Source organism: Geotrypetes seraphini, chromosome 8 (assembly GCF_902459505.1).
Source record: "Geotrypetes seraphini chromosome 8, aGeoSer1.1, whole genome shotgun sequence".
NCBI lineage: Eukaryota > Metazoa > Chordata > Amphibia > Gymnophiona > Dermophiidae > Geotrypetes > Geotrypetes seraphini.
The window spans coordinates 174,263,190-174,533,893 of NC_047091.1; the positions used below are offsets into that span (position 1 = coordinate 174,263,190).

Below are 270,704 nucleotides of genomic sequence, written 5' to 3' on the forward strand. Positions count from 1 at the left end.
ATTTTTGATTTGATAGGGGTAGAAAGTGTGGTAGGTGGAGTTTGGGAAGGAACTGGTCATGTTAAATAGGTTTTATGTATTTTTTGAAAAGTAGGGTTTTAGTTTCTTTTTTGAAGGTTTTGTAGTCTGTGGTCAAAGACAGTAGATTGGTGATTTGTCTGTCTAGTTTTGCTGCTTTGGTGGCCATTAGGTTGTCATATAGTTTTCTTCGTTTGACGTTTTTGGTTGGCGGGTATGTGAATAGTGAGTGGGTTCTCCTGTGTCTGGTTGAGGTGGATTGAGTTAGTCGGCTGTATTTTGTATTGTTTGTAGTTGCTTTATAATTGTCGCTGTTGCAGTAGTCTATTAGTCCAAGGATAAGAGATTGTACCAAAAGTTGGAATTGTTTCCTGTCGAAGAATTTTTGGATTTGTCTTAGGTTTCTCATAGTCCCGAATGATGCTTTTATTACTTTGTTGATTTGTGGTTGCATGGTACAACCTCTGTCAATCAGTACTGCAAGAAGTTTTAGTGTGGGTTGAATGGGGTATGAGATCGAGTTTATTACTAGGTTTGCTAAGGTTGGAGTTTTGCTGTTTTCTAGGAGGATGAAGTTTGTTTTGTCAGGGTTAAGTTTTAATTTGTTGCTACTGTTTCGAGTGTTTTGTGTATTATGCCTGTCATGGTGGGCTCTGGATGGTCGAAGGGGAGGAGAATGGTGATGTCATCTGCATAGCTGTATGAGGTTATGCCATGTTTGTCTAGGCAGGAGCTGAGGGAAGCTATGTATAGGTTGAATAGTGTGGGAGATAGAAGTGATCCCTGGGGAACTCCGCAGGGGTTGGACCATGGTTCTGATTTTTCTTTATTTGTTTTAACTCTGTAGGTTCTGGATTGTAGGAAGCCTTTAAACCATGAGAGTACCTTGCCTGACATTCCTATGGAGTCTAGTGTTTGTAGGAGGATGTCATGGTCTACCAGGTCTACCAGGCTGCAGAAAGGTCTAGTTGTATGAGCAGGATTTTCTTGCCTGTACAGAGATGTACCCTTAATGGCAAGATCCTAGCAAAAACGGTAGCAGAACGAGACATGGGGGTAATCGTCAGTGAGGACATGAAGTCTGCCAATCAAGTGGAGCAGGCTTCGTCCAAGGCAAGACAAATCATGGGCTGCATACGAAGGGGTTTCGTCAGTCGTAAGGCGGAAGTCATTATGCCATTGTATAGATCCATGGTGAGGCCCCACCTGGAATACTGTGTGCAATTCTGGAGGCCGCATTATCGCAAGGATGTGCTGAGACTGGAGTCGGTGCAAAGAATGGCCACCCGGATGGTCTCGGGATTCAAGGATCTACCATACGAAAAACGGCTTGACAAATTACAGCTATACTCGCTCGAGGAGCGCAGAGAGAGGGGGGACATGATCGAGACGTTCAAGTATCTTACGGGCCGCATCGAGGCGGAGGAAGATATCTTCTTTAAAGATTGAACTAGGCCAGTTACTGGGCAGACTTGTACGGTCTGTGTCTGTGTATGGCCGTTTGGAGGTGGATGGGCAGGGGAGGGCTTCAATGGCTGGGAGGGTGTAGATGGGCTGGAGTAAGTCTTAACAGAGATTTCGGCAGTTGGAACCCAAGCACAGTACCGGGTAAAGCTTTGGATTCTCGCCCAGAAATAGCTAAGAAGAAAAAAAAAATAATAATAATTTAAATTGAATCAGGTTGGGCAGACTGGATGGACCATTCGGGTCTTTATCTGCCGTCATCTACTATGTTACTATGTTAAGGGTCCCACGACAACAAGAGGGCATCCGTGGAAAATCAGGGGCGGGAAACTACGAGGTGACACCAGGAAATTCTTTTTCACTGAAAGAATGGTTGATCGCTGGAATAGTCTTCCACTACAGGTGATTGAGGCCAGCAGCGTGCCTGATTTTAAGGCCAAATGGGATCGGCACATGGGATCTATTCACAGGGCAAAGGTAGGGGAGGGACATTAAGGTGGGCAGACTAGATGGGCCGTGGGCCCTTGTCTGCCGTCTATTTCTATGTTTCTATGTTTCTAGCTGTTTCCATGAGTGTTCCTAGTAGGGTCTCAGTGCTGTAGTTGGTTCTGAAGCCAGACTGTGTGGGGTGGAGTAAGATGTGGTTTTCTAGGTATGAGGTTAAGGCTTTAGCTACGAGGCCTTCCATCAGCTTGACGTAAAGTGGGATTGAGGCTATGGGTCTGTAGTTGGATGGTTGGTCTGTTGTTCCTTTGGGTTCTTTTAGTATCGGAGTTATGATGATTTCATACATGGTGCATCTAAGCAGTTTACAAATATATTAGCACAACTCGATGAGATTGTACAAGAGGAAAAGAAAGAAAAGGATAGTTAAGGCATTATTGCTGGCACGATAAAGAATATGGGCTGGACATTTATGACTATTAACAGGTTTTATTTGTACAACAAGATTAGGAATTTTGTGTTAAATTCTGGTCACTGTATCTCAAAAAAGACATAGCAGAATTAGAACAGGTTCAAAGAAGATAAAGGGGATGAAACTCCTCTCGTATGAGGAAAGACTAAAACGGTTAGACCTCTTCAGCTTGGAAAAGAGACGGCTGAGGGGAGATTGGATTGAAGTCTACAAAATCCTGAGCGGAGGAGAACGGGTGCAAGTGGATTGATTTTTCACTCCTTCAAAAATGACAAAGACTAGGGGACACTCGATGACGTTACAGGGAAATACTTTTAAAACCAATAGGAGGAAATATTTTTTCACTCAAAGAATAGATAAGCTCTGACATAGCAAATGACATGGGGACAAATTTCGCCATCCCTGTGAGTTCTGTCGCTGTTCCTGTCCCTGCCCCATTCCTGCAAGCTCTGCCTTAACTGCACAAGCCTTGAACACTTATGATTTTAAAGAGTTTGAGGCTTGTGCAGATGAGGATGGAGCTTAGACATTGGTGGAATGAGGCATTATGACATCACAATCTGAGCTCTAGAATGTTGCTACTTATGATTTTAAAGAGTTTGAGGCTTGTGGAGATGAGGACGGAGCTTCCCCCTCCCATCCCCACAAGGAATTACCTCCATCCCTGCCCGTCCCCATAAAAAGCAGCAATTACTTCTGACAAGATCATCAATTCCACAGTTTCTTTTGTGTTTGCGCTGCTGTTTTCCTTGTGGAATCTCTTTGGTGGAACCCTTTTTTTGTTTTCTGTTCAGGTAATTAACTTATAAACCCCCTCTTTTACTAAGGCTGACGTATCCATTATATTATATGGACGAACCCTGCTTCCAAAGCCTTCCATCCCTGTGGGAGTCCCGTTGGCTAGAGGGGGGTCCCCGTGAGAGTCCCATGGGCCAGAGGGGGGTCCCCGTGGGAGTCCTGTGGGTTAGGGGGGATTCCCACGATCCCCGTTCCCGTGCAGACCTCTAATCCATACCTGTTTAAAATTTGCCCCAGTGGTGCAGCTGAGTGTGTCAGGTAAAGCAACAATTAATTCTGATAATGTGTTATATCTATTTAGGACTACCGGTGTTAAGATCTTTTTTTTAAATCTGATTATTACACACCGTCTCGGGGATATTTTTAAAGTGTAATAACACAATATAAACCATTTCATTTCTCGATGCAAGCGATGACTCCGTACAAGTGCATTATTGTTTCCAGACTAATGCTCTTTTATCAGGGGTGCTGCAAAGAATCACAATGGCAAATTAACAAAATAATTAGAGAGCTTAAAATATTCACAGCCAAGGAAAATAGATTCATTAAAGCAATGTTTACCGCCAGCAGCCAATGCAGCTGATTGTCATACCGCGCTGAAGTCCAGATAAGCTTTGAAGAAATACATACTTTGTAACGCCACTTTCCAAGCAGGGGTAAATTCCTGCAATCACCCTGTCTGTGTCTGGCTATCCACCAGGCTTTTGGGGGGATAAGAAGTGCCCTTGTTTATGTGAGTGTGGGTGTCGAGGTTCACTAGTGCCTTGCACTAGTAAGAAGAGCAGTATGGTGCGTTAGGTGGCTGTTACCCTCCTATGCAGACCCAATGAGTATATTTTGTGGTTTGGTAATGGTTTGTGAGCATTGACTATCTGCTTATTAACACCCTGGACTCCTGATGCAGGCTCACTCGCCGAAACACGGCCCATGTCGAGTCCTATGCCGGGTTTTGAAAAGCCGTTTGGACGCCCAGACATGTCCTCTCAAAAGAGGACATGTCCGGGTTATATTCAAATAGTTTTTATTATAAAATTAGTAAAGCACACCAGTACAAACAGCGTAGGTTTTTGTTATGAAACAGAACAACTATCAACCGTCCTCCCCCCTCCCCCCCCCCATACCCCTACCCACCCCAGGAGTCCAGTACTACAACAAAAATGGAGAGCAAGAGTCAAACTTAGAGGTTCAATAATCTGCTGCGGGCATGCGGAGTAAGATCCTGCCAGAAACATTCCCAGGTCAGACTGAATCTACGACCAAGGCCACGATCCAAGGCTCCCACCATTCTGCGTTCCAGTGTCGCATGGGTTATCATCAGGGATCGCCACTGTGCATAAGATGGGGGATCACGGGACAGCCAGTTCGTAAGTATTGCTTTTTTCCCCATCAAAATCGCTCTAGTGAGGAAAGCCGACATGCCTTTGGGTTTAGGCGTGGCTATATTGTAAAATCCGAATAGTGCTCTTGGTTGTGGAAGCCATCGCCTCCCCCATAGCGTCGTAATGTAGTGTCCCAAATATCTCCAAAACTGTAAAATTTTAGGGCAAGTCCAGAGCATATGGCCTAAAGAAGCGTGATCCTGATCACATTTCGGGCAGGAGTGAGATGCAGTAATCCCCATCCGAGCTGCTCGTTCCGGCGGGATGTAGAGTCGCAAGACTATCTTCAATTGCATTTCCCAATGCGTAATGTTAGGAGAGACCTTCTGGATATTTTTCAAAACCCGCTGCAACTGCTGGTCTGTTAAAGTGCATTGCAAGTCCTCTGCCCATGTTGTCGCCAAGATGGCCAAATTAGTGCCCGATTGACAGTCCCGGACTCCCACAATGTGAAAACGAAGCGGAACCTTCTGTTGTGCAGAAAGACTGAAAAGTTCCGAGAGGGCCTCCCAGGTAGCTTCAGTTAGGTGTTCCCCAGGTAGAGACTGAGCATAATGTCGGATTTGATAATAAGCAAAAAAGTCAGTTGGCTGTAAATCAAATGTCTGACATAATTCCGCAAATGTGGCTATTCTCCCCTCCTCCAGAAACAGATGGAAAAGATATTGTAATCCCAGCGTACTCCACCTCTGGAAGGATGTATTTTGCAGTCCAGGCATAAAGGCTCCATTGCCCTGGATGGGTAAATAGCAGGAAACCTCAGAAGACAACTTTGATGTTTTACATACCCACTTCCATGTGCGTCGCGCCGGCGCAAATATCGGATAGGGAGACACCAAATGACGTATCTGTGGGTCCGCTACATGCAAGAAATAGCTTACATGGTACGGAGCCAACAAAGATAATTCCAAAGGAGTCGCAGAGAAATCTGATGTCCCCCTAAACCAATCATTGAGATGTCGCATCTGGCATGCCAATGCATACCAACGGACATTTAATAAACCAAAGCCCCCTCGTTCCCTGGGTAAGCACATCCTAGGAAATTGCATACGGGGTCGTTTACCCCCCCACAAGAAACATTGTAAACCTTTAGTTAAACGTGTATTATGAGTATAGGAGAGGAGGATTGGTAACACCTGAAAGCGATATAGCCACTTGGGAAAGAGCACCATATTAAAAAGAGCCACCCGTCCCGCTACTGAGAGTGGGAAAGAGGACCAATTTTGTAGATGTTGTAAGGTGTCCTGCATGAGGGAATTAATATTACTGTCATAAAGAGTTTTGAGGTCTCTGGGAATCCAAATTCCCAAATAGTGAATCGACGTTGTCGCCCATGCAAAAGGAAACTCTCCCACCCATGTCTGCTGGAGATCCGCCGGACTAGTTAGAGCTATAGATTTCTGATAATTCAAAGTAAAGCCCGAGTAGAATCTGAATTCCCTTAGCGCCTGCAGCAGATGAGCAATGGAATGAGTGGGATTAGTCAGTGTAAATAATAAATCATCTGCAAAAGCTAGCACTTTGATAGTGCATTTCCCAAAGTCCACTCCCACTATGTCTGGGTCCAGAGTCACTGTCCGGAGAAAGGGCTCCAAATATAGCAAAAAGAGGAGGGGAGACAGAGGGCACCCCTGTCGGGTACCCCTTTCAATGAAAATAGGGGCTGTAATGAGCTCATTAACAAGCAATCTCGCCCTCGGTGTCGAGTACAATGTGCGTATCGCTCTGGCGTACCAACCTGTCATCCCCATATAGTCCAACACCTCAAATAAATAATCCCAATTGACTTGATCGAAAGCTTGGGCTGCGTCTAAACTAAGCAGCAACATCTGTGTATTATGGGATTGTGTATGGGCCAGTGATAATAGGGCCTTTCGAACATTATGTACCGCCTGTCTGCCTTTCACAAAACCTACCTGTGCCGGTGCAATAATGTTCGGGAGAAGAGTAGCTAGTCTAATCGGCTAATATTTTAGAAAGAATTTTAATGTCCACATTTAAAAGAGAAATGGGACGATAGGACTCGGGAGCGACGCTCTCTTTTCCTGGTTTCAATATCAGAGTGATTAAGGCCTCATTTGCTTCAGTGGGAAAGTGTTCATCCTGTATTGTCTGAGAATAGTATTCCCGCAAAAAGGGACCTAGTTGAACTGATAAAATCTTATAGAATTCTGCCGTGAAGCCGTCCGGCCCTGGAGCAGAAAAATTCCTTTGGCGTTGGATTGCATTTTGCAATTCTTTCGGGGTAATGGGTGTATTAAGATATTCTATGTCTGGGTCAGAGAGTGGCAACAAACCAGAATCTGCTATATAATCCCTAATAAGGGAAACTGTTCCCGAGTCCTGGCGTCCATAAATCTTCTGAAAGTGAGAATGGAAAGTGTGGGCAATATGAGCAGTAGAATGTTGCAGACGTCCCTTATCATCCCTCAATCCCAACACGTATCGATGTCCCCTGGCCTGTGCAGTCAGACGTGTCAACAATTTCCCAGCCCGATTACCGTAACGATGGTAACGATATTTTTGATATAGAAGCATTTTGACTGTTCGCTCATGTATATATGAATTAAGGGTCGCTTCCACCGATATTAAGCGGTCCCTATTAGTTCGTGTCGGGTATTGTGTATAATGGCGTTTAGCGGATGTTAGTTCCTTTTCTAAGTTTAGGATACCTCTAGACAAACGACGGTTGCGCGCTACAACATAAGCTATACAATCTCCTCGGAGCACTACCTTAGCGGTGCTCCAAAACAGCGTCGGATTGTCACAATGCTTACCATTAAATTCAAGAAAGTCTTCCCACTTAGATGTTAAATAATTTTTGAAATGGTCATCTGAAAATAAATAACTAGGAAAACGCCAGCGTACTGGGCCCCGCAAACTAAAACCCACATTCACATCGATCCAAATCAACGCATGATCCGAGATCACGGTCGGGCCTATCATTGCCGCATCTACATTCAGAAAGGCCCTACTCGTAGTAAGGACATAGTCTATTCTAGATTGGGTGTTGTGTGCCCTGGATCGATGGGTGTAATCCCTTTCTGTGGTGTGTAAAAGTCTCCAGGGGTCTACTAGATCTAAAGTGGCACAGAGATAAGGAATACCCCTAGTGTGGGACACGCAGGTGTTCGGTCCTGGCGTAGATCGGTCCCAATTCGGGTCTAAGGCTTGATTGAAATCTCCGGCTACGTAGACTGGTTCCCCAACACGCTCTAATAACAATGCTGTAATACCCTCAAAGAAAGAATGATCATATTTGTTAGGTGCATACACATTCAAGAGAAAAAAGGAATATGTTCCTACCGTCAAGTGTATCAGTACATATCTGCCCTGTTGATCAGTTACAATCACTCTGGCAGTATAGGGTAAATTCTTACGAATTAATATTGCTACCCCCGCCCGTTTTTGAGGGGAAGAGGCTGCAAAGACTGCCGCCACCCAGGACCTCTTCAATTTCTGATGTTCTACGTCCGTCAGGCGGGTTTCCTGCAAACATGCAATATCTACATTATGTCTTTTGAGCTGAGTTAGAATTTTGGTTCTTTTAATAGGGGATGTAATGCCCGATACGTTCCATGACATTAGGCGCAGAGAATTAGCTATGACCTATGAAGATGGACAATATTTGCGAAAAAATAACAGTGTATTGAAACCAACCACCCCAGGCTCCCAGCCACACCCAGGGTAGCCATGTGTTACTTAGGACCTGTCGAAGTATCTGCAATACCACATGCCCGCCCACTGCAGAATTCCAACTCTCCTGCCTCCAAAATTGTCTTACATACCTCCAACATAGGAAAGGGCTCCCCCCCAAACCCACCCCACCCACTCCCCCCTGTCGACCCCCCTCTCGCATCAGTAGGCAGTCACAACTAAAGGTCCACCCCAAGGCGGTCCTATAGGTGTGAGAGATCACAAACTAATGCCACTCCAGGCCCCGAATCACCGCAGATCAAAAAACATGAGGCCCATAAGAAACCCAGTAACAATTAAACGTATAGTGGACAGCAAAATTAAGTACTCAATCCCAGTAACTGTGACCACTTGAATGCAATTCTGAACAACCCCAGTCCATATCAACAAGTAGGAACAGAAGAAAGAGAGAGTCCCGAGCTCCCTGCATTCGGGAATCTAAGCATCCCAGAAACCTCCAGACCATAGTGCAACCAGCAGACTGCAGTAAGTGCTTCCATGAAGTGAGTAGACAGTCATGTAAGGTCCGCCTGAGAGAGCACTTGAGTATTCATAAAAGTGGCTGCCTCCACAGCTGAATCAAAGACTTGCCATTGACCCTGATGTTGTATACGCAAGGTAGCTGGGTATAAGAGAAAACGGATTTTCTTTTCTGCCAGGGATGAACAAAGCGGGTAAAATAGCTTCCTGCGCTCAGTCAGGGCCGCGGAGTAGTCTTGAAAAATGCGCACCTCCGAATCTTCAAACTTAAGGTCCTCACGAAGTTGTTTATATTTGCGCAGTATTTCAACTTTGTGATTGTAGTTCAAGACTTTTGCTATGACCATGCGAGGCCGCGCCTCCCGCGCCTGCTCCCTGCCTAGGCGATGTACCCGCTCCAACCGTATCGGGCCCAGGCTCTCCCGCAAAGCAAAAGTATTGGTCAGCCATACCTCCAGGACCTGTAGCAGGTTAGGTCCAGTTACTGTCTCCGGGATGCCTAAAAAACGCAAATTGGACCTGCGGGAGCGATTTTCCAAATCCTCCAGTCTTTCTGCTTGCTTTTTTGTAAGTGCCTGCAGCTCCTGTAAGGTAGTCTCATGGGTGCTCTGTGTATCTTCCAAATCAGAGACCCGGGTCTCTAAAACAGTTGTTCTGCGGGTAGTCTCTGTTAGTAAGTTCTCTAAGTTGGACAGTTGGTCAGAAAGCCGGTCCATACCGGGTTGCATCGCCACCGTTACCGCCGTTGTTAAAGCCGCCAGCGCCTCCGGCGCAATTTGGTGGATGGCCGAAGATGGGGCCGGCGCCATTTTGTCCGCGCTAAGCTGCGGGCGATCGCGGTCCTTCTTGGTGGTGCGAGTGGCCATCGGCGACGCAGGGGAGGACAAGAACCTGTCCATGCGCTCCCCACACCACGCGCGATCACTCGCCGTCCTCCGCCGCGTCCCCGGGGATCAGTAACGGGGCTGTTCGGGATTCGGGGTCCGGGAGCTCAGGCAGCCGTCGTCTGCCCACGCTCAGTGCATCACGTGATCTCCAACATGTCCGGGTTAATCCAGACGTGTGGGATTGGTAGTTGCCAGATAAATGTAGTTTCTGGTTGCTTGAGATTGCAATTAAAAATAGGTCTAACACTGGGGTGTCAAAGTCCCTCCTCGAGGGCCGCAATCCAGTTGGGTTTTCAGGATTTCCCCAATAAATAGGTATGAAATCAATTAGCATACAATGAAAGCAGTGCATGTGAATAGATTTCATCTGTATTAATTGAGTAAATCCTGAAAACCCGACTGGATTGCGGCCCTCAAGGAGGGACTTTGAGATCCCTGGAACAGGAACTACCCCATACCATACCTTTCTGAGTCACTCTTTCTTCTTCTTTCTAGCACTCGCCCCCCCCCCCCCCCCCCACACACACACACACACATACTCCCTTATAGGGCCAGTATCTGTTCCTCCCTTTTCACCCTCCTTTCTGGTCTGGGTCTCTTTCTTCGCCCACCGAAGTCTGCACGGGAATGGGGAGCGTGGGAATCCCGCGGGTCCCGTGGGGGTCCCGTGGGAATCCCCCCTAACCCACGGGACTCCCACGTGGACCCTCCTCTGGCCCATGGGACTCCCACGGGGTCCCCCCTCTAGCCAACGGGACTCCCACGGGGATGGAAGGCTTTGGAAGCAGGGTTCGTCCATAAAATATAAAGGACACGTCAGCCTTAGTAAAAGAGGGGATTTATAAGTTAATTACCTGAATAGAAAACAAGAAAAGGGTTCCACCAAAGAGATTCCACAAGGAAAACAGCAGCGCAAACACAAAAGAAACTGTGGAATTGATGATCCTGTCAGAAGTAATTGCTGCTTTTTATGGGGACGGGCGGGGATGGAGGTAATTCCTTGCGGGGATGGGTGGGGATGGAGAGGATCCTGGTGGGGATGGGTGGAGACAGAGAGGATCCTGACAGGGACGGGTGGGGATGGAGAGGATCCTGACAGGGACGGGTGGGGACGGAAAGGATACTGAAAGGGACGGGTGGGGACGGAGAGGATCCTGGCGGGGATGGGTGGGATTTTTGTCCCCTTGCAACTGTCTACCACCGATCCCCTCCCCACATGTGTCCAGCATCCATCCACCCTGTCCTTCACCTTGTAGGTCCAGAATCCATGTCCACCTTACCTTCCTCCTCTCCCTGGGTTTGGCCCCCTCACTCTGTAAAGCTGGTATTTCTTTACTTGGAGCGCTCCCGAAACAGCAATGGCAGCGCTGTAAACAGGCTGCTTGCAGCTAGCCCCGACTTTTCCTCTGCCACATTGGAAGTGACACAGTAGAGGAAAGTCCCTGATAGCCACACGCAGCCTGTTTGCAGCATTGCCGCTTGCTGCATCGGGGGCAGGAGGGAGGGAGGGCGGTTGTCGGGTCAGGATCGGCTGCCGCTGGTGCTTCGAGGGCTGGAGAGAGGGCAATTTTTTTTTTTCCCAGTTGGTTGAGTGTGCTGGCTAGCTGAGTACTGGCTAACTGGGATTCTACCGTACTGTGTATGGATCTGGTTCTACAATTGATTTAATATTTCCAGAATAAGCGCATAATAGAAACCGTTCACATCAGAGTTGCTGACTGATTTGTATTCCGAGAGTTGACTGGAAGAGGTGAAGAGTTTCATGTATCCGGAAGCACATTACCAAAATCTACATATCTGTTGCCTGTACTTGGCACGCCTGCAAAGCCCTGCGCTGGAAGCTTCGCTGAAAAGCGGGTTTCCTCTGCAATGTCTTTATCACATCGGCGCAAACAGTATAAGGACTTCATTAACCAAAACAAAAAAAAGGTCATTCTGAGAGAAGAAAAAACATTTCATCAGTCTTGGGAGGATGGGATTTGGTTCTTAGGAAAATCTTGCTCTTGGCATTTCCAATCATGCATTTCATCTGCCGTGCACACACTGTTTTCCAATTATTAATAAAAGCTCTGGGTCTTCAGAGAGCAATAACCCTATAGAGCAGGCCCTGGTGCTAGTACCGGGCTACTTAAATGGAGCCTATCTGAAACCAATATTGGGCAGTGCAGGCGAACATTATTCCAGCAATTTGACAATCCTGAGTTGTATAAGCTAAAAGTGCAGTGGGTGGCCTGATATTTATTAATAAACAAAACCTTGAGAGCTCAGCCTAGCAATAAATACCTGACAACTCAAGCACCCTTCAATCTACTGAAGGTCAGAATCAATCAAAACCCTTATCATAGGAGGATAACGTCTTGTCTCTAATATAGTCAGGTGCACTTTAAAAGGGGTATGTTATGGGTCATCTATTTGAAATACCACCTTTCAGTGGTACAACCGAGACGGTTTACATAGGACATACAGGTAATTTCTCTGTCCCTAATGGATTCACAATCCAAAGGGTCCTTTAAATACGCTGTGGTACAAAGTGGCCTTAGCGCTCCTTTGGGCGGGGTTTTCTCACATGTTAAGGCCATTTTAACCCCAGGAGTAAAATGGCCAATTTCCTGGGGAGATTTCTTGCCATTAATGGCCATGTGCTAATGTTGATATAGCATTAGTAACATAGTAAATGACGGCAGATAAAGACCTGTGTGATCCATTCAGTCTGCCCAAAGTCACATTCATTCTCAAGGCAACAAACCAATAATTACTCATTTTACTTGCTAAATTTTAGTATAAGATGAACCCTCCCGCCCAGTGGCGTACCAAGGGTGGGGCAGGGGGGTTGCGGTCCGCCCCGGGTGCACGCCCCAAAGGGGTGCACAGCCGGCCATCCTCCCTATTCTGCTGCTGCTGCTTTCCTTAACCAGCCGCAGCGGCAGTAAACTTTAAATCAGGGGTGTCCGCGGTGCAGCTTGTGCTCCCTCCAAGGCGGGTGTTTCGTTTCTGGCCGGCTCCGCTGCAGCAGTATTTCCACTCAAAGCCACAACCGTTGGCTCGTCGCGTAATCCGCGGCTGCGACGGAAGCGTTCCCTCTGACATCACTCCTCCCCTCACCAGGTGTGCGCCCCTCTTCCCCTTCCCCGTACGTCTAGTTGTTCACCTCCACGAGCAGCAGCTGTAACGTGTTCCTTGTTACTGCATCATCTCTCCTGCTAACGTCACTTCCGGGTGCCGCTCAGAGACCGTGGCGTCAGCGGGCGAGATGACGGGGTCGCGAGGAGCACGTTGAAGTTCTTGTTGCTCGCGGCGGTGAATAACTAGAGGTGTGGAGGAAGGGAAGGGGGGCATGCATACACCGGAGAGGAGCGGGGAAGGAGCAGGGCAGGATTAACCAATAGGCCAAGTAGGCACATGCCTAGGGCCCGAAATGGTCAGGGGGGCCCGGTGAAGGATAGCATCAACATTGTTTTTTCCAAACGGCGATGGGCCCCTCCAGCATCAATCGGCAATGCGGGCCCCACAATCGGCAACATGGGCCCCCCGATCAGCAACGCGGCCCCCACCCCATTGACAGAAAGTAAGACAAGCAAGCAACGCAGGTAAGAAAGGCAACGGGAACTATAATTGTGCAAGCGGTGCTGCTTGCCCAAAACTTCCCTCTGACGCAGCTTCCTGTTTACGCCTGGGCGCATGATGGGGTGGGGCGGGGCAGGGGGCCCAGTGTACTTGTGTGCCTAGGGGCTCTTGACGAATTAATCCTGCCCTGGGAAGGAGTGGGGGAGGGGCCACCTCACACTCTTGCTATGCCACTGGCCACACCCATTGTGGTATTGGGGGGCCTAAAGTGCCTCCATAGGCGTGATTCTGGCGCTGATTTTATAGGTGCCTTGAAACTGTGTTAAAAACATAATTTGAACGGCGTTTTTAACCGGGTTTGAGTACCTACCGGCACCTTAAAACTTGGCATCAGTTAGAGAATCCGGGTCGCGGTGCCTAACTTTGGGTTCCATTTACTGCACCTGGCTCTAAGTGCGTCTCTGCTAACCTAAATGGTAATGCAAGACCTGTAATCAAAAATACTGGGGTTTCACCTGCGTGGTGGGGCACGAGTTATGGGCTTGCCACATGTTAAAATTCTTTTCTTTTTAATTCTTTATTAATTTTCAAGCTTTGACAGTGTATTACAATGAATATAACTTTAACAGATTGCATAAAATATACCATATTACACACATTATTAAAGAAAACATCCATTTTCCCCCCTCCTCCCAATTATTAATATATTAAATCATATTATTTATTACAATATTATATTTAAACTAGTCATTAAGCCCGTTACATTAACGGGTGCTAGAATATATGTCTGTCTGTCTTTCTGTCTCTCTCCCTCCCGCTGTGTCTCTCTCTCTCTCTCTCTCTCCCTGGCCCCCTTTCTCTGTCTGTCTTTCTGTCCCTCTCCCTGCCCCTGTGTCTTTGTTCCTTTTTTTCTGTCTCCCTCCCTCCCTCCCGCTGTCTGTCATTATTTCTCTCCTTTTCCCTGTGCAGCAGCATGTTCACCCCATTTTCCTGTGCAGCAGCAACAGCATTTCCCGCCTTCCCCCCCCCACTTTCCTTTGCAGAAGCAGCAGCGGTATTTCCCTTCCCCTCCAGGTCCCTGTGAAGTAGTATCAGCATTTTCCCCCACCCACCCCCATGCCCTTCTCTTACTGCGAGCTGTCCTGCTCCGTTTGGCCTCTCCCTTCTCTTAACGCGAGCTGTCCTGCTCCATTCGGCCCCTCCCTTCTCTTGGGACCCGAGTCCTTTGCCGCCCCCCCTTCCCTTCCCGCGGGCCCGACTACAAACCTGGTGATTTAAGCAGCGTGTGCAGCAGTCTTCACACGCTGCTTCGGGTCCTTCTACTGCCCTGATGTACTCTGGCACGTCCCTGATGACATCATCCCGTGGGAAGGGAAGGGGGGGGCGGCAAAGGACTCGGGTCCCAGGCAGCGGAAAGTTGCTGGGCTCCTCGGTGGGGGCGCTGAGCGGTCGCGATCCCTCTCCTCCCAGACCCCCCCCCCCCTACTGGAGGAATGGAGATCGGCGGCTGGTTGCGGTCCCAGCTTGTGGAGGCGATTGGCGGCTGGTGACGTATAAGCACGCATGCGCACTCCTGCGACCACAGACCTACTGATCACGGAAGCACGCAAATAGGAGTGCGCATGCGCGGCTAGCTTTTTATTATATAGGATATTTTTAAACTCTTCCAAATACTTTCCCCTCCCCCCACCCTGGATGTGTAAGGAAATCTAAGAAATAAAAGATATATCTCTGTTATTTTATGTTAACAAATGCAGTCAATGGGCTCCATACTTTATTAAATGAATTGCTATGACCCAAGCATTCCGCATTCATTCTTTCTATGTATTACACACACTTGCCCACCAGAATGTGTAGTTAAGTCTCATAACATTTCCAGTTCCGTGTGATCATTTGGATGGCTGTTCCTGTCATGATCAATATTGAAATTCTTTTCAAATAATACTCTAAGACAGGGGTAGGGAACTCCGGTCCTCGAGAGTCGTATTCCAGTCAGATTTTCCCCAATGAATATGCATGAGATCTATTGCATGCACTGCTTTCAATGCATATTCATTGGGGAAATCCTGAAAACCCGACTGGAATACGGCTCTCGAGGACCGGAGTTCCCTACCCCTGCTCTAAAATGTCACCTTCTCATCCCACCTCTTTCATCTCTCATGCCACAGTCATATCAGCTGTCTTGCCAAAGACCTCAGAACCACCACCACTCCTCCGTCCTTTAAGGTACTATTTTCCGGGAAGCATGCTGTGTACATCTTCACTGGTCAAGGCTTCACAGCTTTATCAATTTTTTATTTTATTTTTAATGTGAGTCTTCAATGTTCAGCTTCATCAATTACTGTACTCCTTTTAACTTTTAAATGTTAACTTTTAAATATTACGTTTAACTTTTCACTTATCTTGATAAGTCACTCGTCTTCATAATTTGGTGATTTTAGCGGTTGGACCCGACATGTTTCGCCTTAGCTTCGTCAGGGATCCACTCATTACCGCTGTCATCCGACTTGCTCATTCATTCATTTAATTGATAAAGTTGTGAAGCCTTGACACAACATGCTCCCCGGAAAATAGTACCTTAAAGGACGGAGAAGTGATGGTGGTTCTGAGGTCTTTGGCAAGACAGCTGATATGATTGGCATATGAGAGATAAAAGAGGGTATTATTTGAAAAGTTGCTGTGTAAACTCTAAGTGAAGATTTAAGCCATTGATTTGTATTATTGAACATATTAAAATTCAGCATTATAGCACATTATAGCTCATTCTGCCCAAAACTTCATGCATTTTAGCAAAGGGCCCCTTCTACTACGTTTGCGCATGAGAAAGAGTGAATTTCTTAATCATGCTGCTCTGACTGAATGCATCATGTCTCAGAAAGCCTGTTGGTTCCAGATTTGATTTGGTCTTATATAATACAATTTTGGGTGCACCTAAATTAAAAATAGTCATAAGCAATCAGATGGCTGGACACGTTGAAAAGAACCCAGGGGGATGACACTGGATGAGGGTTACCAGATGTCTAGGAAAACCCAAACCTGTCCTCCTTTTAGACTTTCCAAAACCCGGTGTTTGTCCAGTTTTTGGAAAGCCCCTACAAGCTCCGGCCGCATCTGGAGGGCCTCTGAGCGTGCGCAGATGACGTCGCACGCATCCGCATGAGCTCTAGGCCCTCCAGACGCGGCTGGAGCTTGTCACAAAGAGAGGAGTCTTTCTGGGGGGCGGAGCTGGAGGGCAGAATGGGGTGGGGCAGAATAGGGCGTGGCCAGAGGCGGAACAGGGCAGGATCATGTGTCCAGGGTTTTCTTTTATTTGAATATGGCAACCCTAACACTGGAGGACCTTACGGGGCTAGTACCAAACCAATTTCTGTTTAGATCTGTAATTCATCGAGTCGCTAGGACTTGAACACAAGTCAATGGCGCCTAACATTGCATGAAATATATTTCATTTTCATTTGTTGTAATCTGTTTAATTGTTTATTTTCAAAAGGTTACTGAAGGCTCATCTTTTTCGGATAGCTTTTGGAGTGGTGTCATGACTGTTTTTTGATTGGGGGGGGGAGTTGGCCCGTTTTGGTGGTGCAACAGGGTTTATGGCCAGAGGAGTCTGGGAGTTCAGTGGTTCAGCAGTGTTTCCGTCTGGTTTTTCTTTACTATTCTGTTGATTAATGGAGTTCCTTTCAGATGGTGAGGTCCCTTCCTTTGGCTCCTAATTTATTGTACTCCATTTTAATGACTTTGTCTTGAGCAGTTTATCAAATGAAATTAAAAAAAAAAAAAACCTTGAAACTTGGGTAAAAAAAACACAACGTCCTTCGTAAATTCCATTAACTGTAAAGGTTAAGTTCTTAAATTCGATTTCATCACGGACCAAACTATAAGATGACTAAATGAATTTATAAGCCTCGCCTGGCAGGATTTTCTCTTTCAAACGTGGGACCTTTAGGGCAGAAGGAACTTTTCAAAAACGCTCAACAAAACTCTTATACATAGCAATGTTATCATTATACCTTCATGAATTAAACCATTATGAACAATTACAATGCCTATTATTGACCCTTTAGAACTGCTCTACAAACATGTATTTGCGTGTTTAGGTAACATTCTCTCCCGATTGTAGATTTAATGAATACATATCAAAGACTGGATATACACCTGAATAGCGAAGCTCATATAGCTTAATATTTTAAATTGCTTTTTTGGGCTTAAGCATGGTCTATTGTTCTAATAATGGAATTACCTCCCAGCAGGAGAAGCTAGTGCTTGTCTTCTGGCACCATCAGTGTCAAAGGCCTTGAAAACAGTAGCAAGTGTTGGCATTCCTCGTGCCTCTTCAGCTAGACTCTTTTCAATATTTTTTTATCAGGAACAAATGAAAAATATATAGCCAAGCCCGGACTGCCTGACCATAATGGGCACTCGGAAAAGTTGAAAGGGGACAGATTCAAAACGAATGCTAGGAAGTTCTTCTTTACCCATCGCGTGGTGGACACCTGGAATGCGCTTCCAGAGGGCGTAATAGGGCAGAGTACGGTACTTGGGTTCGAGAAAGGATTGGACAATTTCCAGCTGGAAAAAGGGATAGAAGGGTATAGATAGAGGATTACTGCACAGGTCCTGGACCTGTTGGGCCGCCGCGTGAGCGGACTGCTGGGCACGATGGACCTCAGGTCTGACCCAGCGGAGGCATTGCTTATGTTCTTATGGGAGAGGAGGAGATAATGATGCTGTGGATGGACCATTTGGCCTTATCTGCCATCATGTTACTATGTTTCTATAACCATAAAGCTCTATGACCTCACAATGGAAGTATAAAGAGCCTTAGCCTATAGAAAGAGGAGATGCAAATATTAAGAGCCTTAGCCAATAGGGAGAGGAGGAGATAGTGGATGCTGTGAATGGACCATTTGGCCTTTATCTGCCATCATGTTTCTAGGTTTCTATAACCATAAAGCTCTATGACATCACAATGCAGGCAAAGAGCCTTAGCCTATAGGAAGAGGAGATGCAAATGTTAAGAGCCTTAGCCAATACGCTTCCAGAGGACGTAATAGGGCAGAGTATGGTACTGGGGTTCAAGAAAGGATTGGACAATTTCCTGCTGGAAAAAGGGATAGAAGGGTATAGATAGAGGATTACTGCACAGGTCCTGGACCTGTTGGGCCGCCGCGTGAGCGGACTGCTGGGCACGATGGACCTCAGGTCTGACCCAGCAGAGGCATTGCTTATGTTCTAATGTGTTCTCCTACTATTTAGCAAATTCAGTGGTTAAACTCAGATTTAGAGGGTAAGTGGTTAACAGGTGGTAAAAGAAATTAAGATAAAGATAAAAGCCGGGTTTTACCACACCTTAGTTTAGCATGGGATTAAGCAAGCTGCAGTAGCCAGTACCATTAGTGACTCCTGTGGTACATGATAGCACAGCTTGTGATCAACATGGCTGCGCGGGAGCGTTGAAGCAGTAGTACCTGTGGTCTGATGCTCCCAGGCTGCATCTTAAAGGGGACGGGCGTTAAAATAATCTCCCCTTATTCTTCATAGCCATCCCCCCTCCATCCAATAAAGGGTTAAGTGACTTGCCCAACATTCCAAGGAGCAGTAATGGGAGTCAAAGTGGGCATGGTTCTAACCACTAGGCCATACTTCTACTCCTGTTGCCAGCATATTAGGAGGAATCAGTGGAGCAGTAAGGAAGGGGGTGGGCGGTGGGGCAATCTGCCCCGGGCACCATCTTGGCACTGGGCACTATCTTGCGCCAGCATTGGCTCTTCCTTTGATGTCACTTTCCGGACCCGCGCTTAGCAAGTGACATCAAAGGAAGAGCTGATGCTGGCGTGACAGAGGGGTTGCTGCTCGCGCCAGGAATGTTACAGAGGTATGGGGGAAGGGAAGAGGCACGTGCACAGCAGGAGGGGGCAGGGAAAGAGAAGAAGGTGTACGGGGAAGGGGCGCCCTGGGCACCTCTCACCCTCGCTGCGCTACTGGGTGAAATAAATGTGTTAGTTCTTCCAAATCAGGCAGCCATCTTTTTATTGTTAAAAGTGTTAAGTAGTCTAAAGCCTATACCTACAAAAAGATGACAACAAGATGGAACTGATCCAGAAGACAGTTACTAAAACAGTCAGAAGTCTTTATCATAAAGCATAATGAAGAAAGGTAGGAGAGAGGAGATATGCTACAGACATTTAAATACCTCAGTGGCATGAAAAAGAGGGTCCAGGAGTCGAGTCTCTTTCAATTGAAAACTCTGGAATGAGGGGGCAAGGGGAATGTTGCTACTATTTGGCCTTCTACCAGGTACTTGTGACTTGGATTGGCCACTGTTGAGAATAGGATACTGGGCTAGATGGACCATTGGTCTGACCCAGTGTGCCTATTCTTATGTGAGCCAAGTATAGGACAGTCAAGTTATTGTGACATCACTGTTGAGGTTTGCTCTGAGGCACTGGTGGAATGAGACATTATGACATCACAATCTCAGTTCTGGAATGTTGCTACTCTTTGGGTTTTTGTCAGGTAGTTGAGACCTGGATTGGCCACCATGAAGGCAGGATACTGGGCTAGATGGACCATTGGTCTGACCCAGTGTGCCTATTCTTATATTCTTATGTGAGCCAAGTATAAGACAGTCAAGTTATTGTGACATCACTGATGAGGTTTGCTCTGAGGCATTGGTGGAATGAGACATTATGAAATCACAATCTAAGTTCTGGAATGTTGCTACTCTTTGGGTTTCTATTAGGTACTTGGGACCTGGATTGCCCACTGTTGGAAACAGGATACTTGGTTTGACCCAGTATGGCTATTAATGTATGGAAATATTTCTTTATGGTAAGGTGGTGAATGTGTGGTTCATCCTCCTGGTGAAGTTCATGGAGACATGGACTGTATCTGAATTCAAGAGAGCGTGGGACCACCTCAGAGGGTCAAGAAGGGTTAATAGATGGTACAGATGGGCAGACTGGCTAGGCCATATGGTCTTTATCTACCGTCATGTTCCATGGGTCTGTGTTATGGTCAAAACTTAAAGCTAAGAAACCACTGCTAAAGATGGTTGATGGAAATACTTTTAAAGCTTTCACCTTTTGAGGAACCCCTTTTACAAAGAGAAATCAGTAACAGCTTTCACGCTTAGCAGTTTCATGTGATACACTTAATGCTTCCGTCCCTAACTATCCTGAACAATTGAGACCAAAGATTAAGTAATAGCTGTGAAATCCTTGAGCACCAACAAGCAATTGCCCACAAAACAATTTTAACGCTACCTGACCTTTTTATCTAATCCTGGAATACAATATTCCTACCACATTCATCTACACGATGGCCATCAGCCATGCTAATACAATGGTTTGTCAGAGTAACGAACATGGATATTTTACTTTTAATGCTCAATTAATCTTGACCTATCAGTTATGATTTAGAGGAGCACTGAAATGTCGCTGACTTCCCTCCAGCTCTTTACACTCATTGATTTTTACAAGAGGCCCAGTAGCAGAGACATTTTCATGAAGGGCAAACGTGCACAGTTAGGATTCCACTGGCTTTCTTTTTCTCTTTTGCCTTAAATACAACTTACTGGAGGTAGAGGAAAAGTGGACAGCAATTGCTGAGAATCACTATGCCAAGAAATTCATTGTATGACAAAGCAAACATTTAAGGAAAAAAAAAAAGCACCTGGGTCCTCCACGGAATACTGCTCACTTGAATCATTTCACATCGCAGCCAGGGTCTCTGTTCTCTCACTTCTATTCCCTTCCTGAAACTTTAATGCTAGTCTCATCTCATAAGAATATGAGAGCTGCCATAATGGGATAGACTGATGGTTCAACAAGACCAGGATCCTGTTTCCCAACAGAGGCCAATCCAGGTCACAAGTACCAAAGAATAGCTAAGACTGTGATGTCATAGTGCCTCATTCCACCAATGCCTAAGAGTGATGTCATAATGGCTTGATTGTCCTATACTTGGCTCACGTAAGAACATAAGAGCTGCCATCCTGGGAGAGACTGAAGGTCCATCAAGCCCAGTGTCCTGTTTCAAACAGTGGTCAACTCAGGTCACAAGTACTTGGCAAGATCCCTAGGAATAAGCAGTGGATTTCTACAGGTCTGTCTTAATAATGGCATACGGCTTATCTCCCTTGACTCAACTTGGGAAGGCATCTATGTCCTTTGCTCCTCTTTTTTTCATTCTCTCTCTCTTTTCATCTGGTCTCCTCTTTTCTATTGTTGATGGTGTTTCTTTCAATTATTATTCCCTTTTGTTGATTGTGTTACTGTCTTAGTATGCTATACAAGAAAAGGGGTGTATCAAAGCTGTTACCCCAAGAAAACAGGAGATGTCAACTTCCCAATGCTTGGAAAGTAGAGAACAAACAGCAAAGGAGACTCTGGTGTTCAATGCCTTTAATTATATATTAAGACTCGACATGGTCGTGTTTCGGCCCAAAAAGCCTGACTCGGGTGTCTGAAGTCAAAATGATGTTAAAAGCGATGTCCTTCAGAGGAAATAGTGTATAAGGATTGAGGCTAAGCTTTATGCTAGGGCTGTCATGTCGGCTTCGAGAGCCATTTCTTTATGCCTTATAAGTTTGATTTCTGATTGATTTAGAACAGCGGTAGGGAACTCCGGTCCTCGAGAGCCGTATTCCAGTCGGGTTTTCAGGATTTCCCCAATGAATACGCATGAGATCTATTTGCATGCACTGCTTTCAATGCATATTCATTGGGGAAATCCTGAAAACCCGACTGGATCACAGCTCTCGAGGACTGGAGTTCCCTACCCCTGATTTAGAAGAACATCGCATTTAACATCATTTTGACTTTAGACTCCTGAGGCAGGCCCTTTTGGGCCGAAACTCAATTGTCGAATCTTAAGGCATTGAACACCAATTTATGCCAGGGTTTTATGCTTAAACTCCTACTATACTATATGCCATATTTACCATATTATGTTTGCCATACTATATCTGTAATACACAAAACAAGCCAAAAGAACCCACGGTCAATATACAACAGAAGGAAAAGTGGGAAAGGGACCGTACACATCAACCTTGTGATATAACAAAATTTATTTGACTTTGGTTATTCTATATGTTTTATATTGCAATATTTGGCTGTATCAAATAAATTTCCCTTTCCCACTTTCCTTCTGTTGCCAGACTATATCTGCCATGCTACAATCTCTCATGCCATGTCTGCCACAGTGTTTGCTGTCCATTTCTTATATGCTATGTTTCGTACCCACGTTTGCCTTACCAATTTTGCCAAGTCATGTCATACTGTGTTACCCGTGCTTTGTAATGCCAGGTTTGCCGTGCTATGCTCGCCACAGTATGTCTCAGCATACCGTATTTTGTCATATTCTTTTACCGTGTTTTGCCATCCCTGTCAGACAACACTTGCCATGCTATCTTCTACCAAACTATATCTAAGTGTGGCGCAGGGGTTGGAACTACAGCCTCAGCATCTGGGGTGGTGAGTTCAGGCCCCGGTTGCCCCTTGTGACCCTGGGCAGCTCACTTGGTCCCCGTTTGCCCCAAGTTTATTAGATAGATTGTGAGCTTGTAGGGACAGGGAAAAATGCTTGAGTACCTGAATAAATCCATGTAAACCGTTCTGAGCTCCTCTGGGGGAACAGCATAGAAAATTCAATACATAAATAGTGTGAAAAGTTTCAGCCTCTGATAACCAGAGCTGGTATTGTGACATCATAATGCCTCATTCCACCAATAGGAGCCAACCTCATCAGTGATGTCACAATGGCTTGATTGTCCTTTACTTGGCTCACTTTTACTACATTTTGATTTCTAGAGTGGCCCAGTGGTTAAAGCTACAGCTTCAGCACCCTGAGGTCGTGGGTTCAAACCCACGCTGCTTCTTGTGACCCTGTGCAAGTCACTTAATCCCCCCCATTGCACCAGGTACATTAGATAGATTGTGAGCCTACCGGGATAGATAGGGAAAATGCTTGAGTACCTGAATAAATTCATGTAAACCGTTCTGAGCTCCTCTGGGGGAACAGCATAGAAAATTCAATACATAAATAGTGTGAAAAGTTTCAGCCTCTGATAACCAGAGCTGGTATTGTGACATCATAATGCCTCATTCCACCAATAGGAGCCAACCTCATCAGTGATGTCACAATGGCTTGATTGTCCTTTACTTGGCTCACTTTTACTACATTTTGATTTCTAGAGTGGCCCAGTGGTTAAAGCTACAGCTTCAGCACCCTGAGGTCGTGGGTTCAAACCCACGCTGCTTCTTGTGACCCTGTGCAAGTCACTTAATCCCCCCCATTGCACCAGGTACATTAGATAGATTGTGAGCCTACAGGGACAGACAGGGAAAAACACTTGAGTTCCTGAATAAATTAATATAAACCGTTCTGAGCTCCCCTGGGAGAGCGGCAGGGCAGGATTAACCAATAGGCCAAGTAGGCACGTGCCTAGGGCCCAAAATGGTCAGGGGGGCCCGACGAAGGAGGGCATCGACATTGTTTTTTCCAAATGGCGATGGGCCCCTCCAGCATCGATCGGCAACATGGGCCCCACCCCAATCGGCAACGCGCCCCCCCCCCCCCCATCGACAGAAAGTAAGGCAAGCAAGCAACGCGGGTAAGAAAGGCAACGGGAACTGTAATTGTGCAAGCGGTGCTGCTTGCCCAAAGCTTCCCTCTGACGCAGCTTCCTGTTTCCGCCTGGGCGCATGGTGGGGTGGGCCGGGGCAGGGGGCCCAGTGTACTTGTATGCCTAGGGGCCCTCGACGAATTAATCCTGCCCTGGAGAGCGGTATAGAAAATTAAATAAATAAATAAAAGTTAGGCACTGATATCAGAGCCTTAGGGCACTTGATTCACAAAGAGGAACCTAATTCAAGCACGCCAATGATCTGCTCCTAATCACAGCCACTTCTAGTGTAGGTGTCTACTTTTTATAGAATCGAGATTTTCAAGTTAAGCACCTAACTTTCAATTAAATCCAATTAAAGCCAATTGTGAGGTGTTGAGTTCCAATATCAGCACTGATTAAGCCTATTATTTAATTAAACCCCCCCTCCCTTTTTCTTTTTTTTTTTTTTTTTTACAAAACCGTAGTGTGGTTTTTTTGTGCCGGCCGTGGCAGTAACAGCTCCGATGCTCGTAGGAATTCTACGCGTGTTGGAGCTGTTACCGCTGCAGCTGGCGCTAAAAACCACGCGTTGGTTTTGTAAAGGGAGAGGGGGTTAAAGTAGGCACCGATTTCAGTGCCAACTTTAGGCGGGCTTTATAGAATCGGAGCTTTGCTGACTACAAAATGGGTGGTGGTAAGTGCAAGAAACAATGTGGAGAAATGATGTTCCCGAGATGGACTTTATTAATATTAAAATAATATTAAAACTTGGCACGCCACATAAAAAAAACTCTAGGACACCTTTCACTCGGCTTTTTGAGCCTCTGTCCTGCACTCAGCTTTTACGGATCCGTTTATTTCCGACTGGCATTTTTATCCCCGTATCTTTACTATAGGACTTCATAGGGACCACTGAAGAAGACAGTCTGTCGAAACACAGACCGTGTTGGGTCCAGGGTCCAAAGCTTTTCAGCAGACTGCATCCTAGATGTTTTTATGTGGCAGGCCAAGTTTTAATATTATTTTAATATTAATAAAGTCCATCTCAGGAACATCATTTCTCCACATTGATTTTTGTTTCTTCTTGGATTTGTCTGTGGAGATCATTGGGTCAATTCTCTAGTTTTCTTTCGGTGGTAAGTGCAGACATGTTAATTTTTTTAACAGTTACATGCTACTAGCAGTATATTAAAAAAATAAAACAAACCCCAAAACGGCCTTAACCCTTTCAGGACCATAAGGATCGTAGGCCAATTTTTGTGGTTTTGACGACATTTTTATGGTAAAAAGGGCTTGCAGATGCCAAAAAAATTGATTTTTTTTGTGCAATATCATTTTTTTTTTTTTTAAATCAAACTTCTGGCTTATGGACAGTGTGGCAAGTGAATCTTCTCGTCAATCTGGCAACGACGCTAATGAATGAATGTCGGAACCAGTTTGTTTACATAAAGGCAGTATCATATGGAATCCGTACATATCAAATTTAGAACTGTAGACTATCCCAATCAAAATTTATAGGATTTTAAAGTTATGGGACAAATATGTCCCTTGGTCCTGAAAGGGTTAAAGCACAGGAAAAAAACTTGCACAAGAGTGCACCAAGGCCAAGTTTTTCACTGAACCTTAGTATAAGGGCCCCTAAGGCTTTCCAGGATTCATTTAAAAGCAAGAAAGTTCTGTATCTGGAGCGGATAGAAACATAGAAATAGACGGCAGATAAGAGCCACGGCCCATCTAGTCTGCCCACCCCAAAGACCCTCCCCTACCTTTCTCTGTGAATAGATCCCACGTATCTGTCCCATTTGGCCTTAAAATCAGGCACGCTGCTGGAGCCTCAATCACCTGAAGTGGAAGACTGGAAGACGGCTGGAGAAATTCTTATCCTTGCAGCATAAGTCACTTCAAAGGTTAAACTCAACACAAAGAATGCATAAACTCATTTAATAAAATTTTATTATGAAAAATAATAATAATAATAATTTAGTTCAAGTATTTTAGAAAAGGTCAAAAGGTTAAAAAGCAGTTGTCCTACGTGGTTAAAAACAAAGACATAATAAAGGATGAAGACAATCTCACTGAACGGCTCCAAGAATCGTTGAGGTGCGATGTGGCAAGGAGGAAACACACTCATATCACCAGCCAAACCAACATCGTTTTATCTGACCATCTAATATACAGATGCTTCCTGAGCAGTACAAGCCAAAGTGCCCTGACAGCAGCAACAGTAAAAAAAAGCCCATACTGTTTCCTTTTTGAGATGTGTGTAGATAATTGAGCAAGATTGCGTTCCACCCAAGACCCTGTTAAGTCTTTTGGCCATGAACTCCAGTTTGCTCTTAAAATGATTAACTTTGTCACAGATGCTTTCTGGATGACTCGTGCTCGACACCTAAGAATAATATACAGCTAATTTAAGAGCAGTCAATAAAACACATCTACAAGTATTTGTATCGTAACAAACCTTATTTGGAAACGGCAGCAGAGTGAAAGGGGTACGCTTTAAGTAATCTTTGATGCTCCCGTGAAACCATTCAGTCTGGTCACTTTATTAGAATAGTATTTTGTTTTGTTTTGATACATAGACACGCAGAAGAGCTTGTCGAAATATTTACTGTTATCTTTAGATGCACTTCAAGAGGGGAAAGGGTAAAACGCGTACCTCATGGACCTGACGGACCTCGCGGATCTAAACCCGTACGGCCTTAAAAATCTGAGGTCCGTGTCGGTCCGTGTCTCTTGTAGTTTCTGTCGCTGACAGACCTTGATGAGATTTTAGCGCTGACGGATCCGTCTCAGCATAGGGAGGGAAAAGTGTTAGGATCCGTCAGCACTAAAATCTCTTCGAGGTCTGTCAGAGCCAGAGACTCGTGCTGGAGCGGCAGAGCAGAAGCCAAGAGAGCGGGGACATAGGTTTTGGACGTGCGTTATGGAAAAGAAGTCTCCAAATTCCAGCACGAGTCTCTGGCTCTGACAGACCTTGAAGAGATGTTAGCGCTGACGGATCCTAACACTTTTCCCTCCCTATGCTGAGACGGATCCGTCAGCGCTAAAATCTCATCCAGGTCTGTCAGCGACAGAAACTACAAGCGCCACGGACACGGACCAACACGGACCTCAGATTTTTAAGGCCGTACGGGTTTAGATCCGCGAGGTCCGTGAGGTCTGCGTTTTACCCCTTCCCCTTCAAGAGAACATAAGAATAGCCTTACTGGGTCAGACCAATGGTCCATCAAGCCCCGTAGCCCGTTTTCACTAGTACCTGGCCAAAACCCAAGGTGTATCTATTCTACTCATGTCATTAACTGTAGATTTTAGCAGCAGGCTGGAGAAGCTGCTTGCACTGGTGAAGATTTAAAGAGGTACAGGGGGAGGGGAGGGTGGTACAGGGAAGGAGAAGGGAGGGCACCTCATTATACCATTGACAAGGACCTATTGCAATGTTAGACACCCATATCCTGGCTTTGGACACAAAGGGGCTGATTTTATAAGTGGCACTTAAATGGTAGGCACCTGGAAAATGGCATCTGCCACATGCCAATCACATTCAGGCACCACTTACAGAATCAGGGCTACCAATGTCTAACAGATTTAGGTGCCAGTAATGTAGGCCAGGATTTTAAAGGCCTCCATATCTGGCTCCTAGGTTTGTCGTAGACTTGCACCTAGCGGCCGACTCTGTACCTAGGTTTCTGATACCACTAAGCACAGGTAGGGACCCAGTTGTTAGCCACTAGTCCCAGGAGGTGCTTAGTGGCACCTAGATTTTTGTTTTAGAATTGACTTTTAAGGGCAAAATTAATTACCAAGCCACCTACAAAGACAATTAAAACAATTAAGTTAGGCACCTGCCAGCGCCTAACTTTCAGCAACTTTTTGGAGAATCTGGCCCAAAATGCCCATTTTCAGATGTTCAGAGAAACAATAGAGCTCCTAAAACAGGGGTGCCCAAAAGGTCGATCGACCAGTAGATCACAAAGGCAATGTGAGTCGATCACGGAGCCCATCCCAGGTTTCCGCGATCGACTTGCATTGCCTTTGCGTTCTCCTTGTTCCCCAATGCCGTAACAGGCCTGGCTGGCCCGGAACTTCCTCTCCGACATTAGAATTGATGTCAGGGGGAAGGCTGGTGGGCCTGGAGAACTTGGCGGCAACGGTGGCCAGATGGTGGTGGCTTGGGGAAAATAAGGACAGAGAAAAAATGGAGAGACAGAAGACAGGGCCACAGAAAGACTGGGAGGCAGGACAGGGAGACAGGAAAACAGACAGAAAGGGGGGCAGGGAGACAGAAAGACAGACAGAAAGGGGGCACAAAGACAGGAGGGCAGGGAGACAGAAAGACAGAGAAAGAGACGGGGCATGGAAAAAGACAGAAAGGGAGCAGGGAGAAAGACAAAGACAGAAAGGGGGCATGCAAAGACAGACAGAAAATTAGGGGGCATGGAGAGAGAAAGACAGGCAGAAAGGGGGGAAGGAGAAAGACAGAAAGGGCATGGAGAAAGAGAAAGTGAGCAGGGAGACAGAAAGGGGGGCAAGGAGACATAGAGACAGACAGAAAGGGGGCAGAGAGACAAAGAGACAGAAATAAAGGGAGCAGGGAGAAAGGGGAGGGGGCAGGGAGAGAGGAAGAAGTTGGGGGAGGGAATGGAGAGAGGAAGAAAAAGTTGGATTCATGGAAGGACAGAATGGAATGAGGTCTGGAGGAAAGGAAGCATGCAGAAGGCAGAAAGAAGGGAAGAAATACTGGATGCAGTCTGAAGAAGAAAGTGCAACCAGATACTCATGAAATCACCAGACCACAAAGGTAGGAAAATGATTTTATTTTAAATTTAGTGATCAAAATGTGTCCATTTTGAGAATTTATATCTGCTGTCTATATTTTGCACTATGGCCCCCTTTTATTAAACCGCAGTAGCGTTTTTTAGCACAGGGAGCCTATGAATGTCGAGAGCAGCACAGCTCCCTACGCTAAAAACGCTATCGCGGTTTAGTAAAAAGGGAGGGGATATATTTGTCTATTTTTGTATAGTTATTACTAAGGTGACATTGCATATTTTAAAGTCATCTGCCTTGGCCTCTTTGAACCCCCCCCCCCCAAAAAAAATGTATAACAATTAACATAAGAACATAAGAACTGCCATCTCCGGATCAGACCCATGGTCCATCGAGTCCGGCGATCCGCACACGCGGAGGCCCAGTCAGGTATACACCTGATGTAGTTTTAGTCACCCATATCCCTCTATGCCTCTCGTAAGGAGATGTGCATCTAATTTGCCTTTGAATCCTAGCACAGTGGATTCCTTAATAACCTCCTTTGGGAGAGCATTCCAGGCATCTACCACTCGCTGTGTAAAGCAGAACTTCCTGGCATTTGTCCTGGACTTGTCCCCCCTTAGCTTCAAACCATGTCCTCTTGTCCGTGTCGTGTTTGACAATGTAAATAATTTATTTTCCTGCTCTATTTTATCGATGCCTTTCAGCATTTTGAACGTCTCGATCATGTCCCATCGCAGCCTCCTCTTCTCAAGGGAGAACAGTCCCAGTTTCTTGAGTCGTTCCTCATATTCCAAGTTCTCCATACCTCTTATTAGCTTCGTTGCTCGTCTCTGCACCCTCTCCAGCAGTTTTATATCCTTCTTTAGGTGGGGAGACCAATGTTGGACACAGTATTCCAAGTGTGGTCTGACCATTGCTCTATAAAGCGGCATTATGACTTTCTCCGATCTACTCGTGATTCCTTTCTTTATCATGCCTAACATTCTGTTTGCTTTCTTTGCCGCTGCCGCGCATTGTGCCGACGGCTTCAGGGTCCTATCTATCAGTACACCCAGGTCCTTTTCTTGTTCGCTCTTACCCAGAGTTGCGCCTGACATTCTATACTCGTGTTCCTTATTCTTGCTACCTAAATGCATTACTTTGCATTTCTCCACGTTGAACTTCATCTACCATTGCTCTGCCCATTTCTCTAACTGATACAAGTCGCTCTGGAGTTCCTCGCTATCCTCCTGCGATCTGATTGCCCGGCATAGCTTTGTGTCGTCTGCAAACTTAATGATCTCACTGGATACTCCTTCTTCCAGGTCATTTATGTAAATATTAAATAGGATCGGCCCAAGAACCGAGCCCTGGGGCACACCACTAGTCACTTTCTCCCAGTCTGAGAACTTCCCATTTATGCCCACTCTCTGTTTTCTGTTTTCCAGCCATTTGCCTATCCACCTGTGTATATCTCCCTCTATTCCATGGCTTTGTAGTTTCCTGCATACAGTGTGCTTTGTGTTTTTAAAAATTTTGTTGGTAGATCATTTTGACTTGGTCATATTAAAAGAAGCTTGCAAGCCAAAAAAGTGTGGGCAGCCCTGTCCTAAAATAACCACCATACATGAGGACTAGAAAGTGTTTTTTATTAAGGGCTCCAGGGGTGACCCAGGAAGTTAAAACAGTGACCCTAAAATCAGTGCTAGATAAAAAGGCAGAAGCAATTGGGAGGGGGGGGACCCTAAAATCACTGACCATATAAACAGCTGGTTTTGATAACACAGGCCAACAAAAAAAAATTATTGATACCTTGTTTTTTTGTTTTTTTTTTAACCTGTTCCTGGGATCTCATAAAAAGCTGCAAAAGAGTTTGAGACTCATACAGAACACTGCGGTCCGTCTAATTTTCAGGTTAAAAAAGTATGGCCACATTACTCCATCTTATAGACAGTTGCATCGGTTGCCTTTTGAGGCAAGAATATTATTTAAATTTGGTTGTACTTGTTTCAAAGTGTTGTTTGGCATGGCACCTGCTTTCTTGTCTCTATGCTTTGAACATTATAAACCTAACATAATTACTCAAGGGCAATATTTATTTGTTATTCCAACCATCAAACCTTGTCGATACAAGAGATTTTTTTGATAAAATGCTTTGTTTTCAGGCAGGTAAAAATGGACCAATGGCTAAGGGGTCCTTTTATCAAGCCGCACTAGCGGGGTGAGCGTGTCGGACATTTCATCATGCGCTAACCCCTGCGGCCGGCTAAAAAACTAACGCCTGCTCAATGCTAGCGCGGCAGGCGGTTTAACATGCGTTAAACCTCTACTGCAGCTTGATAAAAGGACCCCCAAGTATATCTCCCAGGCCTACTCTTATATGTCCTTTAGGAAATTACTAAAAATGGATCTATTCGATAAATTTGTAAACTGATGTTCCAGAATAATTACAGGCAAATAGTATATTGATTATATAGCCAGAAGGTTCTTGAGGACTTTCATTTTATTTTAGCAAATTGTATCTTATTCTTATTTTACTGCATAATTTTAGAATTTTTACTGTATAATTTTAATATCTTTATTGTATAAAGTTATTAATGTATGTGAACCGCCTAGAACTTTGCGGTAGGGCAGTATATAAATTATTATTATTATTTAGGGTGCCGATTCAGAAAATCGCATTGGATAGACCGCATCAACTCTAGTTTCTTAGATATGGTTGAATTTATGGTTCTATTCCAATCAGTCACTCCAGCAGGATGAAAGAAGAGTACAAGGCCATCTCTTTAGTCTTGGAAAAGATAATTACTGTATTTTTCGCTCCATAAGACACACTTTTTTTCCACCCAAAAGTGGGTGGAAATGTCGATGCATCTTATGCAGCGAAGATACTTTTCTTTTATTTTTAAACACCCCACCCCCACCCCATCATACCTTTTTAAAGGCCCGTGCCAAATACGGCTCTCCCTAGCATCTGTGAGCGCCTGGCTGTATTCTTGGTTTCCTCCACAGCATCCTCTAGATTCTCCCCCTTTAAAGCTAATTAGGCTTGCGACAAGTGGGGGGGCCTTATCTCCAAGCTGCTTCCCGCACCCAGCAAGACAGGTCATCTTCCGCGCTGTGACCACTGCTGGGCTAATTACAGCAGCCTGCAGAGTGAACCTAGCAGGCTGCCATTGGCCTCCAAAGCACGTTGCCTCTGCCATGGTCCTGCCCCTGATGTCAGTGTGACCGCAGTAGAGAAAATGTGCTTTGGAGGCCAACGGCAGCCTTCTAGGTTCCCTGCAGGCTGCCGTAATTAGCTCAGCGGTGGTCGTAGCGCGGAAAACAACCTCTCGAAAGAAAAGGAGAGCTGTGTCTCCCCCAATGTCCTGTCCCAGGTAGTGAGCAGAAAGAGCAACTGTTGGGCAGGTGATGAGAGCCTGCCAATTCCAAAGCATGCATTCGGACCCGGGCAGAAGCTGCAGCCCTGCACTGTGAAGGCTTCTGCCACCCATTCCAACTCAACCCAGCACCGTCTGGAAGCCGGAGACAACCTCACAGGATGAAGCAAAGGTAAGGCCCCGCCCATCATGAAGGTCGTGGTAGGACGCTGGATCTGGACATTAGGGGGGGGGGTATGTGAGAGAGATAGAAAAGGACCTTAAGGAGGGGCGGGAAATAGACTTGAAGACAGGGCAGATGCTGGACTAGAGGGGGTAGGGAGGGGAGGACTCAAAATGTTAGAAGGAAGATAGAGAGAAATCTGAAACAAAAGGGAGCCAGAAGAGAGGGGGCAGATGTTGGATTTGGGGGTGTATAGAGGGAAGAGACTGCAGAGAGGTAGAAAGATTCTGGACCAGGGAGGAAGGAGAGAGAAGCAGAGAAAGACCTGGAAGAAAGGAGAACAAATGTTGGATGGGGGGGGAGGGGGGTTAAACAGAAGAAAGACAGAGAGAGATAGAGACCTGGACCCAAAGGGGATGGGGCTGGATTGTGAAAGAAATGTTGGATGCAGTCAGAAACTAATTAAATCACCAGACAAAAAAAGGTAAGAAAATAATTTTATTTTCAATTTAGTGATTGGAATGTGTCAGTTTTGAGAATTTATATCTGCTATGTGTATATGTATAATGAAAGGAAAAATTGCATTACAATTAGTAGGGGAGGGGGGACAGGGTGCAGAGCCTGGTAAGGATTGTGGGATTGGGTGCAGAGCCTGGCAGGGAGTGAGGGGGGCTGGGTGCACAGCCTGGTACGTTAATACACAATTTGGTTTAGAATTTTTTTTTTTCTTGTTTTCCTACTCTAAATCTATGGTGCGTCTTATGGAGCGAAAAATACGGTATCAAGAACATCAATGGGCGATTTGTGTAGACTTGAAGATGATTAATTTTCTTCTTGGTCAAGAAAGTATCCTTGATTTTTATGCCTTAGAGCCAAACATGAATATTGGGCAAAAAAAGATTGGCCTCCGAGGGAATATATGGTGGTTGGAGGACAAAATGTAATCAACGAACCTTTGGTAGCATAAGATAGAATCATACTGCTACCACTACATATAAAACTAGGCCTGATGAAACAATTTGTAAAGGCTTTGAATAAAGATGGTTCATGCATTGAATACATAGTGCATATGTTACCTGGACTTACCATGGAAAAACAGAAGGCAGGAATTTTCGATGGTCCACAGATCAACTTATAAATGGTCCACATTTCATAACATCTAAGAATGAAATCAAATCATGTGCCTGGTCTTCATTTGTTCTTGTGAAAAACTTTCTTGCCAACAAAAAGGCAGGCAACTATACACAATGAGAAGAGGATATGCTCTATTTCAGGGGTGTCAAAGTTCCTCCTTGAGGGCCGCAATCCAGTCAGGTTTTCAGGATTTCCCCAATGACTATGCATGAGATCTATTTGCATGCACTGCTTTCAATAGATCTCATGCATATTCATTGGGGAAATCCTGAAAACCCGACTGGATTGCGGCCCTCGAGGAGGGATTTTGACACCCCTGCTCTATTTCAACAGGCTTGGCTGTTAAAGTCCTTTATCTCCAGTCACTTAGATTGCTTTCCAGAGAACCTCAGTGACTTAAGCGAAGAGCAAGGTTAAAGATTTCACCAAGACACAAAAACAATGAAAGCTAGATACTAAGGAAGATGGGATGCACACATGATGGCATACTATTGTTGGAATCTCCTGAAGGATTATCCTGGTATGCAGAGGAAGGAGCCCAAGGCCCCTCTCTTAAGCATCTGAGACAATCAGGATCTTAGGCCTTCCCTGTGCATCCCATGATGCACCAGGAAGGGGAAGGCCTACCATTTTGTAGTTGCGGGCCTGCAAGGAGAGACTGGGCATCCCTCCTGCTGTCTTCTTACATAGAGGTGTGTGGGGGGGGGGGAGATCTGGTAGCAGGAGTAGGCATCCCTCCTGCCAATTTGTTGCAAAGTTTGGGGAGTGGGGTTGTTCCGGAGGACATCAGGGAGGAGCAGCTTGACTTTTTTTTTAAAATAGAGTAGATACTGTGAAGCTGACAGCAATTTAGAGCTGAAGGAGTCTGTTTGACCTGATGCATTTGAAACATTGCTGTCAGCAAATGGCTCTCCCATGCTGAAATAAGATGTTTCGCTATTTTTGAATATTTCAGTTTAAAGCATAAGAATAATAAAACTTACCTTTATAAACTAAATGTATAGGACTAAGATGAACTCACAATGCATTATTGACGAATGAGGAAGTGATATATGACCAGGTTTGTCTGAATGAGTTTTTACTGACACTGGTCACGTCTGAGAAGTCCTTAAAAAGAGCATTTAAGTTGGAATAGTAGGATATACTTGTGTGTGGCTATAGTGAAAAGTGATCCTACCCCAAGAATTTTTCTGACCTTTAACTGTAATTGTTAGGTCACTATAGATCTTTATGTTATTAATTTGATATAAAGAGCTGCACATTTAAACCTGGCTTATAATTTTACCACTTTGTCTTTATTTTTTCTTTGTGTTATCAATTTTTAGATATGAGCATTTTGTTTATATGATAGTTTGATGTGTTGATGTATATTTTATGCTTGCTATAACATATGTAATTTTTGTGTCACTGAACACTTTGCACTTATGCACCGAGGTTTAATTTCAATATACATGTCCTGCATTGTGTATGTGAAAGTATTAAAACACATTAAACAATATATTTAAAACCTACCAAACCTTGATTTATTGTTGAAACTAAAATCAACCATTTTGAATGCATGCAGATTTCCAAATCATTAACATAAGCCATTGTCTTACAAAACTGTGACTCCAAGACCAGAAATGGAAAAAGCTCTAATCAAATTTATTTTCAGTGTCTTAGGTTGTCAGTTGTTGCACAAAGGCTACCATGGCAAAAATGTTTTTCATTTATTCTTGGTTCATCTGAATTTCTACAAGTAGACAAAAAAAAACCCATTAAAATCTTTATTGTCATAAGAAACCCAGCAGTAGTGCTTGCACAGGAAGAATTTCCAGATGTTTATGACCATATTTTAGCAAAACTCATACAGGGATGGTACAAAGAATAAAACACCATGTTTGGTTTTTGAGTACAGTCAGCACAAGCAAAAGCCGCCTCTTGTAACTCAGCATACAGTAGCTATCTCAAATCTCTCTCGAGATAGATTCACCCAGTGAGACCTTTTACTCTTCAAAGACATGGAGTAGGTGGAGTGAGCAGAGAGCTATTGGTAAATTTTTATTACTATTGTATAAAACCAAAGTATGCACATATGTATATATAAAAATACATACAGAAAAAGGTGGGATTGGACAATGGAACTCCAATGGAGAGCCAGGAGAGTAAATGAACAATCAATTTATGATGCAAGGACTCCGACACAGAGTTAAAATTTTAGAGTTTTAAACCCAGTTCAAACCCAATACAGCACTAATGCGCCTGCCTCAGGGGTAAAACACATTCTGGATAAAAGCTCTTCTATAAAACTAACCTCTATAAAAACAGGAAGCTAAAATGTAAGCGATCAGAAGAAAGGCCTAACACCAACCTTGCTTACATTTGCTCCTGCCTTGTGAGATTCATAAGTTTGATTGTTTTCCTGTGTTTATAGAGGTCAATTTTATAGAAGAGTTGCTATCCAGAGTATGTGATCCCTGAGGCAAGCGTGTTTGATGCTGAAATTGGGTGTCGTATCGGGTCTGAACTGTTTCTCCATTGGAGTTCCATTGTCTAATCCCACTTTCTTCTGTGTGTTGGTTTCTTCATGGGCTATTCTTCTGTTGGACTTTGATATACTGTATTTACTCATATATAGGCCGTGGCCTACATATGGGTTTTGCAAGCCGGCACAGTGGGTGTGGCTTGCAAAACTGGGGGCAGCCTATACAATTTTAAAAAATCATCTCCTTCCCCCTTACCTCTCCTGCTGGACGGCCTGGAATCGCTGCCTCCTCGAATCGTGGCCAGCGGTGCAGGGCAGGAGAGAACTTTTTGATTTCCAGCCCGGCCCCGCGCTGCTTCCTGTGTGCCTTTGCCATCAGTTCTCGTGAGACTCGCGAGTCCCACGAGAACTGATGGCAAAGGAACGCAGGAAGCAGTACGGGGTCGGGCTGGAGATTGAAAAGCTCTCTCCTGCCCTGCACTTCTGGCTGCGATTGGAGGAACAGCAAGGGAGGTAAGGGGGGGGGGGGGATGATTTTTAAAAACAGGATAGGCTGCCCCAGTTACTGGTAGATAAACCCCGGCTAATACAATGGGGCGGCTTATCAACCAGTTTTAAAACTTGTATAGGCATTTTTTGCGGCCTATAAGTGAGGAAATACAGTGTGTGTATATATATATATATATATATATATATATATATATATATATATATATATATGACTGGGAAAGAAAGTGAAGACATTCACAAGCCTAGAGCTTATATGGTTGGCGATATACAATTTTCTACAACCACATGAAAAGTTCTGTATACAGGATTCATAAAAACTGTGTCTAAACTATTCCTAAAATATCCATTTCTGAATCTAACAACCTTTTTTCCATAACAAATAGCTATTATATTCACTTTACTTAAAAAATTTGGAGAGCCACTATGCACCTTTAAATGGGTAGCTATGTCTACACTTAAAAAATAGCACAGGAATATGAGTGTCTGACCTAAGTCTTAAAAACTCCTATCTGAAAGTAATGAATGCAAAATTATTTTCAACATGAAAAAAGCTCAACGTCAATAATCACGTGTCTCTGTGTTAGGTGTGAAAAATTAAACTGGTTGCATAGATTGCAAATTGCAGCTTCTTGAAAGTCGATTATAAACGCGATATCTGCACTCAGGAGCCGCTCTAGGCTTCTAATTCCATTTGTACAGCCCACTGTCTGCTTTGAAACATATCTAATAAGTCTACTAACAATTCCTGCCTTAACATTACTCAGCATGTTTATCTCATAAACTCCTCTACAACTGAAGTATTAAATGGAGAATAAAACGTCAGTTTGCTCTTTGCAAATAAGACCCTATATTTTAAGTCCACTTGTTTGATGACTTTCAGCACTTAAGTGGTCAAAGGGCATTAAAAATTCCTATTTTTATATTTCTGTACTACAAAGCTACACGCTCAAGCTGTGTTTTCCTTCACGTTGATATTTTCAAGGACTCTACCATTTACTGCCAAATATGTTACTTGGGAAAGCTATGAAAACATTTTTGTGAACACTCTGGTCTCAGGAAGCCAAGCAGGTACCTTATTGGGAAAATGGAGAAGTATCAGACATCTGTTTCTAGAAAAGATCATTTATTAAGGGACACCTGATAAAGCTCTCTTGGGCATTTTGTCTCACAAGCTGTGGCTCTACTCTACAGATGGGGGCTCAGGGACAACTTTATGACCAACCTATGCTGATCTAATTTGGAGTCAGCAGGGGAAAAGGGTCCTTGAGACACTGTTCACGATATGTTACACAAACTGTCATCCCACTGCTTTTGGCTCTCAGGTTGTTTTCTTTGCTTCAATTTCTTTTAGTTACAGAAACATCCCTCACTTCCATTCCCCCTCCCCCCCCCCAAAAAAAAAAAAAAGAAACAGGCAAAACTGCAATAAAACATAGGCATTTAAATGTAAAAGCATTGTCTAAGATGGCTAAAGATACGAGAGCAGTGTATTTATGGCCCTGAGACACAAACATTCATAATTTTGGTGTTCAGAATTACAGAGGAAGTGATAATGTACATCCCAGCGGGACACACATGTAAAATGTGGCTGACTGTAGCAAACCATCATATATTATAAGAATGAAATAAAACAGATTGGTCCAAAAACTTGTCATACATTAAATAGACCAGTTAGTATTTCGGCTACAATTAATTTTCCTTTAATGGGAATATTCTGCATTAGTTCTTAACATTATTTAAAGGTATTTACAGCGAAAGCATACTCCTTGAGGTCAGGTACAGTACTGTTGATCAATCAGAATAAATGTGTGATGTGTGAATGTGTGTATATACATACTGTATACATAGTATATGCTTTGGAGGTATATATATATATATATATATATACACATATATATATACAAACACACACACAGACAGATGCACAGGTGTATGCGAAAAATCAATGCTGCATGCGCTTTTGGTCTGATCTGTCATTCGTCATCAGCAGCACTAGTTCCTCTTACATGACCTTCTTTACGGAGCTGTAGGAGAAGAAAAACAAAAACACTAGGAATCATTACAGGTTTGATATTTTCCAGACACTTTTGTCAGATGCATTAACTAGGGAAACATTTAGTACGTGTTTTAGTTATGCAGATTTGAGAGCGCTTGGAAGAGCACAACCATGACCCTGGCTGAACACAGAACAGCAGAAGCATGGCTACTCATCGCACCTCAGGTTCGGTTTTGTCTGTTTGGTGAAGAACTGTAGTTTTCAATTCTTCAGACATGAACTTATTTAAGGATAATGTGAAAAGCAGGTAGAAATGCAGAGTTAACCATTTTTCAAGTTCATAAAATATATGTCCATGTTCTGTGTTCAGCTTCAAGAGATGATTCATTCCACATGGAGTTATTTGTAAAGAATTTATGAAAATATATATTTAATTTGTATGTCTACTTCCATTCTTGACCGTGGGACTGGGTGGTGTATTGCCCAAGACTCTTCAGGTTAAAGTCCGTTCTGTGCTGGCATGAATCCTCATGATATTGCTTTATGCCCAAAATATTTGAAGTATGTGAAAGCTAAATTTTTATAAGACATGCTTCTGGCTATTGGATAGATGACTGTACAGTACAAGGACTGCTCAGCTTTGTTACTTCCATATACAGGCAAAAGTTATTTATTCCCTTATAGATAATATAGGGGGGGGAATCCCTTTGAGCTTAAACACTTACTGCTCTGACCTGTGTGCTTTCCTCTTGACCCCGCCCACTCCCCCACCAGGAAGTGACATTAGTACTCTTTGGGATAACGACCAGCCTGTAATGCATCTAAGCAGCGAAAACAAGGTGCAAAATGTGCTTCTTGGTGCACTCCTTTGGAAGTAAGGAGGAGGACGGGAAATTCTTAAGCAGAGGATTGTAAGGTTTCTAGAATCAAAAGACTGCGGGACCTGAGGCTGCACAGTTTTGCTAGACAGGCTTGTCAGACACATCAGGCTGATTTCTTTGACTGAGTGACCAAACAGTTGGATATGGGAGGTGTGCTAAATGAGGTGTACTTGGATTTTAGCAAAGCCTTTCACATGATTCCACATAGGTGGATGATAAACTGAGTGCACACACCCTAAAGTGACTGACTGGGTTAAAAACTGTTCAAATGGAAGGAGACACAGAGAGTAGTGGTAAATGAATATCATCAGTGCTGTACCGCAGGGATCTGTCCTCGGGTCAGCTCTTTTTAAACATTATTGGTTTCAAATTACAGGCCTATTTCACTATTGAATGTGGATAATAAATTAATGGCTAAAGTATTAGCATTAAGATTGACAAAAGCTCTTCCTTACATTATTGATGTACATCAAACAGGATTTATTGCTAAAAGACATTCATCAAATAATACTAGATTAGCATTCCACTCATTAAATTTAGCAAAAAATATAAATGATCCAGCTTTTCTAATATCTTTAGATGCAGAAAAAGCCTTTGATAGAGTGGAATGGAATTTTATATACCAAGCTTTACAATGGTTTGGTATAGGATCCGGTTTTATTAAAATGATTCAGACATTGTATAGCTCTCCTGGAGCAAGATTATATATTAACAATAATTTATCAAATAGATTTAACTTGCATAGGGGAGTTAGACAAGGATGCCCTCTGTCTCCTTTACTTTTTGATATTGTCCTAGAACCTTTATTAATTGCAATAAACAAAACTAAGGAGATAAAGGGAATATCATTTAACAGTTTTGAATTTAAATTATCTGCATATGCAGATGATATATTATTATATTTAAGAGAACCGGAAACTACTATTCCATGTATACTTAAATTAATAGAAAAATATGGTACTTTTTCTGGATATAAAATTAATTGGAACAAATCTGAAATTCTCCCAATTAATGTTCATTGTACTAAAGGAATATTTGATCCATATTCATTTATTTGGAAAGAAGATGGAATTAAATACTTAGGAATTATGATCAAAAATACAATTGAAGATACAGTCAAAGAGAATGAAAAACTTTTATTAAAAAAAAATAACAGAAATGTGTGAGCAATGGAATCCGTTACATCTTTCTTGGTGGGGAAGAATTCAAACAATTAAAATGATGGTATTGCCTGTGGTTTGTTACCAAATGAGTATGATACCAATATTTTTTCAGGGGTCATTTTATAAAAAACTTAACAATATTCTTACAAAATTTGTTTGGTGTGGGAAAAGACCAAGAATCGCTTTAGTATCATTACAAAGACCAATTATGGAAGGGGGGGTAAATTTTCCAAATTTTTATAGGTATCATCAAGCCTATATTTTAAGACAGGGTATGTATTGGATCCTCCCAGATCTTTTAGAAAATGTACCAGATTGGCTGTATTTAGAATGGCGGCTCCTGTTCCCTTTATATCCAGAACAGTTAATAACTATAACAATGCCTAAAAGATACAAAGACCACAGAATTTTATTCGACACTTGGAAAACATTGAGATACATCAGTAATCTGTCACCAGAACCTATTGCTAAATCTCTAAATCAATCAATATGGGTAAACTCCAGGATCAGAATTGGCGGATTTAAAATCGTCTGGAAACAATGGATAAATGCAGGAATACGAACATTGAATGATATCATTTCAGAAGGTTCACTGCTTAGTTTTTCACAATTGCAAAATAAATTTGGATTAAATAAAACACAATATTTTAAATGGATGCAGTTGAAGCAGGCCATTCAGGTAGGGTTCCCTGAATGGAAAAATCTTAATAATCAATATAGTCTACAGGTTCTATGTTTCCAGACGGATTTTTTGGGACACCAAGCCGCAAAATGGTACAAATTGATATACGGATTTTTAAATAAAAAAAAGAAAACAGGTCTTAGGGATATTTGGAGTATTGAGATTGGTCAGACAATTTCTGAGTCTCAATGGCCACGATTTTGGTCCTGGAGATTAAGATCTACAAGGTCAGCATCTATGAATCAAACATGGTTGTTCTTATTACATAGAGTGTTCTGGACCCCAACGCGCCTGCAAAAGATAGATAGTACTAGATCTAATAGATGCTGGCATTGTAAATTGGAAGTAGGGACGTTAGATCATTTAATTTTTTTCTGTCCCTGTGTAAACGCATTTTGGAATTCAATTTGGCCCCAAATTAATAAGTTACTAGAAAATTATGTTGGACTCTCATATGACACCATATTATTTGGCACTGCAATGAGAACTAAGAGTCCAATTTCAGCAAATAATAACAAGCTATTATTAATATTGACAGGAGTCGCCATGCAACAAATTACTCAAAACTGGAAAGATTACACCAAATTAAATTATACGTTTTGGTGGAATTCTGTCTGTCATATTTATAAAATGGAAAAAATATTAGCGTTACAACAAGGGAATCTTCTTAATTTCAAGAAAATTTGGCAACCATTGACCAATTATTCTAATGATTAGATTTCTTAGCACATTGATAAAAATTTTATATGAATGGGATGGGATTTGATTAATAATTGGAAAAATGTTATATAAAAAAGGGATGGGAAATATATTTATATGTTAATGTATAATTTTTATCATAATATATTTTAAAACATATGAATTATTAATGATAATATACTATATATGTAAAAATTAATTATATTTAATATGATTCAGATGTTGTAAGAATGGAAAATCTATAAATAAAAATTTAAAAAAAAAAAAATAAACATTATTGCGAGTAATATTTGCGGAAGGATTGTCTTTTTGCAGATGATACCAAACTTTGTAATAGGGAGACACCTTGGAGGGTATGGATAGCATGAGGAGGGATCTAGTAAAGCTTGCAGAATGGTACAGAAATTGGTTACTAAGATATGTTAAAAAATTCAAGGTCATGCACTTGGAATGCAAAATTCCAAGGGAATGGTATTGCACAAGGAGAGGGATGAAGTACTTCTGTGTAAAAAAAAGCGTGGGATTTGGGGGTGATTGAATCCGATCTAAAGGTGGCAAAACAGGCATGAAAAGTGATGGGCAAAGCCAGAAGAATGCTCGGGAGCACAGGGAGAGGAATGGCCCGGGAGGGGAAGGGTGACAGAGTTCAAAGAAGCATGGGATGAACACAGAGGATCTAGAATCAAAAAATAATACTAAATATTGAAGAACTATGGCAAGTACTGGGCAGACTTGCACGGTCTGTGTCTGTATATGGCTGTTTGGTTGAGGATGGGCTGAGGAGGGCTTCAATGGCTGGGAGTGTAGATGGGCTGGAGTGAGCTTTGACGGAGACTTCAGCAGCAGCACAGTACCGGGTAGAGCTTTGGATTCTTGCCCAGAAATAGCTAAGAAAAAAATAAATTTTTAATTTTAAATTTTTTTAAAAAAAATTGAATCAGGTTGTGCAGACTGGATGGACCATTCAGGTCTTTATCTGCCATCATCTACTATGTTACTATGTTAACAGGTGATTGTGCCGTTGTATAAGTGTCTGGTGAGACCCCATTTAGAATACTGTGTGCAATTCTGGAGACCCACCTTCAATAAAATATAAATAAGATGGAGTAGGTCCAGAGGGAGGCTATGACAGAGACCACTGACCAATTCTGTATAGCATACAGGGAAAGGCCTACAGACATTCTTGGAAGAAAGGCAGGAGACAGGGAATATGATAGACATTTAAATATCTATGTTGCGTTAATGCGACTTTCCCAAAGAAGGAAAACTCCAGAATGAGACGGCATAGGATGAAGTTTAGAGGAGAAATCTAAGGAAATACTTTTTCACAGAAGAGAGTGGAGGGTGTGTGGAATATCTTCCCCATGGAGGTGGTGGAGACAAAGACTGACTGAATTCAAGAAAGCGTGGGATAGACTTGTGTGATCTCTTAGGGAGAGGAGACAGTGAATGCTGCAGATGGACGGACTGAAGGGGCCATTTAGCCTTTATCTGCTGTCATGTTTCATAGAAACATAGAAATTGACGGCAGAAAAGGGCCATAGCCCATCGAGTCTGCCCATACCAATGACCCACTCCCTGATTCTTACTCTCCTAGAGATCCCACATGAATATCCCATTTTCTCTTGAAATCTAACACGCTGCTGGCCTCAATCACCCGCTGAGGCAGCTCGTTCCAATGATCTACCACCCTTTCAGTGAAGAAGTACTTCCTAGCATCACCCTGAAATTTCCCTCCCCTGATTTTCAGCGAGTGTCCTCTGGTTACCGAGGGCCCTGTAAGACTGAAGATATCATCTTTCACCTCTATACGCCCAGTAATATACTTAAAGGTCTCAATCATGTCCCCTCTCTCTCTTCGCTCCTCCAGTGAGTACATCCGCAGTTTCCTCAACCTTTCTTCATACGTGAGTTCCCCGAGCCCCAAAACCATCCTGGTAGCCATTCGCTGAACCGACTCAATTCTCAACACATCTTTTCGGTAGTGTGGTCTCCAGAATTGAACACAATACTCGAGATGAGGTCTCACCATGGATCTGTACAGTGGCATTATGACTTCAGGCTTTCTGCTGACAAAACCCCTACGAATACATCCCATCATTTGTCTTGCCTTGGATGAAGCCTTCTCTACTTGATTGGCAGCCTTCATATCGTCGCTAATGATCACTCCTAAATCACGTTCAACCGTGGTCCTGGACAAGTGTGTAAGTTCTGTGCGGATTTTTTTTGCCTAGGTGCATTACTTTACATTTTTTAGCATTGAAGCCCAGCTGCCAAGTTGATGACCACTGTTCAAGCTGTCTTAGGTCCTGCGTCATAAAGTCATAGTTAAGACATCTGTATACAATGTCTGCCATGTCCTTGTGGTGTCCCGGTACACTTCCTTTCATCTTTAGGCTCCTTGCCTTCAAAGTAGTAAAACAGATTTTATGCTGCCTATCCTAGGAATAAGCAATGGATTTCCCCAAGCCATCTCAATAATGGCCTATGGTGTGGACTTCTTTTTTAGGAAATTATCCTAACCTTTTTTAAACCCCACTAAGCTAACTGATTTCACCACATTCTCCGGCAATGAATTCCATTGTTTTAATTACACATCGTGTGAAGAAATATTTTCTCCGTTTTGTTTTAAATCTACTATTTAGTAGCATCATCGCATGTCCCCTAGTATTTTTGGAACGAGTGAACAAGCGATTCACATCTACCCTTTCCACTCATTATTTTATAGACCTCTATCATATCACCCCTGAGCCGCCTCTTCTCCAAGCTGAAGAGCCCTAGCCATTTTGTCATTTCTTCATAGGGAAGTCGTCCCATCCCTTTTATCATTTTTGTCGCCCTTCTCTGTACCTTTTCTAATTGCGTTATATTTTTTTTTGAGATATTGTGACCAGAACTGCACATAGTATCCGAGGTACGGCCGTACCATTGAGGAATACAAGGGCATTATAACATTTTCATCTTTGTTTTCCATTCCTTTCCTTTGCTTTCTTAGCAGCCGCTGTACATCGAGCTGAGGGTTTCAACGTTTCTAGAGAGCACGAGTTGTATACCATTCTATGGTATGAACACAAGTGTGATTATTAATGAACAGTAATAAACTTTGATCTTGAGAGTATTACCGTATTTTTCGCTCTATAAGACGCACTTTTTTCACACCTAAAAAGGGATTAGAAATAAGGGTGCATCTTATGGAGTAAATACCCCCCCGTAGGCAGCCCTCCTGGTACCTTTTTTTGAAGCCCATTAGTGCTTTCCCTGCTCCTGCCTGTCTCCCCTCGCTGGACGGCTCTTCATCAGTTCAGGCAGAAGGCAGGTGCGTGCTGTTCGTGTTCCTGCCTGGTTTGGCGCCGCTCCCCGATTGGCTGCAGTCAGTTCTCGTGACTTGTGAGAACTGACGGCAGCCAATCGGGGAGTGGAGCCAGACCAGGCAGGAACATGAATTGAACCCTATGAAATGAAGGTGTAGCCTTTTCAGTCGCTCTGATATATAGTGGTACCTTGATTTGCAAGCATAATTCGTTCCAGAATGCTCGTAACTCAAAGTACTCGTATATCAAAGCGAGTTTCCCCATAGGAATTAATGGAAACTAGGATGATTCATTCTAAAACTTCTCCCTCTTTTCCCCTCTCTTCTCCAACCCAGCATATATACTCCCCTCTCTTTCCATCCCCACAGACCATCTTTCCCTTTTCTCATCCTCCCACCTGGTGGGACCGTTAACAGGCCCTGCTTTCAACTCAAGGCCTGCTCCTCCATACAGGCTCCCTCTCAGCCCCCAGCCGCTCCGAGAGTGCTACAATGCCAGCATCACATCACCTTACCCGTTATTGATCCAGGTTTCAGTCCCCCTTCATGGACCCATCCGGATTCCCACTACCGCTATTGGCCCCGTTCTGCTCTGATCACCTTTCACTGGGCGTTGGCAGCTCTGTACAGGACGATCACGGGCCCATATGGTTCCGGTTTCCGGCTACCGACAGTCTCTTCCCTCATGGCCCCGTTCTGCTCTGATCGCCTATCACCAGGCGTTGTCAGCTAGGCACAGGAGAGGCGATAGTAGCAGGGAGTCAGGGTGGAAAGAAAGCGAGGTGGGATGGCGGGGGACATGGATGAAGAAGGTGGGGGACAGGGTAAAGAAACAAGGCTGGATGCTGGGGGGGGGGTTCCGCGTTCCAGAGCCGGAACACAGCATTCCCTTTTGCTCCACCCCTTTTGCTTCCACTTCCTACATAAGTTCCTCCCTGCCTCTACGAAGTAGCCAAGATGCCTTTCCTGCCCACCCTCTACCAGGGCTAGAGGGCGGACCTTTGCACAACTCTCCCCACCCAGGGACACCCAGGCAGCGGTGGTGCCGGTGTGGGTTGGTGCATGTTGTTTGCCAGCTGGAGGTAAGGGTTGGGGGGGAACGCGCTCGTTGATCAAGTCAATGCTCGTTTTGCTTGAGTGTTTTGCTCATCAAAATACTCGCAAACCGCATTACTAGCAAACCGAGGTGTACTTGACTTTTAAAGTCATATTCAGGAAATGATAAAAAAGATTTTTTCAGATTGCGCCTTTTCAATAGACTTTGACCGTATTTGTCTCCTTTCATATTTAGGGTCATTTTGCAGTCAATGGTCTTATCATGTCTGGACTATTGTAATCTTGTGCTCTTGGGTTTACCAATAACCCTGTTGAGTGCATTACAGGTTGCCCAAAATTCGGTAATTAGAACTCTCTTCCGATTGGAAAGGCCTGAGTATGTCACAGAATACTATGTGAAGATATACTGGTTGAAGTTAGAAGATCGTATATATTTCAGGCTGCTTGTGATGGTATACTTGTGTTTGAATGGTTGGGCTCCTGCAAGTTTGGTGGGTACGATTCAGGCTGTCCCTTTATCAAAATTGCGCTCTGTCTATCATGGCGATTCTTCACGTGTGACTATGTTTTCCTGTAGGGGACCCCAAGAATGGAATTTTATACCCTTGTATATCAGAAAGCAATGTAATCTTGATGGGTTTAAGAAGTTATTGAAGAGACATTTATTTTGCAATATGAAATATGGGCATTAAGGCATCTGTTTTGGTGTAAGCACTGGTCGCTTATTTTGCGAGTGTTTTCATAAGTATTATATGTATTTTTATTATGTATGTTTACATTGTGAGCCGCTTTGGGAAAAGTGGGTAATAAATTGAGAAAAAAACAAAAAACAAACTTCCTTTGGCCATCCCTATTCAGTTAATGGGTAGCCCACGTGCCCAGGCTGAATTTGTTTCTGTTTTGGGAGTGACTCTAAATAGCATGCTTTTTTGATCAGCACATCTCTATTGTAAGCAAGATTTGTTTTTTCAAGCTGAAAACTGCTTTATTCTGTTCGCTGGCTACTCTCTGACCCTGTTTTGCACATTTTGATTCACTCTTTAGTAATTTAGCATCTTGACCACTGTAATGCCCTATTACAATCATCTCCAACTTGTGCAGAATGCTGCAGTTCGCCTCCTCACAGGTGCTGGATACTTTGATCATGTTGCTACCCTATCGTCCCAAGAGACTTATTCCATGTTTCATCCTATCAAACTATCCGTAATGAGCTTTTTCCTGGCATAGGTCTTTCCCTGCAGAATTCCATCCCAGCTGATGTCTGCCATGAGCAATCCCTGGCTGTGTTTAAGACCAAGTTTAAGATCTCATTATTCCTCAGAGTCTACAAGTCTTAACTTGTCCTTTGCTTCCTTGTCTGGAATACGATTCAGGAGCCTGGTAGCATTAACTTGGTAATGCTTCCTTGGCTTTCTCTCTCCCCTCTTCTTTCTCTGATCTTTGTTGTAAACCGCCTTAATAGGTTTCTTTGAGGCAGTATATCAAGTCTTTTATAAACTTGAAAACTTGTTAAAAATCCTGCACTAGCTGGCTTTAATGTGGGTAAGGGCAGTCTGTGGACATGACAGGAGTTTAGTGACTGTCACTAGCACAGCTGCACTTATTTCCTCAACATGTGTCATTAAAGGCAGCCACATTACCAGAAGTCCAACAACACAACTGATCCAACCTTCCACATAAAATGCAGGTACTGCAGCAACCATTCCTCACTGACAGTACTCTTGATACTACCCCTCTGAAGACCACCTGCCCACAGGCCTCTCCCCACTCACTCAAACCTTTGATGAACACCCCCACCCTCCCAAAAAAAAAAGAAAATCTGGAGACTAATTCTTAGTCATATAGAGAAGTGAAGGAAGTGCATGCAGAACATGCATATTCACCGTGGGTATCCTGAAATCCAATTAGCCAGGTGGTCTCCAAGGATTGGGTTGAAAACCATTGATCTAGGGAGCAAAGCATTCCCTCTTCCACTCCTGCCCTATCTGTTCAGGTACCAAAACAGAGCCAAGGACCTCTAGTGGTAGTTTTATGGTACTATCACTAGGAGGTCACTGGCACTAGGCCCAGACAGGCCACCGTATATAAATCTCTCATGCATATTCATTGTGAGTATCCTGAAAACCTGACTGGCTGAGTGTGTAAAGAACTAGGTTGAGAACCCCTGCTCTAGATGGCCAGAAGAGGGAGGGTCAGGCTTCATCTTAAGTTTTGAGTTTGTAGGGAGGGGTTTATGAGAGGGGTGGTGGGACCTTACTTGGGGGTAAAGGGACAGGGGACACCACTGCAGCAGTTCTTTACTATTTTCAGTGGCCTGAAACATCACATGCAGAGCTATCTTCTCATGTGGTGTCTACCCTGTATAGTAAAAGCAGAGCAAATGATGGGCATGTTCCCCTACATTTAACATACAATCTTTGCTCTTACTGGCACTATAAATGAAGCATTGGACTAAAAAATCTGAGCGTCACCACAAATATATTTTCATGCATTTTACCTATGTATTTAAACGGACTTTGAGAAGTTTGTGTTCCATAATGACAGTAATGAACTGTGAAGGAACGTTTACATAAATCACAATATTCGGTGTTCCCGCCATTTTAAAGCCCGTCCTTTAAAATTGCTGGCAAATCGTGGCCAAATATTCCCAATAAATTTAATAGCAAAACCTATGGCTTCTACTAATTTCCAAAAAGCCCAGCAGAGTGTACTGCAACACTTACTAGAAGCAAATATGATTATTAAAATTCTATTTTAAATGTCGACATTCGTTCTCAAAACTCAGTCAGTCTATTACATGTGCTTCCCAACCTTATTACGACAGCACTCCTAACCAGGCACATATCAGTCAAAAATGTATGCATATGCACCTTATAAATTGTCACTGTGGCTATACAGAAGACCAGGCTGGTTATGTATGCTTTCTGGAAGGAACTGGAAACCACCATGCTACTGATTTAAAATAAAGCATTATAACTGTTCTGCAAATTAGAAAAAAAAAATCAAAATTGCCAACCTATCGACTACGAAAGTCCAAATGGAGTTATAAAAATCCATAGCAGTGCGGATGTAGAGACAAAAGCGGATCCCAAGAGTCAAAGTCAACTTTGACAACTCCGCTTTATGTCTCTCTAAAAAAATGGAGCACTTCTAAACCACTTGTGGCCAATAGGAATTTTTTTTCTTTTTTGCTCCCCTCCTTATTCTTTTTAATTAGGATGATTCTGCACTTTGCCCTTGCTATTTCATGCAGTTCCTTTCCCGTTTCTCTTTTGGAATGGGTAAACAAACTTTGAATTTTGCATTCGAAAGGCCTATCAGGTATTCAAAAAACTCAACATACATAACTGTCTCCCATTCATCAGTTTTAGAATTACCACCACTCAATAGTCTCAAGGCAGATGGAAATGACTTAACAAGAGATCAGGGGGTTTTCATGGTGTGCTGCAATACGCAAGCAGTTAATAGTTAAAGTGGTTTAAACTCTTTTCCTTAGAGCAATATCAAAAGATCCTTCTAATTTATCAAGCTTTAAGACAATTCATCCCTGACGAAGCTATTGCAAAACATGTCGGGTCCAGCCGCATGAACTGCTTAAGATAATCGTTCAGATAAGTTGCAAAAAAGTAAAAAGTGTTTAAAAGATATTTATAAAAATATTTAAACAAAAACATGACCTAGACGTATGAGGATTTAATACCAAGATTTCCCCGCTCATAAGAACACGTATAGGGTGGTGGAATGGTACATCTGAGGTCTTGGGAGTCTATTAAATGGATTGAATTGAAATGAATTGCAATGAATAAGTGATGTAATATGCAAGCATGCATGACTTTCCCCAAACACTCCACACTGATTTTCCTCTGAGGCACAATAGATGAAAATTCATACCATGATCAGACGTTACACAAACAGCATGGGAATACAATGTCAACTACTGTTTCAGTAGAATGCCCTCCAGCTTTAAGAATGAAAGCAGACTGCAGAAGTTTGTCTTTTTTTATATAAACACAGATCAAGGAATGATATACCCATCACCTGGATTAAGAGTTTCCTCTTTTGCCCGGCTAGTCACTTACACAGTTCGATATTGCCCCTGAACCTACAGAGGGTTCTCTTAGTCGTCAGCTGCTGATGTGCCTCGAACAGTACCCTTCTTACGTATCTAAACGTAAAATAAAACCGTAAGCTACTATTTAAAAATGCTGAAAACGGGGTTAGTATGAAAAAAGCAGCTTGTTGGCCTGCAAAAGCAATTTCTACCTGTGTACAACCACATCCACATACAGCCTTAGGGGGTTTATTTTAAAACTCTCTCCACTCTATGTATCCACGGATGAAATTTTCATTTCCTCCATAATGTTAAAGGATCTTAGATAAGGACACATATGTGGGAAACTCCTAGATTAATGGTGGGTTTTAATATTATGGAGTTTTGCTCTTTAACCAAACATAAATTTATATACGCCTCCAGAATCTCAATTAGTAGTTATACTATCGAGGAATAGAGTCTTTTTAAGAGAAGAGAAAGGGCGTTTCACTATCCAGAGTGAAAAGGCACCGTTTCTGTACTCCATATACTACAATCAATGCAAAGGCATGGCTTATAATGGTTTAGAAGGAAATTTTCCATCAGTAACATGGAAAACCCAATTGAATACATGCCAATGGGTCATCAAAAACCTGGATGCACATTAAAAGGAGCAATATTTTTTTTTTTTTTTGTAGTGGTAAAAAGGCTGCTTCTCAGTTTCCCTCATCATTTTTATTTGCAGGTAACTAAAGCCAGCTGTATTGTTAAAAAAAAAGATGAATAAAAATTGAGTAGATTAGTTCATGATAAATAAAAACTACATTCTACTAAATCCATTTCTGGAAAACAAATGCCAGAAATCGAAAACAGTATCTTTCAACATAAAGATGGTCTGCAAATTTTTTGTTTTAAAAAAAAAAAAAAGTTTCAAATTTCCCCCTCCTTTTACGCTCCCGACGCTCATAGGAACTCTATCAGCACGGGGCATTCAGCGTTGCTCCCTGTACTAATAACCGGGGAACATATACAAAAGGAACCATATTATTTTTATTAAACCATTAAAGAACATAAAATACTCAGTCATCTTTATGTTGAGAAGATCATGTTTGCATCAAATAGATTGCTAGCAATTCAAAGCAAATCTGAGTATTATGGAATGGATTTAGCCCTCAACAAAATGAGATATCTGTACTACATTTTATAATATGGAAATTATAGCATCTTAAATATTAAACAAATGAGATCTCTTAAGCTTCAATTCTGTGGTTAGTAACAGAATGAATCTGAACAAAAGAAGCTTTTGTATTCAAATGATGAATGAGGGGGGTTCAACCACAGAACCAGAAACATAACCCGGTTTGAACCTTGCATTCCTATTTCTAATATTTAATAAATGCTCATTAGCCAGTCCATAATACTGAAACTACACTCCAAAGTCTTGACATTATAAGCAATGCACTTGGTTAGCTGCAGACAGCTGCTTCTTTAGCCTCTTTGCATGTCATGCATTCACTCAATGTGTTCAATGAATGGTAACAACCAGACTTGATTGCTTTAATGCGAGCAGCAAATAAATCCACTGTTTTAAATACACAGCTACTTGCCTAGGTGTTACCTACAGTCTAAATGTTCTTTCTAGAGTGTAAGTTGTTTGTTTGGGGGGGGGGGGGTTCATGCTTGCATCACCAGTGAGAAATTTTTGTAATTTTAAAAACTTTTAGCACTGGCAAATTTCGATGTCAATTTTACTGAAACACATTGGCAAACATTGCAAAGATAACCATCTTGCATAGCCATAAATATGAAACAAAAGTCCTCGCTAGTATCAATCGAACACTACTGAAATACATTACTTAGGGACCAATTCATTAAGTTGCATTAAGCAGCAAAAATGCTGAAGCATTCCATGCTAATTTTACCATCTGCAAGCACTACACGTGCAGTATTATTTTTTTTTAGGGGGGGGGGGGGGGCAGGGACAGAGATGGGGCATGGATTCCAACCAGTTAGTGGGTTCACAACAAAGAGCCCTTAGGGCAGGGGTGGGCAACTCTGGACCTCGAGGGCCGGAATCCAGTGGTGTTTTCAGGATTTCCCCAATGAATATGCATGAGATCTATTTGCATGCACTGCTTTCAATGCATATTCATTGGGGAAAACCCCACTGGATTCCGGCCCTCGAGGACCAGAGTTGCCCACCCCTGCCTTAGGGTATCCTAAATAGGAGAGAAGTATTCCCATGGTAATTTTTTTGCATTGGTAGCTATTAGTACAGGTGCTAAAAATCAGCCTAGTACGCAGGAAAAAGTCTCACACGATGTACCAAGCCCATTTTCTAGCACAGCTTCGTAAAGGGTCCCTTAGCGGAATAAAGCAGAATCTTTGACCAAAACACTATTTCAAATTACTAGGAACCCAAAAAAAGAATATCCGTTTCAAGCCTGGAATAAAAGTCCATAGTCTGTTATTCAGAAAGACATGGGGGAAGCCACTGCTTGCCCTGGATCGGTAGCATGGAATGTTGATACTCTTAGGGATTCTAGAATCTTGCTACTCTTTGGGGATTCTGCATGGAATGTTGATATACTCTCTGGGATTCTAGAATCTTTTGATACTCTTTGGGATTCCAGAATCTTGATACTCTTTTGGATTCCAGAATCTTGCTATTCTTTAGGATTCTGAATGGAATGTTGCTACTCCTTGGGTTTTGGCCAGGTACTAGTTAGTGACCTGGATTGGCCACAATGAGAACGGACTACTGGGCTAGATGGACCATTGGTCTGACCCAGTATGGCTGTTCTTATGCTTTTATGTGAGCCAAATCTAGGACAGTCAAGCCATTGTAACATCACTGATGAGGTTGGCTCTGAGGCACTATGGAATGAGGCATTATGACATCACAATCTCAGCTCCGGAATGTTGCTCTCATTGGGGTTCCGGAATCTTGCTATTCTTTGAGATTCTGCCTGGAATCTTGATAGTCTTTGGGATTCTGGAATGTTGCTACTCTTTGGGTTTTGGCCAGGTACTAGGGATCTGGATTGGCCACTGTGAGAACGGGCTACCGGGCTTTATGGACCATTGGTCTGACCCAGTAAGGCTATTCTTATGTAAGCCTAGGAAAAAGGCTCAAGTGTTTGCCCTCATGTTGCAAAGTCTGGCCATAATATAGATTAAATCATAAACAGGGCAACATTCCAAAGCTCTTATCCAAATAGTAACACCTTCTCTCTGGATAAGTGCTGCCAAACAGGATACCTCTAAATATTATTACAGACCGCCTCGGCACTATCCAGACAGTGCTGGGACACAGCATGGACAGTTCCAGAACATTACATTACATTAGGGACTTCTATTCCGCCTATACCTTGCAGTTCAAGGCGGATTACAAAAGAGCTAACTGGACATTTCAAGTGAAGTTACAACAGTTTTGTTGTTTTCTTTTTTTTGCTTACAAGGGAGGAGAGGTAGCTGGATTAATTCCGGAAGAACTTGCAAATTGGATATTAAATTGACTGTATGTTACTGTGTGATATAACAAATAGATTACAGTTAAGAGTACAAATAAGATTACGTAACATTTCAGGGATCTGAATACTTGGTTGGTGTTTTGGGGAGGAAGAGATTATTTAAGTGGAGGTTTTGGGGGAGAAATTATCTAGGAGGAGGGGGAAGGGTTGGGAACTTATCAAATAGTGGTGATGTTCAGCCTTTGTCTGAATGTCAGCACTATACCTAGATATCTAGATATTTGACCAACATGGCAGGCATTTAAAAAAAAAAAAAAGCCCCACACTGTGGTGGCTGAACATTGAGCTGAAAGTGAATGCCTTGGGAAAGCATTATTTGCAAAGTAAGAGGACAACTGGAGGAAACTGGTGAGAAGAATCCACATGTAACCTATCATGCTCTCTCTTTTCGCCGATGCCCCCTCCCCCCCCCCCGATTTTCTCTAAAATTTGGTCATAAGACAACTCAATGCTTACTGCATCTAATTCTTTTTGTGTTTCATCCTCCATTCTTCTGATGTCCTCCATGGTTAGATCAACCCATTGGTCAATCCAACAGAAGAGCTGGCGATGGAAGTTTGTGAATATTCGTTTTTCTTGCTTTAAAAAAAGAACAAAAAATAAATAAACCAAGCTACAATTATGATTTTACTGTATATTTAAATGGCGAATGGCTTTATTTTAGAGGTACATGCTAAATTAAAAGCAATTTATGCAGGATATACAGTATACTTTGAACTTTAGTGAAAGTTGAGTTTCTCAAGTAAATCAAGAGGTTAAAAAAGAGTTATCATTAAGGTCCTGTTATTACAGAAAAGCTGCAGAACAGGACAGCAAAACAACAGTTTCAAGTGTAAAGTACTGTATATACTTGAATGTAAGTCAATCCGAATATAAGTCGAGACCCCCCCCCCCTCCAAAAGGAGGAAAAAAAAAAAAAAAAAAAAAAAATATAAAAAAAATGGTTGACTCGAATATAAGACGGGGGCTTAATATTCAAGTGCCATGTCCTTCAAGGCTCTGCACTCAGTCGCTCTCCCTGCCAGGTTCTGCACCCAGCCCCCTTCCCTACCAGACTCTGAACACAGCCCCCTTGCCAGGCTCTGCACTGTGTCCCCCCTCCTGGCTCTGTCCCCTCTGTTGGTAGGTCGGGACAGGAGGGATCCCTCTCATCTCCCGTCCAATTCTAACAATTTTTTTACCCCCCTTTGTACCTTTTTTCACATCCCTGGTGGTCCAGCGCTATATGGGTAGGAGAGAGCATTCGGTGCTCCTCGCCCGCGCTGAGCCCCTCCCCCTCCCTGGATGGCTGCCTCAGATCTTGTGGCCAGGGGTGCACTCGGCATGCAAGAGCGAGCTTTTTGATGCCGCTCCCTGAATGGCTGCCACTGGTCGTGCGATCTGAGGCTGCCATTCAGGGAGGGAGGCGCTCAGCGCAGAAAGCTGCTCCTGCCCATACACTGCTGGGGGGAGGGGGCGTAAAAAAATTGTTAGAATCGGCCAGGACGGGAGGCATCCCTCCTGTCCCAGCCTACCAGGTCATACAGAAGGCCGGCAAAGGACTGCAGCAAGTCGGGGAGGGGGGGGGTCGGGTGGTCATTGGGTGATGACCCGAATATAGGATGAGACCTCCTATATTCGAGTATATAAGGTATCTCTGTAGCACCAGACATGTGAAAAGCTACACATTATATCTTGAATTTCAAATCAAAATTTATTTAACTCATGCTACTTTGTGATTCTGCTGTAGGTCATAAGCTCACAAGTGTAAATATTTGAGTACTGTGGTTTGGGGAGATTCTTAACCTGATATTACACATTAAAGCATGACCTCAAAATCATTTTGCTATTCATCTTACTATTATTATAGGATTTATATGCCACTTATAGCGTAAGTGGTTTACATTCAGGTATTCAAGCATTTCTCCCTATCTGTCCTGGTGGGCTCACAGTGTATCTAATGTACCTGGGACAATGGGGAATTAAGTGACTGGCCCAGGGTCACAAAGAGCAGTGCGGGATTTGAACCCACAACCTTAACGTGCTGAGGCTGTAGCTCTAACCACTGCACCAGGATTCTGCTAAAGTTTCTCAGAAGGCAGCAAATAGATTCCATTCTAATAAGTAAATAAAAAGCTCTTGTGCCTAGCAAATATTTTTCTGGCTATAGTTCATTCTAAGGAAAATAAAATGATTTATTGGCTATAAAATATTTCTAGAAAGCTTCTGAGGTTTCCTGGATTTTGAAATGTCATGCACTTAAATGAGTGACTCTTGAATTAGTCTTTTTTAGTTCAATCTCTTTATTGTCTTTTGAAAAGTTACAAATACAAAATAAAAGTATAACAGAACTGAGAAGGAGAAGCAAAGAAAACACAATGGGGAGCCTCAGACTGTGCTTTCTTCCCTCCCAGCGGCTCTCCTTACAAGCGCAGCGATTCAGAAAGGAAGCCTTGGAGCTATTGCTGAGTCGGGCCGCCTCTGATGATGCAATTTCCGCTTTCCTCAGAGACGGTGCGACCCAACAAAGGACCCGAGGCTGCCTTACTGAATCGCAGCGCTGGCAAATAAGGAGAGTTGCTGGTAGGGGAGAAAGATGCTGGGCATGGTGAAAAAAAAAAGGGACAGCTGTAACTAGACCTGGAGAGGGAGGAGAGATGCTGCTGGGAGGGGAGGAGGGAAAGGTCTGGGAAGCTGCTGGGCATGGTGAAAAAGGGATAGTTGCTACTGGACCTAGAGAGGGAGAAGGAGAGATGCTGCTGGGAGGGGAGGAGGGAAAGGAGTCTGGGAAGCTGCTGGGCAAGAGGAAAAAGGGACAGCTGCTACTGGACCTAGAGAGGGAGAAGGAGAGATGCTGCTGGGAGGGGAGGAGGGAAAGAAGTCTGGGAAGCTGCTGGGCATGGTGAAAAAGGGATAGCTGCTACTGGACCTAGAGAGGGAGAAGGAGAGATGCTGCTGGGAGGGGAGGAGGGAAAGAAGTCTGGGAAGCTGCTGGGCATGGTGAAAAAGGGATAGCTGCTATTGGACCTAGAGAGGGAGAAGGAGAGATGCTGCTGGGAGGGGAGGAGGGAAAGGAGTCTGGGAAGCTGCTGGGAATGGTGAAAAAGGGATAGCAGCTATTGGACCTAGAGAGGGAGAAGGAGAGATGCTGCTGGGAGGGGAGGAGGGAAAGGAGTCTGGGAAGCTGCTGGGCATGGTGAAAAAGGGATAGCTGCTATTGGACCTAGAGAGGGAGAAGGAGAGATGCTGCTGAGAGGGGAGGAGGGAAAGGAAAGGGAAGAGAGTTACTGCTGGACAGGGGGAGGAGGGAAGGGAGAAGAAAAAAGGAAGGAAACAGCTTGCAGGGAGTTTAGAGGAGGGGAAGGGGAGAGACAGGAATGAGATGGGAAGGGGGGTCAGCAGAGAAATTAAGAGGGACAAAGATGCTAGATCTGGTGTAGGAGAGATAAAAATGAAGAGAGCAGTGAAGCTGGAATGAATCGTGTAAAAAGGAGAGAGGGGCATAGGCTGGATGGAAAGGGGAGGGGGCATAGAAAGAAGACAAATATCATATGGAAGGGGGAGAGGTCAGACAGTAGATGGAAGGGGCAGATGCTGGATTGAAGAGACAGAGAGGGCAGACGCTGGAAGGAAGAGAGTGAAAAGAAGATGAAAGCAAAAACCAGAGACCTGCGGCTTTGAACGGAACGAGTTGGCCAGACACGCTGCTGCTCCAGTGGCGTACCAAGGGAGGGGCGGTCCGCACAGCTGGCCACCCTCCACTGTTCTCCCTAGAGTGCGGCTCGTCTAGAGCAGTGGTGCCCAACCTGCTTCCCTTACCTTCTCACCGCTGCCATCAAGGAACAGGCCGGCACCGTGCTCTTTGATCTCCCTGCTTCTCTCGCCGCCTGACATCAATTCTGACGTTGAGAGGACGTTCTGGCTAGCCAATCGCTGCCTGGCTGCCCGGAACGTCCTTTCCGACGTTAGAATTGACGTCAGGCGGTGAGAGTTGGTCGGCCCCGTGGATGCACAGTCAGAATAATAAAGTGCAACCAGAGACTGATGAAATTACCAAAGGTAGGAAAATGATTTTATTTTCAATTTAGTGATTGAAATGTGCCAGTTTTGAGAAAGAAAAGATATTAAACTTTAAATGTGAGTGCTGCAGAAAAAATAGAGTACTTGGAGGGCCGCAGAAAAAATAGTTAATGTCTTATTAAAGAAATGACAATTTTGCATAAGGTAAAACTCTTTATAGTTTATATATCTTTCCTTTTAACTGTTAAAGGAAAGTTTTATAAACTATAGAGTTTAACCTCATGCAAAATTGTCATTTCTTTAATAAGACATTAACTATTTTTTTCTGCGGCCCTTCAAGTACCTACAAATCCAAAATGTGGCCCCGCAAAGAGTTTGAGTTTGAGACCACTGCCCTAGAGCAAGGGTGTCAGAGTCCCTCCTCGAGGGCCGCAATTCAGTCGGGTTTTCAGGATTTCCCCAATGAATATGCATGAGATCTATTTGATGGAAGGCCTCGTAGCCAAAACCTTAACCTCATACCTAGACAAACACAACTTACTCCATCCCACACAGTCTGGCTTCAGAGCCAACCATAGCACGGAGACCCTACTAGGAACACTAATGGACATTGCCAGACAATACCTCGGTACAGGCAAGAAAATCCTGCTCATACAACTAGACCTTTCTGCAGCCTTCGACCTGGTTGATCACGACATTATCATACATACTCTAGACTCCATTGGAATCTCAGACAAGGTACTTTCATGGTTCAAAGGCTTCCTACAATCCAGAACCTACAGGGTTAAAACAAAGCAAGAAAAATCAGAATCCTGGTTCAACCCCTGCGGAGTTCCCCAGGGATCACCCCTATCACCCACACTATTTAATATATATATAGCCTCCCTCAGCATGGCATAACCTCATACAGCTATGCAGATGACATCACCATTCTCTTCCCCTTCGACCACCCAGAACCCACCTTGACAAGCACAATACACAAAACACTCGAAACAGTAGCAACAAATTAAAACTTAACCCAGACAAAACAAACTTCATCCTCCTAGAAAACAATAAAACTCCTACCTTAAATCTAGTAATAAACTCGATCTCATACCGTATTCAACCCACATTAAAACTTCTGGGAGTACTAATTGACAGAGGCTGTACCATGCAACCACAAATCAACAAAGTAATAAAAGCATCATTCGTGACCATGAGAAATCTAAGACAAATCCGAAAATTCTTTGACAGGAAACAATTCATATACTCTAATATGCTTCTAACTACCCAACTAATACTAAAATGCCTCTATTTACCCAACACTTAAAATCTCAACAACTCTTTGGTAATTCTTATTACCCAACACTTATCACCTTAAGATCTCGATAACTCTTTGGCAATTCTTATGTAACTCTTATGACATCTCTTATGCTATTCCTGTAAACTTTTATGTAATCTCTGAAAACTTTTATGTAATTCCCCTTGAACCGCAAAGTATTGCCAGAATAGAAATCACTAATGTAATGTAATGTACTTTCATTGAATGCTAATAGATCTCATGCAAATTCATTGGGGAAATCCTGAAAACCTGACTGGATTGTGGCCCTCGAGGAGGGACTTTGACACCCCTGCCCTAGAGGAAAGGAGGGACAGGGGAGATATGATTCAAACGTTCATATACTTAAAGGTTATTAACATAGAACAAAATCTTTTCCAGAGAAAGGAAAATGGTAAAACCAGAGGACATAATTTGAGGTTGAGGGGTGGTAGATTCAAGAGCAATGTTTGGAAATTCTACTTTACGGAGAGGGTGGTGGATGCCTGGAATGCGCTCACGTGGTGGTGGAGAGGAAAACGGTGACGGAGTTCAAAGAAGCGTGGGATGAACACAGAGGATCTAGAATCAGAAAATAATAGTAAATATTGAAGAACTAAGGCCAGTACTGGGAAGACTTGCACGGTCTGTGTGTCTCCATATGGCCGTTTGGGGGAGGATGGGCTGGAGAGGGCGTCAATGACTGTGAGGGTGTAGATGGGCTGGAGTAGGTTTTGACGGAGATTTCGGCAGTTGGAACCCAAGCACAGTACCGGGTAGATCTTTGGATTCTTGCCAAGAAATAGCTAAGAAGAAAATATTTTAAATTGAATCAGGCTGGGCAGACTGGATGGACCATTCGGGCCTTTATCTGCCGTCATCTACTGTTACTATGTTTAAAAGAGTCTGGCATCCCTTCCTGAATGAGATCACCTGATTGCTGCATGTCCTACCATTAGTCAGGTAACAAATCTGTACGTTTCCTTTCTGTTTGGTTAGCTGTCAAGGCATGCCCTGCAACAACAGAGCCCAGTGAAAGTTCAATAGAAAAGACCAGACATCAACAGGTACCATCACCAACCATTATGACCTCCAAGAGACAATAATAGTTGCAAACCTTTGGGCAATGTAGCCTCTTAGCAGTCATATTTTTCCCTTTCTGGGAAATATTTTCATTGTTGCCCTAAGGTTTGTGAAATGTGTAAAGTAAATCACTCAGTTCACAGATATATTGTACAATATACTACTTATTTGTACAGCAATGCCAGACATATGCAGGACTGTATACCACCATGTCAGACAGAGGCTCTCCTTGAAAAAGCTTACAATGATTAGGGATTTACATTTATTGTGGGAATGATTAAAACATGAGTACTGACAAGGTGGGTAAGAGTTTAAAAAACCAGCCTGAAAAAGGTGGCCTTTTAATGCTAATAGATCTCATGCAAATTCATTGGGGAAATCCTGAAAAACTGACTGGATTGTGGCCCTCGAGGAGGGGCTTTCCCCCTCGAACAAACCTTAAAAATACTAGGAGTCACGTTGGACAAACATTTATCCCTAGAAAATCACACCAATCTCACAGTCAGGAAAAGCTTCTCGGTACTCTGGAAACTTCGCACCATAAAAAAATACTTCGACGACACCTCTTTCCGCCTACTAGTACAATCCTCCATTCTCAGCATACTGGACTACTGCAATATCATTTACTTGAGCTCCACGAAGAAAACCACCAGGAGACTAAAAATGATCCAGAACACCGCCATCCTGAACAAATGGGCCTGAACAAATGGGAACACATCACCCCGTTTTACCACCAACTACATTGGCTGCCATTCGAAACCAGAGTCCTATTCAAGTTCGCCTGCTTCTGCTACAAAACAGTATTTGGTTCATTGCCAAGATACATCAATCCTCATTTCAATCTGAATTGCACCAACAAGAAATCCCGCAGAATTCAGCTGTTCGCCTTCCCCTCTCTAAAACTATGTCATCTCAAAAGATTCCTAGACAAAACCTTCGCCTTCCAGGCGGCTAAGTTGAACCCATGGCTAGCCCAAATGGTAATCGAGGCTCCCACTTATCTCGGCTTCAGAAAATTACTCAAAACTCACCTATTCCGCGAACAGGACCCTTAATCCCCCCCCTACTCCAGCAATAAATCCTCACCCCCCCCCTCTTACTGCTCTTCTCCTTCCTTCTTGATCTCCCTTTCTCTACCTTACCTTCTATCCTCTCCCTCATTGCTGCTTGCATTTCTGATAAAATGTGGTAAATCTGCATGTCATCGCGGATCTTAATTAACTGATGTAAACCGCCTAGAACTCGCTGGGTATGGTGGTATATAAGAATAAAATTATTATTATTATTATTTAAAAAAATTATTATTTTAGCATAGATTTGTTTTTTTACAGCATTATTTAAACAAAATCGTGTTCAAACACTGTTATAGTAGATTTGAGGTTCCTTAGATCAGCACAAGGTGCTTTCTGAGTGGCTGGGTGTCAAAATCTGATTAAGAAAAAAATTTTAAAAATACACCTCGGTTCTAAAAACACAACAATATATATCACAGCCCCATTTATTTTATGGCGTGACAAATCAAACATCCTCATCAAATAAAATAAAAATGCACCATCCCACCTTAGTTTGCTGTTCAAATGTCCTACAGAATAACTAAAACTTTGGAGAGGGGGAGGGGTGATTCTAAATAATTCAGATCTGCACAAAAATTTCCACTGTACGGAATTTGGTGGGGACCAGAAGGCAACAATTGGAGCATCCACCCATGTGGGCTGGAAGAGGAAACCCCTGCCAACTGTGGCAGCTTCTTATCTGCAATGCAAGTACAGGTATCCTGCCTCTTCCCCAGTAGTTCACTAGCTGCACCCTTGCAATTCCACTACCACCAACATTACACCTACCGTCTTTTTGTCATGATTAAAGGCCATTTATCTATTAGTCATACAACAAATAGTAATGGGAGGGGGGGTGGGATACAAATATAGGTTTCTTATTATGAATGAAGAGATTTGAGGAAGGGTAGGGAGAGGGTTACATATGTATGTTTAGATTATAATGATAAGATATCCAAGTGCTCTGATTAATTGTGCTTATTATGATACGTTGTACACTTGATGAAAGTTTTAAAAATGAATAAAGAATTTAAAAAAAAACCACTTACTGTTATGGTCCCGTATATACTCGAATATAAGTTGATCCAAATATAAGTCAAGGCCCCAAAAAGGAGGAAAAATGATTGAATTGAATATAAGTCAGGCGGCTTAATATTCAAGTGCCCTGTCCGGTCAGGCTCTGTATCCGGTTCCCTTCCTGCCAGGCACTGCACCCAGCACCCTTCTCTCCCTCCCCTGTCAGGCATTGCACACAGCCCTCTTCCTTCCCTCCCTCTCCTGTCAGACTCTGTACCCAGCCCCCTTCCTTCCTTCCCTCCTCTCTCAGACTCTGCACCCAGCACCCTTCCTTCCCTCTCTCCCTCCCCCTGTCAGAATTTGCGGAAGCCAGTAAAGAATCCGCTCAGCATCGAGCAGCAGCGCCAAATTGTGCGCCTGCTCGTGCTGGTCAGCGGCCGAAGAAACTCACAACAGCCAGTTAGCAGTGGGGCAGGAACTTGCAAAGTTTGTTACTGCCCGATGCACCTCCACCGGGGATCGGCAGTAGAGGTAAGAGACTAGGGCAGGGAGGGGGGCATGGTGCAGAGCCTGTGGACGGCGGCCTGCAATAATTTTGGAAGGGAGTGTATTGTTGGCTCGAATATAAACCGGGGGACCCCCATTTTTCGGCCAATTTTTTGGCCCAAAAATCCAGGTTTATATTCAAGTATATACAGTACTTTTCTAGCTACACAGAAAATGATTAGGGCCTGTTTAACAGAATAATACATGTATTTGTTGTCCCCACCCCCCAGCATGGACACCCATTTGCTACCTTTTTTTCCCAGCCTTCACTCCCACCCCTCATCACATTCATTTCCCATCCCCCATCCCTCCCCCCGAATCTTCATTCATGGTCTTGCATTCACATTTCACCTCTCTGACGTAACAGGGGAAAAGCTGATTAAGCATGGAAATTAGGCAAGTACATGCTTCAAATGGAGTGACTTAATGGCTAATGCTAGAAAACAGCCAAGTTCCAGGATAGAGATTTTAGGCCTGTCCTGGATTTCCGACAACATAATCCTTATGCATTATGGGGCCAGAAGCACCAATTTCAAAGGATAGAATCAAGGCGTGAAGACAGTATCGAGACCAATTTGAAAGGAATCTGCTTAGGCCGCTACAGAGTTAGTTGAATACATTACCTGTGCTGAAAACTTCCATTCACTTGATAGACCTAATACCAGTGGACTTCTCCACTCCAACCCAAATAGTCAAACGAGAAGCACTATTTCTAAGACTGATCCACCAAAGACAGAGAAGCATATGCACAAGCACCCCTCTCTTTATACACACATACTTTTCCGGTGAAGTTACGTCTGCTGCTCATGTGCTTTCCCGTCAATCAGCTCTGCCATTCATCATTTTCTAACTACTCACTTTCTTCCCTGCTAGGAATGATTAAGAAGGGGATCACAAACAGATCGGAGAAGGTTATCATGCCGCTGTACCGGGCCATGGTACGCTCTCACCTGGAATACTGCGTCCAGCACTGGTCACCGTACATGAAGATGGACACGGTACTACTCGAAAGGGTCCAGAGAAGAGCGACTAAAAAGGTTAAGGGGTTGGAGGTGTTGCCGTACAGTGAGAGATTAGAGAAACTGGGCCTCTTCTCCCTTGAAAAGAGGAGACTGAGAGGGGACATGATCGAAACATTCAAGATAATGAAGGGAATAGACTTAGTAGATAAAGACAGGTTGTTCACCCTCTCCAAGGTAGGGAGAACGAGAGGGCACTCTCTAAAATTAAAAGGGGATAGATTCCGTACAAACGTAAGGAAGTTCTTCTTCACCCAGAGAGTGGTAGAGAACTGGAATGCTCTTCCGGAGGCTGTTATAAGGGAAAACACCCTCCAGGAATTCAAGACAAGGTTGGACAAGTTCCTGCTGAACTAGAACGAACACAGGTAGGGCTGGTCTTGGTTAAGGCACTGGTCTTTGACCTGGGGGCCGCCGCGTGAGCGGACTGCTCGGTGCGATGGACCACTAGTCTGACCCAGCAGCGGCAATTCTTATGTTCTTATGATTCCACTGTCTCTCTAAAGCTCTATGTAATTTCCCTTTCAAATTACCCTTCTTGAGACTAAAGCAGCCTTCCCATTGGCTGTATCCTACCACAACTCGTGCACTGGATTGGAGGAGGGGGGGAAGAGGACTGGCAAGCTGTAGAGGGCTAAACTATGAAAAATATCCATATATTATGGCCATCCTTCTGGCTTTGAGCATCAATTAACAAATCTGTAGAATCCTGAACAAAATCCAGGCAGCTGGCAATCCTAGCCTCCAGAAGACATCCGACAGGGCCTCTCTAAACTTTTGGACCCTAGGCATATGCTTAGTTTACAATGTCTGATCCCAGCCATGAGAATTAATTTTTACACACATTCATTATTTACTTAAGCAAACCTACTAATCCGAGAGTAAACAATCTCAAATTCAGGACACAGAATTTAAGGAAACATTCAAATGTTTGCTCTTAATACTCTAAATATTTGCATATTTTAAATAAGTAAAAACTAATGTTGCAGGCAGGCTTACCTTCTGGATAAAATTTTCTACTTTGTTCTGTAGCCCCCACCATCTAAATTTGATGGTCACCAACTTATAAGCACACATTCGAGGGCAGTCCTCGTTGTTTGCTAGTTCTTTCTATGTGTAAAGACAGGTTAAAAATATTAATTTAATTGTAAAACAAACAGTTTAATTCTCTCAGTTTGGCCAGGGTCTGAACAGCATGGCCAATATTGTAGAGGTTGTTATGGCTCCAGTCACAATGCTAATAAGAACCAGAGCCAAAGTGTAAGTACTGCACATTTAAAGTTAATTGCTGCATGATCTGAATTCCAACTTGCAATATTGCTGTTTTTCTGTATATACAGGGGGAAAAGGAAAGCTTTCTCTCACAGGTGTGCAAATCAAGTCTGTCTTTCAGGACAGCTGTAAAAATTACTCCTGTAATTGCATAAATTAAATTCCAAGTTTATTTTAATGGTTTTGGTCTTCCTGAAAACTAGGCCGTGTCCACCAAGAATAGTCTGATTACATCTCTGTAATAAGACTACTTAAGCAGCTCAATGCCCCATGTTGAAGAATATGGAATCAAAGTTTAGATGTCTTTAATTCTGAGCAAAAAGAAACTGCTTAAAAATACACTTCCCCCTCCATATTCGCGGTTTCCATATCTACGGATTCGATTATTCGCGGTTTTAAACCAAAAAATGCTTTTTCATTTTTCGGGCTATTTTAAACCCTGTAAGCCCCTCCCCCCCCTTAAGCATTAACTGGTGGTCTAGCAGGTTTTTGGGGCAGGAAATAGCTGCCTTGAGCTTCCGTCGTATTCACAGTTTTTTTAATATTCGCAGGCCAGCTCTGCCCCTAACCACCGTGAATAAGGAGGTGGAAGTGTAGAGGCAAAATAAAAAAAAGCCAAAAACACATGCTCCCTTATTCTTTCCTACAAATTGCTCACAGGTAGGTAACTATTAAATTAATTGAAGGCGATAAAGATGCCCCTATATGCTTTATGATGGAGGAAGTTATCTATTCATTGAGATATTTCTGTAGTTTTATAATGTAAATATATGGGACATCGAGCTGGCATAAGTGTAGCAAGGATATGCATAACTTACAGCAGGTGAGTTAAACACACAGTCCACGGGCAGGGAATTTCTGTGTGGCCTAAGTCTTAATATCTAATGCACATTCTAAATTTAACATCTGGTTATTATCTAATGTAAATATGGCTTCTCCCGCCGTATCCACAGGGGTTAGGGGCAGAGCCAGCACGCGAATATTAAAAAACCACAAATAATATTCGGGCCGGTTCTGCCCCTAATCCCCGCTTCCCTCGGCTATTTTAAGCCCTGTAAGCCCCCCCCCCCCCCTTAAGCCTTACCTGGTGGTCTAGCGGGTTTAAAGGCAGGAGCGATCTTCCCACGCTCCTGCCCCGTGCAGATCGCTCACAGGAAATGGCTGCCTTGAGCTCCCATAATCTCTCGAGACTACGACGGGAGCTCAAGGCAGCCATTTCCTATGAGCAATCTGCACGGGGCAGGAGTGTGGGAAGATTGCTCCTGCCCCGAAAATCCACTAGACCACTAGGTAAGGCTTAAATAAGCCCGAAAAAATTTTAAAAAATTTTTGTTTTAAAATCGCAAATAACCGAATCCGCGGATGCTGAAAACACGGATTCGGAGGGGGAAGTGTAATGGGAAGCATAGGGAAGATAAATATCTTAAAGAGGTCTATCAATGAATGCGCAACTACTGTAGTGGCTCATCATTAGTCACGCGTTTGACATACCTGACTTACAATATTCTCTCTGTTACATAGGTAGGTGGGGGCCCCGCCTGTCTTGCCCATGTGTATGCCCCTCCCCTGTAAATATAAGCTATGCAACATTAGCACTATGCCATGCTGGCATATCCATGTTTCAGTGCACAGCTATTATATTACATTACATTAGTACTTATGGATCACTAATATGCCCCAGGAGGAGTTCAACGCAATTTACAATTTAGAAGAACCTGGCCATATCCTGGAATTACTTTATTTCATTAGAGTTCATGACCCAGATAACTTGGTTTGTGTAGGGGTACAGTTATGGCATATGGTTTGGAGAGAAGATTGGATATTTCTGATATTGCAGTCTTGATATTATGGATTCTGGTACAAGTGTCTCTTTTCCAGTTTCTAGAGAGCTTGGTCATCTATCAAGATAGAAGAGGCAGTGTGTTTATTGTTTGGTTTCTGGTGATCATAGCCTGTTTGTGGTGGTGGTGGTAAGGTATTTTCCAAATAGATAGGATTTTAGATCTTTACAAATGTTTTAGTAGGAGAGAGTGTTCCTTAATTGTGCTGGTAAAGGATTCCAACATTTTGCTGCCAGGTATGGCAAGGTTGTAGAGTGAATCGTTTTCTATTTGATTCTTCTAGGATTTGGGAATCTCATATTGGGTGTGACCCTGGATAAACATCTTACATTGGAACAACATACTGAATTATTGTTTAAGAAATGCATCTCAGTGCTTTGGAAGCTTTGCACCATTAAGGAGTACAGTGGTACCTTGGATTACGAGCATAATCCGTTCCAGGAGCATGCTCATAATCCAAAATGCTCGTTTATCAAAGCGAGTTTCCCCATAGGAAATAATGGAAACTCGCTTTGATACTTCCCCTCCCCACCCACGAGAACCGGCATTGCTTCCCCCGAAGGCCCCCCCTGCGATCTGGCACCCTTCCCCCCCGCCACGATCTGGCACCCCCTCGGGACGTGATTGGGCACCCCCCCGCCGCTTCATACCGTCATCTGGGCACCGGCACCGGCATGTCCTGTGCCCAAAGATCGGCCTCCTCTTCTGCTGGGACCTTGAGCATCTGCGCATGCTCAAGGCCTGCGAGTCACCGGCATGTCCTGTGCTTGGTGCCGGTGCCCGAAGATCGGCCTCCTCTTCTGCTGGGCCTTGAGCATCTGCGCATGCTCAAGGCCTGCGAGTGAACATGAACTCGCAGGCCTTGAGCATGCGCAGATGCTCAAGGCCCAGCAGAAGAGGAGGCCAATCTTCGGGCACCGGCACCAAGCACAGGACATGCCGATGCCCAGATGACGGTAAGAAGCGGCGGGGGAGGGGGTGCCCGATCGCGGCTGGGGGGAGTGTCCAATCGCGTCGCGGGGGGGGGGGGGGGGAGAGGGGCACTCGTAAATCGAGCCACGCTCGGTTTCCGAGGCGCTGATTTTGCAAATGTTTTGCTCGTCTTGCAAAACACTCGCAAACCGGTGCACTCGTAAACCGAGGTACCACTGTATTTTGATGAAACTTCTTTTTGCTTATTGGTACAGTCCTCTATCTTAAGTATTCTCGATTACTGTAACATTATATATTTTGGTGCTTACAAGAAAATTCTTAAAAAATTGAGAGTGATTCAGAATATTGCTGTTCGCCTCATTTTTGGTTAAAAAAAAATGGGAGCCTATTACTCCTTTTTATTTGAAACTCCATTGGTTACCGATAGAGTCTAGAATTTTGTTTAAATTTTCTTGTATTTGTTATAAATCAGTTTCTGGTTTATCACCAGGTTATCTTGTGCCTCATTTTTCCCTGAATCATGTTAAGAAGACTACATGCAAAGTACACTTGTTTACATATCCTTCCATAAAATTATGTCGTTATAAGAAGTTCCTTGAGAGAACCCTTGCATTTCAGGCCGCCAAACTGAATTTATGGCTTGGAAAAATTATGTTAGAGGTCTCCTATTTTGATTTTAGAAAATTGTTAAAAGACACAACTTTTTTCGATAGGTTGGTATCTTAATGCTTTCTGCTTTATTTCTTAATAAGTTTCTTAAATTTCAACCTGATGTATTTTATTCTTCTTATTTGCATCAGCTTGGCCTGTTAGGTTGGTATTTTAAATGCATTATTTTTAACTGTCAATAAGTTTCTCTTATTTTAATCCAATGCATTTTATCTGCATTGAATTGTAAATGCATTCTGCTTTTATCTGTCATAAGCTTCTATCATTCCAATCTGTTGGATTTTATCTGCATTGTATGTACTAGCTCAGCTTGTTGTGAACCGCCTAGAACTTTTTCGGTACAGCGGTATATAAGAATAAAATTATTATTATTATTATATGGTTGCTGATCAGGTTATATTCGTCTTTGGGTGGTATTTTGATTAAATTCAACATGTCATCTGGTGTTTCACCATGGAAGATTAAAAAGATCAGTGTACATAGTTTAAAAATGCTCCTTGCTTCAAAGAGAGCCAGTGTAGTTCGAGATACAGGGGTGTCACTTTCTCTTATTTGGTTACTGAGAAAATAAGTAGCTGCTACATTTTGAATGGTTTGTAGTTTTTTCAGAAAATTTTCTTTGCATCCTATATAAAGAACATTTCAAAAATCTAGTTGGGATAATGCCAGTGACTGAACCAAGACCTGAAAGTTTCCTCTGGCAAAGCAATGTCAAGATTCATCTCGGTTTTTTCAGTATTGTGAATATTTTCTTGCTTAATATTCATGATTGTGCCTCCAAGGATAGGTTCTTAGAAACATAGAAACGTGACGGCAGGTCAAGGCCAAATGGCCCATCTAGTTTGCCCATCTACAGTCACCAATATCTCTTTTTCTCTCTCTGAGAGATCCCACGTGCCTATCCCAGGTCCTCTTGTCGAATATAATCACTCAAATTTTAAGTTCTGATTCCGATTCCAGTTCCAGTGCAGTGTTATGCAACGTTATTTTAGTGTAGTCATTTGTGATTCTGGGTGGGCTTATCAGTAGAAATTTGGTTTTTTTTTCTTTATTTAATTTCATGTTGTCAGCCCAGTCGGCAACTAAACGAGTGACTTCCTCTACTGATTTGTTGATCTTGTTTTCTTTCTTGCAGAAAGGAATATGTAGAAGTGAAATCTTTCTTGTCTAAGAAGTTTCCTAGTGTTGACATTAGTACATTGAAAAGTAATGGGGAGAGTGGTGAGCCTTGGGGACTCATCTTGAGGCTGACCATTCTTCCTATCTTTCTCCTTTCATTTTAACGCAGTTATGATCTGTTTGTTAGGAATCCTTCAAGCCAAGTGTGCACTTTTCCACTTATCCCTAGAAAGTTTAGGATCAGTAATAGGAGTTGATGGTTAACACGCGGTACGCATACCCTTAGGAGTATGCGGGCCGCCTGTTGGGGGTACTTGGCCTGGCCACTGCCAGGGATCCCTCCCTACTCCCGCTGAAGCCGCCATTGCCAGGGATCCCTCCTTGCCTCTCTGTATGCGTGCCTGCTGCATCACCCCCGAAGCCAACCCTGCCACCGAACCGAGCGGCTTCATCCCCGTGCAAGAACGGGCCATGGTGAGTGCAGCGACTCACATGCTGCATGCGACTGACCCACAAGCCTTCACCCCCCAAGATCAATTTTGACATCGGAGAGAAGGTTCCAGGCCAGCCAATCCTTCCTGATTGCTTCCGGGAGGCCATTCCAGGTTTTTACACCCAGATAAGTTAGCATAGAGTGGAAGATTTGCTTGTAGTGGAGGTATTTTGTGGATGGCAAGTTTAGTTGAAATTCTGTTAAGGATTCTTCTTGATGTTGACCAAGCAGTAGCGATTAGTTGGATGAGGGGAGCAGCTGAGTTTCCGCACAAAATCTGGTGTAGGATGCATGAAGTTTTGATACTGTTCTAACTAGCGATTCCTTTTATGTAGGTTATGCATACCCATTAAACTCCCCCCCCTTTTTTTTTTTTACGAACCTGCGTTAGGCTTTTTTATTGCCGGCTGTGGCAGTATTAGTTCTGACGCTCATAGGAATTCCTATGAGCGTGGGAGCTAATACCGCTGCAGCTGGCGATAAAAAAGCCTAATGTGGCTTCCTAAAGGGGGGGTAAGTTACCAATGTCTAGAATATTTTAACACAAGCAATGTCAGCTTAATTGTTTTATTTGTATTCATTTTTATGTTATATCAGAGTTTCAGGAGTTCAAAGAAGCGTGGGATGAACACAGAGGATCTAGAATCAGAAAATAGTAGTAAATATTGAAGAACTAAGGCCAAGACTGGGCAGACTTGCATGGTCTGTGTCTGTATATGGCCTTTTGGTTGAGGATGGGCTGGAGTGAGCTTTGACGGAGACTTCAGCAGTTGGAGCCCAAGCATAGTACCGGGTAGAGCTTTGGATTCTTGCCCAGAAATAGCGAAGAAGAAAAAAAAAATTTAAAAAATTTAAATTGAATCAGGTTGGGCAGACTGCATGGACCATTCAGGTCTTTATCTGTCATCTATTATGTTACTATGTTTAAAGTCTATGTTTTAATGGTTAACTGCCAAGAAATGCATTAGATCATTTTTTGAGGACTTAGCTTCTCCAGAACCCGTCTGATCTGTCCCACTTTTGGACTATGTCTTTCTTTCTTCGTTGGGATTTTGCTTGCATCTTTAATAGTAACCCAAAAGTGAGTAACATTTAGACACAGTCAGTATTTCCCCTGTTCCCAGAAGGTTTACAATCTAGGTTTGCACCAGAGACAACAGAGGGTTAAGTGGCTTGCCCAAGATCACAAGGAGCTGCAGCAGGATTTGAATTAATCTTCCCTAGTTGTCAGCCTGGTGCTCTAACAGTTAGGCTACTCCCTCTACTCTTTTCCTTAGTCTACCCCCCCTCTCCCCATACTCAAGGACTGGGTTGAAAACCACAAATCTACAGTACAGTTGTCTGTATCTACTGTAGCCTTACTGTACACAATTAAGTGTGATGCATATTCTGCACCACGTCACTCTTCCAACATACGATCAACATGGTGCAGGAAATCTTCTGCTGTTTTCACAAGACTTGTGCTTTATGGGCAAATTCAGTGTTCAGATTTTTTGAAAGCGCTTTAGCTTATTTATACCTGCCAAACAAACAAAGAGAAGATCAAGTTTCAAGTTTATTCAAATAATTTGATTAAACGCTTTTCAAATTACAAAGCGTTTTACAGAAATAAAATGAAAATTTAAAAAAAAAAATCACTAATACATAAACTTTATAATTAGACCAACAGGGGTAAATTGAACAAGGGAAACATTAGGAAAGGGGGGAAGAAATACAATTTTTTTAAAGAAAAGTACATAAAAGGGAAGTACATTAGGAGGGGGGGAAAGAACGATGATAGTAGAGAGAGATCAAATGAGAGAAATACTGAAGCTATAGTTTTATGAATGGGTAAGATCATAGGATGGTACCTCATAATGGATTTGGTGGATTCAGTTAAAGGCTTCTTTAAAGAGAAGACACTTTAAACTGCTCTTGAATTTCTGCAAATCTTGTTCGAGTCTTATGTATAAAGGGAGAGAATTCCAGATCGTTGGTGCTGTTACCGAAAAAATAGAGGCACGACGTGTTCCGATAATTTTCAAGGAAGGAACATTAAGGGTAGACTGAGAGGATGATCTAAGAACTCTTGATGAACTGTAAGGGATCAGGAGCCTATCTATAAAAGCCGGTGTATTGGTCTTAATTGTCTTAAAGACTAAAAGAGCTATTTTATAAGTTATCCTATGTATTATAGGCAACCAGTGAGCTTCTTGTAGCAAAGGTGTAACATGGTCGAATTTCTTTGAACCAGTAATTATCTTTATAGCTGTATTTTGAATCAATTGGAGTCGACGTATGTCTTTTAAAAAAGCCCCTTTTAATAAAGAATTACAATAGTCTAGCTTTGATATTACTAGAGAATGAACTAGTGTGTTAAGGGAAAATTTGTCAAGGAGGGGAGCGAGTGATCGAATCATTCTCAACCTGTAGAAACAATTTTTGACCAATGCACTGATGTGTGCACGGAACGTGAGTTTGTTATCTATTAAAACTCCCAAAATTTTTGTGGTATTGGTTTGTATAAGATCTTGCCTTACTGTAGTAACAGAACAAAGAAAAGGCAAGAGAAATGTTCTCTCAACCAAACAGTATTTATTCTTTAAAATGCGTATCATCCCAACAAGGATCCAGGTTTCGGCATACGGATATGCCTTCTTCAGGGGACACTGTTTCCTAGATGATGAAGTTTCAACGCCAAAAAATGCAAGGTCATGCATCTTGGCAACAAAAATCCATGTAAGACTTACAGTCTTAATGGTGAGATCCTAGAGAGAACTGTAGCGGAATGTGACTTAGTTGTAATCATCAGTGAAGATATGAAGACTGCAACACAAGTGGAGAAAGCGTCATCTAAGGCCAGACAAATCATGGGTTGCATACGCAGGAGTTTCGTTAGCCGTAAGCCCGAAATCATAATGCCATTATATAGGTCCATGGTGAGACCCCATCTGGAATATTGTGTGCAGTTCTGGAGACCACATTACCGCAAAGATGTGCTGAGACTTGAGTCGGTCCAGCGAATGGCCACACGGATGGTAACAGGGCTCAGGGAGCTCCCGTATGAGGAACGGCTGAATAAATTGCAGCTCTACTCCCTAGAGGAACGCAGGGAGAGAGGGGACATGATCGAAACATTCAAATACCTCACGCGCCGTATTGAGGTAGGGGAGGATATCTTCTTCTTCAAGGAACCCACGTCAACACGAGGGCATCCGTGGAAAATCAGGGAAGGGACATTGCATGGCGACACCAGGAAATACTTCTTCACCGAGAGGGTGGTGGATCGATGGAATGGTCTTCTGATACAGGTAATTGAGGCCAGCAGTGCGCCTGATTTTAAAGCTAAATGGGATCGAAAGGTGGGATCTCTTCACAAAGGGAGGTAGGGGAGGGTCATTGGTGTGGGCAGACTTGATGGGCCTTGGCCCTTATCTGCCGTCACTTTCTATGTTTCTATGAAGTTAATTTTATTACATCATTCGCCATCTTGAATGGCCATTTGTCCCCAATCTTTGACCGGTGGACTAAATTGCCTTTCAAGATGGTGAACGTTATAATAAAATTAACTTCATCATCTAGGAAACAGTGTCCCCTGAAGAAGGCATATCCGTATGCCGAAACCTGGATCCTTGTTGGGATGATATGCATTTTAAAGAATAAATACTGTTTGGTTGAGAGAACATTTCTCTTGCCTTTTCTTTGTTCTGTTACTACAGTAAGGCAAGATCTTCTCTTTGTTTGTTTGGCAGGTATAAATAAGCCAAAGCGCTTTCAAAAAAATCTGAACACTCTTGAATTCGCCCATAAAGCACAAGTCTCAAGTCTCGTGAAAACAGCAGAAGATTTCTGACGTGGTGCAGAAAAGCTGCAGCAGCTGAGTTTCAACCGAGATTCTACCTCCCCATCTTGCCAAAGCAGCTGCTGTGAAATCAGATGAGATGAATTTTATCAAAATTAAGCAAGAGTAAATGCCTGAATCTTTACTGATGAAGGCCACTAAATGGGAAAAATCAAGAACATGCTTCATAAAAGTACTGTACTACAGTACAATCAAAGACAAAATAATTCATCAGGCTCTTTGAGAAATTAGACTGATGTCACACTCAGCTAAATTAACTCCATTACCTTCTTAGAAAATATTAACACACATACAAGTTCTGAAATGAGCTTCTTCACTAGAACAGCTCAACCTCCAAAGTCTCAAAACTGTCAAACTCAAAAGATTTTTTTTTTCTTTTAGTCACAACAAAAACAATAATTTGCAATACCTTCCAGTTAGGCCCCAAAGGTCCTCTGTTGGTCTTGACTGACTTAAATAATGCTGGGTCTTCCTCTGCTTTATAGTCCTATAAAGTAATGAGAAAGCAACACAGAGAATTAGGATTAAATACAGTGCATATTATTCTTGGTTATTTGCCTCACTAAAAGATTTGGAACAAGATTCAATAGAAAAAATGCAATACTCATAGTTATCTGCTTCCCCTACAGCTCCCTTCATATTCACTCATATTTCAACATAAACACACCTTATCTAATACAGTCAAACCTCAGTTTACGAGTAACCTGTTTTGCGAGTGTTTTGCAAGACGAGCAAAATACTCAACAAACTTTTGACTCGCAAACAGAGCATTGACTCGATTTGCGAGCCCCCACCCTACCCGACCCGACTGCGGGAACCAACAGTATCGCTCCCCCCGAGGCCACCGGCGCTGCTCCCTCCCTTCACGATTTTCTCCTCCCCATCTACTGACCGGCCCTGTCCTTACCCGTGTGCCACCGGAGTTAGAAAGGGCCTGCCGCCAGTCTGCTGCTGAGACTTGAGCATCTGCGCATGCTCAAGGCCTTCTGGATCTCATCCTCACCGAGATTCTCATGAGACTCGAGATCTCATGAGAATCTCGGAGAGGGCGAGATCCAGAAGGCCTGAGCATGCGCAGATGTTCAAGGCTCAGCAGAAGACCGGCGGCAGGCATTTTCTATCACCGGCGGTGCAGGGGTAAGGACAGGGCTAGTCAGGGAGGGGGGAAGAGGCGATAGCAGCACCGGTGGCCTCAGGTGGAGCATGGGAGTCGGGGTGCGTCCGGCAGGAGTGAGCCAGCACCTGAGAGTCCCAGCAGAGCGGGGTAGTGGCATCCGGGGGGGGAAGGGGTGAGGGGGCAGTGTCCGGGAGCGGCAGAGCCAACAGTTTCCAGTCGGGCTCTGTGGCGGCAGCGGCGGTTTGCTTAGCCAGCACCACCCGCATTGAGAGGCAGCGAACAGCAGCAGAGGAGGAGAATTGGAGGAGCTGCGTGGATGGGTCTGTGGCAGAGGCAGCGGTGGAGGCGTCCCTAATGGTAATTAAGTTTTTGGGGATGTGGAACGAATTGTTCAAGTTTACACTAACTCTTATGGGAAAAGTTGCTTTGATATTTTCAAGTGTTTTTGTTTAAGAGCATGCTTCTGGAACGAATTATGCTCGTAAACCAAGGTACCACTGTATTTATGTATTGGGATTTATTAACTGCCTTTATATAGAGGAGATTCACCCAAGGTGGTGTAACAGAAGTTTTTGTAAGGTGGGAATTTATTTATTTATTTAAAACATTTATAATCCGCCTTTATCCTAGGCAGCTCACAATTTCACATGCATAATTCCACTTTACACATTACTACTACTATGAATTATTTCTATAGCTATACCAGATTCACGCAGCGTTCCACAGAGTCACAAAAAATAAGAAAACAGTCCCTGCTCGAAAGAGCTTATAATGTTTACAGGCAAGACAGACAGACAAACAGGATGTCAGTTAAGGGGAAGGGTTAATCAGTGAGCTGGGTTGAAGGGTAGAGGAGTAGGGTTAAGGATTGAAAGTTTTTAAACAAGAAAAGGGGCTACATGGACAAACTCGGGTAATTTATTCCAGGCATAGGGGCAGCTAGATGAAAGGAACAAAGTCTGGAATTGGCAGTGAAGGAGAAGGGTAACGCTAAGAGCAACTTGTCTGAGGAACGGAGTTCTCTGGGAGGTGTATAAGGAGAGGAGAGATATTGAGGGGCAGCAGAATGAACACACTTATAGGTCAGCAATAAGATCTTGAACTGTATGCGATGGCAGATCGGGAGCCAGTGAAGTGACTTAAGGAGAGGGGTGACATGAGCGTAGCGAGGTTGGTAGAAGATGAGTCGCGCAGCAGAGTTTTGCACAGATTGCAAGGGGGAGAAGCGACACTTTGGGATAGCAGTTAGGAGTAGATTGCAGTAATTTTTATTTTTTTTTTAATTCAAAAACAAACACAAAGTGCAATAGAATATATAATCAATTGGTTCAATAATGAGCACTTATATCTAACAAATAATAATATAAGTACATATCACCCCCCTTCCTTCCCTCCCTCCCACCCTTCCTGGATGTGTGTAAAATTCATTCATTTTTACAGAATTTGCTAATGGATCCCAAGTCTCTTTAAGTTTTCAAGTTTTAATAAAATTTTGATTAATCGCTTTATCTGGATTCAAAGCGATGTACATCATGATAAAATTACATTATTAAAATTATTACTACAATAGATAAAACAAACTCAACTTTAGACAGATGCAACGAACTAGAAACATAAGGAATTAAGGGGAGAATTTACATTGTATTAAAAGTCTAGAGAGACATATAGGGAATGGACATGAGGAAGGGTAGTACCCCAATTGTTCAGAGTTCATTTGTTCATATTTATAAAATTGGCACAGGGTTTCCCACCAAAAGATATGATTTAGTCTGTCCCAGTTTTTCCAATTTTTTATAATTAGCTGCATAGCAACTCCTGTCATAATCAAAAGTAAACTATTCTTACTTGCATTAATTGAACTTTCAGGTTTTAACAAAGTACCGAACAATACTACGTCGTATGACAATGGAATTGAAGTTTCCAATATCATATTAATTTTACCCCATATAGAGTTATCAAGGGACAATAGATTGCAGTAATCTAAGTGTAAGGTTATGAGAGCTTGGACAAGAGTCCGTGTAGTGTGCTCAGAGAGGAAGGGGTGAATTTTGGTGATATTGAAGAGACAGAAGCGACAGGTCTTAGCAGCTTGTTGGATATGCGTAGACAATGAGAGGTCAGAATCAAAGACCACTCCAATGTTGCAAGCAGAGGAGACCATTACAGGGAAACCACATACAACAATGGGAAATACAAAACAAGGGTGCATTTGTATATCTAAACATCTATAGCAACAATAATACTCCCATCTTTTGTAATGAGTAATATGGTAATATGTGAAGGATCCACTAAAGTGTCTATTTCTGTAATCCATCCTCTGACAACTATTAAGGGTCACAGGTATCCTATAAGCAAGGACTTCTCAACCCAGTCCACAAGGTACACCAAGGAGGTCAGTTTTCAGAATACCCACAATGAATATGTATGAGAGAAATTTGAATGAACTGCTTCCTAAGAAAGCAAACCTCATGCATATTCATTATAGATATCTAGAAATCCCTACTGGTTTGCTATGCCTCAAGGACTGGTTTAAGAAGCACTGCTATAAGTTACAGACCACATAATTGTGTGCTCCTCACTTAATGACTTGGTGAAAAACAAATAAGATGCTACACTTCACTACTTTATCAAAGCTGGCCTAGTCAAGTTTTCAGGATTTCTACAATGATTATGTTTGAGATCTATTTGCATAAAATGGAGGAAGTGCATGAAAATAGATCTCAAGTGTATTCAAGGACTGAGGTTGCCCACCCCTGGGATAGAGCAATGGGTTGAGAACCAAAAAACTTGCAAACTCTTTGCATGCACCTAGATTCTGCTAATCTTTTAAGCCACCTTGAGTATCATTTGGAGAGGCAGACTATGCAAATTCAAAAATTATTTGTAGAACTATCATGAAAATTATGATAATTTGTTTAAATGATGCATACTAAAGATTCATATTCAGTCTACTACAAAACTAGTTTGACATCCTCCTGGCCCTAGGTATTCAGAATATATTCCGAGAACTTTTGTCCCGAGGGATATGTATTACTGAGGTAACTGCTTTCTCATAAAAAATGAGACAAGTACTACACCATTCCTCAAAATTTCAATGCTTCCTGGATCCTAATAAGAGTCAATATCATATGGACCGAATATCCTCTCTTCTGCAAACATGCTCTTTCAAGAACCAGGCCCTAAGACAAAATCTGGAGTCAGATTGAACATGTGAACCCAGACTCTGAATTGACAGATCCGGTGAAACAGGAAGTCAGAAAGAAGTCCCCACCTGAAGACGAACCAGATCCCCGTACCAGGGTCTGTAAGGCCAATCCAGAGCTAAGAGAACTACCGGACTGTTGTGCCAACTGATCCTGAGAAAGACCCTGCAAATTAGCAAACACGGAGGAAAAATATACAGAAGACCCTGAGCGACCAGTGCTGTGCCAGAGCATCCAGGCCCTCTGCTCAGGAATCCTTATGACTGAAGAATAACAGGGCTTTGGCATTTCCCAAGGTGGCCATCAGATCCACAATCAGTACTCCCCACCTGCGTGTGCTACAAAAGTGAAAGGCTGCATCCTCCAAGCACAATTTCCCAGGATACAGTACATACCTGCTGAAAAATTCGGCCTGCACATTTTCTACATCTACCACATGCACTGTGGAGCAATCGAGGCGATGAGTTTCCGCCTACACCAACTGCAAAGCCGCTTCCTGAGCCAAACGATGAGTGCCTCCAAGTTTATTTACATTTTAATATACCGACCATCATAACTAAAAATCTTAAAATGAGTTTGGGAAAAGGGGTAAAGAAAAAAAACAGATTGAACTTTAAATAGACAAATAGAATTACGTATGCGAATTTGTGGGAGAAGGGGGAAGAAAAGTCTGTAATTATATCTTAAAAATAAAAATAAATAAAGGGAAGAGGGGGCAGGAAAAAAACACCCGTAAAGGGGGGGGAGGTCGCTTCTTGGAAGCGGTTAGCGCTGCACTTAGATTCAAAAATTAAAAACCTTAGAAACCACTGCTCAACAAACGACCCTAATGATCATCAAATAGCTAATACCCAGCAGATACCAGCAGATATGATCTGGAGCTCCTTTCAAGACCTAAAATTGAGTGATTACACCAAACTATACAATAAATACTCTAAAACTTATTGCGTTCTGGACTCATGCCCCCCAGATATTATGAAAGCGGCACCATTACAATTCAAACTATCGCTGCTACAATACCTGGCCCACAACCTAAAAAATAGGAAGTTCCTCTCTAATAACGGTCACATAATAATCACCCCAATTCTAAAAAACCGCAAAGAACCCTCAGCCCTAATAACCAACTACAGACCGGTAGCATCCATTCCATTTATTGTAAAAATCATGGAGGGACTAGTACATACCCAACTGATGGACTATCTTAATCAGTTCTCTCTTCTACACGAAACCCAATCTGGTTTCAGACCTTTATTCAGTACGGAGACAGTAATTGCAGCTATTTTAGACAACCTGCGCCTACTGTTTAGCAGGGGCCTCAATGCATTGGTTATGCAATTCGATATGAGTTCAGCCTTTGACCTGGTAGACCACAGGAAAATGCTACAATGCCATTGGTATCAAAGACGAGGTGCTGAACTGGTTTCGTGGCTTCCTTACATCCCGCACCTATTAGGTACACTTCAATTATGAGCATTCCGATACCTGGAGCAATCCATCCGGTGTGCCACAAGGATCACCATTGTCTCCACTGCTATTTAACGTCTACATGTCCTCACTGAGCTTGCAATTAACTCAGCTGGGGATAAAACTATTCAGTTATGCAGATGACTTCACGATTATAATCCCATTTGCTGACTCTATCTCGGAAACTATTCCCAAGGCTTCAGAAGCCATAAACATGATAGAGCGATGGATGACAAACTTCAAGCTCAAACTTAATTCAGAAAAAACAAAATTCTTCATTGCTTCACCACATCCGTTTTACACCAAAACACCTCTATGCATCAATGAATTTAATCACCCCATCCAGCCCACCATAAAGATACTAGGCGTAACTCTAGACCAATGCCTAACCATGAAAGACCAGGTGGACTCCTTAATCAGAAAGGGTTTCTTCACTCTCTGGAAACTCAGATCCATTAAGGCTTATTTCGATACGTCGGTATTCAGAACCCTGGTCCAATCCCTCGTACTAAGTCAACTTGACTACTGTAACATCGCCTACTTAGCCAGTTCCCCAAAAAATATGCGACATTACAACTAATGCAAAATGTAGCGGTCAGACTAATCTTCGGACTAAAGAAATTCGATCATGTATCACCCTACTACCGGCAGTTACATTGGCTACCGATGGAAGCACGCATAAAGTTTAAATTTGCCTGCTTCTGCTTTAAAGCGCTAAACGGACTTGCCCCTAAATACATAATTGACCTTTTCTCCTTCTCTGCCAACAGACACAAGAGAAGCTCTCATTCCTACTTCGTTTCCCCCCCAGTTAGAGGTTGTAAACTGAAAAAACACCATGAACACCTTCTTTCACATCAAGCAGCATTGTGGGGTAAAGACCTAGATCAACTGCTTTCGCCCACTAGTTATGAGGAATTCAGAAAACGTCTAAAAACTCAACTGTTCCTAAAGTATCTAGACAACTGACCCACTCATCTTCTTTCTCCTCCATAGTGATTCCTCTGTCCTATTAATCTCTTTCTCCTCAACAACGCATTTCCAGTCCTATTAACTCTCCTCTTCTCCCCTCTTAAATTCAATCAATTTGTACCTCGCTTAATCTCATAGATCATGATAGTGATCAATTTGTACCTCGCTCCTTGTGACCCTGGGCAAGTCACTTAATCCCCCCATTGCCCCAGGTACATTAGGTAGATTGTGAGCCCACCGGGACAGACAGGGAAAAATGCTTGAGTACCTGAATAAATTCATGTAAACCGTTCTGAACTCCCCTGGGAGAACGGTATAGAAAAATTGAATAAATAAATAAATAAACCGCATAGAACTTAACAGTATTGCGGTATATAAACTGTTATTATTATTATTAGTTTTATATACTGCTGTGCTGTTGGAAAGAAGAAATGTTAAATGTTATGTTATGCGTCTTGGAATAAGAAAGTTTTTAGTTTAGTCTTGACTTTATCAAGTAAATTTTCTTGACTGAGTTGAGATGGCATGGCATTCCATAGGGTTGGAGCTGTAACAGAGAAATTAGTGTTTCTGGTGTAATAAAATTCCTTAATTGGGAGAACAGTCAATAAGTTCTGGTCAGCTGATCTGAGGGTCCATGGAGAAGAGTAAAGAATGATAAGCTTATCAAGGAAAGCTGGTGAACACGTAAGTTTGATTTTAAAAGCTAACAGTAGGATTTTATATGTGGTGCGATGTGAAATGGGTAGCCAGTGTGCTTCTCACAACAGAGAGGTGATATGGTCACATTTTCCTGCCTTATATATGAGTTTAATTGCCGTGTTTTGAAAGAGCTGCAGACGATGTGATTCCTTTTCAGTGATCCCGTTATATAGAGAGTTGCAATAGTCTAGATGAGAAATGACCAATGAGTGAATCAGGGTTATGATAGCTGCAGTTTCGAGGATGGAAGTTAGGGAGCGGATGAGGCAAAGTTTATAGAAGCAACTTTTTATAACGGAGCTATGCAGGCAAACTGAGAAAATCCCTTCTCTTCAGAATCACAGGTCTTTGGAACGACCTTACTACCCCGCTGCAGAACCTGGGCTCCTTCCAATTATTCCGCAAGCAACTGAAAACCTGGCTTTTCACTAAAATGTAATTCTATCCCCCCTTTCTCTTCTCTTCTATATATAAGTTCATGTAAACCTTTTTTTCCTTCTCTTCCTATATTTTAAGTTCTTGTAAACCGTGCCGAGCTCCACATCCGTGGAGATGATGTGGTATATAAACTTAAGGTTTAGTTTAGTTTAGTATCTGATCATGATAAGTTAAATTTTTGTCTAAGTTAACTCCAAGTAATTTTATTTTAGATTCCATTTTTACTGGGCAGGATTTGATAGAAATTTGTCCGTTTATGGTTTCATTGTTTCTGATCGGGAAGAGTATATCACTTTGTTTGTACAGAGCCAGTCGCTGATTTTGTCCAGTTTAAAGTTTATTTCCTGTGTGTCATGAATATTGGCGGTATCAATGGGATGAAGAAGTTGGATGTCGTCAGCATATGCGAAGATTGTGAATCCAATAGACTGAGCCTTCGCACTCTCTGAGAGAACTCGAATTGCTCTGCTGAACAGCAAATTGAGAAAGGATGCTAATGCCAGCTGAATCACCCAGGTCTCCAACCGACTGATCGATTACCAGGCTTCCTCTGGAGACAACTGACCTTGCGTCAAGCACCCTAAGCAATTTGCCCCCCAATCAGACAGACTGGCATCTGTCATCTCCTGTCCAGTTGGGCAGATCCAAGCTCATGCCTTCCATTGAATTTTGTGAGCACAGCTACTAATGTAGACTCCGTCAGGCCAGCCCTTGAAGCAGAAGAACCTGGTCCAAGAAGTACTTCTGTGGGGACATCCTGTCCAGAAGAGCATACTGCAAGGGATGCACATGAGCTCTGGCTCACTGAATCACATCCAAAGTCGCTGCCATGGACTTGATAACCTGAAAATAGTCTCGTGTTCAAGGACAAGAGACCAAACCAACAATCTCATCTGATCCTGAAGCTTTTGAATTCTGTCCCGACAGGAAAACACAGCCTCCATCAGTGTCAAACAGAACTCCCAGATATACCAAATGCTGAGTGGGGATTAGATGACTATTGGCCAGGTTGACAAGCCAGTCCAAGGACCACAGCATCTAAATTACTCAATTCATGGCTGCACAACTTTCCCAAGGAAACTGAGCCCAGATCAGTCAATCGTCCATGTAGGAGTGGACTAGGATTCCTTCCTGATGCAAGGTCACCGTGATCACTATCATGATCTTTGAGAAGGTACAGGAAGCAGTGGCAAGGCCAAAAGGGAGAAAACAGAATTGATAATGCTGGCCCAAAACTGCAAAGTGAAGGTACTTCTGATAACTGGGGCAGATCGGAACATGTAGATATGCCTCCATGAGATTGAGGGATGTAAGAAACTCGCCTAGCTGAACCACAACTATTACTCACTCCCTTGAGATACAAAATGAGATGAAAAGATCCTTCCTTCTTTGGGCACTACAAAATATATTTATTTATTTATTTGTTCATTTTTATAGCCCGTCCTCCCCAGGAGCCCAGAACGGGTTACAAGAAAATAAAATTGGGTACTGGAACTTCCCTAACTGTCCCGAAGGCTCCCAATCTAGCTAAAGTACCTGAGAAAATAATTATTAAAAAGTAAAGATATTACAGAGGAAGGGGTTAGAAGAGGGTAGGGAGGACTATGGAGGGCAGGAAGGAGTGGAGAGGAGAGAAGTATGTAGAATATTTCATAGAAATTCCTAACTTTATAGATAGGAGCACCATTACATTACATTACATTACATTACGGATTTCTATTCCGCCTATACCTTGCAGTTCAAGGCGGATTACAAAAGATTTGACTGGACATTTCCAGAGATGATCACATTACAGAGGATTTTACTGGACATTTTCCAGTGAGGATACAAATTATTTTTTTTTTTTTTTTTTTTTTTTCTTGGGGATCTTATGGGTTGGATAGAAAACTGAACAGTGCCTAGCAGTGTGATATTAGCAAATGGAAATGGAACACAGTTAGAGTAGGCAAGATTACAATCTTTTTATGGTCTGTTTATATGAAGGGTGATTAGGTGTGATATTTGGGGGAGGATTGTCTGGTGGTAGATGAGTTCAGTCGAGGTAGGTGAATTTTCTGGAGGTAGGTGAACTTGGCTGGAGGTAGGTGAAGTGGTTTAAGGTTTTTGGATGAATTAAAGTAATATGTAAAAAGGAACCGTTAAACAATAGAATTCAGTTAATAAAATAAAAACAAAAGGGGTAAAAACAATGGAATAAAGTTTAAAATACTGTAATTCATAAACTGGAAAAAAAAATTGAAAAACAAAATCAAATAAGTCTGGCAGAAGTCCAAATTCCTGAAGCAGCTCTGTTGCCTCAGCATATTTTAAATACAGTCAAACCTCGGTTTACGAGTAACCCGGTTTGCGAGTGTTTTGCAAGACGAGCAAAACACTCAGCAAACTTTTGACTCGTAAACCGAGCATTGACTCGATTTGCGAGCCCCCACCCGACCCGACCCGATCGCGGGAACCAACAGTATTGCTCCCCCCGAGGCCACCGGAGAGGGTGAGATCAGAAGGCCTGAGCATGCGCAGATGCTCAAGGCTCAGCAGCAGACCGGCGGCAGGCACTTTTATCATCGGCGGTGCAGGGGTAAGGACAGAACCAGTCGGGGAGGGGGGGGGAAAGAGGCGATAACAGCGCCGGTGGCCTCGGGTGGAGCATGGGAGTCGGGGTGCGTCCGGCAGGAGTGAGCCAGCACTTGAGAGTCCAAGCAGAGGGGGTAGTGGCATCCGGGGGGGGGAGGGGGGTGCAGCGTCCGGGAGCGGCAGAGCCAACAGTGTCCAGTCGGGCTCTGTGGCGGCGTTTGCTTAGCGAGCAGTGAGAGGCAGCGAACAGCAGCAGAGGAGGAGAATTGGAGGAGCCGCGTGGATGGCAGAGGCAGCGGTGGAGGCGTCCCTAATGGTAATTAAGTTTTTGGGGATGTGGAACGAATTGTTCAAGTTTACACTAACTCTTATGGGAAAAGTTGCTTTGATATACAAGTGTTTTGGTTTAAGAGCATGCTTCTGGAACGAATTATGCTCGTAAACCAAGGTACCACTGTAATTCCACCGGATGGATTGCTCCAGACAGGACAGATATCAGCTCGGGCTTTCCAGCTCCTGCAGCCCTGACTCATCACTTCCAGGCAGAAAATGCACAGAGACAGAATAATCCAGTGCTGGGCCGCACTGCTCTCTGTGGGTGGCGGCTGTTCATGGGCAGCTCCCAAAGAATATAGCACTCTACCTCCATCGGACAACCAGGAGGAGTCCACAGCACGGTCCCAGATCCGGAGACATCATCAGCCCCTTCCCAATGAGAGAGCAGACGCCGCCCCATCCTAGGCAACCACCAGCAGCGATCAACCATGCCTCCACTGGTCCCACCTCCAGCAACGATCTCCCCGCAGCGATCTCCAGTCACCACACGCAGGTAGGAAGGGCCTCTACAGAAAATGAACCGTTCCAGGACTTTAGATTAGTAGACAGTTATGCTGTGATTCTATAACTGTCAAAACTCCTCCTATCCAAGATGTTTCCTGACTCGCCCGAGTGAAAATTAAAAGAAAGAAGTACAGAACCCTATAAAACTATGAATGAGGTAGATGAAAGGAACAAAATAAAGTAGAAACCAACAAAATAAAACTAAATAGAACTTAAAACTTAAAAATATAAGAGACAGAGACACTGAAGCCCAGGTCTTACTCAGGTAACATTCTAGAGGATACAAAATATATGAAATAATGAACAGTGCCCAGCTCGTCGCAAGGAACTGGAACAGCAGCTTTGAAATTAACCAGCCTCTACAGGGTCTGGTAGACTACTCAAAGCTTCAAGGAAGCCCGTCAAAGACCCCAGAAAGGCATCCTGCAGATGATAGGCAAACTCCAACACATAGCCCTCTTGGATGACTTCCAAAACCCACTGATCCTTAGTGATCCAGGTCCAATGCCAATAAAAATCTCACTCACTGGCAAGTGGACTCAAACACCTTCATTAGGGATCCCCAAGAGGACCCTATGGAGGTAAGACAACCTTCTCTCCAGTCCCCATGAAAGGACTGGGTCCTCTAGAAATACTGGCCAGACCTACCAGGCGAGTAATGGTGAAGCTCCTGGAACCACCCTCTCACCAACAAACCTCTCATAGGAGACTTGGGCTTGCCTTCTGGGAACCTTGGTCTCTCCCAGACCTTTTAATCAACTTACCCAGGTCTTCACCAAGCCCTAAACTACAGGTACAAAATGCTGTACTCCATATTAGAGGAGTTAGCAGACGGCAAATGAATCAGAGTTCTTGTGTAAAATACAATGAAATGTTCAACTCAGCGTGCTACAGCAAACATCTTTAGGAATTATTCAGAAAGGAATGAAAATAAATAGGAGAACATTACAATGCTTCTATCAATTCATGATGTGACCACACCCTGAGTATTGTATGCAGTTCTGGTTGCTGCTTTTCGACAAAGATATAAACAGAACTAAACATAAAGTGCAGAGAAGGGCAGCAAAAATGATGAAAGCGACAGAATGGTTCCTGTATGATAAACCCTTCAGCAGGTCAAGGCTCTTCATAACTTGGAGAGACAGACGGATTATATGAAATTTACAAAATTATAAGTGGTGCAGAACAAGTTAATAAGAAACTTATTTACTCTGATCAAATACAAGAGTGCATTTCATGAAAGTAACTAGTAGCAGACTTGAATTACATTTAAAAAGGAATGAGCATAAACTACAGAATTTGTTCCCAGAGAATGTGGTTGGCTGGTAGCATAACAGGTTGGACCCCCCTCACACTCACACACACACAAAACCATGGAGGATAATTCCATGAAAAAAAAGCAGCCAACTGACTTGTATGTCTGCATGTCATACCTCTTGGAATGGAGATAGAAAAGATGTCCTGTGAGAACTTCTTCCAAGCAACCTAGACTAGGTACTGTCCAACAGGAAGCTGAGCTCCATGGACCATAGGTCTGTCTGAGCTTTACATTAATATTCTTATGCATATTAGAGTGGACTTTGAGCCCTGCTTGAGGGGTTGCTGCTAGCTGCGAGAGGGGTTTAAAGAGGAAGTGTAGAAAAACTCCTAGGAAGTTACAACTGAACTGATTGAGACAAAGGCATGCAGAGTGGAAACCTCTCAGCTGGAAAACCAAAAGAACAGGAAGAAATTGCTTGGTTTAAAAAAATTAAAAAGTCTCGTAGCTGCAAATAGAAACTCTTACTCCAATAATACTACTACTATGATTAATTATTTCTATAGTGCTACCAGACGCACGAAGCACTGCGCAGAGTCACAAAGAATAAGAATAAGCTTCAAAGAGCTTACAATCTAAACAGCCAAGACAGACAAACAGGATGTCATGGATACAGTTAAGGGGAACGGTTAATCTGTTGGCTGGGTTGAAGGGCAGAGGGGAGTACAGGACAATCAAGCCATTGTGACATCACTGATGAGATTAGATCTTATTGGTGGAATGAGGAATTATGACATCACAAGCTCGGCTTTGCTTCCCAAAGAATGAAACTCTTCACACTACTCCTACTATGAATTATTTCTATTGCACTACCAGACGCACGCAGCGCTGTACAGAGTCACAAAGAGTAAGAAAACAGTCCCTGCTCGAAAGAGCTTACAATCTAAACAGACAAGACAGACAAACAGGATGTTATGGATACAGTTAAGGGGAAGGGTTAATCAGCGGGCTGGGTTGGAGGGTAGAGGAGTAGGGTTAAGGATTGAAAGCTCTATCAAAAAGGTGGGTTTTCAGACTGCTTTTAAACAAGGGAAGGGGCTTGACAGACAAACTCGGGTAATGGCAGCTAGATGAAAGGAACAAAGTCTGGAATTGGCAATGAGGAGAAGGGTAATGCTAAGAGTGACTTATCTGAGAAACGGAGTTCTCTGGGAGGTGTATAAGGAGAGAAGCGAGGAGAGATATTGAGGGGCAGCAGAATGAACATACTTGTAGGTCAGCAATAAGATGTTGAACTGTATACGATGGCAGATAGGGAGCCAGTGAAGTGACTTAAGGAGAGGGGTGACATGAGCGTAGCGAGGTTGGTAGAAGATGAGTCGTGCAGCAGAGTTTTGCACAGATTGCAAGGGGGAGACGAGATACTGAGGGATACCAGTTAGTAGATTGCAGTAATCTAAGTGTGAGGTTACGAGAGCTTGGACAAGGATCCGGGTAGTGTGCTCAGAGAGAAAGGGGCAAATTTTGGTGATATTGAAGAGATAGAAGCGATTGGTCTTAGCAGCTTGTCGGATATGCGTAGAAAATGTGAGAGGTCAGAATCAAAGACCACTCCAAGGTTGCGAGCAGAGGAGACTGGAACAATGACAGTATTATACCGTTTGTAGTGAGAAATGGTCTCTATACTAGTTCCTTGAATTACTTCTAGCGGAATTCAACTACTATTAACGTATTTTCACGCATATAACGCGCGCATTATACATGATTTTACAAACCGAGCAATGCGCGTTATATGTGTGAGCGCGTTGTACAATTTTTTTTTTACATAGTTCCCCTTCCCCCCCCTGACGTCTGATTCATCCCCCAGCCCTGAAAGCCTGATGCCCCACCCTGAAGGACTGTTCGCACCCCCCCCCCCCCCGACGATTCATCCCCCAGCCCCAACCCCGCACGGAGAAGCAGCCTACCATTGGTTCCCGATGCCAGTGAGCCCTGCTGCTTCCTCTGCCAGCGGTCAGAGAAAGGGCGGGACCATGGCAGAGGAAACAGCGCAGGGCTCAGAGAAGGGGCGGGACCACCGGCAAAGGTAGCAGCAGGGCTCACTGGCATCGGGAACCAACGGTAGGCTGCTTCTTCGTGCGTGGGGGGCTGGGGGATGAATCGGACGTCGGGGGGGGTGCGAGCGGTCCTTCAGGGTGGGGGTGCGAGCGGTCCTTCAGGGTGGGGGGGGGCCAGTGGTCCTTCGGGGTGGGGCATCAGGCTTTCAGGGTGGGGACAGGTAGACCTTTAAGGGGGGACAGGACTTCAAGGGGGACAGGCAGACCTTTAAGGGGGGATAGGCAGAGTCGGGGCAGAGGGCAGGGCGGCGAGAGGAGAGTCGGGACGTCAAGGCAGGAGCAGGGCCGCGATTCGGGGCAGAGCTGCGAGAGGAGAGTCGGTACGGCAGAAGGAGGTTAATTCAAGGAGCAGCATGCGCAGTATATGCGTGTGCGCGCTATATATTAATTTGTTTACATAAATTTCGGTTTCCCGCGCTATACCCGTGTGCGCATTTTACACGGGTGCGCGGTATATGCGTGAAAATACGGTACTATTCACTTCTTTAGCGCTGAAAGACGTATGCAGCGCTGTGCATTTTGACATTTAAAGATGGTCCCTGCTCGGACAGAAAGACGTGACAAATAGGGTTGGGGATGCGGAACCCAAGGTGAGAGGAGTTAGGAGATAAAAGCAGTCTCGAAGTGGTGGGTTTTTAACTTGGGCTTGAACACTGCCAGAGACAGAGCCTGCCGTAGGGATTTGGGCAGTTTGTTCCAGGAATACGGCGCAGCAAGATAGAAGGGACGGAGTCTGGAGTTGGCAGAGGAGAAGAAGGGCACAGATAGGAGGAACTTACCTGTTGAGCGAAGCTCACGGGGTGGGGGGACCATAGGGGGAAATAAGTAAAGAGAGGCAATGAGGGGCAGATGAGTAAATGTATTTGTAGGTCAGTCAGATGAGTTTGAATTGTATGGGAAGACAATGAAATGGCTTTAGGAGAGGGGTAACATGAGTATAGTGGCTCTCACGGAACACAAGTCGTGCAGCCAAATTCTGGACCGATTGAACGGGAGAAAAATGGCTGGGCGGAAGGCCAAAAAGTAGCGAGTTGCAGTAACCTAAGTGCAATATGATGAGCGTGTGGATAATGGTTTTGGTAGTGTGCTCGGAGAGGAAGGGTTGAATTTTGGTAATGTTATAGAGCAGGGGTGTCAAAGTCCCTCCTCGAGGGCCGCAATCCAATCAGGTTTTCAGGATTCCCCCAATGAATATGCATGAGATCTATTAGCATACAATGAAAGCAGTGCATGCAAATAGATCTCATGCATATTCATTGGGGAAATCCTGAAACCCGACTGGATTCTAGCCCTCGAGGATGGACTTTGACACCCCGTGACACATTTTAGCGATATAGTGGCACATTTTAGTGATATATTGCATCTGGGTGGAGAAGGAGTGTCAATGATGACCCCAAGATTGTGAGCAGACAAGACAGGAGGATGAGTGTGATGTCCACCGAGAACTGGGGAAGTGGGAATTCTGTGCAAAAAAAAATTTAAAAATTATGCGCACAAATGTAGCAAATTCTGCAAGTTTATTTGTCAAAATTTAAACCTTTTTTTTTGTTAATTATTACCCATATTCCATTTAAACATTCAAAATAAAATGGTTTTTTCCTACTTTTCTTATCTGGACGTTTTATTTATGTTCTTAACTGAGAGTTGCTGCACTGGAGAGAATAGTAGTCAAAGGAGTCTACAAGGGACAAAAGAGAAGACTTGCCTTAGAAACTTGTCATCTAATGGGGCTTGCAGTAAGAAGAACAGCTGCTATGACTCCTGCCAACCATAGAAGCAGAGCTGTTAGTCTAAGAAAAGACTTCTAACTCTCCTGATGTGCTATATAGGGACAGACCAGAGGTTCACCGAGCCCGGCATTCTATTTGCAACAGTTAACATCCTAGATCACAATTATCTAACAGGATCCCATACAGCAGATCCACTCCTTGTGGGTCACTCCCACGAATCAGTGGTGGCTTCCAAAGTCTACCTGGCTAATAAAGGTTTATAAGGTTTTCCCCAGGAGTTTATCCAAACCCTTTCTAAAACACCAGGTATGCTAACTGCCTAAAGAAAAAAAATTCCACAGAATAATTTTGCATGGAGTAGAGAAACAATTAGCACACTTTCTCAGATTTGTTTTAAATATGCTACCTATTAGTTTCAAGGAGCTCCTCTAGAGGTGAAGAGTGTCGTAGAGGTAGAGGTGCTGCCTCTACACCCAGAAGCTGTGAAATTAAATCTCAGTGCTGCTCCTTGTGACCCTGAGCAAGTCACTTAATCCTCCAGTGCCCACTGATTTGAATGTCAGCTTTGAAATGCCAAAGCCACAAAATGGCCCTATTCCCTTTCATCAAGCCCAGTATCTTGTTTCCAACAGTAGCCAATCCAGGTCCCAAGTACCTGGCAGAAACCCAAAGAGGGGCAACATTCCAGAGCTGAGATTGTGATGTCATATTGCCTCATTCCACCAATGCTTAAGAGTCAGCCTCATCAGTGATGTCACAGTGGCTTGATTGCCCTATACTCGGCTCACATAAGAACATAAAAATTGCCGTACTAGGACAGACTGGAGGTGTGGCTCACTGGTAGAGCTGCTGCCTCTGCACCCAGAGGTTGTGGGATTAAATCCCAGAGCTGCTCCTTGTGCCCCTGGGCAAGTCACTTAATCCTCCAGTGCCCCAGGTACAAAATAAGTACCTGTATATATGCAACTACAAAAAGGTGGTATATAAGTCCTTATTCCTATCCCTAATGTTAGTTCTAATTGAAGATGTTCCATCTCTCTCATATATCCTGTTTAGTTTTCCTTCGGAGGAGTCTTCCATCCCTTTTATCATTTTGGTTGCTCTTTTCCAATTCCATTGTCTGGTGTTGGAGTTGGTTCTACAAAAAAAAAAAATCACCCACATGCACTCACACAAGAAAAGAAGGTTGAACCAACTACCATCTCTCCTACAGAAAAAGCATACTTTCCTTACAGTGTTCAGATGGTTGGGATCTGGGCATGGATTCCCCCACTGGTGAACCTTGGCCTTCGCTCAGTTAATTCAAAGCAGGCCTTAAGGTATTCATCCTCATTAAATACTTTCCTCATCTGCCTTCTCTCCTATTCTCCTGCCCTCACTATGTACAGAAATACTTAACTGTAATTTCTAGTGATAGCCATAACCTTTACTGTTACCTCCAGGTTACATCTGACTCTTTAAGAACTTATTCCAGAAGCACTTACCAATCTGACAAGCTAAGCCATTGGAAAAGTTCAAAAACTTTTATTAGCCAAAGAACTTTCCAACACAAGCTGTCTTTTTCCTAAATGCAGATGAGAAACATTATAAGCAGCGTCTTCCACCCCATTCTACCTGTCCATTTAGAGGGTTGACAATCACTACCACCACTATTTGCCCGAACATCAGTACAAGCACATGAGCAGTTCTAGAACAGTCCTGTGGGATGGGGGAGAAGCCCCTTTGCTTCACATCCCCCATTTTGAACACGCAATTTACTGCATACATACAATCTGCCTTTAACAATCCCAGGAAGAAAGCAACAGACAATTAGGAAAACGGCCCATCAACTTCTCTCATCATGGTTGATTTGACTCGGTGGCCTAATGTCCTCTTTCCTCATGATGCCGGCTTGAATATCTTATTTATTTCCTTTGGGGGGGGAGGAAGGATTGCTTGTCTCTATTTGGAGATATGTTTGAAAATTCAATTAGCAACAACAGCAAAAAAACTTCCTTTGCCAGATTTCAATAAAATTTTATTTTTACTGGATTCATTTACTTCCAAGCAGAATTTCCTGAATTTAATCTGTGCACCACTTCTGTATGTGCTTGCAAAAGATTAAATCTCGAGGGGGGGGGGGCAGGGGAGGGAGATATGCTTTTGTATATATATTCCAAAACAAACTATTTCAACCAGGTGGTGCTGGAGACAGTCAACATAACAAAAGACCAGGTCTGAATTCTTTGTTCCTTTAAAAAAAAAATAATCAGCGGATGTTAATTGCAATATTTGTATAAAGATTTCTGTATATTGTGAATGAGAGTGAGCCCACACACACGGTTTCAGAGATCCAGAAAGACAGCTGTTCTTTCTGCTCTCTGCAGAGTTCACCGGCAGCACAAATAACCTTGACAATGAACAAATTCCATGGGATCATTACAACCTTCTCCGCCACAATGCTCTTAATCACTGCTACACTTGCAAGAGAGCGAGAATACACACACACACACGAAAAGCAATCTGCCTTGCATTCTCTAAATCTGACTGATTCGCTTTCCTAGGTCATGGACAGTGTAACAAACCAGTGATATGCACTTGTGTTGTTACTACTACTTATCACTTATATTAGCGCTGAAAGGCGTACATAGCGCTGTATATTTCGACATTTATAAACAATCCCTGCTCAGAAGAGCTTACAATCTAACTTGGACAGACAGACATGACATACTCCATTGGTTGCCGAAAGAATCGAGAATTCTGTTCAAATTTTCTTGTATTTGTTGCAAATCAGTTTCGGGCTTGTTACCAGGTTTTCTTGCGTCTCATTTTTCTTTGAGTCACGCCAAAAAGACCACACGTAGAGTGCACTTGTTTTCATATCCCTCCATAAAATCCTGTCGTTATAAGAAGTTCCTTGAGAGAACCCTCTCATTTCAAGCCACTAACTTGAACTTCACGGTATTGCAGTATATAAGCTGTTATTATTATTATTATTAAATTGAATGTTAAAAGGTATCATGTATGCAGGTAAATTAGGGAAATCCCTCTTCTTCAAAGCTTTGGAATAACCTCCCTGCCCCGCTGCTCATTCCAATTATTCCGAGAGCATCTGTAAACCTGGCTTTTCTCCAAAACGTAAAGCTATCTATTTAAAATGTAAAGCTATCTATCCTCTTCATAACCTCGAATTTATGTCCTTCCCTCATTTATTGAATTACCTGTAAACCGTGTCGAGCTCTATCTTTATGGAGATGATGCGGTATACAAACTTAAAGTTTAGTTTAGTATGGCTTGGAAAAATGATGTTAGAGGTCTCTTCCTATCTTGATTTTAGAAAATTTGGTATCTTAATGCATTCTGCTTCATTTTTTCAATCAAGTTCCTTATATTCAACTTGAGGTATTTGATCTGTTCTACGTATTACTTCTTTCCCTGCCATGCCGGTATTTTCTGCATTATATTGTAAAGGCTTTCTGTCTTGATCTGTTTTTAAGTCCATTATTCTAATTTGTATTTTATCTGTATCCCATGTATTAGCTCACCTTGTTGTGAACTGCCTAGAACTTTTCGGTATAGCGGTATATAAGAATAAAATTATTATTATTATATAGGGTTGGGGATGCAGATCCCAAGGTGAGAGGAGTTAGGAGTTGAAAGCACTCTCAAAGAGGTGGGCTTTTAAACGGGCATTGAACACTACCAGCGACGGAGCCCGCCATAGGGATTCAGGCAGCTTGTTCCAAGCATACAGTGTTGAGTAACTGCTCTGAATTGAGGTTTTCCCACATGTTGGGGAGAATCAGAGAATTCTGGTATTTTTGAGATGTCATTTCAACCATTACGAAGAAAACAAAAAAAACCCCCAATATTGGCATCACAATGATGCATAAAGAACACGAATTTAACATGAACAGCTGGAGAACAGATACAAGGGAAGATGTTTAAGAGGAAGGCATGCCCACCATAAAAGGTATAAACACATGGGAAAATATATAGAAGATATTTTGAAGAATCTCACCTACCTACAGATTTTTCCCCTCTCTCCATGAAACAGAGGCGATGGTACTGCGCTGGGGGCCACGCACAAGAGCTCTTCTAGACACTGCAATCATAGACCCTGAAGCTGGCTATTAAGCTTCACCTTTAAGCAATGACTATGACTTCCTCTCTCTTCAAGGGCTATGAACACCATCAGTGTAGCATCTCCAGCCCACCTGAAAGACTCGACAGAAGGACTAAACCAGAAAGCTCCTGCGTGGTACTGCACACAACTTACAGCATTATTGGGCTGGGCCAATCACTCAGGACAGACAGCAATAAGCAAACAATCACATTTTGGCTTAACCAAAACTACAACCAGTAGTGTTAAAGAAATAGGTGTTCTACAGAGCTAATTGCCCAATCAGCTGGCAAAGCTGGGTTTGCGGTGATTTAAACTCACGGTGCCTGTAACAGCCAATATATCTACCCCAGTGATTCTCAAACTGTGTGCCACGGCACAGTGGAGTGCCCCGAAGAGATTCCAGAATTTTTAAAATTCCTTTCGTAAGTATACACTAGAATAAATGACATGTACATCGCGTACGCAAGAGTCTGTCAATATTATAAGTGTCTGTGTGCATAAGGATACATACAATCACCCAGACAAGCATCATTCTTTGGTGTGATTGGTCCTTGAAAACTAACAAGAAGTAATTTTATTTTTTATGCACAGTAGTTATCCTAACTTGAGCAACAAAGCAAACAAGGCTTTGTTACCGTTTGGATCTTTTTATCTTTGTGAACGTGGATGTTTAGCTCTGACAGAAATTAAAGAGAATAAAAAGAGAACGACTGCAGTTGGTGGGTGATGAAATGAGTGTTTGCTTGTCAACTATCGAGCCGTGTTTTGAGTTATTTGCACTCAAAAACAAGCACATCCATCGCATTGATTAGCAAATCTATTCTGTCTACTTTAGTTTCACTAATGTTGCAATTACCCATACGTAGCTTCAAAAACTTTAAATAACTCTCAAATTTTGCAATTTTATAATTTCAATTATAATGTGCTGTGAAAAACATTTGCTCTCTTTAGTGTGCCAGAGCTAAAAAAAAACGTTTGAGAGACACTGATCTACACTGTAAGGATGAGTTAAATGATCACAAATAATTCTTTTTCCCGTGTCTTTATGTTACTGCACCACTAACCCTTAGGAGTGTCCTAATGGTGAGTGTTGTAGCCTAAGAACCTGGGCAAGTCACTTAACCTTCATTGCTCCAGGTACAAAATAAGTAAAACACTTTGAACGTAAGTGCAGAAAGGAGGGAATCCTATCCCCTTGCCATCCACAGTTTGTCTCTGTCTGTATCTCTCATCTGGCATCAGCTGGGGCGTGAGAAGAATTCCCATACGTCTTAATGGACCAGCAGCAAAATGCTGCAAGCGAGGGACAGCAAGTATATCTACTATGCAGTAATCTCTACTGGTAAGTGACACTGCTGACATACTGGCGTTTCCCTTAAATGCTTTCAGATCTGCTTACAGGAAACCTCCCATATTACAAAATCAATTGTCCACGTAGAGATGGATTTAAAATATGCCATGTCATTGTATCTCAATATTTGAAGTTGCATCTTTACTGCTATGGAATGAAGCTATTAAAAGGGTGCTGGTCAACCAATCTGGTGCCCTGGGATATCAGCTCATACCTTCATTAGTGGAACTATAAGGTGTTCTCCTCCATTTCAGTGTGATACCTAGTCCTGATTCATAACTGCTAACAAATCCGGACAAAAGCTAGGAATTTCATAAAAAGAAGATATTGTCTGTAATGCATCACTGGAGTGCAGAAGTATTGAGGAGTTCAGCTGACATCAGTAAATCAAGACCAACCAAAATTATTGAATTACCTGCTAAATATTTATACTTACCCTTAACACTGTGTGCTTTTTTATAAGAGACGAGGGCATCAAACTACAGGAGACCTTATGTCTTTTCATTTTAAACAAGCCTATTTTAATAGTTAAGAGGCCTTTTACTAAGCTTTGTTAGGTGCCAAGTTGGCATTGCCAATACATATACCTGTTGCAAAAATGGCCTCCAACAAATTACAGCACCGCCAGAATTAAACAGTAAAAAGCAAGATTAGGCTCTTACCTCAGTAATCTTCTTTTTTGTATATGTGTCTAGGGGTCCTGAACGCTAAAGTCTTATCTGAACTAGCATGTTGCTTGCAGAAAACTATCAATCATGTTTTCCAACTCCACCCTCCTTCCTCCTCAGTTTGTACTAAAGCAATCAAGTAGCACTGTAATAAAAGACATAACAGGAAGAAGGAAAATGGGGAAAATACCCAACACTATAATTTGTTCTGCTCTGTAACAAACATAGGAAATATCATTATAACATCCAAACTTATGCAACTAGCACTCATTACAGTATGTATAGAGCTCATAGCTACTCACATGACCTGCTGACAAGCAGAGACTTAAACCAGTCTGTATTATCATGATGATTTACCTATGCGTCATCTTTCTTTTTTTTCCCTCTCAGCTCCTGAGAGAGAAAATTCTTCAAAACCAGATTGCCAACCTTCTGCTTTAGGATCAATGTCCATACATAAGGTGGGACTTTAGTACCACTAGACCCTTCTATATGAAGGAATATTACTAAGGTAAGAACCTAATCTTTCTTTCTAGTGCAATGTGTCTAGTGGTCCTGAACGCTAGGTATGTACCAAAACAGTTCCCAGAGTTTAAGGTGGGCCCTCTATGCCTGCTTTTTAAGACGGAGGCCCCAAAAGCCACGTCCTTCCCAGTTGCTACATCCACCCTATAGAACCTGGTGAAGGTACGAAGTGTAGATCATGTAGCCACTCTACAAATCTCCTCAGGTGTGACAGCCCTAGTCTACACCAACGAAGCAGCAATTCCTCTAGTAGAGTGTGCTTTCAATGAGATCGGTGGTTGTTTACCACAGTCCACATACATGGAGGAAATGGCCATCTGGAAATAGGCTTTAGATGCCGGCCTCCCTTTCTTAGCATGACTTGTGAGAACAAAAATGTAATCTGAAAGGTGAAACTCACTGGTAACTTCAAGGTACCGAAGAATTCGCTTGACATCCAGCAAATGCAATGCTTTATCCTTTTTCTTAGATCCTATAAGGCGAAAAGCGGGCAAACAGACTTCCTGATTGATGTGGAAGGCCAAGACTATCTTTGGTAAGAAAGATGGGATCGTGCATAAGGAAAGCTCTGCTTCCGTGAACCTAAGAAACGGCTCCCTGCAGGAAAGAGCTTGTAACTCAGAAAAACCGTCTCGCTGACGTAATCACAGTCAAGCCCTCCCATAAGGGTTCATATGGAGCAGTACTGAGCCCTTGCACCAGTACAGTTAAGGTTCCAGGAGGGGAAAGGGGAATTCACCGAAGGGCACAAATGTAACAGCCTGTTAATGAACTGGGCAACATCTGCGTGAGAGGCCAAGGAGCCTCATTCCCCTTGAACTTGGAAACAGGAAAAACCTGCTACCTGCACTTTCAAAGAACCTACCGCGAACCCCTTCTGAAGTTCCTCCTGCAAAAAGTCCAAAACCGAAAACAGAGCTCGCTAGGGCTCTACAGCCTTCGCCGCACACCAGCACAGAAAGGAATTCTAGGCGTTAGCATAGGCTGCAACCGTGGATGGCTTCTTCGTTGTGAGCAACGTGGTAATGACCCCAACTGAATAACTCTTACTTGTCAGGGCCACCTGCTCAAGAGCCATGCAGTAAGCCCAAAGTGCTCCAAATTCTCAATAGGGACCAGTCTTTGAATGAGAAGATCCATTTGGACTGCAAGTCTGAGGCTTTCATCCCTCTGGAGATGAATTAGGTCTGCTTACCATGGTCTGCAAGGCCAATCAGGCATTACTAGAACTACCAAGCCGGGATGGATCGCAGTTGTGCAAATGACTCAGCCAAGCATGGGCCGGGGGGGAAACAAGAGCTCATTCTCCAGACATGGTTGGACTAACTTGTCCAACAAGGGATAGTAATAAGTTATACAGTTTACCACAGACAAAACAAATACCACTATCCAATTCCTTTATGCCAGGATGCAAGGCAAATGCAGCTAGACATAGCTAGGCTTTACAAGTCCTCCTGAATGAATCAAGCAATTCAATTAACTAAACTCTTGGGGGGATGGATTCCAAGTTTATTCAATACTTTATATACTAGCTAACAATGGAACTATCTAAGCAGTTTACAATAATGTCTTCATACTGTATAATAGAAAGGGCTTAGAGGAGTAGAAATGGAATCCAAGAAAGGGAATAAAGAGGGAGGTATAATAACCGATAGGAAAGAGAAAGAAGAGGGAGGGGTGGGGGGAATTGTCTGATCTTCCAGTAGGCTAGCTCCCCAAACTTCTCCTGTCTGTCAGAAAGAGAGAGGAATTTTATTTGGTAAAGGTGGGTCACTGAATAAAAATGTTTTTAGTTCCGTTTTAAATTTATCTATGGATGTTTCAAAACGAAGAAGTGAAGGGAGAACAATCCAGAGTGATGGACCGGTCACTGAAAAAAATACTGCAGCGGGTAGTATTGTATGTAATTTGTCATGGCGAAGGAATTACCAAGAGATTCTGTTGTGCTGAGCGTAGTGTTCGTAAGAGAGTGTAGGGAATAAGTCAGTGTCTCTCAAACTTTTTTAGCTCCGGTACAATAAAAGGAGCAAATTTTTTTCATGGCGCACCAAATGGAGCAAATGTCTTTCGCAGCACATTATTATTGAAATTATAAAATTACAAAACCAAAAAAAAAATTAAATTTGATAATAAAGATAATTGTGGGGAAGAAGTTACTCCCTCTTTAAAAGGGAGAGGAGATACTTCTAACCCTAAGGAATAAGATGGTTGAGGAGGTGGTGATGGTTCCCCTGAGGATAGGGAGACAGCTTGAGTATCTAATGTTACCTGCTCTTCAACATGTGACAAACCAGGAAGCATAAGATGACGATCCATCGGGCCCGTCATTGTAGCAGATTGATTTGCTTTAACCTTCCTCTTGCCCATATTAAGGGATTAGATACCTCTGCTCCCTGGTCCTCTGGACTCCGAAGGGGCTCAAAAGGGGCAAGCCCCTTTAGCCACGCCCCTTCGGCTCGCGACCCAAGGCTCGCGACCGCGGGCCGCGTACCGCGGCTGAACCGGCAATTAAGGCTCCTCCGAAGGACCCCCCCAGCTGGCTGGAGCGGACAGCAGCGGGACTGCCTGTCCCGATGTTGAAGGAGTGCTGGCTGCACTGACGACAGGCTCCCTCCCGGCTGAACCGGCAGTTAAGGCTCCTCCGAAGGACCCCCTCAGCTGGCTGGAGCGGACAGCAGCGGGACTGCCTGTCCCGATGTTGAAGGAGTGCTGGCTGCACTGACGACAGGCTCCCTCCCGGCTGAACCGGCAATTAAGGCTCCTCCGAAGGACCCCCTCAGCTGGCTGGAGCGGACAGCAGCGGGACTGCCTGTCCCGATGTTGAAGGAGTGCTGGCTGCACTGACGACAGGCTCCCTCCCGGCTGAACCGGCAATTAAGGCTCCTCCGAAGGACCCCCTCAGCTGGCTGGAGCGGACAGCAGCGGGACTGCCTGTCCCGATGTTGAAGGAGTGCTGGCTGCACTGACGACAGGCTCCCTCCCGGCTGAACCGGCAGTTAAGGCTCCTCCGAAGGACCCCCTCAGCTGGCTGGAGCGGACAGCAGCGGGACTGCCTGTCCCGATGTTGAAGGAGTGCTGGCTGCACTGACGACAGGCTCCCTCCCGGCTGAACCGGCAATTAAGGCTCCTCCGAAGGACCCCCTCAGCTGGCTGGAGCGGACAGCAGCGGGACTGCCTGTCCCGATGTTGAAGGAGTGCTGGCTGCACTGACGACAGGCTCCCTCCCGGCTGAACCGGCAGTTAAGGCTCCTCCGAAGGACCCCCTCAGCTGGCTGGAGCGGACAGCAGCGGGACTGCCTGTCCCGATGTTGAAGGAGTGCTGGCTGCACTGACGACAGGCTCCCTCCCGGCTGAACCGGCAATTAAGGCTCCTCCGAAGGACCCCCTCAGCTGGCTGGAGCGGACAGCAGCGGGACTGAACTGGAGGTTTCAGGACAATCCTTGGGGCAAGCTAAAGAACTAATTCCAGTACAGATGAGTACTGGGCTAGGCTCAGTTGTTATCCCTAAGGATAAAGTGATCACTCTAAATGATATTTGGCTTAGCATTAATAGAATAGAGACATCATTGCAAAAAACTGTTTTGGATTTGTGTCAATTTTCAACTGATATAACAATGAAAGTTAAAGAGCAAGAAGGTAAAATTGGTGAAACAGCTGTTAAGTTTGAAAAATTGGATCAAGTAGTAAGTACTTTACAAGCTAGTGCTGTTTCTAATATTAAGGATAGTATGGTGATGCATTCTAAATTAGAAAAAATGGAAAATTCTATCAAGGTTAAAAATCTTCGTATTTTAAATTTTCCAATCACACATTATCTGTCTCCGATGGAACTCTTGAGAATGTATTTGAAAGAGATATTACAATATAATAATGTGGAAGCTTTTGAAGTTGATAATTTGTACTACATCTCGAGAGATTCCAAGGTTATGGCAAATGAAGGTGAAATGGATAAAATGGTGTCACCTGATAGTTTGAATGTTTCGCAGTTTCTAGAATCATCTAAAGATATAATAGATAAACGTGCAACTCTTCTTGTGACTTTTAAGACAGAGTTGGAAAAACATGCTATTTTAAAATTGTATTTTGCGAAAAAACAGGAAATGTTTTGTGGCCAACGGGTGATAATTTTTCCTGACGTCGCTAGACAAACTCAGTTTAAAAGGAAGCAGTTCCTTCAGCTAAAGCCTAAGGTTTTGGCAGTTGGAGCTACTTTCTTTTTGAAATTTCCATGCAAATGCCTCATATCGTATGGAAGTGATAAATATGTGTTTTATGATCCAGTCCAGTTAGAAGACTTTGTTAAACAGAAACCTTTGTTGAAAGTTTAGTTACTATTACTGATTTTATTTTTGGAGGACGATGTATATAAATATAAATGCCATTTTGCCTGTCTTTAGATGGTAGATTGATGGATTTGATTCTTTTTTCTTTCCTTTCCTTTTTTTTAAAAAAAGGTACTGGCGACCATGATAATGTGGACTAAGACACGGTTGATAATTGCCTAAGTTTTTTATGTTCTCTATATTGAGTTTGTTGTGGTCATTCATGAATATTTGTTATTAATGTATTGTAACAAATAACCAAATAAAGAATTTAAAAAAAAAAAAAAAAATTAAATTTGACAGTTTATTTGGTTCATAGACAACAACGCGGAAGACAAAGGCGCGCGCCGACAACTGAGCGCAAGCCGAAGAAAATTACTGTTTTTAGGGGCTTCGACAGGGGGGGGTTTGTTGGGGAGCCCCCCCAGTTTACTTAATAGAGATCGCGCCGGCGTTGTGGGGGGTTTGGGGGGTTGTAACCCCCCACATTTTACTGTAAACTTAACTTTTTCCCTAAAAACAGGGAAAAAGTGAAGTTTTCAGTAAAATGTAGGGGGTTACAACCCCCCCACAACACCCCCACAACGCAGCGCGATCTCTACCGTCGGAGCCCAAAAAACAGTAATTTTCTTCAGCGTGCGCCTCTGCGCTGCGCTCAATTGTCTGCTCGCGCCTTTGTCCCGGCGCGCTTTTGACCCGATACCGTTTATTTATTGAAAGTTTTTTAAGCTAGTAAGGGTAATTGTAACAATGTTGAAACTAAAGTAGATAGAATAGAATTGCTAATCAATGCGAGGGATGTGCTTGCTTTGAGTGTAAATTAACTCAAAACATGGATCGCTAGTTGACAAGCAAACACATTTCATGGTTCATAGACAACGGCGCGAAAGACAAAAGCGCGCGCCGACAATTGAGCGCAGCGCGCGCCGACGCACCGCTCTAAATTACAGTTTTTAGGTGCTCCGACGGGGGGTTTTGTTGGGGAGCCCCCCCAGTTTACTTAATAGACCGCGCTGGCGTTATGGGGGGTTTGGGGGGGGTTGTAACCCTCCACATTTTACTGTAAACTGAACTTTTTCCCTAAAAACAGGGAAAAAGTGAAGTTTTCAGTAAAATGTGGGGGGTTACAACCCCCCACAACGTGGCACGATGTCTATTAAGTAAAGTGGGGGGGGGTTCCCCCCCACGCCCCCCCGTCGGAGCACTAAAAACAGTAATTTAGAGCAGCGCGACAGCGCGCGCTGCGCTCAATTGTCTGGGCGCGCCTTTGTCCTGGCGCGCTTTTGACCTGACACCCATTTCATCATCCACCATCTGTAGTCCTCCTCTTTATTTAATTTAATTTCTGTCAGAGCTGAAAATCCAAGTTACATAGGAACATAAGAATTGCCGTACTGGGACAGACCGAAAGTCCATCAAGCCCAGGATCCTGTTTCCAACAGTGGCCAACCCAGATCCCGAGTACCTAGCTAGATTTCAAGTAATAAAACAGATTGTATGCTGCTTATCCCAGAAAGAAGCATTTCCCCAAGCCATCTCAATTACTTGTTTTCACTTGGTTTTTAATGGCACTTTCAATTTAGTTTCAAGTTTATTAGGGTTTGCTATACCGCTTACCAATCCTAAGTGGTTTACAAAAAACATTTATCTAAAAAGGATTAAAATAGGGTAAGATAGACAACACAAATGACGATACGTAATACAAAAGGGAAATACTTTTGGGATAAAAGAGAAGGGATGGGAATGAACAAATTGGAAAGGGAATAAGATAGTTTCAGAGCCTGATTCATACTCCAAATGCATCTTTATAAAGAAAGGTTTTTAGGCTTGCTTTAAATTTAGCCAGGTTAGTTGCTTGCCTCATACTCGTATAAGAAGAGAGAGAGTTTCACAATGTGAGTGCAATCACAGCGAAAATTGTTTTACGGGTCGTGTCGTAAAAGATCTGGCGGATGGATGGAGTAGCCAGTAGGTAAAACTTTCGCTAGTGCTCAGAACCTTTTTGTAAGGTAGAAGAACCAACAACTCGGGGACAAGCCCCTGCACTGTGGACTCCTTAATCTTTCATTGCACTGCTGCAAGTTTTTAGTGGTTCACAAAGATAAGCCTTGATTGCTTTGTTGCTCAAGTTAGGAGGAATACTGCATTAAAAAAAACCTAAAATTACTTGCCGTTTGTTTTCAAAGGCCAATCATGTCACACAGAACGATGCATGTCTGTGCGGTTGTATCCTTACACACACAGACGCTCATAACATTGAGACTCTTGCGTATGGGACGTACATGTCATCTATTGTAGTACTTATGAAGACAATTTTTTTTTAAAAAGTAAAATTCTGGAATCACCACTAAGCTAAAAGCACACAGTTTGAGAGACACTGGAATAAATAATCTAATGGCTAGCATAGGATAGAAAATGAAATACAGACAGGCAGATGTGGGATTATCTGATTTTAAAGATGAGGAGTATCTTATATACTAGTCTGTGAATTATAGGGATTTCATAAGGTAGAGCCAATATATGAGATCCACCTACCTATATCAACTAAATTAATTTTACCTGGATCACCGTCAACACTGAAGGCATAGTGAAAAAAAACATGGGTCTCCAAATGGCATGTGTTTGTAATTCCACTGAAAAATTTGCCACCATACTAGATATTTTAACTTCATGAGGTTGGCATTGTGTAATAAAGATAATGAACAGAAATATAGTCTTGTCATATCAGTTTACTTTCAACAGTTAAACTGCAATGCCAAGATACCACCACAAGATGGTGCTCAAAGATTTTCCTCATCAGTTACCTTCAGCATGTGCTATATGTGTTCTTACAGAATTAGATTTTTGTTTTTCAAATGAGGCCACTAAGGCAACTTGCTGCAACTAGAGCAGCCACAGTCCAACTGCAAGTATAAAGGGAGAGGGTTAGTGTGGAGCCAGCTCAAGCAAGCAGGGAGGAGAAAGTGGATTTCCACTCAAGAGTAGCCAGAAAGATGACAGTTCATTTTGTGGTGAAAAGCTGATTTGTACAAGCTAAAAGGGGTGTGTGGGGAGCTGGCTCAAGCAAGTCAAAAAAGCTAGTACCATGCTGACTACCACAAGGGAGAGGGAGAGAGAAAAAAGAAAAATAAGGCAAGGGAGAGAAGTGCTGGATCTCCTATAAAGGGCATCTGAAACATTGGCTTCCAACACAGACTGCTGGAAAAGAGGGCAGAAAACACAGATAACGGGAACACTGATGTAGACCAGTGGTTCTCACAGTGATGTTGTCATCAACAGCTGAGAGGTATCTCGCCCATAATTTAACACAGCGCTAACTTAACATATGATGCTTATTAGAGTTAGAAAGATTTGCCATTGTACCGATTGTATTACTATGTTGTTATTAAGATGGTTATCATATTTGGCATGTATTTCTGTGCATCTTATGTTTATGATTTTTGTTCTCATAAATTTCAATACAAAATTTCTTGAACTTAAAAAAAACCCCAAAACAGACAGCGCACTTGTGCTTTTCTTAACTAAAGCAAGCTAGTGAGAGCCGAGAACTAGGAAGTATGGTACATGAAATTTCCTTAAGTGGCCCCTACTTCTGTCACTAGCCCCAACTGAAAATGTTGCAGAGTATTTCTCTCCTCCACCCTGGTAATCACTTCTATAGTGCTGAAAGGCATTTGCAGCATTGTGCATTTTGACATTAAATAGTCGACTTTACGATCATTATCCTATTCACTACCTCTCTCTTAGAAGCTACCCCTAAAGCAACAGAAGTCCTAAATTTGATGGAGCAATGGTTCATAGTCTAAAGTGCGTGAGGACAAAGGCGCGCAGACAACTGAGCACAGGACTTCATCGTGCTGAAGAAAAAAAAACGTATTTTAAAGGGCTCCAACGGGGGTTGTTGGTGGGGAACCCCCCCACTTTACTTAATAGAGATCGCGCTGGCATTGTGGGGGGTTGTAACCCCCCTCATTATACTGGAAACTTAACTTTTTCCCTGTTTTTTAGGAAAAAAGTTAAGTTTTCAGTATAATGTGGGGGGTTACACCCCCCACACCCCCCAACATGGCAGTGTGAGGCAGCGTGATCCCTATTAAATAGAGTGGGGGGGTTTTCCCCCACCCCGTCAGAGCCCTTTCTTCGGCGCAATTAAGCCCTGCGCTCAGTTGTCCGCGTTCGATTGTCGCCGTGCCTTTGTCCTCGCGCGCTTTTGACCCGATACCTAGTCGACTTTACGATCATCATCCCATTTCCCTACCTCTCTCTCAGAAGCTACCCCTAAAGCAACAGAAGTACTAAATTTGATGGAGCAATGGATGATTGAATTCAGACTAAAGCTTAATTCTAAAAAAACAAAATTTTTTGTAGCTTCGCCACAACCGCTTGACACTAAAACATCAATGTGCATCAATAATCTTAGCTATCTTATTCAATCTACTATGAAAGTATTGGGAGTAACATTGGACCAGAGCCTGACCATGAAAGACCAGGTGGACTCCTTGGTTAAAAAGAGTTTTCTCATCCTCTAGAACAGGGGTGTCAAAGTCCCTCCTCGAGGGCCGTAATCCAGTCGGGTTTTCTGGATTTCCCCAATGAATATGCATTGAAAGCAGTGCATGCAAATAGATCTCATGCAGATTCATTGGGGAAATCCTGAAAACCCGACTGGATTCTGGCCCTCGAGGACCGACTTTGACACCTGTGCTCTAGAAGCTTCAGTCCATTGGAGCATACTTTGATGTTTCATCATTTAGAATTCTGGTACAATCCCTTATATTGAGCCAACTTGATTACTGTAACATCGCCTATTTGGCAGTTTCCTAGAAGAATATGCGGCGATTGCAACTGGTACAAAATGTGGCGGTCAGGCTACTTTGGGGGTTGAAGAAATTAGATCATGTAACACCTTCCTACCGACTTCTACACTGGCTGCCGATGGAGGCGCATGTGAAGTTCAACTTTGGATGTTTTTGCTTTAAGGTACTATACCAGGGGTAGGGAACTCCGGTCCTCGAGAGCCGTATTCCAGTCGGGCTTTCAGGATATCTCCAATGAATATGCATTGAAAGCAGTGCATGCAAATAGATCTCATGCATATTTGGGGAAATCCTGAAAACCCGACTGGAATACGGCTCTCAAGGACCGGAGTTCCCTACCCCTGTACTATATGGTTTAGCCTCTAAATATATAACTGACCTTTTTTCTTTCACAACCAACAAACACAAGAGAAGCTGACATCTGAATTTTGTTTCCCCACCGATAGAGGATGCACATTTAAAAGTCATCATCAACATCTTTTCTCACATCAAGCAGCATTATGGGGTAAGATGTGGAACAACTGCTTATGCCTACTACTTATGGGGAATTTAGGAAACACCTAAAAACATATCTCTTCTTGAAGTATTTAGGTAACTGATCTATATAATCTTAGTCCACAACAACTAATCTCCAGAACTGTTAATCACTAACCCTGAACTTTGTTTATTCCACTCAATCTGTAGCATCTTTAATCATTGTAAACCGCACAGAACTTCACGGTCCTGCGGTATATAAACTGTCATTATTATTATTAACTTGGACGGACTGACAGACATGACAGAGGGTTGGGGATGCAGAACCCAAAACTTGCCACTTCTTCCTCTATATTGCCGAAATCCGACCCTTCTTCACTGAGCACACTACCAAAACACTTATCCACGCCCTCATCAACTCACGCTTAGACTACTGCAACTTGCTACTCTCAGGCCTTTCCGCTTAACCATCTCGCTCCCCTCCAATCCGTCCATAATTCAGCTGCACGACTCATATTCCAGGAGAGCCGCTTTACTTACATTACCCCTCTCCTAAAGTCACTTCATTGGCTTACCACCCGTTTCCAAATACAATTCAAACTCCTCTTACTGACCTATAAATGCACTCACTCGGCTTCCTCTCACTTATCTCCCCTTATGATCTCCCTACCTCCATGAGCTCCATTCAGCTAGTAAGTCCCTCCTATCTGTGCCCTTCTCTTCCTCTGCCAACTCCAGACTTTGTCCCTTCTACCTCGCTGTGTCGTATGCTTGGAACAGCCTGCCCGAATCCCTAAGGCAGACTCAGTCTCTGGCAGTGTTCAAGGTCCAGTTAAAAACCCACCTCTTTGAGAGTGCTTTCGACTCCTAATTCCTCTCACCTTGGGTTCTGTATCCTTAACCCTATATGTCATGTCTGTCTGTCTAAGCTAGATTGCAAGCTCTTCTGAGCAGGGACCGTCTATAAATGTCAAAATGTACAGCGCTGTGTACACCTTTCTGCGCTATATAAGTGATTAAGTAGTAGTAATAGTAGTTGAAAGCAGTCTCAAAAGAGGTGAACTTCTAACTTGAACATTGCCATAAATGGAGCTCACTGTAGGGATTCAGGCAATTTGTTCCAGGCAAACTGTGCAGCAAGACATAAAGGATGCAGTCTGGAGTTGGCAGAGGAAGAGGAGGACACAGATAGGAGGTTGAGCAGAGCTCATGGGGGGGGGGGGGGAGAGAAGTGGAGAGAGATAATGAGGAGCAGCTGAGAGAGGGTATTTGTAAGTCAGTAAGAGGAGCTTGAATTGTATTCAGAAATTGATGCATTTCATTCATTATTGTCATGTGCATTGTCAACAGAAGAAAGGTTAAGAACCTCTGATGCAGACCGACATGGGATGACTGCACTGATGAAGAAAACTCTTTTGTTGTAACTAAGACTACCGGCCTTTGTCGTCATTTGAACTTTAGGCAAATATACTTTCTACAGGCATTAGGGATAAAGTGCTCTGAGTAGAAATACTTGATATGCTTAAAACACAGGTGTCAAAGTCGGTCCTCGAGGGCCAGAATCCAGTCGGGTTTTCAGGATTTCCCCAATGAATCTGCATGAGATCTATTTGCATGCACTGCTTTCAATGCATATTCATTGGGGAAATCCAGAAAACCCGACTGGATTCCGGCCCTCGAGGAGGGACTTTGACACCCCTGGCTTAAAACCTTAACACCATGAATTCCTAATGCACATGACATGACAGGAGAGGCTGGGCCAGGTCTATGAGCATTTAATACAGCCTGGCCCTTTTTCAATCATTCACAGCTTAAAGACCATTGGAGGAGGTGGGAGGAAGTTTACAGAAGCATTAAAAGCACTCAGTATAGAGCATGCACCTTTGTATCATGACTCATAAAAAGTTTTAAAATATTAAATTAAAAGTAACTGTTTTAGATTCTGGTAAATCAAGCCTTACTTAGAAACATTAACACTAAATTTGTATAACCTAAACCATTTCTTTGGCAGCAAGGTTTCATTGTGGAGCTGCTTGGAACGGGGTACATAGATCATGGGAGACAGCATGCTATTTCTAGTTTTGATAAATACTAAGCTTGTCAGCTAGATCCATATTTACCTGACTGGGCTGATCCATTCCTGGGTTTACCCCACTGCATGCACTTGCAGACTTGCTTTCCTTAGGGAATGCAATGCTTATGTTTATTATATACCGCCCTTCATTTTAACAGAGGTGTACATCACAAGGAAATCAGAAAGGATCTACAATGGTCATAGGATAGAGATTTTTTTAAAATGTGGAAATCATGCAAGCAAAGGGGGTAAATCCAGAGCCAGATCAACTCACTCAGGAGTCAGGCTGTTCTGCTGCTTTAGCAAACAGATCAGTTAGCATGCCATTTCAGTTTCTTCTATGATTTTTTAAAAATATTTCTCAATAATAAACTTGGCTTTTAAAAAAGTACTCAAAGTACTTGATTCAACACTGAATGGTTTTACTCTTGGATATATACTCTTAAGGCATAACTTAATCATACCAGTAACGGAGGAGCTGTACTCGGTGAAAAACTCTAGTATGCCTCTGCCAAAGCAGCAGGAGGTCCTTTTTTTGAAAGCACACTCATGCCCCATCAACCACAGAAGCTATAAAGATTTTTTTTTTAAAAATATGTTTGAAACAGCACTGAAGAGGAAAAAGAACCCCAAGAGTGCCATAGCTGCAGTCTTCTGAGGGTGGGTTTCAGAATAGTACAGCCTAACTAAAAGGAAAGAAAATTAACAGGCATTACTGAAATTTCACCTTCTTTAGCATCTGGGCTGTATTATTCTGAAGTTGGATGTACCTAAGCAGAACCTGAACAGGGGAAGACACAGTGACACAGCAACCTGAGGCTATGGGGTCAAATTCCATGCTGCTCCTTGTGACCCTGGGCAAGCCACAATCTCCCATTGCCCCAGGTACATTAGATAGTGTGTGAGCCCACTGGGACAGTCAGGGGAAAATGCTTAAGTACCTGACTGTATAAGTGGTTGGTTGGTAGGTAATTAATTAAAAAACATCTGTGCCAAAGCCCACCTGGGTGCCAGGTAACACATCCAGTCCAAGAAAGAACCGCCAGTTGAACCTTTAGAGTCCAGTGACAGCCTCCAGTCAAACCTCTGCTGCAGAAACCCAAGAACCCCAGGAACCTACAACTTCCTAGAGGAAAGCAAAAGCTGGGAATACCGGCTCTCAAGAACTTGCGAACCCTAACAGAGGTCTCAAAAGTGGAAGACTTGCAAACCTTAAGTAAGGTGGCAACCATGAAACTTTCTATTTGCTAGCAAGAAAAAAAAAATGCAAGCCAAAAGGGATCTAGATTCTCTATCCCCATAGGACTCTGCCTGAGCAATCTACAACCCCTGGGAATAGAAATCAGATCACCCACCAACAAACCAGGCCCATGTACCTCAGCCTGTGAGGCCAAGCCTGCACCATCCAGAACACTAGAAGAGGATGGCACACAATCTTTTCCAAGGCTTGGCCTATCAGAGATCACGAAGGGAAGACATACAAGGGCTTCTTCCTGAACCAGGCAGAACCAGGGCATCTAGCCTCAGCAAGGCATTTCCCACCAACTGCTGGAAAAGCACTCTGCTTTGGTATTGCTGCTTGGAGTCAAAAGGTTGAAGGTCAGCTTTCTCCACCAGTCCAGAATGAGCCAAAAAGTCACCTCCCCTACTTCCACTTTCCTGGAGACAGGAAACCCCCAACTGAGAAGTCCCCACAAATACTGTCTTTGCCGATAGTGTGAACCACTGACAAAGTTAGCAAATTCACCTCAGTCCAGTGACAGGTCTGAAGCCTCCAGGGCTACTGTTTGCCTCTTGGCGACTATAGCCATACCATTATCTGCCACCACCTGGACTGCCTTGCCAGAATCAGAGAAGGGAGCTCCACCAGAACCAACAGACTGCTAGTGCCTCCACACGGTTGATGAACCAAGAGACTTCCCATCAAAAACCAACAGCCCTATGCCACCTAGCCCAGCCAGAGAGCTCACCAAATGAGATTTGCACCCATGGGACCACCACAAACTCTGCTTTGTGAGGAGGGGGAGCAGGCTCAGAACTAAAAATAATCCTGGAGTAAAAGAAGGACTGAAAGGCATTCCATAATTTTAAAAGTGGAGTTTACCCCAACAGAACCTATGTGAGCACCTGGTCCCCCTAGGGCAGGGGTAGGCAATTCCAATCCTCGAGAGCCGGAGCCAGGTCAGGTTTTCAGGATATCCACAATAAATATGCATGAGATAGATTTGCATCTCAAGGAGGCAGTGCATACAAATCCATCTCATACATATTCATTGTGGATACCCTGAAAACTTGACCTGGCTCCGGCTCTCGAGGACCGGAATTGCCTACCCCTGCCCTAGGGTAATTTGGCATTCAGTGAGGGAGGGGGGAGAGGATGGGCTTGCCAGTAGAACCTAGTCTCAATCCCCAATGAGGGATGTGCAGAAGGAGAAATATTGCCTGCAGTTCCCACCAAAAGCCAAAAGGGACTGCAGGTCTCTGAGGAGGGAGTCTCCAAAGACATGAAAGCACTCTTACCAAAGTCTGACATGACTGGCAGCTGTACCCTAGAGGTCATGCAGCACCTGCTGGCTGACCTGCCTGACTACATAGCTAAACTACTGCGATCTGCTTGTCCACACAGAGCAACCATAGCCTGAGAATCCCCACTGACCCCTTGCTTGCTCCTCTACGTGGGCTGTCTCTCTAAAGGCTGTAAAAACCACTTTTATTTTTTTGGGTAATTATCACCTTAACTCCCTATAACAGGGTAAAGCAGCTGAACCAAGTAAACCCAGTCCAAATCTGCTTGTCTGGACCTGCAGGGGAACACTAAGCAGGTGCAAGGGGAACAAGAGGGGAGGACAGGGACCCACACTACCTATGGCAGGTCCTCATGAGGCCAAGCCGTAAGCCTTACCCAGTGCTCACAATCATGAGAACTATAGGCAGCGGAGCAGTGTTCTGCGCTCGGCCAGGTTTAGTCTGTGAATCTGGGAGTCAGGCATTAGGGCTCAGTCAAATTGCCAGGCAAAGGCCTATACTGCTGGGAGCTAGGCAACGGACCACGAGCAACAGCCTGGACAACCTTCCCTTCTGCTGGAGGTAGAAAAAACCCTGGAGCTTTTCTCTGAGTTCACTAGCAATGATCAATATCTCCATCGCCCTCTACCAGCAGAAAGGGATAACACCTACCACTTGTTCAGTATGGTGGAATGAAGGATTCCTTAGCATTTCATCGGTGGTGCATATTACTTAAACATGTAAAACGTAATGTAAGCATTCAGAAAGGCTACCTGACACAACACTACTAATGGCAAGGGTATGAGCAAGAAAGTTCAAGTCATTGCTGCCAGTTAATGTAAGCAAATCATAAGAAAAGTCACTCCGTTGTTGAAGTCAAAACGAATTCAACACAATTTCAATTCATTTGCATGTCTAATAGAACTCTGCTCAGAGACATGAAGGCTGAATGCTCCGCCTCACCACCCAATGTGAATACGCACCGGTACTCATGATAGTTCATTATTTTTTCACTGGCTACTCAAGCTCTAGAGACTATCTCTTTTTAAATTGCTTGAAAGTAATAGAAAATACTGGAACTTAGCTTAAACTGTTTTCTGGTTCCGACGTGCCATGTTTTGGTACTGCTTCAGGGAACCGACAAAAGGCCGGCACGATTTCGGAAGATGTTCCGGACCAAGACACTGCAGACAGCGTCGATGCGGGTCCGTCAGCGAAATCGCGCGCTGGCACTTGATGCACTTTTTAAAACCGGTAATCGGCCGGGACATAGGCCGAAAAAGCTCCGCCGCTAGATCGAAGGAGCGGGGCCTGAGCCACGCGGCCGACCCGGTCGAATCTCCGGAAGAAATTTTTTTTTTTTTTTTAAATAATAAACGACAGAATGAAAACACACGATTAAGAGAAAAATAACTCAAAACCGCGGCACTAGAAGGCAAGAACACGGGTTCACTCAGCGCAGAGAGTTGAAGCAAACTTCTCAGCTCCGCGGAAAGAAAAGAACTGAGGAGACACGCCCGGCTCATCGGGCGGGAAGGCACTCGCGCATGCGTGGTGCAGGCATCTCGAAACTTCTGAAGTTTCTTCAAGCAAGTATGCTTGTGAGACGTCCGCATCGGGGCTCTGTCGGATGACATCACCCACTAGTGAGAATACCTGCCTGCTTGTCCTGGGATAAACGATATTAAACTGGAGGTGAAGTCTCAGTGAATCGTTATTTCTTATTACTCTTCAAAATCCTATCCAGTTAACGTAAGCAAACACTGAACACATAAACCCTAAGCTCCTCATTGCATACATTTCACAGTTTTTGTGCACAGAGTTGAAACCTTTTTGGAAATAAATGCGTACAGAGCTCTGACCATCAGTAATTTCCTCAGGAAGGAATCCACAAGGCAAAGCCCTATGTTTTGATAGCCTGCCAGCTGGCTCTGCTTGCCTGACATGAGTTCAAGAGGGTTTTCTGCAGCAGGCCGTGGTTGTGACAGAATTTAAGGAATTAAGATGACCACTTTAGATGATCTTAAGGCCAGTTTGATTTTGGGCTTTGCACTTGCCAAGGTGATTACTAATAAGCAGACACCAACGAGGAATTTGGACCCAGCTAAACACAATAGCTTTAATGCACAAATAGATCTCGAGTACACGATAGAGCCTTATCCAAGATAATATCCATCACACAAGTCAAACTGCCTAATTCAGTGGTTCCGAAATGTGTCTTGGGAGCTCCCCGGCTAGTCAGGTTTACAGGATATCCACAACAAATATTCAAGGAAGAGATCTGCAAGCACCGCCTCCACTACATGCAAATCTGTCTCATGAATATTTATTGTGGGTTTCCTGAAAACCCACAATGGCCTGATTCATAAAATAGATGTGGCTCTATAAATTTAATACACTTAAAATCCTATCCAGTGAAATTTGGTGTCAGGATGCTCTGCTGCTTCAGAAAACAGATCAGGGATGCAAAAACGCCGAAGAAATGCAAGCAAATGAACAGTGTAGTTGACCTCAGATGAAACAAAAAGGGCGGAACTCAGGATCAGAGAAAGCAACCTTCATTCAGGAACCTGGTATGGCCTATGTTTCAGCGTTGTGCCTGAATCATGAATCAGTTGTCAGATGCTGGTCTCACTGTAGTTATAATGCTCTCTGTTTTCAACTCCCTAGGAATTATGAACTAGAGACTGACATGGTGACAAAATTCATCAATGCAAAGGCTTGAGGGTCATTTGCTGAGCCCATTCATACTCGGATTCTTCCCTCTCTCCTTAAAGAATGACATGGTGATGGTTTCCCATGGTAAACTGCGGGGACAGGGACAAATTCTGTCCCTGTGTCATTCTCTACAAGTACCTGGCAGAAAGAGTAGCAACATTCCAGAGCTGAGATTGTGATGTCATAATGCCTCATTCCACCAATGCCAGCCTCATCAGTGATGTCACAATGACGATCCTATACTTGGCTCACACAAGAATTTAAGAACTGCCGTACTGGGACAGACTGAAGGTCCATTAAGCCCAGTATCCTGTTTCCAAAAGTGGCCAAACCCAAGTCCCGTTCTTTAGCGTCTCTCTCAACCTCAGTCTTTCTACACCAGCATTCTTCAATGCAAGGCTTGAGGGTCAGTGGCTGGGCCCATTCATACTCTGATTCTTCCCTCTCTCCTTAAAGAATGGCATGGAGAATCCAAGATGGCTGCTGCTAAGACGTGCTGAGAAGTACGCACCTTCCTGCTCGGATCTTCTCTTTGTTTCTTCCTTTATGGAGGCTTTTTGCGATTCAATTCCTGCACCATGCCGAAGAGGAGGGGCAAGAGCGCTTCTGGTGCCTCGCAGCGTTCTGCTGTGCCAACTCTCGGCAACAATGAAGATCTTTTGCGGCGGATGCAGAGAGTTAAAAGTCCGTTGTCTGGAGCTGGCCCGCTGAGGGCACAGGGGTTAAGCGAGACCGACTCTGCACCTCCTGGGCCGGATACTACCTTGAGCCCAGACATACGAGCCCCACCCCCGCAGCCACGAATCACTAGCTCTCCAGGAAGCGAGGTAACACCGAAGCTGGGGGCGGTGCTTACTCCTGAGGTAGATTACAGCATGGTGGAGAGCATGGAGGCAGAACTCCCTGAACAGAGGAACTCAGCAGAAGATTCGGAGGCTTTGTCAGCAAGCGGCGGTGGAACAAACCAGACGGAGGCAAAGCCAAGGAACTTTTCTTCAGGGTGAGCATTTTTAAACTCAACAACAATTTCCTACATGGGAGAAGCCTACTCAGGTGACTCTGGAATCTCTATGGGACTTAGTGGCTAATTTTGCTAAAACTATTAGCCCCAATTTCCATTATATAGAGAACAAGTTGACTCAACACACGAAGGAGCTTAAAGATATAAAAGAAGATCAGACAGCTTCAAAAACTTTAGTTCAAGAGGCCCTAGTTAAGGATAATGTTAATCTTAGAAAGAAGTTGGAAGTGCTTGAGATTGCTTCAAGAAATAATAATTTGAGACTTATTAACTTTCCAAGATTGACAATGGTAACTCCTAGGGAAATGCTTAGGAGATACCTGGTAGAAATTTTACAAGTTTCTGAAGAGACATTACCTCCATTCTCTCAAATAAAAATGGGCCTCATCTACAGAAAAAAACTGATCAAGCAATGTTAAATGTATCAGAAATCTTGGAGACGTCTGATAAGGATATGGTAACACCGTCTACATTGATATTAACTGTACCTCTTTCGATTGATAAAGGATGGTTATTGAGGCTTTTCTTTAAAAATAAACAAAATGAATTCCTAGGACTAAGAGTTCAAATGTATCCTGATCTTTCAAGAGAGACTCAAAAACGATGTTGAGAATTTCTTCTTTTGAGACGAGGGGTCATTCTGTTAGGGGCAACTTTTTACCTGAGATATCCTTTTAAGTGTATTATATGCCACCGTTCAGTTAAATATGCTTTTAACCTTATCAGTTAATTGCTTTCTTGGCTACGTCCCGAATAGATGGCGGAACAACAATAAGTGCTCTAGAAGTTTAATAAGTATCTCCTACCTCAGCACTATGATTAGCATATTTCTTAACTGATTATAATTTACCTTCTTTTCTCGCTTATAAAAAATCTTGGATCTTAAGTTGAGGACTTGAGCTGTGTTAGATGAAATTATTAATCTCCTTTTAATTTTATTTACTTTTAAGGACCATCAAGGTATTAAGATTTATACCTTGAGAGAATTGTTCTGTCTAACCAACTTTCTGTACAAGTGTTTACTTGATCTGTAAATGTGAAAACTTATAAATTTAAAAAAAAAAAAAAAAAAAAAAGAATGACATGGAAATTGTTTCCCACAGTTATCCGCAGGGACTGGAATGATTATGATTTTTGACATTCTCTAGTGCAGGGGTTTTAAAGTCCCTCCTCGAGGGCCGCAATTCTGTCGGGATTTCAGGATTTCGCCAATGAATATGCATGAAATCTATTAGCATACAATGAAAGCAGTGCATGCAAATAGATCCCATGCATATTCATTGGGGAAATCCTGAAAACCCAACTGGATTGCGGCTCTTGAGGAGAGACTTTGACACCTCTGCTCTAGTATGAACTCAGTGTAGGAAGCTTCATACTTTTGAGATTAACATTTGACTCCCGATACAGGCAATACACAAAAACACAGGCCGTGTTGGTTCCCTGAATATAGATTGCTTCCTCTGATGCCAAGTTCCGCCTTTTTGCTTCATGTGAGGGCCACTATACACCGTTTTCTTGCTCTGCTGCTTCGGACATATCTTGAAAATTATGAGGGATAAAGCTATACAAAAACATAATGGTACAAAGACATTGCAGATGTTTAAAATGTACACAGATACAGTCAGCTAGGCTTGCACAAGAACATATCACTACATGCACTTCCAACTAATGCAGTAGCTGCAAAGCTTTTCATAAGCAGGATACAGTCAAGTGAGTTGATGACAACAAGAAAAGCAGCAGAAAACGGAAGCTTGCAAAATCTTTGCACACAACTAAACATGCTATTGGTTGTCAACCACATCACACCACGTGTACCTCTGCGTAGTGCACATCTGCTTTCTCTTTTCCTCCCATATCAACAGGACAGCACTGGCGGGAAACAGCAGCCAAGGCGAGTGCGGCTGTGACCGACAGAGAACATAGCTATCCGATGGCCTCAGTTTGATATCAAATTCAGCTGATGTTACAAGTTAGAACCTCTCTCTGAACTTATTGTGTGGGCACTGCAGCAGAACAAGACCCCCCCTCCAAAAAGAGCAGTGCTGGTATAACCCTAAATATGACAGTGCCTGGGGCAACACCCAGTTTCTTTGTCCTAATTATGATGAAGCAGCATCAACTGTGCTTGCTCCCTCTTGAATATGGATATGGTTCTAGTCTCCATCTCCTCTGCTGGGTGGTCATTCCAAGCATCTACCACACCACTTTGATATAGAAATATTTCCTCAGAATTCATCCTACTGCCTCTCATTTCAGAGCTTCCTTTCCTTTCTGCCTGATATGCATTTATACCACAAAGGTATTTAAAAGACTATTTCATCTCTCTTCTCCTGCCTTTCTTCTATAGGGAAAAAAAGAAGACAAAAGAGGCGACCTGTGATGCTCAATCTGTTTATTCACTGTTAAGACCTGACACGTATGCGTTTCGGCCCTAAGGCCTGCCTCAAGGGTCTTGTTTCCAATGGAGTACAATTTATCACTTATGTCTCTTATCTAAAAAGATGGTAATTAAGACACTGTTAGAAGCCTGATCGCTATACTGGCAACAATCTCACGCATTCACTCAAAGCTTTCACTTTGAGTGGATGCGTGAGATAGAAGCCTGATCGCTATACTGGCAACAAATAGTGTCTTAATTACCATCTTTTTAGGTAAATTGTACTCCATTGCGATAAATTGTACTCCATTGGAAACAAGATCCCTGAGGCAGGCCTTACGGCTGAAACACGTACGTGTCAGGTCTTAACAGTGAATAAACAGATTGAGTATCACAGGTCGCCTCTTTTGTTCTACCTTGAGGAGGTAGAATCTCCTGTATTCATGTAATATTTCTTCTAAAGGATACATATTGAGAGCTTCAAGCCAGTTCCAATTGGCTTTATGATAAAGACCACTGTCCACTAACTGATAAAGCTGTTCATTTGAAAGAACAGGAACTTTGATACTTCATGGGATATTCTTTTCCTTAAGTTTCAAGTTTAATAAAAATTTGATTTAATTGCAAAATTGTAATTCCATGCGATTTACAAATAATGATAAAATTGGGGTAAAAAAGAAAAACATATTAATCAAACCAGACAGTTAAAACAACTTTAGACCAACCAAACACATAAGGTAAAAAATAAAGGATTAAATACAATTTATAAACAAATAAAAAGGACGAGGTGATGAAACAAAAGGATGGGGAAAAGGATACCTGCTCAATTTTCACCTATCAGCATTACTAGTACTCTAACACACATTCTGAATATATAAAATTTGCATAACTCAGTTAAAAGCATCCTTAAAAAGCCAGATTTTCAGGAGACTTTTAAACTTACTAAGTAATTTTTCTTCCCTTATATTGATTGGGAGCGAATTCCAGATTTGAGGGGTCGTGACGGAAAAGATCGTGTCTCTCCTTGAATAAATGAGTCTCAGTGAAGGGACTAAGAGGAGAGATTTCTCTTCCGATCTTAAGGATTTTGTAGGAATATAAGGGATTAGAAGCCTTTCTAAGAATGCAGGAGCTTTATTCGTTAAAATTTTGTGTGTAAGTAATGCTATTTTATATGTAATTCTATGATTTACAGGTAACCAATGCTTTTCCTTTAGAAGGGGAGTCACATGATCAAATTTAATTAAAAACTATGGTAGAATTAAGGACACAGGCCTCACTTCAAGCAAAAACTCTTTCACCTCTAACTTCTATTCTTTTAAATCTTCCTCTTGATCAGTTTGCAAATAAAATAGGCACAGGATATGGAAAACAGCACGTAGAGATTTACGGAACAATCATTAAGTGCAACAAAACATTACAGTATACTCACCGATGGTTCTACTTGACTTCTGTCTGCAATATCAATATGGACAACTTCAACATTTTTCCATATGTTAGGGTCTAAACAATGAACCTGGAAAGAGGAAGAGTAAATTATCTTTTGGTTTTACTTACATTTCTTAGATATAACCTGCAAGCTCAATAGCTAATCAAAGCAATATACATTCAGTTGTAGTAGGTAGCTTGATACACAATATCATTGGACCCAATGCAATAAAAAATGATTTTTCATCTACTGAATGATGAAGTGAAAACATTTTCCTTAAAAATTCCACTGAAAATTATACAGATCCAGGTATCTTAAACTCAGTGGCATCCAGTTAAAAGAGCAGTATCTGGCACTGAGAATAAAAAAAGAGCATGGAAAAGTTATAGTGATGACTTAAAAAGCACAGTTACTTACCGTAACAGTTGTTATCCAGGGACAGCAGGCAGATATTTTCAACAGTGGGTGACGTCACCGACAGAGCCCCGCAGCGGAAAGCCTCGAAAGCAGACTTGCTTGAAGATCTTTGTAAGAGCTTCCGAGTGCTGCACTGTGCATGCACGAGTGTCTTCCCGCCCGAGTTAGAGCGCGCGTCTCCTGTGAGGTACCTCAGTTCAGATACCTAGCTAAGAAGCCAACCAGGGGAGGAGGGTGGGTTGTGAGAATATCTGCCTGCTGTCCCTGGATAACATCTGTTACGGTAAGTAACTGTGCTTTATCCCAGGTCAAGCAGGCAGCATATTCTCAACAGTGGGTGACCTCCAAGCTAAGCATAATGGGATGGAGGGAGAGCTGGAAAGTTACGAAGAGAGATTTTGCAAAACAGATTGGCCAAAATGGCCATCCCTTCTGGAGAAAGTATCCAGACAGTAATGAGAGGTGAATGTATGAACTGAGGACCAAGTGGCAGCCTTGCAGATTTCCTCAATAGGAGTTGATCTGAGGAAAGCTACAGACGCCGCCATTGCTCTAACTCTATGGCCCGTGACTCGACCCTGCAGAGGGAGACCAGCCTGAGCATAGCAGAAAGAGATGGAAGCAGCCATCCAGTTGGAGATGGTGCGCTTCGTAACTGAATGCCCCAACTTATTTGGATCGAAGGAAATGAAAAGTTGTGTGGCTGTTCTGTGAGGTTGAGTGTGTTGCAAGTAGAAAGCCAAGGCATGCTTGCAGTCCAAAATATGGAGAGCCACTTCTCCAGAGTGAGAATGAGGTTTTGGAAAAAATACTGGCAGAACAATAGATTGATTGATGTGAAAGTCTGAAACAACTTTAGGTAAGAATTTTGGATGAGTATGGAGGACCACTTTGTCATGGTGGAAAACTGTGAAAGGGGGATCCGCAACCAAAGCTTGTAACTCACTGACCCTTCAAGCAGACATGAGGGCAATCAGGAAAAACACTTTCCAAGTAAGGTACTTGAGATGAGCCTTATCAATTGAGCCAAGACAACATTGAGATCCCAGACCACTGGGGGTGGTTTGAGCGGTGGATGAACATTAAAAAGACCTTTCATAAAGCGGGAAACCAGAAGATGTGCAGACAGAGGTTTCCCATCAAGAGGCTGATGAAAAGCAGCAATCGCACTGAGATGGACTCAGACAGATATAGACTGTAGTCCAGATTGTGATAAGTGAAGTAAATAATCCAAGTAGATATTGGCTCCATATGGCGAGTGGAACACCAAGCAGAAAATCTAGTCCATTTCTGGCCGTAACACTGCCTAGTGGACGGCTTTCTGGAAGCAACCAAAATATCTTGTACAGACTGAGAGAACTGTAGAGAGACTGTTAGGTTGAAAGGTATCAAGCTGTTAAGTGTAGAGACTGCAGGTTGGGATGTAGCAAGGACCCTTGACTCTGAGTAAGCAGAGAGGGAAAAACTGGTAGAAGCAGAGGCTCCCTAGTGCTGAGTTCAAGTAGAAGGGAGTACCACGGTTTTCTGGGCCACCGAGGAGCTATCAGAATCATGGTGGCATGTTCTGTCTTGAGTTTGACACGAGTCTTGAGAATCAGAGGGAATGGAGGGAAGGCATAGAGAAACTGACCAGTCCAATCCAGGAGAAAAGCATCTGCCTCGAGACGCTGGGGAGAGTATATTCAAGAGCAGAACTGAGGCAGCTTGTTGTTGAGGGGAGACACAAAAAGGTCTATCTGAGGGGTCCCCCATTGAGCAAACACCTGATGTAGAGGCGAGGAATTGAGTGTCCATTCGTGAGGTTTCAGAAGACGACTCAATTTGTCCACCAGACAGCTGTGCTGACCTTGAATATATATAGCTGAGAAAGATGTTCTGATGGATTGCCCAATCCCACAGCTACAGAGCTTCTTGACAAAGGGAGTGAGATCCCGTACCTCCCTGTTTGTTGACATAGTACATGGCGACTTGGTTGTCCGTCCGGACAAGGACTACGTTGTCGTGAAGAAGGTGTTGAAAAGCTTTGAGAGCATTGAAAATCACTCTGAGTTCCAACAGATTGATGTGACAAAGACGATCTGCAGGGGTCCAATGACCTTGGGTACGGAGACCGTCTAAATGGGCTCCCCATGCGTAGGTTGACGAGTCTGTTGTGAGAACCCTCTGATGAGGGAGTGTGGAACAGCAAACCTCTGGAAAGATTGGAAGAGAGCATCCACCAGTGGAGAGATTGCTTCAACATAGGAGTTACTGTAATTTGTTGAGAAAGTAGATCGGTCACTTATTGCCACTGAGATGCCAGGGTCCACTGAAGTATGCGAAGGTGAAGTCTGGCAAAAGGTGTCACGTGAACCGTAGAAGTTATGTGACCGAGCAGAACCATCATTTATCTTGCTGAAATTGATGTGAGATGAGACACTTGATGGCAAAGGTGAATGAGGGTATCCCGACGTGGTGGAGGTAGAAACGCTCTGAGTTGGACAGTGTCCAGAGTGGCCCCAATGAACTGAAGAGACTGAGATGGGGTCAACTGGGATTTTGGAAAGTTGACTTTCAACCCCAGACATTGGAAGAACATAATAGTCTGTTAGGTCGCTGCAATAACCCCTTGTTGAGAAGGGGCCTTGATGAGCCAGTCGTCCAGGTATAGAAAAACTTGAAGACCCTGGGCATGTAGGGCTGCAGGGATGAGGCCGAAAGGAAGAACTCTGTATTGTAGATGAAGATTCCCTACCCGGAATCGAAGATATTTGCGAGAGGCTGGATGAATCGGGATACGAGTGTAAGCCTCTTTGAGATCCAGAGAGCATAGCCAATCTCCCTGATCCATCAGGGAATATAAGATTGGTAAAGAAAGCATCCAAAACTTCTCTTTGACTAGAAATTTGTTGAGGGCTGAGGTCCAGAATGGGTCGCAAATCCCCCGTCTTCTTTGGAACTAGAAAATAACGAGAATAAAAGCCCATGTCCCGTTGGTTCAGAGGAACCTCCTCGACAGCTCGAAGGCGAAGAAGAGCCTGAGCTTTCTGAAGAAGAAGGGTAAGTTGCGACAAATTGGAAGGACACTCTCTTGGAGGGCGATCTGGAGGCACCTGAAGAAAGTGAAGTGAGTATCCCTCCTGAAGGATGGTGAGAACCCAAAGATCTGAGGTGATCATCTCCCACTGGTGATAAAATTGGTGAAGATGACCTCCTATGGGCAGAAGAGAATTTTGATGCAAGGAGGTTGGCATGCTCAGACTGGAAATGTCAAAAAAACTGAGCAGGTTTAGTTGCAGCAGGAGTCTGAGCCTTCTGCTGTCGTTGTTGCTGAGGAGGCCTTCTAGGTGGAGGCCTGGAGAAAGCTGGTGTCGTTTTTTGGGGATAACGACATGGTGGTTGCTTGTATGGCCGAGCAGGAGGAGTCTTAGGCTTCGGCCGAATCAAGGAAGCAAAAGAGCACTCATGTTCAGAGAGGCGCTTTGTAGCAGCTTCAATAGAGTCATCAAAGAGTTCATTTCCCTGGCAAGGCAAGTTCGCTAGACAGTCCTGCAGATTGGGATCCATATCAACAATGCGGAGCCAGGCAAGACGGCGCATGGCTACTGCAAAGGCAGAAACTCTAGAAGAGAGCTCAAAAGCATCGTATGTGGCTTGCAGTATGAAGAGTCGAAGTTGAGACAGAGTTCTGATGATCTGTTTGAATTCTGGAAGACTGTGTTCCTCAAGAGCCAGGTAGAATTTAGGCATCAATTTGAGGAAATAATTAAAATAAGCCGTAAAAATGTAGCTGTAATTGAGAATTCTGTTATCCATCATGGAATTCTGGTATAATCTGCGGCCAAACTTGTCCATGGTACGGCCCTCCCTGCCTGGAGGGACCGCAGCGTAAAGCTTAGATGGATGAGCTTTCTTTAAAGAAGATTCCACCACCAAAGACTGATGGGACAATTGAGATTTTTCAAAGCCTTTGCAAGGTACTGTGCGATACCTAGATTCCAGCTTGGATGGAATGGCTGTGATGGAATAAGGAGTTTCCATATTCCTTAGGAAAATTTGCTTCAATACTGGAGTCATAGGAAGCCTCAAAGTCTCCTTGGGTGGATGAGGCAACTCCATGTCAGCCAAGTATTCAGGTGTATGCTTGGAATCGGAGTGGAGATCCAGTTGAAGAACTTTTCCCATGTCGAAGATGAACCTGGCAAAAGAGGCAGACTTCAAGGTCGAGGCACCTTCAGGAGAAGGGGTGCGAGACCGAGGGACTACTGAGTAGGACGGAGAAGCCTCTCTGGAATACTGAGACAGAGGCTCAGAGTCCAGGCGTACAGTGATGGAGGAAGCTGCACTACCTGCTTGAGGAAGAGTCAGTGAGTGTTTGCGCTTCAAAACCCTCGATGGTGAGGTCCCCGGGGTTCAAGGAACAGATTGGGTCGAGGCAGGAGGAGAAGGCTCTCTCGGAGGCGTCTCGATGGAGGAGTTCTCGACCTTGATGGACTTCAAGGAGAAGCAGCTGGTGTAATAGCTTTGCGAGACTTATGTTTAGATTTGGAAGAAGTCTCAGTAGCCTTGGATAAATGAGGCATAGAAGTCTCAGTATCCAGAGAAGGCAAGGGTTTTTGTTGTAAAGATGTTTCTTGAGGAAGTGAGATGCCTCGAATGCCTCGAGTGATGCTTTGGTCAAGGTGGAGGAGACTGTGTCCAAGGAGTAGGTGAAGAATCACTGGATGAGAACCGGCGAGACTTCCGAGGCTTGCCCCGAGGTGCTGCTATAGGAGTCTCAGACTGCTGCTCAAGCTGGCTCGTAGGAAGCAGGGTCGAGGACGGAAGGAGTTGAGCCATGACTGAGGAAATCTGAGTGGTCAGAATGGCTTTTAACATGTTCTCGAACATAGGCACCGAGACATAGGGATCAGGTCTCGAAGGTGCAGCAGTGCGCTCCAAGGAGGGTGACCTCGAGGATGAGTATTCCCAATGCTTGGAGGCACACTTAGCTGGAGGTCTCGAAGAGGATGGCAGGACCGTGGACACGGCCTGGGATGCCTGAGACTCTGGAGGCTTCTTAGGAATGGTACCTGAAGGAGAGACAGGAGACTTACCCGTCGAGGATGACTTCAGAGGAGCTGCCGTCAAGGCCTTCGAGACCGCAGATGTTGAGGTCGAGGCCTTGGTGGAGGCAGAAGCTGGCGTCAAGGTCGAGGACTTAGATGTCGAGGTCGTCCCCGAAGCCGAGGTCGAGACCTTCTCAGGCGGTTGATCCATAGTGCCAAAAAGTTGGAGAAGCTTGGCACGGCGTCGACGAAGGGCTCAAGGTTGAAGGGTAGCACAGTGCACGCAAGCATTGGGGCAATGTTCAGGACCCAAACAAACAATACACCGACTAAGGGGATTGGTGACTGAAATGGTCTTGTTGCACTGGCTACACTTTTTGAACCCGGTAAGAGGCTGGGACATAGAAAAAACAAAATCTGACGTATCGAACGAGGTGAGCGGCCAGGCCTAGGCCAAAAGGATGCTGACCAGAAAGAAAAAACGAAAAACTGAATAAAAGTTTATTTATTTATTTTTTTTATAAAAGAAATGAATGGAAATATGAGCACAGCGACTTAATAATAAAAATAATAAAAAACTGCGGTGAGAGAAGGCAACGAAGGCTGCAGAGCTGAAAAGAAGAGGACTTCTCGGCTCTGCGGAAAACGCTGAACTGAGGTACCTCACAGGAGACGCGCATCCTAACTTGGGCGGAAAGGCACTCACGCATGCGCAGTGCAGCACTTGGAAGCTCTTACAAAGATCTTCAAGCAAGTCTGCTATCGAGGCTGTCCACTGCAGGACTCCGTCGGTGACATCACCCACTGTTGAGAATATGTTGCCTGCTTGTCCTGGGATAATTTGAGCATTTATCAATTTATCTGTTATTTTATATTTTACAGTGAACCATTTCCCTGATGAAAATAGAAAACATTGACCATGTCGGAAGTGGGTCCGGTAGCTGAAAGATCTACCCATGCTTGGAATCAAAGTAATATGATAAAATAAAGCAAAAGAAATTTATATTATATACAGCTTATATATATATTTGTTTTGCTTTATATTACTTTGATTCCAAGCATGGGGGGGTGTATATATATATATATATATGCTGTATATAATATAAATTTGTTTTGCTTTATTTTATCATATATATATATATATAGCCTGTATACACTTCTCCCTCTGTATTCACTGTGATAGGGGATTAACAGACCCGCAAATACAGAAAAACTGCAAATAACTTTTTCATATGTTATTCGCTGTTTTCTATTAAAAACCATCGTGAATATGGTGAAACCGCAAATAACATGGTGGGAGACCTGGCCTGTTCCTGAAGGAGAGGCAAAGCATGGTGAAGAAAGTGCCGGGAATCGGCAATTTTCTCTGTAAACACTTGAAATCAGCGATTTCTCTATGCAAGCTGATGTAATTAGGGGAGGGGGGGGAGCCAGCAAGCTAAAAACAGCGAATAATCGAAACTGCGATTGCTGAAACCGCAAATACAAAGGGAGACATGTATATATGTAAGGTGATAATCCCAAGATGACTGAATAGTTGTTTGTATGGGAATTGGGAGTTTGCTTGTTCTATGAAAGTTATATAGGGGCTTGGAAAAAACCTTGAAATGAATGCCACACACTTATCAACCAGCTTGAGTACACTGTGTGTCACTTACCACTCAAATAGGTTACCCAAAAAAGTGGATCAGTTTCGCCATCTTGTGATATTGAGCATTTATTCTGCTAGAACTCAATAAGTTTATCATCCTAAAAGTGCAGTCTTACATCCCCATGGTTATGCTCCTCATTCTGTTCTTTCCTTCACATCCTTTATTCCTAATTATAGGCTTCAAGCATCATCTCTCAATAGGAGGGATAGATATACAGGTCCTGGAGATTTATCAACTCATAAAGTTTTCCATGGAGCATGCATATTCATTAAGAGATTTGATTTTCAGATTTGTTTATCTTTCCAAATCCAAGCTCAGGATGAGTTCTAATCAAGGTTTGCAGGTACTTCTCTGCCTTAAGAGAGCTTACAATTAAAAATGTTGTATTTTAGGCAATGGAAGGTGAACCAACTTGCCTGAGCAGTTTATATACCACAGGAATGTGAATTTCTATGCTGTTTACTATGATTAAAAGATACTACAGATTGAGTGGAATTAACAAAGTTCAGAGTTAGTGATTAACAGTTCTAAAGATCATTTGTTGAGGACTAAGATTGTATAGGTCAGTACTTCAGGAACAGATGTGTTTTTAGGCCTTCAAAGGGGGGACAGGCAAGCAGGCCTTCGGGAGGATGCAGGCCTTCAAAGGGGGTGACAGGCCTTCAGGGGGGACAGGCAGGCAGGCCTTTGGGGGGATGCACCAATGCAGGTCTTCAAAGGGAGGGGACAGGCCTTCTGTGGAGACAGGCAGGCCTTCGGGGGGGGATGCAGGCCTTCAAAGGGGGAGGGGGACAGGCAGGCAGGCCTTCGGAGGGGATGCAGGCCTTCAGGGGGGACAAGCAGGCAGGCCTTCGGAGGGGATGCAGGCCTTCAAAGGGGGGGAGAGGCAGGCAGGCCTTCGGGGGGGAGGCAGGCAGGCCTTAGGGGGGATGCACCAATGCAGGCCTTCAAGGGGAGGACAGACCAGGGAAGGGGGGCCCTGGTGTAGAAGTACATGGAGGGAGGGAAGGGGGGGTTCAAAGAGATGTGCATATGCCCGACTTTGGGGAGGAAGAAATAATGGGTCTGAAAACAGAGGAGAGGAAGAGAGATGATGGATAATGGGATTTAGGGAGTGAAGGAACAGAAAGGGAGAGAAGTTGGATACAAGGGATGGTGTGGAGGGGGGGGGATAGAGATACTGGATAGGAGGGTAGTTGGGAAACGAAAGGGAGAGATGGTGGACCCTGGTGTGGTAGGGAAGGAGAGAGAGATGCTGGATGAAAGGGTAGTTAAGAAAAGGCGGATCTGTGGATGGAGACGAAAAAAAAGATGCCAGACCTCTGGGGGAGGGAAGGGAAATGGAAGGGGAGGACAGAGATGGCAGATGGATGGTTAGAACGGAGAAAGAAGAAAGAAGGAGACCCTGGAAAGCAAGTTATCAGAAGACAACCAGAGCGAGGGGGACCAACAAGATCTGAATAATGACCAGACAACAAAAACTAATTTTATTTTCTGTTTTGTGATTACAATGTCATATTTGAAACGTGTATCCTGCCAGAGCTGGTGATAGATCACAAACGTGAGCTAGGATTTAACAGAGAGAGGAAAAGTTTTTTGTTTGTTTATTTTGTTTACACCACAGCGCCAGTGTGGTTAGGAGAAGGCAAAGGGGGTGAAGAGGCTATGAAATAAACCCACCAGGATGTTTGGAAAAAAACACCCAATTGGGCAGGAAAATCAAATCGAATAACCAATTCAGTAAGCTGAATCGAATCAAAATTTTTTTACCTGAATTGGGCAGCACTACTACTGACTAAAGTTGAGTTAAACTGAGGTATCACAGGACTTCATCCGGTTTAGCTCCTAAATATATAACTGACCTCTTCTTTTTCTCAACCAATAGACACACTGGTTAGAGGATGTAAATTTAAAAGACATCATTAACATCTTTTCTCTTATCAAGCAGCATTATGGGGCAAAGATCTAGAACAATTGTTTATGCATGCCGATAACTATGGGGAATTTAGGAGACACCTCAAAACATATCTGTTCCTGAAGTACTTAGGTAGCTGATCTGCTCAACCTTTCCCACAACAACTGATCTCTAGAACTGTTAGTCACTAACTTCTAACTTTGTTCGTTCTACTCAATTTGTAGCATTTTTAATCATTGTAAACCGCATAGAACTTCACGGTCATGCGGTACATAAACTGTTATTATGGTGACAGGACAAAAGCGCGCGAGACAGCGTGCCGACATTGCAGTGCAGACAATTTGGCGCAAGACACCAGCGCGCCGACAAAAAAACTATTCCGAAAACAACTGAAAACCTGGCTTTTCTCTAGCATATAATAATCTCTTCTCCTGATTACATCCCCTCTTTTTATGCTTTGTAAACTCTTTCTCTTCTCTCTTCCCATATTTTTTAAACTCTGTAAACCGTGTCGAGCTCCACTTCAGTGGAGAAGATGCGGTATATAAACCTAAGGCTTAATTTAGTTTAGTTTAGTTTTAAAGAGCTTCAACAGGGTGTGTGTGTGGGGCTTCTGATTGGTAAGGCCCGACTTTAGTGCAGGAAGAGGCGGTCAGAGCATACAGCAAGTGATTTCTTTCACTCGCCAGCGCTCTGGCTGTTTTCTCCTGCCTCTCCCGCTGCCCTCTCCAGTCTCCCCCATGAAAAGCTGTATTCGCGGTTTTTCAAGATTCGCGTGGTTCCTGGGGGAGTACTGTACTTATAACCAGGATTGGTCACTCTTGGATGCAGGATACTAGTCTGTATAGGTACAGAAAGAAAAGGCTTCAGCCATAGGTAGCAGGCTTGGCAGAATTAAGCTTCAGACATGCCTTTAGCGACAAGTTCTAGAGCTTACCTATTTGTTAAGTGAAAAAAACCTTTCTCCTATACGTTGTAAAAGTATTACCATGTAGCTTTCATGGAATGTCCCCTAGTCTTTGTACTTTTTGAAAGAGTAAAAGATATTTTACGTTTATCTGCTCTTCTCTATTAATGGAATTTCTTTGTGGTGTAAAGAAGCAAATAGAAATTTGGGAGGTGTTTGGGTTTTTTTTTAAATTATGATTTTATCCTCTATGCCAATTTCTGCAGTAGTGAAGGATTCTGATAGTAGTTTACATTTCTTGAGGCAACTTCATTACTTTTTGGACCAGCAAGATTTGATTACATTAATTGAAGCATTCATTACATCCGAAATCAACTAGTGCAATGGTCTCTACTGTGGACCACAAACATATCAGTTACAGCAAGTCACTTGACCTTCCATTGTCCCATATTAACCCCCCCAACAAAACTTAGATTGTGAGTACACTAGGGACAGAGAAAATACCTGCATATAATATATGTAAACTGTTTTGACTGTACCACACAAAGGTGATATATCAAATCCCTTTCAAGCCAAATATCCTCTAACAATAACAAGCTATTACTCATTATGACAGGGGTTGCCATGTAGCATATCATGAGAAATTGGAAAAATTGGGATCGTCTGAATTATAACTTTTGTAACTTTTTATGTCACATATTTAAAATGGAAAGGGTAATTGCCATGTAGAAAGGGAATTTTAAGAAATTTCAGGATATTTGGGAGCCATTAACAAAATACTGAAATGAATAAATTTCTTTTTTTTCCCCTTAAATATGCATATCCAAGGTCGGGGGGAGGAGAGTGGGGGTATTTTGGTTTTCTTATGAGTGCAAATTGAATATGGGGGAGGGAGGGATATGGAATCTGAATTAGATTTTGATAGGATATTAAGTGATGTATTTAAGTATAAAATGATGTTATATGATGTTACACTTATTGTAAGTTTAAAAAATGAAATAAGAATATTTAAAAAAAAAAATGAAGCTGAAGACTTATCTCCTTTCTAAGATTTTTAAGTAATTTATGTGTAGGGGCTATTAACTAATGCTTTGAACTTTGCACCATGCTTCATACTTCATGGTGAAGCTTGTAATCAAATTCAGTAAAAGTACAGTTAGTTTTCTGTATCTCGTTGGCCACGAATTTGGACTTGGAGGTTAAAATGTACAGCGTCAGAATCTATGAGACAAACATGGTTATTTTTATTACATAGGATTTTCTGGACCCCAGTTTGGTTAAATAAAATAGATAATTCTAAATCTAATAGATGTTGGCATTGTCATATTGATGTAGGGACTTTGGATCATCTGATATATTTTTGACCACTGATACTTAGTTTTTGGAAGTCAATTTGGGAACAAATTAATCTTATTCTTGAAGCAACTATCCCCTTGACATATGAGGCGATAATATGTGGAACGATTCTCCATGTTAAATCCACTTTAGATAAAAATAAGTCGCCTTTTCATGATTTTGACAGGAATAGGGGTTCAAATGATTACATATAATTGGAAAAATCATAATAGGATTAATTTCAATTTTTGGTGGGCAACTGTGTGTACAACGTATAAATATGAAAAGATGATGGCAGAACGTTTAGGTCAGGGGTGTCCAATGTCGGTCCTCGAGGGCCGCAATCCAGTCGGGTTTTCAGGATTTCCCCAATGAATATGCATAAGATCTGTGTGCATGCACTGCTTTCAATGCATATTCATTGGGGAAATCCTGAAAACCCGACTGGATTGCGGCCCTCGAGGACCGACATTGGACACCCCTGGTTTAGGTACTAGCAAATCCTTTAATGAGGTATGGAGCCCATTGACTAATTTTATTATGTTATAATTAAAATTATGATTCTCCTTTTTTTTCGTTAGATTCCTTTACACATCTAGGGAGGGTGGGGGGTGGAATATTTATTTGGAAGAGTAAAATTAATTTTTTTATTATATTGATAGCATAATATATAATATTATTGTTTATAACTAGGATAAGAAGGGGATAAAAATTGTTTAATGTAATAATTGTGATGATAGTAATGTATTTTCATACAGTTTTTCTGATTCTTCAATTGTATACATTATAAAAGTTTTACAAAAAAAAAAAAAGTACAGTTAAGTGGAGTCACCCTTCTCTGACCCTGTCCTAGTCTTGTCATTTTTGAGTTGGGGTTATTGACCTACACCCAACAAATGAGGGGTGGTGGCACAACAGACCTATACAGAGGTTCAATGATATTCTCAGTTTTGTCCTTAATTCTGTTTTAAATAAGCTCCAACATTCTATTTATTTGGAAGCCACAGCACACGCGGCTGAATATTTCACATGTATTATCCACAATGACTAAGATCTTTTCTCGAGTGTAACTCAAACTTCCGAGCAGGGACAATCTATAAATGTCAAAATGTACTGTGCTGTGCATGCCTTTCAGCGCTATAGAAGTGATTAGTAGTAGCAGTAAGTCAGCATGAAGTAGAAAGTAGCCTAGAGGTTAGAAAAGTTGGTGAGAGAAACAAGGAAGCCAGGTTTGAATGGCATAGACCAGGGGTAGGCAATTCCCGTCCTTGAGAGCTGGAGCCAGGTCAGGTTTTCAGGATATCCACAATGAATATGTACGAGATGGATTTGCATGCATTGCCTCCTTGAGATGCATATTTATTGTGGATAGTCTGAAAACCTGACCTGGCTCTGGCTCTCGAGGACCAGAATTGCCTATCCATGATAAAAGGGATGGAAAACCTTTCATACACTGAGATATTGGAGAAATTGGGTCTCTTTTCTCTGGAGAAGAGGAGACTTAGAGGGGATATGATAGAGACTTACAAGATCATGAAGGGCATAGAGAGAATGGAGAGGGACAGAAAGAGAGAGAGAAATGGAGACAGAGAGAAATAGAGAGAGAGAGAGAAAGGGAGAGAGAGCTAGAAAGGGAGAGAGACAGAAATAGAGAGAGAGGGAAAGGGAGAGAGAGAGAGATAGAGAAAGATTGGAGAAACTGGGGCTCTTTTCCCTGGAGAAGAGAAGACTTAGAGGGCATAGAGAGAATGGAGAGGGACAGAAAGAGAGAGAGAAATGGAGACAGAGAGAAATAGAGAGAGAGAGAGAAAGGGAGAGAGAGCTAGAAAGGGAGAGAGACAGAAATAGAGAGAGAGAGATAGAGAGAGAGAAATAGAGAAAGATTGGAGAAACTGGGGCTCTTTTCCCTGGAGAAGAGAAGACTTAGAGGGAATATGATAGAGACTTAGAAGATCATGAAGAGCATAGAGAGAGTAGAGAGGGACAGATTCTTCAAACTTTCAAAAAATAAAAGAACAAGAGGGCATTCGGAAAAATTGAAAGGGGACAGATTCAAAACGAATGCTAGGAAGTTCTTCTTTACCCAACGTGTGGTGGACACCTGGAATGCGCTTCCAGAGGGCGTAATAGGGCAGAGTACGGTGCTGGGGTTCAAGAAGGAATTGGACAATTTCCTGCTGGAAAAGGGGATAGAGGGATATAGATAGAGGATTACTGCACAGGTCCTGGACCTGTTGGGCTGCCGCGTGAGCAGACTTCTGGGCATGATGGACCTCAGGTCTGACCCAGCAGAGGCATTGCTTATGTTCTTATGCCATTCAAACCTGGCTTCCCTGTCAGGTTTTCAGGATATCCACAATAAATATGCATCTCAAGGAGGCAGTGCATGCAAATCCATCTCATACATATTCATTGTGGATATCCTGAAAACCTGACCTGGCTCCAGCTCTCGAGGACTGAAATTGCCTACCCCTGGCAAAGCCAAATCCTGGGCACCTTCAGCAAGTCACTTTCTCTTCTCATAGCCTGGAGTAAGCACTTTAAGGAAGTGACGTACTAGACCCGAAGAAGGAGAAATTAGGTTCTTACCTGCTAATTTACTTTCTTTTAGCTTCTCCAGACCAGTAGAGGTTAACTTTACGAATGGGTATATATCTAATCATGACCAGCAGGTGGAGACTGAAAACAAAACTTTGGGACAGTATATCCTAGCCCCTCCTCTCTATTTCCCTCAGTCTGCCGAATAGCCAAGCAGAACCAAGAACTGGAAAACAACAGAGAGAAAAAACAATACTCCAAAAGGAGTAACAAATAACATACCCAAAATGCTGTTGGAAAATGCAGAGGAGAAATTCCCGAAGGAAGAATGTCCCCACAGCTCGCCAGCTAAGCCAGCCGAGCCACAGCCGCTGTTCTTCAATTCTCCCCGGCCCTAGAAAAATACTAGAACCCGCAGCAAAAACCAAAAACTGCCCGCGCAACAGCCCCAACAACAACAGACAGGGTGGGGACCTCTACTGGTCTGGAGAAGCTAAAAGAAAGTAAATTAGCAGGTAAGAACCTAATTTCTCCTTCTTTAGCACTCTCCAGACCAGTAGAGGTTAACTTTACGAATGGGACGTACCAAAGCAGTCCCTCTCACGGGCGGGACCCCCGAAGGGCCGATACCAGTACACGCTCACCGAACACCGCGTCCCGACGCGCCTGCACATCAACCCGATAATGACGAACAAAGGAATGCAAGGAGGACCAAACCGCAGCCTTACAAATATCCACTGGAGGCACGAGCGACGACTCAGCCCAAGAAGCCGCCTGACCCCGAGTGGAATGAGCCTTGAGAAACTCCGGAACAGGCTGCTGTTTCAGAAGATAAGCGGAAGCAATCGTCTCCTTGATCCAGCGCGCAATAGTAGCCTTAGAAGCGCCCGCTCCCCGACGAGGACCCGCCAGGAGGACAAAGAGATGATCGGACTTCCGGAATTCCTGGGTCCGCTGCACATAAGAGCGAAGGACCCGACCGACATCCAACTTGCGCAGCTGCCGTTGCTCAGAAGAGCCCTCCCGACCACCCAAGACCGGGAGAACCACCGATTGATTGACATGAAAAGGAGAAACAACCTTCGGCAGAAAGGAAGGAACAGGCCGCAAGACGACCCGCTCCCTAGAAAACTCCAAGAAGGGAGCCCTACAAGAGAAAGCCTGCAGCTCAGAAACACGCCTAGCAGAAGTAATGGCCACCAAAAAGACCGCCTTCAAAGTAAGGTCCTTCAAAGAACAGTCGTCCAAGGGCTCGAAAGGCGGACGCACCAAAACAGAGAGAACCAGATTAAGATCCCAAGAGGGAACCGAGGGCCGTAGGGGAGGCCTAAGCAACTTGGCCGCCCGCAAAAACCGAATCACATCAGGAAGAGCCGATAAACGCTGACCTGACACCAACCCTCGAAAGGCCGACAGGGCCGCAATATGAACCCGGAGAGAAGACCAAGCCAGGCCTCTATCCAGGCCATCCTGCAAGAACTCCAGAATGTTAGGCAGATAAGCGCGAAAAGAGGTCACTCCCCGCGCCCGACACCATTCCTCAAAGAGACGCCAAACCCGCACATAAGCCCGAGAGGTAGAAAGCCTCCGGGACCCCAACAGTGTAGAGATCACCTTGTCTGAATATCCCTTCTTGCTAAGGCGACCCCTTTCAAGAGCCACGCCGTAAGACAGAAGGGAGACGGGTCGAACATGGGAATGGGACCCTGCATCAGAAGGTCGTCCGAGAGAGGCAGAGGAAGAGGATCCGCTACCAGGTGCCTCACCAGATCCGCATACCACGGACGGCGAGGCCAATCCGGCGCCACCAGCACCACCAAACCCGGATGGTGAACAATGCGAAGAAGCACTCTGCCCACCAGCGGCCAAGGAGGGAACACATACAACAGCCCCTCCGTTGGCCACTGCTGGACCAGAGCATCCAGACCCTCGGCCAGACCGTCCCTGCGACGACTGAAGAAGCGGGGCACTTTGGCGTTGCCACCCGTGGCCATCAGGTCCATCAGGGGCTGCCCCCAAGCCTGCACTATCAACTGAAACGCCTCGGCGCCGAGACACCACTCTCCTGGATCTAGAAAGTGACGACTGAGGAAGTCTGCCTGAACATTTTCTACTCCGGCTATATGAGAGGCCGAGAGGTCCAGCAGATGGGATTCCGCCCAAACCATGAGCAGAGCCGCCTCCTGCGCCACCTGAGTGCTCTTGGTGCCCCCCTGACGATTGACCTAAGCCACCGCCGTGGCATTGTCCGACAGCACTCTGACCGACTTGCCCAGCAACAGGGAGTGGAAAACCAACAGCGCCAGACGGACCGCTCTGGTCTCCAACACGTTGATCGACCAGGCGGCCTCCTCCGCGGACCAGGTGCCCTGAGCTGAGTGACCCAAACACTGAGCCCCCCAACCCAGGAGACTCGCATCCGTCAGGAGCACCGTCCACTGCGGGAGATCCAGACCCACCCCCTGAACTAGGTGAGGGGTCTGGAGCCACCAACGCAGACTGCAGCGCGCCAAGCCTCGCAGGGGGACCGGAACATCCATCCCGTGCCTCTGGGGAGACCACCTCCGGAGCAGAGCATACTGGAGAGGACGCATGTGGGCCCGCGCCCACCTCACCACGTCCAGGGACGCCGCCATCGACCCCAAGACCCGGAGGAAATCTCGCGCCCGAGGACACCGGGACGCCAAAAGCAGGCGAATCTGAGATTGCAATTTGCTCACCCGGCCCTCTGGGAGGAAGACCCTCCCCAAGGAGGTGTCGAACAGCACCCCTAGGTACTCCAGACGCTGAGCCGGGACCAACCGACTCTTGGAAAGGTTGACCACCCAGCCCAGCGACCGGAGAAACTCCACCACCCGAGCAGTAACCCGGGAGCTTTCCTGCAACGACTTTGCCCGAATTAACCAGTCGTCCAGGTAGGGGTGTACCAGGATGCCCTCCGACCGCAAGGCTGCCGCGACGACCACCATCACCTTGGTGAACGTCCGAGGAGCCGTGGCCAGCCCAAAGGGAAGCGCACAGAACTGAAAGTGCCGACCCAAGATCGCAAAGCGCAGGAAACGCTGATGAGAGGCCCGAATGGGAACATGCAAGTAGGCCTCCGTCAGATCGAGAGAAGTGAGAAACTCCCCCGGCTGAACCGCCAGAATGACCGACCGCAGAGTTTCCATACGGAAAGAGGGAATCTTGAGAGCCCTGTTGACCCCTTTCAAATCGAGGATGGGCCGAAAGGTCCCCTCCTTCTTGGGCACCACAAAGTAAATGGAGTACCTGCCCGTGCCCCACTCTGGAGGGGGCACCGGAACAACTGCCCTGAGATCTAGCAAGCGCTGAAGGGTCTGGCGAAAAGCCTGCGTCTTCCCCGGAGTCTGACATGGAGAAGCGAGGAAAAAATCCGGCAGAGAGTGGGCGAACTCCAGGGCATAACCGTCCCGCACCACCTCCAGGACCCACTGATCGGACGTGATCTCGGCCCATTTGGGGAAAAATTCACGCAGCCGGGCCCCCACCGGAACCAAAGGGGGCGCCGGCAAGGCGTCATTGTGCAGGACGGGAAGCGGGGGAACCGGCGGAGGGATTCCCTGCCCCCCGACGGGCCCCCCGAAAGGGCTGCATGCGCTGGAAGAACCGACCCCGGGAAAATCCCGGAGACTGGAAAGAAGCAGCCCCACGCCCAGGGCGATACTTGCGAAAATCCCGCAAACGCCCCCGGGCCGCACCCCCCCGAGACGCCGGACGGGCACGGTCCTCCGGCAGACGGGGAACTTTCGAGTCCGACAAAGTCTGAATCAACTTATCCAAGTCCTCTCCAAACAAAAACGACCCCCGAAAGGGAAATTTAGTAAGCTTAGCTTTGGACGCAGCATCCGCCGCCCAAGCGCGCAGCCACAACACACGCCTTGCGGCCACGCCAAAAGCCATAGACTTAGCCGAGATCCGCACCAAGTCATATAGAGCATGAGAGGAATGAGGCCGCCATCTCAATCTTCGCTACCTCCTGATCCACCAGAGACCAGTCGTCAGACTCTCGATCCAAGACCCGCTCCGCCCACCGAAACACGGCGCGAGCGACCAGTCCCCCACAAATAGCCGCCTGGACCCCAAAGGCAGAGACCTGAAAATTTTGCTTAAGGATGCTCTCCAATTTGCGCTCCTCAGAGTCCCGCAAGGCAGAACCGCCCTCAACAGGCACGGTATGCCGCTTGGAAATTGCCGAGACCACCGCATCCACGACTGGCGAAGCTAACGTAGCCCGATCCCCTTCCGGAATGGGATACAGGCGAGCCATGCTGCGCGCCAGCCGAAACGGCGTCTCCGGCGTTTTCCACTGCTCCAGAATAATATCCCGAATATCCTGATGCATAGGAAAAGAGCGGGAAACGGAACGGATCCCCCGTAACAGGGGGTCCCCCACACGCGGAGTCTCCGGCGGCGCGTCCTCAAAACGCAAAACCGAAGAAACCTGCTGAATAAGGTCAGGCAGCTCATCTTTCTGAAAAAGGCGCACCACGGACGCCTCGTCACTGGAGAACGGGAAATCCGACAACCCGCCGCCAGCTTCCGTCCCCTCCAGAGAGTCCTGGAACTCCTCAGAAGGGTCCAGGTCCTCCTCCAGACCGACCCGTTCCTCCGACCACAAATTCTCGTCCCACGACACCCGCGGACGCTTGGACAAGGGAGGCGGCGGAGGGGACGTCACGCCAGACGAAAGAGGCAAAGCCGCAGGGAGCGCGGAGGAAAACCCACCCCCCGAAACCCCCTGGGCGCAACCGGGACCCCCAGCCGCCTGAAAATAGGCTCTGCATAAAGAAAAGAAAAATTCAGGAGAAAAACCCCCCGAGGGTCCCAAGGGACTCCCTGCCACAGCAGGGGACCCAGCAGAACCTTGCCCCTGCATAGTCAAAACAGGGGGAAGGTCACCTGAGGTGGAAGACAAAATGGAGGGGCCAGACAGAGAAGATGGCGGTTTTCCCGCCAAAAAAGCTCCCTCCATAGCCTGAAGCGGCTGAGAAACCTGAATAGTCTCAGCCGCTAAAGCAGGCAAGCCGGCATCAGCTGTCAAAAAATCAGCTGAGAGGGAATCCTTCGGGGAATCCCTCCGTGGGCGGTTGTGGAAGACCGGGCTTCCCCACTGCTCCAAGCCGACTCGCGAGGCACCATCGGCGGGGAGCTCTGGGCGCCTGCAGCCGCTGCCGACGGAGCTCCACCACCTCACCGACCCAAACCGCCGAGTTCAGGCCGGCCGCGAGTGCCTCGCGGCTGGACTAAAATTGTGTCCTACTCCCCCGGAGAAGGGCACAATTGCTCCATACGCGACCTAGCTATAAAAAAGTGCTGGTTACATGAAAAAATACAGTAAAATACAGTTTTCTTAAAGGGAAACAACCCTTCAGACCAGCACTACCTCAGGATTTTTTTTTTTTTTTTTTTTTTTTACAGAACAGACTCCACAGGCTCTCGAAGCAATATGCCTTGCTTGACTTAGGGGGCAAGGCTTACTGCTGAGGCTCCTCTAAAAAAATGTGGGGAGGTGGAGGAAGTGGGGGGAGGGACCCCGCTCGTGACCCGCCGGGTTTAACACCCCCGAGGTCGGACGAACCCCCAAACAGAGTCCGCCCAAGCTCCGTCCGGCTAAAAACAGGGACAATAAACCCCCTAAACAAATTCCAACAGCCCTACCAAGGGAGATGGGTACAGATCACTCAACACCTGCTGGAGACTGAAAGAAGACTGAGGGAAATAGAGAGGAGGGGCTAGGATATACTGTCCCAAAGTTTTGTTTTCAGTCTCCACCTGCTGGTCATGATTAGATATATACCCATTCGTAAAGTTAACCTCTACTGGTCTGGAGAGTGCTAAAGAATGATGTTTACCTTACAGCACTGCATACATCCAGTAACGCTACAAAAACTGATAAATAGTTGGGATGATTTTTCCATGTGTGCATCATTCAGAAATTTGCACAACATATTAAATTCCATCTGCCACTTAAAATGACCACAGGACTTCCGGTGACGTCACTGACCAAGATGGAGGGTTAGAGACTTTGCTCTGACTCTCCGCTATTGCATACCTTTCCCGTTGCGGGCTGCTGATTTTTGTGAGCGTGTGGGTAGCCGGGAGTGCGTGAAGCCCAGTACAGCTGCGGGATGCCGTCGCGAAAAAAAATCGATACCGGCAGACCGTCGGAGCATGGAGGAGAGCAGGGAGGCCTCCGCCATGTGAGAGGGACCTCCAGCGTGTCCGCGCGTGAGTCGGGAGACAGCGCGTCGGAAGAGGAATCGGAGCGCGGTGCTTCCCCGCGGCTGCGGTGTGCAGGATCGGCGGCGGCTATTACAAAAGCCGATTTGCAATTGTGGGCTGCAGAAATTAAAGATGAGGTGGCGGCTGTGAAAGGAAAAATTAAAGAGGCAGTTAAGGAGATTCGGCAGGACTTTGCAGACTTGCTGGGCAGAGTGGAAGATACAGAAAAGAGAATGGGGGAACAAGAGGAAGCTGTGCAAGGAATCACTACCCAGATGAAGGCGGTCCAAAAAGATCTTCTGGACTGTTGTGCTCAAGTGGAAGATCTGGAGAATAGGTCCCGACGGAACAATGTCCGGATCCGGGGAGTTCCGGATACGGCTGATTATGGGGACGCTGCGGCTGTGGTGCAGGAGCTTAGCCGGTTTCTGCTGGCTGATGATGGGGCATCTAAAACTACTCCCGGGGGCCTGAGAGTGGATAGGGCGCACCGCACAATGGGTCCAAAGAATGGGGATTACCCGAGAGATATTATCGCTTGCATCCACCACTTCCCAGATAAGGATCGACTGGTGAAGAAAGCTAGAGACTTGGGTGTTATATCTTGGAAGAATTTGAAAGTGGAGATATTTCAGGATCTCTCGACCATCACTTTGCAGAAAAGGAGGGAGTTTCGACCGTTGCTGGAGGTGCTGAAGCAGAACAACTTACGCTATCGCTGGCTTTTTCCATTCAGCCTGCTGGTGACTTTTAATGGGGTGCATAAGCGTGTGACGACCGTGGCGGAGCTGCAGGCGTTACTTCTGAAGGAGGGCCTGGTGAAGATGGGAGATTCTGCCTTGAGCAAGTTATCGGCGCAGAAGTTGGAGCGTTATCAGTGGAAAACGGTGCCCCAGAGGCGGAGAGGACGGCAGAGCTCTCGACCTGAGCACAGCCACATCCCCTGACACCTGAGTGGCTGGCTGAGGGTGGTAGTGTCCATCCGCTGCAGGGTTCTGGACCTTGGTGCTGATCCAGTGTTGACTTTGGGAGTGTGCTTGAGATTGTATGGTTGAGGGTCTGGGGAGTGCTTGGTGGGGGGATATTGAGTGTGGGAGGTTTGGATGTGGGGATGGGAGGTATATTGAAGATGACATGGGGGGTGGTGAAGTCACTTGAAGTCCTGGAGGGATTGGGGAGAGAGGGAGTGTGGGTCAGGTGGGGAGGGGGGTGGGGAAGACAGGGGAGGAGGGTTGAGGATGGGGGGGTGGAGGGCTTGGGTGGGGGGGGTGAATGGGTTACGGAGGGGATGGAGGGGGGAGGGGAGTGGGTGCTGGGTGTGCTGTCTCTAGTTGAGGATGGGGGGGGGCTAATGTACTTAGAGTGGGCAGTTTGAATGTTAAGGGGCTTAACATGCCGCGTAAACGGCAATTGTTGTTGAAAGAAGTTAAGCGCTTAAGTTTTGATATTTGTTTTGTTCAAGAAACTCATTTTGTGAAAGCAGGGGAAAAACTTGTACAGTTCCGGGATTATCCTGTGAGGACTTGGGCTTCTAATCAGGTGGAGCGGAAGAAGGCTGGGGTGGGAATTTTGTTTTCTCATAGGTTGAGGGTGATACCTGCTCAGGAATGGAGGGATGAGGGGGGGAGGTGGCTTATTTGGACGGGCACTGTTAATGGGATTCAGGTGACGTTGGTAAATCTGTATGCACCTAATTCTCAACAAGGCAAATTTTTTGACGCTCTTTTGTCCAAAATTCTATCGGTTAAGGTTGGGCATTTGGTGGTTGGTGGGGATTTCAATCTGGTGCTTAATCCGGCTTGGGACTCTACAGGCAAGGGAGGGGATAGACTTAAATGCGACAGGAAATGCTTGAAGAGGTTTCTGGATGTCCTTAATGTTGTTGATGGGTGGCGGGTGCAACACTGGATGGGCAGGGATTACACCTTCTACTCTCCTGTACATGAGGTATACACTCGCATTGATTTGCTCTGTGTTGATAAAGTGTGGGGGGGGGAAATTGCTAGACACAAAAATTGATACTATTGGGTGGTCTGACCATGCTCCGTTATGGATGGATCTGCGATGGGGAGGCCCTCGGGTTGGGGATACCTATTGGAAGCTGAATGATACCCTGTTGGGGGATCCACAGATCGTGCAACGGTTGGAAAAGGGGATTTATGATTTCCTGGATCATAATAACATAGATCAGTTTTCTCCCGTGACGATTTGGGAAAGTTTAAAGGTGGTGTTACGGGGTGAGTTGATCTCTATGGCAACCTATAAGAAAAAGAACCGACAACGGGAGGAATTGCAGTTGCGGGAAACACTTCGTACTCTGGTAGATCAACATAAGAGGGGGCAAGGGGGACTGCGGCTTCAGCTTCGGCTTCAGGAAACCCGTATGGCTCTGGGAAAATTAGAAGATGAGGTGATTAAATTTAATCTAGATAAGTTGAAGCTCAAATTTTTTGAATCTGGGAATCGGGCAAGTAAATTATTGGCTCACAGGGTCAAATTGCAGCAAACTCTGGGTAATATCATGTCTATTAAGGCTCGTGATGGCAGGGTGGTGACTGACGAAGCCGGGATACAACAGAGGTTTCGGGAATTTTACCAGGAGCTCTATACCCCGGAGGTTGCGGGCTCGGTTGCTGAGAGCCATGATTATTTGCGAGATTTGGGGCTACCTACGCTGTCTGGCCCTGACGCTCAGGGGCTGGAGGGGGATATCACTGTGGAGGAGGTATTACACGTTATCCGACATTTGAAGCCGGAAAAATCTCCTGGGTTGGACGGGTTTAAGGGGCTATTTTACAAGAAACTTTCCCCCTTGGTTGCGCCCTTACTGACTAGGTTATTCAACTCTCTGAAAGAGGGAGAGCGCTTGCCTTTCTATAGGAGATTGGCAGGGATTACGATACTCCCTAAACCGGGGAAAGATGCGTCCGTCTGTGGGAGTTATCGCCCTATTTCTTTGCTGGGTATTGACACCAAAATCTTGGCCCGTATTTTGGCAGATAGGATGACTGCTCATATGCCAGTACTTATTCATCCTGACCAAGTGGGGTTCATTGGGGGACGCCAGGCGGCTGATGGTATTCGGCGCGTGTTGAATTTGGTGTGGGAAGCACGGAGATCGGGGTCCCCCTGGGTGGCTGTAGCGGTGGATGCCGAAAAGGCATTTGATAGGGTGGATTGGACGTTTATGGAAGCTGTCTTGCGCCAGATGGGGTTTGGTTTGCGCTTTATTTCCTGGATTCTTACTCTCTACCATACTCCAATGGCTTGTGTCAAAGTTAATGGAGTATACACGAAGCCCTTTGAGCTTCATAGGGGTACGAGACAGGGGTGCCCGCTCTCTCCCTTGTTGTTTGCTTTGGTGATTGAGCCTTTGGCACAACGTATTCGCCAGTCTAGGCTTGTACGGGGTGTTCAGGTGCAGGGGGTTGAGCATAAACTGTCCCTTTTTGCGGATGACATTTTGGCCATAGTGGAAGGTTCGGAGCGGTCACTTCTGGCTCTACAAGATTTGATGCGGGATTATGGGCGGATTTCTGGCTTTAAGGCTAATTTGGCTAAAACGGAGATTTTGAACATTTCGGTGCCGGATGAGGTGGTTCGGGAATTGCAAAGTCAGCTCCCTTTTCGCTGGGTGTCGGGCCCTATTCGATATTTGGGGATCCAGTTGGGGGTGGAGTGGTCTAACTTGTTCCGACTTAACTATCTACCTCTGGTTTCGGCTTTGCGGCAGGACCTTGCTAGATGGGATCCCTTGTACCTCTCCTGGATGGGCAGAATGGAGGTGGTGCGCATGATGATCCTTCCCAGATTTCTTTATCTCTTTCAAGTCCTTCCTGTCGAAATTCCCAGAGTGTATTTTTTTTGTTGGCACAGGAATCTTTTGCGCTTTATATGGGGGGGTAGGCGTCCCAGGGTTGCGAGATTTGCCATGTTCAAATTCAAGGAGGAGGGGGGCTTGGGGATACCCAATTTGGAACTGTATTATCGGGCTGCGCAAATTCGGGCGGTTGTGGATTGGCATGCGGATCCGGTTAAATTGTGGGTTCAGGTGGAACAGGGTCTCATGGGGGGTCCCAGGGGCATAGATGCTTTGTCTTATTTACCACGGGTGGGCTTACGGGAGAGGGAGCTCGCTACCATTTCTAACCCATTTATACGATGGACGCGGGTATGGGTGGGGGCCACTCGGAAGTTGATAGGTGAGGGGACTACATTTCCTTCCTATTCGGTATGCGGAGGATTTCCTTCCGGGTAGGGAGGGGGGGGGTCTTTCGTAGTTGGGAACGTGACGGGCTGCGGTGCTTTGGCCAGTTATTGGAGGGGGAGCACATCAAAGGGTTTCCTGAGGTCCAAGCTTCTTTTCATCTAGAGCAGCGAGATTTATTCCCCTTCTTACAGGTGAAGGATTACGTTATGCGTGCTAGAGCGGGAGACGTTAACGCTTTTTGGCGCTCGCGATTTGAGATGCTGTTGGGGGATCCGGTGCGACGGGGCTGCATCTCGATGTTGTATCGTTTATTACATGCTGAACCTGATCAGAAGACTTCTTATATGCGGGCCTGGGAGAAGGATTTGGGGCTCACCTATACGGTAGAGGAATGGGAACAAATTGCATTGCTAATACACCATGTGGCGGTGGCTCCGCAGTTGGTGGAGAATGCTCTTAAGCTATTAGTGCGATGGTATGTTACTCCTGTGGTACTTAACAAGATGTATACCTCGTGTGCAGGGGAGTGCTGGAGAGGGTGTGGTCTCCGGGGAACGTTCTTTCATATGTGGTGGGAGTGTCCTCATCTTTTGGGCTATTGGACTCAGGTGTTTAGCTATGTGGGGCAACTTCTTCAATGCCAACTGACATATAGAGCGGAAACTGCTCTGTTGGGGATACTCCCGGGGGAAGTGGAGGCTACGCAAGACAAGTTGGTGCATCTGGCTTTTACAGCTGCTAGGTTGGTGCTGGCTACTCACTGGAAGAGCCCCACGATACCCACGGTGGAGATGATGCGAGTGAAATTGGGCTAGGTTTGTGAGAAATTTAGGCTTTCCGCTTTACTCACCCGCCAGAGGCGACAGTTTGAGGATCTCTGGGGTAGGTTTTTGGAGGTGGAGGGTAGGTCTGCATTACCTGCCTTGGCCTCCCTGAAGGATTAATATTACATTGGGGATTCCATTATGCTTTTGACTATTGTCCCTTTTCCTATTCTTTTCTTGTGCTTCTTCTAACGGGGGGGGGGGGGGGGGGGGAGGGGGTTTGTGCTGTCATTTGGGGATGGGGCAATTCAGATGGTTCTCTGGGGGGGGGGGTTGGGTCTGGGTAGGGGATGGGGAGGTTCTTTCTTGGGGGAGGGGTTTTGTTTTCTTGTATTTCGTGTACACTGTTTTACTGCTTTTATGGTTTTGCCATGTTGTTGTATGCTTGGGCGCAGTGTTTAAATAAAGAATTTCAAAAAAAAAATGACCACAGACTCCTCTTCCCATCCACACTGAATAATTTTGAGTCATCTGCAAACCTAATCACCTCACTCACTGCCCATTTTCCAAGTTCCTTTCCTAAATGCCATATAAAAAAACCTGCTCACTTATCCTTACTCTGCTTTCTGTCGCATGATTTTTTTTTAAGACTTTTCTACTGACGGATTTAAATTGTCACGTGGCATACGACAATTTATTTTTATTGGTCCAACTCTATTTCCTTGTTCTTTGGCATTCCTTCCATAAGGGATTTATCTACTTTTGTTTTCTAAATAACAAAATATCACATCGAAAAATCAGAAAAATCTAATAGATTGATAAAGGAAGACTTCCCTTTGTAAAGACCATGCTTAATAGGAATGAGAATGCATGGGCTTTCTACATTTGCTTAGAAAAGGGCTCAGGATGTTGAGGCAACATTCACTTTTTGTATTTATCAAAAAATCTTTCAATGCAAAAAGAGAAGAGAAATACTTTCTCATATACAGCTATACTCATTACAGCTATACTCACAGAGACATGATCGAGACGTTCAAATATGTCACGGGCCGTATCAAAGCAGAAGAAGATCTCTTTTTTCTTAAAGGACCCATGGCAACCAGAGGGCATCCGTTGAGAATCAGGGGAGGGAATTTCCATGGCGACACCAGAAAATATTTCTTCACCGAAAGGGTGGTTGGTCACTGGAATAATCTTCCGCAACAGGTAATTGAGGCCAGCAGCGTGCTGGACTTTAAGAAAAGATGGGATTGGCATGTGGGATCACTTTATGGGCGTAGTTAGGGGGTGGGTGGTACAACTCTCTTGTACAGGGGTCCTGTGTAGAGTTGTGAAAACTGAGGACCATCGGTACCTACACTCAATTATATTATTTACTTATCTGATTCATTTTTATATTGGAGTAGAGTGTTGTATATGAGAAAGTATTTCTCTTCTCTTTTTGCATTGAAAGATTTTTTGATAAATAGTGCTAGCCATCTTTCTTTTGGTGGGTTTGTTAGTAAAAGAGTCAATATTCACAGCATCTGGTGAGGGAACAGACTTACTGAACTATGACAACACTTGGTGACCACATGTAAGATCTATGATTACAAGTTCGAGTAGGAGCTTTGCTGCTTGTCTCATGACCAAGAATTGGTACTTCAGTGACTGGACAAAAACAAGCTGGGAGGGGGCATGCAACATAGGGGACAAAGCGCCTAAGTAAAGGCGAATCAAGGTGTATAGTAGCAAATCCTAGTTTTCAACTGAAGTAAAAGCTTAAAAAAGGCAAAGGAAGAACAACCAGGTCCAGAGCTCATCACAAAACCCAATACAATTTTTCACTTTAAAATTATGTCATTAAAAAATAGACTTACATTTTCTAAAGTGCCCAAATCTGGTTTATGCCAGGTTTCAATTTTTATGAAGAAGTCATCTTTCATATATTCATTCTGTTAATAAAAAGCATTGCTTAGTATAATGCCAAAGCAAGTCACACTTATAAAATTTTATTATTAACATTCAAAACTCTTGATACTAACGAACCTCAATTCATTAGTAAAGTACTTATTCCATATAATGCCTCACGTTCTCTTCGGTCAACTAACCAAAAACTTCTACTAATTCCTTCCTTGAAAATTACTGAACAAGCTGAAATCGATAGGATTAGGAGACACTCTAACTACATGGGTTGGGGATTGGCTGAGCAGTAGACTTCAGAAGGTGGTGGTGAACGGTACCCCATCCGAAGCATCGGACGTGATCAGTGGAGTGCCGCAGGGCTCAGTCCTGGGCCCAATTCTATTTAAATTATTCATAAGAGATATGACGCAAGGACAGAGGAAGGGTATCACTGTTCTCCGACGACACCAAACTTTGCAACATAGTAGGCAAAAGCTTATTACCTGATAATATGACACACGACCTACTGTTGCTGGAACAATGGTCAACTACTTGGCAGCTAGGCTTCAATGCTAAAAAATGCAAGATAATGCACCTGGGTAAGAGAAACCCGTGTAGAACATATGTACTAAATGGTGAGACCTTGGTTAGGACCACGGCGGAACGCAACCTAGGGGTGATCATTAGTGAGGACATGAAGGTTGCCAATCAAGTGGAGAAGGCTTCCTCCAGGGCAAGACAAATGATGGGGTGTATCCGCAGAGGTTTCGTCAGCAGGAGATCTGAAGTTATGATGCCGTTGTACAGAGCCATGGTGAGGCCTCACTTGGAGTACTGTGTTCAGTTTTGGAGACCACACTACCGAAAGGACGTGCTGAGGATCGAGTCGGTTCAGCGAACGGCCACCAGGATGGTCTTGGGGCTCAAGGATCTCACGTATGAAGAAAGATTTTAAAAAAATGCGGCTGTACTCACTTGAGGAAAGAAGAGAACGGGGAGATATGATTGAAACATATAAGTACATCACGGGACGCATCGAGTCAGAAGATGATATCTTCTGGCTCATGGGACCCTCGACCACCAGAGGGCATCCGCTGAAAATCAGGGGAGGGAAGTTTCATGGCGACTCCAGGAAGTACTTCTTCACCGAAAGAGTAGTGGATCATTGGAACAGACTCCCACTCCAGGTGATAAAGGCCAGCAGCGTGACGGATTTTAAGAGAAAATGGGATACTCACGTGGGATCTTTAAGGGAGTAAATTCAGGGGAGGGGATACTTGGAATGGGCAGACTTGGTGGGCTATAGCCCTTTTCTGCTGCTTTTTTCTATGTTTCTATCAGCACCACAACTTTGGAATTTTTTACCTCTACAATTAAGAGATAAAAGTAACCTAAGCTATTTTAAAAAGAACTTAAAAAGCTTTTTATTTAAGGATGCTTTTAACTTGTAAATTGCATTTCTAGCCCTTCTTTCTTCCTTTGCTTTCTTCCTTAACTTTCTCCCTCTTTATATTTGTCTTTCTTTTTCCCACTGTATTACTCTATCAGTTCGCCAGTTATACTCATTGTGTAAACATTTTTAAAATTTATTTATTGTGTAAATTATGTCTGTACTTTTGGTTTTCTGTTTGTTGTTTTTGTTTTAATACTATGTTAAACTATATGTTACTTTTATATATTGTAACTCGCTTAGAAAAAATTTTAATTAAGCGATTAATCAAATATAAATAAAACTTGAAACCTGAACACTTTTAAAACACATACTTTTGGGAAATATATGTATGCTGAAGTACACTGGCAAATTCTTGGATGTAGTTTAAAATCTATAGCTGCCCTATCTATTATCATGCACCTAACCTGTTTGGAAAAACAGGGAATTTCTTTCCTTGTTGGTTACCTCCTTGGTACTTTTTGCCAAATTCTGTTCTCTAAAGCAAGTCAAAACGGGTGATATGTGTCTCAGTTTATGAATTCTTCTTGCCTATAACCTCTTAATCACCTAATCGCTCTGTTGCTGAGCAAACCTTTTCCACTCAAGACATTCTCTGGTTTAAAAAAAGTCACAGCAAGCAGACACAGAGGGAGAGAGGCAAGAGAGAGACTTGGAAGGCAGGGGTTAGGAGAGGAGGAGAGCCAGGAGGGCACAGGGAGAGTGCAGAGCGAGGGGTAGCGGCGAGAGGTAGCTCCGCCCACCCCTCCGACGTCGGACCTCAGAGCTCCGCCTTAAAAGGGGCGGAGTCAACGCCGAACAGTCCAGCTTGCCTGCAAGCAGCCACAGAGGGAGAGAGGCAAGAGAGAGACTTGGAAGGCAGGGGTTAGGAGAGGAGGAGAGCCAGGAGGGCACAGGGAGAGTGCAGAGCGAGGGGTAGCGGCGAAAGGTAGCTCCGCCCACCCCTCCGACGTCGGACCTCGGAGCTCCGCCTTAAAAGGGGCAGAGCCAACGCCGAACAGTCCAGCTTGCCTGCAAGCAGCCACAGAGGGAGAGAGGCAAGAGAGAGACTTGGAAGGCAGGGGTTAGGAGAGGAGGAGAGCCAGGAGGGCACAGGGAGAGTGCAGAGCGAGGGGTAGCGGCGAAAGGTAGCTCCACCCACCCCTCCGACGTCGTACCTCGGAGCTCCGCCTTAAAAGGGGCGGAGCCAACAGCGCACGGCAAAGGCGCTCGCCTTAGCGAGAGCGCCTTTGCGAAGGGCCTTGAGAAGGGCCAGGGCACTACACCAAGGTCAGCACACAACCAGAGGCAGAGAGTGAGTGTGGGTGAGAGGTCACAGCAGCAGCAGGCAGAGGGAGAGAGGACACAGCAGCAGCAGGCGGAGAGTGAGAGTGGGAGAGGGGACACAGCAGCACCAGGCAGAGGGAGAGAGGACACAGCAGCAGCAGGCGGAGAGTGAGAGTGGGAGAGGGGACACAGCAGCACCAGGCAGAGGGAGAGAGGACACAGCAGCAGCAGGCGGAGGGAGAGCGAGGGAGTGAGGACACCAACAGATCAGAGGAGACCAGAGTGGTGAGAGCCAGAGGAGAGAGCAGAGAGGAGAGAGCAGAACAGGCAGACGAGAGAGCGGAGAGCAAATAGACGGACCAAAGGAGCAGAGCAGAGAGCTGAGGGAGACCGGAGAGCAGAGCGGATAAGATGGAAATGGAGGCAGCCGGAATACACCAGAGCTTTCCAGTATACTGCATGGGGTGCCATATGTACGACTACCTCCCCTCGGGAAGGCGGGAGTACATATGTGGTCGGTGCCGGGAGCTGGAAGGCCTGAAGTATGAGGTCGCGAGATTGCAGGCCAGGGTTCAGGACCTGGAGGGGCTGCACGCTTCAGAGGAGCCCTGCCAGGCGTCAGAGGAGCCATGCCAGGCGTCAGAGGAGCCATGCCAGACAGAAACAGCTCCATTGAAGATCAGGTGAGGGACCTTGAGAGATTCATCGAGGAGAGCTACAGGAGGGTCGAGGAGCAGAACCAGCAGCAACTCAGACAGGTGTCATCAGACGAGAGCCAGGACCCACCGGAGGATGGACCTAGTGGAGAGGCCAGTGGAGAGGCCAGGAGGGCAGAGGAGGCCAAGGACCCCGAGGGAGGAGCGCCCAGATTCACCATGGACACGGACCTGAGGCAGAGGAGGCTCTTAAGGAAGGGAAAGACTGCAATTGTTGTGGGAGACTCGATCCTGAGGGAGGTGGACAGTCATGTAGCCGGAGGTCGAGAGGACCGGCTGGTGACGTCTCCCTGGGGCCAGGACAAAGGACATTGTCGACAGAATCGAGAGGATCTTGGACGGAGCCGAAACGGAGGAGATAGCAGTAATTGTCCACTTCGGAACAAATGATGTGAGCCGGAGGAATTTCAGCATGCCTGCGCTAACAGACCAGTTCAGGGTCCTGGGAAGGAAGCTGAAACGGAGGTCACAGAGGATAGCATTCTCGGAGATCCTGCCGGTCCCGAGGGCAGATGCAAGGAGGCAGGCCGAGCTCCAGGAGGTGAATGCGTGGCTGAGGAGGTGGTGCAAGGAGGAGGGCTTCCACTTTGTGAGGAACTGGTCGTCCTTCTGGGGAAAGAGCAAGCTCTACAGGCGGGATGGCCTGCACCTGAGCACGGCGGGAACAAGAATACTAGCAGCCAACGTAAAGAAGGAGATCGAGAGGGCTTTAAACTACAGAGAGGGGGAAAGCCGACAGCTGACCTGATGACGCTTCGGACAGCAGTATCAAGAAAAGATGCTGAATGGGCTGACTGCAGGGAGGAGGACGGGGGTCCGATGGAACTCGCGATCAGACAGCGAGGGAAACACCAGGTAACAGCAACTTGCTGGGAGAAGTCTAAGGGGAAGGGGAAAACAGGGGATTCAGGAGGACAAGATGGCACCAGGGTGCAAACAGAAGGCAATAAGGTGGAGCCACAGGACAAAGGGGAGACACAAGGCAAGGGGGAACAAACCAAGGCCCAGGGGACGATAGCACGGGAGGGGGCTGGTATTCCCCGGGGAAAAGCGGGGAGGTGGGGTGGAGGGGACATGGGGAGGAAGAGAGTTGCGAGGGTAAAGGCGGAGGGCACAGCAGAGGCACCGGGAGCGGGAAAACGGCCCGAGACCCAAGGGAAGGCGGTCCAGGTAAAGGCAGAGGTGGAGGACAAACACCGGGACCTACAGTGCTTATACGCAAATTCAAGAAGCCTCATGGCTAAGATGGGTGAACTGGAAGTCATGGCCAAGGGGGAGGACCTGGATATAATAGGAATTACAGAAACCTGGTGGACAGAGGAAAATCAATGGGATGTGGCGCTGCCAGGGTACAAGCTCTACAGGAGGGACAGGACCCACAAGAAGGGGGGAAGCATAGCGCTGTATATAAAGGACTATATCTACTCGATTGGGATCGATACGGCAACAAAGGCAGAGGAGCTAGAATCGCTATGGGTCAAATTGCCGGGAAAGAAGAGTGCAGACATAAAGCTGGGGCTGTATTATCGCCCGCCTGGTGCGTCAGAAACAATAGGACAAGACTTGGAAGCAGAACTGAGACAGGAATGCAGGACTGGAAGTGTAACAGTGATGGGGGACTTCAACTACCCAGGGATAGACTGGAGTACAGGACACTCCAACTCCACGAGGGAAGCAGGATTCGTAGAAGCTGTGAGGGACTGCTTCATGGAGCAACTAGTCAAGGAACCGACACGAGGGGATGCTACACTTGACCTCATCCTTAACGGATTAGGGGGGCCTGCAAGAGGGGTAGAAGTGGGAGGAACACTAGGCAACAGTGATCACAACGTGATCAGATTCACATTAGAAAGGGGGTCACCCATAGTGGGGAGGACCGCAACGACTGCGCTCAACTTCAGGAAAGGGAACTATGTTGCTATGAGGAAAATGGTGGGGAGGAAGCTCAGGAACGGCTTTAGGATGGAGACTGTAGGGAGCGCCTGGACCCTTCTCAGGGACACACTGCAGGAAGCGCAAAAACTGTACATCCCCAGTTTCAGGAAAGGCCGCAAGAACAAGCGGTCAAAAGACCCGGTTTGGATGACACCTGAAGTAAAGAGGGTAATCAGTGACAAGAAAGTGTCCTTCCGGAAATGGAAGAGGGATCCAACGGAGGAAAATCACCAGGAGCACAGGAAATGCCAAAAGGAATGCCACCGAGAGATTAGAAAAGCAAAAGGGAAATACGAGGAGAGGCTGGCCAGGGAGGCGAAAAACTTCAAGGCATTCTTCAGTTACGTAAAGGGGAAGCAACCAATGAGAGAGGAGGTGGGGCCATTGGACGATGGGGATAGGAAGGGAGTGATTAAGGAGGATAAAGAGGTAACTGAGAGGTTGAACACGTTCTTCTCGTCGGTCTTCACGAGCGAGGACACGTCCAATATACCGGACTCAGAGGAGCTCATGAGTGGGGAGCAGGCCAAAAGATTGGGGCATATAGTGGTAAGTCGGGAGGATGCCCTCAAGCAGATTGACAGACTGAAAAGCGGCAAATCACCGGGACCGGACGGGATCCACCCAAGGGTTCTAAAGGAACTAAGTCAGGAAATAGCGGGCGCAATCCAGCATGTTTGCAACCTATCCTTGAAAATTGGAGAGGTACCAGAGGACTGGAAACTGGCGAATGTCACACCTATCTTTAAGAAGGGATCGAGAGGTGACCCCGGGAACTACAGGCCGGTGAGCCTGACTTCAGTTATAGGGAAGATGGTGGAAGCAATGATCAAGGACAGCATTTGCGAGCACATCGAGAAAAATGGCCTACTGCGGACAAGCCAGCACGGATTCTGTAAGGGAAGGTCGTGCCTGACAAACCTTCTGTACTTCTTTGAGGGAATAAGCAGTCAGGTGGACAAAGGGGAACCCATAGACATCATTTACCTCGATTTTCAAAAGGCCTTTGACAAGGTGCCACATGAAAGGCTGCTTAGGAAGCTGTGGAACCACGGGGTGGGCGGGGATGTACACAGATGGATCAAGCACTGGCTGTCAGGTAGACTACAGAGGGTCGGAGTAAAGGGCCAATATTCTGACTGGCGGGGAGTCACGAGCGGTGTGCCGCAGGGATCGGTGCTGGGGCCGCTACTCTTCAACATATTTATCAATGACCTGGAAACGGAGGCAAAGTGTGAGGTTATAAAATTTGCAGACGATACCAAGCTCTGCACCAGAGTTAGGACCAGGGAGGAGTGTGAGGAACTGGAAAAGGGACCTCGATAAGCTGGAGGACTGGGCAAACAAATGGCAAATGCGCTTTAATGTAGATAAATGCAAGGTCATGCACATAGGGAAAAAGAACCCGTTGTTCGAGTATAAAATGGGGGGGAGATTGCTGGAAGACACCGGACTTGAGAGAGACTTGGGTGTGCTAGTGGATCCATCCATGAAACCATCCGCACAGTGTGCAGCAGCCTCGAAGAAAGCCAACAGGATGCTGGGCATCATCAAGAGGGGCATATCAACCAGGACGCGGGAAGTCATCATGCCGCTGTATCGAGCGATGGTGCGCTCACATCTGGAATACTGCGTTCAATATTGGTCGCTGCACCTCAAGAAGGACATGGCAGTTCTTGAGAGAGTCCAAAGGAGGGCAACGAAACTGGTAAGAGGGCTGGAAAACTGCCCATATGCTGAGAGGCTGGATAAACTGGGGCTCTTCTCTCTGGAAAAGAGGAGGTTCAGGGGGGATATGATAGAGACCTTCAAAATACTTAGGGGCATAGAGAGGGTGGACAGGGACAGGTTCTTCAGACTAAAAGGGACGACAGGTACGAGGGGGCACTCAGAGAAACTGAAGGGAGATAGGTTCAAATCAAATGCAAGGAAGTTTTTCTTCACCCAAAGGGTCGTGGACAAATGGAATGCGCTCCCGGAGGAAGTGATCTGGCAGAGTACAGTACAGGGATTCAAACAGGGATTGGACAGATTCCTGAGGGAAAAGGGGATCGTGGGGTACTGAGGGAGGTGCTGGGGTGTTGCATAAGTATAGACAGCTCACCAGGTCGTGCAGGTGCAAGGCCGGAGGGTTAGGACATTGATGGGAAGATAGGACTTCGATGAGAAACCTAGGGGGCAAGGGGGCCCCTTCTGGTGATTAAGGCAGGTCATGACCTGTTGGGCTGCCGCGGGGGCGGACTGCTGGGCGGGATGGACCTCTGGTCTGACCCGGCAGAGGCACTGCTTATGTTCTTATGTAATGTTGTTATATGATTCAGCCCTTTCAGAATAGGCAAGAGTTCATGCAAACTTGTTATGCATCATTCAGTCCCAGTCTTGTAAACTACATTAATCAATTTGCTGAAGCCTTCTCTTTGTGCAAGAAGCACTTTTATGTCAAACTATATGCAGATGGGTTTTCCATGTTCTCCTGCAACAGGTAAATATTAAGAGCATCTACCACTCCTCCAGTTTTCAGGGTAAAGAATTAAAAAATGACCCTTTCACTTCTATGGCATTGTTTATAACTGTCGAGGATAAGAAACAAAGCTTTTGTCCTAACAGCACTAAATAAAATTGTTCCTGAAATACCTAACCCAAAACAAGCGTATAAATCGCATATCTGTGACACAATTGCTGACCGCTTCTAAGGCAAGCAAGCACAAAGAAAATTTAGAACAACCTTACAGTTCTGACCTTATGCTTTTAGACTGCTTCAGGATTCAAAGCTTGAGTGCAAATGTTACAGAAATACAAGGAAAAATTATGCTATCACATCTGATAAATTTCTTTCTTTTAGTCACAGTAGATGAATCCCGAGAAAAGTGGGTTGTGTCCATCCACCAGCAGGCGGAGATAGAGAGCACCAAGCTGAGCTCTGTCATCCTATATAATAAAAGCTTACCGGCGCGTGCGCATTGAAAACATCGTGATCCCTGCCGCTGTGGTGTGTGATCCGTGGCCGTGTTCCATTTTAGAACCCGGCGGCAGGGAACATTCTGGCCACTCCCCTCCTCCTGCCCTCACTCACCGCAGGAGGAAGCCGGCCATATTCGGCGGCTTGAGGAGGCGGTGCGAAGCGGTGCTGGTGGCGGCTGCCGGGAAGAGGGCTTCGATCTGCTGAGGGTCAGGCGCTGCTCCAGTGAGGATCATGGCCGGTTCTACTAAACTTCGCAGCCGCACAGCACCTCAGTAGAACGTTTCCTCTGATGTACGCGATCGCGTCAGAGGGAACGTACTTCTGAGGGACAGAGCGGCCTATGAGGTTCACAAAAGCCAGCCGCGATGCTCACAATGCTGCATACTGGACCAGGGAAACAGGTAAAGGGTGCTGCTGGAGCAGGGAAGAGGTGCTACTGGGCCGGGAGAGCAAGGAAGAGGGACGGGGAACAGGGAAGAGGTGCTATTGGACCGGGGGAGCAAGGAAGAGGATTGTACAGCAGGGCAGAGGTGCTATTGGACCGGGGGAGCAAGGAAGAGGGACAGGGGGGGGCAGGGAAGTGGTGCTATTGGACCGGGAGAGCAATGAAGAGGGACGGAGAACAGGGAAGAGGTGCTATTGGACCAGGGGAGCAAGGAAGAGGGACAGGGGGAGCAGAGAAGAGCTGCTATTGGGCCGGGGGAGAAGGGGGCTGGGGGGGTAAAATTGGTTTGGAGCTGGGGCTGAAAATAGGGGACATGTGAGGGAAGGAGGCTTTACTAACACCCATTAAAGTAACGGGCTTAAACACTAGTCTATAATAATAAAACCCTAAGCGCGCATGCGCACTCCTACTTGCGTGTTCCATGATCCCTGATCTGTAGGTCTGTGGTTGCAGGAGTGCGCATGCGCGCTTAGGGTTCTTTTTCTCAGTAAGACAGTTAGTCTTCATCGTCGTCATCTTCGCCCCCCCCCACCCCGGCGCACCCGAACCCCTGTTGAGCCATCTGACCCTCTCACCGTGGTCTGACCCTCCCATCTGACCCTCCCTTCCCGCAGTCTGGCCGGCTCCCTGAGTCCCTTGCTGCTGCCCCCCGACAAACCTCCTGACTCCAGCAGCATCCGCAGCACTCTAAACAGGCTACTTCACGGCCTTCTACTGCCCTGATTTGCTCTGCCGTGTCCCATGCAGGTAAAAATTCTCAAAGGAGGAGGAGAGGAAAAGGGGGCTGCTTTGGGGGAGGGGTGTGCTGGGAGGAAGACAGCTTTGCTTGGGGGGGGGGGAAGACAGAAGGGGGCCACGGAGAGACAGTCAGGGAGGAACTGGAAGGGGAGAGGGAAAGGGGGCTGCTTTGGGAGAGGGGTGTGCTGGGAGGCAGACAGCTTTGCTTGAGGGAGAGAAGACAGAAGGGGGGGCCACAGAGACAATCAGGGAGGAACTGGAGGGGGAGAGGGAAAAGTGGCTGCTTTGGGGGAGGGGTGTGCTGGAAGCAGACAGCTTTGCTTGGGGGGGAAGACAGAAGGGGGCCATGGAGAGACAGTCAGGGAGGAACTGGAGGGGGAGATGGAAAGGGGGTTGCTTTCTAGCACCCGTTAATGTAACGGGCTTAAACACTAGTATATTATATAGGATGGTATGCTCACTGGTAAGCCAGTATTCCTTGTAACAAACTGAACAGTCCTATCGGCTAGAAACTCCCTGCTCACTGTCAACCTCCAGGCCCACATCAAACATAGCACATGGCCAAATCAGACAAAGTAATAGAGAGAAATACAACAATAGATATAATTGATAGGGCAGGAGCCTGGATTCATCTGCTATGACAAAAGGAAAGAAAATTATCAGGTATGATACATAATTTTTACTTCCTTGTCGTCAGCAGCAGATGAATTCAGGGACAAATGGAATGTAGCAAAGCAGTCTTCTGTAGGACATAACCGAAAATATAACATTCAAAGGAGATACCACTCTACGCGGGCCGCATGGATCCAGTAGGACTGCCGTTACAGAAAAAGACTACCAAGAACATCCATCTGAAGGATCTCTACCCCTCAAGAAAGAAATGGTGTTAACAGCAAACATTTTAGCTCTATGAACCAAACACCGGAAACCAGGGAGACCCTAGAACTGGGATCTTCCGAGGAGCCAGCTGCTCCCCCTGAATCTAACCTGGAAAGACCAAGAAACTGTAACCTCAGGGAGCGAAAAAGAAGTGAGATGAATGCTTAATCACACCGCTATGTCCCAGCAGACATTGGCTGTGATCATTATAATTACCATCCTCATCTGAGGAAGCTACACTTCTCCCTCCATATTCGCGCTGGATGCGTTCCGGATATAGGCGCGAATAACTTTTCAATGTTATTGGTGATTTTCTGTAAAAGTCAGCGTTTTTACCATTAAAATCGTGAATGCAGTAGTGTACTAGGGGGATTTAAAAGAGCTCCTGAGCAGGAGGAAAGTACACACTGTTGAGTACAAGGTGGGCCGGCACCAACGATCGCCTCCCCGCCCCTTCCTTACCTTGGACACGATTAGTGGCTTCCCGTGCTCCAGGCCCCCTTTCAACATGAAGCCCCGCGGCACTCCCCCTTTCAGTTGCTCATGAATGCACTGGAAAGGGATGGCTCTGCTCTCCATTCTCTCCTCCAGACCGGCAGTGGGAGCCCCCCCAACCATGCTCTGCACTAATCCGTGGCCGGCTCCATTCACTGTCCGTTCCAATTTTACATACAGGACAAAGAAGAGGTGGGAGACATGCGCACATGCCTCCAGCAAGGATCGGGAGGCACTGACAGTGACCCGGAGCACCGAAGCCCTGTGACTGACAAGACACTGCAGCAATGGGCAGCCCGCGCCTGCCGAAATCCAGCCAATCATCTCGCAGTATACAGAGGGGGGGGTGTCCTCTGAGGGGTAATTGTTTTACTCTACCCTTCTCGCTCCCCCCCCCACGCACACACTCCCGAAAAATAACAAACACACAAAACACGAAATTCTCAGCGCAAGGAAGAAAGAAGGCAGAGCATGGAAGCAGCGATTTTCAGAATGATGTAATTTTGGGGGACAGAGTCAGCCGATGAAAAATCGTGAATAAATGAAACTGTGAATACGGAAACCGCGAATATGGAGGGAGAAGTATATATCCCCCCCCAGCCCAGACTCACACACTGGAACCAACCAGCTAACCCACAGCTACAATCCAGACTAGGTAGCAACAAAGGAGCAATAAACATACAAAGAATTCTAGTATGAATCTGTCAGCAGACACAGAAACCAGTACTCTCTCTAAGCTATGTGTCAGAATATACCTTGATAGTCAGAAAAAAATAAAGAGGCACACATGCCTAAAAGTTTGGTTGCTTTTTTTGCTTCACCTGCTGGGCAATACAAGCTCAAAAAGGTTTCCGTGAGCTCCCATGTCAAAGAAAAAAAATCAGAAGAAATGTTGAAAGAAGTTCTCAGTTCACCAGGATAGAGCGCGTTGCAACCACCATATTCATCAAGTCTAGGCACTGTATGTCACATAATTACTCAAATTTATGCTGGAAATCCCAGCTAGAGGCTGCAGCTTCCCTCATGGTGAGTACCACGCTTCCTGAATGCTGGTACGTTAGGAGTGCTGAGATTAGGGTATATTCAGCAATATTAAGTAAGTCATTAGATCCAAAGAGGCGGGGGAAAGACAGACGTTAACATACCCCGCTGCAGTAGAGTATAAGGGGGGGAAGGGAATTACCTTATTTTATTCTCCCTTCTGTTGCTCTCCAGTCCGTTTCGGGGCACGATATCCTTATCCTTCCACTCTGCTTTCCATGTGCTCCCGTAGGAAGGGTTTCACACCAAATGTTTGGCGCTGCTCTTGGCTTGCAACAGCACAGGAGGGCGTCCAGCGGCAAACACCCCCTGCCCTCCTTCCATCAATCAAGGCAAGGGTCCCCAGAAGAGGACGAAAAACAAATGGTTGCTGCTGTTTCAAACCGTGCGCCCAGAAGATAAAAGGCAGGAAACCCAGCACTGTAGTCCGCAGGAGAGCCCGAAGCCGAGGAAGGCACAAACCGCAGAGATAACAACCGTGTAAAGCAGAACATATTGCGCTCAAACAGGCCGCTAACTCTCTGGTGCACTCCTGCCAAAACTGCACCGACACTGAATAGGCTGCAGTTATATAGGAGTTGACAGGCCCGACAGAAAAACTCACAGGCAGGAAGGCAACGAGGGAGAGGTAGGGAGAAATAAATAACTTGTACCAGCAGTCTTGTGAACAGACACATACATTAGTCACACATTCAGGACCATCCAAAGAACACCACTAGCTGATTGCTAAAAATGAAAGTTTTCTTTACTATGCCATGCCTCCCAACCAATGCACTCTCTCTGAGTTTAGCCAATCCCCCCCCCTAAATGAGGAGGAAGAAAGGAGTACAGGGCAAATGCAGAGATGGATAGGGAACTGGCACCACCAGCTATACCCCAAAATTGGCACCTAAGAAGCTTAATTCCCTCATTCAACTAAGATAGCCAAACCAAAATAGGAGCCTTGTTGGGCATGCAGAGCAGAGCAGAAACCAGGAGCCACTGCATCCATCCGCAGACACAGAGAATACTGACTTACTAGTTAGAATACTATCCTATATACATAGGAGCCAACTTTTCAAAATAATTTGGGGTGCTGAAAAGCCCTGCTCCAGACCCCGCCTCCATAATAATAGTAGGCAGCACTAAACTACCCGCCCTGACTAGTAGTGACCCCCCCACACCTCCCCCTTACCTGAACATGGAGATGGACATCCTCACTGCAGCTGCTGCTGCGTTCTAAACTAGGCTCTGATTAGCCCAGACACCCCATGGGCGGGGCCTTAGGCATCCAGGCCAATCAGAGCCCTAGGAGCCTTTCTGGGGAGGGGCCTGAAGCTCTGATTGGCCCAAGTTGTTTAAGGCCCCTCCCACAGGAGGGGCCTTAAACTCCCTGGGCCAATCAGAGCCTCAAGCCCCCTCCCCGGTGCATCCCAAGATGCACCAGGGAGAGGAATACCCAGTTTAGATGACACAGCAGCAACTGCAGTAAGGATGACCATCTCTGTGTTCAGGTAAGGGGGAGGGGTGCGGAGGGTCACTACTAGTCAGGGCGGGTAGTTTAGTGCAGCAGAAGAGAGTGGGCATCTCTCCTGCTTCCGGGTAGGCGCATTTGGGTCAGGCCTGTAGGATTTTTTTATTATTGTTTTTTATTTAGTGCAGCAGGAGAGAGTAGGCATCTCTCCTGCTGCTGGGGAGTGGGGGGAGGGGAGGTGTGACCAGATCATGGTCAGATTGCAGTAGTTATTATTTCTTCTGCTGCCGGGGGGGTGATCGGGTCATGGTCGGGTTGGTTAGTGCAGCAAAAGAGAGTAGGCATCTCTCCTGAGGGAGGGTTAGAGGTGTTGTGATGCAGCAGTGAGAATGGGCATCTCTCCCTCTACATCAGAACACAGGCTTTGTAGCTGTCTCTGATACTGACTGGCATCCCTGGACCAGTTACTTTTTTAATCGCCAAAAGCAGACGCCGCTTTCTGAAAATGGCTTGGCATATTTTAAGAATCTACCAGAGGGCTCATTTCAATGTTGAAGAGCCAAGTGCATGTCAGTGTTGGAGACTGCTAAAGCCAGAGATAATCCGTTTGATAATCCATCGCTAAACTGCGTAAAAGGCTAAACTGCCGGAAAATAGTTTAGTGACAGTGTTAAAGTTTTGAGAATCTGGGCCTCAATCTGTATACTTTGAAGGAAAGGCGGGAGAGGGGAGATATGATAAGAGACATTTAAATACCTACATGATGAAAGTACGCATGAATCGAGTCTCTTTCATTTAAAAGGAAGCTCTGGAATGTGAGGGCATAGGATGAAGTTAAGAGGTGATACGCTCAGAAGAAATCTAAGGAAATACTTTTTTACAGAAAGGGAGGTAGATGTGTGGAACATTCTCCCAGAAGAGACTGTGTCTGAATTCAAGAAAGCCTGGGATAGGCACATGGGATCTCTTAGAGGAAGAGATAACGGTTACTATGGATGGGCAAACTGGAAGGGCCATTTGGCCTTTATCTGTCATCATGTTTCTATGTTTCAAATACAGGACTACAAATTAAAAGTACAAATATACACAAACGAAACCCTAAGATGCAGTACACCACCAGAAAAACAAATTAATTTCTTCCTGAACAGTGGTGCAAAATATAGACAGCAGATATAAATTCTCAAAACTGACATATTTCAATCATTAAATTCAAAATAAAATTATATTTCCTACATTTTTTGTCTGGTGAATTTATTTTTCTAATCATCTTTTCCCAGTCTCTGGTTGAACTTCCTTCTGTCTGTGCTCTTAACTGTGTTTCCAGGGCCTTCGTATCCATTTGCTGTTTTTCTATCCTACATCCATCTTTGGCATTACCTTTTAACATTCAACTTTCTTCCATTTTTCTGCTTTCTTCTCAAAATCTATCTACTTTTCCATTTATTTCTTCCTTCCATCCCTGTGCACCGCCATCTCTTCCCTTTCTCTCTCCCCTTCCCTTCCAACCCTGTGCACCATCATCTCTTCCCTTTCTCTCTCCCCTTCCCTTCCATCCCTGTGCATCTTCCTCCCTCTCCCCCTCCCCCTCCCATGGTCTGACATCTTTCTCCACTCCTTCCCACAGCCTCCTCCATGGTCTGACATCTTTCTCCACTCCTTCCCACAGCCTCCTCCACTCCTCCCCTCCCATCTGTTTCCTCCTGCTCTCATCTCTCTCCGCCCCCCTCCCCTACCCCTAGGTTAGCTTAAAACAGCTCCAGCGGGCCCCACAGTCTGGGCATCTCTTCCCTTCACCTTCCTGGTCTCCATTCAGTCTTCTTTATCAGAGGGACCCCAGTGCAGTAGCCATTCTCACAAATTGCCAGTGCTGTCCCGAAGCTTTCCCTCTGCCGCAATCTGCCCAGGCAGAAACAGGAAGTTGGGGAGGAGAAGGGCAGATCACAGCAGAGGGAAAGCTTCAGGGCAGCACAGACAGCATGTGAGAATGGCTGCCACGCTGGGTCCCCTCTGAATATGATACAATTTTATTTGAAACGTCCATGAGAATAAAAAGTCAAATTTCATCTAATAATAATAAACTTTTATTAATAATGACAGGAGTTGCCATTCAGCATATCACCAGAAATTGGAAAGATTACACCAGACTTAATTACACTTTCTGGTGGAATTCGTTATGCCATATATACAAAATGGAAAGAACAATTGCCATACAAAAAGGGAATTATAATAATTTCAAAAAAATTTGGGGGCCATTGATAACATATTGTAATGATTAGACACCTTTTTACACTAAAAGTATAATTATAATAATGGGAAAGGGGGGATATATTGCTATATTATTGGTTTAATTATTATTTTGAACACATTACACGAATGATATGTTTGATTTACAATAATTGTGGAAAGGGAGGGTGTGGGAGGGGCTTAAAATATGTATTATAATAATAATAGGAAAGAATTTCAAGTGATATATATTATTTAATTGATGTAATATTGTACACTTGATGTAAGATGAAAAAATAAATAAAGAAATGAAAAAATGAATAAAGAAAAGAGACTGTGAAGGTGATGGGAAGGGAGAGAGAGGGATAGAAGGGGAAGAGTTGCCTGGACAGCACGCCGGCCCTGGTCATATAAGGTCCCAAAAATATTGGGGGTGCTCAGGCACCCAATAGCAACCACAGAGCTGGCACCTTTGCCCATATATGACAAGAAATCAGTAAGCTTACTGGGGTTTAAAAAGGTTTTGGATAATTTCCTAAAAGAGAAGTCCATGGGCCATTATTGAGATGGCTTGGGGAAATCCATTGCTTAATCCTAGGATAAGCAGCATAGAATCTGTTTTGCTACTTGTGATCTAACTATGTGCTTGGGACCTGGGTTGGCCACTGTTGGAAACTGGATACTGGGCTTGATGGACCTTCAGTCTGTCCCAGTATGGCAATTCTTATGTTCTTATAAGAGCTCAGCTTGGTGCTCTCTATCTCCGCCTTCTGGTGGATGGACACAACCCACTTGTCTCTGGATTCATCTGCTGCTGCTAACAAGGAAGTCTACCTTTCTCCAAATCTGGTTTGCAGCTAACTACAAAAGACAAAATAGTAATTCTTATGTCTTTTAAGAACTTAAGAAAAAACCCCCAAGACAAAAACCTTTGCTATTCTAAGCACTAGAGCTGCTCTTTGAGCCGCTCTTTAAAGCTTTCAAACTCACACTGAGGGTGCTCCTTATCTTAAAAATTTAGATTTGAGGTTTATATATTTTTGGTGGAGTCTAGGGAGTTAACTTTCCTGCAATGTCCTAGGGCACACCCAACTTATATTTTGGTGTCTTTTAAGAACTTAAGACATTTCTAACAAAACAAAGAACAAGTGCTGTTATTCTGGAAATATTTTGGTCTTAGATGGCCACGTTTACCCATGTAGGACAAGGTACACTATTTTACAATTACAGTTATTTAAAGTAGAGAATGACACAGGGAAAAATTATATCTCCATCACTGCTCCATCCCCAGACCACCATCCCCTTCACCGCCCCATCCCCATAGCAACCATACAAACCTCAGTACTGCAATATTTAGTTTATTCCTTCCTTATAAATCAAAGTTCTGGCTGCTGAACTAGAGAAAGATGTTTGTTTATAAATTTTTATCAACACAACTATTATACTACTTTATCAAAAGCAAAAAAAAGGAAATAAATAGAAATTTTTTTTTCTACCTTTGTTGTCTGGTTTCTGCTTTCCTCATCTTTTTGAACCGCAAGGTAATGGCGGAATAGAAATCACAAATGTAATGTAATGTAATCTTCTCATTCAATTCCTTCCATCCACTGTGTGTCTTCTCTCAGCGTCTTCCATTTGCTCTGTTACTATGTGTCTCCCTTCACCCCCCCTCCCAATTGGTCTGGCACCCATCTTCTTCCCTCCGCTCCCTTCATAGTCTGGCATCTCTGTCTTCTGCCCACTCTTGTCTTCCCCATTTCCCTTCCAGCGTCTTCTGCTCACTCTTGTCTTCCCCATTTCCCTTCCAGCATCTTCTGCCCACTCGTCTTCCCCATTTCCCTTCCAGCGCCTTCTCCCCACCACCACTTCCCTCTCGCCACCTCACTGCCCTTCAGCACCTCCTCGCGCAGCCCGAGAATCCTCCTCGCTCTCCCTTACCTTTGCGGCGCGTTAGTAAAGTAAGTTACTCAAGTGTCATTCTCTAATTTAAAGCTTGAAATATTTAAACATCAGGTAACGGCAACCAGAAAACTTATTCTAAGAATCATTAACTTCATATTTTCCATTTTCTGGAAAAATCTTCCACTACTAAGTATTTATCAGGAAACCTCATTCTTAAAGGTCATTTAAAAAGATATTACAACCTATGAAGACTCCAGTTTTCTCTAAGACCAATTGCAAATACCATTTTTTTGCCATTAATGAGTGGTTCTAGCAGGATAAGAACTACAGAAGCCAAGATTCAGATCCTGTATCTCCCCCACTGATCCTTATCTGCCCTCTGTTGCCCTAGGTACCAACTTAAGATTCTAATCCTTCTCCGGGGAATTAACCTAACGTATCTGACAATTCAGTACAGGTTTGGAAAGGCAAATAATTAAATGCAAAAGCTACCTAATTTAAAATACTGTATATACTTGTGTATAGGTCACAAAATTTATGACTAATTTGAAAATTAAAAAGAGAAGAAGGTGACCTATAAGCAAACTGATCCATGGGTTCAGCACTTCCTTCCCCGTCTCAACTCCCGATCCCTCCCCTGATCAGCATCTTTTCCTCTTTCCCTTCCCCATGTGGCTGCTGTCTTCCATATCTTGTCCGGCACCTCCAAGGTGCTCTGCGCAGGCGTGGAGCCTTCCAGTAGAGGTCTGTGCTTAAGTGCAAATCAGGTCAAGGCATGAAGAACATATTATTCTGGTTTCTAGACTGGCAAAGCTGTTCATTTTAGCACTGGCCTACCAATCCTATACTGTTGTCTACATCTAGTTCTTTTATTTTGTATAGATGAGATTATAAAATGTCCATACTTAACCCAAAACTAGCCAATATTTTAACCCTATTACCCCCACTACTCTCAATATTAAAACTACTAATAGTTATAATCAATAAGTTTCAATATACTGCAAGACAAATGATAAATTACTTACCGTTACAACTGCCGGTGAATGGACAGCAAAACAGACAAAATTAAAGAGGAAAGAAAATTAAGTTAATGTATATAGATTTACAGAAACATTGACCCTCCCCCCTTTTGTCATAACAGAAGAACAATTTTTTAATATAAAAATTTTTACTAGTTTATCAATAATGAAATCCAGGGGAAAATTAAAACAGTTATACTCAGTGCACCATGTTTCTCAGATTACATCTTTAATTAAAAAAAAAACAAAACCTTAAATATAATTTATTTTAAATTTAAGTTCTTAAAAGCAATATCTCCCCTATTTCCTCTCTTAAATGCCAGAGCATGCAGCTCAGGCCACTTAGCCTATAATAGAGAAAATGTATATTATGATACAAGAGCTAACATTTACTAACAATAAGTACATAGGTACTGCAGTCTACCAGATCAGACTAAAAGTCCATCAAGCTAACTGGTCACTTGACAGTTCCACATTTGCAATGAGAGATGTAGGACACTGAACCAGTAAAATACGAAAACTCAAAGCAGAGGGGGGAAAAAAAACCCTGAGAAGCAGCTTTAAAAGGCATTACGTTGTAGGGGGGGGGTGCTGAAAACTTCTCAGCCCAACCAAGAAAGGAATGATGTGGAGCCATGAAACTTACATAATTCCACATATTCACCGCTAAGTTCAACACACTTGGTACATTGTATCTGAAGTTTCTGTAACCCTAACAAAAATACTCTGATGCCTGGTCACTAAAATATTGCTCCACTGCTGCAATCACCTCCAAATCACTCGAAAATTGTTGCTCTTTGAAACTCTTTTTAAGGTTCAGAAACAGAAAATTGTCAGATGGAGCAAAATCTGGTGAGTAGTTTGTATGGTCTATGCACTGTCACCCCAACTGCGTCAAAACATCCATCATTTTGCCAGCCTTGCGAGCAGTGTAGCACAGTGGTTAAAGCTACAGGGTTCAAACCCACTCTGCTCCTTGTGACCCTGGGCAAGTCACCTAATCCCCCCATTGCCCTAGGTACATTAGATAGACTGTGAGCCTGCCGGGACAGGCAGGAAAAAATGGTGAGAACCTGAATAAATTCATGTAAACTATTCTGAGCTCCCCTGGGAGAATGGCAAAGAAAATTGAATAAATGAATAAATAAATACATTTCCACAGCTTCCCACTCCTTTTTTCTTTCAATGCCTCTTTTTTTCAGTTCAAAAATGTTTTATTAAAGTTTTACAAAACCAGAACATAATGAACAAAACTTATGGTGCACACTAGTGATTACGCATGCACAAAACATACTGCATTATAAAAGTACTAGTCTTATAGCCCGTTACATTAATGGGTGCTAGAATATATGTGTGTGTGTCTGTCTTTAATTCTTTCTCTCTCTCTGTGTCTCCTTTGCGCTTTCTGTCTTTCTTTTTCCTTGGCTGTCCACCACCACCCCTTGCCTGCTCCCCCTGTCCATTCTCCCTTCCTTTTACCTACCCTGTCCTGCAGTAGGCCTCCCTTCCTTTTCCCCCCTGCTCTGGAGCACTGGGACACTGAATGGTACATCTTTATGTAAATACTTGAAACTTGATTTCTCATTCCCTGCAGCCCTCCCCTGTCTGTCCAGTCTAGTCTCTCTATTTTGTTCCCTTCACCTATTCCCTTCCTTCTACCTTGCAGATCTCTCTCTACCTCCTTCTTCCTCTCCCTAGCCCACAGTCGTCAGTTTGGTACTTCTCTGAAATATCCTGCTCGGATGCCGGTGGTACTGCTCCCCACCCGCCACACCCGCGCTCGGTCCTCCTTGTGGGGGGTGCAGCGGGGAACGCGGAAGTCATAAGGGCAGAGTGGGGGGGGGGGGAAGAGAAGGCTCCGAACGGGAGAGCTGGCGTCGGTTTGCATTTGTTCCTTTAGGCAGCCTCGGTCAGCATTAGGGTTTCACCGGCCGCCAGCGGTAGACATAAAACTTTCGCCTCAAGCCGCCGCAGCCTCCTCCCAGCAGCTGCCGCTCCGCACTGCCTTTGCACCGCCTTTCGCCTCGAGAGCAGGGAAGGCCAGACTGTAAGCTGCGCATGCGCACTTCCTAGCTACAGCTCACGGAAAACGGATGCATGCATAGGAAGTGCGCATGCGCGGCTTACCGTTTTATTATATTAGATACCGCATTATAAAAGTATACCGCATTAACTGTTTGGCCTCTTAGAAGATGGACATTACAACACCTTCCAGATCCCTAAACACTGTGGCCAAGATCTTTCCTGCTGACTTTTGGGTCTTGAATTTCTTTGGTCTTGAAGAACCTGAGTGCTGCCACTGCATGGACTGCTTTGTCTCAAGATCATAGTAGTGTAACCATGTTTCATCAACAATTGTGGTCAACAATTTCAGGAGCTGACACCGTTTGAGGCCTCCTAGACCTTGCTGCGTCTTCAGTCTCAAAATCTCCACTCTGAAAGTTTGCACATCACTTCTTCACTGTGGAGTATGATGGGCATTTGTCACTCAATGTTTACATCATACTTCATGAATTTCCTTTGGGAGTTTTCTTCTGCGGGAATAGGAACTGCAATTGGTTTGGAGTTCCACACAGGAAAATTCCACACACTTCGTTGACAAGGTTCAATCAATGATCTAAAACTATGAGCTCTATTTATCAAGGTGCGCTAGCGGGGTTAGCGCGTCGGACATTTAATCACGCACTAACCCCCGCGGAAAGCCAAAAAAACTAACGCCTCGTCAATGGAGGCATTAGCGACTAGCGCGGCAGGTGGTTTAACGCGCGTTAAACCCCTACTGCGCCTTGAAAAAAGAACCCCTATGTTAAAAACCACAGAATTATGATTCTACAGATTGGCCCTTTGCAAAATAAAATAACACTCTCTTCTACTACAGTGGCAAAATAACACTCAGAATTTAAGAAGTTGGTTGGGATGAGAACTTTTCGGTACCCCCTTGTATTCACACTTGTAGGTCAGTTGCGAATCATTCCTCTTCTCCTTTCTTTTGGCCTTCTCCAACAATGTTAGGCACAAGCAAAAAATATTTTAAAGTCAAAATGTAAGAATTCAAGAAAAGTTAATTCAAATAAAGGAGTGTTTGGCACGGTGGTTGAAGCTACAGCCTCAGCACCCTGGGGTTGTGGGTTCAAACCCCGCGCTGCTCCTTGTGACCCTGGGCAAGTCACTTAATCCTCCATAGCTCCAGGTACGTTAGATAGATTGTGAGCTCACCGGGACAGATAGGGAAAATGCTTGAGTACCTGATTGTAAAACCGTTTAGAAAACCTTGATAGGCGGTCTATAAAATCCTAATAAACTTACTTGTTCTACAAAAAGGATATGCGTTCCAAGCTTTCTCATGGAAAACCAAGGAGCCTTCTGGAGCAAACATTCGCACAAACCCAGGAACTTTACTGCAAAGAGCAAGAAAGTGAAATGTTTTATATTATTCTTTTAAAAGATATACACTATAAATGTTTGCAACCAAACACCACGGGCCAGATTCTTTAAATGGTGCCGTAAGTTAGGCAGCGGTAGACACCATACCGCTGCCTAACTTAAGTGGTTTTAATTGTCGTGGCAAAAACTCATTAAAAAAAACAAAACAGGTTCTGGTAGATGCCTACAAAGGTAGGTGTCATAACCACATCTAAGGAGGCTAAGAGTGACTAAGTAGGCGTGATTAGGGGGCGAAGATGACCTTAGCTGCCATTAGATGCGATTGTCAAACGAACTTAGGCATCTGCAATGTAGGTCAGTAAAACTCTGGCCTACATTGCAAACACCTAAGTTTTCTGGTAGGCGTCATTAGCTGTGATTCTTTAAACAGCACCTAAGCATGAGGGACACTCAGCCAGCCCCATTTTTGTAGGTGGCTGCCAATTTAGACGTTTACAGAATCTGGCCCTATGTGCAGCCAATAAAAATCTGCAGATGCTTGAACAAGTGCTTGAGATGATTCTCTTTATTATATAAACAGCAATGGAGAACCTTTTTTGGTTTTCTAACCGTGTCCTATCACCAGGAGCTCATCATTGAAGCTTTATTTTCTTTCAAAAATTGCATCTCTGATAAGGCAATGACACCAAGGCAACATCACTGGGATTGCATTTCCATTTTGAGAATATTTGCTTTTGTCTGCACCTTCTCTAAGGCCTAGATTCACTAAACTCACCGATCGTGTCCCGACCAGTTTGCGATCGATCCCCGACCCGATTCACTAACCTTCTGCCCGATCAATCTCCCACCCGATCTGATCCGCCCATGCAAATGAGGGGAAATGGCATGCATAAGTAGGAAGCCATCGGCTCACTAAGCAGAAGAAACACTGATTGGGTTTGCCAATCCAAAATGAAGCGACTGCTGAGGACCAGTCGCTTACTGTCCTTGCCAACTCTCCTGCTCTCTGCCGCCCTGAAATCCCAGTTATCGAGGGTACAAAACAACCATCAAAATAAAAAAATAGAACTGTACATATGCATACGAACTCCCTTTTTATATATTCTACAAAAAGCAAAGTGCGAGCACGTGGTTTTAACCCACGGGTTTAAAGCGTGTTCTGTTCCATAATCTGGCTGCACAAAGCGTGTTCTGTTCCTTAATCTGGCTGCACAAATTGAAATGATTCCTTTTAAAATGTCCACTCGTAGGCCCAGCAAGTAAACTGCAGCCACCCCGCCCTCTTTATTTTGACTTCGCTTGTGCGATGAGCAAGTGCATACACAAATCGCATCTACAACCAACAAGGATAATCTGCGCTTTAGGGCGTGCATCCGATCAGATCATTTGCATGAAGAATCTGTAGTGAATCAGTCGCTTGGCAAAACTCGGCCAAAAATTGCCCAACAACGATCCAGAACGATGAGTTTGGTGAATCTAGGGCAAAGTCTTATTTGACAAAATTACTATTGGGACATAAGAGACGACAGCAAGTAAGGACAATCGGTCTACCCAGTAGTACTGGCACAGCTTTCAACAATGGTGGTCAACTGTCTGTAGAATGTTGTTCATTATTCAAGCCATTTTCTCATCTTTCTAAAAAGTTCAACTTCCAGAAACTTCCTCTTACTAATAATTCTGGCAGATTTTCCCCCACTAAGAGTATGTTTTCATTTCTTCCACTTTTATTCTTAGAGAGTTGGGATGTGTAAACCCTGATCGTGTGATTTCTCTTAAGCTTAGCCCTGCCATGTGGAATCAGTTAACATTACTAGAACCTAGGAGGAGGGAAAAATACTGAGCATGCCTCCAACATTCCAGAAGGAATTAAAGGCAGGAAGCTGAAATAATGCTTTACTCACACACTGGTCATTATGGTGGCTTATTTCATATGGTCAGTAATCCTGAAGTACATAGGGTCTTGTAAGTACTATTTTAAAATATAGCATGTAATTACTTTGGTTTCTTGTATCAGATTTTTCTGATAGCTTATGAAAGAAACTTTTAAAATCACAACTGAATGGGGTCGATTCCCACTGCAGCTCCCATCACTTAACCCTCCATGTCCCAGGAACCAAAAAAAGCCTCGTAAACCCACTAGGAACAATGGAAATACAGTACCTCGATGTAATGTGTAATACATAAACACTTTGGTTGTGCCAAAGAAATGCATTATATCAAGAATCTAAGTTAACAAGGAATTTCTGAACTAGTTGATATGACATATAAACACAAAATGAAATGGTCAGCTTCTAACCAAATGTAGATGCAATTCATAAGCTGAACTAACGATCTTGTAAATTCAAATATATTTGCTTGTTTAGGACTGAAGGACCTTTTTGCCCTAGTCCGGTCCTCGAGAGCCGGAGCCAGGTCAGGTTTTCAGGATATATCCCATGCTGGAAACCTAGGGACATCCCTCCCCTTTAGAATCACTGAGCTCTGGAATAACCTTACATCCCCTCTCCGAAACTCGAGCTCCCTCCAACTCTTCCGAAAGCATCCGAAAACTTGGCTCTTCTCAAAAATGTAACACCTCCCCCCTCTCTGGTACCCTAATACCCTCTATATCTTCTTTACACTTAATCCTATAATCCTCCTTTGGAGTTCCTTTCTTTCTTAGCCCTGTAACCCGTGCCGAGCTCTACGATTGCGGAGAAGATGCGGTATACAAACCTAAGGTTTAGTTTAGGATATCCACAATAAATATGCATGAGATAGATTTTGCATCTCAAGGAGGCAGTGCATGCAAATCCATCTCATACATATTCATTGTGGATATCCTGAAAACCTGACCTGGCTCTGGCTCTAGAGGACCGGAATTGCCTCCCCTGCCCTAGATAGAAAGGCACTTTAGTGAGGGTTCTACAATTAATATATGGTTCAGACATTTAATTTGGCCTGATTTTTCTCTAAGTCACGTGTTGAAGTAACCAAAATTTCTGAAAGATCTTGAAAGGAGAACCAAAAGGTACTAAATGGATTGCTGTATGAGATCCTAGTTTCACTGCTCATCTTGATAAATGTTGTTTGGATTTTTTTTTAGTCACCCCATTACTGGACATGTTTCTATTTACAATGTAAAAAGGGTTGATTGATGGGAGCCAGAATCACTCTGCTCCTCAAAAAGAAGAAAATCTAGAAATGCAAAACAGGCCATGCCTACTTTATCATCCATTACAATGCTATACATACTCTGTTATGGATTGGGCAGATAGTAGATTTTAATGGCAGCTTTAGACTTTTTGCTCTTAACAGACTGCCTAACCCATGAACGGGGCCATGCGATTATCCCCCCCCCCCCTCTTCCTTTTATGTTGACAACAATGTTGCTATGGACGGATGATTCTTTACTTTGATTTAGGGTTATATCACCAAGTGATGATTTAACAAGAGAACCTCTAACTAAATCAGAGAAGTATCTGTTGATACAAATTCTTTTAAGGATACTTGATCTTATTCTGGTACAAGTGATGATTTAGCCATTTATTAAGAACATAAGAACATAAGCAGTGCCTCCGCCGGGTCAGACCATAGGTCCATCCTGCCCGGCAGTCCGCTCCCGCGGCGCCCCAAACAGGTCACGACCTGTCTGAATCACCAGAAGGGGCTCCCTTGCCACCTTGGTTTCTCATTGAAGTCCTATCTTCCCATCGTAGTCCTAACCCTCCGGTCTTGCACATGCACGACCTGTTGGGTTTCTATACTTATTACCTGGTTAGCTTTCTATACCTGTGTTACATCTCTCAGTAACACAGGTATAGAAACCTCTCTCAGTATCCCACGATCCCTTTATCCCTCAGGAATCCGTCCAATCCCTGTTTGAATCCCTGTACCGTACTCTGCCTGATCACTTCCTCCGGTAGCGCATTCCAAGTGTCCACGACCCTTTGGGTGAAAAAAAACTTCCTTGCATTTGTTTTGAACCTATCTCCCTTCAGTTTCTCCGAATGCCCCCTCGTACTTGTTGTCCCCTTCAGTCTGAAGAATCTGTCCCTATCCACCCTCTCTATGCCCCTCATGATCTTGAAGATCTCTATCATATCTCCCCTGAGCCTCCTTTTCTCCAGAGAGAAGAGCCCCAGCCTATCCAACCTCTCGGCGTATGGGCAGTGTTCCAGCCCTTTTACCAGTTTCGTTGCTCTCCTTTGGACTCTCTCAAGTACCGCCATGTCCTTCTTGAGGTGTGGCGACCAATACTGAACGCAGTATTCCAGATGTGGACGCACCATCGCTCGATACAATGGCATGATGACTTCCCGCGTCCTGGTTGTTATGCCCCTCTTTATGATGCCCAGCATCCTGTTGGCTTTTTTCGAGGCTGCTGCGCACTGTGCAGATGGCTTCAGTGATGCATCCACCAGCACACCCAAGTCTCTCTCAAATCTGCTGTCTCCCAACAATGCCCCCCCCAATTTGTAGTTGAACAACGGGTTCTTTTTCCCTATATGCATGACCTTGCATTTTTCCACGTTAAAGCGCATTTGCCATTTGTTTGCCCAGTCTTCCAGCTTGTCCAGGTCCCTTTGCAGGTCCTCACACTCCTCCCTTGACCTAACTCTACCGCACAGTTTGGTATCGTCTGCAAATTTTATAACCTCGCACTTTGCCTCCTTTTCCAGGTCATTGATAAATATGTTGAAGAGTAACGGCCCCAGCACCGATCCCTGTGGCACACCGCTCGTGACTCCCCGCCAGTCAGAATATTGGCCCTTCACTCCGACCCTCTGCAGTCTACCCAACAACCAGTGCTTGATCCATCTGTGCACATCCCCTCCCACCCCATGGTTCCACAGCTTCCTAAGCAGCTTTTCATGTGGCACCTTGTCGAAAGCCTTTTGAAAATCGAGGTAAATGATGTCTATGGGTTCCCCATTGTCCACCCGACTGCTTATTCCCTCAAAGAAATACAGAAGGTTCGTTAGGCACGACCTTCCCTTACAGAATCCGTGCTGGCTTGTTCTTAGTAGGCCATTCCTCTCGATGTGCTCGCAAATGCTGTCCTTGATCATAGCTTCCACCATCTTCCCTATAATTGAAGTCAGGCTCACCAGCCTGTAGTTCCCGGGGTCACCCCTCGATCCCTTCTTGAAGATAGGTATGACATTCGCCAATTTCCAGTCCTCTGGTACCTCACCAGTTTTCAAGGATAGGTTGCAAACATGCTGGATTGTGCCCGCTATTTCTTGTCTTAGTTCCTTCAGAACCCTTGGGTGGATCCCGTCCGGGCCCGGTGATTTACCGCATTTTAACCTGTCTATCTGTTTGAGGACATCCTCCTTACTTACCTCTATGTGCTCCAATTTTTCGGCCTGTTCCCCACTCATGAGCTCCTCTGAGTCCGGTATATTAGATGTGTCTTCGCTCGTGAAAACCGACGAGAAGAACGTGTTCAACCTCTCAGCTACCTCTTTATCCTCCTTAATCACTCCCTTCCTATCCCCATCGTCCAACGGCCCCACCTCCTCTCTCGCTGGTCGCTTCCCCTTTACGTAACTGAAGAATGCCTTGAAGTTTTTCGCCTCCCTGGCCAGCCCCTCTTCGTATTCCCCTTTCGCTTTTCTAACCTCTTGGTGGCATTCCTTTTGGCATTTCCTGTGCGCCTGGTGATTTTCCTCCGTTGGGTCCTTTTTCCATCTCCGGAAGGATACTTTTTTGTCATTTATTGCCCTCTTTACTTCAGTTGACATCCAAACCGGGTCCTTTGATCGCTTGTTCTTGCAGCCTTTCCTGAAACTGGGAACGTACATTCTTTGTGCTTCCTGCAGGGTGTCCCTGAATAGGGTCCAGGCGCTTCCCACAGTCTCCATCCTAAAGATGTTTCTGAGCTTCCTCCCCACCATTTCCCTCATAGCAACATAGTTCCCTTTCTTGAAGTTGAGCGCAGTTGTTGCGGTCCTCCTTACTATGGGTGTCCCCCTTTCTAATGTGAATCTGATCGCATTGTGATCACTGTTGCCTAGTGGTCCTCCCACTTCTACCCCTCTTGCAGGCCCCCCTAATCCGTTTAGGATGAGGTCAAGAGTAGCACCCCCTCGCGTCGGTTCTTTGACTAGTTGCTCCATGAAGCAGTCCCTCACAGCTTCTACAAATCCTGTTTCCCTAGTGCAGTTGGAGTGACCCGTACTCCAGTCTATTCCCGGGTAGTTGAAGTCCCCCATCACTGTTACACTTCCAGTCCTGCATTCCTGTCTCAATTCCGCTTCCAAGTCGTGTCCGACTCCTTCTGGCGTACCAGGTGGGCGATAGTACAGCCCCAGTTTTATGCCTGCACCCTTGTTTCCCGGCAATTTGACCCATAGCGATTCCAGCCCCTCTGCCTTTGTTGCCATATCCATCCCGACCGAGTGGATAGAGTCCTTTATATATAGTGCTATGCCTCCCCCCTTCTTGTGGGTCCTGTCCCTCCTGTAGAGCTTGTACCCTGGCAGCGCCACATCCCATTGATTTTCCTCTGTCCACCAGGTTTCTGTAATTCCAATTATATCTAGGTCCTCCCCCTTGGCCACGACTTCTAGTTCACCCATCTTGGCCATGAGGCTTCTTGCATTTGCGTATAAGCACCGCAGGTCCCGTCGTTTTTCCTCCACCTCTGCATTTACCTGGGCCGCCTGCCCTTGGATTTCGGGCAGTTCTCCCGTTCCCTGTGCTTCTGCTTTGCCCTCAGCCTTTACCCTCTTAGCTTTCAGCTTCCCCACATTCCCGCCACCCCACTTCCCCGCTTTTCCTCTGGGTTTTCTAGCCCTACCGGCCCCCTCCTGGGCTATCATCCCTTGAGCCTCTGTTTGATCCCCCTCGCCTTGTGGTACCTCTATATTGCCCTCAGCTTTCGCCCTCGTGCCACCCAGTCCCCCTGTGTCTCCATGCCCCTTAGTCTTCTCCCAGCAAGCTCCCTTTACCTGATGTTTCCCTCGCTGTCTGATCATAAGATCCTCCGGTCCCTCTGCTTCCTCCCTGCAATCAGCCCGTTCAGCATCTGTTCTGGATACTGTTGTCCGAAGCGTCAACATCAGATCAGCTGTCGGCTTTCCTCCTCTCCTCAGTTTAAAGCCCTCTCGATCTCCTTCCTCACATTGGCTGCCAGTAGTCTAGTTCCCGCTGTGCTCAGGTGCAGGCCGTCCCGCCGGTAGAGCTTGCTCTTTCCCCAGAAGGACGTCCAGTATACTACTGTATACTCAAATATAAGATGAGATTTTTGGGCCAAACAAAATGGCTCAATAATGGGGGTCTCGTCTTATATTTGAGTCAGCGCCCACCCACCCCCTCCTGGACTTGTTGCAGGTTTCCGCCAGGCCTGCTGTATGACCTGGTGGGCCAAGAGAGAAGGGAAACCTCCCATCTCCTGTCTGGTGGACTCTGACAATTTTTGTTGCCCCCCTCTCTTGTCTCCCTTTTTGAATCCCTGGTGGTCCAGCAGTGTACAGGGCAGGAGCGAGCTTTCCACGCTCCTGCCCTGTGCTGAGCCCCTCTGAATGGCTGCTGTGAGTTCCTGTGGTCCAGCGGTATACTGGGCAGGAGTGAGCTTTCTGTGCTCCTGCCCGTCGCAGAGCCGCTCGCTGAATGGCTGCTGCAAGTTCTCACGGGACTTGAGAGAATTTGCAGCAGCCATTCAGGGAGCGACTCCAGTCCGGGCAGGAGCGCAAAAAGCTCGCTCATGCTCGGTACACCACTGGGCCACAAGAACTTGAGGCAGCCTTTCAGGGAGGGGCTCAGCATGAGGCAGGAGCCCAGAAAGCTCGCTCCTGCCCTGTACACTGCTGGACCACCAGGGATTCAAAAAAGGTACGCAGTGGGAAGCAAAAAAATTGTCAGAGGCAGACAGGACAAGAAGGATCCCTCCTATCCCAGACCACCACTTGACCACCAGCTCATACGGCAGGCCTGGTGGAGGCCTAAGGGCACTGGGAGAGAGGGGAGACAGGGTACAGGGTAGGGCGAGGGACAGGGAATGAGGAGGACTGGGTGCAGAGCCTGGCAGGCAGTGAGGGGGGGCTGGGTAGGGCACATGAATATTAAATCTCCCCCCCCAGCTTATATTCAAGTCAACCATTTTTATCCTCCTTTTTGTGGGGAAAAAGGGTACCCTCGACTAATATTTGGATTGTCTTATATTCGAGTATATAACATAAATAATTGGATAGTATTTCTTCTATTCCCAAATCAAACTCAATCTTTTATTGATTTTACATGCCCAGTTTACATATTCTTTGGTTCATCTGGATGTTTTTATTCAATTTGTTTCTACTGGATATCAGTATTTTTTTTTTAAATTTCTGGATATATATATATATATATATATATATATATATATATATACAGTATACATACACAGATTCATGCCAATACAAAGAGATATCCAGTAAAAAAAAAATTGAGTATAAGCACCCAGATGAACCAAAAAAATAAGTAATCTAGGCATATAAAACCAGTAAAAGATTTTTAAGTCCTTAAATGACTACAGAAAAAAATCTATCCTAAATATTTGTAATGCTGGGTGTCAATGTTTGTTCTGAAATTGAAAAGACAAACATGTGATCTTGGTATTCATCCAACTGCACTGGTTACCAATGACCTACTATTTGTCTTAAAATCATTTGTTTAGTTTTTAAAGCATTGTAGATGGTGTCTCCAATGACTTAGCTACTTGTTTGAGAGTATAAACCTTTGAAAGCCTTGATCCTTTCCTAAAAGCTCTATTTCAAATACCAGGGCCTACTAAAAATAGAAAAATGAAGGCAGACTATCCATGCCATCTACTATCCCGTTCTCTCCCTTAGAGCTTTCTTGAATTAGGATACATTTGACATCTCTACCACCTCCACTGGGAGGCTGTTACAAGCATTATTCACCCTTTCTATGAAAAAGAATATTCTGAGGTTATTTTTTGGTCTCCTTTTACCTTCATCCTATGCCCTCTCATTCCAGAGTTTGCTCTCAATTGAATGAGACTCGCCTCATGTGCATTTATGCCAGATATGTTCCAACTACTGAAACGTTTAAATACCTAAGGACAGTAAGGTGGACTTCTAAGGTTTGTGGCCCAGAAGAAACAAAAGAAAAAAAAATTCAGTCATTAAATTGTAACGCATGTAGTTACAGGGCAGACTGGACGGACAGTTCAGGTCCTTTATCTGTCGTCATTTACTGTTACTAATCTCTCCTCTCCCACCATTCCTCCAACGTACATATTAGAGATCTTTAAGTAACATAGTAACATAGTAACATAGTAGATGACGGCAGATAAAGACCCGAATGGTCCATCCAGTCTGCCCAACCTGATTCAATTTAAATTTTTTTTTTTTTTTCTTCTTAGCTATTTCTGGGCGAGAATCCAAAGCTTTTCCCGGTACTGTGCTTGGGTTCCAACTGCCGAAATCTCTGTTAAGACTTACTCCAGCCCATCTACACCCTCCCAGCCATTGAAGCCCTCCCCTGCCCATCCTCCTCCAAACGGCCATGCACAGACACAGACCGTACAAGTCTGCCCAGTAACTGGCCTAGTTCAATCTTTAATATTATTTTCTGATTCTAAATCTTCTGTGTTCATCCCACGCTTCTTTGAACTCAGTCACAGTTTTACTCTCCACCACCTCTCTCGGGAGCGCATTCCAGGCATCCACCACCCTCTCTGTAAAGTAGAATTTCCTAACATTGCCCCTGAATCTACCACCCCTCAACCTCAAATTATGTCCTCTGGTTTTACCATTTTCCTTTCTCTGGAAAAGATTTTGTTCTACGTTAATACCCTTTAAGTATTTGAACGTCTGAATCATATCTCCCCTGTCTCTCCTTTCCTCTAGGGTATACATATTCAGGGCTTCCAGTCTCTCCTCATACGTCTTCTGGCGCAAGCCTCCTATCATTTTCGTCGCCCTCCTCTGGACCGCCTCAAGTCTTCTTACGTCTTTCGCCAGATACGGTCTCCAAAACTGAACACAATACTCCAAGTGGGGCCTCACCAATGACCTGTACAGGGGCATCAACACCTTCTTCCTTCTACTGACTACGCCTCTCTTTATACAGCCCAGAATCCTTCTGGCAGCAGCCACTGCCTTGTCACACTGTTTTTTCGCCTTTAGATCTTCGGACACTATCACCCCAAGGTCCCTCTCCCCGTCCGTGCATATCAGCTTCTCTCCTCCCAGCATATACGGTTCCTTCCTATTATTAATCCCCAAATGCTTTACTCTGCATTTCTTTGCATTGAATTTTAGTATGTCCCCTCCCTATATATATCCTTTTCTGTTCAAAGATGCCTAAGAGCGCCAGGTACCCTTTCCAAATGCGCTGCTCACCCCTTACAGTCTTTTTTTTGTTTGTTCCTTATATGTTTTCTTTCTTGACTTTCTTGTAGTTCCTTCCCCCTTCCCACGTATAATCAGTATGGTTTGTCCTTAGTCTGTAGACGTCTTAGTCTTAAATTATTGTACCCCTATTTTTATTAATATTGTACTCTCGCCTAGAACTTTGATAGGGGTGTAATCAAATTTTAAATAAACTATGAAGCTTTATGACAAAGACCACTGACCATTTTAGAAGCCTTTCTCTGGATCGACTCCATACTGTTTATATCTTTTTGAAGGTGGGGTCTCCAGAATTGTACACAATATAAAAGTTATCTCACTAGTCTCTTATACAGGGGCATCATTACCTCCTTTTTCTTCCTTGCTATTCCACTCCCTAAGGGTGACGGGATAATCACGCGCCAGACGCCAGCGCGCCGACAATCTAGCACAGACAATTCGGCGGAAGACAGAAGCGCGCGGGGGAAAAAATAATTTTTAAAGAGCTCCGACTGGGGGTTTGGGGTGGCAACCCCCCCCCCACTTTATTGGTTAGTGTTTGCGCTGCCATTGCGGGGGGGGGGGGGGGTGAAACCCCCCACATTATAGAGAAAACTGAACTTTTCCCGAAAATAAATCAGAAAAAGTTCCGTTTTCGCTATAATGGAGGTTTCCAACCCCCTGAACCCCCCTCCAACAGCAGCGCGAACACTAACCAATAAAGTGTGTGTGTGTGGGGGGGGGTTGCCACCCCAAACCCCCCATTGGAGCTCTTTAAAAATTACTTTTTCCCCCACGCGCTGACGTCTTGCGCCGAATTGTCGCCGCTGGATTGTCAACGCGCTGACGTCTTGAACTCCACTGTCTATGAACCCTCCCTAAGCACCCAAGCATCTTTCTAGCTTTTGCTGTTGCTTTTTCTACCTGTCTGGCCAACTTAAGATCGTAACAGTAATATATGCTGGAATTCAAAAAACTAAACAAAACTTAAAACAAAATAACAAAAAACAAATAGTTTTTTGAATTCCAGCATATATTACTGTTAGGTTTTGGGAATTCGGTATTTAATTTGAGTATTCTCCTAAATAGCTTTTTTATTGACAACTTAAGATCATCACATACTATCATATGCAAGTCATGCTTCTCTTTTGTGCATAAAGTTCTTCACCCCTTAAATAGTACCATTTGCTCAGCCCAAATGCACAACCTTGCATTTCTTAGCATTAAATCTTAGCTGCCAAATTCCGGACCATTCTTGAAGCTTTGCTAGGTCCTTCCTCATGTTATCCACACCATCAGGGGTGTCGACCATATTGCAGATTTTAGTAATCATCAAAGAGGCAAACCTTACCAGACAGCCTTCCAGCATCAGGACAGGGACATTAACTCACACTCGCCCAGAATAGAATTTAATTTTGCTAAGGCTACCATTGGAACAGAGCTATCTGTCCTCAGGAAAAGAGTGAAGGTGTGGCTGTTTAGCTAGAGCGTCTCTGATGGGGTAATCTTTAGGGTGGATATGGTGTTTCAAAAATGAAAATGTAATTTTTGTTTTTAGTTGTATGTTGGTTTCTTCATTTCACGCAAAAATTGCACATACCAAACTTTGGCTCTGAAGCAACAATTTATAAATACATTTTTGTAATCAACCCTAGGTTGTTTTTTGAATGAGTAAAGTATGAACATTAACAAAATCTCAAAAAGAACTATTTCAGAATTTTTAACTTGAAATTAAACTATTGTCACCTTCCTGTAAATATTTGACAGTGAATCTGTTGTATGGTATTGATTATGGTTTCTGCAAACCATTTTGGACCCTTTGGGGGGATTAATAATGATATATAAAACTTAGATTAGAATTCTGTAAAAATGTGCAAAAATAACTATTTTACACTGTATAATTTTTCTTCAGGTTTACTTACAAGATCATCTGGCTCACATAAATCAATAGATAACAAAATACATACACTGGCATCATAAAGAACAGGTTCTGTCCATCATTTTAATTTCATGACATTAAAATAGGAATACATTTTCCTAACAGATATTGCTGGTACTAACACACACACGGTTGACAGGGTTTTTACCATGCATACATGTGGACTGCAAGATAGAGGATAGTGGGTTTTATGTAGTTCCATTCTCTTCTTAGGGTTTCAGTTACTGAATTTTGCTACCACACTGGAGCACAGTAACATGGTAATATGGTAGCAAATACAGCCCCTAGGGCAGGGGTGCCAAGTCCCTCCTCAAGGGCTGCAATCCACCCGGGTTTTCAGGATTTCCCCAATGAATATGCATGAAATCTATTTGCATGAACTGCTGTCACTGTATGCTGCTAGATCTCATGAAAAATTCATTGGGGAAATCCTGCAAACCAAACTGGGTTGCAGCCCTTGAGGAGGGACTTTTGACACCCCTGCCCTAGGGGGAAAACCACACACACTTGTGTGTCTTGGATCACCCTTAATAGGGATTTTTTTTTCTTTTTACAAAAATGTTTATCGGCTTTAATTTACTGCAAGTTCTGAAGAGAGGGATAAACCATTTGACCCAGACAACAATGCAAATAGAGACCATGGCTCCAGAATAAGAGGTTATGGAACACTGCACGATACTAGTGATCTGATAAGCTGGCATTCATTTGGAAGGTTAGTTAATCTGATCCATCATTGCACAACTACACATCTGTCCACAGGAAAAAGGGTTCTGGCATGACTCACCTCTTTAAATGATAGATTTTGTGTGTATACTGCCCTTTTTCACCATCCATTTCATAGGGCTCATTCTGTAGGACTTCAATTCCCTCTCCTCCACCAGTCTCGTTCTTACTGGCTTCTGCTACAGAATACAGCTGGCCAACCTGATACTAAGAAGATTTGAAGAGAGATTTTCATAACCCCAAAAAAGTATAAATACAACAAAGAAAACTGTTCAAAATGTAATACTTCAGTTGTAAATTAAACATCGTTACTGCAGGAATCAAAAATAATTCAAAGTAATAGACAATCATCAGTCATTAATCCAGTTGCATGGTACATCTTCTAAAACAAACAAGGTTAAAGAACTGACAAATACTGTATTATAACTAGTGGTCAAAGATATCACAAAAACTAAGTCACTTTTGTAAAACGTTTGATGGTTTCCTCATGAAGTGAAAGAGGTCTTTACGAACAGAACCTGGACATGCTTGGAACTAATATGGATGGCAGTAGTAGGAAAGAGGCAAAGAATACCTAAAGAGAATAAAAGAGAATAAAAGAGTGTGGAAATTACACACTGACCTATCAAAAGAACAACTGAATGGGCCAATGTGGTCATTTTCTCCCCTTGTTTACTATATTATACTCAAGCAACTGCTTCATCAAAATATTGACAAAGCATTCTCTATTACCAATAGAAACCTGATGACAAATAAAGATCAAATGGCCCATCCAGTCTGCCCATCCACAGTAATCACATGCCTATCTCAGGCTTTCTTGAAATCAGACACAATCTCTGTCTCCACCACCTGTTTCGGGAGACTGTTCCACGCATATACCACCCTTTCTGTAAAAGAGTATTTCCTTTGATTACTCCTGAGCCTATCACCTCTTAACTTCATCCTATGCCCTCTTATTCCAGAGCTTTCTTTCAATTGAAAGAGACTCCACTTATGCACATTTACACCACATAGGTATTTAAATGTCTCTATCACATCTCCCCTCTCCTGCCTTTCCTCTAAAGTACGGGTCTCAAAGTCCCTCCTCGAGGGCCGGAACCAGTCGGGTTTTCAGAATTTCCCCAATGAATATGCATGAGATCTATGTGCATGCACTGCTTTCAATGCATATTCATTGGGGAAATCCTAAAAACCCAACTGGATTGCGGCCCTCAAGGAGGGACTTTGAGATCCCTGCTCTAAAGAATACAAATTGAGATCTTTAAGTCTGTCCCTATATGCCTTATGATAAAGATCACGCACCATTTTAGTAGCCTTCCTCTGGACCAACCCCATCCTTTTAATATCTTTTTGAAGGTGCAGCCTCAAGAATTGTACACAATGTTCTAAATGAGGTCTCACCAGAGTCATATACAAGGGCATCAATACCTCCTTTTTCCTACTGGCCATACCTCTCCCTATGCAACCTAGCATCCTTCTAGATTTCGCCATCACCTTTTCAACCTGTTTGGCCACCTTAAGATCATCACAAACAATCACACTCAAGTCCCGCTCTTCTGTGATGCGCAAAAGTTCTTCACATGGGGGAAGAACAAAATCTGAGTCTCCATATACATTATTCATATCAACTTTTCTTATAATTTATAATCAGCATCACTAGCCAGGGACAGCCCAAACTTAATAATTATGGTCTCTGGACATAATAACTTTTTGATTAATACATAGACAGAGGACTATCAGGGAAGACTGGATGCTGTGCGTTATAGATAGCAATGGAAAACCTCTTCGATATCCTGTTAAAAGTCACAGGTACTGTGTTGGGGATATGACAATCCAACCTTCAATACCCAGAGAGAGGTAAAAAGGGGACAGTACAATCAAACTTAGAATTCAGCTGGTGTACTTAAGCAGCTCAAAATGGTCTGATGCCAGGAATGGAATGGTAACAAAATAAAACTTATCAAACTGACAATATCCAGATTCTTTATACTTTAGATACTGCATTGGTCTCAGAATTAGAAGGAATTAATAAGTTGGCTTTTATTACTACCTGGTTAGTAAATCAGAAGTTGAAATTAAATCCAGATAAATCAAAATTGATTATCTTTCACCCAAAAGGAAAACGTGAACCAATTATTGCTTTAGTACTTGGAAAAAAGTTGGTTTCCAAAGTAAATTCAGTTTGTATATTAGGTATGACTTTTGATGCTGAACTCTCTTAATTTACATATTTTTAAATATCATTAAGTCTACATTTTATAAACTTTGTTTGATGCGCTCATCTTCATTAAACATTTTAACACACTTGTGATTCAGCAACTAGATTATTGTAACTTCTTGTTTAAAGGAGATGGACAAAGATCTTAAAAGATTGCAAAATATTCAAAATACTGCTTTAGGATTAATCTATAATGCAAAGAAATTTGATCATATTACTTCATTATTCAAAAAATCTCATTGGTTTCCAATTTCACTTTGGATTATATATAAAATACTATTATTGGTTTTTAAGCTAAATAAACAAATGAACCAATTTATTACGTTATCTTATATCTTATGTTCCGCAAAGAACTTTATGTTTGGCAGAACATGAGCGATTAGTAATCCCACAATAGATCAAGGGAATAAATGGTTAAACAAATAGTTAAATATAAAACCTCACAATCATTGAGAATTAAGCTAAATTGTGGAAATCTCTTGTTTAAAGCCTCAGATAACGGAGTAATTATCTCAACCACTGGAATTTCTTCCATGAGAAAAAAAGAGATTTCTCTCTTTACTCCTGCTGACATCACAGGCTTGAACCCGTCCTCCCTATCTTTATTTCAACTATCAGAGAAAAGATCACATATGGGTCATGGACCTGATGGGCCGCCATGGGAGCGGACCACTGGGCTCGATGGACCCTTGGTCTGACCCAGCGGAGGCAAATTCTTTTATCACTATATTGCATTACTTCATTGATTACTTCAGTAATAATTCATAAATTAATATCTATTTAATATTTTATTTAGGAATTATTAATAAAGTTATTTAACGACATAATTTCACCCTGAAAGGTTACTTGAGATAGAGCCCATATATTCTTTGATAGACAGGTCTCCTTAATGAGATTCAATGGTCCCAATCTATATTGGTGTCGTTCATGGTCTTATAAAATGTAAATATGATTGAAGCTGAAGATTTTACGATTCCTAGGGGTCCTTTTATCAAGGCGCGGCAGGGGTTTAATGCACAGAATACCGCATGTTAAACCGTCTGCCACGCTAGTCACTAACACCTCCATTGACAAGGCGTTAGTTTTTTGGCTTGCCGCAGGGGTTAGCGCGTGATGTAATGTCCGACGCGCTAACCCCCGTAGCGCGCCTTGATAAAAGGAGCCCTTAGAGTTTGAATAAGGATACTTATCCATAAAAGGAAGTAAATGTATAAGCATAGGAGAAATTAGTAATTTCTCAAGTACCAACCACCTTGGAGTATTCCAATCATCCAGATTTTGAAACCAGCACAGACTTTGGGTGAGTCTAAAAGCTAAGTGGTATCTTTTGAAATCTGGTAAGTTTAGGCAATTTTAATTTGTATAGCGCTATCCTGGGAGGTTTAGATTTCCATATAAATTTGTTAATTAGACTGTCTACCTTCTTATATAAAGACTCTGGGAAAGGAATAGGAATCATATTGAAAATGTAATTTAGTTTGGGTGCTAAAACCATGTTAATGGCTTCAGCTCTTCCCCACCAGGAAAGAAAAAGGGGAGACTAGGATTGTAAGATGGTTGTTGTTAACTCAATGATGAATTTGGAATTTAAAGTCAGTGTTTTATTTACAGAGGAACTAGACCAAATGCCCAAATATTTAATCTTATCCGGTTCCCATTTAAAAGGATACTTTGAGATGTGATGTTTACGTACATACGGATCAATGGGAGAAGTGCTGACTTACACCAATTAATCTTGAATCCAGAGAATATTGAAAATTCCCCAATACAAGTTAAAATGTGTGGAATGGAATCTAATGAGGTATAGACGAGAATATCATCTGCATATATAGAGAGCTTAAAAGAGGAATCTTTAATAGACACCCCCCTGATAGATTGATTTGCCCTAAATGCTATAGTTAGGGGTTCAAGAACTAGGTTAAATAGAAGAGGAGAAAGTGGACATCCTTGTTTCATACCTCTTTTAAGGGGAAAGAAATCAGATAATACACCATTAGCCATAATAGAAGCTTGTGGATTGTTATAAAGAACTTTAATCGTGTATTTAAATTTTTTTATCAAACACAAACCAAGATACAGTGGGGAAAAGGTAGGCCCACTCAATCCTATCAAATGTCTTTTCGGCATCTAATGAAAGAATTAAGAAAGGGCCCCGAGATTGAGCGGCATGAGCTAAAATATTCCAAAAGACATCTAAGTCTTAACAGATGTAGTATACAATTTTCTGTACTGTAGAAACATATTTCTACCAATCAACAGGATGGCTAGAAGTGGTCTAAAAAGCTGATGGGAGAAATAAAAGGGATTGTGCCTGTGAAAAAGCTCTGTCGAAACATGTCATCAAGATAATCCCGATTTGTTGGACTACAGTTTAAAGCTAAGTATTTTTACAAGCTTTTTGAAAGTTAATGAAAAATAATCATTTAACTATTTAATAAACAAACTCTATAGAGAATGCACTTTATAAACTGAACCGATGAGGAACGTACATATCAAGCTTAAGGCTAGTCATAATTATATATGAACCAAGTTGAGCTCCACTGGGAGATGACCCGGTATATAAACCAAAGATTAGATTAGAGAGAGTCATAACATTTATTTTTTCCCCACTGTTATACCTCTCCCTATGCAAGCTAGCATTCCTCTGGCATTAGCCAACACACTGTTTAAGTGATCAGGCAAAATTATTCCAAATTCCATCTTTGTTGATACATGATAGACTTACCCCCTCTCCCAAATCATGTACTTTGGGAGCCGATATCTAAAGGTCCAATAAGAACATAAGAACTGCCATACTGGAACAGACCGAAGGTCAATCAAGCCCAGCATCCTGTTTCAAATAGTGGCCAACACAGGTCCCAAGTAGTAAAACAGATTTTATGCTGCTTATCCTAGGAATAAGCAGTGGATTTCTAAAGGACTTCTCAATAATGACTTATGAACTTCTCATTTTGACACCCAGTCTCCCAAAGTCCACTTGCAATTTTTCACAATCCTCATGTGATTTAACAACTTTGTCATCAGCAAATTAAATTATCTCACTAGTTAACTAGTTATTCCCATCTCTAGATCATTGATAAATATATTAAAAATCAGTGGTCCCAACACAAACCCTTGAGGAACCCCAATATTTACCCTTCTCAATTGAGAATATTGACCATTTAAACCTACTCTGTTTTCTGTCTTCCAAGAAGTTCTTAATCCATAATAGCACATTGCCTCTTATCTCATGACTCTAATTTCCTCAGAAGTCTTTCATGAGGTACTTTGTCAAATGCCTTTTGACAATCCAAATACACAATATCAACCGGTTTACCTTTATCCACATGTTCATTCACTTCTTCAAAGAAATAAAGCTGAATGGTGAGGCAAGATTTCCCCTGACTAAATTCATGTTGGTTTTCTCTCATTACCTTATATACTTGAATATAAACCAGGATTGGGGGTCCCGGTTTATATTTGAGCCAACAATGCACCCCCTGCCAAAATTATTGCAGGCCGCCACCGCTGCCAGGTTCTGCACCATGTCCCCTTCCCTGCCCTAGCCTCATACCTCTATTGCTGATCCCCGGTGAAGGTGCAGTGGGCAGGAGCAAACTGTCAAGAGTTCCTGCCCCGCTGCTAACTGGCTGCCGCTAGTTTCTTCGGCCGCTGAGCAGCACGAGCAGGCGCGCGATTTGGCGGTGCTGAGTGGTTTCCTTACAGGCTCCTGCAAATTCTCACCATAACTAAGGGCATTAAGCTTGAGGAACAACCGATACTTTGCCACCTCCTCAGGATCAAAAGTATGTAGGTGAACTAGTAAGCTAGAGCCTTGGAGAGGTCCACCCAGTACTTCCCACTCTGCCAGCAAGGGCTGTTTGCAGAGAAAAATGCTTGGAAGATCCTGTGAGCCCCTCCAACAAAGGGTCCCCCCCTCCACAAGATCTGAACCTGTGGTCCAAACTATGATCATAGAAGAAGTCACCTTATCAATGAGATGAGATAACACCTCTCTCTGAAAATGTTGAACATGAGACCTCTTTTCCTCTGGTTCTGCAGAATGACCAGATACGTTCTATGGCGCTAAGACCCCAAAATGGGTCCCTCCTCCAAGATGAGGGTTAGGGTAAAGGCCAAGATTAGTGCCATAATAGGTCCTGTGAAGGGCCTGCTTAACCATCTGAGTCAAGCTCTGGAGACAAAACAAAACAGTAGCACCCCACCAGGCTGACCCCCTGCAGAAAGACCTGAGATGAGCCGGTATGAAAAAGCCCACCACAAAACGAGATTTGGTCTCCTAATCTGAGGGAATAGAGAAATCTATCTGCAAATCTATGAGGCAGGCATTCTGTGACAGAGCAATGTATCCATTCTAGCTAGCTGAAGAGGGGAAGGGAACAGCACATGAAAAATGCTCACTGAGAGAAAGACATAGTTCATATTTACACACTATAGAAATAATTCATTATCCTTGCTTAGCTGCTGGCTCTGAAGGCCACACAGTATTTGCCAGCCAGCATGCTCTACCATATGGCAGACACACACACAGGCCCATGACTCTCTCTGGCCTGTCTCATCTTGCCAATGGCAGGGGTACCTGCCGTGATTCGGAGGAGGGGGGGAGATTCCTTCAGCCTGAAGTCCTGGCAGCACCGATGCTCCCTGGGTTCTCCTTGGGTGCTAATTTGGGATATCCCGCACTTGCAAGTAAAAAGGACTTCCCCCAATCAAGTTCTGCGCTGCTTTTTAAAGAGCTCTGAAAGCTGCATGGATGAAGCAAACATAAGTTCTATTCCCTAATATAAGAAAGAGCTAACAGGTTTTAAAAAAAAAAGAGATGAAATCTGGGGTTGCAGGGGAGCACGGAAGTGTTGACCCCCAAAATGGGTTCCGGGAAAGGCGGGGAAGGGGGGAGAACAGGGACCTACACCCCAAGGCCAGATCCCAAGAGACCAAACCTATAGCCACTACCAGTAGCACTATCAAGGGAGCTGCGAAGACAACCTTTACACTCGACTAAGCACAGAGCAAATCTGTAAGCCTAGGAGCAGCCTTTTGGCTCTACCATGTTGCGCAGACATGACCAGCAAAGCAGGGAGCTAGGACAGGGACAGGCGGGCACCAAATAGCAACCTACTGCCTGCTGAAAAACATGGGAATCTTCCAGGGGGCACCACAGCTTATCTAGTGATGTCACTAGTAGAACTGGTTTTTTTTTCTCTACCTCCACCTGCTGGTAGGAAGGGTTAACCATTTGTGCAGAACGCTAACATAGTAAATGAAAGCAGATAGCCTGAATGGGCCATCCAGTTTGCCCAATAGGCACACTCATTATATAGTATGTTCCTGATTAAATTGTCTTTTCTTTAATATTTCTGGGTAATAGACCATAGAATTCCATCCATTTCTGTCTTTAGGTTCCCACTGCTAAGCCCACTCCAGCCTTTCCTAACCGTCCTGTCACTGGAGCTTCTATCAAAGCCCTCCCCGCTGACACAAAGAAAATACTCTCTAACTTAATTCTATTACTGTTAATGTAAGCTAAGAACACAGCATCAAATATAATTAACCGACACTAGAGAATGACTTTTGTTGACTAAAGTTAGAGAGAATACATCCTTGGCTGCTGCTAATTCCGTGTTCATGTACAGTAACTGAATATGCAAAAATCTATCCCCAACAGTGATCTTAGGCAAATGAAGACAAAGAAGAAACAACAGGTAACACAAAGGTTTCACTTCTCTACCATGCAGGTAAGCACAGGAATGAATGTGATACGTTCCAATGCCATTCTGTCACATGTGATTCAGAAAAAGGCAGCAAAACTATTCTACTTACCTGCACCCAGAAGCAGTAAACCAAAGGATTAAGCCTTTAAAAATAAAAATCCCCCCCCCCCCCGACTTATTTTATCAAGAAATAAATTTATACATACAGAGTTTACAGCTACTAATCTGCATCAAGGACATTTATTCCATTTATCTTTCAGACCACATCAACGAGGCATAAAATGCGATATACATGCCAAAAAAGTGACAGCAATTGTGAGGAACCCTTGTGGGCATCACATGGAAAAAGCAATAAGCTAAAATTTCTTAAAAGTAGTAAAACATGTTAAACAGGAAATATTCTCTTACATTTTTCAAACATTCTACTTGGTCCTAAATCGGAGAACGCTCGTGCAATGTACACAACAAGAAGGGCTTAAGTTAATTTGGACAAGTGCCCACAACCTTTTAACTAAGGGGTCCGTTTACTAAGGCGCGCTGAGGGGGTAAGTCTTCCTAAAATCATAATAGCTAACAAGAAGTTCAATGTGCTCATTTTCTATGGCAGTGAGCCAAAATTAACCAGTGAATTTTCCTAGGGGGTACCGGGCTCTCTGCAGGAAGATGAACTTAGTGGCCAGGAAATGTATTCTACAATGCTGGACGGTCCCGGACCCTCCGGCGTTTTGGCATTGGCGGAACCAGTTGCATCAGTTGGCTACCTGGGAGGCGAGGGATGCGGGAGGGTCTCGGAAGCTGAATATCTGGGAGCCATATCTGCAGTCCAAAGGGACGCAGTGAGGTTTTATGCTGGGTGTCATAATCTGGGCGCTCACCTTGTAGGGGTGAGAGAGCAATGGTGAGCTAAGGTGGGGCAGGATGGAGAGTACCACCGGGGGAGGGGGGGGGGTGTTTTGAAAGGTTCTGGCACTTAGTCACAGGTATGTTCTTTGGGGATAAGTGTAGGGGGGGAGGTGGTGTGGCTTCTTCATGGCTCAGAGTCCAGGGCCTCGGAGTGCCATTCCGTCAACTCTGGCCTCGCTTAGCATGAGTAGATTGAAGGGGGGGGGGGCGTTATTGTTCTTACTCTTTTCCTGTTCCTGCTTGATATAGTGTTGTATATGATTTATCCTTTTTTGTGCTGTGCACCCTTTGTGGGCCTTTGTTTTGCTTCCGCTGTTGTTTGCATCAATAAAAAAATTTTTGAACCTAACCAGTGAATTTTATCATAACATCCAGTGAGTGTTCTTAACTACGGACTAAAAGTCAAACAGCCAGCCTAATATTCACCAACCAACCAAACTTCTGCCCCAGAATATCCAGCAGCATGATACCAAAATGTAAAAATAAAAGCTAGAAATCCATGTCCAGTACTTACAAGCAAGTTTCTATAATACCCTGTGAAGCAAAAAAAAACCCACAGAAATATGTTTTTTGTCATATCTTCCGCAGAACTCGGCCGATTCTTATAAAATTTATATCCCCTTTTATGAAGCTGCATCAGTGTTTTTTTAAATCACCAGCCGCAGCGGTAAAAGCTCCGACGCTCACAGAATTCCTATGAGCGTCGGAATTTTTACCTTTGGCGTCGGTGATAAAAATGCTAATGCAGCGTCATTAAAAAAAAAAAAAAAGGGAAGGGGGAGGTTTTAATGTGTTGTGACCTGAATGAAGTTGATGTAAATACACTTCCCCCTCCGCATTTGCGGTGATAGGGGAAAGGCAGCGAATAGAGAAAACTGTGAATAACTTTTCATATGTTATTTGTGGGTTTTCTGTCAAAAACCGCCCCAAAACTGCAAATAACCTGACCTGTTCCAGTGAAGAAAGTGCAGTTGGGAGCAGCAATTTTCTCTGACGTAAATTTGAGGGCGAGGCCTTTGTTCGAAAAACCACGAATAACCGATACCGTAAATATGGAGGGTTAAGTGTATTTCCTAATGAGCCAATCAAAAGACAAGCTAAAATCACAACAATGGACAGCAATTAGCATAACCTAAATTTTGGATTCAGTTGAAAGATCCAGTAGATATAATCTTTTGGAGAACACTTGTACAGCAGGCCTGTTAAATAAATGTAAAAAGATTATAATAATACGAGTACTTCAGTGATTTCAGCCTATGACTTCCCTGTTATGAAGGATCTTGGTTGTGTATACTCTTTAGCGAAGATAAGATACATAAATAAATTTATACATTACTAGTTTTTTAGCCCGTTACATTAACGGGTGCTAGAATAGATGTGTAGACTTAGGCATTCTTTTTTCTTTTTCTTTCTTTCTTTCTGTCTCTCTCCCTGCCCCTTTTCTTTCTTTCTGTCTATCTTTCTGTCTCTTTCCCTGGCCCCCTGTCTGTCTTTCTTTCTGTCGCTCTCCCTTCCCCCATCTGTCTTTCTTTCTTTCTGTCCTCTCTCATTCTTTCAGCTGTAAGGAATACTTCTCCTATCCTTTCCTCTTCTGAAAGGAAGACTCGCCTCCCCCTCCTTTCTGTCCTATTACAAATCTGAACTATCAGTACTCAAGAACTTCAGAGCCCCTCAGCCTCTCTCTCCAGGGTTGATTTACTTCACAATCTCCCTGAGGACACGCTTTACATGCCGAGAGTTAACGGCCTCGCCTCCCACCCCCGGACAGCCACAGCGGCCGCCCACTTAACAGTGTCGCACTCTCAGCCGGGAGCCCCAGCCAATCGTCGGTCGCCTTGTTCTGGGCCACTCCGCGGCGTTTGGACAATCTTCAGCAGCTCGGAGCCCTCCTCCCGGCAGCCGCCGCCAGCACCGCGAGAGGAGCCGCTGCAGCGTGTAAAGAAACTTTGGCCGGTAGGGCTCAGCTTAAGTTCATTTTTTAGTTCAAAGCCGATGCCGCGGCTCCTCTCTCGATCCCCGCCTGGTGCGGTTCAAGAGAGGAGCCGCGGCAGCAGCTTTGATTTAAAAAATGGCGAGGAGAGTCTCCGCCGCTGTCACGGCCTGCTCTGAAGAGAGGGGGGGAAGTCGCTGTATAGCAGCGCCGCCTCTCTCCATCCCTGCCAGGCCCGCACATCCGTCCTCTTTACCTTTTGGCCCCTGTGAGGGGCTGCTGGAGACTTGCAGAGTGGTGAGGGCGCTGACCGCCCGCGATCCCTCTCCTCCGAGACACCCCCCTTCCTAACACAGCTGATCAGTGTTAAGCCTGGCCTGTGAATTTGGGCTCAGTGTCACTGAGGCTTCCTTCGCTCTCCCGGGCCTGCTGTCCTTCCCCTAAATCCCGACTCCTCAATGCGCCATCTAGCGCATGCGCACTCGTGCGGCCACATCCCGACAGAAAAGGGATCAGGGATCACGCATCGCGAGTGCGCATGTGCGGGATAGCATTTTATTATTTAAGATTATAAACCACCTACTGAATATAATGGAAAGTTAGACTATTTGCACACACTTGATGCAAGAATCAGGCTATTTTTAATACTGGTCACTCCAAAAGAAGAAAACAAAATCTCCACTGGCAAGCCAGTTGCTAGTTTTTCAAGCCATTTTTTCCTAACTTCTTACACTTCTCCCTCTGTATTCGCTGTGATAAGGGGATTAACAGAACCACAAATAACTTTTTCATGTTATTCGCTGTTTTCTTTTAAAAACCATCGTGAATATGGTGAAACCGTGAATAACTTGGTGGGAGACCCGGCCTGTTCCTGAAGGAGAGGCAACACACGGAGAAGAAAGTGCTGGGAATCAGCGATTTTCTCCGTAAACGCTTGGAATCAGCGATTTCTCTAGGCAAGCTGACGTAATTTGGGGGGGAGGGGAGCCAGCAAGCTAAAAACCGTGAATAACCGAAACCACGATTGCTGAAACCGCGAATATGGAGGGAGAAGTGTATATTGCTGGAAGCTTAGGAAAATGTTATCATTAACTTTAGCACACATAAGAACATAAGAAGTTGCCTCCGCTGAGGCAGACCAGAGGTCCATCCTGCCCAGCGGTCTGCTCCCGCCGCGGCCCATCAGTCCCACTTCTTCAGCTATCAGCATTACTGAACGTTAACTTTGTTTACTTTTTCATGAACCCGTCAACTTTAGGCAAGTGAAATTTGTAACAGTTTTAGTGTAGAACTGTGTGAAATCACTCAATTATTTACACATGGGTGACCTGGGCCTACATGGAATGATGGGTGGGGCTCTGGTCACCTGGTTGGGCAGACTGGATGGTCCGTGAGGGTTTTTTTTCTGCTGTCATTTACTGTATTACTGTATAAATATACTACATCTTAAGAAGCAATTTCTTGAAACAGAAGTCAAGGAAGTTATGAAGATGTTCTATCAAATGTTGATAAGGTTGTCTGCTTTCTGCTAGCCATTTAACATTCTCTACAAATAATGCTCTCCAGCCTCATAATATTCTAATTACAGTAACACACAATGGCAAACACTTGAAAACCCAAGCACCTAATCAGCATGATACTGGAAGCAGCATGACCCTCTTCTAGCCCTCTTGCGCTTACCTTAATTGTCCTTAGGCCACTATTAGTGAATGGAAGACCGTAAAGTACAGTCAAACCTCAGTTTACGAGTAACGCGGATTGCGAGTGTTTTGCAAGACGAGCAAAACACTCTTGCAAATCATGCCTCGCAAACCAAGCGTTAACTCGATTTGCGAGCCCCCACCCCCAAGAACTGGCATCGCCCATCTACCCAAACCCAAACCCCACCAGCACACAGCACTAACCCACAGGACGTGCTGGTGCCGGAAGAACCTGCCTTTTGCCGCTGATTTCTGCTGGGCTGGGCCTTGAGCATCTGCACATGCTCAAGGCCTTCTGGCTCCCGCTCTCTCCGAGATTATAATGATATTCTCAGAGAGCGCGGAAGCAGAAGGCCTTGAGCTCAAGGTCCAGCCCAGCAGACATCAGCGGCAGAAGGCAGGCTTTTTCGGCACTGGCACGTCCTGTGGATTGGTGCTGCGCGCCGGTGCCAGATCGTTGCAAGGGTTTGGGTTTGGGCAGGCAGGCGATGCCGGTTCTTGGGGGTGGGGTGGAAGTGCGCCAGTGGCCTCGGGGGTGGGGGGGGGGGCTTTGGGGGATGGGGTGGGGTGCAAGCGAGCAGTGCCGGTGGCCTCGTGGGGGGGTGATATGGAACCAATCAAGCGAGTTTCCCTTACTTCCTGTTGGGAAACTCGCTTTGATATACGAACACTTTGGTTTACGAGCATGCTTCTGGAATGAATTATGCTCGCAAACCAAGGTTCCACTGTACATTAAAAGCAAAAAGAGAGAGATGACCAGCAATATCAAGCTCACTATTATACATTAATCAATGTTCAACATATACATCAGATTGGAACAGAACCCAACACGGGTCATGTTTCAGTAGGTCTGCTTGCATCAGGGGTCCAATCTGAGCTCAGTATGTGTTTCACAAAATGATAGAGAGAGAGAGAGAACACAAGAATGGACGATCAATTTCAGTGCCAACTTGAGAAAACATGGGACCAGGCTGCATTCCAATCTCATAAGGAGCCAGCTTGATACCATTGGTCTTCTCTTCTCTTTTTGCTTTTATCATTATTTGCAGAGCCTTTTTCTTCCCCCTTTTTTGCTGTTTCATTGTTTTGGATGGTAAAGTACAACAGTAAGCAAAAGAAATAGTTGTTAAAAGAAAAATGGTAAGCTGAACTGGTAAAAAGATCACTACAATCGTGATGCTCTCAAGCACAGTGGTAGAAGCTTCCATTTCCACGGTAGCCGGTAAATCTACTGCAACATTTGATTCTAATCAAAGTTTTCATGCTCAGTTTCTTAAAGAGGAAGAATGATGTAACATCTGGTCTTACGGCATTGTTGCACAATACTGTGATGTGTCTGGGATGTTGCAGTTGATCTATGTTGGATTGACCTTTTTGACTGAATGGAGCAATTCACCATAGTATTACTGTGATTTCAGCCACATTGATTTTTGAAGAAATAAAAATAAAGGATTAAGAGCCTAACTATATCTACGACCCTTGATGTCGGGTCTTTCAATAAACTTTTGACGCAACCCAATTCAGAAGCTTGTTATGCTTCTTGTATGCATGGGGTTGCTGCAGAGCAAAAGGTCACAGCCCTTACTACGGAGGATATCATGGCTATAAATAAGAATAATGCTTGGTAGATACATTCTAATACTATAAACTCCTCTACGTTTGCCAAAAGGTGCTTAAAAAGATACAAAAAAGAAGGCAAAAAATGTCAGTAAGGACTCTATGAGTGTGTCTATCAGCTAATCACTGCTAACAAACCAAACCACACAAATACCAAATGTCAGGTGGGAGGGCGCTCAAGGGTGGAAGGCTTCTTAGCCGGCTTACCTGGCGCCGGTGGCGCCGATGTAATATCAGGCGGTGTCGAGGTGGTCGGTGCCGACTTCGATGGTGCCGCAGTTGAAGAAGTCGAGTCCATAGTCGGGCCGGTGCCGAACAGCAGACTTTGCTGGATTTGGCGATTCTTCAAAGTGCGTTTTTTAAGAGTGGCACAGCGGGTGCACGAGTCCGCCCGATGCTCCGGTCCCAAACACTGTAAACACCAATTGTGTGGGTCAGTGAGGGAGATCGGGCGTGCACACCGCTGGCACTTCTTAAAACCGGGCTGCGGGGGCATGAATGTGAACACGGCCTCCGCAAAATCAAACCCCGAGGCCTGGATCGTGACAACAGGCCCCGCCGGGGCAAAGACAAAAAACGAAACAAAAAGAAAATAATTTTTTTTTTTTTTTTTTTTTGGAAATGAAATAAAAAAGAACCCGAAGGTAAATAAAACGAAAAAAGAACGCGAGCGGGAAGGCAAAAAGAGGATTTCAATCGGAGTTGAAAAACGCACGTCTTCTTCGCTCCGCGGAAACGAAGAAACTGGGGACCACGCTCTCCTCCGTCGGGCGGGAAGGCACTCGCGCACGCGCGGTGCGGCCAACTAGAACTTTCTAGTAAAAAGGTCCGTACCGTGGGCTCCGTCGGTGACGTCACCCATGCGTAAAGAATATGCTGCCTGCTTGTCCTGGGATAACATGGCTATAAATAAGAATAATGCTTGGTAGATACATTCTAATACTATAAACTCCTCTACGTTTGCCAAAAGGTGCTTAAAAAGATACAAAAAAGAAGGCAAAAAATGTCAGTAAGGACTCTATGAGTGTGTCTATCAGCTAATCACTGCTAACAAACCAAACCACACAAATACCAAATGTCAATTAAGGAGTAGGGACGCTCTCAGTGTGAGGTTATTAGCGACGGGAGAACAAACTCCAGCGCTTCCACTTACAAAGACGGAGGTGAATCACCCCGCCTGCACACCATCATCGGGCGTCCCTAGTGTGCAAAATCAACTGTGCAGAATTAATAACAATAAATAAGTCACAAACAGTGAACTAGTGAGAGAGTGAATCAAACTGAAAACCCACTCATAGAGTCCTCCCCAGCCTAATCCCCAAGATGCAAAATGAAACCACAGCCAACTTAGCTTTTCAAGCGAGCCAAATGAAGTCAATGAGAATTGCAGGAGACCAGAATAGTCATTGGATCAACCGGTTTCGGGTGAAACCCTTCATCAGGATCTTAAGGCTGGAGCAGAACCGGCTGGGAGAGAAGCAGGAGCTATTCTGGTCTCCTGCAATTCTCATTGACTTCATTTGGCTCGCTTGAAAAGCTAAGTTGGCTGTGGTTTCATTTTGCATCTTGGGGATTAGGCTGGGGAGGACTCTATGAGTGGGTTTTCAGTTTGATTCACTCTCTCACTAGTTCACTGTTTGTGACTTATTTATTGTTATTAATTCTGCACAGTTGATTTTGCACACTAGGGACGCCTGATGATGGTGTGCAGGCGGGGTGATTCACCTCCGTCTTTGTAAGTGGAAGCGCTGGAGTTTGTTCTCCCGTCGCTAATAACCTCACACTGAGAGCGTCCCTACTCCTTAATTGACATTTGGTATTTGTGTGGTTTAGTTTGTTAGCAGTGAGTAGCTGATAGACACACTCATAGAGTCCTTACTGACATTTTTTGCCTTCTTTTTTGTATCTTGGTAGATACATTCAGCTCCAGAATACAGATTTCCAGAAGTACTTCCCCCTGTATGCTTCTTCAACCTACCCTTTAGCCATTATGTTGAAACTGTGCCTCGTTATGTAGGCTACCTCTCTATGCTAATTCTGAATATGCAAAATTAGAATATTTACTAGTCTACCGAATTGTGTGCGAAATTCGACTCTCTAGGAGTTGTATGCTGCATGCCAACTCTATGTCTGTAACCTTAGCCATCATCTTAGATAACCAAATTGTACTGTATACTAAATATAACTGATTATATACCATCCCATAACCAGGGACCACTGATCAGACAATGGGCCTGATGGGCCGCCGCGGGAGCGGACCGCTGGGCGAGATGGACCTCTGGTCTGCCTCAGCGGAGGCAACTTCTTATCCCAAGTAATTCTACTCAAGGCATTATGTATGTCAACCTGTAACCCGTTCTGAGCTTGTTGGGGAGGACGGGATATAAATCAAACCAACCAATCAAATAAATAAATAAAGGATCCTCAGCCTCAGAACTGCTTTGCAATGAATAGTGGGAGAGTAAGTCTACCGAGATTCGAGGTGGGTGGGTGGGGGGGGGGTGAGAGAATTCCTGAGTGCTTGTGAATGAGGCTCCTGGAGTCAAAATCTCAGCACTGACATGAGCTGAAAGAGGAAGAAGAAAACCAACAGCTCAAACAAAAAAGGTTAAAAGAGATGGAACCATACCTCTTCCACAGAGCAAGGCAAAACCACACGGCTGAAAAGACAAGAAATAAAAAAGAATGAATGCTTACATTTCATAAATCGTATTGTTATTAACTCATACTAAGAGCTGCTTGCAGTGAAATCCAAATTTAGAATTTAATTTTCCAAAACTTTGATATTTTGTCACAATTATTAAAATTTGCAGTCCATTAATTTCCTACCCTCAGTCAAAGCATAAACAACATTTTGTATTTTAAAATACAGTGGTGCCTCGCATAACGAACGCCTCGCACAACGAACGCTGCACACAACGAACTTCATGTCTTGATTCACACAACGAACTTCGTTTCACACAACGAACTTCACACAACGAACTTCTTTTCACACAACGAACTTCGTTTCACACAACGAAGTCGCCCAAGCTGCCGATGTATTGCATCCTTCCGCGCAGGCACTGCAGGCAGTCGTTAGTCACTGCGCTTAACTGCCCTCTCTCACTGTATACAGTCGTCCTTTTAAGATAAACTCAATATTTTTTATATATCATGGCTTCTAAAAAAAGCAGGAAGGTGATTTCTGTTGAAATGAAACGGGAAATAATTAGAAGGAGTGAATGTGGGGTAAAACAGTGTGACCTCGTCAAAGAGTTTGGCCTCAGCAAGACCACCATTTTCACCATTTTGACAAATTTATCTTTTTTTATGTCATCTTAGCATATTTTATGCTGCAGAACGAATTATTTTTTTTAACATGTATTGTTATGGGAAAACGCGTTTCACATAACGAACTTTTCGCATAACAAACTTGCTCCTGGAACGAATTAAGTTCGTTGTGTGAGGCACCACTGTACCAGTTTTTCAGACATGTCAAAAAGTAGGATTTCACATGCTGCTTGGACCAGTTTCTCTAGTACATAACTATGGCGAAATAACACAGAACCATTCTTTACACAGATTATTGGATTCTCCCTAATGGACTTTAAATAACCTCAACCAAGATCATGAGGTATCATTGCCTACCAGCAGATCTAGGTATAAAGTTTGCATCTTCTGGCATGTCTTTCTGAAATGTAATGGGACAGCAACACTAGCAGTGCACAGCTGCCTTCCAAGCAATGCATACACTTATAAACACTATAAACATAACATCCAAACTTCAGGATAAAGCACATCAAGTTTCTTAGGTTTTTTATATACCGCCTATCAAGGTTATCTAAGCGGTTTTTACAATCAGGTGCTCAAGCATTTTCCCTATCTGTCCTGGTGGGCTCACAATCTATCTAACGTACCTGGGACTATGGAGGACTGAGTAACTTGTCCAGGGTCACAAGGAACAGTGTACTGAGGTTGTAGCTTCAACCACTAAGCACACACTCCTCTTTGGGAAACAAAACCTCGCTGAATTCCTGGAAGGCTTAGAAATCGGCTGCAAGATAAAGCAGCACTGTATTTGCAAACCATCAGCTTTATTTATTATTTTATTTTTCAGTAAAATCCAGGGCCCAGAGGATAACCAGAGCTTAGTTTCTTGATGGGGTTGTTTTCAGACTCAGAGGAATTATCACTACTTGTAAAATAAATAAAGTGTGGCACAGTGGTTAGAGCTACAGCCTCAGCCCCTAAGGTTGCGAGTTCAAACCCTGTGCTGTTCCTTGTGACCCTAGGCAAGTCACTAAATCCTCCACTGCCCCAGATATATTAGATATACTGTGAGCCCATCGGGACAGTTAGAAAAAATGCTTGCACACCCAATTTGTAACCCATTCTGAGCTCCTTTGGGAAGGCGGACTAAAAAAAAAAAGATGAATGAATAAATAAAATGTTTCTTTTCAAAAATCAGAACTCAAGAGATACAGGACTATATAAGCACATACAGTATCTATTGCAAGAATAGAAGCATGATGGCAGATAAAGGCCAAATGGCCCATCCATCCGTCCGTGTGTATCCACGATCTCCTCTCCTTCAGAGATCCCATGTGCTAATTTAAAACTGTAGCTTGAGAAAGAGAACCAAAAAGATACATGCATTTGCCATTTTTGGATGAACAGAGCTTTTTAATACTCTTTCTAATTCTATAAACCAAATCTTTAATTCTCCAGTACATGAAATACACAAACATCTCTCTCTAGTTCAGTGTGTCGCAAACTTTTTCCGCCACAGCACACTAAACTTGGGGCCACATCTACAGGTCCTCTGAGCATGCACAGGTGTTGACCAGTGCCATCACATACATGTGAATGATGTCATCATGCCGACATCCGCGCATACTCAGAGGCCCTGTAGATGCGGCCCTGATTTAGGGGGCCTTGCAAAACCCGGACAAACATGGGTTTTGGAAATCCCTCCATCGTGGGGGGTGGGGCAGAGAGAAGCAGAGGCGCCAGGAGTGACCAACTCATTTCTTTGTAGCACACCTGGAATCTTGCTGTGGCGCACTATTGTGCCAGGGCACACAGTTTGCGATACGCTACTCTAATTCTTAAAAAAAAAAAAGGCAGAAGATCAAACCAGTGAGCTCACCCGGTGGTTCAAGTGATAAGTGGGTTCATAGACAACCCTGTGAAAGACAAAGGCGCGCGCCAACTGAGCGCAAGACGGAGGCACGTGCCAAAGAAAATCACAGTTTTTAGGGGCTCTGACGGGGGTTTTTGTTGGGGAGCCCCCCCAGTTTACTTAATAGAGATCGCGCTGGCGTTGTGGGGGGTTTGGGGGGTTGTAACCCTCCACATTTTACTGTAAACTTAACTTTTTCCCTAAAAACAGGGAAAAAGTGAAGTTTTCAGTAAAATGTGGGGGGTTACAACCCCCCACAACTCGGCGCGATCTCTATTAAGTAAAGTGGGGGGGTTTCCCCCCCGTCAGAGCTGTAAAAACAGTAATTTTCTGCGGCGCGCACCTCCGCGCTGCGCTCAATTGTCTACGCGCGCCTTTGTCCCAGAGCGCTTTTGACCTGACACCGATAAGTGTTACCATGTGAAAGACCTGTGTTCGATTCCCAGACCAGGTTTCTTTTCGATAGACTGGCTGGGATGTGGATGCAGCATTTACAGCTCAGGATGGGAAGTTCAACAGCGATAGTTATGGGTAATTTTATAGCCTTTCTATTGTATATTGTGGGAAATGTTAATAACAGTGGTTAACCACAGTTAATTTCTTTAATTTTTCTGAGATACATTTCTCAGAAAAATTGAAGAAGTTAACCACTGTAGTAATGTTTCCAACAATATAATCAAGTTACTTTTTACAAGCTCCACTAGGTACTTACAAAATTGCCTAGAGCAGTGGTCTCAAACTCGCGGCCCGCCAGGTACTATTTTGAGGCCCTCGGTATGTTTATCATAATCACAAAAGTAAATTAAAAGAGTTTCTTGATCATATGTCTCTTTAGCTATAAATTACAATATTATTATTAAGACTTAGCCAAAAGGAAAGATTTATAAACTATAAAGAGTTTTACCTCATGCAAAATTGTCATTTTTTTAATAAGACATTAAACTATTTTTTCTGAGGCCCCCGAGTGCCTACAAATCCAAAATGTGGCCCTGGAAAAGGTTTGAGTTTGAGACCACTGGCCTAGAGTATACAGACACAATAGGTAGGTGCTTGAAACAAAGGACCTTTTTTTTGCAATATATGTATGGGTGTTCCTGGTGTGGAAAAAGAATTAGGGCTAGATTCACTAAGCCCACCAATCAACTTCCGACCACTTAGCGACCCCTTTATGACCCGATTCATTAACCTCTGTCCCGATCATCCTCCCATCCGCGCATGCAAATGAGGGGGGAATGGCATTCAAATGTAGGCAATACCAACTGGGCTGGCTGATCCAAAACTAAGCAACTGCTGAGGACCAGTCACTGAGGTCCTTTCCGACTGCCCTGCCTTCTGCCGCCCTGCTCTCAGCCCCGATCTCTTGCCTGCCCCAAATGAATCTCCGGCTCTCGCCCCGAATCTCTCCTGCTGCCCCAACTCTCCTGCCCTTCCCCGCAGTACAAGCCCATGGTTTTAACCCATGGGCTTTTAAAGCAGGTTAAAACCAGGGACTCGCAAAAAAGTTTTTAAAAAAAGTTCTCTGCCAGGCTCGGAGGGCCAGCCCCCCCAGACACAGATCGCTTAGGGAATCTAGCCCTTAGTACTTATTATACTTGCATTTTCTAAAATAGTGATTTCAAACCAGACAGCTAGGTTTTCAGGATACCCATAACAAAAATGCATAAATGCTATTAATCTTAAGTTCTGGAGACAAAATAAAAATGATTCCTAAATGTAACATCTATACCATTTTGGCTGTACTACAGAAGGGCAATGTATAAAAATCCAATACATAAACACTAGGAGATCTGCATGCCCACTACATCCATTATATGCAAAATCTCTCATGCATCCTCACTGGAAGGAGTAGCCTAATTGTTAGTGCCATGGCCCGAGAACTAAGGCAACCGAGTTCAATTCCCACTGCAGCTCCTTGTGACCCTGTGCAAGTCACTTAACCCCCTCCATTGCCCCAGGTACAAAATCAGAACCTGTCTATACGAGGGATGTATCAAAGTAGTGCAAGAGTCATTCAAATTGCATGTTGGTAAACTAAATCTTCCTCTACACGGGTGTTTCAGGATCTTTTCTATACTGCAGGTGAATAATGGATTGCAAGCAAAAACAAAGTGCCGTCATCGAGTTCTTGACGAAGGAGGGGGGCAGGCTGTCCGACATCCACAGAAGGCTACAGAACGTTTACTGAGATGGCACCACTGACAAGTGCAATGTGCACAGATGGATGAAATTTATAGAAGGGAACCCTGCATCGAGAACAAACCACGCAGTGGGAGACCATCAACTCAACTGCCACCACTAACACAAATCGTCGTTGAGTGGATGAATTGATTTGCACAAACAGATGAGTTATAATCCATGAGCTTGCTATACAACTGGACTGTGGTCACAATGCCATACAGAAGATGGTGGAAGATGTAGGGTATCAGAAAGTGTGTGCAAAGAGGGTACCTCAGCAGTTGACACCTGATTTGAAGGAGAGAAGGATGGACGTCTACTCTGATCTGCTGGAAGTGTTTGAAGCCAACGAAGACATGCTTTTTTCCAATCTGGTGACAGGGAATGAAACATGGGCATATCTTTATGATCCCGAAACAAAGAATTAGTCCATGGAATGGCAACACATCTCTTCTCCAAGGCCTAAGAAGTTCAAGAGCCAGCGATTAGCAGAGAAGGTCATGATGACTGTTTTTTGGGAATGACAAGGCATTCTTGATTTTCTGGAACGTGGTAGTACCTTGGCCAGCAAGCGGTACTTTGAGACACTCAAGAAACTTAGAAAAGTCATTAGGAGGAAGAGATCAAACAAGAATCTGGAAACGATCCACATTGGCATACAAATTACCGTAGACTTACTGGAGTCATTTAAGCCATCTCAAACAACAGGTGACTGCTGTCTAGAAGGATAAGAGATGGAAAGGATGCATGCCAATATTGGTGTTTCGCAGTCAAAGCCAAACAACTAGTGCCATTCTACAGAGATATATCTTTGCTTAAGCAAATCCTAACACTACAGATTTCTTTTTCCTTTGTGGGAAGTAACAGTGGCTTATCAGAAGTCCCTACTGTTAAGCTCTGTGGGTCAGGGTCATGCCGTATCACATCCGAGTATTTATTGTACAGCGAGTGTGAGCAGCTCCTTAGATCCAGTGGCACCACAAAAATGATTATGCTAACATGTTTTTCAAAAGCAAAAAGTTTTAAGATTGCACAGTTACTAAGCTGCAATGCACCATTTTTAGTAAAAAAAAAAAATTGCTATGGCTTGCAATGATTATACACTTCATGTTTCAGGTGCATAAAGAACTTTTTATGCTTTGAGGTGTGTTTTGATCAGGCCTCTAAGTACATTAGTCAAGAGCATAATGGACTCTTGAGGCTGACCCATATAAGCTGGTAATTAAGAACAGATGACCATGAAACCCAACTCTTGCATTTCCCAGTTTATAATAATAATAATTTTATTTTTATATACTACCGCCTAACCAAAAAATGGTCCTAGGCGGTTTACAACATTACATTACATTATTGATTTCTATTCCGCCAATACCTTGGAGTTCAAGGCAGATTACAAAAGAAGTTATCTGGCCATTTCCAGAGGAATTGAATAGTAGAGCGGTTTGTTAGAGAATTGGGATGAGTCTAGCGGTGTTAGTTTGTCATAAAGGATGTCTTGAATAGGATGTTTTTTTATTTCTTTTCTAAACGATTTGCAGTCTGTAGTCGTTATCAGTAAATTGGAGAGTTGGTAGTCTAGTTTTGCTGCTTGAGTGGCAAGAAGGCCGTCGTACAGTTTTTTTTCGTTTGACGTCTCTGATTGGGAGATGAGTGAACGGTTTGTGCATTCTCCTGTGTCTGGTTGAGGTAGTTTGGATTAGGCGGTTGTTTAGGTAGACTGGGCTGTCTCCATTTAAGGTTTTAAATAGTAGGCAGTAGAATTTGAATTGTACTCTTGCTTGTATTGGGAGCCAGTGTGAATCTAGGTACGTCGCTGTGAAGAAATCAAGCCCCTCAGGACATTCTAAATGTTACCCAGGTTTTCAAAGAGCTTCATCTCTCTTTTAATCCCTCTCCTTTATTCATGTTGTTACTAACCCACCTTGTTTTTCCATAATCGCATGTTATGAATCTGGATAAGTGTAAGGTAATGCATGTCAGTATCAAAAATCCCATACACGAATACAAGATGTCTGGGGCGGTACTTGGAGAGATCCCCAAGAAAGAGACTTGGGAGTACTGGTCGACAAGTCGATGAAACCGTCTGCGCAATGCACGACGGCGGCGAAAAGGGCGAATAGAATGCTAGGAATGATTAAGAAGGGGATCACGGTATGAGTGAGTGGAGGCATTGGCTGGGACGGCCTCCACCGCTCGGTTCATGGTTCTTTACTGTATCCTATATGAAGATCTGTCCGCTCAATGGTACAATTGCATGTTAAATCACTAAATGTGGACGGGATCCATTCACCTATCAAGCGGACTAAAATTCTAGCGTATCTCAAACGTGAACGCACAGATATAGCATTCTTACAGGAGACCCATTTGAGTTCTGGGGAACATGGGAAACTGCGTAGGGGCTGGGTGGGACAGGTATACTCGGCCTCCTTCACGGACCGGAAATGCGGAGTGGCTATTCTCATTCATAAAAACATTCCCTTTCACATGCATAGTCAAATTGACGATCCCAAGGGGAGGTTTCTCATTCTTGTAGGTGAATTGTGGGGCAAACCTTTACTTCTGTGCAATATTTACGCTCCTAACACGTACTCTCACTCTTTCTTTACTTCATTGGTGGGACATTTGACACCCCTCTTGCCTCAACCGATTATCATGGGGGGTGATTTTAACTTTGTTGCGAACCCACAGAGGGACCGTCGACCATCTAAACCAATACCGCGGGGCCACTTCACCAAGGGGGTACATTTCTTAATTAAGGAGCTGGGATTGTTGGACGCATGGCGCACGCTACACCCCACTGAACTTGACTTCTCCTTCTATTCTCATCCTCACTCGTCTCACTCCCGCATCGACTACTTTCTGATCTCTGCATCGCTGTTCCCGCATTTATTGACGGCATCCCTTTTGCCTCCTCTTGTATCTGATCATTCTCTGCTTAGCATTGACTTACGTTTCGGGTTTCCTGACGCGAGGCGTATCTGGCGGATGTCCCCATTTCTCTACAAAGATGCGGAGTTTCGGGACTTTTTTCAAAAACGCTGGGCGGAGTTCCATGCTACTAATTCAGTAACAGATGTAGACCCTGTTATTTACTGGGAGGCAGCTAAAGCGGTCATGAGGGGTCACATCCTGGCTTACACAGCGTCTTTGAATAAAAAACGGGACGGGGAACTCTTGGCGTTGTCGCGGGACCTTGCCAGCTTCCATTCCATCCATATCTCTCGGTTGGACGACGCTTCCAAACAGGCCATGTGCGCAGTCAAGAAAAAAATTAATCTCCTCTTGGATCAAAGGGCCACTCGCAATATCTATTGTTATAAATACAAACTTTATCGATGGGGGGACAAGACAGGGAGATTGCTAGCCAATTTGGTGCGCCCGCACAGAACTCGCCATACTATTACTGCCATCAAAGATAAGAAAGGCGACACACACGTCACCCACTCAGCTATTACAGATCAATTTGTGCAATTCTACACTGACCTCTATGCGGCTCAAACATTTGATGAGTCCGCAAGCACTCGCTTCTTTCAGAGTCTTCACCTACCTACCCTGTCGGACGCTCAATGCCTTTCCCTCAATGGTCCCATTTTGGGAGACGAGCTACAAGTAGCCATTAAAAAGCTCAAGCTGGCCAAGACTCCGGGTCCGGACGGTTTTGGACCCGAGTTCTATAAGCTCTTGGACCCCCCGGCGTTAGCATCTTTACAGCAATACTTTATGGGACTCCGTAATGTTACTCCACCCGGGAATTCCCACAATAGAGCACACGTCATTATTCTCCCCAAACCTGGGCGCCCCCTTGATGCACTGGGGTCTTACCGGCCCATTTCTCTTCTCAACCAAGATATTAAGCTTTTGGCCAGCATCTTGGCGTCGCGCCTAAATAACTTCTTGCCTACGCTCATCCATGAAGACCAGGTGGGTTTTGTGCCTGGCAGGCACGCTTCTATGAACCTCCTGCGGGTCTTAGCGGTGTTACAGCATCCTTGAATTGCCTCCGATAAAGCGCTTATTACTAGCCTAGACGTAGAAAAAGCGTTTGATATGGTATCTTGGCCCCACCTTTTTCGGACGCTTGATCGGTTCGGGATCCAGGGGGACTTTATTGCTTGGGTGTCGGCCCTGTACCATTTCCCCACATCCCAACTCTTAGTGAACGGCGCACTTTCTGATCCGTTCCCTCTGGGAAGGGGCACGCGTCAGGGCTGCCCGCTATCACCCCTTCTCTTTCTTCTCTCGCTCGAACCCCTGGCGGCTCGTATCCGACAGGATGCAGAGCTGGAAGGTTTAAAAATAGGCTCTAGTGAATTTCGTATTAGTATGTTCGCGGATGATATGCTTTTATACGTTAATAACGCGGACCGAACCATGCCTGCCCTGATGTCCCTTATACGAACGTACGGAACCTTTTCGGGTTTAAAAATAAATTTTGATAAAACGGAAGCCCTCTTGTTAGGAGGCCAGCAGACAGATCCGTGGTGTAGCACTCTTGGGGTAGGAATAGCCCCCGGAAAGCTGAAATATTTGGGTATCATGCTTTACAGAGACCCGAACAAGATATACGAGGCCAACATATCAGCTACCATTGGAAAGATCAAAACGCTGTGTACCAAATGGCAGTCGCTGCCTCTCTCGCTTTTGGGGCGCGTGGCCCTGGTCAAAATGGTGATGTTCCCAAAGTTGCTCTATCCACTTCAAACCATACCCGTCTGGCTTACTCGTGCGGATGAGAGGACTTACCAATCTATCATTGGCTCCTTCGTGTGGAGGGGGAGAGTGGCACGCATCAGCTCACTTAAACTAACCCAGAGCCGAGCTCGTGGAGGCCTGGGCTTACCCTCCTTACGCATTTATAATGTTGCCGCGCTCCTCCGCTGGATTCACGAACACCTGGTTTCCTCGCGCCGCTACTCCCCTGAATTTTTACTAGAGGACTGCTGTGCACCCTGGTCTTTTTCCTCTTTTCTTCACGGAGTGGAGGGCAGGGGAGCGCGTTCCTGCCCTACAAAGTTCCCTTTCCTCCTTCCTTTTAAACGAGCGTGGCGCTGGTGGCGTCATATTCAGAATAGGTCGCCCACTGTATCCCCGTTTCTCTCCCTGCTGAGAAATCCCAACTTCGCCTCTGGAGTGGAGGGGCTGGCAGGTCTGAGAGGTCGCACCGTTCGGGATACGACAATCAGAGATGTCTTAGCTTTGGGGGGGGGGGGGGAATTCCCTTCCCTTGCACAAATGAGGCTAGCATGGCGTTTACCACCAGCGCACATGTACACATATTTGCAAATTCATCATTACTTTCACTCCTGTGTACGCACGCATGCGGATAACTGGAGCTGTGGCTCTCTGGATCTGGTTTTCCTTGACACACCTACGGAGTCTAATAAGATCGCTACGTGGTATGGGGCGTGCAGAGATCTCTTTGGAGGGGGGAGCCTTCGGGTGTTGGGGGGGGAGTGGTCCACAGAGCTGAGCATGCAGGTAACTATAGACGACCTCCACTCTTTCTTTCACACACTATACTTGCATGTAAAGGCCTCGGGACTGCAAGAAACACAATACAAAATATTACACCGGTCCTATATCACGAGAGCTAAAGGCTTTCGTATGGGATTGTGGAACGCCGACACTTGCACTAAATGCACAGCCCATAGGGGTGACTATATTCATTCTTTTTTCACTTGCCCCAAACTGCACTTCTGGAATCAGGTACAGCTCCACTTGGCGTCTGTGTTGCAATGTACCGTGCCCTGGCACCCTCCTGCTCTACTACTAGGAGATACCACGGACCTCGCTGATCGGGGTTTGGATGCCTCAGCTCAGAAATTCATCCTCCACGCGCTGCTCGTGGGTAAACAGCTTGTTTTGAAATATTGGGCTTCTGAGGAGGTACCGACCTTTGGTATGTGGTCCACGCGAATGCAATTGCAGGCGCGATATGAATTGGACACTTATGCAACCCGCCCTCAGCCCCACTGGAAACTCTATTGCTCCCTGTGGAGGTTATCACTGGAACAACAGGTTTAGCCACTCCGCAGTATGGGAATATGACCGGGCTCCTAGCATGTGACTGCAGACCCCCTGCTACTGTACCTATTGTTAACAGTGTAAATCTTGTCCCTGTACACAATATCTGCATTGTCCTGTATAACTATATGTCTTCTTCTTTCTGCTATGGTACTGTGGGTCCAGAGATTGAGATCGAGTATAGGTACCTGTTATCCATGCCAGGTTTCAAGGTTTTACTGTACCACGTTATTACCTGCTCGGGTGACCCACTCACCCACACTTGACAGCACCACGTAACATGAGTGTGAATTGGAAGACTGTTTAGGGTGCGATTGGTAGTGCGAATGATGACCCTAGGGTATGCCTGTTGTGTGACTGTGGAGGATCGTTTGGGGATCCTGAATGGTGATGCACGTACTGTTGGTTACGAACATTTGTAACATTTAGACGTAGGTTGCTGGCTGGTTTACTACTGTTAACTGTCTGCTGTTAAATGGGATACAGAGCTTCACCCTTCACTAATACTGCTTGATCGAGCACCTGTATTCAATTTTTGCCCAATGTAATTTTTTCCGATAGCCCCGATGGGGGGTACATGAAGTCAGATATTTATGGAGTGTGCCCCTTGGCACACCCCGCACCGTACTTTACTCTTTCTTTAGCACCTGTTTTGAACTTCTGCCATACTGAAATGAATAATGTTACTGATACTGCTCTTGTTATTAACTTTGGAGATGCTCTGACATTGTACATTGTAGTTGCACTGTTTTTACATCTTTCATGTGACTGCCATGCGACCTGTTTGTCTTAATAAAAATGATATTATAAAAAAAAAAAAAAAGAAGGGGATCACGAACAGATCGGAGAAGGTTATCATGCCGCTGTACCGGGCCATGGTACGCCCTCACCTGGAATACTGTGTCCAGCACTGGTCGCCGTTCATGAAGAAGAACACGGTACTACTCGAAAGGGTTTAGAGAAGAGCGACAAAAATGGTTAAGGGCCTGGAGGAGTTGCCATACAATGAGAGGCTAGAGAAACTAGGCATCTTCTCCCTTGAAAAGGAGACTGAGAGGGGACTTGATCGAAACATTCAAGATAATGAAGGGAATAGACTTAGTAGATAAAGACAGGTTGTTCACCCTCTCCAAGGTAGGGAGAATGAGAGGGCACTCTCTAAAGTTGAAAGGGGATAGATTCCGTACAAATGTAAGAAAGTTCTTCTTCACCGAGAGTGGTAAAAAACTGAAACGCTCTTCCGGAGGCTTTTATAGGGGACAACACCCTGCAGGAATTCAAGACAAGGTTGGACATGTTCCTGCTGAACCAGTACGAAGGAAAAATTATGTTCTTACCTGTTAATTTTCTTTCCCTTAGACGCAACAGATGAATCCAGAGACCAATGGGATAGCTCACATCTACCAGCAGGCGGAGATAGAGAAACTGATTAACAGGTGATCCTATTGGCTGGCACTCCTCCTGTTTATTCAGTATAGCTCCTTGCCCAAGCATCCGTAACCATCAAGAGGCATAGCATGCAAAAAACTTCTTTCCCATAATAAATCTCAAAATGCAAAAATACGGAAAACAACCCGCCAGAATAACAAACTGTGAAAGTTGCAAAAGAGAAAACCGAGAGACAACAACCAAAAAAGGGGTGGGGCTCTGGATTCATCTGCTGCGTCTAAGGGAAAGAAAATTAACAGGTAAGAACATAATTTTTCCTTCCCTAGCAACAGCAGCAGATGAATCCAGAGACCAATGGGATGTAGCAAAGCAATCCTCAATCTGGGTGGGAAGCAAACGCTGCCTCTGCAACAACCGACGCACTAAACGCATTGACCGCATGCGCCCCCACATCCAACCAGTAATGCTGAGAGAAAGCACTCTCGGAAGACAAAGTAGCCACGAGACAAACTCCTCCAAGGAAAAAACCTCTGGACCGAGTCCAAGAAGTAGCCATCACTCTGATGGAATGGTCAAGAAGTAGTTTCGCCAACCGCTTCCGTGCCATCAAGCAAGCGTAAAGAATTTCCTCCTGGACCCATCGAGCCATGGAGGCTTTGGACGCCGCCATATGTTTGAGGCGTCCCTTGAAGACTACAAAAAGGTGATCTAAACAACGAAAAGTAATTAGAAACCTAGCTCGCGGAGAACGCTACGCACTTTCAAAAAATGCAGTGAATAAAAGCATGTCTCCCCATTTCTCCCCCCAGGAAGAAGGAAGGAAAAAGGGAGCGTGTCATAAAAGAAAGGAGGACACATCCTTAGAAAGAATCGTGGTACCGTCCGAACTGATACCCCAGATTTTGGAAATCAGAAATAGGAATCCCCGCTGAACAAGGCCTGCAACTCGGAAAACTGCAGAGCCGAAGCCCTGGCCACAAGAAACCCCGTGTTCAACAGCACAAGGAGGAAATGAAGTCTTCGGTAAACTGCGAAGAAGTACCTAAAGATTGTACTCCGGACAGGGCTTCAAAGAGGTGTTCAAATATACCTTACTCCGTTTAGGAACTGAACTACATGAAGCTGAGAAGCAATCAAAGAGCAATATACCTAGCCCTTGTAACAAGCTATGAATGGCACTTGAAGTTGAAGGGAATTGAACGCTAAGCCATCGGCAATACACCTGTGCCAAAAAGGAACTCAGGAAGGGTGCAAATGTTGAGAAGTATCCAAGAAAGGAAAAAACCTCCAAAAGGAATCAGAAGCCACAGGAGAAGACGTCTGTAGCGCCTGGATAAGAGAAGAAACAACCTGCTTCACATAACCCTTACACGTCAGTCAAGACTGCTCAAAAGCTAGGTTGTAATACCAAAGTAGTATGAATATCCATGTTGATCGTACCCAAGGTGAACAAATCCGGAGATACCAGGAAACTTCTTAGTCCGGCTGTCGAAAGGCTCATCAGATCCACATAGCAAGGACGGCACAGCCAAGCCAGAGATTCTACAAATACTGTGCCCGGAAAGCAAGCTTGAGATGGCAAATCCAAGCCATCATCAGCCAGGGGAAAACACTGAAAAAGAGAAACCAGAGGTGAGAAAGAAGTCACACTGTTACCCCCTCTAACTCCCACTTCCTGTGCCCGCCGAAGAAGCTAGGAAGCATGGAATTGTGAGACGAGGCCATGAGGTCAAGTTCCAGGAGATCTCACGTCCACAAAAAAAGCTGGAACGCCTGAGCCAAAATTCCCAATATCCAGGATGTAGAAGATTTCACTATTACTAACGTCTACACTTCTAGAGCGTACACCGTGCTGTACACTGTAACATCCAATAAATGGGCCATGCTCAGATTTCTCAGAGAGAAAGACTATCCAAACTCTTTTCCTGACCCGTAAAATGATCTGCCAACAGAATAGAAAGATGAGGGTCCACCCATTGAAGTAGAACAACCACTGTACCTGGCAACTGAGTACATCACCTACTGCCCAAGCTGTAGAGAAATACCCCCATCATAATACTGACTGAAAGGGCCCTCAGCGGCATTCCGGAAGAATGGTCTGACGCTCCAGAAAGGTAGCCTGACCATGCTCAAGAGTAGAAGAATGAACCAGTACTTAGTCGCCTCTGAAGACCAGACTTCTGGAGCTGAGGATGGAAGCCACCGAGCCCCCCAACCCGACAGTCCGGAATGGTCGGTGGTCATGAGCTAGTCCAGCAAAGACCGAGGCATGCCTTGGAAAGAGAATCTCGCTAAGCAACCAAATCATACAGAGCTATGCAGGAGAAGCATAGCAACTAATAGGAGCCCAAGAGATACCGGGAACCACCAGAACAAAAGCGGCTGCTGTAGCGTTAGAAGGGGAAAGCAAGCCGAGGTTCCCAGAGGAGTCAGCAATATGGATTCTAGAACCTGCACAGAATCCCATACTCTTAGCCATGGTAAGCGAAGAACGCCAATCTGAGATCGAGACCCCACGGTCAAGTCTCTGGAAAGAAACACATGTCCCTCCTATAAGAATAACAACATCAACCTGATATACCTATAATTAGTACAGGAGAAGAGAGTACTGCAAATTTGAAGATGCGCATGTAAAGAACTGAGGAAAAGATACCACCCACTTCGTGTCAGTCAAAAGACCCAACTGGAAGTCGTCTGAATCAAGCAGGCAGTCAAGAAGAAATCAGATGAATCGCCTGGTAGCGCAAATGAACCCTTGGGTAGGCGAAATGGAATGTGCCAAAACCGAAAGCGCTGCTCCAAGAGAGGCAGGCAAACCTAGTGCCGATTCGGAGTCCATAGAGAAAATGTAAATATACTCCCAGGTTGACTGCAGAAATGGGTAACCCTGAGAAACTAATGCAGCAGAATGGAATCCAGCCTGCCCAATGTCCCCGTCTTGGCCACCCAATATTAAGTGGTACCCTAAGAACTACAAGAACTGTCCCGAGGATCAGCAACACTTCAAAAAGAAACACAAACCAGAGAGACTCCATGAACGAACTGGAAACCTGAGGAGGATGCAAAGGTGCAAGCATCCTGAAAAATGTCCACAGCTCCCTGACCTGACAGTAAAGCGACTACTCCCTCACGAGAAAAAAGCAAACCTGGAAAAAGAACACCATCTTGCGATGTGAAAGGGAGCATGAGGACACTCAGCAACCTGCCTGAACTTTACGCATGCAAAGGAAAGACAAGGCGCACCAGGCGTAATCCAGAAGCAGCCTACGCCTCTCCAGAGAAACGAGCTGTACCCGGCCGGAACAGACCAGGTTTCCACTCCAAAAGAGAGCTTAAAGGGTGAAATCAAAGGGCATACAGCGCAAGCTACCCTACGAACTCGCAAGCAGAGGTTCTCGCCCCTAGGGATCAGCAGCCACTTAGACCATTCTACTAGAGCGGAAGGCCGTCTAGCACGCGCCATGAAGGCGACCACCACGCGATAAGCATGAAAAATCAGCCAACCCTGGAGACAAGCTGGCCCACAGGAAGAAGAAAAGAACCATCAGGCCTCAAGAGAGACCCCCAACTCGGAATTCCTGCATACTACCATGAAGAAACATGCTAGAGCACAACCAGACGCACGCAGCACATAGGCAGAAGGCCTAAGGAAACCTCCAACACCGCCGCACGTTATCAGAACCCCGAGTGAGGCAATGAACCACCCGAATGAAACACGGGCACGCCCTTGTCACCTACTCCACCGTGCTGTCTGCCAACCCATAAGGTAGCACAACCAAGCGTAGGCAGCCAAACCCAGGGCAGAACCTTATGTGTAAGTGCCTAGGGATATAAATTGACAGCCCCCAAGAACAACTAGCTGCATTTATTTATTTTATTTATTTTATTTTTTTTTTTTTTCTTTTGCTTCGGCAAGAGAAGCCTGTGGAATATATACCACAGCAAACTTGAGCACTGCAATACGGGGCAAAGCTGTTTCCAACAGGGCTGACGATCCAACCCCGAAACAAAAAGAAGCCGCGGTACACGCTTATAAGTCAGCTGCAGGACATGAGTCACTGAACCCCGCGGCGCTGGGGGCCCAAGCGCGGGCACTTTCCCGCCAGAATCAAAACCGGCTGGCTCCCCTAACAGCGCTGTACAAAACAGACCGGGAGCTCATCGCCAAAACAGAAGCACACCGCCCCGCACAGCAGAAGTCGAGGCCCGCACTGAGAAAGTCAGCCACCTAGAATAACTCCCCGAGTGACGTGGTGCTGATGACCCAAGCGCGGACTGTTTCGCGCCAAAACAGGCCAGCTCCGAGAACATTGCCGCCCACAACAGACTCGGAGCCCATAGCCGAAGTATATATATATATATATATATATATATATATATATATATATATATATATATATACATACATATACAGGCATAAATATAATAGTGCAGCCGCATCCTACACAAATTGCAATAAACATTGCAAAACACACCTCGGGGAGGAAAGGGGAAAAGGCGCACGGCTCCCAACAGCAGGGGAGCACAAGCTCGCACCACCCGCGCTCCAGAAAGACCCAGCTCCAGTTCAGATATTGTATAACACACCCGGAGCCGTCCTCACATCCTCGCGGCCACACCAAGAGCCACTCAGTTGCATTTCCCCACGGGCCGTGGCAGCATCGAGAAAACAATGTCCCAGAAACTACCAACCCCACAGCACAAGCGCCAGGGCAAAAGAAGCTCTCCTTATTTATGCGCGGGAAGACAGAGGCCACCTTACCGAAGCAACCTCATATAAAAACACATTCCACCACAAAACAAAACTGCCATAGGCAAGAACCCACAGCTCTCACACAACCACAAAGTTCAAAGACAAGTAGAATAAAACACATACTCACAACCTACTGAATAGTGCCGGTAGACGCCGGGAAACACCGGCTGCTCAGCACGAGCAGGGCAAAAATTCAGCTGTGTAGTCCCTTTTTTTTTTTTAATGGGAAAGAAGAAAAAATAGGGACCAGGGCAGACCCTCTATCATTGGAGGGAGGGTGAGGCAGGGACAAGGGGGGGCCCAAGTGTAACCTCTAAAGCCGGCACCGTTCAGCCGGACACCCCTGTCTCACTGAAGAGAAGATCTCAACAGGAGAAATAGCATTGCCAGCTCACTGAAGAGAAACCTCAACAGGAGAAACAGAATGGCAGTCTCACTGAAGAGAAACCTCAACAGGAGAAAATAATTTTCCAGTCACAGCCAGAATCCAGGAGCTAGTTGAATAGCGACTTTCACCTGCTGGGAGATAGAGAATACTGAATAAACAGGAGGAGTGCCAGCCAATAGGACCACCTGTTAATCAGTTTCTCTATCTCCGCCTGCTGGTAGATGTGAGCTATCTCATTGGTCTCTGGATTCATCTGCTGCTGTTGCTAGGGAATGCAAGTAGTGCTGGTCTTGGTTAGGGCACTAGTCTTTAACCTGGGGGCCGCCGTGTGAGCAGACTGCTGGGCGCGATTGACCACCAGCCTGACCCAACAGTGGCAAATTCTTATGTTCTTAGTCTTACAGGTAAGTCTTACAGGTACAAAAAGGTGCCAGTTTAACTGAAATAAAAGTCACCCTGCGCTCCCTGTCTCAGCTCAACTCTCAATAGTCTTGTTTAAAATCATGGTGTACAGGATGAGCTCTATTGCATGTATCCAGGCTACCTTAAATCAACTGGCAAGTGATATTAATATTATTTCTATTCGTATTAGACCCTAGTATGTGTTAAGTTAGAATAATAATTTGTAACATAAACTTGTACTGAAATTATGGAAAATCCAGTTCAAATCATAACCCCTGTTAACTGTATACCACGTATGTTTAACCTGTTCTGAGCTCTATAGAGACAACGGGATAGAAAACAAATTGATTAAATAAATAAATATTCTGTGATGTCTATTAAGATGTTTTTAATGGGCATTGTGTTGACTGTCATAATGTGTATTAATACATTTACTGCTGTACAGGGCTTTGAGTGAATTTCTTCAAATAGGTAGTAAATAAATCCACAACAGGCACTACCCTGATGCTCCAATGTTAATCTAATAAAAGGATTAGTGACTTATCAACTATTAGCAGAAAGGAAAGGGTCTTTATCTAATTGAAAGTGGATCAAGTTCTATAGTAGATTGCAGTTAAGGAGACTGTTGAGTGCAAGTTGACCTGAACTCCAGGAGTGAAAAGTTTTGATTCAGCGTCTCCAACATTAACTTAGCTTTTCTTTTGAGAGTTATGCTCCCTTCACTGGTTCATACAATAAACTACAATTTACCAGCTATTATTAATTATCAATGTGATCCAAGAAAGCAATCATATTGCTTTATTCAAAAATACATAATTGAACTACCATAATTAAATTAATCCAGTTAAATACTGCATATAACTGTATTTCCCCATGTATGGGCTGCAGGAAATGCTGATTTAGGTTTTAAAACGCTTAGATAAGACGCCTCATGTTACTAGCCTTGGCTTATCTAAGCGTTTTAAAACCTAAAACGGCCTATACAGTGGGGTGGCTGGAGCAGCCTATACATCCCTCACCCCCTGGTAAGTACCTTTGCCAGCTGCCTCCTGCCGGCCAGCGGTGCAGGACAGGAGCATTCTTTTCTGCATCTAGCTGGTGTCACGTGATTAATAAGGAAACCAGACTGAATTTATCACTCCCTCCTTCTTTGCAATATTGGACATTGTTTGCTTTACAAGCTATTTTGCTGACATGAGTGAAACATCTGAAAGTATTAGAAAACATGCAACATGCTGTGGCTGCAATACATTGCCTGTCACATTATCTCCATAATAAAGCAAATGAGCATAATAGACAGCTTTCACTTGTCTAGACTTAAGACACAAAGGGGCTCTTTTATTAAAGCCACAAGAAAAGTGGCCTTAGCATGCCCTTACCAGGGTCAGATATAGGCCAGTTTTCCTATTTCCAGAATTAATGGCCATGTGCTAATTGTGCATATAGCTATTAAGAATACAATACCCCCCCCCCCCCCGATATTTGCAGGGGTTCCATTCCAGGAACCCCCACGAATGTTGAAAAACTGCAAATACGGTTTTTAGCAGGAGAGACAGGAGAGGGCAGCCGGAGCGCCGGCGAGTAAAGGAAATCACTCGCGGTATGCTCCGACCGCCTCTTCCTGTACTAAAGTCGGGCCTCACCAATCAGAAACTGCGTGTCGGAGCATACCGTGAGTTATTTCCTTCACTCGCCGGCACTCCAGCTGCCCTCTCCTGCTTCTCCGGCTGCCCTCTCCTGCTCGGTCATTCGTGGTTGGAAAATATCGCGAATGACCGGGACCATGAATCGGGAACCGCGAATTCGTGGGGGAGCACTGCATTACCGCATGAGCCTTTACCACCACCCATGCTGTAGGAGGTAAGGGCTCTCACAATAACCCATTAGCATGCTACAATGCCCCATGCACTAACTGATTTGCGCTGTCACGTCCTCTCTCCACCCCCAAACACACACCCTTCCCAGAAAATACAACATTTTTCATCATGCAGGGTGTGCATGCAAATTGTCAAATTTACCATGGGACACCTCGTGTCCCATGATAACCCTTTTAAAGCTGTGGTTAGCACATGTTAATGCTTACTGTGGCTTAAGGAAAGGACCCCAAAGTATGGTATCTGCTTTCATTACTATTCATGTGATAAGCAGGCAAACATCCACTTTCTCTATACCTATCCATTGGAACTTAAGCACAAGAACAAATCTTAACTCTAGGACAGATTTTAGATTTAATACATGCCTTTCCAAATCTGAACTTGAGGTAAGCCACATACCTCTTACAAAGTTTGGGGTTTTTTTGTACTTTGGGTTCTATGTTTTAACCTTCTGGTTCATTTTTTAATTAGTGTTCCTTTTTTCTAGTTATTATGTAAATCATTTTGGATTGTCTCAAAAGGCAGTAGTGCAAATACTAAGATAAGCATGTTTTGTATCTGGGACAATGGAGGGTTAAGTGACTCATACAATAAATCATCTTCTCTTTGGGTCTTGACAGAAATCAACTTCTGCAACAATTCTCACAGATTCCTTTACATCAGTATTCTTCAAGCTAATACTGGAGTACCCCATGGTCAGTCAGATTTTCATGACTATTCATAACATATAATATGGATTTACATGCTATGGAAATAACATATGCAAATCCAATGTGGATTATAAAAAACAGAGTGGCTATACAGTACACCATTACTACCGTAGCTGAAAAACACTGCTCCATCTCAGTGGTTCCCAGCCTCAGGTCTATGGACCCCTAGAGATCCATCAGATTATTTCAGGAGGTTAATGGGACACAAGAGAAAAAAAGTATAAAGCTTTTTTCATGCTTCTATAATCCATGCAAGCAAAATATAGAATCAGCTGTGGCTACTATAGAGATGGCACTAGTAACAAATAGTCACAGGAAACAGAAGAAACAACAGTTGTGCAGGTGAGCTTGGAGGTGTCTGCAAAGGCCAGAAATAAGAGGCTACAAGGGTGAAATCCGAAGAAGCCGCAGAGACTGAAACAGCAGGAGTTAGGCAAGCAGTGACTGCTGAAGGGAAATGAAGGAGCAGCAGGCCTAGAGACAGTAATGCAGTATCAACAGAAGAAGAGAGAGAAAAAATACTACAAGTGGAGACTGACTGGGGAGGGGGAAGGGGCACTCAGGGACTATCCAGAGGAGGAGGATTGAGATACTTGAGAAAATTATGTGGGGTGAGAGAAGGATAGAGACACAGGTAGCGATAGTAAGGAGAACAGAGATAAAGAGGGCAAGTGAGGACAGGCTTGGCACAGAGGGGAATGGGTTCCAGAGGAGTGGTGGGGATAGGGAATCATGAACATTTTTGAGGTAAATAAGGGGTGCACACAACCAAAAAGCCTGGAAACATCAGCTCTATATAATAAATGATCAATGGAAGATGTAATACTTAATCTGCCTGAAAGGGCGCGTTTGGTGGTTTCTTGATCAACCTCACAGCTCAATATACATTTATGTTCAGATTTAGCTCACACTTTTTCATTGGTAGCAATTTAAATTCAGGTACAGCGGGTATTCCCCCTGTACCCAGAGGGTTTATAATTTAAGCAGATCATGAAATAAGTATCACTCCTGCCTCTGAACCCTTAACATTAGCAAGTAGGAGAGGGTTGCATTCTATAGATCTACTGGGCCACCAGAAATATATTCACATGATGGGAAAGTTGTCCCCTACCTCAACTGAATAAGAATGCTTTCACAGGGGGAAAGAGTGTCACAGCCCAATAGGGCACCAGGGAGGCCTGTCAAGAGTCATCTGAAGTAAAGTGCTCCCGCTGGAATCTTGGGGCTCCTTTTACAAAGCCGTGTTAGCAGTTTAACACGCGTAATAGCACATGCTAAAATGCCGGCAGAGCTAGATGCTAATGCCAGCATTGAGCTGGCGTTAGTTCTAGCCATGTAGCGCAGGTTTAGCTAACGCGGCTTCGTAAAAGGAGCCCTTAGCTTCAGCACTAGGCTAGAGTAAAATTCAACACTACTAGAAAAGCAAAAAAAAAACCCCACAAAACACCAAAAACTATCAAAATACTGTATAGCACTTTTATAAATTAAGAGCAATTTTAAGCAGCCTTTTGCATGTGTTCACAAGCTTGCTGCACTGCTTTTCAATGTGATGGAGCAAGTTTAGCACAGGAAAATCTGAAGTAAAGGATAACAGCTTATTATATCAATCCCTACCTGAGGTTATGTGAGATTTGAACCCTGGCTTCCCTGCTTCTCAGCATGGAGCTTTGAGGCTACTGCTTCACTCCAAAGTAGGTTAGTAACCTCATAAATCTTTTGTACGAATTAAGGGAATTAAATTGGGGAATTATACCACTTGAGAAAGTCTGTGTTATTTAATAGTTTGAAAGAAGAATAAAAGCAAAAGTAAGCTTGAGAACATCCTTAGGTCAGGGGTCCCCAAAGTTCCTCCTTGAGGGCCGAATCCAGTCAGGTTTTCAGGATTTCCCCAATGAATATGCAGGAGATCTATGTGCATGTACTGCTTTCAATGCATATTCATTGGGGAAATCCTGAAAATCCGACTGGATTCGGCCCTCAAGGAGGGACTTTGGGGACTCCTGCTCTAGGTTCTGTAGTCATTACTACTGAAGGCTCAGAACGTTCACAGGTAAAATACACAGCTGAGATCAGAAGCAATCTCCAACAAATCTCTTAAGAAAAAGAGAAAACAAGAGACAACCCAATGCACTAAGCACAATTCTGATAAAGACAAAAGGAGAAAAACTCTTCATTACATACATTCACTCAAGGAAAAACATCACAATGCCATTTTATTGGCATCCTTTCTCCACAACCCCCCATAACAGCGAACAAATGCTTAGAGTACTTGACTACTGTTCAACATAAACCACCTCGGGTGAATTTCTTCATTAAGGTGGTTAAAATATCTAATTAAAAAAAAAAACAAAAGAAAAAGCAATCTGCCTCAAAAATATAACAATACAAGCAAATAAGAAGAGGCAAACGAGATATCCTAAAACAACCGAACAGTTACTTTATTAATACAAATAATCAAATGCCATAAAAGTCTATGGTTTGGTATCCATCAAATCTGGCGAATCTTTCTATGAAAGACACAAGTCTATAAATAGAGACCTATCTTGGTAAGACAGGTCTTCTGAGTCGTCCCAACCAGGATCCCAGTTTCGGCATCCGAAGATGCCTTCCTCAGGGGATTGTCAGAACACTAAGCTCTTTAAGAGCGATTTTCATTGTGGAAAACGCCGTCCCGCACCAGCTGAGCCGCTGTTTTTCATGTGTTTAAGTCGAACCATTTACTTAGTACACTGGTCTCACAATCCCCCGAGGAAGAGGCCTCTTCGGATGCCGAAACTGGGATCCTAGCTGGGGACGACTCAGAAGACCTGTCTTACCAAGATAGGTCTCTAGTGATAAGACTTGTGTCTTTCGTAGAAAAGACTCGCCAGACTTTTATGGCACTTGATTATTTGTATTAATCAAGTAACTGGTTGGTTTAAGACAGTGGTCATAAACTTGCGGCCCGGGGAGGCCACATACGGTCCGCCAGGTACTATTATGAGGCCCTCGGTCTGTTTATCATGATCACAAAAGTAAAATAAAACAGTCTCTTCAGCTATAAATTACAATATTATTATTAAGACTTAGTCAGAAGGAAAGATTTATAAACTATAAAGAGTTTTACCTCATGCAAAATTGTCATTTCTTTAATAAGACATTAACTATTTTTTCTGAGGCCCTCCAAGTACCTACAAGTCCAAAATGTGGCCCTGCAAAGGCTTTGAGACCACTGGTTTAGGACATCTCGTTTGCCTGTAAAAAATAAATCCAATTAATAACAATAATACAGTAAACAGATCTCGCCAACCCCAGGGCTCAGCAGCCAGCGGCATTATGGAGTTCGCCCAGGCCTCTTCCAGCCGGGTCTGTCCTTTGCACCCCGGCCTCACGGACGCATTGCCAGGCAACGGGTCTCGCCCGGCTCCCACAGCCTCCCGGGAGGAGCCGCGAAGGCTCCCGGCAGGGAAAGGCGGGCGCAGGCTTCGACCCTGCTCCGGGGAAGAGGCAGCGACGCCGGGGAGGACTCGAAGCCGGGGGCACAACACTAAGAAGCCACCAGGCCGCCCGGCGCAGCCCGCGAGAGGGGGAGGGGAGGGTCAGGCGGAGCCCACGCGCTCAGCAGCGGCCGAGCCCCCTCCTTCGCCCCCGACGCGACCGGCAAGGCGAGGAAGCGCCACTTACAATTCTTTCATCAGCACCATCTTCCCTTCCCGACGCGCAGCTGCTGCGGCTGCGGTGCGGCACCGACGTCACGCCACCCTTTCCGGCATCACCCTCCCCCCCTTCCTCCCTCCGCCAGCGCGAACCTCTCCGGGCGCTGATTGGGCGAGAGGACGGAAGTGACGAGAGGACGTCCGGGGGGGGGGGGGACGCCGGCGCCACCCCCCTGGAAGGACGCGATTGGCTCGGGCGGGCGACGGGGTACGTAGCCGGCGCGTGAGGCTGCTGTGAGGTGGTTAGTGGCTGTCGCCTCTGCTTGTGGTCGGTTTGGGTAGGTTGAAAAAAAAAATTAGTGTCTAAATCATTTTTATTGAAATGAATAATGTTAAGAACCTGGTAAAAGTCAAAATGTTTAATTGTTGAAACGCACTCATCTAAATATGTAATGTAATTTATTTCTTATATACCGCTACATCTGTTAGGTTCTAAGCGGTTTACAGAAAATATACATTAAGATTAGAAATAAGAAAGGTACTTGAAAAATTCCCTTACTGTCCCGAAGGCTCACAATCTAACTAAAGTACCTGGAGGGTAATAGAGAAGTGAAAAGTAGAGTTAGAGGAAAAATAAAAATATGCAACTACACGTATATGTCTAGGCTTTTTATTATGATTTTTTTTTTTTTTTTTAGAAAGGATTTCCATTGCTTGATAAAAAATGACCCCATGGTACCCAAGTATTAATACAGTTAATACAGGTACTCGTCGACTTACCACCTATGCAATTTACGACTGTTTGACGTTTACGACAGTTTCCAGCCCTCCCAAGTCTCGCTATGTAGCAGTACAATGCAGCGCGAGAGTAAGCCGGCGTCAACGGCTGGTCGCCGTGTTCCCGCGCGTCGCTCGGCAGCTAGCGAGACCATTCGCCTAGACATGAAACTTTTTAAACAAATGCACGAGCTCCGCTAGCCAATGAAATGAACGGGGAAGCTGGTCTCGCGCCGCCGGCGGGTCCGGGAGCTTCTTCCGAAGTTTAGAAGGGGCGCGAAGTGGCTTGTTGCGATCACACCCCTTCAGTATTTAAAGGGCGCGCGAGCTGTCGGTTTGAATCCGTCAAACATAATCTAACATAGGCCGACTTGCGTCCCGATCAACTTACGACCTGTCAGTCGGAACCAATTGCGGTCGTAAGTCGACGAGTACCTAAAGAGGTTCTGCACACTTAGGGCTCCTTTTACTAAGGTGCGCTACGTGTTTTAGCACATGCTAAATATATGTACACGCTAAACGCTAACGTGCCCATTATAAGTCTGTGGACGCATTAGCGTTTAGCACGTGATAAAAAGGCTAACGCGCCTTTATAAAAGAGGGGGGCCAGTGTTGCCTTTTTATGCATTCTATGGCTGGTTGCATGGGACCAGGCTACTGTGATGGGCTCCTCAGTGATCTCCCTACTCCTGAGGAATGGTCTGGTATTTCAGTACTGGCACCTATTCTGCTACAAAAATGTCTGTAAATATGCCCCAGATTACAATTTAATATGAAGAAGTGCAGAGTGATGCCACACCAGGTGTAGAACCCCCGAAAGAGTTTTATTTACTAGGGTTTGAAGAGCCGTGATGCACAGAATAGGAGAAGCGGTAAAATAAGATGACAAAGTGGTAGAGGTAGCCAGAAGGATGCCAAGCTGCATAGAGAGAGGTATATCTAGTAGAAGAAAGAAGGTATTAATGCAGTGGTCTCAAACTCGCAGCCTTTGGACATACATGCGGCCCGCCAGGTACTATTTTGAGGCCCTCGGTATGTTTATCATAATTACAAAAGCAAAATAAAACAGTTTCTTGATCACGTCTCTTTAGCTATAAATTACAATATTATTATTAAGACTTAGCCAAAAGGAAAGATTTATAAACTATAAAGAGTTTTTATCTCAGGCAAAATTGTCATTTCTTTAATAAGACATTAACTATTTTTTCTGAGGCCCTCCAAGTACCTCCAATTTCAAAATGTGGCCCTGAAAAGGGTTTGAGTTTGAGACCACTGTATTAATGCCTCTGTACAAGTTGTGCGTGAGGCTTCATTTCAAATATTGTTCTCATTATTTTGGAGGCCATTCTTTAATAAGGGCATCAAAAGATTTAAAGTGGTTCAGAGGATGGCAACAAAAATGGTAAGAGGCTTGAGAATGAAACTTGAATACCAACATATGTATATGCTAGAGGAAAAAGGGGTTAGGGAGGGATATGATACAGACATTTTAAATACTTGAAAGGTATTAATATGCAAACTAATCTTTTTCAGAGACAAGAAAGCAGTAGAACTAGAGCTTAAGATTTGAGGTTACAGGGTGGGAGACTTAGAAGCAATATCAGGAAATACTTTTTCTTAGAAAGGTTGGTGGATACCTGGAATATCATCCTGCAGAAGGTTGTGAAGACAAAATCAGTGACAGAATTTAAAAAAATGCATGGTATACACATAGAAAATCAGTATAACGAAAAAGAATGGAACCTTGTTTAAAACAAAATTTTAAATGATCTCATAGCTGGAGAGAGCTTTGACAACAGCTTCAGAGTTTGTGAACTATGACCAATGCCAGACAGACTTCTATGGTCTGGATCCTGTAAATGGCAAAAACAGATCAGGATTAAGGCTGGAGTGGGCTTTGATGGCAACGCCCATACTTGAGAAATAGGATTGGTGCCTGACATTCAACAGTTTGTGCCCCAAAATTGGCAGAGAGAGATCTAGATTAAGTATATCAGCCATAACATGGGATTAGAACTAAACATAAACAAGGCGAAGATCATGAACACGGAAGATGATGAAGATTTTGAGCTTGAAGGTGATAGAATAGAAGTTGTAAAGGATTTCAATCTCCTGGGCTCTTTTGTAGACAAAGAAGCAACTAGCAGGGAGGAAATACTCCGCAGAATAGCACTTGGTTGCTCTTCAATAAAGGCTCTCGACAAAGTATTCAAAGACAAGGAGGTAACACTCCAAACAAAGATCATACTTGTCCACACACTCATTTTCTCAGTGGTCAGTTACGGATGCGAAAGCTGGACACTACGGAAACAAGAAAGAAAGAAGATTGACTCATTTGAGCTGTGAAGGATTTTAGGCATGCTGTGAACCAGAAGAAGATCAAATGAACAAGACAAAGAGGGTAACCTACAATCAGATGGCTGGACATGTTGAGAACAACCATGGGGATGATGCGGGAGGACCTTTCCAGACTAGCTCAGGAATGAGAGGGCATAGGATGAAGTTAAGAGGTGATAGGCTCAGGAGTAATCTAAGGAAATACTTTTTTTACAGAATGGGTGGTAGATGCGTGGAACAGTCTCTCTACTCAACTTTGCAACAGATTTTATGCCCTTAAAAGAGCAAAAAGAAAGCTTATACTTATGTATGTTTCTTGAGTCAGAGAATCGACTAATGTTCAGAGAGTGAGGAACCAAAGAAAGAAATAGTTCCAATAAACATGTGCTCCTTTGGTCATGGGCAGAGGAGTTAGGTGAAGAGGTATGTTTGTATTGCTTTCCTAAAGTTGAGGAGTTTTTTAAATCTCTATGGGCTTCAGGGCAGTTACCACAGTGGCAGCTGCTAGCACAACTTTGTAAAATGGGGCGGGAGGGGTTATTTTTGTGCCTTTTTAGCTGATGCGGAAGAAAAACTTGGGCCTGCTATATCTGTCTGGCAGTTGTGACCAGTCTTATGCAGGTGTGATTTGTGGGTAACGTGAGGAATCTGAGACTCTAGAAGCCAGGAATGCCCTCCAGAGGGGAAGTGGTGAAGAGGAAATTCAAAAAAGCGTGGGATAAATATAGAGCAGGGGTGTTAAAGTCGGTCCTCGAGGGCCACAATCCAGTCGGGTTTTCAAGATTTCCCCAATGAATATGCATGAGATCTATTTGCATGCACTGCTTTCATTGTATGCTAATAGATCTCATGCATATTCATTGGGGATATCCTGAAAACTAGGCTGGAATGCGGCCCTTGAGGACCGACTTTGACACCTGTGATGTAGAAGATCTCTAATTAGAAAATGAAGGATGTAAATTTAAAAAACTAAGGCCGGTACTGGACAGACTTTGCATGGTCTGTGTCCTATATGTGGTGATCTGATGTAGGATGGGCTGGGAACTCCACTATCTTAGAACTTGAGGATGTTACTGGCCAGACTTTATGGTAGATATCCTGCAAACAGGATGATTGGCTAGAGTTTGGACAGCAATTTCAGCATTTGGAACCTAGGACAATACCAGACAGTGTTCTCCCCAGAAATTTTTTCCAGCTGGGTGGCACGAAAATGTAGCCGGGTGGGACGGAGAAATTTGGTGGTGGGGAAAATTAAATGAGCACTATTTTTATTAGTTGTTGTTAATTATTTTCCAGTGCTCAATATGTCTTTCTTTTTTAAGATTTGACACTTACGGCCTCTTTTACAAAGCCACGCAGCAACACCCCCGTAGCCCTTTAAATCTCTATGGGCTTCGGGGCCGCAAGTGCAGCTTTGTAAAAGAGGCCATTAGCAGTGTTCCAGTAGCATTTAAGCCACCCTTGAAAACAATTAATGCAGATCCTCTTATTCCAAATAACTACTGCCAATATCAAACCTTCTATTTCTTTCAAAACTACCGTACTTGAGAGAGTGGTATTCAACCAACTTCAAACTCACATTGAATCAGTTAATGCTTTGCATCCCCGGCAATCTAGATTTTAAGACAGCAATTCTGCCACAGCAAATGCACTGATGCCTATAGGAATTGAATTGACTTTGGTGCATTTGCCATGGGAGAATCACTATTGTGGCTTACTGAGTGAACTCCATAGTCATCTAGACCAGTGTCTCTCAACTTCTTCAAGCCAAGTACCCCCTAAGTCTAACAAATACCAATCGAGTACCCCAGCCTAAGCCCCGCCCCTGACCCCACCCCCATTATAATAGTACTAATTGTAATGCAATTTTTTCCATTTATTTTTCATGTACACTCACTATAATCTTATTAATTCATAATGGTAACCACAAAATTGAAAAAAGCACAAAGCACACTGTATTCAGAGAACATGTTAATTATCATTTTATATTTGTTTTATTTTTCAAAGAGGTCAGGGCGGTGTCAGGTCAAAAGCGCGCCGGGACAAAGGCGCGCCCAGACAATTGAGCGCAGCGCGCGCTGCCGCACCGCTCTAAATTACTGTTTTTAGGGCTCTGATGGGGGGGTGGGGGGGGAACCCCCCCCACTTTACTTAATAGACATCGCGCCGCGTTGTGGGGGGTGTGGGGGGTTGTAACCCCCCACATTTTACTGAAAACTTCACTTTTTCCCTGTTTTTAGGGAAAAAGTTCAGTTTACAGTAAAATGTGGAGGGTTACAACCCCCCATAACGCCGGCGCGATGTCTATTAAGTAAACTGGGGAGGTTCCCCAACCAAAACTCCCCGTCGGAGCCCCTAAAAACTGTAATTTAGAGTGGCGTGGCGGCGCGCGCTGCGCTCAATTGTTGGCGCGCGCTTTTGTCTTTCGCGCCGTTGTCTATGAACCGGTCAGGGCAGACGGCTTTAAAATATTCAATGTCACCTCAGTAACAACTATAGAAAAATAGACAAATATAGTGCAAAATATAGACAGCAGATATAAATTCTCAAAACCGACACATTTTGATCACTAAATTAAAAATAAAATCATTTTTCCTACCTTTCTCTGGTGATTTCATGATTCTCTGACTGTGCATCCAATATTTCTTTCTTACTGCTTCCTGCACGATTCCTCTACTCCAGACTTCATTCTCTTCCCCAACCAATATCTCTCTCTGTCCCTCCATGAGTCCAACTTTTCTTCCTCTCTCCTCCACCCCTATTGGCAACATGTCTCTCTTTCTCTCCCTCCTGTGTTATGATTTTACATCTCTCTGTTCTTCCTCAGGGTCTCCCCCCTTCCCCCCCTTTCTCTCTCTTCTGTCTGCACCTCCCATAGTCCAGCATCTGCCTCATGTCATAGAAACATGATGGCAAATAAAGACCAAATAGCCCATCCAGTCTGCCCCTTTGGTTCAGGCCTCTGTCTTTCTTCTGCTTATAACCCCCTCCTCTCCCCCCAAAAATTTCCAGAATTTGTTCTCCTTTCTTCCAAGTCTTTCTTTCCTTCCTCCCTCCCTCCTTGGTCCAGAATCTTTCCACCTCTCTGCAGTCTCTTTCTCCTAAGTTCAACATCTGCCCCCCTCTCTTCTGCCTCCCCTTTGTTTCAGGTTTCTCCCTCTGTCTTCCTTCTGATAACATTTTGAGTCCTCCCACCTTTTTTCCAGGTCTTTCTGTCTCTCTCACTCTCTTTGACAATGTAATATTTTCTCTCACTATGTCCTTGTTACAAGCCTCAGAACTGGACTAAGTTCACTCTCTCAATTCATATAGGCTAGGCACCTTCCTTAGCTAGTAACAGAAGATGAGACCAAGAAAAAAAAAACAAACTATAATGCTGTGAGCAAGTCAGTCCCCCCCCCCCAAAAAAAAAAAAAAAGCAAAAGAAATAAATATTCAAGAAGGTATGCCACAAGCACATAAGAACATAAGAATTGCCGCTGCTGGGTCAGACCAGTGGTCCATCGTGCCCAAAGTCTGCTCCCACGGAGGCCCTTAGGTCAAAGACCAGTGCCCTAACTGAGACCAGCCCTACCTGTGTACGTTCTGGTTCAGCAGGAACTTGTCTAATTTTGTCTTGAATCCCTGGAAGGTGTTTTCCCCTATAACAGTCTCCATAAGAGCGTTCCAGTTTTCCACCTCTCTCTGGGTGAAGAAGAACTTCCTTACGTTTGTATGGAACCTATCCCCTTTTAACTTTAGAGAGAGCCCTCTCGTTCTCCCTACCTTGGAGAGGGTGAATAACCTGTCTTCATATTCTCTGTTTCAAATGAGAAATTCAGATTAACAATACAAGATATGTTATCAAAGATACCAAGTCATACTCATTCGGGGACCCGACTCCTAATCTAATGCTTGGCTTTATATAACAAGACTTCAATCCAGAAAAGCTCGTCTCGGTTTACAGTAGTTAATTTAGGCCAATAAGGACTGAAAAGAAAGAAAAAAAAAATGAGAGGAAATTAATTACCAAAGTACTTAGCGAACAGAATAGTTTTCAAAGACTTAATGAAAAAAAGGAAAAGAGACAGAACTTCTTAAAAAGAATGGAAGATTGTTCCAAAGTTGAGGAAATTTTAAGGTCAAAGAATGGCCAAAGATCTTGGTTCCTTTGATACCTTTGCTAGAAGGACAGGATAATTTGAGTTGTTGGTCACCCCTTGTGAAAGAGAATCTATAAAGATTCCAGGATAGCAGAACTAGAGGAGGGAAAATGCCATAAAGAATTTTGAAAATAGCACAAGCACATTTAAACTGGATTCTCCCCGGGAACCCTGCCATCTCTTCTTCTCTCTTCATCTACCTTAGGGATGGGCAAACTTTTTGACTTGTGGGCCACAATGGGTTCTTAAATTTGACAGAGGGGCCGGGCGACCGGGGCAACTGGGGGGGGGGGTGCGGGGTGACATTTGGAGAGGGCAATATTCCATTCTATTTTACAACAGTTTGTGGGCTGTTCCTCAAGGAGTTTGTCCAAACCTATTTTTTTAAACCCAGCCAGGGTCAGCCGGAAGGAAGGGGTAAGTTGGGGGCTCTGGCAAACCTTCTGGCGCTGCAGCGACCAAGCGAAAGGGCGTGTAGAGGAAGGCTCGGCTGCACAAAGAGCCGCATTTCCTGTGTCACCGTTGGCAGCAGAGGAGAGCGTTGGCGTCGCCCTCATGAAGGAGGGGAGGGAGGAAGAAGTCTTTGAGAGCGCCAAGGCAGACGTCTCTTACCCAGCAGTAGGAGCTTGACCTCGCAGGTTGCGTTCTCGCCATCCTCGTGCAGGCTCCGGTTGATTTTGCTCCTCACCTCGGCCGCCTTGTTCTCGGCGCTCAGTGTGCAGCCCATGTTTATATTTTGTTAACATTTAATACACCGCTTAAGCATATTACAGCTCTAAGTGGTTTACAATAAAATACAGATAAATTAGGAAAGGAACTCCATTGGAGATAGGAAAATTAGAGATAATTACAAAAATTAAATAGTAAGTAACAAGATGAATATATGAATTATAATCAAACAGAATAAATAAAAGATAAAAGAAAAATTAAAACAAACTCAATAAAAATAGTGTTGTTAGAACAGTAAGCTGGCCTCTGTCATTAATAATGTCACTGGCAAGCTGGCCTGTCATTAATCCTGACCAGATCTTCGTATGATGGCTGTGACAAGAGGCAGCTGAAAGCAGGACCTTCCCCAATGGGCCAAAGCAGGAAGCAGACCAGAGAAACAGATGCCAGGAGGAGAAGGTCAAGACCTGAACAGCCAAGAGCCGGTCCCCGAAGAAGAGGCAGTCCAAGGACACCGACGATTGAGGCAGCAAAGGAAGCACGTTCACATCCACCCCAGCAGCCTCAGGAGAGAGGAAATCACAGTTGTCAGGAGTCATGATGAAGAAGTTGGAGAGGCCTGATCCAGATCCACTCGTCAAAGCCACACAGGGGCACTGTGCACCACTCGCTCGCTCGCTCCCTCTGCCCCATGACTTCAGAGGGTCCGACAGACAGAGCCATGGAAGATTAACTTCGCTCGCTCATGTTTTCTCATTCTCTTTCCCACAGAGTCTCTGTGGGCCTCACTCACTGGCTGACGAGCGCCGACAATGGCTAGTCCCTTCCTGCAGCCACGGGCCGGATTTGGCCCGCAGGTTGTAGTTTGCCCATGTCTGCTAGCTACTAGCATGTCTCCTCCTTTCCTCGATCTGGCACCTTTCCCTCAAACCTTCCCTCCTCCATCAAACTCATATTTAAGGTTATACAGTAGTAATCCCGCAACTTTCCTTCTCCGGCAGCCCTTCACCCATGTCACAATTTCTCTACGCTGAGGAACTAACGTCAAAGGAGGGTGGGTCACCGGACAAGAAATGCAGCGGGGCGTGTTGCAGGTGATCTCAGCGACAAATTGGAAGTAGAGAAGTGCGCTGAAAAGGTTTGCGGAAATCCCGCAAGGTTGGAAGTAGTTGAAGTACCCCCTCCTCTTCCCAGTACAGCTGCACTTACTCTCTGCTCGGGATAAAGGAGTGAGGCTCACATTGACAAGTGCATGGGTCAATGTCGCTGCAATCAGTCCGGGCAGAGATACAATGCCGAGATGATAGCTGGCCGCTCACTTAAATTAGCCGGGCGGAGCGCCCGGCTAAAACGCGCTGGGGAGAACACTGCCAGACTTTATAATCTATGGCCCAGAAATATCAAAGAAGAGACAAGTTAGTTTAATAATTAATTTAAAATGAGTATAATTAATAGGCAGACTGGATGGACCGTTCAGGTCTTTATCTGTGTATCAGGTTAAAAGCGTGCCGGGACAAAGGCGCGCGCAGACAACTGAGCGCAACTGTTTTAAAGGGCTCCGACGGGGGGTGTGGGGGGGAACCCCACCCACTGTACTTTATACAGATCGCGCCGCGTTGTGGGGGCGTTGGGGGGGGTTTGGGGGGTTGTAACCCCCCACATTTTACTGAAAACGTCACTTTTTCCCTAAAAAAACAGGGAAATAGTTAAGTTTCCAGTATAATGAGGGCGGTTACAACCCCCCAAACCCCCCACAACGCCGCCGCAATCTGTATTAAGTAAAGTGGGGGGGGTTCCCCATCAAAACCCCCCGTTGGAGCCCCTAAAAACACTCTTTTTCTTTGGCGCGCGCTTCCGTCTTGCGCTCAGTTGTCGGCGCGCGCCTTTGTCTTCGGCGGTTTTGTCTATGAACCCTTTATCTGCCGTCATTTACTATTTTACTATGATCAACAATTATAAATTGGGTAAACATTTGTTTAAGTAACAGAACTGAAGGGTGGTGGTAATAGGATCAACTCTAGTGAAGGAAATGACCAGTGGGGTGTGTCTCAAGGTTTTCTTTTTTATTTATGAGATGTTAAATGTACTTACCTATCTATATAAAAACCTAAGACCAAAAAGCAGTACTAGTTCCTTTAAGGGTCATTTTACTAAGGTGCGCTAACCGATGTAGTGCGCGCCAATGAATTTAGCGCACGTTAATCTTTAGCATGTGCTAAATCAATTAGCACGCCTTAGTAAAAGGACCCCTTAGTGTTTAATTATTGCATTTATTGAATGATTGGGCTTTATTAACTGCTTTTGTGAAGAGATTTACCCAAGCTGGTGTACATCAGGTTCAGCTTGATGTCAAGCTTAAAATTTGGCTAACCGCATAAAAGATAGTAAAAGGATTAAAAAACAATCAATAAGATTAAACTCGGAGAAGGCAAATTCTAATAACAAGATTAGCATGGTACGGTGTCATAAATATACATATTTAACAGTAGTATAAAACAATCTGAGCTCTCTCAACTTCCCTGTTCCTACTGAAAGAAGAGAGCCGGAGGAGGATTTGGATCCAGCACCAACAGTATTGGGCTCGTCAATATCTGCCTCGACTCCTTTAGATCCTGATTTATGGAGGAAAAAAGCTTACTAAGGGCCCTTTTTACAAAGCGCTGGTAGCGATGCTGCTGCATTAGATGTACTGAAGCCCATAGGAATTGAATGGGCTTTGGTGAATTTACCACGGCAGCATCACCCTAGGTCAGTGATGGTGAACCTTTTGGAGACTGACTGCCCAAACTGCAACTCAAAACCCACTTATTAAGTGCCAACACAGCATTGGGCTTCTGGGCAGAGGGGCGGGTGATGTGAGAAATGTCCTCAGGTGCGCGTGGAGAGGGAGAGGGGAGCAGCCTGGCCCTACGTCCCTCGGGGCTTTCTAGTATCGTGTTTCCTCAAAAAAATAAGACAATGTCTTATATTAATTTTGGGTCCAAAAAACGCACTAGGGCTTATTTTCGGGGATGTCTTTTTTTTTTGTGTACATCTCTCCCTTCCTCTCCTCCAACCTCCTCCTCTCTTTCCTAGGTTGCGGTTTGGACACTTGGGCCCTGATTCTATAAAGGGCGCCTAAGTCATTAAGTAGTTAATGAGCCAATTAAAGGTCTTAACAAGCGATAATTGATACTTAGGTGTCCAAAGGACGTAGACGCAGCCACAATTTCATGGACGCCCATGTTTAAAACTTGCTCCTAACTCAAAAGACGTGAGCATGGTTTGGGCAATGACTCAATTTGGGCGTCCTTTGATTCATTTATATAACACTGAACGACCTAGAGCGTCCATATCATGCCTATATTGTAGGCGAATGAAAACCAGGTCTACTTTTGAGCTTAGATTGGGCTTCAAATAGATCTGAGTTCTATGGACGGAACTTAGGCACTCTTTGGACGTTCTTCCGGAACTTAGGCACAGTTTGGATGTCCTTAATGCGATCTGCTAAATAGCTCTCTGGGTTTTTATTTTTGCTTTATTAGGCTCAAAATACATTTAATAAGGCACCACATAACCGGGGCACATCAAAACAGATATATTGCATGCAAAACCTTCTATTTTAGTGGACAAACAGCAATGTTATTTGCTAATTAGAGGAAACGAACCATTAACTGAAGCACGGCACATGAAAAACATAGCTTTAGTTTTCTTGCTAAAAAGCTATCCTTTTTTTTCTGACTAAACAGTGCTCCAATCAGCTCATTCTTGAAAGCAAAGAAAGCACGTGACACAAATATATAGATTGCATGCATACCTTCATTTGCAAAAGCTTAAGAACAGAAAAACCCCCAAATACAGACCTTAGCATGGCTTCTACTTCATTGCAAATGGAGGTTTGCAGCTGCACAATGGTGACCTCACTGTGAGATCATCAAGGTGCAACTACAAGGTAGAATGCCACAATTAAAATATGTGCTGGGGAGCTGGTTGGGATTTGAACTTAAGACCTCTGGAAGAGGAGCACAGGTCTTTTACTTAGTGAGCTATAGCAGTTTCTAGGCAGGTATCTCTGACTGCCCTGTGATATGATAGCTTAGCAGATGTCTAAAGAATGACATGGGATGGTTTCCTGCAGTTATCCACGAGGACGGTGACAACTGCTAACCTTGCCTGGTGTCAATTCTGAATATCATCTGATACCCACATAATATTGGGATACATAATGAAGAGTGCCAGCCTGCAAAGTATAGCATCCTGCAGTTCTTCCCAACTCCCCCCACCCTAAAGAAGAATTAAACAGGTGAGGGCTCTTCAGCCTAGAGAAGACAACCGAGAGGAGGTAATGATAGATGTTTATAAAATTATGAATGGGGTAGAACAGGTGAATAGGGAACAGTTAATTATTTCCTTTAGATAGTTCTAGAACTATTATGCGCCACAAAAGTAACAGGTAGCAGATTTTAAACAAACTGTAGAAATGTCTGGTTGATATTCAGTCAGCTCATATGCAGGTCCTCAAATGGGACAGAGCTCTCTCTGTGTGCATCACTCTGCATTTGTCCACATTACATTTCTTCTGCCATTTAGATACCCAACATTTCACTGTTATAAGGTGCCCTGCAATTTTTTATTGTCTGGGTTTTGTTTTGGGGTTTTTTCCAAATTATTGTGAATATTTTTTGTCATTTGCAAATGTAATGATTTCATTCGCTGCTCCCTTTTCCAAATGCGAGGGCTGATTAACAAGTAATGAGACTGCCTCTGTTTTTCTTTCCAAAAAGTAGACAAGGCAGCGCTCTGCTGGTTCTTGTGGAGTTCACACATCGACGTTTCTGAACCTGCAGTTGGACTGTCGTAGTCTTCATTGTTGGGTTACAGCGAGAGGAAGAACATACGTTTCGTCATGGCAAATGAGGAAGACGTGTCTGTGAGAGTACGCCAGAGGTGCGTGATTGAATTTTGTGTTAAACTTGGAAAGAGTGGTAATGAAACTCTTGAAATGTTACGGCAAGCTTACGGTGGTGAATCAATTAGCCGTGCTGCAGTATTTCGGTGGTGGAAACACTTCAAAGAAGGTAACACGCGAGTGACTGATGAAGCACGTTCTGGGAGGCCATCCACTGTGGTTACGGATGTCAACATTGCCAAAGCTACGGAGATGTTGAAAAATGACAGAAGGCTAACTTTACGTGAACTTTCAGCTTCACTTGGCATCTCATTTGAGCGGGTTCAGCATATTGTAACGGAGGAACTGAAAATGCGTCGCGTGTGCGCCAGGTGGGTCCCCAGAAATCTCACAGAAGAGCAGATGCAACGACACATTGAAGTGTGCAAGAACAATGTTACACAAAGCAAAAAAAGAGAACTGCAGAGTTGATCTGCAAGGCACAGGAACTTTATTGGAATGAATAAATTGTAGTGATCAAACAAGTGGTTCTCATTTGTGAGAAGATGGGACCCAAGAACAATGTTAAACAGCATGGATTCCCTCCTAGTAACAGAGAGCATAATTAGGATACTTCTAACTTGATGCTTGCAAACCAACCATAACACTCAGCATTCAAACAGCAACCACCTAGCCTACCAAAAGGTAGAAATGCGAACTAGAGAATGACACGGGGACAAATTTTTCACTGTCCCCACGGGAACTAATTTTCCCATACCGTCCCTGCAATTTCTTTTACTGTCCCTGCCCCATTCCTGCAAGCTCCAACCTCCAACCTCATCTGCACAAGCTTTAAACACTTTAAAATCCTAAGTAGCAACATTCTAGAGCTCGGATTGTGATGTCATAATGCATCATTCCACCAATGCCTAAGCTCCGTCCTCCTGCACAAGCCTCAAACACTTTAAAATCATAAGTAGTAACATTCTAGAACTCAGATTGTGATGTCATAATGCCTAATTCCACCAATGCCTAAGCTCCGTCCTCACCTGCACAAGCCTCAAATACTTAAAACTATAAGTGTTTGAGACTTCTGCGGTTAAGGTAGAGATTACAGGAATGGGACAGGGACAGCGACAAAACACACAGGGACGGGGAAATTGAGTTCCTGCAGCGACGGGGAAAAATTTTTCCCCGTGTCATTCTCTAATATGAATATTGAAACTTCTTCCAGGGCACCAGTACATCTCCTTTTCAGAGGTGCAATTGGGAAAGCAGAACAAGATAAACTGCCACAGATTCTTACATAGAAATTAGACACTAGTGAAATTGATACATAAAAACATAGATCTCATCAAATAACTGAATCAGCGTATACAGAAATAGAAATATATAGACAAGAGCGGGACTGGAAATCCCGAGAAGTCAGACTTGATATATCATACAGTGCTGAAGAAAGAAAATGCATTTCTTATGGCAATGTAATAATAATAATAATAATAACTTTATTCTTCTATACCGCCACAATCTTGCGACTTCTAGGCAGTTTACAATCAAGAGAGCTGGACATTCAGCGAAACACAATATGCAGATATACATATGAAGTACAGATAGTATAGACTGTAAGAAATCAAGAATATTGAAATACAATTTGCTTAGCAAGAGTATAAGATGTACATTTTGGTAGGTAATGTCTGAGCGGACCTGTTTGGAATAGGCCGCATGTTTTAGAAAATAACAATGAAAAATAACGATATTATAAGGATAATAGATTACAGAGTATGTATCACAGTTACGTGAGATTCAGGTGGACTCAGGGGGGGGATAGAGGTAGGGAGGTGGAGGGAAGAGGAGAGGGGGGGTAAAGGTAGGGGTATGGTAGGGGGAGAATGTTCTTGGGGAGAAAGAGGGGAAGGCGGGTCAATTGTTTAGGTATTTCAGGAATAGGTATGTTTTTAGGCGCTTCCTAAATTCCTCGTAGGTAGTGGGCGAAAGCAGTTGATCTAGGTCTTTACCCCATAGGACTGCTTGGTGAGAGAGAAGGTGTTCGTGGTGTTTTTTTAGTTTGTGACCTCTAACTGGGGGAGAAATGAATTTTGAGTGTGAGTTTCTCTTGCGTTTGTTGTTGGAAAATGAGAAAAAGTCTGTTATATACTTGGGGGCAAGTCCATAGAGTACTTTGAAGCAGATGCAGGCGAATTTAAACCTAACTCGTGCTTCCGTTGGCAGCCAGTGTAACTGCCGGTAGTAAGGTGTCACATGGTCGAATTTCTTCATCCCGAAGATTAGCCTGACCGCGGCGTTTTGTATTATTTGAAGTCGTCTCATATTCTTTTGGGAGATTGCTAGATAGGCGATATTGCATTAGTCGAGTTGACTCAATACGAGGGATTGCACTAGGATTCTGAAGGTAGATGTATCGAAGTATGATTTAATGGATCTGAGTTTCCAGAGTGTAAGAAAACCCTTTCTGAATAGGGAGTCCACTTGTTCCTTCATAGTTAGGCATTGGTCTAGAATGACATTCAAAATGACCAGAGATGCATTTTCATCCAGATGAGGACAAAAATTAGACTTCCTTGAAAAGCATGCACAGAAAAATTTTTGAATAATACACAAGGAAATGAGAGACACAGCAGGTTTTGCTGCAAAATATGTTGTAGTCTCTCCTACCAGACGAAAGATGTAAATTTACCAGCGCCAGAACCTGAACATTGTCCTCGTTACCCTCTCTGGACTTTCTTCATTTTATTTTGTACACGTTTCTTTCCACTTTTTACTTTAATCGCTATCATCCATTACTTTTATAGCACAAGTAAAAATTAACATACCAATAAAGTTATTTGAATTTGGTCCCAGTATGGATTCCTGAGGTATGACCACTTTCTGTTGGGAAAACTGACCATTTGGGGCTCCTTTTACGAAGGTGCGCTAGGGCCTTAATGCGCGGAATAGCGCGCGCTAGTCGCTACCGCCTCCTTTTTAGCAGGCGGTAGATTTTCGGCTAGTGCGCGCTATAGTGCACGCTAAAACCACTAGCGCACATTCGTAAAAGGAGCCCTTAGTCTTTGGAGGCCTTTCATAAGGGTTCTATCAAATGCCTTCTCAAAATCAAAATACACTATATCAACCAGTTCAAATGAGTAACTACTACACTTAGGGAAAGGGATTGGGACTTGTATACCGCCTTTTTGTAGTTATGCAACCACACTCAAAGCAGTACATACAGGTACTTCAGGCATTTTCCCTATCTGTGGGATAGGGTGGGAATCCGGTGGGTTCACACTCTATCTAATGTACCTGGGGCAGTGGAGGATTAAGTGATTTACCCAGGGTCACAAGGAGCAGTGCGGGGTTTGAACCCACAACCTGAGGGTGCTGAGGCTGTAGCTCTAACCACTGTGCCACATTCTCCTCCAATACAATATCAGAAGTGAGCCAAGTTTAGAACAATGAAGCCATTGTGACATCACTGCTGAAGTTGGCTCTTAGGGCATTGGTGGAATGAGGCATTATGACATCACTATATGAGCTGTGGAATGTTGCTACTCTTTGGGTTTCTGCCAGGGAAAGAGCTTGGGACTTGTATACTGCCTTTTTGTAGTTTTGAAACCACACTCAAAGTAGTTTACATACAGGTACCTCAAGCATTTTCCCTATCTGTCCCGGTGGGTTCACACTCTACCTGGGGCAGTGGAGGATTAAGTGATTTGCCCAGAGTCACAAGGAGCAGTGCAGGGTTTGAACCCACAACCTGAGGGTGCTGAGGCTGTAGCTCTAACCACTGTGCCACATTCTCCAATACAATAATAATAACTTTGTTTTGTATACCGCAATACCATAAGCAGTTCAGAGCGGTTTACAGAGGAAGAGACTGTACACAGACAGCGATGTTACAGAAAATACTTTCAATTACATTAGTAAGCCGAGATACAACAAGTACATTAGTAAGCCGAGATACAACAAGTATTTCAGAGATAAAACAGGCAGGAAGGAGTCAGAGAAATTTATCAAAGAGATAGGTTTTAATTGATGTGAGCCAAGTATAGAACGATGAAGCCACTGTGACATCACTGATGAGGTTGGCTCTTAGGCACTGGTGGAATGAGGCATTATGACCTTTAGGGGTAGGGGTCATATGTTCAGGGAGGTGCTGCAGGTGGGCATCCCACCTGCCAGGGATTGTTTTGGGGTTTGCAACAGGAGGGATTGGGCATCCCTCCTGCTGTGGATAGAGTGTATATGGGGGTGTTTAGGGATAGCGGAGGGAGGGAGTGGACATCCCTCCTACCGGCCAACTCCCGTGGGATTCAGGGGATCCCTGCCGCTGCTGCTCAGAAGACTTCCGATGTAGGCGGGGATTGTTAGAGGAGCCGCCGGGGCACCTTTAAACTTAAAAATAACTCCGGCAAGGGAGCCAGCCAGACCGCGGGAAGAGAAGGGGGGATGGAGAACTCCTGCTGCTGCACAGGGAAATGGAGGGGGAGGGAATGCTGCTTCGGCTTCTGCACAGGGAAGTGGGGGGGGAGAGAATAAAATGCTGCTGCACAGGGAAATGGAGGGGGAGGGAATGCTGCGGCTGCTGCACAGGGAAGTGGGGAGGGAGAAAGAAAGGAAGAAAGACACAGCCGGGAGAGAGACAGAAAGACCGACAGACAAAGGGGGCCAGGGAGAGAGACAGACAGAAAGAAAGACAGCGGGAGGGAGAGAGACAGAAAGAAAAAGACAGGGGTAGGGAGAGAGACAGACGGACATATATTCTAGCACCCGTTAATGTAACGGGCTTAAAGACTAGTAGTTTATAAATCTTTCCTTTTGGCTAAGTCTTAATAATAATACAGTGGTACCTCGATTTACGAGTGCACCGGTTTGCGAGTGTTTTGCAAGACGAGCAAAACATTTGCAAAATCGGTGCCTCGGAAACCATGCGCGTATACCGCGCATGCTGCTATAACCTCCTCCCACTCCCGCTTACTTTCTGGCCTGCAAACCGGCATCCCCTCCCCCGCGATCCTACAACCCCCCCAGCACTGCAAAATATCTCTTACCCGATTGGGCACCGGCACCAGCACCAATGCACAGGACGTGCCAGTGCCCGAAGATCCTCCCTCGTTGGGCTGGGCTGGGCGGTGCAGGGAGATCCTCCTTCTTCCCTATGCCGGGCTGGACTGGGATGCCAGATCGCAATGAAAAAAAAAAGTTGTAAACACGCTCACACCTATAACGCGCACAGTTATGCATGGTTTGTAAAAATCGTGTATAACGCACGCGTTATATGCGTGAAAATACGGTAATACCCATATTTGTGATTCATTTGTTGCACAATTGTGGCTTGAAAAATCAAGTAAAGATTTATTAAAAAAAAAAAAAAGATTTACTAAGCTTCCCAGTGTATTTCAGAGAAGGAAATGCTAATTTGTGAATTGTTATAATTCTTGAATAGCAGGATCTAAAGGAATTCCCACTAATGGAAATCAAAGAGTCAAATATTCCATAAAGAAGTTTGAGAACCACACATGCACACTTGAACTGTATCCTATGATGAACCAGAAGCCAATGGAGTTTTCTCAGCAATGGGGAAACATGGTCATACTTTCTCTCTCCAAAAATAAGTTTGGTCGCTGTATTCTGTATTAACTGGAGACGATCTAAACCATTGGTCTCAAACTCAAACCCTTTGCAGGGCCACATTTTGAATTTGTAGGTACTTGGAGGGCCTCAGAAATAAATAGTTAATGTCTTATTAAAGAAATGACAATTTTGCATGAGGTAAAACTCTTTATAGTTTATAAATCTTTCCTTTTGGCTAAGTCTTAATAATAATATTGTCATTTACAGCTAAAGAGACATATGATCAAGAAACTGTTTTATTTTACTTTTGTGATTATGATAAACATACCGAGGGCCTCAAGATAGTACCTGGCGGGCCGCATGCGGCCCCCGGGCCGCGTGTTTGAGACCACTGATCTAAACTGTCCTGTTTAATACTCAAATAAATAGAATTACAGTAGTCCAACTGGGCCAACACAGTGGATTATACCAGTAATAAATAATGTTTTTGATAAAATAATGCCCTGACTTTCCTCAGCATGCGCAAACTAAAGAAACATTTCTTTGCTAAGGAATTTATCTGGTCATTAAAAGTGAGAGAGGAATCCAGAATAATACCCAAAACTCTAAAAGTGAAGTCAAGTAGTACCATATTTTCACGCATATAACGCGCGAGTTATACACGATTTTACAAACCGAGTATAACCATGCGCGTTATATTCGTGAGCGCATTATCCCCTTTTTTTTTTTACATAGTTCCCCCCCCCCCCCCCGACGTCCGATTCACCCCGCAGGACCGCTTGCATCCCCACCCCGAAGGACCGCTCGCACTCGAATACGCACCCCCACCCGCACCCCCACCCTGAAGGACCGCTCGCACCCCCACAGCCTCCCCCCCCATCATGTAGAAGCTGCCTACCGTCGTCCTGCTGCTTTCTCTGCCGGCAGTCCTGCCCCTTCTCTTAGCCCTGCGTCTACGCTGCTTCCTCTTCCGGCGGTCCTTCGGGGTGGGGGTGCGTGTTCGAGCGCGAGCGGTCCTTCGGGGTGGGGGTGCGAGCGGTCCTGCGTGGTATATAAGTGAAAATACGGTAATATAATATTTGATTTCAATGCAATATTAGTAGGGAGATTAACTAATCTAGGTCCGATCCAAAGCAGCTTAGTTTTTGAAGCATTTCTAGTGGCGTTATCCTTCCTCTTGGGAACACCAGACCACTGACAATGCATGGCCTAACATTCCCAATAGAAAACGGAAATGAGCAAAGTTTTGATCTGATCCTGACCTTCAGAAATTAAAAAATGAAAAAAAGAGGAAGACGATAATATACCGTAGAACATTATTAAATGCATTGCCCCCAAGAGGAGCAACGAAAGGCATTGGTCCACTGTACTCAAGCTTAAACAAAAGAAAGAGATTAGCATCTGCAGAGATGACTGTAATTGATGCTTATTGAGATTTATCTTTATTCCTCCATATTATTGTTCAGCTTCGTATTCCATAATTGTGCATTTTTATTCAGGCACTTGGAAAGAGCTTCATAGTCTGAAACTAAACATTTGTGTTAGTCATCGTTACTGTGTAGAGAGAGTTTCAATCAATATTAAGCTACAACTAAGCAAAATATTGATCTGGTTTTGATCTGTTAGAGCAGCGTTTTTCAACCTTTTTACACCTATGGACCGGCAGAAATAAAATAATTATTCTGTGGACCGGCATCGGTCCGTGGACCGGCGGTTGAAGAACACAGGGCTAAGTCGTGGGCCAGACCCCGCCCATCTCTACCCAATCTCCACCCCAGACCCCGCCCCCATAATAGTACTAATTGCACCTTGCACGTCCCGTGCCTCATCTGGAAGCCTTCCCTCTGACGTTGCAACGTCAGAGAAAAGGCTTCCGATTTAGGCACAGGATGCCCGTAGGAGCCGCTGCCCGTGGCTTTGTGCACTGAATCAGTTAGGAAGAGAGAGATGGCTCGAAGATAACACCGCATCGATCGCACTGTGGACCAGCGGTTGAAGAACACTGGGCTAAGTTGTGGGGCAGACCCCACCCATCTCTACCCAATGTCCACCCCAGACCCCGCCCCCATAAAAGTACTAATTGCACCTTGCACGTCCTGTGCCTCATCTGGAAGCCTTCCCTCTGACGTTGCAACGTCAGAGAAGGCTTCCGGTTCAGGCGCAGGATGCCTGTAGGAGCCACTGCCCGTGGCTTTGTGCACTGAATCAGGAAGAGGGATCTGGCTCGAAGATAACGCCGCATTGATCGCACCATGGACCGGCGGTTGAAGAACACTGTTTTGGGCCTGATGCACGTGCTGGCCCTGTGGACCGGCAGGAAATTTCTGTGGACCGGCACTGGTCCATGGACCGGTGGTTGAAGAACACTGTGTTAGAGTACACTCACACAGACCTGGTTCCTTATATTCCAACGATGCACCAGCACTCACTCTATTCAACAAGAATTTGAGATGAATTAAATATGTAGAATGGCTAACACAGAGAGACTAATCAGTCCTGGGAACTTCCTAAGAGAAAAAAAGCTCCAAGGAGTTCACCTGGGTGCATCCTCAGCGCATGAGCGCAAAAAGTGTCCTACAGGATTATACCCATAAACATCACCTTCAGTCTCCACATGAACCTTTGAAATATCAAAGTGTCTTTCATATAATAATAATAATAATAATAACTTTATTCTTCTATACTGCCACAATCTTGCGACTTCTAGGCGGTTTACAATCAAGAGAGCTGGACATTCAGCGAGTTACAATGTGCAGATAGAGAAACATTAAGGAAGCAAAATTATAGACATACAATTTGCTGAGCGAGAGTATAAGGTATACAGATTGGAAGAAATTTCCAAGTGGGCCTGTTAGGAGAAGGCCGTGCAATTCAAAAAATACAGCAAAATTACGATAATAACAATTTATATATATCACAGAATCAAGAGTTCTATGTGCAATTCAAAAAGTACAGCGAAATTACGATATGATAATAACAACTTATATATATCACAGAACCAAGAGTTCTGTGATATATATATAAAACAATCAATAAAGTGCCAAGTGCAAGTTTGGAATCTTAACAGTTCTTAAATATAGCTGTTTTCTCCATAGAATGTATTGTGCAGAAAAACTTAGCTTTCAAGAGTCCTCATGGAGTCAAAGCTCTCTCTTTAGGGGGATGCCTCAACTGAATGCCCTACAGAGCCCCCTGTTTTGTTCTCTTCCTCAGGGGCAATGTCAGGAGAACATCCCACTGCTTGTGAAAATCTGCTTGTCTTTTCTCTTTGCCCCTAAAGAGACATTGCCCTAAAGCAGTGGTTCCCAAACCTGTCCTGGGGGACCCCCCAGCCAGTCAGGTTTTCAAGATATCCCTAATGAATATGCATGAGAGAGATTTGCATACCTGTCACTTCCATTATATGCAAATCTCTCTCATGCATATTCATTAGGGATATCTTGAAAACCTGACTGGCTGGGGGGTCCCCCAGGACAGGTTTGGGAACCACTGCTTTAGGGCAATGTCTCTTTAGGGGCAAAGAGAAAAGGCAAGCAGATTTTCACAAGCAGTGGGATGTTCTCCTGACATTGCCCCTGAGGAAGAGAACAAAACAGGGGGCTCTGTAGGGCATTCAGTTGAGGCATCCCCCTAAAGAGAGAGCTTTGACTCCTGACGCTGTTTCTCCCTCCAGTAGCAGGATGTGGGGGCTTGCTCCTCGCTCTTAGTGACATCAGACACCGCTCGATTTGGGTTCTCACTCACTATTAGATTTGTAGATATTAATACTAACTTAAGGTTCAAACTAGGTGGATATAATGGAATGGCTTTGGGTTTGGGGGGGTTGTTTTTACTTTATCTGGGTTGTAATTATTGGGCGGTAGCTTCCTTGGGACTGGAGCGAATTTCAGTATATCTTACTGCAAGGAATCAAATAGGGATTAAAAGACTAGTCGAAGCCCCTTCTACACCACCACCATTCAAATTGAAATTCAGCCAAGTATGAATAATGTATTCAGGGCCCTTTTGGAGGCAACATTGAACTGAATACAAATATTTAGAACAGCCCTAATTTTAACCTGCAACAAGTCTGCATTACGAGGTTACTGCAGCTTTGTAAAAGGGTCCCTAAGTTCCTACAAATTAAATTTGAGAAACAAAAAGCAAATCAGGGCAATTGCTGGCTAGAGTCAGCCATTGTACTTAAACGACATTGATGTAATCAAGAGGGGAAGTGTCTTGTGTTTCCTGTTATCAGGAACGATCATATTTATTTTTAGATGTCGAAGGCTTTCTCTGATTCTTAAAGCCACCCAGGATCCATTTTTTTTTTTCTTTCAGACAGAACAAAAACATCATCAAAATTGGCCTCAGCATTAATTATTAGATTGTTTACCTTACTTTGGAAACTTATCTTAATCTCAATGTGTTGTGTATTTTTCTGTTTTGAAATACATCCTCAGCACTGCACCGATAAATTAGTTCAACATGTATGCAATCAGTTGGTTCTAAAAAGCTCGGTATGCCAACATATTTTGCTATAATTGTGCTGCGGTTACGTGGAGAAACTGGATATATTTGCTAGCGTTCTTTAATAGTTGCAGATGTGCATCGTATGATGTGCTTGATTTATCTCAGATCTTTCAAGATACTGTTGTTCGAAAATGAAGAACAGAGCAAGCCCGGAATTGAGTCAATTACTTGAATTCACAAAAGTCAGACGGAGCCATTCTTCACAGTACTGTTAGCTGTGTACGCAAGCGGCTGTGCCACTCTTGCCCTCATTTTATATTTGGCAACATTGGAAGGAAGACCTTTTTCTTCCTGCTTGCCATTTCACTAAGGGCTAGATTCACTAAGCAAACCGATTTTATTCTGGCCCTGATTCACTTACCTGCGCGGATCGGCATGCAAAGTAAGCAGGGACCCGATTCACTAAAGAAATCTAGCAAACCAACTGGGCTGGCCGATCAACCCAAGAAACGACTGCTGAGGACCAGTCGCCAACGTCCTTTCTGACTCTCCAGCTCCATTGCCGCCCTGCTCTCTGCTGCCCCGAATATTTATCGCTCTGTCCTGAATCTCTCCTGCCCCCGACTCTCCTGCCCTTCCCCGCGGGTTTATTTTATCTTTTAATGCATCATTTTTGTAAACCGCTTAGAAACCTCACGGTTATTAGCGGTATATAAGAATTAAATTAAAACCAGGGGCTCGCTAGGTTAGTAAAACTTAAAAAAAAAAAATAAATTTGCAACTTTGACGGCTCTTAGACGCATGCACAGACCATCTACAGATGGTCTGCGCATGCGTCGGGATCGCTCTCTAGCAATCCGTGTGGTGGAGGGGGGGGGGGGAGCATGTCAACGATCATCCCCATTTGCATGCAGGCCTTTTGTGAATTTGACGGCCTGCATACAATCGGGGGGTAAGTGAATCTAGCCCTAAGTCACTTTTGATTGATTGATTCAATTTTCTAAACTAAACTAAGCCTTAGGTTTATATACCGCATCTTCTCCACTGAAGTGGAGCTCGACGCGGTTTACAGAGTTTAAAAAAATATGGGAAGAGAGAAGAGAGAGAGTTTACAAAGCGTAAAAAGAGGGGATGTAATCAGGAGAAGAGATGATTATATGCTAGAGAAGAGCCAGGTTTTCAGTTGTTTTCGGAATAGTTGGAGGGAGTCCAGGTTCCGCAGCGGGACAGTGAGGTCGTTCCAGAGGCCGGTGATTTTGGAGAGGAGGGATCTACCCAGTTTACCTGCGTGGAGGATGCCGTGTAGAGAGGGGAAGGATAGTTTGTGTCTGTGGGCAGATCTGGTGGTAGTTGGTGTCGGGGCGAGGAAGGATTTTTCTATACTGTTCTCCCAAGGGAGCTCAGAATGGTTTACATGAGTTTATTCAGGTACTCAAGTATTTTTCCCTGTTTCTCCTGGTGGGCTCACAATCTATCTAATGTACCTTGGGCAATGGAGGGATTAAGTGACTTGCCCAGGGTCACAAGGAGCAGCATGGAATTGAACCCACAACCTCAGGGTGCTGAGCCTGTAGCTTTAATCACTGTGTTACACTCTCCTCTGATGACTTTCTGATTGCCTGGTACTCTTTTTGGTCAAGAACTGGCCCCCATCTGCCATTCTCCAACGTATTAGCTATTGTAATCAAGTTTGAATGCCAAGTTTATTTAATATTTGATATACCATCTATCAAGTATTAGCTAAACGGTTTACAATAAGTATAGTATAAAAAAAATACAACTTAAAAAATGATATACAACAAGGAAAGGAAAAATTATCTGAAAAGAGGGAAGTTGATGGCTAACGAAGACTAACATGATTGGAAGGAAAGGACACGGGTGCAAAAATTGCATTGAGATAAAATTAAAGCAAAAGGGAAGGAGAGGGAAAAGAGCAAAAGGAAGTGTTTTGTTATTCTTTGCCCAGTCTTTTCTTCCACTGATCCCAATGAGCCCTATAGACGTCAGAGAAAGGGCGGGACCGCCGGAAGAGGAAGCAGCGCAGACGCAGGGCTCAGAGAAGGGGCGGGACCGCCAGCAGAGGAAGCAGCAGGACAACAGTAGGCAGCTTCTCCATGATTGGGGGGGGTGCGAGCGGTCCTTCAGGGTGGGGGGTGCGAGTGGTCCTGCGGGGTGAATCGGGGGTGGGGGAACTATGTAAAAAAAAATGTGTATAACGCGCATTGTTATGCACGGTTTGTAAAATCGTGTATAACGCGCGCGTTATATGCGTGAAAATACGGTAGTCTGCTTAAGTATTTAAAAGAGGCAGTGCAGGGAATGACTTGAAACCTAAGAACATAAGAATAGCCCCACTGGGTCAGATGATCAATGGTCCATCAAGCCCAGTAGCCCGTTCTCATGGCGGCCAATCCAGGCCACTAGTACCTGGCCAAACCCCAAAGAGTAGCAACGTTCCAGCATCTCAAAGAATAGCAAGATTCCGGAACCCCAATGAGAGCAACATTCCAGAGCTGAGATGTCATAATGCCTCATTCCACAGTGCCTCAGAGCCAATCTCATCAGTGATGCTACAATAGCTTGATTGTCCTATACTTGGCATATGCAAGAGCATAAGAATAGCTTTACTGGGTCAGACCAATGGTCCATCTGGCCCAGTAGCCCATCCTCACTGTGGCAAATCCAAGTCCCTAGTACCTGGCCAAAACCCAAAGAGTAGCAACATTTCAGCATCTCAAAGAATAGCAAGATTCCAGAACTCAAGTTTCAAGTCAAGTTTATTTAAAATTTCTTATACCGCCTAATCAGACTTCTAGGCGGTATAATGAGAGCAACATTCCAGAGCTGAGATTGTGATGTCATAATGCCTCATTCCACCAGTGCCTAAGAGCCAACCTCATCAATGATGTTACAATGGCTTGATTGTCCTATACTTGGCACATGTAAGCACAAGAGCTGCCATACTGGGTCAGACCAATGGTCCATGTTGCCCTAAACTAAACTAAACCTTAAGTTTATATACCACATCTCCATAATTATAGAGCTCGGCACGGTTTACAAAAGCTTAATATAAAGAAGGAACAGCATAATGGGGTTGGAGGTTGAGTATAGGGGGGTAGAGAGCCTTACATTTTTGTGAATAGCCTAGTCCTCACTGTGGCCAATCCAGGTCACCAGTACCTGGCCCAAAGCCAAAGAATAGTACATTCCATGCCACCAATCCAGCACAAGCAGTGTGAATACTACTTACCTGTTTGACAAATTTTATTATTTGCTATGTATAGCTTTCTTTTACCTTTGTAAACCGCCTAAAACTGAGAGGTATGGCGGTATACAAGTGAATTTTTATGTTATGTTTAGCTTATTGTCCTAACTTTGTACAGCTGTCACAAAGCGCAGTTGTTAGCGCTCCAGCCTCAGCACCCTGAGGTTGTGGGTTCAAAACCACTCTGCTCCTTTTGACCCTGGACAAGTCACTTAATCCCCTCATTGCCCCAGGAACATGAGATAGATTGTGAGCCCACTGGGACAGACATGGAAAAATGCTTGAGTACCTGAATATATTCTCGAAACCATTCTGAGCTTCCCGGGGAGAACGGTATAGAAAACCGAATGAATATGTACTCAGTGCATTTCCTCTGCTCATTCCCAGGGGTTGGTGATGTTATAACGGGGGAAAGTTAGAGCAGTTCAATTTACTGTAGGAGTCACTGACCTACAGTAACTCAATATAAATTACTTCACATGATAAATGAATAACACAACTTGTAATCAACCTCACAAGTGCCATTCATTCAGCTCTTTGGAAGCATGGGAACGCGAATGCATGGAGTGACGCTCTTGGGGAGTGTTCCAAAATTAGTATTTCTTTCCTCCCCATAGACCAACCTACCTACATAAACCCCTAGTGCTCTAAGGCTGTGGCTATTACACCTGTCCTGCAGGGGTTCGCCCAGCCAATTGGGTTTTCAGGACATCCAAAATGAATATGCACAAGGGAGATTTGCCTGTAATGAAAATAGTAGCCACGCAAATCTGTCTCGTACATATTCATTTTGGATATCCTGAAAACCCCCCAGGACAGGTTTGAGAGCCACTGGACAAGATGATTTAAAACAGCATTGGTGACCAATAGTGATAGTCTCGCAGTTCACCACTAGGCTGTTTTGTCGGGCAAAGGGTGGAGGAGTGTGATTCTTTGTAAATGTCTGTCTAATGATTTGGGTGTATGTATTGTAAGTTGCCTAAGTTTTAGGCAAATCATAAATATTTCAAATAAATCAATTTTGAAAATCGCTGGTCCCTTTAAGATGGCACTCAGGCATGTTTATTTATTAGGATTTTTTACTGCCTTTTTGAAGGAATTCACACAAGAATAAGTCAAACATAAGCAATAGACCAGGGCTGCCCAAGTCCGGTCCTCGAGACCTACTGACAGGCCAGATTTTCAGGATATCCACAATGAATATGCATGAGAGAGATTTGCATACCAAGAAGGCAGTGCAGGCAAATCTCTCTCATGCATATTCATTGTGGATATCTTGAAAACCTGGCCTGCCAGTAGATCTCGAGGACCGGACTTGGGCAGTCCTGCAATAGACAATTGCAGTAATAAAAGTATTTAGATTCCAATATATAATATAGCACAGTATGTAACATTACAATGTCAATGCAATATGCAATAAAACATTTTAATAGACAGCATAAGGTGTTAGCGAGCATGGATTAATAGACAGATAAGATCAGTGACATAGTAAGGGTAAGAGATGACCAGGGCAATGTGCCCCCCCAAACATTCCTCCTCTCTGTGCCCCCATTCCATACTCACACTCTCCCTCCCCTCCCCACCCCCCGTATCTCTAAATCTTCACCAGTGGCTTTTCTCCAGCATGTTCCTCATGCCAGAATTGGATTTCCCTCTGATATCACTTCCTGGACCCATGACCCGGAAGTGATTCAGAGGGGAACCAGGCTGGCAGGAACAATAGCCAGGAGAAGTTGCTTGCACTAGTGAAGATCTACAGAGGTACGAGGTGGGAGGAGGGATGACACAAGCGTGGCATGGTGGGGTGGAGCAGAGAGATGCGAGCCCCCCCACTGTCCCAGGGTGGTTCGCACCCCCCTTTACTATGTTGCTGGATAAAATTGAATAATAGACGTAAGAAAATAAGGAGGACTAGTTTAAAGAGTTCAGACTGGCGCCTGAAAATTATCTCATAGGGTAGGAGTGGATAAATATGTCCCGCTATGGTATGTGCAGCCAAGTGTCACTCCTTATGTATGTGTGACTAGCTTGGTTGAAGAGCAAAGCTTTCACCTGTGTCCTAAAGCAGAGAGAGTTTTGTGATAAATGAAGCCTTTTAGGGGGTGCATTCCAGAGTGTGGGGGCTACTCACCTGCAAGAGGAGAAGGCTAGCTGGCGGGTATCAAATCCTGTGATGGCCTTCGGAGAGGGTGTGATTAGCGGCCCGATTCTCCCAGGCAGGAAAAATCATTTGAGCTAATATTTTTCCAAGAATAACACAGCTTGAGTTGAGCTCAGCATGCTGTGTTTTCAGATTTTCCATAATAACGAGCTGCTTTGCATACATGCGCTGGCTTTGCATCCCATTATTGTTCAGGCCATGGTAACTTATACTAATGTATGTTACAGTAAAATGTGCAATTTTGCTATTTAACACGCATTAAGGGGCAGAAATCATGTTTTTTTAAAAAGACACATTAATAACTACCCCTCCCCCCAAGTACATTGTATCATGAAAAAGAGGATGAGGGTCGTGCATGTGATAATGCAGCTGATAATGTATTAGAGCTGGAGTGGAGTAGTGGCCTGGTGGCTACAGCTGCTGCTTCAGCATCCCGAGGTTGTGGGTTTAATCCCAGCACTGCTCCTTGTGACCCTGGGCAAGTCACCTGACCCTCCATTGTCCCATGTACCGTAACTAGATTCTGAGGCTGCTGGAACAGATAAGGAAGCACTTAGAGTACCTGGGAAAAAAATTTTAAAGCTACTTTGGCATATAAATATAAATAAATAGCTATCTCCCCTCCCCTTTTTTAACTAAATCATGATAGGGGTTATTAGTGCAGGGAACCGCGCTGAATGCTCTGCGCTGCTGCTCCCTGGGTGTGCCAGTAAAAGGACAAAAGACATGGCCAGACAGATAAGGCGAATACAAAAAAGGATGGATGTACCAGTACCCCTGCCCCCCAGAGTCTGCAAGACAATTTAATCAGATGACATCACCGATGACAAGACTGCCCTGCTCAGTGATTGGATGTGAGATAGAGACTGCCCCTGAGTTATGCTGCATCCTGGGACCCCCTCCCCTCCCCCCACCTCTATAAAGCCAGAAAATATCAGTGCTTCTGTCTCTTTGCTCTTTTTCGCTGGATCACCATGCTGCCACATCACTCTCCCTCTGCAAACATGTGCTGTTCTGCAAACGTGCTTTTGGGTCTACAATGCGGTCTTCTAAGGACTTTTCAGCCAGCACTGTGAGTAAATTTGATACTTTAATCTTAGAAAAATTTTGTCGTGTGTACACTTCCCCCTCCCTATTTGCAGTTTCGGAGTTCACAGTTTCGATTATCCGTGATTTTTTTTGGGGGAAAAAAGCATAGTTTAGGGCCTTCTCGCCTACCTACAGGACTTAAAATGTCTAGTAGCGCTATAGATTACTCCTTACCTGGTGGTCTAGCAGGCTTTTGAGGCAGGAGCAATCTTCCTACACTCCTGCCCCATGTAGATCACCAATAGGAAATGGCTGCCGCGAGCTCCCATCGTAGTCTCGAGAGACTACGGGAACTCACAGCAGTCATTTCCTATTGGCAATCTGCACTGGTTAGGAGCATAGGAAGTTCGCTCCTGCCCTGAAAGACCACCAGGTAAGGCCGGGATGCCGGGAGGGAGGCGGGGTGGGTCAAAGCCGGCAAGAAGTTATTCATGGTTTTTCACACTTCGCGGTCCGGCTCTGCCCCTATCCCCCATGAATAGTCCTATTGTCTGCTCAAAAGGTCCCATCTGTAACTACTGCTTCTACCGACTTGCTCTAAAAATAAAATAAATTTTCAGTTTGCTTATAAATGTTCTCAGTCTTAGTTCTTGAATAATTATTCACCTATATTATATTTAATTATTATTACAGAGCTAAGTTTTAATCAAGCAAGCTAACTTCCCCAAATTAATAGTGGTTTATAAGTTATATTCCTCTCTTTGAGAGCAAGATAGCTTATTGATGGAATTCCATCCATTTAATAATAATTTTTATAACATAGTTGTTCACTGCCGTGAGCAACAAGAACTTCAACATGCTCCTCACGACCCCTTCGGCTCTACCTCTGATGTCATTTCCTATGCGTAGTACCCGGAAGTGACATCATCAGGAAGAATGACGTGGTCACAAGGATCACGTTGAAGCTGTTGCGGCGATGAACAACCAGAGATATGGGGAAAGGGAAGGTGTGTGCACGCATGAGGTGAGGGGGAGTGCGATGAGGCAGAGATGGAGAGCAGGAGGGTTACCAGCGCCCCCACCAACATGGTTCTCTGGTCGAACTGCCCCCCCCCCCGCCCGTCCATTACTATGCCACTGGTTGCACTGCAGAACTGCAATAAGGCAACCCATTAAGGCTGCTTTGTGAGGCCATGTGTCGATGCAAGGTCAACAACAATGCAATGCAGCACTGCAACCCTGTGTTCATGATGGCACTATAGTGCTGTAATTTGGACTTCTATTAGATTAACTTATAATGCTTTTCAAGTTTTGTAGACCTGTGTTGTCATCAGTATAACGGCAAGCTCCAGGGCTGCCACCTTATACCATGCCTTATACTGGTGATGTCATCACTGAAGTTTGTTTTCTGTCTCCATCTACTGGTAGGAGGAGGCAACCCACTTGTCTGGACTGGAAAAGACATTAAACAGATAAGAACAAATTTCACCTGCTGTCCATATAATTGGCAGTGAACAGCAGTCTTTACGGACAGAGATGCTGAATACATGGAAAATATGTAAATGTGGTGGCCAACATAGAAAAAAAAACCAAAAACCTCTGACTATGAGGGCTTAACTTGATCTGAAAGTATACAAATCATTATTTTCAACCATAAAACCTTTGATTTAAAAAAAAATAAAAAAAAATCAATTTATTTGTATGCAAATTTAAAGTAATCTTAAAACAATCATATGTTCTGTACAATTAAGAGGATGTCTCTACTGCCTAATGCAGTTCTGCCTTGGACTTGTCAACCAACCTGTTGTCATTGCTCACTTTTATTTTATTTATTTAATTTTTTATTCAAAGACATTTTTGTCCAGTTTTGGATGTGAGACATGCTAGATACAGCACTGTGAATCCAACTATTTTATTTGAAACAAATTCGCCACCTAATTTTGATATTTTCCTAGTCTAGAAACTGTTATTTACCAATACAAAAAGTTTCTAGATAGAATGTTATCATTCCAGGCAGCTAAGCTGAACACATGGCTTGGAAAGCCATACTTGAGGCCACTACATACACGGACTTTAGAAAATCCCTGAAAACTCGACTAGTTAACAAATTCTAAATTCCTATACCCAACTCTTCCTCGCCATGACCCTTCCACCTCGCCCCCTAATTCCAAGGCCCGAAACTAATTATACTTTCCACCTTGAATCTCATGTACTGACATAATGTATCTTTATTGTAACCCACCTGCACCCCATGTATCTTTATTGTAATCCATGTACTGACTAAATGTATCTTTATGGTAACCCACCTGTATCCCTTACACTGACAAAATGCACCTTGATAGTAAACCACTTGTATTGTAACCCACTTGCATCCCATGTACTGACTAAACGTATCTTTATTGTAAACTGTTTCTATCCCATGTACTGTCAAATGTATGTTTATTGTAAACCTCTTTGAACTTCACGGTATAGCGGTATATAAGAAATAAATTATTATTATTATTCACCTCAGGGCATATGCGAGATGTCCTCCAGTTCTGTTTCATTTTCTTGTGCTTCTGAAAAACCAGCATCTCGGAGATGCTACCAATTCCATTGGTACCTTAACTGCACACTCGTAAGAGTAAAGACATGCAGTAAAAGTTGGCCGATACTGCCCTCTAGTGTAGAATGCAATGAAAGATGTGCTTGCAGTTCAATCTTGGTAGGTCTGAACTGAGCTCCCCTAATGCTCAGAGGGTTTTGAGTTATGCTAGAAAATGTGCAGAAAAATACAAAATTGTGTGTGTTTTGATCCTCACCCTTTACAAGTATAAATTGATTCTAAAGTAGGCTCACAGGATGTAGGCATGATGTTGGGGAATGAGTGCTATCCACATGAGGTTGTACCTCTCGACTGAATGTTTGATACCTCAGGATTTTTATTTCAATTATAATTTGGATATATGCACTGTTAATAATTTAAAACTAATAAAGATTTACCAAAAACAAAAAAAAGTAAAGGGCCCTCATGGGTTCATCCAGTCTGCCCAACAAGGCGAGCAGAGACCACCACTCCAAAATGACCCAGCCTCTTTTCTGACAGAATTTAAAAGGGTGACCCCAGACTCTCTCTCCAGACATTAAAAAATTGGGTCCCGAACGCTTCCGCCAATATCCAACATTCAAACCTGGATTTCCAATTAACTTTCCCGCCAAAATTCAAATTCATGGCCAACAGACTTCCCTGTTCTCAATCAGGTGAGCCCACAAACTTTCCCGCCAAAAATTCAAATTTCTCGATCCACAGACTGCCTCATTCTCAATCAGGTCCGTGAACCCACTATATATAAAGACACACTGCAGACCTCGGTATACCCTGAAGCATGATGGCTGAAAAATCAGTTCTTTCTACACAGTTGCACAAAGACCCGGAAACCTGCTGCAATCATGACGCCAGCCGCGGAAGCCTAAAGGAGCATAGAATCTGTTTTGCTAATTGGGATCTAGCTAAGTACTTGAGACCTGGATTGGCTACTGTTGTCCCAGTATTACAACTCTTATGTACTTATGTGAGCCAAGTATAGGACAATCAAGCCTTTGTGACATCACAAATGAGGCTGGCTCTTAGGCATTGGTGGAATGAGGCATTATGACATCACAGTCTCAGCTCTGGAATGTTGCTACTCTTTGGGTTTCAGTCTGGTACTTGGGACCTGGGTTGGCCACGGTTGGAAATAGGATATAGGGCTTGATGGACCTTCGGTCTGTTCCAGTATAGCAATTCTTATGTTCTTAAAGCTATTTCCATTAGTGGTTTTCTTTATTCATTGTCCCTATGTGACACATCTGTTCCAAGTGTGTGTAAGCCTTGACCTTACCCATTGTGGGAAATTCCAATAGAGAGCAGTTAGGGTTAGAAAGCATTTCTATTCCAAGTAGTAAATGTCAGACTGGGAGGGGAGCCCAAAAGCAGATGTCCAGCAATGAAAGCCAGAAATAGGCTAATATCAGGACAAACGATGACAGATGGCCTTTTGTCTCTTGTCGCTGGGATTCTTTGGGTGACAACTACCATTATTAACTTTCATTGCTGTTTTGCTTTGCCCAGCTTCCTTTTGCTATTCAAAGTGTTTGGAGCATAAGAATATTCATAAAACAGAATATAACTCACATACCCTATTTTTTAGTCAGAAGATCTGGGTTTTCCCGGACATTGCAAAATTAACTCAAGAACGTAGAAAACTTTTTCTGGGTATGAGGGAAGAAGTAAGAAAAATAGGAGCAACATTTTTGTTAAGCTATCCATGCAAATATGTAATTCGATACACTGATATTAAATAATAATAATAATAACTTTATTCTTCTATACCGCCACAATCTTGCGACTTCTAGGCGGTTTACAATCAAGAGTGCTGGACATTCAGCGAAATACAATAAGTAGATATTCAGAGGAAATACAGAGATCAGAGACCTAAATATATATTCTTGGTACCGGAACAACTCCTAAGCTTCCTGGACATGAAAAAAATAATATAGGCTGCATAAGAAAGAAAAGGCCTGCTTTATTGAACCACGTTATGCCTTTCTTTTCTTAAATAGTGATGATTAATTGAGAGCTCTTTATCTTTTCCTTTGTTTCTCCACTGTTTTGAGGCCAAATAAGAGCTTAAAATAATTATGTTTAAAGATCTGATTTTCAATTTAAGTAATTTAATAATTATATTGTGTTAAACCTAAAAGAACACCTTTTGGTCTTTTAGGGGTAAAAAAAATTTACTTGTATTTTGTTGTTATTCAATGCTCTGATTTTCTGTAACAAGAGGTTATCTTGTGATGAGTTTGAAAAATCAATAAATATATAAATATAAAAAACAATATAAAGCAGTTGATACATTATTTGTAATATTGGCTATTTATGATTTTTTTTTTTTTGTAGATTATTTATATTTACCAATCACTGTTAAAGAAACTGTTGAACTTATGTGCAAGGAAAATAATTTACTACCCCCCTCTTTTTACAAAAGCATAGCGCAGTGTCGGCCGCAGCGTTAACAGCTCTGACGCTCATAGAATTCCTTGCCCCTCCTTTTTTCTTCTGTTACAGTGGAGATCGATTTCTTTGGTACAAACTGAATAATAATAATAATAATCAATTTATATACCGCAGGACCGTAAAGTTCTATGCGGTTTACAAAAAATTTAAAAGAATACAATTAAGAGACAAATTAGATAACCAGATAATTAGAAATAATACTATGATGATCTAGGTAATTCGTTACAATATCCATACCAACTAGTTGCCTAGATATTTCACATTGGAATCAGATAGCATAATCAGATGTCCTAGGTCCTTACCCCATAATGCTGCTTGATGACAGAAGATATTTTTTAAATTTGCAGCCTCTAACAGGCGGAAAAACAAAATTCAAATGCAAATTTCTCCTATGTTTGTTGGTTGCAAAAGAGAAGAGCTCAATTATATATTTGAACTTCACCCGCGCCTCCATTGCCAACCAATGCAGTATCCGATAAGAGGGTGTTATATGATCATATTTCTTTAATTCAAAAATCAACCTAACCGCTGCATTTTGAACCATGCACAGTTGCTGCATATTCCTCTGGTGAAGGAAAGGGAGCTGAAAGACGTGATTAACACCCTTCTGCAAGCAGTTTACAAGCATGGATTGATCACCCAATGTACAGACTCCTGTGTGTATTAGCAGAAAGAAGATTATCCAGGTTAAGATCCTAATCTTTCATTATATTATGCACCCAGTGCATACCACAAGTTGAGTTGAAGTTTTTACATAGTAGTGAGCTACTTTACATGTATTTGCATGTTTTACATGCATGCATGTTTTACTTCAAAACTTTTCGAAAAGAAATCAAAACCCTACTTTTCAAAAAATGTATCGTTATCTTAAGCCAACCCTTCCCCCTCCTCCTAGATAAATTCTCCCCCAAAACCTCCACACAAATAATCTCTTCCTCCCCAAAACACCAACCAAGTATTCAGATCCCTGAAATGTAACGTAATCTTATTTGTACTCTAATTGTAATCTATTTGTTATATCACACAGTAACGTACAGTCAATTTAATATCCAAGTTGCAAGTTCTTCCAGAATCAATCCAGCTATCTCTCCTTTCTTGTAACCAAAAAAACCCAAAACTGTTGTAACTTCACGGGAAATGTCCGGTTGGCTCTTTTGTAATCCGCCTTGAACTGCAAGGTATAGGTGGAATAGAAGTCCCTAATGTAATGTATCCTCTTCTTACTGTAAACTTCCCCCAATATCTCATGCACATTGTAATTTCCTGTATCTTATTCATTGCAATATCCGACTTCTCACGCACATTCTCACTCACAAAGCTTATGTATCTCAAATCCCTGGTTCTAATACATAACTTATATCCTGTTCCAAACATATGTATCTTGTTGTAAACATATGTCTCCTGCTGTAAACACTGCACCCTCTCCCGGCACGATCCTCTTTGTAAACCGCAACGAACTTAGGGTATAGTGGTATATAAGAAATAAAATTATTATTATTATTATTATTACTATGTAACCTATAGTGACCAAAATATCAGATAGTAAAACAAGTCACACAACGTTAGGGCCTTTTAAGTTGCATTATGTGCAAATAATGGGACTTAAAAACCCTAATGCAGCTTGAAAACTCCCCCTCCATAAACTTGAAATCCACTGTTTATGGAAGTGAACTTGGGTGGGTCTTGTATAGTTGCATTGGATTATAAAATGCCATTTTGAGTTCATTGAAAATCCTTAAAACTAACAAACAAATTCTAAAACATTCTAAGAAAGATTTGGATTTTAGTGGGATTGATGAATGAAAAAGGAAGCCTTACATAGGCATGCATTATTGCGGCTGCTATGATGGCTACCAATTTTTTTTCTCTGATGTTCCCATTTATATACAATATTCCCCCGATATTTGTGGGGGTTCAGTTCCAGGAACCCCCGTGAATCTTGAAAAACCGCGAATATGGTTTTCATGGGGGAGACTGGAGAGGGCAGCGGGAGAGGCAGGAGAGAACAGTTGGAGCACCGGCGAGTGAAGGAAATCACTCGCTGTATGCTCTGACTGCCTCTTCCTGTACTAAAGTCGGGTTCATAGACAACAACGTGGAAGACAAAGGCGCGCGCCGACAACTGAGCGCAAGATGGAGGCGCGCGCCGAAGAAAATTACTGTTTTTAGGGGCTCCAACGGGGGTTTTTGTTGGGGAGCACCCCCAGTTTACTTAATACAAATCGCGCTGGCGTTGTGGGGGGTTGTAACCCCCCACATTTTACTGTAAACTTAACTTTTTCCCTAAAAACAGGGAAAAAGTGGTTTTCAGTAAAATGTGGGGGGTTACAAACCCCCAAATCCCCCCCAACGCCCCCACAATGCGCCGCGATCTGTATTAAGTAAAGTGGGGGGGGGTTCCCCCCCATGCCCCCCCCATCGGAGCCCTAAAAACAGTAATTTTCTTCGGCGCGTGCCTCTGCGCTGCGCTCAATTGTCTGCTCGCGCCTTTGTCCCGGCGCGCTTTTGACCTGACACCCTAAAGTCGGGCCTTACCAATCAGGAGCTGCGTGTCAAAGCAGTACAGGAAGAGGCGGTCGGAGCATACAGCGAGTGATTTCCTTCACTCGCCAGCGCTCCAGCTGCCCTCTCCTGCTTCTCCAGTTGTCCTTTCCTGATTGGTGGTTCGCGGTTGGAAAATACCGCGAACGACCGGGACCGTGAACTGCTGACTGCGAATTCACGGGGGAGCACTGTAAATTCATTGAAGCTACTACAGTTTACAAATCAGTGATAACACTAGTCAACAAAAAAAGTTTTTCTTTGCTACTGAGAACTTAAGAGGTGTTCTTAGTTAATTTAATGACGCTGATTTCAGATCTGTAATTGAAATTCAGCTAGTATGTCAGGTTTTTGAGATACACATTACTGTTTTTATAGACAGTTTGCCATATCGGTACAGTATTGTGAGTATGAACTGTGTCCTACCATGCTTGTTTTAAGGAGTATACTCTGAAAATAAACACGAAGACAATAAGGAGACGTTACAGCATATATTTACGCCTCTCTTTAACTCACACAAAAGTGATGCCAGCATGTTCAAAAATGCTTGAGACGCTTGCTTTTACGCTTGTACTGTACATTTGTCTCTCTTTGCAAGAAGCAACAATAGTCTCCCATCATACTGGGATTGAACTTTCCCTGATATCTGCTTTCCATCACCTTGATGTTTTGATGAAATCTTTCCCCATGCTCATCGCTGACATCACCATGATTGGGTGGGAAGAGGTCGAGGTGAGAATGTAAGAAGTGCATTTTAAGTGACATTCTGGCACCCATTAGCTGATATGCTGTCAGCATGTTGTCCACAAGCTCAGCATAATTCTCTGATCTGTGATTACCAAGAAAATTCTGAACAACCAGCACGAATGCTTCCCATGCTGCTGATTCAGCTGGGCTCAGCTTCTGTTAGAACGCATCATCAAGGATCAGTTCACGGATTTCGGGTCCAACAAAAACACCTTCTTTGATTTTGGCTTCACTTTTCTCAAAACCAAACGTACTTCTTAGGTCTTGAAATGTATCACCATTTCTGTCTATCGTCACTGTGTTAATCCAGAATAGCAGACAGTGAGGTGCCCACACTTGAAGTGCCCACACTTTATCTTGGTTGCCAACTTTACAGGAAAAATAATGCTTGTATGCACTTTGAAGCCATCTTGTGCAGTAAATTGTCCGCAGACATAACAGAAATTATCAGGATGGTTAACACAACCTCATCTGTTCATAATTATAATGTCTTATGCAAAACCAAACGAAATATAAAAATTCACAGGTAGAAAAACAGCACAATCACTTTTTAGTATAAACTTTAAATTTACAGGAATATGTGATCGATGAGCTGTCCTAAAATGCAATATTGTGTTACAGAAACAGTAAAATACCGACACTTCACGGTAGCATTATTGACAAAAATGATATAAATACAAACTTGCACATAACTTAAAAACAAGATGTGATAGATGAAAACTGTTTTCAGATTTAGAGTCAGCATGTGGCCCTTGCTAAGGTACAGGTGACAGAACTCCAGTAGCAAAATGCTTGTTTACCAGTTTAATATTTAAAAGGCTTGGCATTGTATTTTTTAACTTAGCATTATGTATAAATTACTATTGAACTGTTCTTTTATTTTGGGTTATAGTTTTACATTTGATAAATATCATTCAAGAAAGTGACATTACTGTGAAACTTATAAATCATCAAAACTAGATCTTTATGAAATTTCCGTAATTTCGCTGCTCTGTTTCGCTCTGTCTTGACATCATCTCCAGAGATATTAATGGTTCTGAAATTCCGTTCTCTATACACATTCATTTGGTGAGATGTACCAAAAAGGGGGCCTTGTTCAAGAAAGTGTCTTGGTCTAAGCACAGAATGAGGAAATATTCATGTCGATTAAGGTTCTTTGTCTAAGGGAAAACACTGGTCGACAAGTCAATGAAGCCGTCTGCGCAATGTGCGGCAGCAGCATAAAGGGCAAACAGAATGCTAGGAATGATTAAGAAGGGGATCAGAAACAGATCAGAGAAGGTTATTATCATGCCGCTGTACCGGGCCATGGTAAGCCCCCACCTGGAATACTGCGTGCAACACTGGTCGCCGTACATGAAGAAGGACACAGTACTATTCCAAAGGGTCCAGAGAAGAGTGACTAAAATGGTTAAGGGGCTGGAGGAGTTGCTGTACAGTGAGAGATTAGAGAAACTGGGCCTCTTCTCCCATGAAAAGAGGAGACTGAGAGGGGACATGATCGAAACATTCAAGATATTGAAGGGAATAGACTTGGTAGATAAAGACAGGTTGTTCACCCTCTCCAAGGTAGGGAGAACAAGAGGGCACTCTCTAAAGTTGAAAGGGGATAGATTCCGTACAAACGTAAGGAAGTTCTTCTTCACCCAGAGAGTGGTGAAAAACTGGAACGCTCTTCTGGAGTTTGTTATAGGGAAAAACACCCTCCAGGGATTCAAGACAAAGTAGATAAAGACAGGTTTATTCAACCTCTCCAAGGTAGAGAGAACGAGAGGGCACTCTCTAAAGTTAAAAGGGGATGGATTCCGTACAAACATAAGGAAGTTCTTCTTCACCCAGAGAGTGGTGGAAAACTGGAACGCTCTTCTGGAGTCTGTTATAGGGAAAAACACCCTCCAGGGATTCAAGACAAAGTAGATAAAGACAGGTTTATTCAACCTCTCCAAGGTAGAGAGAACGAGAGGGCATTCTCTAAAGTTAAAAGGGGATGGATTCCGTACAAACGTAAGGAAGTTCTTCTTCACCCAGAGAGTAGTAGAAAACTAGAACGCTCTTCCGGAGTCTGTCATAGGAGAAAACACCCTCCAGGGATTCAAGACAAAGTTAGACAAGTTCCTGCTGAACTGGAACGTACATACGTAAGGCTAGACTCAACCAGGGCACTGGTCTTTGACCTAAGGGCTGCCGTGGGAGTGGTCTGCTGGGCACGATGGACCACTGGTCTGACCCAGCAGCGGCAATTCTTATGTTCTTATCTGACCCACTATGCTCAGGTAATTCACTCCTGAACTCTTTATCATATGCAAACACCAGATGGTGCTGTGCATTGCATTGTTCTATATCAGCTGCTGAGCAAATTGGAATATTTATTCATTCATTTATTTATTTAATTTGCTTTCTATCCTGTTTTCCCCAAAGAGCTCAGAATGGGTTACAGGTTATGATGTGCCATAATTACAGTAGTTTTTTTTTATCCTAACGTGACACATCCTGGGATCTCTAGTAGCAATACACTTTTCTTTGTAATCCATCGGTCATGAGAGTTAGGTGAAGAGGTCTGTTTTTATTGCTTTCCTAAAGTTGAGGGGTCCTTCAAGGGATCTGATGTGCAGGAACAGTTGGTTCCAGTGGCGACACCAGAAAATATTTCTTCACTGAAAGGGTGGTTGATCGCTGGAATAATCTTCCACTACAGGTAATTGAGGCCAGCAGCGTGCCAGATTTTAAGAAAAGATGGGATTGGCATGTGGGATCTCTTCATGGAGGAAGTTAGGGGGTGGGTCATTAGTGTGGGCAGACTAGATGGGCCGTGGTCCTTTTCTGCCGTCATTTTCTGTTTCTATGAAGTAGGAACGTCGCTTGACGGTTTGCAGTTGAAGGGCATGACCAAGGGGTATTTTGAGGCATATTTCATCCTGCAAGCAGAGGGACCTGTTCGGCACTTACGGAGAAAGCTTGGCTGTCATGTCGTGCAAGGATTTGAACGCTAGCATCAGGCCCTTGAAGACATGTTTAGCTACGGGCAGCCAGTGAGCCAATGACAGAGCTTGGGAGACAGCGTCGCGGGCATGGAGATAGATCTATTATATTATAACATACGCAGAGCCCCTCTTACAAAGCTGCAGAAACGATGGGCTTCGGTGCATTTGTCATGGGGGAATCACTCCCACGGCTTTGTAAAAGGGGCCAAAGTCTATTTATTGTGGATTTTAAAATTATTGATGCTGCAATTGCACATTCCTAAAAAACATTTTAAGAAAAAAAAAACTATCGGCCTCTTTTACAAAGCCGTGCTAGCAGCTGCGCTGTGCTAACGGCCCCGAAGCCCATAGGGATTTAAAGGGCTTCGGGGCTGTTGCTGCGTGGCAGCCGCTAGCGTGGCTTTCTAAAAGAGGCCGTATATATTTGAATATACGTGTTTATGAAAAAAATCTACAACCAAAGCCAGGCCAGTTACTAAAATGGTCTTTCTCAAGTGAATAATTAAAAAAAAAAAAAGTGGGAGAAAAAAAGAAAAGATTAAATATAAATTATTTTCAAATCCGACCTTCCCTTCCCTCAAAATAAAAAAAAACTTCAAATTGCATGGTTTTATTGCGTGCGTTTTCACAGTTTGCATCAGGTTTGAAAATACATAAAAAGTTTGAATATAAATTTGTAAAAAAAGTTTGAATATAAATTTGTGTAGTTATGACAGCAGATGTAAATTGTTTTAAAAGGAACCACCCAACATTCAAAGTGATTTAAATGTCCAGAAGTGGCTCCAGGCCATTTAAATTGCTTGTCCAGGGCTAACAGCGAATATTCAGTAGCAGTGAACTGAACCTCTGAATATTCATAGTTAGTGCCTTAGCTGACCAGCTAACTTCTGGACAGTCCTGGAATAGAGTTAGCACTTAACCCCATAAATTGGGCCACTGTCGGCTGATTATTGGCTTTGTATGTTTATGGTGAAGTTTGGAGTCCAAAGCATCTGACTGGCTGACCCCTAGAGGTAGTACCACAGTATTACCACTAGGAGATATGGCAGCCATTTTTCAATGTGGACCATAAGAGCTGGAGCAAGTGGGCTTAGTTCCTGTTCCCCCTAGACTCTAGGGACCCCCTGTAAGGCCGAGATGGGTATTGTACTTTTGGGGTGGGGTTGGGTCTTCATTTCTGGGGTGCTATTAGTAGGGGAAGGGGGACAGTTAGATGCGGTGGGGGGATGAGAAGCTTTTTGATGGGGGAGGTTAGGAATGTCACCTGTGTTGAGGGTTCATGGAGGGGTTTGGCTGTCTTGTGAGAGGTTGAGCACTGCCGGATCAGCGCACTTTGGAGAGCAGAAGCAGTGATTTCAAAAAGTTGCATGTTGGTTAAAAATGTGCAAGGAATCCCCTTCCAAATATGTTTGGGAGCAGCTTTTTTAAATTATTGCTCCCAGTTTTCACTTTCCCCAATTAACCTCCCCCCAACCCCCCCCCCCCCCACACACAAAAACAGTCCCACTAATGTGGTGATAGGGGTGGGAGTACTTGCATATTTTCCCCCCAAGATACAGATTTTAAAATCACAACTCCCACTGGATGTAAAGTTCTTTGGGAGTGTTCAGCATTAAACAATGGACACTCTCTCCACATCCTTTCTAAACAGGGTTCTTTATATGCAATCAAGAACTTTTCTTTGCAGTACCTACAGTATATGAGAACATGCTGGGACCACCCCCCAGCAGTTGGACACAGGCTGTGCACTTACCGTATTTTAGTAAAAGGACTCCCAAGTTTCATGTGTTGAGCTTTACCTGGGCTGAGTGGAGGCAAGCCCAGGAGTATTTTAGGTAAAACATCTAAGACTCGCTTACATGTGCATAAATTAACCCAGAAAATTCATGAGCGGTAAAGAGCAGGCAGAAGAATAAATGTATGCATTTTGTGGAGAAATATTCAAAGCAGAAAAATGCGCCTACTTTGGTTTTGAAATACATTTTGTCTTTTTTATTTATGCAGTGGCGCACAGTAAGGGGGCGTGGGAGCGGTCTGCCCCGGGCACTGGCTCCCCCACTACCGCACCCACGTGCCCCTTCCACTCCCACACACCAACCTGCTGCTCGCGCCAGGGTTGGCTCTTCCTCCGACTTCACTTCCCGGTCCCCTGCTTAGAAAGTGACATTAGAGGAAGAGTCGACACTGGCGAACGCAACAGCTTGGGGTTACTGCTTGCGCCAGGAGCATTAAAGTGGTATGGGGAAGGGAAGAGGTGTGCGTGCGCAGAGGAGGTGGGAAAGGAGCCTGGGCACCTCTCACCCTCGCTATGCCATTGTATTTGTTAGTTATTTTCAATGTTTGTTATGTGCCAACGGCTCGTATTTGAGTCCTAGCGACTTAATGATCATCGTCAAGTTTTCGTGGCAGAATGCGGAAGTGGATTGCCGGGCCTTTCTTCTGCACAGTATAAACTCGATGTCATCGCTGTTGTTGCATCAAACGCGATCCTCCGTCTCCAACGCTGCCCATCTGCTGCTGCCCTGATGGGTGGTACATCGTTTCAATGTTTATTACCCAGTATTTCCAAGGTTCAATGCAATTTTACAACAAACATACATGATTGAGGCACCAAATACAATATAAACAATTAAAACAATATACAGAATGTAACCCCAACTCCATAAAACTGTAATAGCTATAAAAATGAAAACAACCAATTAATATACACTTCTACTTCCATATTCGCTGTGATAGGGGATTAACAGACACGCGAATAACGTTTTTCTATGTTATTCGCCGTTTTCTATTAAAAACCATCGTTAATATGGTGAAACCATGAATAACACATTGGGAGACCTGGCCTGTTCCTGAACGAGAGGCAAAACACGGTGAAGAAAGCGCCGGGAATCGGCAATTTTCTTTGTAAACGCTGGGAATCAGTGATTTCTTTATACAAGCTGATGTCATTTGGGGGGGGGGGGGAGTAGGCAGCAAGCTAAAAACCGTGAATAATCGAAACTGCGATTGCTGAAACCGCGAATATGGAGGGAGAAGCGTACAGTAATCTTAATTTTCCAAAGCCCACGCACAGAAAAGCTTGTGCAGACCTTGCTTAAGTGCATGAGTAATTTCCCAAAACTATTTGCGTAGCTAGTTGGCAAGGTAAAAGAACTACTTGAAAATGACCAGCCCTTTCTCTGGGTACAACCATGGACGGAGGGTTCTTGGATTTACTGTACTTTGCTTTAGCAGCAGCTCCTCTTTGCAGTCCCTCCAGAAACACGACCTTAGCCAAGCATCTAGGCTGTCCAGCGGTTAAGCTGGCTCTTGTTTCCCCCAACCACATTAATATGGAAAAATTTGAGTCAGCACAGTACAAGGATGGAAAAAAAAAGAGATTTGGTGCCAAAACTTAAATTTGCAGTATTTTACCTTATTATTATATACTAGTTGTTTAGCCCGTTACATTAACGGGTGCTAGCAGCCCTTCTCCCTTATTTTTACCTCCCCCCCTTTCCCTGCTCCCCTCATATAGCAGTAGCCCTTCTCCTTTTATCTCCCCCCTGTCCAGCAGCACCCCTCCCATTCCCTCCTCCCCCTGTCCAGCAGTAGCTCTTCTCCTTTACGTCCTGCTCCCCCCCTGTCCAGCAGTAGCCCCAGGAAAAGAGTGAGGATCACAGGACCAAAGCTTTTACTCCAATCCTCTTGATGCCTGACATCCAAGTAGGGGAAATCCACTCTCCCCACCTCCTTGCTCCTGCTGCACTTCCTCCTCGGCTATACACACGCACACACACACTTACATACAGCTCTCCGAATCCTCACGCCCCTCCTCCACCTTCCGCTTCTTCGGCGGGGGCCAACGTTTCCTTTATTTTCTTTTCGCGTGTTAGCCGTAGTGCCGTAGGAGCGCGTCTTGGTGCAGGCCAGGCTCTGGGAGAGCTCGCGCAGACCTCCATCACAGAAAAACAGCGCTACCGGCCAACTTAGTCCCTTGCCGCCCCCTTCCCGCGGTCCCAACAAACGTCCTTACTCCAGCAGGGGCCGCAGCACTCTAAACACGCTGCTTCGCGGCCTGCTACTGCCCTGATTTGCTCTGCCCGTGTCGGGCAGAGCAAATCAGGGCAGTAGCAGGCCGCGAAGCAGCGTGTTTAGAGTGCTGCGGCCCCTGCTGGAGTAAGGACGTTTGTTGGGACCGCGGGAAGGGGGCGGCAAGGGACTAAGGGAGCCGAAGGTAGGGTCGGATGGGAGGCTGAACAGGGGTTCGGGTGTGCCGGGGAGAGGAACGAAGACGCCGCCGACAACCGGATAGAGAGAGAGAGATTCGCGCGCATGCGCACTCCTACCTCAGATGCCCTATATCTCACAGAAAACGGACGCACGCAGGTGGGAGTGCGCATGCGCGGCTTAGCGTTTTATTATATTAGATATAAGGCAATAAGGATAGAAACATAGAAAATGACGGCAGAAAAGGGCCACAGCCCACACTAATGACCCACCCCCTAACTTCCTCGATGAAGAGATCCCATATGCCAATCCCATCTTTTCTTAAATTCAGGGCACGCTGCTGGCCTCAATTACCTGTAGTGGAAGATTATTCCAGGATGGTAAGACTTGTTTAGTATGCGCCTGTGTCTTCATTTTGCATATCAAAGATCACAGCTGACTTTCACTTTTTTGCAACTGAAGAGGGAGGGAGGAATTCATCAAGCAACGTTTGAGCCTTAAATCTCATTTTTTTTACTCTTAACATGACTTAAATGGCTCTAATACTGTCTGACTAAAATTACCACAGTGATATACAAGTTACTGTGGTTTAGGGAAGTAATGAGATGCAAAACATGGAAATGCATGTTTTGCATCTCATTGCTATGCAAATATCCTAATATGACGTGATGATACACTACAAGTTGCGTTAGGGCCCTAAAATCACAGTAAGATAACCAAAGCGTTTTGCTGGGGGTTATTTCACTGCTCGTGAGCATCAGGCTGCAAAGCTGTGGCCCAATGATCCTAGGCTGGCAGACCAGCTTCTCCCCCACCGGCACAAACCCCTATCCCCCACATGGACATGGTTCCTTAGGCTTTACCTTTGAAAGTGTTGGTGGTCCAGGGCAGGTCTTCGGGCAGGAGGCAGTCCAATGCCTTCAGTAAATTGGCACCCCTGGTAATAATTTCACACGACTACCACTACGGGTCGCGTTTACTTACTTGAATGTATCTTATCTGAGCCTTGATCTGTGCATCAGAAAAGGCAGTATGTCACATACAAATAGACTAAATCAGTGGTCTTAAACTCGCGGCCCGCCAGGTACTATTTTGAGGCCCTCGGTATGTTTATATACAAAAGTAAAATAAAACAGTTTCTTGATCATATGTCTCTTTAGCTATAAATTACAATATTATTATTAAGAACATAAGAATTGCCACTGCTGGGTCAGACCAGTGGTCCATCGTACCCAGCAGTGGTCCTTAGGTCAAAGACCAGCGCCCTAACTGAGTCTAGTCCTACCAGCGTACGTCCTTGTTCAGCAGGAACTTGTCTAACTGTCTTGAATCCCTAGAGGGTGTTTTCCCCTACAACAGACTCCGGAAGAGCGTTCCAGTTTTCTACCACTCTCTGTGTGAAAAAGAACTTCCTTACGTTTGTACGGAATCGATCCCCTTTTAACTTTAGAGAGTGCCCTCTCGTTCTCTCTACCTTGGAGAGGTTGAACAAACCTGTCTTTATCTACTTTGTCTTGAATCCCTGGAGGGTGTTTTCCCTTATAACAGACTCCAGAAGAGCATTCTAGTTTTCCACCACTCTCTGGGTGAAGAAGAACTTCCTTACATTTGTACGGAATCTATCCCCTTTTAACTTTAGAGAGTGCCCTCTCGTTCTCTCTACCTTGGAGAGGTTGAACAAACCTGTCTTTATCTACTTTGTCTTGAATCCCTGGAGGGTGTTTTCCTCTATAACAGACTCCAGAAGAGCATTCTAGTTTTCCACCACTCTCTGGGTGAAGAAGAACTTCCTTACATTTGTACGGAATCTATCCCCTTTTAACTTTAGAGAGCGCCCTCTCGTTCTCCCTACCTTGGAGAGGGTGAACAATCTGTCTTTATCTACTAAGTCTATTCCCTTCATTATCTTGAATGTTTCGATCATGTCCCCTCTCAGTCTCCTCTTTTCAAGGAAAGATTTATAAACTATAAAGAGTGTTACCTCATGCAAAATTGTCATTTCTTTAATAAGACATTAACTATTTTTTCAGAGGCCCTCCAAGTACCTATAAATCCAAAATGTGACCCTGTAAAGGGTTTGAGTTTGAGACCATTGGATTAAATGGAACTAAATTAACAGCTAAGCTGGTGGCTGACCTGAATATTCAATGCTGGTGACTGGACATGGCTCCGGTATTGAATATACATCCATGGATTTAAAACCACCAACTTCTGTGGACTGAATACCAAGTGGAACAGATTTATAACCACCCGTAGCTTTGGAGACTTTTGCACTCCATCATGCAACGCAAAGCAAGCGAAGGAAGTCGTTGACTGAAGATAATGTGGAAACTAGCAACTGCATTACAGTAACGATGTGGAGATGGTGTTTATTCTGAAAAGTAGTTTAAGTCCCATGACAGGAACCACCTACAAAATTGTTCCTTAACTGTGATTTCTTTGTAGCTCGGACCGAAAGCAAAGCAATTGGCCCATTCCTAGCACACTACAGCAAAACAGGCCATGGATATAATTTACTTAACAGAGTTAAGTTATATGAGTCTCTGAAAGAGGAGAAATAGGAAAGTGTTCAAAGGGGAGAGGCTTTTTCTTTTCACCCTGGAACTTGAAAATGGATTACACCGGTGTGGAAAAAGGCAAAAGAACTTAATTGGTTTTAAAGGATGTCAATACCAGCCTCCTTTGAGACCAATTAACTGATATTTTCCTCAGACAAGGGAAACGACTTCATTTGCACATTCAGACTTGCTCTGCTGGTGCTAAAAGCAACCTGGAATTATTCAGTTTATTGAATGTGGTAGATTAAGTAACTGCTTGTGGATAAAAATGGTTTCCGACTGGTTTGGTTATCAATTCATTCACTGAAATTCTCTAGACCTGACTACTGTAGAACTAACTCCCAGTGACTTCACAATTCAGCTGCCTAGTGGCAGCAGAACGGAAATGCAGGAAGTGTTACCCCTGACACTGAGTTCAAACATGGAAAGGATACAAAGAAAGCAGCAGCAAGGGTGGGAGTGTCTGGTGCAGTGGTTAGAGCTACAGCCTCGACACCCTGAGGTTGTGGGTTTGAATCCCGCACTGCTCCTTGTGACCCTGGGCAAGTCACTTAATCCCCATTGCCCCTGGCCTGGTCCCGTATCGCTTCCCAGGAGAGTTCTCACTGGAAGCGGCGTGGGACCAGGCCGGCAGCCTTGTGCACCGCTCTGCCGCAAGGGAAGAGGAAGCCGCGTCAGCTGTCAGTGCTCCTGGCAGCTGTGTCCAGCGAGGGAGGGCCTCAGATTTTAAAAAAGGTAACGCTGCGGGAAGGGGGGACGGGAGCCGCCCTGCCTAATTAAAAATAGGTATGGGGGGAGGGTGGGGGCCTGCCTACCTGCCTGTGGCCGAATTAAAAATAAAAAGGGCGAGGTCAGGCCTGCCTGCCTGCCTGCCTGGGGGGTAGGCCTGGGAAGGGGAGTGCTCATGCCTGCCTGGGGAGGCTGGGGGGGGAGGCCTGCCTGCTCCTACCTGTCTGCTAGCCACTAGGCCAGCCTGCCCTGTTCCCTGTCCTACTACCAGAGAGGGAACAGGTTATGGAGCCTGGCAGGGAGGGTTTTGATTCAGAACTTTTTTTTTTTCTTGTTTTCCTCCTCTAAATCTAGGGTGCGTCTTATGGTCAGGTGCATCTTATGGAGCGAAAAATACGGTACTTTAGTTTCACTGTTGTTACAATTACCCATACATAGATTAAATAACTTTAAATACATAACTTTCAAATTTTATTTTTTTGTCGGTTTTGAAATTTTATAATTTCAATTATAATGTGCCGCAAAAAACATTTGCTCCGTTTAGTGTGCCGGAGCTATAGAAGTTGGAGAGACACTGATATAGATTCTTACTAAAATAAAGTAAAGAAATCCTGGTCTACACTGTGGGCATTATACGAGTCCATTGTACCATCTGGAATAAAAAAGCACATTGTCACTACAGGTCATAGCGGTCATTTTGAGAGTAGAGTCAGCAGCTGCAGGAGCAACAGCGGATCACTCTTGCCCTGCATACACCCTAGACTGCCAGCGATTGTAAGATAGGCCTGAGAGGGTAGGGTTACCCTAAATCCGGGTTTCCCTGGACATATCTTCTTTATAGAGGACTGTCTGGGTGTCCAAACAGTTTTCTTAACTTGGGGAAGTTTGTCCAGGTTTAGTTGCAAGCCCACCCACTTTGGCGGGGCTGGATTAGCATATCTCTCTCTCTCTAGTCCCCCATCCCAAAGAACGACATGGAGGCTGTTATAGGGGAAAACACCCTCCAGGGATTCAAGACACAGCTAAACAACTTCCTGCTAAACCAGAACGTACGCAGGTAAGGCTAGACTCAGTTAGGGCATTAGTCTTTGACCTAAGGGCCGCCGTGGGAGTGGACTGCTGGGCATGATGGACCACTGGTCTAACCAAGCAGCGGCAATTCTTATGTTATGTTCTTATGTGGGACACATTTTCCCCATCCCTACGGGATCTCTCTATTCCCTTCCCATATCCATGAGCTCTGTCCCTGCCCCATTCCTGCAAGCTCCGTCCTCGTCTGCACAATCCTAAGTAGCAACATTCTAGAGCTCAGATTGTGATGTCAAAATGCCTCATTCCACCAATGCCTAAGCTCCATCCTCGTCTGCACAAGCCTCAAATGCTTTAAAATCATAAGTAGCAACATTCTAGAGCTCAGACTGTGATGTCATAATGCCTCATTCCACCAATGCCTAAGCTCCGTCCTCACCTGCACAAGCCTCAAACGCTTTAAAATCATAAGTAGCAACATTCTAGAGCTCAGACTGTGATGTCATAATGCCTCATTCCACCAATGCCTAAGCTCCATCCTCATCTGCACAAGCCTCAAACACTTTAAAATCATAAGTAGCAACATTCTAGAGCTCAGATTGTGATGTCATAATGCCTCATTCCACCAATGCCTAAACTCCATCCTCATCTGCACAAGCCTCAAACACTTTAAAATCATAAGTA

General features: G+C 44.3%; 2 protein-coding genes across 5 annotated transcripts; one reads left to right on the forward strand and one right to left on the reverse strand.

Moving 5' to 3' along the window:
• Positions 1 to 36,163: 36,163 nt before the first annotated feature.
• PITPNB (phosphatidylinositol transfer protein beta) lies at positions 36,164 to 221,074 on the reverse strand. Of its 3 annotated transcripts, none has more exons than XR_004540391.1 (12): positions 220,950 to 221,074; positions 197,040 to 197,070; positions 180,393 to 180,538; positions 167,270 to 167,361; positions 163,970 to 163,977; positions 145,415 to 145,489; positions 118,551 to 118,634; positions 74,158 to 74,235; positions 64,580 to 64,690; positions 54,024 to 54,146; positions 50,043 to 50,169; positions 36,164 to 38,241 (listed from the first exon to the last, which is right to left on the reverse strand). XR_004540391.1 is itself a non-coding variant. In XM_033955457.1 (12 exons), the coding sequence occupies exons 1-11, from the start codon at positions 220,395 to 220,397 to the stop codon at positions 50,122 to 50,124; spliced, it is 801 nt and encodes a 266-aa protein (XP_033811348.1). In that variant the 5' UTR covers positions 220,398 to 220,413; the 3' UTR covers positions 36,168 to 38,241; positions 50,084 to 50,121. The 3 variants fall into 3 exon arrangements, 2 of the variants coding, with proteins under 2 accessions (XP_033811348.1, XP_033811347.1); XM_033955457.1 differs by lacking the exon at positions 220,950 to 221,074 and adding an exon at positions 220,393 to 220,413 and having other exon boundaries at positions 36,168 to 38,241; positions 50,084 to 50,169; XM_033955456.1 differs by having other exon boundaries at positions 36,169 to 38,241; positions 50,084 to 50,169.
• A 36-nt stretch (positions 221,075 to 221,110) lies between these two features.
• Positions 221,111 to 234,255, forward strand: LOC117365263 (protein GVQW3-like). Of its 2 annotated transcripts, none has more exons than XM_033955458.1 (2): positions 221,111 to 221,259; positions 233,610 to 234,255. In XM_033955458.1, exon 2 carries the CDS (start codon positions 233,732 to 233,734, stop codon positions 234,203 to 234,205), a length of 474 nt encoding a protein of 157 aa, XP_033811349.1. In that variant the 5' UTR covers positions 221,111 to 221,259; positions 233,610 to 233,731; the 3' UTR covers positions 234,206 to 234,255. The 2 variants fall into 2 exon arrangements, with proteins under 2 accessions (XP_033811349.1, XP_033811350.1); XM_033955459.1 differs by having other exon boundaries at positions 221,169 to 221,259; positions 233,613 to 234,255.
• Positions 234,256 to 270,704: the final 36,449 nt, after the last annotated feature.

Excerpts from the sequence above, each read along its gene's own strand:
- PITPNB (XM_033955456.1), bottom strand. The coding sequence starts at position 220,969 with ATGGTGCTGATGAAAGAATT. Across the intron at positions 180,539-197,039 it reads TGCCTTGCTCTGTGGAAGAG|TATCAGGTTGGCCAGCTGTA; the intron begins GTATGGTTCCAT and ends AAATCTTCTTAG. Across the intron at positions 50,170-54,023 it reads CACAAAAAGAATTAGATGCA|ATACGTAAGAAGGGTACTGT; the intron begins GTAAGCATTGAG and ends TTTTACGTTTAG.
- LOC117365263 (XM_033955458.1), top strand. The coding sequence starts at position 233,732 with ATGGCAAATGAGGAAGACGTGTCTGTGAGAGTACGCCAGAGGTGCGTG.